General features: G+C 41.5%; 1 protein-coding gene across 1 annotated transcript; it reads right to left on the reverse strand.

The window, feature by feature from the left end:
- Window positions 1-3,828: 3,828 nt before the first annotated feature.
- Pappa (pappalysin 1) lies at window positions 3,829-235,281 on the reverse strand. Its single transcript, XM_057784762.1, has 22 exons — window positions 234,876-235,281; window positions 203,834-204,896; window positions 186,053-186,198; window positions 181,304-181,597; window positions 173,628-173,820; window positions 166,075-166,196; window positions 157,457-157,955; window positions 128,629-128,757; window positions 120,151-120,242; window positions 93,197-93,390; window positions 67,166-67,279; window positions 66,125-66,260; window positions 63,102-63,315; window positions 56,099-56,267; window positions 53,606-53,789; window positions 41,568-41,778; window positions 40,191-40,362; window positions 32,448-32,595; window positions 28,156-28,265; window positions 19,186-19,257; window positions 14,577-14,675; window positions 3,829-4,129 (listed from the first exon to the last, which is right to left on the reverse strand). The coding sequence occupies exons 1-22, from the start codon at window positions 235,279-235,281 to the stop codon at window positions 4,022-4,024; spliced, it is 4,875 nt and encodes a 1,624-aa protein (XP_057640745.1). The 3' UTR covers window positions 3,829-4,021.
- Between the last annotated feature and the right edge of the window lie 53,077 nt (window positions 235,282-288,358).

Consider the following 288,358-nt stretch of genomic DNA (forward strand, 5'->3'; position numbering starts at 1 on the left):
AAAATTCATTGGGATCACCTGTCTGGTCATGTAGCAGCTTCTTAGGAACTGGGCTATGCAGGGTGGTTCTGAGTGTGGTCTTCAGGAAATTCAGGGCCAGACTGGCAAATATAAATAACTTATAGTGTGACAAGGACAAAGACATAGTTTATCTCCTTAACATTTCGTAAAAACCGGTATTAAACACCCCCAGTCCCCTCTGCCGTAGACAGTCACCAAAAAAAAAAAAAAAAAAAAAAAAAAAAAAAACAGAAAGAAGGAAAGAAAGAAAGAAAACAAAGAACAATGTCCCACTAAAAATAATTCAAGGGAGAAAATGCCTTAATTCCTGGATCTACCACAGTGTATAGAAAACAGCAGACAGTGCCATAAAACCCCACTCTTCATCTTCTAGAGAAATCTCTATGTCATCTCTACATACTTTGTCTGTAGAATAAACAGTTTCCTCAAGGAAGAATGAAAATAGGGTTTATATTCTCAGGTTTTGATGATACACTTTAGTTCTGGGCAATCATATTGTCTTCTATTAATTTCTATCCTTACAACTTTGTCACCATCAATTTATTTCTCACTTGAACTAGTTCCAGAACATACACACACACACACACACACACACACACACAGAGTTAACAGGACTATAGTTTTCCTCCTCTTCTGCTCTTCCCTTTTCTTTCTTTCATTTCTTTTTCTACTTATTTCTTTAAAAACAATCACACAGGTAAGACCTTTAACAAATTGACAGTTAAAGCCAAGTTAAATCGAACCTGGAAGGGAGGTAGCTGAAATCTGTCCCAAAGAATTATTTTCAACAAATAGCATTTAAGCATTGGCCAAAGTGGGAATGAGACAGAGAATGGTCTCGGCAGTGGCCCAGTGTGCTGAGGCCAAGTGCGGCAGCTGATTTCCTCCCTTTCCAAAAGCCTGCTATTTAAGACTATTAATCTCTCCTCTGCCTTACACCCCTCTTCACCTACCCACACTGACGTCCCAAGGACTGACTGACTGCCTTCCCACACTGACTTCTCATACGAGGTTGTTGGCACAAAATCTAGGGGTATTGCAAGTCCTCTGGACAGACAGTGAGTTGCGGTTTGGAACAGTTTCCCAGATGGGGCCTAGAGAACTGTCCACCTCATCTTTGCTTCCTTGCTGCTAACAGCCTGATACTTCTTCAGCTGCAGAACTCCCCAGTGCTTTAGGGGCCTGAAGCTGTGGCTGTCCAACAGTTCTACAGACCCGCCTCCTCCTGATTACCCCATTGTCGGGAGCAGATGATTGAGGGGATGTGACAGGGAGTTTATTCTCAGGAAGAAAATGAAACTGGGAATCAGTGCATTGCACAAATACAGCTGACTCTCCTGCACTAAGAGAAGATCCTCTGAATTACACATCCCTTGTGGGCACGAGGCAGGCTACCAGTTGTGCAGCTTCTTTTATCTAGTAGGCTCAGCAAATATGAATTTGCTCCTAGCAGGTTTGATTTGCAGCAAGGAGAAAACAGGATGGGATTTTGCCTGGAAAGGCCCACTTTGCTGTATGAATCTTCAAAGAGGAGCCAGCCTCCAGAAATCGGCTGGAGAGTAGGGACAGATGACAGTGGGAGGGAAGAGAGACTTGGATGAGGAGTGATTGACAGACATTCTTATGCTCTTTCTTCAGTTTCTATGACTCTACTATTAACTATGTCATCTTTGGGTCTTAGGTGGTTTCTGTACTACCTATGGGCATAATAATCTTTTGGATGGGCTGGTGCTGTACTACTCTTTAGCTTGTTCTAAGCTGACACAACATATCTAGTCAAGAGAAGGGCCTGAAGGGTTGACAAAAGGTTCAGGATCCTGCAGAGTTAATTGTTCTATTTTGTTAAGGACTGGTCCTAGTAATTCGAGTGGGGAGTGCTCTCTATATAAATGCGATATGCTCTTGGAGGATCCAAAGTGCTTGGCCATTACATCAGTGGCCACTTCTCCATTCTAGACTTCCACTTCAGAGGACAAGCTTCGTACAGGACAAGCTGCACAGTCTAAGCGCTGTATCCTTATTTGTGGGCACCTGTGGGAAAAGCACCTTGGAACACTTCTTGATATTACAAACTACTGATGGACATTAAATAGCTTTTCAGATATTCTTGATCAGTAGGAAAAAGCTATTGGTCAGAATATGAAAACACAGTTTGTGGAGTTGCTGTTGGTCCTAGTAGAAAGGGGAGCATGATAGATTACCAATGGAAGCCTTAGATGCAGGGTGTCTGTGCATGGGCTGACAATTGCATTCTGTTCCAGACTTTGCTTGCATTAGTTATCCCCACCAAACCTGAGATCAACTGATATCCTGGCATCTTTAAGATATGCAATTCATTTAGATCCTGCTGTCTCCTTGCTTCCCAGCTCCATGTTTCACAAATTATATCAAATTTAATTACTCTATACACCTCAATCTGTGTTAATCTCTTCCCATATTAATTTAGAGGATGTGTATAGGTAACTGGGAAAAAAGAGGCCCTGCGTACATTGTTGGCTTCCATGTATGGTTGGCTCCTTTCCTCTTAATGTTTGAAAACTAAATATGGGAGGAGGAGGAGAAGTGGACACCAGCAGTGAATATGGACAGATGTCCTAGCGTCTAGAAAACTATATGGAAAGTATGGTGACTGTGCTGGGTGCTGAGTCTGGATCTCCAGAACTTCTTAATGTTCCTCTCCTCCTCTTGAATACCACCTACATTGCTCATATACAAGACGTTTTAGAACTGCATCTGCTTAGAGTAATAGTAGGGGTCTGAAGACCAAAGCTTGCTCTAGCCTAAAGAGCTGGGAAAACTGAAACAAGGATAATAACCCAAATCATGAGCATTCCAAAAGCCTCTGGTGGCCCCAGCATCCTCAGGCTTAACACTGTTCCACTTGATTAGAAAATCTAACACTGGTTCAGATATTCTCAGGAAGGGCTTGAGCATCTGAGATCCCTCAAGTCTTTTCCAGACTAAGAAGTCCACTCAAGGAGGACTTAAGCCTGTTAAAGTTTTTTTCTTGAAGATGGGCCAAGAAGTGAGGAACTCTGGAATAATATGAATCATTTTTAAGGCAGTCTACTTGGCTATACAGAGTCTGTCCTAAGCTAGTTCTACCACCGAAGAGTACTCAGTGTATGGGCAGAGCAGCAGGAATAGCAGCAGGTGTGGTCCAAAGGGGAGATCTGGAGAACGGGTGGATCTGGAAGGCATTTGAAGACCTCAAGTCTCAAGCAGGGAGCTGATAGAATACAGGACTCTGCAGTCCTAAGCCATTTCCAGCTCGGCCTTACACCCTGGTGTTGGAGCAAAATTCCCATGGCAGCAGAATAAAATGGGGAGCTTTGCACACATTGGAATATTTACTTATTCTTGGTCCCTAGTTCCCTAGAAGATTCATAGTCACAAACCATTTCACTTCTGGTCTCAAAACCCTACACAATGATGTATGCACTACATTTTCTGTGATTCTGAGTTATATTTGCTTTTCAGTCCTTGTTGTAGTTTCTATAAGTCTCTTTCTCCCAAGGTCAGTGTTGGCTGGAAACTTGGGAAAGGAAAGAGTGAGATGCGCTTTTGTTGTTGTTTTGTTTTTCCAGTTGTTTTCTGCTTATTTTCTAAAACTGCCCTCACACAGATGTTTGTTTGGGTGTGTATGCATGCATGTGCACTAACCACAGATGTGCATACTTCTTGATACAAAACATGATTCTGTTGTTGTTTTGGGCTGTGGTCATGTGACAAATGGTTAGAATTTTCCGAGGCTCTGGGACTACATGTTGTGTACGTAATCCATCTTAGACTACGGGATAGTATGCCATTCCATCATTCAACATGGTGAGATTCAGTTCATTGCCCCACAGTTGGTCCTTCCTGGGTGAAATTAAAGGCAGACCGGTTGGGTGCTAAGGATCCCTGGTGTGGAGAGGCCATTTCATTGAGCAGCAGACTGTGAAATCAATACCAGAGGGGTGCGGGTCCTGGCGTTGGGAAATCTCGGACAACTCTTTGTTTAGCCGTGACTATATCCCCGAAGGTCTTTCGGGCTGTGTTCTTGGGCTTCAGGGTCCCGACAGGCACAGTCATCTTGGAGGTCACAGGACATAGGGAAGGGAGTGACCTGAAGAGAGGAAACACTGGGATGAATCAGATGGTTTGGTTTAGCTTTCAGTGTGGTGGGAAAGAACAAGAAGACAATCACAGATCTGAAACAGAGATTCAGGGTCACGTCATGGTTCTACCTTTGTGACACTGTGACAACCTTTTCCGCAGTTTCACAGTCGCTGTCACAGCAGGCTGCCTTTGGAAAGACAATCGCTACGGGGAAGGCAATGCTCTTTTCATACAAGAAATTCTGATTCCCCTTTACAACTCTACACCAACTGCCCTTTTATCAATGATGAAATTAAAACCAGCAAAGGGACACTGTTTGCTGAAAGTAAGTGATCTGCTACTTAAAGTAAAACAAGCCACTTCTCTCTGTGCCTCGGAAATAACTGAGTAAGTTTTAGGGGCTGGGTGACATGGGTAGATATCGTTATGAATACTAATACAGTTTGTTAATACAGTTCTACAGTGGAAAAGAAAGCTAAGAAAGAAAACTGTTGTGATCAATAAGTTAAAATAAAAGATGTGAACATATCTTTTCAATGAACATAGCTCTCTGAGCATACTGTATTTATGGTTTGGGGAGGCAAAAATAAAATCAAAAGAATGTATGACACAAGTTTGTATGACCTCTACAGAGCCTGAAGTCCCAAGTAAGAAGCATTTTACACAAAACTTCTGAATTGAATTTTTTGTGAGAACCTTTCTTGGAAACAGAATTTAGCATAAGAAAAAACGAGAGGCCAAAGTTCCATTCCCAGTCCACCCTGTCATGTGCTCTGTGACCTTGGCTGGCTGGCCTTTCTAGAAAGTGGTAGGAAAAGTCCAACAGAGCAAGTGTCTTCCCCATCCGGCAGATGATTCGTCTTCCCAAAGATTGCAGTGCAATCCCTGCTGAGTCCCAGCCTGAACTAACGCAAGCCGATTTCACCGTATTGCATCATGACATTTGTTTGTGACTATCCCCAGAGGGTCCCCCATCTGCGCGGATGGGTTTAATGACCTCATTCGCCTCCTGCCTAGGCAGGGTCTCCAGTGCTCACTTTGTCCCTGAAAGCATCTTTGTCTTCCTTTTTCGTATGTATTTGTAGACTAATTCTCTCTCTCCCCACCCCTCTCTCCTCACTTAGCCTCCACACTAACAATCTTTCTCAATCCTGAAATTTTTGCAATAATTTAAATTTGAAGTGTTAATCTTGGTCCCTCTCTCTCACGTATTTCTGGCATGACCTTGAACATGTGACAAGCTCTGGAATCTTAGCAAACTCATTCATTACGTAGGAACAATAGAAGCACATCCTTATGGTTCCTGACACTGTGATGAAGGATAAATAAAATAGCTCATGAAAAATACTTAGTACAATGTTTGATAAACTAAGTGATCAATTATACGGACATATATTCATGGACACAGATTGCAGACACACTGATACAGCTCCCTCCCACCAATTCTTTGATACTGAACTAGAGACAGGGCCAGTCTTGTTCATTATAGTTTTCTTAGAGCCTAAGCCACAGAAATAGTGAGTTGCTCTTTGTTTCCCCTGACATGACATGCCCCCCCCCCCCGCCCTCGTGCCTAAAACAGCTCTTTGCTTCACCTTTCAATTAAAAGATACTTTACTTGGTGCCATGCTAGTCAGCTTCAGTCTTCTCTCTTTGAAGCACCTGCCTCTCAAATTACACCCGCTCTTCCTCCTTCAGGGCATTTACAGCCTAGCCTCTAAGGCAGTGGATCTCAACCTGTGGGTTGCAACCTTTTTGGAGGTTGACTGACCCTTTCATAGAGGTCGTGTATCAAATATCCTGCATATCAGATATTTACATTACGATTCATGACAGTAGCAAAATTACAGTTATGAAGTGATAACAAAAATAATTTTATGTTTGGGGGTCACCACAACACGAGGAACTGTATTTAAGGACTGCAGCATGAGGAAGGCCCCTCTGCTCTGAGGACTTGTTTGTGGAGAAAAAATTTAAACATTCTCTCTAGAATCTACAGTATTCTTTCCTAGACTTATTTCCCATAGATTTTTCATCTTCAGGAGGAACACACAATGTTAGAACTGGAAAAGACACAGAGAGAAACTGCCTGTCCCAGGTGGAGAGACTGAGCATAGATCAAAGGCAAACTCTAATAGCTGACTAGATATGGAGAGTCCCATTCTAGCAGCCCAAAGGCCTGGACTGCACCTCCTTGATTCCGGCTCACTGTGTAGTTTAAAGAAAGTACCTCTCTGTCATGGTCCGTAGTTTCACCATGTATAAAACAGAGATTAGAACAGCAACAATGTTACATATGGCTATGAGGTTCATGCAAGAAAAAACACAGAGAATCCCTCAAACAGGGCCCAATGTACAGGGTTTGCTCAGTGAGGAATAAAATATGCTAAGTCAGGCTTTCCTCTCACATATCCACCATCTTGTCAGCCTCTCGTCCCTTCCCTCCTCCAGAGTCTGTCCCTGACCCGTCGTCCTCCTGCCTCCTCTCTTGGCCGTGCTCATGTTCTGCCTTTTAAAACATTCCAGTTAGCACTAATGTCTTCTTTAGATTCTCTGTGTAATTCTTTTCCACCAGGGCAACTTCACACACTACACAGACAAGTATTTAACAAATTCAGTTTCATGGAAGAAAATTCAAACTCTTCGCCATAGGTCCAGGGCGCAGCACCATCTGAGCACTGTATGATTCTCAGCCTTCATATGCCTCTTTTCTCCTTCACCTTCTGGGCTGTAGCCCCTTAGAGTTTTTCAAACACTACAATTTTTTTAGTAGTATTTTTACATTTGTAGCCTTTGTTCGTTCAAATTCCTGAGTCCTCTGCCACATGTCTTAGCTCAAGACCTCCTCGCCTTTCTCTTTGATCTTAGGAGAGCACACAACATTACATTTAACTCTTCCTGCACAGAACTGTTCTCACTTGGGGGTCTGCTCGGTCTGGGAAGGAGGAGGGGCAACTGTTGATCTGAATATTTGCTAAGTGAAGACCCCGAGTGGACTCATCCACACGTGAATGCACAACAGATGTAGCATTGCACGAACCCCTTCCTTTTTAGAACTTCAGTTTCCCAATTTATATAATATACATTGATATTTATGATTTAACAACCAATAAGGCTGAAAATATTTCTCTGTATGGGAAAATAAGAAAGCAGAACCCTGTCCAAAAATTTTGATATCATGGTGTGTGTGTGTGTGTGTGTGTGTGTGTGTGTGTGTGTGTGTGGTATTAAGTCTGGGGCCTTATACATGCCAGGTAAACCCTCTCCCATTGAGTTGCTCATACCTCCTTCTTAGGAACTTGGAAAAGACTTTTCCCAACAAACTCTGCCTTTCCTGTTTCCTTCCCTACCCTCTTCAGTTCTCTTAGTGGCTCCAAAGTCGCTGGCAGGCAGAGCTCCGGCACCAGCTGATTCTTACACTAATTTGACTGTGTTTGGATGAGATCTCTATGCTCCGTCCTACCAAGATCACGGTAGGACACATTGCTTAGCCTTATTACAGGGGGTAGGGGCTTGGTCTTGCTCCACTTAGTATACCAGACTTTGTTGACTCTCCAAAAGAGGCCTTACCTCTTCTGAGAACGGGAGCAGGGGAGGTATGGAGGTAGGTGGTGGGGACAGAAGAAAGGGAGGAAGAAGGAACAGGGGCTATTATGTAAAAATTTTAAAATTTAGATAAAAAATAATAAAAAACAAAAAAGAGAGACATATCTGAAATTAAACAGTGAAAAATATAATTAGAATATGATTAAAGTCTGGAAGACTTGGTCTCCAAATAGGAATCTTGAGTTTCACTATGTTCTTTAAATATGGGTGTATTAAGAAGACCATGGTAGAAGTTTAGAATGTACTTGTAAGCTCCAAGTAAGAGGCAGAGGCCTGCATAAAATTTGTACAATGTTCTGATGAGGAATCAGAAGTCAGCTCCTCTGCAAACCAGCTCTGAGATCTTTGTCTCTGAAGGTGAACGGTGCCTGAGCTAATCTCAACCTGCATTATCTCATTCAACGCTTCCCAGCAACCCTAATAAGGCAGCTATTCTTATTAGCCCCAGCTTATACCTTAGAGGAAACTAAGATGTGAAGAAGTGAGTCACTAGCTGGCATGAGGCCAGGGACATTCATCTGTGTTTACCATCATCTCTCAGTGCCACCCCAGACCCCTAAGAAACAAGAAGAGTAGGAGTCAGACTCATCTTACTGCAAAGAAAAAAATCTAGGCTTAGGGACAAGGAACACAGTCTGATATGGTAAAAGCCATGAGCCTGATTTCCAGTCTCTGAATCCCTACTCAGCTTCTCTTCCATGTGACTTGCCACAGAAATCTGCCACACACTATGGTGGCCAGATCAGATCATAATTGAAGATTCCCAGTAACCATGTAGCTATGTTGTCCCAAGTCAAGCTCTGCTAACAAGACTGGATCAATGACTCAAAGTAGGAATCTCTCCCTTTTCCTCCTAGCTAAAGAACGCTGTTCAGGCCTGAGTTTTCTCCATCTGGGTGAGCTACCTATGCTAACCCCTTCATCTATGGGTGTGAATAGCTCAGGAATGCAGCTTGGGCAAATATACCACAAAGCTCTGGCTATAGCTCTTGTCTAGGGTTGGGAGACAGGCAAGGACTGGATTCTGACTCATACTCAATGGAGAGGTAATAGAAAGTCCTCTCTCTCTCTCTCTCTCTCTCTCTCTCTCTCTCTCTCTCTCTCTCTCTCTCTCTCGTGTGTGTGTGTGTGTGTGTTGAGGAACTAAGAGGTATCCTGTGTTGACAGTCTGAAAGCTTTGGTTCTGCCACCCCTATGCTAAGGTACTTTGGGTCAATCACTGTATCTTCCCAATTCTTAGGGATTGTTTAGTGTCCTTATAAATCATTAACAAGGCAAGTAGAAATCATGACACATATAAACACTATGCTTCTTGAGAGTGGGGTGGATACAGCACAATCAATGGATAGAGTGTACAAGTGTGAGTAAAATATTCATGTTTATGTATATTGTATTAACGGTGAGGAAATCTACTGGTAGAGATGGAAAGAGAACTCGATTGAAGTGCTTGCCCTGTGATTGACTTAAGGTATACTCTCAAGAAAAACACTTCTTTCTCTGGGCTTGGGTTTTTTGTTTGTTTCAGTAAAATGAAGACAATAAGAATCATATCTAGAGAGATTTTCCAGGGGAAAAAAATGCAGCACAGTGTATTCCACAAAATCTGTGTTCATGGAATGATGGTGATAATGATCATGATGGTACAGGCCATGGTGATGGTGATATTGGTCATGACAATACCATCATTGATCGTGACATGGTGAAGATGGTGGAGGTGATGATATTGATAATAGTGACATTGAATATAACACCTTGAGACAGAAGAATTGAAGTCATTCATAGTAACAAATTGAAAAGGTTTTTTCCATGTCTGCTGCACATAAAAAGTCAGGGCCAATCTTGAACTGGAGGGAAAAGGGGCACTTTTGGTATCTGTGATCACTGGGCATGGAAGAATTGGGCTGCTCTGCTTAGCTGGGTATTGTATTCTGCTGCTAATCCTTTACTTTGGGCATATATACCCTACCTTCTAAGGAGCATTTTTGGCTCCTCTAAGCTGATACTGTGCTTGCAATACTTTCTCTGTTTCCCTATTACATTTGTAGAATGATCAGACATACTAGCCTGAGTGGTTAAAGCCTTATCCTTTTAGGCTTCTTTCTATTTCCTCTATTCTCGGATCTGGTTCTACAAAGGGAGATGTGACTTTCTCCCCCTTCCCCTAACTGAAGTCTGGGTCCTGGAATAATCTGTGCCCTCTGGTAAGACACTCTTTCTTCCTTTCCCCTGTGTCTGCTCCTTTCTTAAATCTTTCATCTGAGGTCTGATGGATGTGTTATGTCTCATCTGCTATGTAGCCTTTTCTAGGAAACTTTGTTAACACTCTTTATTTGCTATGTTGTCACCAACACTTGCTCAAAGTATTTAGATATTTGTCCTTATGATACTCTGAGTGTGGCTGAGCCCAGTCCATTATTGCGCAGGGCTTTTCACAGTATCTCTCACATAGCAAGGGTTATCATTGCACAGACATCACATTTAGTCAAGTGACTGGAAAGCCCTTGATACAGAAAAGCCTATCTAAAGTGTATGGATATGTATAAAGCAAGATACTTGCTATAAGGAGAGACACACAACGCTTAGAAAGTTCACAAGCCCACTGAAAGATGGTCAGAAAGCTTAGTGTCTGGTAACATGTTTATCAAATGCTATAGATTTGTATCTCAGTCCTGCTAGTTGCTGGTTGATGACCTTGACCTTTCTGAGTTTCATCAATTCCTACAAGAGAGCTATTTTACTTGTGAAATGAAATGACAGAGAAAAGCAGGTAATACCGCGTGTGACAGAGTCGACTGTCATAACCACTCACTGGAACAGCTTGTCTAGTAGTAGAGGATCTTATCCCACAGACGTCTCTGTCACCTTGTACTCTTACTTGATCTCCCAAGCCTTTCTCTTCCTCAGCAGACAGTTCTGGAAACAACATGCACAGAGTTTCCCGCCACCAGTCAGTGTGTAATAAGTCCTCAGCAGACACATTCTTATGTTGGCAGCACCCCTGTGCTGTGGGTGAGTTTCTGAGTACTAGACTGGGCACTCAGAGAAAGGGAATTTCTTCTGATGGAGGCCAAGGGTATGGGCGAGAAGTGGACATAATAGAAAAGGTCAGGACACGAAGCCAAGAAAGCATTTCCTGTCCAGTAAGAGGTTACCTCCTGGGGAAGATGGAGACAGGAACAGAACTTTCTCCTGTTTCATGTAAACACAGAATAACCCCCAAGCTGGGCTTCCTGGTATGGTAACGATACCTGGGGAAAGCTGTTTCTGGGATAGTTACCTTCATCCTCTACAGGGAGGTTCCCAAATTCATGTTCCCTTGCAGCCTGGACTCCCCATAAAACCTCTTCAGCCTACACTGGGAGGCACGAGAACAAAGCCCCTGTTCACAGGTACTGTCTCCTTCTGAGACTCGGCCTTGTGCAGAAGCAAGACCGGGACTTGTGTGTGAGTCAGACAAAACTGGATTTGAATTTGAATTTTGCCAACCACTGATCAAAGGAACTTGGGAAAGCCTCATAATTATTTGGAACCCAAGTTATTTTGTCTATTCTATACAAAGATGGTTCAAGAAGTTGGAACTTTTTTAGAAGGTGCATTGGGCAATTTCAATAGAAGGACATGTGACATTAATGCAGGGGACCTTCCCTCCTCAATCTGGAATCCTAACTTTGAGAAGTGTTAAACACTGGTGAGCCTACAGAATAACCATGACAACGTCACACACACCCTAAGAGAGTCATTTAGCATCTCTAGTCAATCCTTTTGGACATGGAGCACCACCGTTCTGTGTCCAAACCATTAACAATCACTAGGATGTCTCTCCTCCATCCTTAGGGAACTTGTCTCCCCGAAGTCCTGCAGACTTCATCATCACATTTTCGCAAAGACAACTGAATGCACTGTCACTAGCTTCCTGCTCCTCATAGTCCCTAACAGGCAGGTCTCACAAGGTAGCAGCTGTGTCCCTCTGGCACTTACTGTGGATACACAACCTCCTCCAGAGAAGATGCTCAGTGGAAAGTCATCTCATTGGAAGATGACCATGCAATCCACTGCTTTATCCAGAAGGGTGGAGCAACACAAAGTAGATGTTAATGGAAAATTCCTAGACTACATTTATATTGTAGGTAGACAAGAAAGGAAATGAGAGAAGAAAAGATCAGGACATATATTCAAGATCATCACAGAGCTGCTTAGGACTCCTTAGTGAAGAAACACTGCCTAAGTAAGGAAGGGCTCAGCAGTCTGAAGTTATTGCAGAAGCACCCAACTCAGGAACAGAGAGACAAATAATGACGGATACACACGCGTGCGTGTACACACACACACACACACACACACACACACACACTGGAAATAAGCTACTATAACAACTTGGAATCTGCACCTGGACTTTGGTCACATTATTTCATCTCCCCACAAAATGTCCTGTTAAAAAAAAAAAAGTAATATGCTTAGGAAGGCTCCTAAGTAAACTTAGGTTTTTTTTTTTAAATATTTTAGTTTATAAATTACAGTAGTATAAAAAGTATTATAATCAGAGGCACTTTCTGACCAATTTGTGAGGTCACACAGAGCTGTAATTCTACGGATACTTCTCTTTGAAATAAAAATGACATCCTTCACTCATTTTCAACACAACAGAGTACTCTGATGAGGGAAAATATGAATTATGATAGATGATATTCATTGGGAAACAGTTATCAAGATCATTAAAAATGCTTATACCTTCAACCCTACGAATGATTTTGTAAAGTAACAATAAGAGTTCTGAAAGTACTTATGTGTACAAAAGAAAACCTCGAAAGTTCAAGACAAGAGTCAAAGTAAGTGGTTATGTAGCACACATGCTGCACATCACAACCGACTATAAACAAGAACAGCAAGCAACGACCTGAAGTGGGAGGCCATTTATATGTATTGATGTTCTTGTGCTAAGTCAACAGACATTAGATCCCAAGGACCTGAAGTGGGAGGCCATTTATGTGTATAGATGTTCTTGTGCTAAGTCAACAGACGTTAGATCCAAAACTAGGAGTGCAATGGCTCATAGACGTGCATAGCTTTATATTTACAAAATACATAAAAGAAAACACACCAAAATGGGAATGTTATTTTTTTTCAGTGGTATAACCACTGGCAAGTTGCCTTTGCTCGAATAAATAATCCCCACCAAAGTTCAGGCAAGAAACCCTGATTAAATCGGTGGGTCAGACACAAAAAGAAGATAAGACATTAGGATCTGGACCAGTTCAGAAGGAGATTTTCAATGGGTGAGGAAGGTGTGAGAGGGGAATGAGGAATAAAAGTTATTAGAATCATTATTAAAATGTATGAAACAGTCAAACAAAAATTATTCAAGATAAAAAGCAACCATGATTTTCTTCAGGCTGGAAGAGAATAAGTGTGTTCTTCTGTTTCTTTCTTTCTAGATTTCCCAAAGAATAAAATATATATTGTTTCATTTTTAGGATAAAGTTTGTTAACAGGAAATTGATTGTATTCTCTTATATTAAGCATAAAATATGTTTTAGTAAAAGTACAAAACCAAAACCATAATAGGTCAAGCATTTTGTGAAAATACTGCCCACTCGGGGCTGACTGGACTTCAGAAAATCTATAAGCACTCTTTAGATTAACTGTCAGCCATTAACAGTTCTTAGATTTGACTGTGTGCCCATTCATCCCTGCAACATGAGGCAAGCATGCTTCTTAAAGCAGCTAACTTTCTTAAGGGCATTGCACTATCAGAGGGTTTAGGTTGGGAGCCAGGCACCTTGTGTCATTTCCTCTGCCGTGTGGCACAAAGCATCCCTCCTCTGGTCGCAGTGTCCCATTAGTGGAACGAGAAGGCTGTGTGGATAATCATCAAGCACTCAGCCGTCACTAAGATTCTTTTCTTTTCCTCTACTAGCAGCGCAGACCCCAGTTCTTTATGATGAAATATTTGAGCAAATCATCTCTGACATTGAAAGACCTTTTGCCTCAGAGGGTAGAAAGCTGCAAACACTGACATGTTTCCTATGGCACATTTGCAATGTGAATGCTTTTCACGGCAGGGTGCCCGGATTTCTTACCTCACTCTTAACTGGAGTCCCAAATTCTAGTCTTAGCTCTTTTCAGGAAGCTAGAAGAGGTAACGACTCTTTGAAGTGGCTGATGAATAATATCTCACTCCAATGCTCCTATTTTGCAACAAATATTCGAACCATTGTGGTGTGTGTGTGTATGTGTGTGTGTGTGTGTTGTAATGCCAGAGGAACAAAATGACACCAGTGCAAACCCTCTTCATGCACATAGACTAGGCCCTTCATACACCTCCAATCCCACAGGTAAAACAACATAAATACGTAATAGAGAGTTCCAAGGTTGTCGATGTCCTAGGAGGCAGTGTCCTGTGCTTTCTTCCCCTCTACTTTGGATGTATTTTTCAGAATATATATCTCTCTAGGATTTGTAACCTTGTCTCTTGTTTCGAACGCTCTTGCCCTCAGCACCTCCCTGCTCCCTCCCTTGCTGTTGTGATATAGCTACTCCTCACTATGCAGGGTCTTCTCCGTCCAGGCTCCTCTCTCCAGTCTGTTCGTAAAGTACATATTGCTCTTTTACGCATCGGCTTCTACATGAAACACTACCCTTTGAAGAGTACCTCTGCAAAGACCATCCAGCATCCAGCAAATGACAGAGCTTCACTCTTAACTAAAGGAATAAAAGCTAGACTAACAGTAAGCCTGAAGATGGATGCTAAGCAAGTCACGGCAGCAAGGCATTGCACCTGGAGAAGAGACTTTGGTCAGCAGGCTAGAGGCACAAAGCTGGCGGGAACGACAAGGCTCATGTTGGCATACCTTTTTGGTCTTGACTGTGGAAGTGCAACAGTCCCCACCATCATAGTTGCAGAAGGCTCGATTGTTGATGGCATCACAATAATTGTCTCCCATGAATGGCTATAAAGGGAAGAGAAGCAGGAATTGAACAAAACTTTGTTATTGTCTGACATAAAAGGGGAATGTCCTCAGCCATTCGCTGAGGCCTCTTTGATTTCCTGGCAGTTTCTCTTCTTACAAATCAGCATCAGCCAATTTGACTGTCAATCCCCAAATCCCATTAGGGTACGTTTTTGTTTTTACCATTTATAAACATTTATATGGCCATATTTTCCATGCTGGAGTATGATTATACTGAGAAGCATATTTTGTTTGCTGTAGTATGAAAATTAAAGTACAAAATATACCCCTTCTTCCTTTCTGAATTAGAAGTTACAATTTACTTCAAGACGTGATAAGATAATTTGCATTTCTGGCTTTATATTTCTTTAATTTAGTATATTCTGTACACACAAATTAGGAATCTGGGTGTAAACTATCAGAATTGCAAATATAAAAATTACAGATTATTAGGGATTAGGATGGAGAATGTGTGTATTAATAGTGGCCTTCCTAACAGGAACACAGATAAACTCAGTGTCTGAAGCCTTGGCAGGACTGTTTTTACAATTTCTCTAAACATGTGAGGTCAGCATGATTATTCTCTCTTCATAGGCCCACACCTGGAGAGAAAGGTAACAAAATGACTTCATCCAAAACCATACTGGTAAGAAATGAAAAAAAAAAGTTGTAATCTAAACTTATTTGCTTCTGTGTTTCCCCAATTCCCCTATCCATTCTATGATGCTCCAGTTCACATTAATTTATTTTCTTCAGTGAGTTCTATAAACCTTGTGTTATTCCAAAAATGAGGAAAAAGAGAATAAAATTGTTGCTAATCTGAATCCTGGGGATCTGAGGAAATTCTAGAAGTCTCTTTGATGACACCAATGGGGGGGGGCACTCCAGTTTTCAATATGGTATGTTGTGTGTCTCTAATATTAGGAAACATGAGCCCTGTTCATCTGTTTCTCCAAATTTCCTAGAAAGCTATTTAAAGGTACTGGTGTGGGAAGGACATCATCTTTTGTCCAAATCTCATCCCAGCACACTGTCTGTGAGTCACCTGCTACCACCGTTCCTTCCCACCTTTGCTGACTCTAAGGAGAACCAAGTTCACAAGGAGTCTAAGCTGTGCTACATGACTGGCTTTTGTATCCACACAGCCTTTGTGTCTGCCATTCCTCATGACAAATTGGGGTACAGAGAGAAGGGGAAAAGGGAGGGAAGGAGGGAGGAAGGAGGAAAGGAGGGAGAGGAAGTGGGAGGAAGGGAGAGGAGGAGGGGGGCTGCAAACTGAGGGATGAGTCTGTCATAAGTTCTATGGTCAGCACATTGCTACAGCTATATTCAACAGCAGAGCCTAAGCCCTTTCCATTTGAGTTCTTCCTCATATGTGTGTACAGATTTGTGAAGGTGAATCATAGTCCCTTCCTGAGAAAACTGTGTTGGAAAAGGAGTAGTTGGCTTTTTCCATGTGGTCTCTTCCTGAGTGGCCCTTTCCTGTAGCCACAATAGTTAATCTATCCACCCACCCACCCATCCATCCATCCATCCATCCATCCATCCATCCATCCATTCACTCTTCCATCTATCCATCTACCCTATTCATCTAGATTTTATCTATGAAAGAAAAGGTCTTTAATCAAATAGTCACTCGGTGCTACTATAGTAAATAAAGTATTTGATCCTGTCTAAGATTGCTCAATAAAAAGGTCCTGGAAACAATGACATTTAAGACATTTAAGTGGAGATCACAGTCATAAAAAGGAGTTACTAGGTGGGGTTAGAGGGAAAATTTTAGGGATAGAATACAGCATGGAAAAGCTTGCTGTGTAGAGATTTATCCTATGTCCAGTTAATACTCTGAATAATAGGGCATTCAGACAAACAAAATCCATCCTTTTTGATATAGCTCAAAAATCATCTTAACTCATACTTAAACTATTTCTAGTGACCCCTGAATGCTCTATGCTTCCACAGCTTCTTATTGTCATTTTAAATACAGTATGGTTCATAATCTTAGACTTCTATCTTTGCCTTCTGTTATCACTATAAGTTTTCCACATACTAGACGTATATCTTTTGGTTTGCTGCCCTGAATTTCCTATGAAGATGTCTTGCAACTTATGCAAATATTTATCAACAATATAGTCAGCAAATATTTAGTAAAATGATTAATGGGTGGCTATATGAGGGACAAAAGATATTATAGGTGACTGTAACAGGTGACACAGCTGCTATGTTAACTGGCACAAAACTATGTATACCCAGAACTTTAGATAGTGACTGACCACATAATGAGCATATAATTGGCTGGGACACAGTTTTGAACAGAAAGATGGGACTTGGACGTCCTTTTTAGAAAATATATTGATTTCCTTTGGACACTTGAAGATTGATAGCTCATTCCTGGTCCCAGCATTTATTTTCCTTCTGAGTATCCTTCTACCTCTCGATAAGACACAGATACTAAACTAAGAAGAGCAGATGAGGATGAGCGGTACCTGCAGGGGTAAAAGCGATTAGCATCACTGTCAAGGTTCAGTGCTCGGCAGGGACAGAGGGTCTCTCGGCTTCAATGCTGAGTCAAAGGAGGAATCAAATTCTGCTGTCACACTGAATGGCTAGACTGCCAGCTCAGCAAAGTGAATACTCAGGTAACTCAAGATGCCTTTTCCCAAAGCACAGCACCGATCCACAGAAATGGACAGAAGTAAACAGTGGCAAGACCATGGCCATATTTTGCTATTCTGACTGTAACTGGAAAGAATGAGAGTCCTTAAAGGCACCATGCTGCCTGTTCTGAGACAATACACTAACTACAGGAAAGAAATGCAAGACCCTATTACTTTATGGCACTTATAGGAAGCGGTTATGAGCTGGTAGCAGACAAAAGAGAAGAAAAAAACTGCAGATTGGCAGTCCAAAAATCTGGACTCATGTTTTGACTCATTGGCTATTATTCTGTACAGAGTACCCCAACCCTTTCTGACCCCAATTTCCTGTTCATACTGTAATCAGGTTGAACTAGGTCATGTTAGGGCCATCCTAAGTTTGGGAATTCCATCAATTCTCCAGAAGACAATTACCTAAATCTGTTTCCCCATCCTTTAAAAATGATTAGGTTTAGATGACCTTTTTATGTAGGGCATTTCTAGTTCACACAATTTTTTAAGGACATGAATGAGGTCTTCTACTACAGTCTTCTTTGGTGGACTGTTGAGACTAAAGAGCTTTGATACCTATCTGGAAGTGGTTGTAAGTCTCTTTTTCAACTCCATCTGAGAAGAATAGGGACACATATTTCTTTCTATGCATTTGTAGGGACACTGTGTTGCATCCTTTTAAGAAGTGACAAGGACTGAAGAAGAGAAATGGCTCTGGTTTCTGTGAAAACTTTTCCTTGAGAAAACAGCTGTATCCCAAGAACCTACCTATTGACTCTATCCCTAAAGTGTTGCTAATAGACAGAGAGAGAGAGAGAGAGAGAGAGAGAGAGAGAGAGAGAGAGAGAGAGAGAGAGAGAGAGAGCTTTCCATCATTCCAAGCCCAGGGAATGGGTTAATTGGGAAGTCAACAACTTTGAGGGTCAGAAAGGATCTTCCACTTAAATTCAATGTTTCAGTCAAAATGGTTCAGATTAGTGCTGGGACTGAAGAAACAGCAAATAACCAAGATGTGAGAGACAGACAGAATTCTTCTATAAGTAATGGTCACCAGTGAAATGGAAATTAAGAGAAAAATTACCTCATGCCATAGTATAAAGGCTCAATGTTCTATTGCTATTAAAATAGTTGCTATGTTATTTATGTTACATGAATATGACTTATGCTGCCTTATATTCATGCATTGTGTTGCCATGTATACATATATGTATATGGAGGAGGGAAACATGCATATGTTTGCGTGTGTGTGTTTGCCTTGATGTAGATGTCAGGTGGTTTCTTAAATTCTTCTCTAGCTTATTTGTTGAGCCAGGATCTCTTACTACACATGAAGCTCACTGTCCTGTGTGCCTGGGCTGGCTGGCTATGGAGCTGTGAGGATGTGCTTGGCTCTACTCCCTCAAGCTCACTGTACCTTGTGGCTGGCTGGCTGGTTTGGAGTTTTGAGAATGCTCCTGCTCTACCTCCGTGACACTGAGGTTATAAGTATACGCCATAATGTCTGCTTTTCCCAGTGTGAGTGATGGATGTGGACTCAAGTCCACATGCTTGCACAGCAATCGTGTCTCTGAGCGTCTTCTCAAGCCCTGTGTTCCAATAACATTAGGGTACAGCATTTGCAGAAAGAAGCTCCTGCCTCAAACTCTCAGCACTCTTTTATCCCAACTTTCTTCTTGTTTCCAGTATGTTTCTATCGCTCTGTGGACTCTGTCATCTGTAGAATATGATGACACTTCTGTGTCAGCAGTAACAACCATATTAATGCATTATGCGCTGCTTAGTAGGTCTAGTAAACCATAACCATCAAAAGCAAATGTCGGAAGTATTTGTTTGAAGTGGAGAGATCTCTTTCTGTCACTCACCTCACAGCCTTTGACACAGTGGATCAGAGCAGGGTGGGGATACCACTGGAGACCAGCAGTGCAGACGATCCTCTGCAGAGAGATGGAGAGAGGGGGATCAGGGAGGTTTGGGCTCGGGAGGGAATCAACGTTTGCTGGCACCACATTAAATCACCTCACCTCTTTTGGACTATCCAAGTCCTGACCTCACCCTGGTATTTACCTGAAGAAGTTGCCCAGGAACTTGCAATAACAGGGGCCTGAAGATTAAAATAATACTTGTGTTCATTGTATGTGTCATGGTTCTTTATTTCCCTGGCAGGAATAATGGCGGAGGAGAAGCAGAATTGTGGAGAAGAAGAAGAAGGCAAGAGCAGAAAAACCTTTTTTTTTTTTTTTTTTTTTTTTTTTTTTTTTTTTTTTTTTGTAGCTGTATAGAGTGAAAAGATGTGAGAAAAGTATGGAATAAAGTTCTGCCCAGTAGAAGCTCCTTCTGAAAGTCCAAGTGTAGGATCATTTAGATCAGATCACTGTAGAACCCCACTGAGGGAAGACTCCTCATCCCTGTACTGAATTTATTAAATCAGGTCTCTGAAGGCAGAGACTGTGCCTCTCTGCATCTGAAGAGCAAGTGTCTCCACTGCTGATGCACACTCCAGTCTGAGAGCAGAGGGGCTGCTGAAGGAATGGGCTAGCCTCTGGAACAGAGGGCACTTTAGGAAAGAAAAGGCCTTCTTGCCGGCATGTTCTGACAATGTCGCATGAGCCTACTGACAACATCCTGACGCTGTACACTCTTGTTTTCTAGAGAATTGGTTCTTGGTTACTGAAATACTCTTCATGGGTGCTCTAAACATCTCCCTTTTTCCACAGTTCTTCTCATAACCACCTCAGCAGAAGACACATACACACGCACGTGCGCGCGCACACACACACACAGTGTACTCGTTTAGTTCTAATAGTTACAATGGTGATAATAACAGCAAAGGTATATTGAGTGCATTCTTTAATGTGTTGCCGTGTTTACTTCTTGCTAGCGTGCTGTGAGGTAGGAATTCATCTTGGGTCATCGTAGTATAAACTCCCTAAGCTCCATAGCTGTTAAGTGAGCAAATCAGGATTTGAAAACCAATTGTTCCAAAAAGGATTAAAGTTAACTTATTACATAAAATCCAAAGTGACAATATTTCTTAACATTGATAAACAGTGAGAGATAGACAAAACCAAGAAGGTGACATGCTTTGGAGACTAGAATAATCATCAAACTCCTAAAGACTCCTTTTAGACTTCCCATTGAAGCTTCTCTCTTCATCAGGAATGACAATTGTTTCTTTAGGAAAGTGAAATCGCATATGCTTGGGTGTGCAGCAAGAGGCAGCTATGTCACGGCCAGTCGTGGAGGTCTGGACGTATATGTATGGGCAGGGATTGCTCTACTGGCTGAGTGCCAGTTGATTAATTTAATTAAGAAACAAACAGAGAGTGGGAAATGCATGTGACCATCCTATCCTCTCCCCGAGGGCAGACTTCTTCAGGAGCCAAAGTGTAATTAGTTTCTTGGCAAGCTTCTGACAGAAAAAAATCACATGACCCCAGCCTAAGACTAAGAAGGGTGACTTTTTTCTCCATTCGGCCGTGTTTCAGCTTCATGGGTTAGATCTCCTTGCCTGAGACAGTGCCTGGAACTCATAGAATATTCAACAAATAGATTTTTTAATGAAGGAAAGGATCCATTTCAACGTAGAGATCATTTTATTCAATTGACAATATTTTCCCCACATGCCTTCCTTACTTCTTGAATGTACAAAGAATATTAGTGATATTAATGATAATTAATAATAATTAATAAAATATTTATATTAATAATTAGTGATGTTAGTGATAATAATCATATAGCGTAGACTGAGCTGTAGCCCCATGATATCTCTATTGATAAGTGAAGTCATAGGATTTTGCCACACCCACCCTCTTTTCTAAGAAAGAGTCTTGTTATATAGCCCAGGCTGACTTAAATTCGAGGTACTCCTGTCTCAACTTCCTGAGTGTTGGTGTTCCTCCTGCAGTACCAGGGCAAGCACAGAATTTGAAGTAAAACATGTATGCTACTATCTTAACTTGAGCTGTTTATAAAATTTTGCTATGAAGTGCGGTACTACATATATGAAATGGGTCCTTGAAAAATCCCATGCTCACTTTAATGACAGATTAAGATGGACAAATACTAAGAATGGTTTCTAGGACAAAGCACTAACTTCGGGAGAGTGGTTCCAGGTCTCAGGTGCCTCTGTCTGCATCAGAGGCAAGCAAGGAGTCCATCTAAAGGAGAGCTTTGGAAGGGATATCAATACTCTCCACTACTTCCCAATCATGGGGCCAAAGTGGAAGTCAACATGCCTTCCTTCTCTGAGGAAGTTTACAAAGACAGTCTTCTCTGAAGCCAAAAGTTTGTTGACATCCCAACCACGGGGATATTGGAGAGTATTTATTAAAGGTTGAAGAAGAAGAAAACAGCAAGGAAATCCATCAGGCATTTAAATACCTGTGCTGCCCTTGCTTGAGAGCTAATTTAGTCCTCCTATAAGAGTGCGCTGGTGTGACTGTACAAGGTTCTGTCTCCTGGGGTTTATCTGATGTGTGCTCAGAAAAAGAACTTTTGTACTATCTGCATGAACATATTTATCTTTCGAGCTTTTGGACTTTCCACTGCCACTCAAGGCTGCACACCCACCTGTTTGCCACAGGGCCACTCTGTGTGCCAATGAGACCAAGACGGAGACTGACAGAGAGAGCGCAAGCAGAGGGCAAGCTGTGTGCACCATGAATGGGGAGAACCTGCGAGGGCCCTCAAATGCCAGCCTTGGTCTTCTCAAAGTCAATAGACACCTGACCCAACTAGAGTCTTTCATATCAGGTCTTATAAGAGGACTTTCATTCTCTACTTTTGGGTGGGCAAAGATTGAACTTTCTTTTCTTCATGAATGAAATTACCTTCATCGCAAATCAACAGGACCAGAAGTGCAACCAACAAAGGCTTCTGGGTTTAATTCTTGCTAAGCAGCTTTTGTGGTTTTAAAACAGGATTGATTCATGAATGATCTGACATATCAATGAACTATTCATTGGTAAGTTAATTATTTACTGGACTATTGGGAAGTAGTGAAAACTTTGGAGGCAAGTCCTAATCTGAGGAATTAGAGGCTAGGGCATGACTTTAAAGAGTCTTTATTTTGCCCCTTCATCATCCTCCCTTCATTTCCCTTTGGCCCCCGTGTGATCAGGGAAAAAGTTTTGAGACATCAGATATCCTCATCATGGTGTGTGTGTGTGTGTGTGTGTGTGTGTGTATTATAACACAGAGGGTTCAGAAGGTTGTTAGTCAAGTTAATCAAGTTTTCATGGACTGAAGCCTTCAAATCTATGAGCAAAAGTAAATATTTCCCCCTATAAGTTTTTCACAGTGACACAAAGTGAATAATACATCTGTCCATCATCACTAGTCATCAATATTCACCCTCACAGCATCACTACCACCACCACCATCATAATCACCACAAAAGGATTAGTGGAGTCACTAAGAACTCATTCACCACCACCATCACCATCAGCCTTGCCCTCAGAACAAAACCTTCTCCTAAGTGAAAACTCTCCAAGCACTGTGCACACAATATCTCACTGCTATATCACAAATCTTAGAAAACTATTATTTTGACTCTGGAAGCCGAGACAATTTGAAATTAAATTGTTCAAATCACATACATATGCAGCTTCCATCAACAAGTAAACCGACTTCTGCCTTATACCAAGGGCTGGACTTCAAACTCTCCACTCTTCAAAGTTTCAGAACCCATAAAATTATAACAATAAAGTATCTTCCTTTTTTGACTGAGGGGAAGACCCAAGGTTTGGAAAGGTGGAAAGGCTGTGAGGCAAGTGTAGGAGGAGCAGAGTGTTCCAAAGATAAAGGACAGAAACGAAAGACAGAAAAAAAAAGAAAAAAAGGAAAAAAAAAAAAAACAGAACCAAGGACATGTGTGAAAGACCCTTACAAGGTCTTCCTCGTCTCAGGGTCAAGATCTTTCTCCTGGATTCCTTCTCAGACAACTTCTCCTGTTTCCTTGATTTGCAGGACCTTCCAGGAGTGAATCTTATCAACTAGTGCTACTGTTTACATCTTTTGTTGTCAGTCACTGTGTTCATCTGTATCCCTAAAGTTTAAAGAATAAATGAAGTTGGAAACACAAGACTGACACATATTAAATGTCTGAAGGAATAAACCATCAGTCTTATGAATGGATATGTGAATGAGGCAATGAGTGAATGGGAAGTCAAGCGACGGTGGATGCATTTCTCCTTGTATGACTTTGCATTGAGGGATCTTTGTATTTTCATCTTTGTATCAGGTAGGCTAAACTTACTAATCACCTCTGACTTTAAGACCCAGGCAAGGTTTCCCACCTTGCTTCTTTCATTCATTGAGGAAATAAATTCTGTATCCTTTGTCTGCATGTATTATATAGTTTTATTTTCAGATGTGCACCTTGGATGTGCTGTAGAATGAAACTACTGTAGCTAATCCAACAACATAGCTTACATAAGTCGGGCAATGGCAATGTTTCTGACTATAAACTCAATCTGTAAGATGATGACAACATTTATCTTACTGGGTATAATGGAGACAAATGATACAGATTACAGTGCAATAACAAACTACATAACACTATACTTAGTCTATTCACACTCATTTTTCTTTCCTTACTTTCCTTCCTTTTCTTATTTCTATTCCTCTCTTTCTTCTCTCCACTCCTTTTCTAGAAAAAATTGTAAAGGCCAAAGGTTCAGTCACCTGGAGTAATTAGATAATTGTGAGGACAGGAGATACATCTTTGATTGTGTAACATTCCTGGGAGCCCTAGAAAGGAGTGGTGTACACCAGAGACCCTTGTCCAGATGGGATGGGGAAGAATCTCCCATAATTCTAGATAAAAGGTTGTAGGCCAGCAGCTTCCGGCTGCACAAACCACAGAAATGCTTGCGTTGGCATACTAGTACTTTAGAAAGTATAAATTAGTTCCCAATATTCAAAACAAAGAGAGGGAATATTTCAACATTAACAAAACTCTAGATTTATTACACACACACACACATGAAAATGTGGCCACATGATGCCATATTTCCACATTGCTGTGTTTGGCTAGAACCAACCCCAATCTGGAAAAAGGTTTTAAAAAACAATGTCAGTGGGGCATGGGAGGAGGCTAGTTGGATGATTACAGGGTAACAGACTTGCTGTAAGAAACTGACAACCCGAGTTCAATCTTCAAAGCCTGTATTAAGGTGGAAGGAGAGAAAAGAGTTCACAACATTGTTTTCTGACTTTCACAAACACATGTTGACACACGCCACACACATACATCATACAAATTTTTATGATGACAATGATGTTTTTCATACTTCCTATAATTACTAGCATTTCTTACAGCAAATCCAATGCCAAGCTAGAGGCATTTCCATCTATCATTGACTGTGAATCACCTCACTCTTTCAATTAGAGGAAGAGTCTGCCAGACTTCTGTCTCTGAAGAGTCTGTGGTATTTGTGACAAGGGTTATTGAAAAGGGAAAAGAGCCCTAATAGAAGAAAATCATAGTCCTGTTCTTCATAGAAGTTAAAATATGCTCATGAATGAAACTTATAAGACTATGATTCCAATTAAGTTTAAACATAAGCACCGCTAATGAATACTGATAGATATCTAAACGCTGGTTGTCTTGGTGAAAGAGACAATACTTTGCTAGGGGAATGGATGGTCTCATGGCTATCTGAAAAGTTTCATATTTTGATATAGTAGTGGTTTCATGAACTTAACAAGCTTTGTGCTTGATAGAAGCATCCTATTTCACATCAAGAAAAACAAAGTTACTTTCACTGCATTAAGTTTTCATCTATGTTGGGCAGATACATGAGAATATGTTGCATTTTTTGCAATCTTTTGAGTTTCTGAACTACCCAGTAAACAGTCCAGATTTCAAAATTAATATGCTTCTGTGTGTAAAATAACATAGAGAACAATACATTCACCTAGCACCCCCATCCATCCCACTTGCCTGGTTCTATGTGGTTTTGAACTTTGAGCACATGACCAATGCCTAGATCTCATTTCAGTAATAGGAAAATTGTAGTCTAGAAAAACAATAAAATTTGTCCCAGAACATGAAACAGAAGGGTAAGGTACCAAGTTTTATTAATTGTTTTTCTCCTGTGACAAGATGCCTAACTAAAGTAAATTTAAGGGACTATTTACTGTTTTCTATTGCAGATGGGCTGCAAGAGATGCAGAGGGTCACAAGTGCTTGTGTCTTTTCAACTTGGTAGTCAGGGATGGGCACTGAGAAACTTTGACATCCTACAAAAGCATGTTTACACTGGAGATATGGGTAAATGCCGAATATCAGAGCTCATTTGTCCCTGGGTGCATGAGTGTACACATGCCTACAAACCTTCTTATTAAGGGTTTGCTAGCACATCCCTAGCAAGAAATCAATAAACTCCTTGCCTTTGTTGTTATTCTATATTCCATAGGGGCTGCAGGGGTGGTTAAATAAATCGGGTGAGGGCCTTCTCTGAGATTTCATTTTCTCCCCTGAAACAATAGAAGTCTAAATCCATATACTTCATAGCGATGCATATGAATGAGGGGGGTGGGAGGCTGTGAGTGGGTATATGCAGTAGTGGATGGTAATGCATACATGGGGACACAGCAGGTATGCATTAAATGTCAGCTCTGGTCTGTCATACTCTTGCCCTAAAGCAAAGGTGGCTAAGCAGGAGCAGAGCGACATTTCCCACCGTCGTCTGTCACTTTGGGGAATGGAGTCATTTCTTAGAAGAGCCACCCAAAGCCTCTCTGGGCCTGAAAATGCCTGCGCCAGTCTTCTTTCTGAAACTTTCATTGCTCAGGGCCAAGGAGCAGCAGAGGCCAGCTATGCTGGCTGATTCCTAAAAGGCATCAATCTATGCCCTTCGTCCCCTCCCTTTCCCTACATTTTTTTTCTTCATGTATAATGAGGCCTCCAGAGACTGACGGACATCTGAACCTCGTTACGGCTCTCTTGGTAGTCCAGCATCAATAAAAGCAGGCATACCAGGGGAGACAGTGGAGACTGTGACCGGCAAGCTGGTGGGCAACTCAAGGAGGGGCAGTTACTGAGCTTCCAAATCCCCGGATTTACTTCACTGTGAATTACAACTCAACTGAACACTTTAGTGCCAAGATTTCTGTGAGGAAAAGGTAGGAGCTGAGCCAAGCCAAGAAGACCTTTGGTACTAACATGGCAGGGAAGTCTCTAGTATGGGGTGATGCTCCTCTGTTTAAAGGGAGCATGTGGGAGGTAGTGGGGGGGAAGAGGTGAGAGATGTTACCAATCTGAAATCCTAAATGGTAGGTCATGCTTCCTTGCTATGTGACTTGGAACTGTTTCTCAGACTACAATCCTCGGTTTCTCTAGCCTAGACTCAGGGGTTTAGGCTGACTGGGGAGTCTTGCATGCAAACAGGCTCTAAGGCTAATGTTGCCTGTGTTCAGCTAAGTCATACACACTGGGGCATTAGGGAGAATCCCTTTGTTGATTTGGCTAAGAATGGGTAATATAGCAGAGGAGGAGCCTGAGGTTAGGGAATAAGAAAACATATATATGAGAGATAGAGAGATTGGGGTGAGGCAAGTGTAGGAGGAGAGGCTGAACCTGATGAAAGAGATGGCAAAAGAGATAGAAACAGTGTTTAAAAGCAGAAACGGGATTAAAGGAAACCAAATGGTAAAGACAAAAGTAAAGGCAGAGAAGGGAGGAGCAGAGAAAGAGGCAGGGGAAGGAGGGAAAGTGGACACTGGCACTCGGCACCAGAGGGGCCGGGCCAAGTCCCCATGCCTAGAGTGCTGAGTAAGCCCTTGAAGAAACTATCCCCTCAGCTCATTTAAGAAACAGTACACCTTGTATCAGGTTCTACCAAGCTATCTGGATCTCCATCTGCAGGAGGCAGACAGACAGTGGCTCCCATAATCCCAGGCAGCAAGGCTACTGGATAGAGACACAGCTGAGATTTCCCTGCCCACCCTCTGCTCCTGTTTCCCCATTTGCTTCTTCAAGATGAAGAGTCAGTGCTCAAATGGGTCCATGGAAACCTCAAAACTGTGCTCTCTTGGAATATGAGAGTAGAGTCCCAAAGAGTCTGTGCAGCCCTCAACTGGTCAGGTCACATGAAAAAACCAATAGCTATCCTCAAGGTCAACATGGCAGTGATACCACTCAGGGACATCTACCATCATCTGGTCACAAGCCAGACACCCTGTCCCAGTATCGTGGGAAGGTTAGAGTAGCATCAGGTCTGATCTCTATGGGATACCTGTGATAGCAGTATCCATGAATACAGACTATGAGCTAAGATTCAAGTCATGCTGTATGCAGACTTCCAAGTGCCTGAATACTGTGTGCACTCCATAAATACCAGGCAGCGCTAGTTCACTGTACTGAATATCCCATTTTTATTGCATTCCTCTGAGGAAATAACGCATGGAGAAAGATGGAAGAGACTGAAGCAGCATAAAGTACAATTACATGGAGGTGCTAGAGATGAAAAAGAGCCCTGTCCTGCGGAGTACGGCCTACACAGGCAGACACCAGACACTAGGCTGGGACCCAACTCTGTGCCCTCATCCTATGTGCGCTGGCCTCATTTTCCCCACTAATATTCTAGGCACTTGTTGAGGAAAACCTGTTGAGAAAAAAAAAAAACAAGGTTTTTAGGAAAGAAGCTGATGAGGTGTACTAAAAGATTATAGAGTGAAAAACTGTTGTGAACAAGTCCCCCATAAAATAGATGTGATTGAATGAGGTCCGATCCACAGAGGATGAACTCGAGTGCAGCCAAGCCACAGAGCTCAGCAATGGCGTTTCCTTTTTCCTTAGCCTCAAGCAGGTGGCCCTAGTCACTCACCTCTACTCGTGGGGGGTTCATCCAGTGGGGAATGTCACGTGCCGTCACATTCACTGGCAGGATGATGGACTCGCTGTTGTGATCCAGGCACGAGGTGGCACACTCTGACCCTGAGAGGAAGCACAAGGTAAACTAATGGCTAAGTCATATCTCCAAATACCGGTGGCCAACATGGCCAGGGCAGAGACTGCTTTTTGCAACTCCATTTTTCCAACATTCAATACCTCCTCCAGCCACATTGTCAGTCTCTTCACCACCTAACATCTTGATGTATAGAACTGACCTGTACTTAAGACTATCTGCCCCATCTCCCTGAATTTGTCCCAAATTTTCTTCCTATGACTAAATCCTATCAGCTTGTCAAGGACCGGTTCAAATGCCCCATGTTGTCTACCCTCACTTCTGGTAAAGCACACTCTTTATGAATGCCTACTACCTTGAGTAACACTGCTGGACACTGGTGATCTCACCCCAGCGTTGCTCCCTGGCATGTTAGTGGTACCCTAGGAAAGATATGCCACCGTTGGCTCATCTCTGAGCAGAGCCCAGCGTGTGGCACTGAGGAAGTTCTGTGAATCTGGAGTAGTGAGAACTGAAACATGTAGCTGCGTGGTCTTACACACCATGCTTCTCCTGGTGAGTGTTTAGCCCTGTCCGCTCTGCATCTTTCCACTTTCCTTCTACCAGCAAGTCACTAATGATGCCCAGACCTTAGCACGAGTGCCACTTGCTCAAGGACGATCAAGCCATTCACAGGCTCTCAGTGCTGTTCGTCCTCTTACCACCTACCATTTGCCTAGTGATTGCATTATCAGTGGCTTTCTTCCTTCTTAGGTTGTCACTCAGTAAGGCCATCCCTGGCCTTGTTCCCCCTTCTATCTATGTCTGGAGCCTGTAACTTTACATAGCAGACTGTAGGCAATCAAGGAATAAGTTGTGTGAACTGAGTGAAAGAAACCATGAGGAAATGCTTGCATCAACTGGCAAGGAGAGGGTTGGGTGAGCACACGGGGAAAATGATGGCTGAAGGAGTGACAGAGACATAGTGAGGATAGGTGGGTGTTGAGCACCTTATGATGGAGGAAACGAGGCAGACTGGGTGAGCGAGTATGTAAGGGATGAGCCAGACAGGTGACAAGATAATGAGGGAATCAAGGCAGAAGTCGGTGGAGGGAGGTTGACCAGTGAGGCCATTTACAGCCACAGTAGGCCTTAGTGTGGAGGTTTCTAAACACTTTCTGGCTAGGGCTGCGTGAGTTGGCTATAATTACCCCCATACACTCTGAGGTCTTTTAAAATTTAAGCCTGTTTCATGGTATGTCCCCATGACTCCAGCCGGTTAGAATTTGACCAGGTCCAAAGAGGTCATTCTTCTGCCATGGTGTTCAAATTTTGAATACCACTCCGTGTGGAAAGAGTGAGCCAAATCTTTCTAGTAAGAATCCTTTCTAATTAGCTGTCCTAAACATCCATTTTTGAGATACATCCATGTATACACACACATGCACACATCCACACACACACACACACGTGCCCTTCTAGGTACCACATCATTATACTCTTTAGTTTAAAAGATGTATGAATTTAAGCAAGGGGCAACTGGGGCTGCACATTTAAAGTCGTGCTCAGAATAGTTTCACCATAACCTAGGCGCACTGAGTCCAGAAGGGCAAATGTTCTTGTTCTCGCCAGGTGACTTCCTTATGCCATTCTAATTTCCCGAGAATCCATCACCATAGCAATATGGGTGTTATCACATGCACTTCCTAAGCTGGGGAGTCAAGAGACACAGAGGCCATGCGTCTAAGCTTAAAGCGCAGAGGTTCTCACTTTCAGGACCAGTGATGAGTAAGCTATAGCCACAAAGGGAGAAGAAAGAAAGGTTGCAATGGAGAGGTGAAGAATCCAGTGGAGAACCACATGAAAAACAAGAAATGAAGACACAGAAGATTTTTGTTTTTAAAGAAAGATGACTAATGAGAAGAAGGGGACAGATGTCACTAAGCTGTAAGAAAGATTCTGTGGCACACCCTAACTTATCATGAGACTGACTCTAAAGGAGTTTTGAGGGAACAAAGATGAAATAAAGCTGTAATAAAAAAAATTGTCTTGGAAAAAGAAAAGATGTTTCATCTGGGTAATAGACAAAGGCAGTGTGTCCCCAGAGAGGAGGAACAAAGCATGATGGGAAGAGGAAAAACTGGTTGTTCTCTGACATTGTTTCTCTCTCCCTCCTTCCCTATTTCTCCTGTCCTTTCTTGCTGGCCCCTCTCCCACTCCAAGCTCTAGCTCTCAGGACAAGGCTGCAGTCGTGACATATGGGCCACAGCTGGCATCATCACAGGCTGGTGATTTCACCAGGCACTTGCCTCTCCCTCCCAGGAAGGGAGTGACTGCCCCTGGAACTCATGGCAGCCACATAGGCTCCCAAGTCACCAGAGTGACTCCTAGTGGGTCTTCAGCCACAAATTTGGCACCTACATTGCCCTAATACAAGGTTTCTAACCAAACCCCTCTCCATAGAGAAAGGAGATTCCTGGGTAGGATTCTTTCTGGAACTAGATGACAGTCACTGGAAAGTAAGGAACAGAAGAGGGGAAACTCGCCCCCTTCTCTCTCTGTCTCTGTCAGTATCCTCATGTTCCTCCTTTCTCTCTCTGCTTTTCCATAAGAGGCCCTCACTCACTCACTGACCATCCTGGATTACTATATCCAGAGGATCAGCATCCAAAGTACCATGGGAAAAGGATTTTAAGGGACAGGGGACAGTACAGTACTGGTAACACGGAAATTTCCTTTGCTTCCTATTTGGCTGTATAAAAGCCCCCACTGAGTGAATAACTATCACCATACACCCTTTTCTCTGTCTATAGACTGTTCTCAGGCAGAAGTGTGCAGAGACAGGCTCAGCCATCAGAAATAATGGAAAAGAGGAAGGCTTGGCCTTGTGATACAGCAGCCAGTATTGCAAACCATGGAGACACTCACCCTAACTCTAGAATGATTATATAGTAGTCCCCAGAAAGCCCTTAATTTCTCCATAATTCTCCTGGTCAGGGTCCTTCGGTAATTCTCTAAGATCTTGATCAGAGGAGAGTGACCATGTTCCTCGCCATCTTTCAACACCGGCAGGAGCTAGCACCATAAACAATGTGCTGGCGCTGGCTCTAAGTTCAGATGACAACAAATTCCACTATCTGTTTTTCTGTGTTTTCGTCTTCAAAAAGAAGTGGATATCCCCTAGGCCCCTTCTCTGTCAGCCGTAGGCCTTGCTTGTGGATGTGCAGTGACAAGGCTCAGCATCCCTAGCCTAGTAAAGGACTTGCTGCCGACATGCTTACCCGACCTTCTGTGCTAGACAGTCCTGGCAATCCTCCCATAAATCACACTGGCCCTGAGGAAGGACGTCCAGTTCCCTGGAGGGTTCAGTGCAGTCAATTAGGGAATCATCTCAAGAGGTCAGCATCATTGCCCTTATATTAGGTCAGGTTCTATGTGTTCTGAGTTTCCCCAGAGGCAGCGGTGCACCTGATAATAAATGAGTCTGTCCCAGAGCACAGGTTCTACTAAGCAAACCCCAGGCCATTATTCACTGTAAGCATTAACAACAATAACAAGCTGGCTGAAAACACACACACATACACACACACACACACACACACACACACACACGTGCGCGCGTGCATTGAAAATGCCATTTATCCTCCAGAGGCAACCAGGATGCTGAGGACAGAGGTGTGGTTTTCAAATCGGTCAAACCTCAGGACTTGGGGTGAATTCCACTGTCCATTTGAGGTTTTATTCTCCCATCTGCTAATGTTTGTTAAGAGGACCATTACTGATGCCTTTTTTGGGGACCAGAGTTTGACCAGCACCAGGTGCTCTTGGGTGATGCATAGGGTACATTTTTAAAATTCCTAATGAAAACACCACTGTGCATTGTATATGGAGTCATACTTCTGCTCATGGATCACCTGGTTTCAGTTTCTTCTCCCTAGACTACCTCACAAGGTCTAGCAAATCTGTGAGATGCATCCCTTCCCCTGGGCACTTCTGTGTTCTCCTTGGTAACCGAGAGCCTTTCTGTGCTACACCAGTGCACATCCTGTCACCATATGGTGTCACCATATAGGACAATCTGGATCCTTATTCTTGAATTCCCTGGTGGGAGGACAGAGTCTCCTTCATTCTTCCCTCTCTCCCTCACAGAGACAGGTTTCCTACAGATATATGCTCAGACACACAGCAGGATGGACACACATGCCACTGTTTCCCCAGCACACTCATCTTACCTATGGCATAGCCATCAGGACACTGCAATTTGAGGTTACTGTTGAGCTGGTTTGGGGCCAAGCACTGGCCTTGCATCTCTCTGCAGACATGGAAGGAGCCGCTCCAGGTGCCGTCTTTGCGGCAGTGAATGATGTTGCTCCCACGGCCCTGAAAACCAGAGAAACATACTTAGAATGTGACTGACTGCAGCTGCTCAAAAAACATGCCTCTCAGAAGGAAAGATGAAATTATTTGTCATTTCCTCACAGATTTAAGAAATGTTCCAAAGTAGCTTGTTACCAATAGCTGAATCTCAGGCATCTTGAAATGGGTATTGCTTGTATTTTCAGATTGAGAGACTTCCTCTGATCTTTCCAGACTGCCTAATTTCCAGGTCTCCTAATTCTTAGGTTATGGTTGTTGGGAAATTCCAGTTGGAATAATTATGACCGAGAATTCTTTTAAGACTATTGTTGTTTCTATTGAGAAGTTGGGAAGCCATCAGCTAATCTACTGATAGACAGTAAGATGTAGTGGTGGGGGTGGGGTCATAAAAAGGAAGCTACAAATGAGCCACATTTTCTTTCTTTGTAGACAATGAGAAAGCAGCCCGGGTGAGAGCTTTCTCTTCCAAGGAACTTCCAGCGACAATGGCCCCCACAGGTTCAGAGGGGGTCATGTGTATCGCTATTCTGAGTTCTTTACCCTAAGAAAGGGGTTCTTCCTCAGCCTTCTGTAAGCAAGTAAGAGAGCACGGTGTGAAAATATAGGCCTTTCTCTGAGTCCCACTCAGCATCCAAGACTGTATCAGACCAGAGGTTGGATGGGGCTCAGAGAAGGCAGAAAGGGAAGGGAAGTTCATTCCCGGAAGAGAGAAGTTCATGTGCCAATGCAATCCAGGGCAGTGAGCATGGCCAAGGCAGGTGCGACTCTGTTCTGTGGCCTGAGGGGGGAGTAACGGAGAACAGAGTGCAGGAGGCATGGGTCTTTGATGCCAGCTCTGACTATGGAAGGCACGTGGATAACTATCATCCCCCGCAAGGAAGCAAGAGGCTCTGTGGGGAACCAGATACTCCCCGACTCATCCCTGCATCCTGAGTGCCTTTTATTAATGTAGGCCACTCAGTCTATCCCTTTACTCTCTGTAGTTATTTTTGTTCACTCAAGACTTGTTGATTAATGAAAGATGGAATGAATATGGAGAAGACGTTTTTAAGTAAACAGGAAATAAATGAATAAATAGCCAGAAAAATAAAAGGCATAAATGAGTAAACAAATGAGTGAGGGCATAAACAGTGAGTATCTGTGAGAGAAAATGCGAAAGGGCTGATATGGGCTGAGCTGCCTCATCAAAGAAAGAAAAAACAGCTGCATGGAGGCAGAACTGAGAAGAAAGTGGGGTCTCTCATGAGGTCTCTCCCCAGCCAGCAGAAGGTGGGCACTATTGCAAGAGAACCCCCTTACCCATGGGAGAATATGGCCCATCTGAGCTTGCAGTTATGGGGAAACTTTAAGAGGCTTGGTGTGGGTTTATGGCAAGCTTCTGCAGCTTCATAGGAGTCTAGAGAACTTGGACTCCCCCTCTTGGAGCCCCAAGCTCTAAGCCCCATGATCCTGCTGGGCCCACAGGGGAGTAGGAAATTGACCCCAATTTCCTGGATCCTTGGCCTGGGACTATAATGCATTTGGCCTCCAGCCTCACAAGGCATGCAGACCTCAGCACTACAAGGGCCAGAATTGGCTGAGAAGCAAGGTTTGCAGCAGAGGGTGTATTAGAGCTAACTGGAATCTACTCCGGGAATTTCAAGTCTCGGAGGCCTCACTGTGGAAGGTGGGAACATAAGGTACTGGTCTTACTTTCTCAAGATTTCCCCTCTCTCTCCTTCTCCTCGTTGGTTCACCTGGCACTTTCTGTGGCTAAATCTGCCTTTAAAATATGGCAGCCACCTGCTAAGACACTTTAGCCTTCAAAGCAAGGCAAGCATGTGGGCTAGCACTCCAGAGCCTCCATGTGGATCTCAGACATTTCTAGCCCCACCTCTTGCTGTATGTGTGCCCTTCACTCTACTCAAGTAAACCAGCCCATCCCCTGCCCTCCTCCCCATCTTGCCTTGCTTTGCACTTTTGTGCTGTTCTCTCTGAATGCAGCCTCTCTGGCACTTCTGGATATTCAGCACTTGCTGACCATCTGACAGTGAGGATATCCTCGCTAACTGTGCTGACTACTTTGAGAACAGAAGAGCCAATGTAGTTGAGTATCAAATCTGAGAATACTACTCTGTGGGTGTTATCAGGGAACCAAACCAACTGAGTGTGTTTGATTTCAAATGCACAAGACATGACTTTACCTGCTAAAGTAAAAGATCCACCAAGAGGACTGTGCATCTTTCACCAAAACTGCCTTCCTCCCTGTGCTTATATAGAAGCCATTTCGCACTCTCTTTAGACCCCCCATCTCTTTAGCCAAGAAAAGCACACACAGTTAACAGTGTGTTGAAATAAGAGCGGCGGGGCTGCGTCCCTGCCACCCAGCTGCCCGCATGGCTTTACCTGAAATAATTACACGGAAACTGTATTCTTTTAATCACTGCCTGGCCCATTAGTTCCAGCCTCTTATTGACTAGCTCTTACATATTGATCTAACCCATTTTTAATATTCTGTGTAGTACCATGAGCTGGCTTACCAGGAAAGATCTTAACCTGCGTCTGTCTGGAGTGGGAGAATCATGGCGACTCCTCACTTGGCTTCTTTCTCCCAGCATTCTGTTCTGTTTACTCCACCCACCTAAGGGCTGGCCTATAAATGGGCCAAGGCAGTTTCTTTATTAAATAAAAGTAACTCCTCCATCAACAGTGTTTACAGCTAACTACATTATTGAAACCTTCATCATGCTCGATGTTCTAAGGAATCATTTTGACTACTGAAGAGAAGAGAAACCATACCCCATGTCAAATCTGAAAACTGATGTTCGTTCCAGGAAAGAAATAAGTGATGGATGCTATAGTTATGGTTACCGGTTCAAATGTCAGTTCTAGAATATCCCAACTCTGGGACTTCGGAGAGTCTCTTTGTGTGCCTGTGCCTCAGTTTCTTCAACTCCTAAGTGTGCATGGATCTACTGCCTAATGGAATCATCATGACAACCAAGTGGTCAATTTATGGAAGTTCTTAAGACCTGACACATATGTACAGAGCTATGCATTAGCCACGGTTCCTAACTTCCCTGTTGCACTCAGTGTCTCTAGGGAACTTTCCACAATGCAGCAGCCAGAATGAGGAGGCAGTGAGTAAGAGTGGCAGAGGATGCCAGGTCCCAGCCCTTGACTGTGAACCTTTGTGCCTTCTCCACGGTTGAAGGAGGAGAGACAGACACGGGGGAGAAAGAAAATGGGCAGAAAAAAGCCACATCATGACAGAGGGTTCTGATTACAATAAAGCCAGGCCCAGCCAGGTGGGAGAGGACAGGATGATCATCAGCTATGGACGTGTGGATCTGCCATGTCCTAATTGAATAACAATTAAAGCAAAAAAAAAAAAAAACCTTCCATGTCTGCATATATAGAGTAGAACAGAAACGCTCAGTGCATTTATGTGAATCCATCAACATGATGCAACCATGCAGGGCTAATGAGCAGTTCCAGGTGTGAGGATGCGTTGAAAAAAAATGGCTTGTTCTCTTACTTGGTTTAAGACTTGATTCTGACATTAACTGGTGTGGCTCTCCTTGCCAGATGTCAGTGGACTCATCTGTAAGTTAAGTGGACTGCAGTGAAGGTCTCTGAATATCTGCCAGGCTCTAATGGCATGTGCTTCCCTCTTCTTCTTCCTGGTCTCGAGGCAACCCTAGTGCTTGATGTACAGTTATCCTTGAAGCAAGACACTAACCGTACCTGCTCTGTCTGCACCCATGGGGTTATGCAGCATCCATGGCAGAGCCCACATGGGCTGGACAAGCTTCATGCTTTGATGGCAGAAAGGACTGCACAGTCACCCTCTGTCTCCCCTGCAAGCGACTGGGAGTATTGCGGTTCTACTATTCACCTCCTCCTGATGAGTTCTGGAAATCCATTATTAGATGCACCATTTGGCCCATGAAACACGGTTAGCCTTTTGTCCTGTTGTGTTTCAAGTGTTTACCATAGACCTGGTCCTCTCCAAAGACTGGCCACGCCTCTGATAACTTGCAACACTCCTACAGAGCTTGTCACTATGTCCTGGGACTAAGTTGTCTCTTTACATCCAGGGCCTTCTGTGTCTCATTAAATTTAGAGAGGACTGGCATCTTTCACCAGCTGTCTGGACAGCATACCTCAGGCTCTGCCACCAGCCTACCCTCGAGATATCTGGGGACAGTGAACGCACATGACTGAATAGTCTCAATCCCACCGAAAAGCTCAGAGCTCTAAGCAAAGACTTAGTTAAACTTCACAGGCCTTTTGTTCTGCATCTGGAAAGTGGAAAGACGAGTTTTTTTTTTTTTTTTTCGAGGGTTTGCTTTATGTTTCTAGAATGAAAGAGAGCCCATGACACCAACCTGGCGTCCATAAAATCCTCACATTAAAAAGCAAAGTTATGATTATTTAGACCTTCCTCCTTGGTTTTACTGGGGCAGGAACACTATAAATGTCAGAGCTGAAATGTACAATATGGAAGCACGAGTGACTATTTACACTTCAATATGAACTATGGAGCTGGACATGATGTATCAGGCCGAAAATCCCAACACTGAGACGGACAAGGAGAAAGGGTTATCATTTCAAGGGAGGCCTGATTGGGATGCACAGTGAGACCATATCAAAAATAGGTAAGTAAAATAATTTGTTTGAGAAAAGATCTCTTGTTTCATGTGGCCAAAGCTTGCCCCAGTTCAGGCGTGGCCTTGAACTTCTAATTTTCCTGCCTCCACCACCCACTTGTATGGATTAATGGCATGCGAATTTTACATTTTTAAAAAATATGTAAAACCAAGTATAATATTTAACTACTTGGACACTGTCACCAGAGATTTCGGAGACACAGGACAGATGCGGTATATTTTCATCGTAACAGAAAGTTGTAGAAGGACTAGAGGATTGTTTATTCTACAGGTTGATTTGGGTAGCATTCAAGGTCTCCATGTAGCTTGTATGAATCCTCACACTGGATAAATGCCGCTTTTGAGACGTCGGGGAGCTGGCCAGCAGAAAGCGGTCTTTCCAGCTGTTGGCTTTGTTTCTAAGCTCTACGGAGTCACATCCAGAATGAGAGATCTCTACCGTCATGACCATAAAAGCAGATTAGTCTGTTTGTACCTTCATCGGGACTACCACTTACTGTGGCGTAGACCTGTGCTCCGCACAACTCCAGGTGTACCCAAGTCTGTTCCCTGCTACCACCAATAAACTGTGAGGCAGGCTGTGTTATTTCTTTACAGGTCACATACAGGGAAACTGAAGCTTGAAGGGTTAAGCAACTTGTCCCTTTTTTAGGGGCGGATAGTGATATCGGCATTAGAATCTAGATCTAGCAAGCATCCTACTGGTTCCCTTGGAAGAATCAATGAAGTGAAATTGTTTTAGATTCTGCCAGTAGTAGCAAGGAGGAGTGTGTGACTCTCCCCTAGAGTAGCCTCTCCCCTTCTCTGCCAGGATCTGGAACTTGTTTGGAAAGCTAAGACTCTTTACTCCATATAAGCTGTGGGATTCAAGAAGTGTGGGCCTTGCGTTCCTGCTGTGTTTACAGGCAGTGAGAGGGAATCTGAGGTGAACACTGGTGTTGGCTCTCAGGCCCTTGGTCTGAGGGTAGAGGAAATTCATTCTTAGAACAAACTAGAAACGTCAATTGTGTTAAGAGCCCATTTGGCACACACCCCCTCATTCTTTGAGCTGACAAACCATACCCTGCTCCTTCGAGTCTAGCCTCTCCACCCACTGCCAAACAGCAACAGTCCAGTCCTCTGATGAATTTACATTTCCCTCTCCTTTAAATACAAACTGCCCATGAAAGCTACTTGGCAGGCTGCAGGCAGACTGGGTTTCAGTTTGATAACATGGCCATGGTCAGAATATTATTTGGCTCAGGAAAAACTGTTAGCAAGAGCTTTATGTGAGGGAGCAAAAGGGAAGTTGATCAGCCTGTGAGAGGCATGGTAATCAGGGTCCTAGCTTGTTCCAGGACTCCTGCTTCTTAGGTGTTGGAGGATGGGCGTAATTCCCAGGAGTGACCACCAGCACCTCAGAGTATCCATAGACAGCTGTGAATGCGTGATATTCAGGACTTGGAGGCAATACCTACAAAACTCAGCTTATCCTAAGAAGGGGCACGTGGTCCCTAAGGTGTCACTTCCTAGGGACCTACTAGGTGTCTGGCACTGTACTAAGTGCTAAAGGCATAGGGACATTGAAAGAGACAGTAGAAGACTCTCAGCCTTGGTGAAACCAACAATAAATAAGTCAGAAAATTAGAATGGGTGACTGCTGCTATAAGCAGGCAGTCTGAGAGAAGTCAGCTGAGTCCAGGAGTGGAAGGAACTTGCACAAAGAGCTGTAGGAGGAGGGAATTCCTGGTCAGAAGTGGGGAGGGCAAGGAGGAGTCGGGCATCTGAACCAAATGATGGAGACACTTCAGACAGAAACACAGAGAGGGTAGGCGACCTGAATTTTCCAGGGGGTGGGGTAGAGTCTGAAATTCTGCCTAATAGGGTTGAATTTTATCCCAAGGAAACAAAAGGATGCTGGTTTAGAAGGGCTGGAAGCCAGAGAACTGGGGCAATAAGAAATGACACCGTCAAGAGCACTGTGATCCAGACAAAAAGACACAGCCGTTTTTATTAGGGTAGTTGCCTTGGGTAGAGAGGGAACAGCTTTAAAGGGTGTTTTTGAAAGAATGAGTAGATCTTGGAATTGTTTAAATTTTGGAAAAGAAAAAAGGAGCTTCTGAAGGTGTTGTTTTAGCAGTATTTGAAGGTTAAGAAATAACGGACAGGAAAGGCTTCAATCCATAGGGTGTTTATCTTCCAGGTTCACCTGGCTGGTGATCTTTGCACACCAGTGAATGACAGGGTTAGCCTGTCAACTCTAAGTGGTGGGTTCTGGAGAAAATGGGGTTTCTGTGGACATCTGTGTTCTTTTGGGCTTTTGTTTTACTTTTGTGACACCCTGTCTATCTAGCTGAGTAGCAGAGGTTGGTATAGGAATGAAGGCTGTTCCTTCACAGAGTCACAGAGTCTCTTCTGGAGAAGTAGCAGGAACGCTTATCCTTTAGTTACGTATGGTTTACGATGAAACTCAAACTCACACTGGATCCTCTGTCATCCTTTGCTCCACACTGTGCTCAGACGTGTTCTCCCCATCTTAATAAAGCCCCATTGCAGGCTGCAAGGATGAATCCATGACTAAAGACAGTGGCAGTGTTATGACTTTAAATGCTTCAAGGGCAATTTAAGTAGTGATGTTGGTAAGGAGTGGGCAGAGATAATCAAAGTCCCCATCACTCCTATCAAAGTCAATCAAACTGCTAGAAGGCCATATACAGTTTCCTTTAATAACTGCTCAACAAGTATCTAACAGTTCTAGTGCTTAAAAACAATTCTCACCGCTAAGACTCTGGATGAAATAGGCTCATAGAGAGAAAACACAGCTCAGAGAGCTTACGAAAGAGCATTCAGGATGCGTCAGCTTCTACAGGGGTAACACTCATTTACAAGCATGGCTGTGTAGCCAGAGAGGCCTGGAGATAAATAAGCACAGAGACGAGGCTGTGATCTAGGTTTCAGTGGGCTTACCTGGGAGCCGTCGCTGTCTTCACATTTGAGCCTGCATTCACTGTTGAACTGGAAGCCATTACTGCATTGGTAGAGCCCATGGAATTTGGCTGGAGGTGGGTCACAAGTCACAGGCACACAAGTTCCCTCCTGCCAGCTTCCATCTTGGGTACACTGAGTCTTGAAAGCCCGTCTTCAGGAAACATGAAAGAAAAGTCATTCTGAGGATTACATGCTTCGAACGTGAACAGTACCAAGGAGCCTCACTTTGTCTTCCTGTTCATATCTCCTGCCTATCTATGGGATGCAGGAGGCATGCATGGTGGAGACCGTGACAGAAAACCACAATTTCTCACAATGTAGAGTTTTGGAGCCCAGAGCCAAGCAATACATCTACAACACAACCCATGTGCCCAAGCCTCAGGGATCATTACATACAAAACCAGGGGAGGAAACTCTGAAAAAGTCAAAAGAACAAGAAGTTTACTGTCATATTTTTGTCTCTAGAAATATCAGAGGAGCACCATGAAGTCTCATCAATATGGCCTAAACAAGGATGACACCAACAGACATGCTAACACGTAAACTGGAAACTTACGGGGGCTCATCCATAGGAAAAGAACCACAGGCAACTGAGGACGGCTAAAGCAGGGAAATAGTCTTGTTCATGTAAATAAATGGCAGAAATAGATATGGGTGTTTAATACTATGTTGACTGAGCAGGCCACACTTATATATTTAGGAATATATCTATGTATAGTGTGTGTGTGTGTGTGTGTGTGTGTGTGGTGTCAAGGAAAACAGATCATGAATTTGAAAAGAGCAAGAAGACATACATGGGAAGGTTTGGAGGAAAAGGAAAGGGAGAATGCTGTGATTATAGCATCATTTCAGCAACCACAACAATAATAAAGAATTCATTGAATAACATTGTCAAAGATAGGTTGTTTGTCAGGTGTGGTTTGGGACAACTCAATCCCCACCAATGCCCTGTATTCTCTTTTCCTTTGTGAGTGTTCTCATGGATTCCTATACAGGGCTGATGTGAACACCTGGTATTTCTTGAACAAGCCCTTTGCGCAAGGCATTTCTGGAAGTCCTTCTGTGTCATGACAACACTGTGTGGTAACTTACAATCTTCATATTGCCACTGAACATATAGGAGAGCAAAAAAAATGAACCACTGGTCTGAGATCATATATCCAGTCTGCAGAGGGGCTGTGACTTGAAGGTGACCATATGTGACCCATACCTACTCTTCTATGTCTTTTGCATGGGACAGAAGGGGATACTCTTGGTATAGTCTCCAGCACAGCCAGGAATGTTTCCTTTAAAAGAGGTATGTGGATCTGACTTTGCCTTCTTGGAGCCTATGAGGGTGTTCCCAGCACCACTTACTTCTTGGACTTCCGAGAAGAGCCAGGCACGTGGTATCCAGGCTTGCACTTGTACTTGCAGAAGGATCCCACCTTGTGCTTGTTTTCGCGACATCTGGCTGTCTGCAGGTCTGCGTGGGGAACTGGGGGTGGAGCGAGGCACATGAGCTCACACAGGGCCTCTGGGAAGGACCACAGTCCATCTTCCATACAGGTCAGAATGCTGTTGTTGCCTGGAAGACAGTCAGGCAGGGTTAGCAGAGCAATGAGTCCACCAACAGCTAAGATAACACATGAGCTCCCTGAATTTGAACCAACATGCCGTCCCCAGGGATTCCTGACTGGAATCCAATGCCTTCCTCTAAGAACTCAGCATCTCTGAAGAGCACTGGGCAGTTGCTACAAGCAAAGACATGGAAGCTAGACTCGGCCCATGTCTCCTGTGCGTTAAAATCCAAATCATTTGTGCCTCTTACACTGCACAGGAAAAAGCCCTTTCTGGTCCTTCCATCAGCCCCTTGCCCTGCAGATGTGTGTCCTCTCTGAAGACAGTGGTACTCATCCTAAATGGTGTTAGCCATGTTAACAGTGCTCTGTGTGATCCAGAGCCTGGACCCTGTATCTATCTTGGTTTCCCCAAGCCTGAAAATGACATCACCATGTTTTCAGGAGTCTTTCCTTTCTTTCTCTTTCTCTCTTCTCTCCCCTCTCTCTTTCTGCTTCTTTTTCAGACTCCAGCACTCAGAGAAGTTCTGCCAGAGAAGATGAAAGAGCAGCACTTTCTGCCCCGAGAAGCAGCCAGCTCTGACAGAGTACTTACTGCCTTCAGGATGCTCACCTAATGGGGGTTGGTACAGAAAAGTAAAAGCCAGAAGCTAGACTTTTCATTGCCAGTTCATGTATTATGGGGGCCCAGCCTTTCCTTCAGGTCTTGAGTTCACTCAAGACCATTGGAAGAGACCTGCAGTGGGTGTTTCACCACTCATCCTCCTCTGATTGGTTAATGCTGAGTGGTGTTGACAAGCAGTGCTCAAAGAACATGGGAGTCTCTAGATTTCAAGTGTAGTAGGGAGACCATGAGCACTAGGAAGGAAACTGATGCTTATTGAGCAGTTTGCAGGGTGCTTAGCATGCTAATTCCCACTTGTAAAAGAGAGGGCAGCTTGATCAAGCTCTTGTAGCTTGTCAATAGCAAAAAGTTCAAAACCAGGTTTGTCTCGCTATGGATACAGTCGTTTATACATTAAAGTGTTGTGTCTGTGTGTTCAGCAAAACTCTTATTTCGTACTGAGGATGGTCTTACCTTAATTTTTGTGTCTGTAGAAAAAGTGACTTTTCCTGCTTTTCCAATGCTCAGAAGGCTAAATATAGCAACACTTTCAAGAAGTGTCCATCACAGGACTTGTTCGCCCATTAGCCTGCAACCTTCCCTCCTCCCTCTCTGTTAACATCACACTTACACAAGGATGATGATAGGACCTATGTGAGATGCAAAGACACCTTCATCCGTTCAACTAATGATGGCAATGCCATGGTGTGCCAAGTACTTTATATGCTGGGGCAAAGCAATGCACAAAACAAGACAAAAATGACATGTACATGCTACTCATAATCTAATGTTATATAAAGGGGCATGACAAATTTTCGTAAAATAAAAATTAACTAGTATTCTTACACGTGATAGAAACTACTACATGAGATCAAATGAAGAAAGAGAAAAAGACAAGAGAACTACTTCACAATTTTGTGTACACGTTTCGGTGTCTCCTTTCATTGTTAGTTTCCTGTGATTCACCCCCTGGTCAGCATGATTCACCTAGATGACATGAAACATGTTTGCACAGCCCCACAGAAAATGCTAACTTGTAAGCTGTAGTACCACCATCCTGATATTTCTCACATCCCAGGGAAAGAGAGAGGGATAAAAGGTGAGTCACTGAGTTTTCATCAAAGCCAAGAGACTTCCAGAAAACCAGAGACAGGAAACTTCCCTGCATTGTTTTGGGGTTAGGGGTTAGGATTGATAGTTTTTGGGAATGCCAGATGTATCAGCAGTTCGGTAAGAATGAGAGCTTTAGCAATGTCCTTTAGCATTGAGTTCATGATCCTGGAGAAGCTAAGCAATAAGGTGAACCCAAAGAAAAACATAGATAGATTCACCTGGAAATTGGAAACAAACAAGATTGCCTGACAAAACTGGGAGCATGGGAGTGTGAAGAAAAGGGAGGATAGAAGGGAAAGAGGACAGGAAAAGAAAAGACTTCAGGAGAACTTGAGGGAATGGGATAGCTGAGATGGAGGAAGGACAGAGACGAGAGCAAGGAAAGAGATATCTTGATTGAGGAAGACATTATAGGGTTAGCAGAAACCTGACTCTAAAGAAATTCACAGGAATCCACAAGGATGATCCCAGCTAAGACTCTAAGCAATAGAAGAGAGGGGGACTGATCTTGACTTGCCCTGTAGTCAGACTGATGAATATCTTAAATATTGCCATAGATCCTCCATCCAGCAACTGATGGAAACACACGCAGAGACCCACATCAGAGTACAGTACTGAGCTCCCAAAGTCCAGTTAAGAATGGAAGGAATGAGAATATGAGCAAAGATGTCAAGACCATGATGGGTTCACCCACTGAAACAGTTTACCTGAGCTAATAGGAGCTCACCAGCTCCAGCAGGAATTACAAGCATAGGACCAAACTAGTCCCTCTGAATGTGATTGACCGTTGAATTGCTGGGGCAGACTAAGGGGCCACTGGCAGTGGCACCAGAATTTATCCCTACTACTTGTATTGGCTTTTTGGGAACTGGTTCTCTTTAGATGTATACCTTGCTTAGCCTAGATATAGTAGGGAGGGCTTTGGACCTTCCACAAAGCAATGTACCTTACCCTCTCTGAGGATTGGATGAGGGTGGGGTGAGAGGGTGTGTGGAGGGAATGGGAGGAGGGGAGGTAGTGGGAACTTGGATTTAAAAATATAATAAATTAAAAAAGAAATCAATAATGTTTCAGGAAAGTAAAAAAAATAAAGAAAAAAGAATGGGAGCTTTAGAAGATACAGGTGTATCTTGGCGTCCTTTCCAAATTACTCAAAAGTTTTGCAATATCCATAGTTAAAGTGTTGGTGCTTTTATCAGTGTTGGGACTACACCAGCTGCAAATGCTATAAACTGTAAACAGGGAGGCATAGTTCTTTGTTGTGAGATGTTGTAAGGATTGCAGAGCCTCAATAAATAGGAAAAGGTCAAACTAAAAACATACATTGTAGGAGAGAATACCTAGAGAGTACCTAGAGAGTACATAGCGAGTACATAGTAAGTACATAGAGAGTACATAGCAAGTACATAGAGAGTACCTAGAGAGTACATAGTGAGTACATAGCGAGTACAATCAGAGATAAAGAATATGCAGAGTAGAGCAGAACTATCATTCGGGAACGTGAATGTGTCTTCCTCCCTCACCCCCAGACAAAGGAATCCATGGGGTCAGGGATTCCAGTCCCTAGCTATGACCACTGCCTGCATCTACCAAGTGGTGCTGAGGAAGGCGGCCATATGCACTCTGGCAAATACACTCTTTGTCCTTGACAATGGCCCATAGACTCAGAAGGATGGTTAATATACTGAGGTTTTTAACTTCTGGTCACAAACATGTGTTAACCATGTGCACAAAAACCAAGGTGTGTTGGAATCAACATCCAACCAATAATTGCTCATGGACCTATAGACCATTTAGAGTTTTGACCACTCAGAAATGTTCTACTCTAGAGAGTAGAGAATACGCTCTCATTGTTTCCCTTGCTAACTGCTTTAGAAGAAACTCTTATCGCCTTGTCAATACCATGTCTTCCTTCTTCATTTCTCCCAAGCTACGGTTTTTGGCCAACATGACTTATGTCACAGAATGAAGGCTGGCCTTTCTAGCAGAGGGTGAGAATGTATATATTAGACACCAAGAGCTCATGAGTTGTGGTACTCTGCAATTACATTTGTTCATCTTCTTAATTTCTTTAGATTCTTGTTTTATTTTGTACGTATGAGTGTTCTGCCTCCAAGTATGTATCTGTATGATGTGTATGCCTAGTGCCCACAGAGGTCAGAAGAGGGTGTTAGATCCTCTGTAACTAGAGTTTCAGATGGTTGTGAACCACTATGTTGAGAATATAATCTGGATCACCTACATGGGCAGGAGGGATTCTTAACTGAGCTACTGTTCATCTTTTAACATTTTTTAAAATTATTTCTTTTAGTTTTTGAGGTTATTATATAATAACATCATTTACCTCCCTCCTTTCCTCTCCACAGTACCACACAAACTTTCCTTACTCTTTTTTAAATTAATGACCTATTTCCCGTTAATTACTGTTACATACTTTTATGTATATATGTATGTTCTTTTAAAGTCTGAAAAATAAATCTGGCTTAGCCTGTCTCCAGATGTGTGTAAGGATATTTTCCTCTCTATTAAGTATTAAAGAAACTGTAAACATTTAGTCATGATAGGAGAGTGATGCTCACTGTGATTAGCTTACTTAAAAGATCACTCAGCAGGCAAGTCCCTTTGAGAATGCTTTCAAGAAAAAAAATAGGTTTGTGTGTCCTATTACTGTACTGTAAGGTACAGAGGATGACTGAGGTTAATCATTCTGTGCTGTACATTTCAAAAAAATGAGAAGATTTTGAATGACCTCACAAGTAAATGTTTAAAGTAATAGGTAGATCAGTTACCCTAACTTGATCAGGGAACAGTTTACATGTATATCCAAACATCATATTGTCTCCCCCAAATTTTTGAATCCATAGTGCATGCATGAAAAAATTAAGCATCGGAATTTTCATAGAATATTATCAGGAAGCAGAGTGTCAGATCTTCAGTCTGTTTTGGTTCGGTTTTGTCTTCTTTCCTCTGTTTGCCACATTGTGTGGTCACTGATACCATCCTAAGACTAGAACCTGCATTGGGCTCACTCTTTATTCCAAAAGCCTAGTACTCTGCCCAGTACATAGCAGTCCCTCAGTTTCCACTTGTTGCATGACTGAAGAATCATGACTTTATTTATGATCTTGAATGAGTGGTTTAGCTCCCCTGATCCTAAGCAAAAGTTACTTCTGAATTCTTAGCAAACTTGAGCATTTTAAGGTGAACGGTACTGATCACTCATACTCTGCTGAGAATAAAATTTCAGTTAGTTGGACTAGAATAAAGACAAGCAAGTCTTCAAAATCTGCATTAGCCTAAAGCTAGGACTCTTAGGATTACAAAGATATTCACTTTCATTATTCTTGGTAAGGAATAGACAGTAACAGAAGTTACCAAAGAAGGGATAAAATGAAAAGACAAATAGGAGAGAACCAAGTGGGGCAGGAATTGTGGGCACAAAGAACTTTAGACTGATTTCTCAAAAGTAACACATGGGAATTTCTGTCAGGAATGTATGGAGCTTTAGAAAGTTGGGAAGAAGGTGAAATGTTAGCAAAGGTATCTAAAGAAACAACTAGTCCTCTAATGGGTAGTTCTAGGCTACTGGGATTCCCAGACAACCCATCAGACTCCTCATCCACTGGAGCTCCTACCCATGAACATGGTCAAAGAAATCCTACGAAGCTGCATTCAGTGATGCACTGATGGAGTCAGTGGAGTATCTAGGAATGAAGGATCAGCTACACAGTGGGAAACTACCCCTTCCAGCTCCTCCCCTCACATGAAGATCTTTACCAAGGTAGCTCATTTTTTCTTTCCAAATAGTAAATACAGAGGAAAAAGAATGTCTTAGAGACCGGGCGGTGGTGGCGCATGCCTTTAATCCCAGCACTCGGGAGGCAGAGACAGGCGGATCTCTGTGAGTTCGAGGCCAGCCTGGTCTACAAGAGCTAGTTCCAGGATAGGAACCAAAAGCTACGGAAAAACCCTGTCTCAAAAAATCCACAAAAAAAAAAAAAAAAAAAAAAAAAATGTCTTCGAAAGCAGTTGTTTTCCGGGATCATTGGCAGAGAATCCCTCTTCAGGAGAAAAGTAAAGGAATCTGGAGCATTGTTTGCTACTGCGCAAACAGATGGAGAGAGGCAAAGGCAGGCACAGGAAGACCACTCCACCGGTAAACAAGGCAGTTTTATGTCACCGTGCCACACTTCATGTTCACTGCAACACCCAAGAAATCAGAAAGTGTCCCACAGAATGGTCTGTCTTTGTGACCTCACTGAGTTTTATAAACTCACATGAAAATCTAAGATGGAAAAGGTCCCAGAGATAGAAGTAGAAAGCAGAGCGTCTGTAGAAATATTGTAGCATGAGGATGTGCTACCTTTAGAAGCTGTATTCCTTAGTTAATAGTAAATGGACCTGTCTATTGTACTTGAGTGAGTTAGACTTTGCTAGGTAATGAAAGCATTGAACTTAATCCATTAATTCAGTATTTATGGTCTTCATCTTAATGTCGTCCTTCCTGAATTTGAGAGCACTTTCCCGGCCTTGCAGTTTTATAAACATGACCTTTGCTTACAGAGTTTATTTGAGGAACACTAACAATAACAGTAATGAAAATCTTGGCAGAATTTATTTTAAGACCTCTAACTCTCTTGTTCTTTTGTATAGATCTTGAAGAGAAGCCTGGATTAAAACAATATTTCAGGATATTTAAGAAAATAAATCACATGAGGTAGAGGAACAAGGGGGATGGTGCCACTTGTGTGGGATGAAACTCTTTAGGGGTGCAGTTACGGGATTGTGCCTAGATGGCTGTGCTCTTCTGAAGACAATACTCGTGCCTGAGAACTGTAGAGGCTAGGATACGACTTCGTAGTTGCTAGCTACATGGATTATAAAGGCAAGGACAAGGACAGAAATGGGGGAGGGGTCACCCACTGCTGAGATGCTGAGGGAAAAAGGAGTCTTCAGCAAGCGCTTTCTCCAGTGCAGGTATCTTATGAACGCCAGTTTGTGTCTCTAACAGTTCTTTGTCAGTGAGCACTCCTGAGCTTATTGTTTAAGTAAGACTGTGGCAGATCACAGGAGCAACACTGATTAGCTAAGTCAGAGAGCTGGTAAAGAACAAAGCTAGTTGAATCTGGACTTTCTTATTTTTGTTTTTTTATTGCATCTCATTTATTTATCATTGCTTATTTGTATGTGTATATGTGTGGGGGTATGGATGTCATCATATGAAAGTTATCCAATGAGCTGTCTTGCTAGATCCAACCTGGAACTTTCTGATTCTATGGCTTCTCCCTCCCCCCCCCTTAAAACATAGTTTAAATAAAAATAAAATAAGAAGTAAAGAAAGAAAACAAAGCAAATGAAATAAAATAATGGAGGAAAAGTTATGCTGATTACTTCTTGAGGAAGGTGAAGTGGGATAGCATCAAGAAGCTCAAAGAGGAAATGGGACGATCATCCAGTCCTTGCTGCCAGCAGGTCCACATGGAATCAGACGAGCGATGTGTGTATAGAATGGTGCTGACAACAAAGCTACAGGGACTGGCTGCTGGTCCCCACCGGCCTGTGCAAAATGTCAAGATGTTTCCCTGAATTCTCCAGAGATGGGCAAAATGAGAATCAACAACTGCCCAAATGAGTCTTCTCCTGAAGCCACCTTTCTATAGCAATGTCTGTCTCCTTCATCCATAGGCAAGTGAAAATGGCAGAAAGATTTGCTTGAGAATTTGCCATGCTGAGACCTTTAATAATCAATCCTAATTTATTTGCCTCTTTTCCCAGGAGCCTTTGATTAAGAATGGTATGATTTTCTAGTCATTAATACATCCTACATCCTATTGGCAGATAGAGCCATGTAGCTGGCTCGGATTGCTTAGATTCTAACATTAGTTTTCAACCTGTGGGCCATGACACCCTTGGGGGTTGCCTAAGAACGTGGGAAAGCAAGGATATTTACATTACAATTCATAACAGTAGCAAAATTGCAGTTATGAAGTAGCAACGAGAACAATGATATGGTTCGGGTCGCCACAACAGGAGGGACTATATTAAAGGGTCACAACATTGGGAAGGTTGAGAACCACTGGCCTTAGAAGCTGGAAAGCTGCCACTTTCCACTGGTTTCCTTCCCTCTTTTCTGTGATCTTAATCTTTACAGTAGCTCAAATGAAAGGGGATCAAGGGGATCCATATTGGAAAGGAAGAAGTTAAGCTTTCATTATTTGCAGATGATATGATAGTATACATAACCGACCCCAAAAACTCTACCAAAGAACTCCTACAGCTGATAAACACCTTTGGTAATGTGGCAGGATACAAAATCAACTCCAAAAAATCAGTTGCCTTCCTATACACTAAGGATAAGGAAGCAGAGAGGGAAATCAGAGAAGCATCACCTTTCACGATAGCCACAAATAGCATAAAATACCTTGGGGTAACTCTGACCAAGGAAGTGAAAGATCTATTTGGCAAGAACTTTAAGTCTTTGAAGAAAGAAATTGAAGAGGATACCAGAAAATGGAAGGACCTCCCTTGCTCTTGGATTGGGAGGATCAACATAGTAAAAATGGCAATTCTACCAAAAGCAATCTATAGATTCAACGCAATCCCCATCAAAATCCCATCAAAATTCTTCACAGATCTGGAGAAGACAATAATCAACTTTATATGGAAAAACAAAAAACCCAGGATAGCCAAAACAATCTTATACAATAAAGGATCGTCTGGAGGCATTACCATCCCTGACTTCAAACTCTATTACAGAGCTACAGTACTGAAAACGGCTTGGTACTGGCATAAAAACAGAGAAGTCGACCAATGGAATAGAATAGAAGACCCTGACTTTAGCCCACAAACCTATGAACACCTGATTTTCGATAAAGGAGCTAAAAGTATACAATGGAAAAAAGAGAGCATCTTCAACAAATTGTGCTGGCAAAATTGGAAGTCAATCTGTAGAAGAATGAAAATAGATCCATATATATCACCATGCACAAAACTCAAGTCCAAATGGATTAAAGACCTCAATATCAGTCCAAACACACTGAATCTGATAGAAGAGAAAGTGGGAAGTACTCTACAACACATGGGCACAGGAGAACACTTCCTACGTACAACCCCAGCAGCACAAACACTAAGGACATCATTGAATAAATGGGACCTCCTGAGACTGAGAAGCTTCTGTAAAGCAAAGGACACTGTCACTAAGACAGAAAGGCAACCCACTGACTGGGAGAAGATCTTCACCAACCCCGCAACTGACAAAGGTCTGATATCCAAAATATACAAAGAACTCAAGAAATTAGACCGTAAAAGGTTAATCAATCCAATTATAAAATGGGGCACTGAGCTGAACAGAGACTTTTCAACAGAAGAAGTTCAAATGGCCAAAAGTCACTTAAGATCATGCTCAACTTCCTTAGCAATCAGGGAAATGCAAATCAAGACAACATTAAGATACCATCTTACACCAGTCAGAATGGCTAAAATCAAAAACACCAATGATAGCCTCTGCTGGAGAGGTTGTGGAGAAAGGGGCACTCTCATCCATTGTTGGTGGGAATGCAAACTTGTGCAACCACTTTGGAAAGCAGTGTGGTGGTTTCTCAGGAAAGTCGGGTTCAACCTACCTTTTGACCCAGCAATACCACTATTGGGAATATACCCAAGAGATGCCCAAACATACAACAAAAGTATATGCTCAACTATGTTCATAGCAGCATTGTTTGTAATTGCCAGAACCTGGAAACAACCTAGATGTCCTTCAATGGAAGAATGGATGAAGAAAGTATGGAATATATACATATTAGAGTACTACTCAGCAGTAAAAAACAATGACTTCTTGAATTTTGCATACAAATGGACGGAAATTGAAAACACTATCCTGAGTGAGGTAAGCCAGACCCAAAAAGAGGAACATGGGATGTACTCACTCATATTTGGTTTCTAGCCATAAATAAAGGACATTGAGACTATAATTCGTGACTCTAGAGAAGCTAAATAAGAAGGTGAACCCAAAGAAAAACATATAAGCATCCCCCTGAATATTAACCTTCATCAGGCGATGAAAGAAGACAGAGACAGAGACCAACATTGGAGCACTGGACTGAAGTCTCACGATCCAAAGGAGGAGCAGAAGGAGAGTGAGCACGAGCAAGGAACTCAGGACGGCGAGGGGTGCACCCACACACTGAGGCAATGGGGATGATCTATCGGGAACTCACCAAGGCCAGCTGGCCGGGGACTGAAAAAGCATGGGACAAAACCGGTCTCGCTGAACATAATGGACAATGAGGACTACTGAGAACTGAAGAACAATGGCAATGGGTTCTTGATCCTATTGCATGTAATGGCTTTGTGGGAGCCCAGGTAGTTTGGATGCTCACCTTAATAGACCTGGATGGAGGTGGGTGGTCCTTGGACCTCCCACAGGGCAGAGAAACCTGCTTACTCTTTGGGCTGAGGAGGAAGGAAGACTTGATTGGGGGAGGGGGAGGGAATGGGAGGTGGTGGCGGGGAAGAGGCAGAAATCTTTAATAATTAAATTAATTAATTAATAAAAAATAAATAAATTAAAAAAAAAAAGAAAAGTCTCCACTCTTCTTATTCAAATCTTCTTTGACAGAAAAGAAGGAGGAACTAGCTTCTGTAGCCCAAATGCACTTGCTGTCTTTTTTGAGGAGCACTTTACAATTAAAGTTGGCTCTTTCATTCTCATAGCATTTCTTCACAGCATTCATCCACCCAGACAATGCATTTTATTTTTTTTATTTTTTTTATTAATTTATTTAATTATTAAAGATTTCTGCCTCTTCCCCTCCACCACCTCCCATTCCCTCCCTCTCCCCCAATCAAGTCTTCCTTCCTCCTCAGCCCAAAGAGCAAGCAGGTTTCTCTGCCCTGTGGGAGGTCCAAGGACCACCCACCTCCATCCAGGTCTATTAAGGTGAGCATTTTAAGTTTTAGTACATGTCATTTTCTGAGCTTCTGACCATAGCCATTGCTTCCAAAGGGCACAAGTTCATCTAAGCTTTGAAAGTCAATTTTATATAAGTTTTGGGGGTCAATGTCCCCTTGAAAAACTGGTGAGACTCATGATACTCATCAATCATCCAAGTACCCAAAACTCAGCCACACACAATAGTTTATCTGCTCTTCAGACTATTCAGGGACATAGGGGCAATGTCCCCACAGTTGACAGGCACACTTTGTGGCACAGTGGACTAGAAGAAAGGCCTGTATGATCAAGCAAGTTATTGTTAGAATTTAAGAATAAAACATCATTTCTTCAAAAAAAAAAAAAACGACAGAAATATAGAACCCTTCTATATCTGAAATCAGACAAAATTGCTGCTACTGAGCTCTGTGGAAGTTCTTCCTTTCCTTGGTGTACTTTGGTCCTCAGTATGTCCAGTTATTCTGGGTGGGCTGTGAGGCCTCTTTTTAAAGCTTCCATTTCCAGAAATTCACTATGAGCCTCCAGACAGGTTCTTGCCCATGTCTAAAGTGTGACCGCTTCTTCAACCTCCCAGATGCCCTTTTCTTCACCACCGTATTCCTATTGCTTAGTTGAGGAGATGCTGAGAGCTTACTGGCCACATCTACTTTTCTCCAGACTCAGGCTCTCTGTGTAAAGAGCAGAACTGACATCGGGCAGAAACAGACCCGGGGTACAATGTGGTTGCCATCACTAATATAGCAACCTTGGGTTATTTTTTTAAATTCTAATAATTGTTTGGATTTTCCTTTGGGTAATTCAAAGACTAATAATAATAATACCTCATGAAGGTTACTGGTTCTTAATCATACACAGTAAGCCAGATATAGCCATTCTAAATAGAATTATCTTTACTGCCCTGCCCCACCCCTATCATTTTTTTCTGAAAGATTTACAAAATCTTGAGTGAGTATTAACTTCCATTTTATACACACATAAATTTCTATATTTTTAAATTTCTGGCTGCATGGCAAGCCAGTTTACATGACGACAAATGGTAAAAAGAAGCCAGGAAGCCACACACCTCTGAGCACCTCTTGGTGTCTGAAAACCAGAGGGAGGTTTGAAAACAGCCACTAGGCTTTTCAGAGATGATGAAGGCCAGACTTGGATAAAGAGATCAGAATACCTTTCAACTGGGCAGGGTGGCGACACTGAAAGGAGCATCTTCTACCAAAAGTGGTGCCTTCTGGGCAGGAGAAGGAGGCAGCGTAGACGTGGTGGTGATCTGGGACCCCGCAGTCCACTGGCTCACATGCCACCTGCTTGTTCCATTTGCCCTCCGTACACGTCACTGTGATGCTCGGTCCTACCTGAGAAGCAGAGAAATATACAATGAAGGACAGCAGGCATGTTCTTGTATATGAGGACATGCACTTCTCCACAGGTGACAGGTCAGACTCTTGTCTAGCAACGAGAAATCATATTCTCAGTGTTGAACTTGAACTCATTTTTAATAACTCAACAACTTCTTGGACTGGATATGTTAATCCTCATTTAATGATGCAGAAATGAAAGCCTAGAACCATTATATGACTGCCTCGGGTTACCTACTAAGAGAAAAGCTAAGTGTGACTTGAACTCAAATATGTTCAGAACTATAATCTATAATGTCTTCCAGATAGATCATCAAATTCATTTTTATGAGAATCTGGAGATTCAGAGACCTCACAAGGTGTGATTTCTGTTACAGAGCATACTCTAACACATGTTCAATAGAAGCACGCCAAGGGCTGGTCCTGATATCTTCTCTTGAAGGGATTTACACAGAGGTAGCTAAAGTACTTGGTATTAAGTTAGGGAGTGCCTTTGGGTGTGGGAAACCTGATGTCTCTGCATGAGAAGGTCCTCTTTCTTGAATTCTGCCAGTTAAAATGAATGGACTGGACCCAAGGATTGCATCATGTGTTACTGCCTATTATGAGATTTAGGGGCTCCAGTAAAAAAAAAAAAAGATTTTTGAATAATCAAGAAGAAAATTGATTCAAAAACAAATTTAAGAACACTGAAAGGTTTATCTGATTTCAACTGAACTAGGAAATGGCAGGGCTGTGTAGGTGGAAGGGTGAGGTGAGGCTGCAGAGCCAAGAGAAGGTCTGTCATTGGCAGCCCAGAGTCTTCCATTCAAGGAGAAGACAGCCAAATCCCTGGGGGTTGAGAGTGCCAAATGTTGACTTGGGCTTTTTAAAAGCAAAGGACATTTTCCCCTCTTAAGTACACATCAAAGGGAACAGAGGTCTCTCACTGCCAAGGCAACCTAATTGTTTCCATAGGAGTTCAGACCTGCCATGTCTGACACACAGAAGTAGGTGTCTAAGTCAAGCCAGCCCAGAAGCTCTACACGAATAGGCATTCCCAGCAATGAAGAAAGTGCCCCTGTGTGCTAGCAGCAAGAGGATGCAGTCTACTGGTGGGGACATGGGGAACTGCACCTACAGTGCTGTGGGATCCTCAAAGCTTGGGGCTGCCAGTTTATCCCACTCCCTTCTGTCGGACCTGAGATCCCCAAAGCAGTGTCAGGCTAATGTAAGTTTCGCCGTGACACTTATCTCTGTTCGTTTCCAATAACTTCATGAAGGATACATCCCAACCTTCAAGGGCCCCATCATTAACATCCCTATGGGTCTGTCTGTTGTCTGTATCACTGCTTATACTCTATGCCATACCCATGTGGGCAGGCAAATGAGGCCTTTGTTTATCAGGGTTTAATCATATCATGCCCTTCTGCGGCTTCTTGCTGCCACCACAGTTCCAAACTTGCCAACTACACTGGCAGGACCTGGCATCAATGGACTCAATTTGACCCTCTAGGCTCATGCCTTGAGTGATTTTAGAAACACAAGCCCCCAGATGTGGCCCCTTACAGTACTAACAGGCTTTCAACATATATTCTCCTGCCTGTACAAGAGCACACTCTTTTTATTTGTTTCCTTCAGATACACCTATGCCCATCAAAGCACCTCTCAGTTGTTATATTACTTCTTTCAGGGCACTTTCTTAAGTGCTTATACATTTCTGTCTCTATGTTGTCTGCTAGTCACTAAGAAACAGTTCAGTCTTAAGGGCTTTTCCCCCCCAGAACCTAGCACAGTTTCTAACTTATGGTGAACTCAGACATTGCAATGAATGAATGAATGGGATAGTGAATGAATGAAGAGACACGCAGACTGAGAGTCCCCATCTACCTAAACCATCTCACTCCATGACGCAGAATTTTGTAGGTCAGCCTCTCATTCTAATATGTTAATTCTATATTCTAGATCTGTAATCTACACAACAGTATTAATATTTGCTGTCTACAAGATTTATTGGACAGAAGCCCTCTTCTTGCAGAGTCACAATTGATTTATTTTTTGTTGACTGCATCATTGATTCATTAATTGGGATAAATCTACATACATGAATGTGTGTATATGTATGCTTATACACATGCATATATATATATGAGAAAGAGCTGGAGAGAGAGAGAGGAAGAAAGATGAGAGGGAGAGAGAGCATTTTTTTATTCACTTGTTTTCTGTGGCAGCAGTATTTTCAGTACTGAGGCTTCATCAGAGAACCCATCCCACACCCACCAGCCTTCCCTGACTGTAAAAGGGCTCTCCTGTCTGCATCCACAAACCTGGCTCTTGATCAGCTCATCATCCCGCTGTATCTGCAGCACATAACCTGTCCGACAGCTCACAGTGCACTGGGCACCATGGTAGCGGTGACTGCCGGAACAGTTGAGAGAAGCATTCTCTACAGTCAATTCTGGACAGTCCGTGGCTTCACATGCAAAATGCACACAGCTGGGGAGGAAGGAATAAGAAGGTGAAGTGTGGTTTCCTCACAAGGCATCTTTACTCTAGCTAGAAGCTCAAGACTAGGCCTCTCCCCAAAGTTTCAGGAGATGAACACTGAGTAGAGCAAAGGACACTGATATGGCTTTTTAAGAATACAAGAAATGGGGGTAAAGTTGAATCCAGGGTCATCCTTGTCTGTTTCTTGTGAGTTCCAAGAGCCATGGGGAGAATTCTGTTGTGAGTTAACACTGTCGTACAGTGTAAAGACTTGTCACTCATATTGGTTTAAACAAAACAAAAACACTGGTTGGCCAGTAGCCAGGCAGGAAGTATAGGTGAAGTGACCAGACCAGGAGAATGCTAGGAAGAGAAAAGGCAGAGATGCAATCTCCAGCCAGACACAGAGGAAGCAAGATGAGAATGCCCTACTAAGAAAAGGTACCAAGCCACGTGGCGAAATATAGAGAAGAATTATGAGTTAAATTATAACAGCCAGTTTATAATAGGCCCGAGCAATAGGCCAAACAGTTGATAATAAATATTTAAGCTTCTGTGTGTTTATTTGGGAATGAATGGCTGTAGGACCAGGTGAGACAGAAACTTCCATCTATAGGATTCAATTAATTTATGAAATGCAGGTAGCCAAATTCCCTGCACATTCTAAGCCTCAACCATCAGTACTGTATTTATCACCTAGAAATTGTGTGGCTTGGGCAAATGTGCTATTTATGTGAACCTCAGTGCCCTTGAAATTCACCTTACCTCCCAGAGCCATGAGACTCTGTGGCAGTGGCAGGGGCTGTCTTTCTGAACTGTAATGCAACCCACAAAGCCTTAGAAAAAAATGTACAGAAACCATGCCTTATATCTTTCTTTGGCTGCCATTTTCACTTTCTGGCTAATCTGAATTCTTCCCAGTGTTCAAGTCATAACTAATTCCATGGGAGAATTCCCCTCTGTAATAATGAGTTTCCTCACAGACACTCTGCCTTCCGGTCTCTCATGTTGTTGCCTCTCACGCGGCGCATTTCTAGTTCAGGATGTAGATGCCTACGAGGTACCCAACTGCAAGCTAATCTTTAAAGATACAAGTGGAGATCACATAAAACCCCTGTACTAAGGCAGCCCCTCCCATTGGGCTATATGTACACACATACTCAGAACTGTAGCAGTTAATCACACAGAGTGTATCTAAGTGAGCTCATTTCAGTGTAACAATAAATCTATGAGTTAAGCATTATTTCCTTTTTAATTGGAAATATTGAAACCTGGCAAGAAGAAGTTGCCTGTTTAAATTTCCACCCCTATATGAGACCTGAAGGTCTTGATGGCTAAAATTACCCTATGGGTCAGGACTAGAACATTGTTATGAACGGACACAATGATTATTGTTATGAATGGACACAATGACTATTGTTATGAATGGACACAATGACTATTTCATTCCTGCCATTATGAATAAAAATGGCTTTCACCCAGATGTTGACTAAATAGAAAGAAACAACTGGTGGTAGTACCTTTCAATAGCTTGGAAAATTTTCACATGTCCGCGTGGTGGTAATGCACGCCTTTAATCCCAGAACTCGGGAGACAGAGGCAGGTGGATCTCTGTGAGTTTGAGGTCAGCCTGGTCTACAGATCTAGTTCCATGTTATGGGAAAAACTCTGTCTCCAAAAAAAGAAAAAGAAAAAAAGAGGAAGGAAGGAAGGAAGGAAGGAAGGAAGGAAGAAAAGAAAAGAAAAGAAAAGAAAAGAAAAGAAAAAAAAAGAAAATTCATAGTAGTTGAAATATTGTTTTTGGCAGCAAACTCCACTGAGCAAAAGTTTTCTCTATGTCCATCCTAAAGCCTTGGCTACAGTGTTCCCAGTTGGCTAAATTTGCATCCAGAACTCCAAGTCTTTGGATTTTCTGAGATTTTTTTTGTTGGGGGCATTCAAAGCAGGGTCTCCCTAAGTAGCTCTAGTCGTCCTGGAGCTCAGTATGTAGACCAGACAGGCCTCAAACTCGCAGAGATCCGCCTCCTGCTGGGATGAAGGTGTGTGCCACTTCATCCAGCATTTGTGTTCCAAACGTTCACGGCCCCAGTTTTAACGCATTACCAGTATTTTGTTTTAGCAGGGAGGAGAGGACCTGGATCTCATCCTCACAACTACTCAGATTAAACAATGCGTAAGAAAAGAGATTTTGAAGAAGTAACGTCTAAAGGGCTGTAGCCCACAGGTTGAAAACCATTGCTCTAGAACTCACAAAGTTCAATTCTCAGATGCACTTTGATGATGTCCAGAATGACCAAAAGGGAAGATCATTTTCCAAATGCTAATATTCTTTTTATTATGGGGCAATTCTTAGGCTCAGTGTCTTTTTAGAAAATTCTTTGGATGTAAAGCATCCTTTTGTTCTCAGAACATCTGTCTGCACCTGACTTGTAGACTTGCAAATAAAAAGGGAAGTAACAGGAAATGAAGTAAGCCATGCCAGGCATTGGACATGGACGTCACTGTCCCACCTTCTCAGCAGCTGCACAATGCCCCTGGACTAATGATGGTATTCCCACTGGAAAGGGAGGGCTTTCAGCCTGAACATTCGCCTTTATGCTCTCCAAGACCTCATTTTTGTCAGTGCTATCCCACTGTCTAGAAAACGTTATACACACTGCCCAAGGATGACAACTGAACCTCCGAACATATCATCCCCCGCATACAAGGGTCATCCATTTCCAAAATACAAAATCTAAGTAAACAAAACAAAAGGCTCTGACCCAAAGCAGAAGGGCGGGGTGAGGGTAGCAGTGGGGGGTGGGGCTCAACACTAGTGATGGGCAGTCAAGAAAAAAGAATGAAAGAAAGTCTGTCTCTAAAGGAAAGATATGTCTGGTTGGGTGAATGAATAACAGGAAAGGTACCCAGTTCTCACAGCGAGGCAAAGGCTCTATTTTTTTCCCCTTTGCAATCATGTGTCCACATGCCCTGCATCAGATTCCTTACACCTTCAAGATCTCCATGAGGGAAGAAACTGCTGTGACTCCATACCAACCCTTCAGCTGCCCTCTCCCCACCGAGAACTGAAATGAACATCCCGCACCCAGCGACTTACACCTGGGCAAATCTGCCAGCCAGGAGGAAGACAATATTAAAGAGCTGACGAGGACATTTTTCTCAGCCTCTGCCCTGTTCTTAATTCAAGTGCTTAACTACAGTTATGCCATTAGCGGCGGTCACAAAAACAACAAGTGGCCACATAGTCAAAAATAGAAAATGAAAGGAAAACCTGGGCACCAACTCTTCAGGTCATTTTGAAGGAACCAGAAAAGTTAGCCCAAGAGGACCTTGCTTTACTGCCCAGAAATGAGGGAAAAGCAAAAGCGATAATACATTTTCTACCCAGCCCTTCTGGTAGGGTATGGAGACCAGATGCTGAAGAGTGAGGGACCAACTCAGTGACCCACAGTGTGTAGAGAAACTATTGAAAGTCAAGTGAGCTGGTGGGTGCCCTCTGGCCAGTGTATGGCTCGGGAAGCAATGATTCTTTCCTTGACTCTAAGATTATTTAACAGATAGAGGCCTGTGACTTCGAGTCCCTCTGACTTAACTAGTTCCACATGGCCCTGAAAAACTTCAGTCTGAGCTTCAAAATTGAATATTTGTATAGTGACTTCCTGGGGTATTCCACACTTGGGGTCCTGGAAAGTGTGGACTTCAGGACCATTTGCCTCCAGAGTGAGTCTTCTTCTGCCCGCCTGGAAGAAGAGATCCTCACAGCCACATGAAGAGCTCGAGTCTAGCAAAGAGTCTTCTAAACGGCAGGAGTCAGTTTTACCTCTAGAGTAGGACTTGCTAGCATGTAGAAAGGGGGAAAGTTTGAGGTAAAGGAAGAGAATAAGAAAATAAAAGATAAGAAGGTAGGAGGGAGAGGAAGGAAGAAGAGAGGAAGGGGAAAGGGAGAGCGAAGTGGTTTTAACTTAATTGTTTAAATATTTAACCTACTAAAATTTGTAAGTTGTTTGATTTTGTTTTTCTGTGTTAAGAATCGAGGAGTATATGGATGGGTGAATGACTGACTGGTTGGCTACATGGATAGATGGATAGGCAAGGAGGAGATAGGAAGGAAAGCAGACAGACTACATGGATAGATGGATAGGCAAGGAGGAGATGATAGGAAGGAAAGCAGACAGACTACATGGAGAAAGACAGACACTGGTGCCTCCTATCACGACTGGACATTTGTCCTTAAAGAAGCCTTTAGGCCTCCACTCCACCCCTGCCATCTCACTTGTGTCTCATTCTCCAGCTAGGTATAAAGGGGAGAGCGGCTGGAATTCCACAACTGAATTCCTTACTTGAAATCTGATCCTTTTGTGGGGATGGGGCTCTGCTGCCCAGTACTGCTCAGGTGCTAGGGACCCTTCAGTCTAGGTCAGAAAACACAATCTACATTGATTTTGCGGTGGCAATGCTTTTCCTATGGCAGTTCACTGGAGAGAAAACAGTAGGGAGAAGAGGAAGAGGTGGAGGGAGAAGACAAAGCATCTGGGAGGGAGGGAAAAGTGACTTTTAAGGCCAGAAATCCAGCCTAGAGTAAAATGAAAAGGTCCACGTCCAGCCAATCGAAGTTTTTGCTGCTCTGATTTGCTGATTTTAAGAATGAAACCCACATCCCAGGCCTTTGTACACACTGCTGCTTATTTTTCTTTTTCTTGCTTTCTGGGTTGTTTTTACTACATTTGCATGATTGCAGAGTCCTGCCTGTTTTTGTCAAAGCCTCTGCAGCTCCCCAGGAACAGCTGTTGTCCTTTCCCCATTGAGGAATTCAGAAGGATCCTGCAACTTTGCAGCCCCAGCCCCTGGGCAGCCTGGTCCAAGTGCAGAGCCCAGCAAACCGAAGCCATCATGGCTTCTTCTGCATCGTTTTGCTCAGAGGAGAAGGGCAATGCTCACACATGATAGGTCCGGAAGCGTCTTTCTCCCCTGCACATTCTTTGATGCAGTGGGTACGCAGGCTTTGCCTTTCAAGGACAAACAGCAGAGTCCCCCTCTTACGGCCTTCTTGCCCGTGGTTGACCAGCTATTTCTCTATGTTAGGTCATTCCCAAACAGTGTGAAAATCAAATAAGATCCTGCACTTATCACAGGCTAAACAGAAGTTTGTTTCTTTCTTTCTCTTCTTACCTTGCCTAGCTTTTGGAATCACAGGCTGTGAAACCTGGAACGAGCCACAGAAAATATACTATTCATTAGCATCTCTTAAAGAGAAAAAGAGGCTCGGAGAATGGGAGTGATTACAGTCTAGAGTCACCCGAACTGGACAGGATAATGCTTTGTCCCACATCTGTGTTCCTCTGCCACAAAAGAACTGTATAATCATATATCGAGTGATTCGTTTCAGAGCTTAAACACGGTTTCCTTAGTACACAGGAAGTGCGGAGGAGTCAGTACTGGCTTTGGTCAGCTCGTCCATGGTACAGACAACCAGCTGAGGATGGTACCCCATTGTGGGGAAGAGTCGATGGATTTGCATTTTACATCGGCATTGTTTCCCTGGGTTCAGAGAACTAACTTATTTTTATAGCGCCTGAAGAGCTGGGGATGGAGTAATGCTGTTAGAAGGGATTGACAATGCGAGATGTGTAAGGAGCTCTTCCATCGCCCTGATTGCAAAATACTGTATACAACAGAAGCTGGGGACGGTGGGTGCAAAACAATGCGGATTTGCCTCTGTGGGAGCAGGGGCGTGGGAAAGGCTAATGTCCCCCATCATTCCTCTTCCCTCTCCTTGCCCCAGGTGTACAGGGCAGGGCTGAATTGCTACATCGAGAATTCCACTTTGCAGAGCTCACCACTATTCCAATTCTCCCCCTCAACGTTATTAAACGAGTTTGAGAGATTCTCAGCAATGCTGGTCCATTTCCCCTTTCCGGGCCTTGGGGTCCTTGATGCTAACACTAAGTTTGGATACGCTGATTGTCCTAGATTGTCTCTGAGGTTTCTTTTGCTTCTGACTTCCAAGAGCAAAACAGGGATTTCTGTGCACAGAGGCACCACCATCGTAGTTGGAAAGCGACTGTTAATAGTCCTCAGTGATACATTGACCTTTCACAAGGAACAGCGTGCAAGATCATTTTCATCTACAGGACAATAGTTCCCCCTCACAATCCTCCAGGTGGGTGGATAGCCGTTATCCACTTGTTCCTAAACAGGAAACCGAGACTGAAAGGGAAGGTGATTCATGTAAGGACGTCCATCAAAGAAGCAGGACTGCGGGGTTCAACCCCAAGTTAAGGGTATTCCCCGAAGTGATCCTTTCAAAGCAATAGCTGGGTGGTACTAACAGATGCCAGGGCAAAGGCCCTGATGGAACGACGCTGCGGTGCAGTTAAAACACAAGATCCTCCACCACCGAGGGACTCTCTGGGGCTAAGGCTGCAGAAGGGAAGGGGGCTTTACCCATCACTAAAGCTCCTAGGCACTGGAATGAAACACACAGTAGTCACATCATCCTTAATAGATGAAGACGCCTGCCACAACTCCACCATCAAAGAATACTCAACATCAAGAATTGCTCTAGCTGGCTCGTCTAGTGAAGAAAACTGCTATTTCTACGTCACCTTGGAGCGTGTTGTCAACTCAGCAGCTGAAGGTCAGGTGAAAGGAGGATTCCTCTCCACCACCCAGCGCATTTCGCTTTCTAGGATACTCTAGAGCTCAGGGGCTTGTGGGCTTCTCAATCTTGAAGCCCAAGGTGGCCAGAGCACAGAGTATGGAGGATGCCGAGAGGCACACGGCTCCTCAGGCTCTCTCCACCACTACAAACGGTCCGGGGTGGGGAGGCCCTGCTCGGCTTACCTCTGCTCAGCAGGGCTGTAGGTCTCTCCTCTCTGGCAGCTGCTCAGGGTGACGGGGTCAAAGTTGTCGAAGGAGCGGAGGGCCACCCCCGAGATGGCGACCAGGGGCGATGTGAAGCTCACACGTACTGCTTGACTGTGGTAGAAGGGCTGGCTGAGGTCATGGACCACAGGGATAATCAGGGGATTGTTCCTGCAGCTCAAGACATGGAGGCCTGTCAGGGGAGACAGAGGGCCGAGGGGCCAGGCTCATTACTCAAGGCCAGTCACGCCCTCCCCAACGGGCCCTTCCCGAAGCCCCCAGACCCTTTCATGTCACACCACAAAAGCACCATTGGGCGGCCAGTGAGGATTTTGAGTTTGATTGAAAGTTTCTTTGTCTGCCTTTTTTCTTGCTTCCAAATCTTTCCAATCCCCCTGCCTGCCTGGCCCCTAAGCTTTCCTTCACCTAATGCCCGCAGTCTCTCTCCCTCCCCCAAACGGCCACCCTCAGCCAAGCAAGGCTCTCCCTCCCTCCTTCCCTCCCACGTTGCTTCAGGACTTGAAGATTTGAGCCTTCGGTGTTCCTGCTGCCTGCCTGGGCTGTAGGAAAGATGGAGAAATCATGCAACGCGGCAAGGCCTTTGCAGAGTGAAAAGTCCACCGTCACGGCTCCACCATAGGCCTGTGAGCAGCCCTGAGAGAGAAGGACCTCTGTCCAATCTACAAAGATGGAAACTGGGAAGCACAGACAGGCACAAAATAATTGTGGCACCAAGTACAAGTCGAATGCAAATTTGTCTTAGCCCCGTCCTTCATATTTTCTTGTTCTTTTTCTCAGGTTTAGGAAAAGACACGGGGAAAATGCAAAGAGATTGCATAGTAAGGACAGACTGGGCTGTTGGGATGGAGGTGCTAGGACAAAAGCAGCCTTCGCTGATTAGCTGCTTGCTGCTGATGGAGTTCTAGCAAGTTCTTAAGCCTTCACTTCTGCAAGTAAGAGTGGTGCAATCTTGGCCATGTGCCGGCACACGGGAGAGTTCTCCTGTGGGAGGAGGAGGCCCTGAGCCCATCAGGTGTCCTTTCTCTGTTTTACACTCACACTCAGAGTTAGTAATCCTCTGCTCAGTATTCAGGAGGTAGAGAACAAAACGATCTGGTGGGGAGAGACAGGGTAACACTGAAGCCTCAGAGAAGAGCAATGGAGTCCAAGGAGCTTCTGGTGAGCCTGACGTTTCTCCTCTCTGTTCCTCAACCTTTACAGTGCCAGGATAACTGTGAAAACATTCCCTTCCAACTTCAGGAAATTTCCCAGAAATCCCGAGAACTCCTAAGAGATTTTCTTTCTCTTTGTTTTTAATGTTTCTCTTTTGCCTTTAGAACTACTAAATAAATAAACATGTAAACACAACAACAGTAATGGTGTCCTTGCTTCTCTGGCTTTCCTTGGACCCTGAGATGACCCTTTGTCTGCTGGTTTCTTAAAAGTTTTGAAATGGGCTGTCCTACACAATAATGTGCACAGAGATTTGAAGTGCCAGTTCCAAGGTTAACCCCTAATTCCAAACCCTTGCAATAAATGGCCCAAGGTTCAAGGTGGTGGCTATAAGAGTGTGTAACAACGTTCTCAGTAGCAATAGGAAGCAATTAGTGCCAAATATTACATTGGGGACAGTCACAGTAGTGACAAGGAATGTTCTCTCTGGCCATAGGGCACCACTCTCAATGCAATCTGAGAATGCCAGGCTTTGAGTGGGATGTTATGGTATCAATAAAATTGTTCACATTTTCAGATTGGGTTAACGGTGAATATGGGATTTGAACTGTGAGGCCTGCCATGAAGGCCGTCCTATACTAGTTCAAAACACTGGTGAAAGTGCTCAGGGAGCACCGATGTTCTTGTGTTCACGACAGCACTAGGGAAGTCAGGGATGTTTAACGTGCAGGGCCAACTATTCAAAGAACAAGATGAATATTTTCCACCCAGAAGGCTGGGATTGGAGTTAGCTAATGGCCTATGTAAGCCCTGTGCTTTCTGTAGGGCCAGGCTATACCTGACTCCCCCAAGCTCCCACCACCAGGACCAGGGGTGGCTAGTAACCTAAATGATCACTGTGCTATCTGTATGGCTGAGAAAATACCAAATCCTCCCCTAGGCCCTCAAGATAACACATGTAGTCTATCTCTATATCCTATCTTCATGGGAAAAGTAACATTTACTTTGAGAAGAGTTCCAGTGTAATTTTGTCTCCTTGTGAACAGGTGATTGTGCTACACCAGGAAATTTTTTCCCTCCAAATTGTGCTGTGCTTAAATAGGCCTACAATAAACTGCTTGGTTTCAGACACTAGAAGTTCAAGCCAGCGCTGGCTACTGAGTCGTGTTAAACTCAATTTCTTTCCTGCATGTATGAATTGTTACTGTCAGCCCTGATGCTTATAGAGACCCCCCCACAACTCAAGCAAACACTCCTTCTATCTCTGCTCCCCCATAGGTGTGACTTGACTTCTCACTTACTTCTCTCATCCTGAACCTGACAGAAAGCTTTCTAATACCTGTTCCCACATGGATGGCTTTTTGAAAATGTGCCAAATATACAACTACTCTTGAGATTTGCAGAACATCTGCAGAAAGGGTTATGATCCTAAAACCTGGCTTTTCATAGAGTTGGATTGTTGAGTGTTGTGTGGTCTCTCCAGTGCCTTGCATTAGGTTTCAGATGTTGACATAGATGGTGGAGAAATGGCCTTGCCCAGTCACCTGCACAGAGTACTTTGAATTATGCTGGATTCATAAGTTTAAAGGTGTGTAACATACGGAGCTGATGAAGGTCAAGTTTTGTCACAGAATCTGTTTCCTCACATTTGCCAAATCCGGGATTCTCTGAATAGACCACCACGTGTTGATTAAGGCAACCAGAACTCCAAGCAGAGAGGAAGCAAGAGAAAGAGAGGGGAAAGGAGGAGATCCTTTGTAAAAGGGGTAGGGCAACCACACATGGAAGGGGATACCAAGGGTGAACCATGCCCAGAAAAACATGCTTGCCTAGATCATGGCTGTGCTGTTTGGTATCAAGTAGCTGTACACTGATGGTCTCTTGCTTTTGGTCCCCATAGTATGTCCCATCAGTCACCAGATGGATAATAACAGCTGCAGCAACCATTGGCTGAGAGAAATAAGTCTGAAATAGAGAATATATAAGAGGGTCATTCATTTACTCAGCCACATAATAGAAAAGCAATTACATTAAAGTATACCAAAGGGGAATCTTGCTCTATTTCAACCCATTCCCTCAGTGGGAAGGAAGAAGCAGGGAATCCCAGTGGGGAGGCCAGTCCCGAAATCTTGCTTCAGACTCAACTCTGCTCCTGCCTTTTTGTCTGATGCTGGTGAATGTCTGGAACATTCTGACCCTAAGTTCCTTCATTTCTAAATAGCTGATAAAACAAAATAGTTTGTAGGTCACTGTGAAGTTCTAACAAGACAAATGGAATACAGTGTCTAGCACATGGCTAGTACACAGTGAAACTGCACACACATACAAAGTACATTGTAGGTTTATTACCCATCACTTAACCACATTATCCTCTCTACCAGATTCCAACATGCAAAAGCCAAATAAGGCATGGTCCTAGAACTTGTGTGAACCATGGAGCTCAAAGCATGTTAGCGACATATAAATAAATATTAATATAATCCACAGTCTAGAGACATGATGCCACATATAGATGTGAAATGCCACATGAAGGTTGCTGTCCAATGGGTGACCAAGCTTATACAGAGTTACATGTTCACTCCATTTTGTGGATCACTATAGATTCCATAGAGGAAAAGATTAATTTTAAAGTTCTGAATAATAAGTAATAAGTGATTTCAAATTCTTTGCGATATAAGCATTGGATGGGTGATTCCATGAGCAATTGTAGCATTCGGTTTTAGGAAGCATCACATGAGTTTTTGTTTCCTGTCCTTACAAATTGACTGTCTTGGAGGATGGAAAGAGCAACCCAAGCAAAAGTTATCACAGTGCTCAGCACTTCCTTGAGGCCAGACCTACACACCATGGCTCTCAAGATAGGGGCTTACCTGGAGCCAGAATATAGTCTGAGGCAGCTGGTAGTATGGGTAATTAATGGTGCAAGGGTACCAAGCATGCTGGGAAACGCCTTCACTGAGATCTATCACCTTGGTTCGACACACCTGGCAAAAGATGGAGGAAAAGGTAATATTTTGAGGGTCCTGAGAATTTAATTAAAGTTAATGAATCTTCAGTATCCGTCTGTTTTGTTGGTAGTGGAAGAGGAAACAGAAGTGAGTAGATAAGTCTGTTCCAGAGACTCACAGTCTACTGTAGAAGTAATTCCCAACGCTGGAAAGGAAAGGAGAGATGACATATTTTGGTGGCAAAGTGACGAGGATGTTCTCATAGGAACAAATCCAGGAGGAATTGACATTGAATCTAGCTGGACCTGGAAGGCATTTCAGCCAGAAATACTAGAAGGAAAGACCCAGAAGAAAACATATAGAATGCCTAGGTTGTTATAAAATACCTAGCAACCTGAAAGTTCAAGGAAAGCTGCAAAAAGGAAAGTTGGGAGACTTCTCACTGAATCTTCAAAGTCGTTAGAGTATTACAGAAAGAATCTGGAAATTATGTTCAGAGCTCCACAAAGACAGGAAAGATATTGAATGCAAGCTCTGGCTTCTGTGCCACCAAGAAACATCAGTTCCAAAGCACCCCTCCTCTTTCCCTCCTTCCTCCATCTCCCTTCACCCCATCCTCTCGCTTTCACCCAATGATGCTAAAACCAAAATGCAACAAGAACCAAGAAGAGTTTTTACAGTGGCAGAATTTTTTTAAGTTAACAGAGATTTTGTTTTTGTTCTTGTTTTTTTTTTTTTATTCCATGTCCAATGGTCATTCCATTTAAGTGATTCAATTCATTCAAATGCTACTCAATGAAAAACTTCTGCTTATTAAGAACTAAGGGAAAGCGCACATAAAACTGAGGTACAGAGGAGACATTGCATGCAAATGTGAAACAAGTAATCCCTCACATGTGTGTAGCTGTAAAGTGACCAAAGCCCAATGTGGGGAAATGAAAGACCAATGGAGTTATTGATAATGATGGATGTTTGGTAGAAGAGGACTCTGAATAAATGCTGATCTGTGATGTGTCTCCTCTCTCAAGACTTTTGTGTAAGCTTAGGCCTGCTATTTTACACCTCCAGTGCAAATATTTGAGTAGAAAGGCTGACTTAGACAGTTCTAACAATCTTAAAGACTGTGAAAAAGAACAGCAAGACAATTTAGTCCCAATCAGACTAACCCCCCCGAAAGAAAACAAAGAGTAAAATGGATAGCCATTTAATATGTGTAGTCCTTCAATAACTACACATAAATGTATATGTATAACGGATGCCACAAAACCAAAGGTAGTCTTTGTGTTCGTCTCTTGGAGACACGGTATATAAATGTGAAATATTCATATGGTAGAATTACACAGAGCACCAGACTGTTAACGATGAATTAACTAGACTCACCTGAGCCCAGGTCAATCCCAAAGGGAGATCTAGTGACAAGTTAGAAGTTAACAACATGGAGTGATGGCAACTATCAGTGAAAAAAAAGAAATGCTCAAGTGACTAAGTTCATTGCGACATATTTCTTAAAACCACACATTAAAAACTTCTGTATGTGGCCAGAGTCTTGTATGGACTACATAGCACGAGAAAGCATGCACTGAATGCAGAGAGGCAGCTGCCTCTGTTATCTAAGAAACGGAGAAAATGATGTGGAACCTTATCTGCAGTGTGTTATCTTATAAGCAACAGAGAGAAGCCAGCAAGGCAAGATTCACACAATTATCAATTCAAGTACTACACAGGCCTGTTATGTGATACACATACTTGACAAACATCACTGGTTTATATTATTTCACATACTTTTATGGATTAAAAGGAAAGTAAAACTCTTCAAACTGTGTATAGAAGTGTATACTTATAGTCATAGCTACTTAGGAAACTGAAGTAGTAGGACCACTTGAGGCAAAGGGTTCAAGATCATCCTGGATAATATAGCATAGATGTTTATTATTGAATGAACGCAATCCTGAAATATTAGTTTATAAAGTCACCAAAAATAGAGGTAACACTATCCATGTTAAGTCCCTTACCAGTGTGCTTTAGCACAGGGGCTCCGGTGAACTGGACTAAGTCAGGTTCTTTTGTAACAGTCAACCCTTCTTGCTCTGACCATCACCAAAGCCTCCTTTTAACATCCCAAGAATCCCACCTATACATGTTAAAACTCAATTGTCTTTCTCCATAATATTTTGGGACAGATGTAATTTCTGGAGGTTCTCAGAAAATGTCAAGTATTTGGCTGATTGCTCATCTCTAAATAAGACATTTTCACCATACAACCCCTAAGACTCAGGGGACACACAGAAGTAGAGGCATAAAGAATGTGAGAACCAGAAGACAGGGAGAAGAGCTGCAAAATGCCATCTTCAGTCATGAATTCTCAGCAGCTTTTGATTCCTACATTGGGCCTGTACTTGACTAGACCTGTCAACAGTCCATCATAGATGGAGGAGGAGCTCACTGGCCCTTTCTGCGCTCTGACAAACTATTGGCTACTGGTAAGTTCTGGGAAAAGGACAGTCACTGCGTTCAGTTAGCAAAGCTGGTGGACTCACCACGTTCTAATGGATAGTCAAGATGCTTCATATATGGAGTCATGCAGTTAGCACTGGTTAAACTCGAGACCACAAAAGCAAAGGCATGAATGAGGGAAAGAGACTTAGAGAGAAGAGGGAGGGTTGACGGTGTCAGGAAGGAGATAAGATAGTCAAGGGTAATCAGATAGTCAAGAGTAATCAGAATACATTGTATACACGTACAAAATATCAAGGAACAATATAAAGAAATAAAAAATTAAAAAGAAAATATCAAGTTTGTTCTGTTTACAAAAATGATACACTAAGCAACATTCAGATAAAACACATTTTCCATTATGATTGACAGTGGCAAATAAAGTTTTTGGAGTAAATTCACATGTGGGGTTGTAAAGAAAATACAGAAAGCCATTTATACTCTGCACATACTTTCCCTTCATGTTATACCTCTATCAATTCATTCTTGAAATCTCAGAGGAAGATAAACCACTTACACAACATTAAGAAACATCAAATATCACCCAGAAATTTCAGTAGATGACATTAGACAAAGTAGATCTACTCCTAGTGCATTTTGGCTCAAAACAAGAGGCAGGAATAGAAATCGGTTCTGCCTCTTTGGGTCTCAGCTGATCTTGGGCATTTGAATGTTGGATTGGTCATAGACACAACGATGTCTCCCTGTGATCAACACCTTGTTGGTATTCGCCTGGATGTCAACTTAGTATCAACTGAGAGAACCTTTAGTCTTCTGCTATTTTATAATAATTTATTTAAGAAAATTACCTTATTGTTTTAGAAATAGCAAAAAGTATTAAGCTCATCAATTGTCAAACTTCTCTTCTAGCTCTAAGAACCAGTGAGCTTGTGAATGCAACACTGATTTCTTAAATATCAGAGGGTGCTTTTAGATCGTATGAAGGTGCCAAGAATCACCTCTGCCATTGTCCAGAATTAGGCACAGATGCTGGGAATCAAACATCTCTACTTTAGCAAGCAAGTAGACATTTTTCAGCTTATTTTTTCTCAAAACAACTGGGACTAGTCTTAGGCAGAGCAGCCGGTAAACTGTGTTATGACTTAGAACAGTGTGAGACTTTGCATAAACTATCTATGGCATTTAAAAGCCTGGCCAGCGATTCGACATGTATCATTTTGGAATGCACTCTCCTTGCGGTCTTAGCTGCCTGTCTCCCCACAGAGTGTGGTGAAGCATAACCCTAAGCTCCAAGCTGGGGGTCTTATCTCTGCATCTAAAGCATCCATGGTCAGAGAATCGACCAAAGTGAACAAACCCTTCTTATTATTTAAGTACGATTTCCTCTTATCTCGTCAGCTTTATCTGAACTAAGCAGGTCATTAGCAGAACATGGTGTTGTTATTTTGTTCTCTTATTGTTTCTATTTAGTTGTGTGGTTTCTTTTTTTTTTTTTCAGGCTGGCTGTAACCCCAATCAGGGACAGTCAATCCAAATCAGAAAGGCACAAACGAATCCAGCTGAACTTTGCCCAAGACTCTCAGCCGACCTTGAAATTGTCTGTGTTGCTAGGGCGGTGGAGAGAAATTGAGACTCAAATCCTTAAGAGCTTCTTGCCTTTATTGGCATTGCATGAATTTACCTACCCAGCAGCCTAAACTGAGGGTGCAAGCATGTCAGGCTCACCTGTGCTGAACAACATGCAGCCCTTTGGAAACACAAGTTTGAGTGCTGATTTTATGGGAATGTTCTCTTTTCAACCATATGTTTTTATCCTTCCAAAAAAACAGCAAGTCTAACTCCACAGAGAGATACTGACAATAAAGATTTTGTTGGATTTTCTGTTGGGTACATATGCATTACACATTTTCCTCGTCTCTTAGACTCTCCAGCACCACTCCAGGGTCTCTGTCCTCTCCTCTCCTCTCTAGGGTCTCTGTCCTCTCATCTCCTCTCTAGGGTCTCTGTCCTCTCATCTCCTCTCTAGGGTCTCTGTCCTCTCCTCTCCTCCTCTGGGTCTCTGTCCTCTCCTCTCCTCCTCTGGGTCTCTGTCCTCTCCTCTCCTCCTCTCTAGTGTCGTTCTTCTCTTGTCATCCTCATCCCTCTAAGTTCTCCACTGTGACTGACTCCATATTCTTTCCGATCTTTCCCAACCTCTCTTGACCAATCCAGTGTTTATGTCTCTGAAACCTAGTGAAGGGCCATTCTCTTTTTCCTCTTAATATTCTAATCTTATAGGGCAAATTTGAATGATTGTGGTTGCAATTGGCTGTCTCCCTATAGCTGTGAAGGAACTAAGCACAGCAACACTTCCTTCTTGACACATTAGTGTATCTTCTACTCTCTTCTTTTGCATGTTTCACAATGTTGAGGAAGAAAGCTTGCAGCCTCTAGGCTTTAGGTCTTCAGAGAGAGATAAAGCTCAGTTGCTCTGAAATTCCCATTCCTATGTTCACTCAAGCATTATTACCTATGTGAAAAATTGTTGTAACAACCTACAGGTCTATAAACAGATGGATGGCTAAAAAAATGTTGTGGTGCATACATGTAAGGGAATTTTATTCACCTTTAGAAAAGGAGAAAACCCTGCCTTCAATAAAATGAACCATGAGGACATAATACTTCATGAAATAGGCCTGTTTCAATAGTGGCCTGATGGAGGAAGGTCATTGGCTAATAAAGAAACTGCCGTGGCCAATTTGATAGGCCAGCCTTTGTGGGTGGAGTAAACAGAACAGAATACTGGGAGGAAGAGGAAGTGAGCTCAGACGCCATACCTCTGCTCTCGGCAGCAGATGAGATGAAGCAAGCCACCAGGTCAGACATGCTGAATCTTTCCCGGTAAGACTGGTGCTACACAGATTATTAGAGATGGGTTAAAGCAAGATATGAGAGTTAGCCAGAGAGCCTAGATATAATGGGCCAGGCAGTGTTTATATGAATACAGTTTGTGTGTCATTATTTTGGGGCATAAGCTAGCCAGGTGGCCAGGAGCTGGGTGGCAGGAATGCAGCCAGCAGCTCCCTCAACAGTGGCCTTACTATTATGAAGGTAATTAGCCCCTTCATGATTGAATTAGATGCCTCCTCCACAGTAGGGGACTTATGTCTCTCTCTGTGCCTGTCAAGAGCCAGAGGATAGAGAGAACTCGTAATGTCCCTGGATCATAGGAGAGAATCTGGTGCTGTTGTCTTGATAAGTGGAAATGGTACCAAACTGCCTTCAAAATATTCATGTTTAGGCATGAGATTAGTGACACACTTCTTTTTGATAAGCTTTTTTTCTGTAGTGGGTAGTGGTTAAGGCAAAGACTCACAAATGATTGAAAAGCCCAGAACAAGTCAATGTTGAATCCACCCTGAAGTGGAACCTGAATCATCCTTCCAAAGTTCCGGGAGCATTGCTGAAGAGTGAATGGAAAGAACATGACGGGGAAGTTGGGGAGCAATGCTGTAAAGCTAACTTCTGAATGTGACAAAGTCATTGGATTTACAGACTACAGCTGTGGTTACCTTCATAATTCCTGTATGATAGATATTGGACCTGCCATTTTTATCATGCATAGGGCAAAGGCTTGTGGTACCCTACCGTACCTCACTAAGGGATTATAGGTAATTAACGGATGCTGGTGGAGTGTCATTGCTTTTAGAAGTATAACACTGATAAATTGTCCATAGTTCAGTAAATAACCTCCCACTGATTATTGTGAAAGCAACATCCATTACGCTCAATGAAAAACAAAACAAAACACACATAGTAAGAGGGACCTTATTGTTCAGTGAGAGAGCAGGGAGGGTGAAAGGGGGAAACAGGAAGTGAAGTTTTCAAATATCAAATATGTACTTGCATGAATTTGCCAAAGAATAAAATAATTTAGAAGTTATAAATAAATGAAATAATTTTACCGTAGACAGACAAATACCACATAACTGCACACATGAGAGGCACATAAACTAGATTAAAAGGCTCAAAGATGCAATGGTGGGTGCCAAGGCTTTAGGAGAAAAGGAATGGTTAGTTGTTCATCAAAGGATTTGTAGTTCAGTTAGTCAAGATAAGACGTAAAGGTCTGTTGTTTATCAGCCAGAATTAATTGTTGCCCCTCTGTGTCCACATAGCTCCTTGTGTGTACTGTAGTTATAGCACCTGTCCATTAGATTAGAGTTAATCAGAGCCTAGCCCCATCCCATTCGAGTCTGAAGATTTCGAAGTTGAGAATGGTGTTTTATTTTATACCCACATGAATCCCAGTTTATTCCCGAGAACCCAGGAAATGATAAGCATCTTGTGTCGGAGGCCACAGCAGCAGAAGTGACATATGCAGTCACCTGTTCTAAGCCTTAAAGGGTTCCCAATACTCTTTATAAATCTGAGCATAATGATGAATTACTCATCACTCAAAAGGCTGGGACATGGGGATTATAAACTCGATGCTAGTCTGGGTTACCTTGTGAGTCTGATGTTATCTGACAGGAGAACAAACAAGAGACAAACAAAACACTCTGTATGTGCTGAATCTTAGGAGGTAGAGGTGGCAACTTGTATATGTACCCATTTCATACACAGGAAAACTGAAGTTCTGTATTTTCCCTAAGGTCCTAAGCAGTTTGTGGTAAAACCATGATTGAAGTCCAGATCAAAATCAACCTATATTCTAAACCACAAATGCTCCCTTTGAAAAGGACCTGGCTATGCCTACCACTTATTTGAGGATATATTGAGAGAATGAATATATCTATATCAAATGAAATTTAAGTCCCAAGCCACATAGACCCAGTGCTCAGAACCACCCTATATGTTCTCTACACTCAGGAAATAGAAGCTACCTCAACAGACCAAAGCAGGCTTTTGCAGATCTGCCCTAGAGTACGATGGGGTGACGGCATGAGCCTGGGTTACACCAGAAGAGGCCTGCCTCCTAGGACTAACTCAACTGCTCCGTTCTGACCCCCGCCCTTCCCACTTAGAGAAAGACAGGGTGAGGTGAATTAATTTCCTAAAGACTTTGGTTTTGACAAGCTGCCAGCTTTAGATTCCCAACCTCTTCCAAATGAACGTCCTAGAAGAAAGGGCTGACTAAAGCCAGCAAACAAATCCTCAGATGAACTAAGCAACTATCTTGTCAACCCCTGAGACTTACAGGTCCCATGCCTCTGCTATTTAGAGACTGACAGCTAATCTCCAGTTACTTTGTCTAGCAAAGCCAGCAATAGGGAAGTTCAGAGGTTTAGTGCAGCCATCCTATTTAAGTGTTTTCTGATTTTTGTTTTCTTTTCTTTCCATTTCTGTGCTTACAACTGCATCCTGTCACTGAGCTGGGGAAATTTGTCACCTAGATCTTGAGATTCATGGATGTCTCACCTGAGAAGGTACTTAGAAATCTTTACACCCAATATCTCATTCTATAAAGAACAAAATAGTGAGATGGGGGGAGCCTAGCTTGAAGATGCACAGTGATCTCTGTGATAGTCCATCAGTTATCCTGGAGGTAGCTGGAGATGTCTGGATGAAGGTCTGAGACTCTCAGACCTGCCTGGAGTTAACTCTCATCCACTCCACGTATGCCAAAGACTACATCTAGCACCCGCCTCCCAATCCCCTGCATTTGCAGAAAGCTGTTTTCAATTAGAGGAGTTAGTGATGTTTTGCTTTCAAAGGCTTTCTAAATCCAGTTTATCTTCTACCTATTCACAATGTACACAGAGAAGGGGAAATGGAGGGAGAACAGAAGGACAGACGTTCTGGTATTTTCCTGCACAGGAACATGTCATGAGATTTCCATAGATTTCTGACTTTACAGTTCTCCATGCCCACTTGTCAATCAGGGGAGGTAAGAAATGACCTTCAAATCTTTAGCCTATCCCCTCCAGTTTCCGCTTTCTACATAGAGGAAGCTGTGATGGGCTTCATAAAGAAACAGAACAGAGGGAGAGGGAGGAAGTAATGTAGGGTATCCACTGTGTGCCTGCAGGTGTGTACATGACAGCATAGTCAGGCAGCTATCTACCAACATCACTCACTACAGCTTATGTGAAATGTAGTTTCCTTAAAGCTACGCTTCATCTTCAGGCATGTAGTCCCATAACCAAGATATAAACCATCAAGATCTCAGGGTCCTGAGGGGGAAAGACCTGCTAGGAGAGAGCCCACCACCCGCACAGCTGAAAGGGGCGCAGAAACCTGGACACAGCTCAAGTAAAATGAACCTGGCTCCCTAAACACAGCTTTGTTCCTTTCTCCGGGCTCTGTTGCCAGATGGAATGGGCAACGACTTTTAAATATGGTATGTGCATATAGGCTGGTGTCCATCAAATTATCTCATTTCCCCCTGTCACAACTACGGAGAATAAGCATTTGGTTTCCCATTTCAGAGATACAGGCTTTGATGTTTGGGATGATACTGGTCAATTTACCACACCAAACTAGTCTGACTCAGAGTCTGTTTCCTTCCCTCCTTCTAGCTAGCCTTTCCCACACTATGGTTTTTCTTCTGCCTCTCTAATTATCCCTGTCTGCACTTGAAGGATAATGACTGGCCACCTTTTCACTAGAGTATAACCTGGGTCATTGGGTAAGGCTCATTGGATACTGCCAATATTGAATTGATGTGGTTTTCCCAAGGCCATATATGACCCATGGCTAATACACTCAATCTAGGGTCCAGGTCACTAAGGCCCAGACCAATATACAGAGATGCTGTTGCAGATAAAGTCCATGTAGTACCAGGAAGGCATCGGGATGCCTGGATAATTCCAGAGCTGTGCAAGTCACAGTCTAACTCACGTTACTTTGATATGATAAAATATGTAATGGCAATACTTTCCCCAATAAGTATAATTTACCAAAAACCTATTTGAGTGTTTTATTTTATTAAAACATTTATTTATTAAAACTACCCTATAAGAAATCAATTAGAGTTACCCTTATCTTCCAGATAATGAGCAGGCTAATGACTGTAGTCCAATGGCCTTGAGCCTGCTGGAGCAGTTGAGCGGAAGCTATGTTATCATTGCGACTATTCTCAGTCCATTCCTCAGGATAACTAACTGAACTCTGCTCCTTCCTCCATTGTTCTCTAGCTGTTGTTTCTTCTTCCTTCCTCTCCTCCCCCTGCTCCTCCTTCTGCAACTCCTGTTCCTCCTCCTGTTCCTCCTCCTGTTCCTCCTCCTGTTCCTCCTCCTGTTCCTCCTCCTGTTCCTCCTCCTGTTCCTCCTCCTCCTCCTCCTCCTCCTCCTCCTCCTCCTCCTCCTCCTCCTCCTTCTTCTTCTTCTTCTTCCTTTGCTTCTTCTTTTGTGGCTTTTCAAGATAGGGTTTCTCAGGGTAACAGTCCTGGCTATCTTAGAACTCACTCTGTAGACCAGGCTGGTCTCAAACTCAGAGATCCACCTGCCTCTACCTCCCAAGTGCTGGGATTAAAGGTGTGCACCACCATAACTGACTCTCTCAGTTATTTTAACAATATGCCATGGAGAGATACTCCAAATTGATCAGAACTGCCCTAAGTGATGAAGCCATTAGTCCTTGAACTTGAGCATTAACTTTCTATGGGCCAGATTGAAGTCTTCACCACACATTATCAGTACTGAGAACAGGCTAAGTCCAAAGTATGCCCTGAGAAAGTATCAGCAGGATGCAAAGGTAAACTTGGGGCAATAATATTTCACATAAGTGAGATCAGTTGACCCACACAATGAAAAAATGTAACATTCCATCCTGATTCAGAGCTCCCACCACCTGAAGAACAACATAGACCTCTCTCATCTGGGTAGATTTCACAATTTCTAAGCCCATTTTTACTGGTATTCTCTACCCCTGATTCTCACACTGACCCACTAAACATGGACACTTGAAAGGCAATAAAGGGTTAAGAGATGTACAATGCAACACATATACACATACACACAGCTCCAATTTCTTCCTCCAACGTCCGTTCTTCACACTTAATAACAATGGAGAAGGAGGAGGGATGGGGAGCTGGCTTTCTTTCACCGACCATTAGAAACAATTATCACTTTCCCCAGGCCTGCTGAGCACTTTCCCCTTTGATGCCCGCCTTAAAGAGATAGAGAGAAGGGGAGGGGTGGGTTGCCTTTCTTCCAGTCTGAGGATTTATTATATGGTGTCAACAGAAAATCAAGCAAAGAGGCATTTCCTGTGTACAGGACAGAGAGGCGCTTCCTTCATCCTCCTAGAGTTCTGGAAATAACAACAGACCTCTGCCTAGGAGACGCTTCCCAATAAGAACTTGGCATTTAAAGCCCTCCAGCCTTGTTTCTGCTCAGGCTTGAATAGAACCTCATTATGCATGTCCCCCCCCACACACACACACACAGGGAGCTGTCCCTAACATATTATGCCTTAGAGATCCAATACAGGCCAATCTTGCTCCTCTTTACATACACAAAGTCTTGTAATTTGGTGTGCAAGTTTTTGGTCAGGAGGAAAGGTGGGCTTTCCCCATAGAAATTACTTAATACATGATTCTCTGTCCCTTACTAAGATGGCTTACAAATGGGTTAGCTAAATCTCACAGAGGAGATATGTCTCTGAATCATTATTACAGAACTGATTACTGAAAAACGACTGCATATTCGGTCTCTATTTCTTGGAAAGTGGCTTCAAATTCCTAATGGACAGAAATGGATATGTCATCTGTTTAAGAAAATAGCTAGATGGTATCCATGAAGTTAAGCACACTAGTTATTTTCATATCATTTACTGGCCAACTTTTATGTCCCAAGCACAGTCCTCATGGTCTTGGGGATATGTTGCTCGATGCTTAGGGGTTCAGAAAGGATAAAAAGCATACCAGAGTCTTACCTGTCAAGGGGCTGAAGCCTGGGTATGATTTCTGTCTGTATTTCCTACCTCTGATCTATTCCATTCTACTGGTGAGGAAATCAAGGCTCACACAATGTTAATGAAGCACATAGCAAGGCCAGCTACAATGGAGGTGTGATATCAGATATCACCCCCATTTTCTTCAACCCTTCCTTCCTGTAAGTAGGGTAATTTGTGTTCTATTTTTTCATACAGTCAGAATAAACAATCACAATAACAATGACAGTAATAATCTATACAATTCCAGTTCGCAGTTTAAGGTACAGGAAATGTTAGTTCTCATGTGTCCTCAGTGTAGGGTTAGTGTTTTCTCCCCACACGCAGACAAGAGCCAGGCACTAGCCTAAGCCCATTCTGGACACTGGCTTTTAGAAGACTGGATGGTGGCTCAGGATTCTCCAGCTAGTAAATCCTCTAACAAGGCAGAGCGATTAGTGTCGGATGTGGTGGTAGGCTTTTGTGCAGCTGACAACTGCGGCCATGAAAAGCCCGTCCGGGGTTATTTCACAGAGGCCCCCCCAGGCTGCCCCGGCTCTCTAATTGGGCCACTCACCAGTCACCCAGGCTTGCCTCTGAACTCCTGACCCAGTACTGAAAGACTTGGGATCTCATTACTAATCTCTTAAGCCACCTAGTTCTCCAAAATACATCCATTTAAGTTGGAGGCCAAGGCTTCAGGGTGGGAGGTAGAGAGAAAGAAAGCATGGCTCTGGGGCTTCTCATGGCATGACCATGATCTCTTTCTTCCTGGAGCCTCTGTCCCAGTTCATGGAGCAGCTGGTATGGCTGCATGACTCAGTGTGAGGCAGCCTTGCCAAGGGTTAGCGTCTGAGCTACACTAGAGCATTTGGCTCCACCTGTTTGTAATTTCAGGGGTGCGGGTGGGGGGACAAGGGTTGTGTTTGTTTTAATTATTATTATTATTATTATTGTTGAAAAGGAAGAAAATATGAACAGAAACTGCTAACATCTGGAGGCTGCCCTTCAGTTTATGTAATCTCCTGCAGTAGACCACGAGATTCCCAGCCTATGGTTGATGATGATGATTGATAGGTGGCTCCAGGGCTCATTTACCACTTTCAGGACTAAGATACTGTCAGGCTAAGGCAGAAAGGTGAAGGACTATCTTGTATTTCCAATAGAGAGGGAGAAAGGTTACGGGTCTTCATAAATCCAAGTTTTCTTTTGGAAGAGTCATCTGACCCTTCTTCTGTTGAAAAGAAAACCTTTCTATTATTTTATTTTTATTCTCTCTTTCACTCACTTCTCAACTAACATTTATTTAGCTCTTACTATGGTCTAAGTTCTTTATTCCCATGGTATATGTAAGAAAAATGAAACCCAGAGGAAAATACCAATAGAGACTTATGTGTTTACCCATTTTCAAAAATGGTTCCAACATGGGAAAGAAAAGGCTGAAGAATTACATGCAGACATACATTTAAAAAATGGGTTGGTTTTGGCTTTAAGATTTATATAAAGGATGGGCATGGACAGCAAGGTGCTAAAGCCAGATCAGAAATGCAAAGTTTTCATGTCAAGTAGACTCTGGAGATAAAAAAAAAAAAAAAACAGCTTAAGAAGTGGAAAACTGAGCCACAGCTGAGCCATGACAAACACGACAAAACCAGTTTCCCAGATGTTGTCAGTTGCATAAGCACGAAGGATGAAGGTCAAGAGACTGTGCTTTATTCTGCATACAGCTCTCAACAAAGCATTTGTGAAAAATAAAAATGCTATTTTTTGTGTTTTCTGATATTTCTTCTTTTAGAGTTATACAGAAAGCAAATCTCAAACCCTCTAGATCATGATATGTGACCAGTACATACTGTATGAGCACATGAAACTTTCAAAGCCAAAAATAGTTTAAAAATCACTATAGACTCTGAATCAGATATAAAGATCTCTGTTTACTTCCATCCAGAATACACACTGGACACTAGAGAGGAGAATATACCCAGTAGCTGGTATCCTGAGGCATCACCTGATACAGCTAAGAATCAAGAGTTATGGATTTTCCTTCAGAACTCTAAGACACTGGTAGTTCTAGAGAAAGAAGGCATTGAGAAGACTCTATGAGCAGACCACAGCAGAGAAAGCTATGGTGCTAGAACAACATGAAGCAGTATCTTCTGCTCTCATCCTCGTAGTACAAGACTGCCTATTTAAGATTTAAATACGAAAGCTAAAATTACAAATCCAGTTAACTTTAATTAAAAAAGAATGATCTCCTTGTCCTTGGAGCAGAACTGGGACTCATAGCCAACTCTAGATCACAGTCCTCCCGTGAGGAAATCCTTACCACCCAGCTCAAAGACTGAGGTTGTCAGACCCCTTCAATCTCCTCCCTACTTTTCCTTGAAAAGCCCTGCATGCTCATGGGTTAGTCAAGAAAGTGATGACCATATCCAAGCTCCATTTCTGGTCACCTAAACCCTTGATTGGGAATAGCTAAGCAGTGGTTAATGGTAGTCTTGACCACAACAGTCAATTCAGAAAGGTCAGAAGAGTGATTTTTCACTTCAAAACATGTGTCCTAAAAGAACACAAATTTCTCAAGTTCATAAAACTGGGAGTCACCAGCTTGTTTTTGTTTTTGTCCCTCTCTGCTTTTTCCAGCCCTGCTAAGGAAGATCTGTGTTATACAAATTGTGTTTGGGATGAAGCAAAAGTCACAGTGCTTATAGAGCACTCTGGCCATACATGCCCACAAAGCCAGGTTGTGCGTATTTGTTCCTGGAGTCCTCCTTCCTACTTTAGCACGTGGGCTTTCTGATGTCCTACTTGAGATGCTATATGCTTGTTTTTTCTCTTTGCTTTTTTAAAGCTTCATTTTTTCTGGGAAAAGATTCCAAGGATGACTTTAGTGACATGTGCAAGGGACAAAGAATGGAGTTACTGAAAATGTTGACCAAGACCCTGTGACCTTGTGGTTTGAAGAAGTACCTCTGTATTTAGGAGAAAAATGGGTATCATGACTCTCTGGATTGGCATGAGAGATTTCAGAAACAGAGATAGTAGCTGTGATCAGCAAGATATGAAGCTTTTGAGGTTCCTCGGGTGCCCTGACTTTCTTGTCTACCAGCTGATTGGAAGAGTCTCTGAGAGATGGGGACCTGCCAGAATGATGCTTTCAGCATTGGCCAAGTCAGCTTGCATCTGTGCACACCAGTATTATGTTTGGGATCCTACAGAAAAACTCCTCTACTTCCCTACACCTGGCTCATTCTTGACTCTTTCCATGGGACAGAGGAAGCTTGACATATTTTGATGTCAAAGTTATACATTTTGGAAGTTGAGCTTTTGCTACTCACTGACAGAATGACGTCAAACGAGTCACTGCCTGTATTTCTCCACTGCAAAATGAAATGACTTTCTATTCTGAAGATACGACATAGGAATTGAAAGAGTTCCTGAGCACACACAGGTGTAGGAACACCAAGAACAATAGAATGTTTTTCCTTTCTACCTCTTTCTTCTTCCTATGCTTTTTGGGGCAACATCTCTAGACAGTCCCAGTTTACCTTTAAGCCAACTGAAAGCTTCTTAATTCTTCTGTAAACTAGTGAAAATTATACAAGTTGCTTTATAGGATGTGCAGCAGGTTTGAATGTGAACACACAGTATAGAGTTCCAGAGAGAACTGTTACCCTGAAAGCCCCTTACAGTCCTCTCTGTTCATTTATTATTGTTATTACAATTCTATTGCCATTAGTACCTGCTGTTTACTATTGTGATCAAATCATTCCTTCTTCCATCTGCCATTATAACCCATAATCCCTTTCCCCACTACATTTCCTTGTTTCTTCCTTCCTCTTCCTCTCTCCATCTTTTTCTGTCTTACTCCTTCACACCCACCAAAGCATAGCGCCTTACTGGGAGACTACTCTGAAAGTGATCCTCACTTCCATCCATCTCTTTAGGAAGCCACTCATGGGGACTTTCTTGATACCTGACCTCTCCATAGTATCAGGAGGCAAAGAAGCAGAGACTTCCCCAAATCTAAGCCTCCAAAATCCATTTCCTACTGTCTATGTAAAGCCATTCATAAAGGGAATGATTATTCTTTAACCTTTATTATAATCTGATGACAACATTAGATGGCAGGACATGCAGCCAACAGCAGCAAGGAAAAGTCTGCAGGATGTAAGGTAGGGTCCAACTCTGAAGGCATAAAGGAGCATAAAGCTCTCCTTCTTTCTTATCTTCAGATAAGCATCATCATCACCATTCACCAAGTGATAGACACATCAGGCGATTAAGAAGGCTGAGACTGCTTGGGCCACCTCTGCTTTCACAGAGAATTATGACCCAAACATTCAGTTTACCACTTCCTGACACAACTTGTCGATTCAATCCAGTCACAAAGGAGACACCCTCAGCATATGTAGTTTATACTGGTGTCATTCAATAAATACAGAAACATTTTCTCCAAAGTATGAAGAGTTCTCCAAGTATGGAGAGTCCATGTTAGGCATTGGAAATAACTAAAGATAGACGGTAGAGCCCAAATCCTTAGTTCAACATTTGTTTATTTGGTATAAAAGTCCAATGTTACTCACAAGAATCCTAGACCCTGAATTGTGGCTAATAGACTTTAAAATGTGCTGCAAAGAGTGATGTATCTCTCTACAGGAGGAAAGAAAACACTCATCCAGGTCATCCATTCCGCTGAAATCCTGCCCTTTAAGGTACATAGAAAAGTTCATACCAACTACACTAGCCCTTCCTGCTACACAGCTGCGGGCTATGAGAAAGGATATAGAAAGTTTTAGAACCAAGTCCTGATGGCGACCAGCCAGGTCTCCTGAACATAGGATATCGTATTCTAAGGACAAAATCCTCTCATAAGAGCAGGTGCAGACAAAGGAAGTCAGTCCATCGTACCTCATTCTGGGAAAGAGAGAAAGGTTCAGACAGCATCTCAGGAGAGGTGGCATGGTATAGAACCCGAGGGGGGTGAGAGACAGAAAGTGTGAGAGGTTCTCCTGCCACAAAGTGTGCGGCTCTTTGAGAGGCTTCCCTTCCCTATCTGGGAAATGGGTGTACTAGTCCACTATGGAGTTCTAATAATTTAATTTAATGAATGGACTTAGGGGGCAGGCCAAGTGTCTTGTAGCATCTCATAGTCTCTAAGAAGTCACTTAAATTTAAACAAACGACAACTGTGCCTTGATGGTTACATGAGTCACAGTTAATGACTTGGTGTCATAGGTGGCTGAGGATTGCTGTGTAAGACAGGGCCAGTGTAGGGCACTTCTGACCAAGTAGGGTGTTCCTGTAGACAGCTCATTGACCTGCAGCTCTCAACAGTGACACGGTTTTGTGACTTTAGCCTCTTAGTATGTGTCAAGCAATATTTTTCCTTGGTTTGCATTCAACTGCTGTTCTGTTTCTGCATCTCCTGCTTTTAGGCGGTGAATGCAGGTTTGGGTATCACCAGGTAGCCTCTGTACTCCCTAAAACAGTATTTACCAGCACAACAGACCTTGTCCAAGCCCATGTCTCTCTAAGGATGGGCATACTCTTTCTCAGGCAGGGCAAAAAATCACACGCACTAATCAAATGTCCCCTTCCACCAACTATACAGAAAGACCGAGCTTGAGGAAAAGCACAGTGGGACACAGAAGATGTATTCTCAGTAGCAGTATCTTCCATGGAACGCTTGGAGCCCATTTCTCTTTGGAAATTGAATATGTTCAAACATATCTGGGACTTGTTTGTGCTTAGGACTAGTTGAGGAAATTGAAGTTTTAAGAATGCTACATAGTCAAAGTGAAGGTAGAAAGCCTCTCCTGGTCCGATTCTCCAGATTACACTTTGAAACTGACTTTTCAAAGGCAGGATCTGGAGGGAGCTAGAGAGTGGAACTCAGGGGGCCTTGAAAAGCAAACACAAACAAAGGAGCATGCACACAAACAAAACCAGAATCCTGGGCTGAGCCAAACCCCAGTTCCCTTCACAAGCCCCTCCTTCATGCCTGCCTTGCGAATGTTTAATTTCAGACTAGAGCCGGGTGGTGGTGGCTCATGCCTTTAATCCCAGCACTCGGGAGGCAGAGACAGGCGGATCTTTGTGAGTTCGAGGCCAGCCTGGTCTACAAGAGCTAGTTCCAGGACAGGCTCTGTAGCTACAGAGAAACCCTGTCTCGAAAAACCACAAAAAAAAAAAAAAAATTCAGACTAGAGAAATGAGCATGTGGTTTGGGGGCAGAACTCAATACCATCAAAGGAGTAGGCTCGGCATAACCTGACTGACACTTCTTCCTGAGCGCGTTACAGCCCAGTTTCACATGCCACTTGGGTACAGAACATGGAACTAAATTATACAGCAAAGGCCATGTTGGCTAAGGCTGGTGATACCACGTAAAAGAAAGCAATAGCATGGTGGGGGAGAAAGAGAGAGGGAGGGTGGGATGGATAGAGAATATTAAATGCTTACAGAAAGGCACAGTAAAGATTCTCTGAGGAGGTCTAAGCAAAGGCAGGCATGGAAGGAGGATCTGGTCCTGAAGCTGAAGTGGAGAATACAGGCACCAAGATCAGGGTAGGTCAGGCTTGGATGGAGGACATAAACAAAGCCCTGGAATCTTCCTAGATGAGCCGTGGAGAAGGATGGCAAGAGAAGGATCTGATATCCGCAGAGCACTCCGAAGACTGAGTATCAAGCCACAGAGCCTGCTTGTTCTTGGCCTTCAAGTCAAATCCTCTGGCATCTGTGTGCTAGAGGCTTAGTCTTGAAGCATGCCCTCGGGACTACACATGGCACAGTTCTTGAGGGTTAATCCATGCTTGGTGCCTGCCCGGAAGGGTTGGCTCACTCTCTGTTTCTTCTCTACCTGTCAATATTTTGTTCCCCTGTCAAACGTAGTTACTCTAGTACCAAATGTTTTATAGGGAATGAGATGGGAAATTAATTCAATGCCCCGTAGGAGGGAAGCATGTACTGTGTACTTGGTATGTTAGCTCATTGCACCATCAAGACCATAACACAGAGAGGATGGCCTGCCCTGTTTGCAGGAAAGGAAAACTGAAGCTTGTAAAAGTGGGTCCTTTGTCAGATGTCACAAAGTTGACAGGTCCACACTCCAATTTTTTCTGGCTGTGATGCTTAAGCAATGATAATGTGACAATGAAGCCATAATACGACCTCTTTATTTACTCCCAATGCCCATGGCAAAGAAAAGTAATTCCATGCTTACCTTCCAAGCCAACTCACCCTTCCTCCGCAAAGCACGTCCTGCCATGGTTAACTCATTTATCAGAGTACTTCCTCACCATATGCTTTGCCACAGTAGAGGGTCCCATGGCATTATCCTTCTCCCTTGAGAGTGGTGGCCATATTGTTTATCTCCATGCCATCCTTTTGCTAAAAATGGTACTTCAGAGAGGTGGGACACCAGAATCACTCCATAAGAATGGGAGGATGGGGAGGCGCATGAATCTATTTAGTGAAAGTCAAATCTTAAGTGAGGTAAGACTTGGGAACTCTCTAAGTCGCTAGCCTCTCAAATGTCTGTGCTGGAAAATCAAGTTTTAGAAATCTATATTCTAGGCCTGGAGAGCTGGCTCAGTAGGTAAGAGCACTGGCTGCTCTTCCAGAGGAGATGGATTCAATTCCCAGCCCCTACATGACAGCTCACAACTGTCTGTACTTCTAGCTTCAGGTATCTGAGGCACACATGCACAGACACGGATCATGCAAGGCATCCATACGCATATACTAATAAAAGTAATTCTAAAGTAATGCCGTGTATTATTTTAAATCATGTATGTCCCTCAGTTGCAAAAAAGTAACAGGAGACAACAGCATTTCTGAAAGAGTCTGTTATCTGAAGGGAAATCGCATGCCACATAACCTCACTCCTACCTTGAAAAACAGAAATTCTATGGGGATCAGAGGTCTGACTTGACTGATGTCACGTAACCAGGAATCACAGGCCCTAGACACACTCTATTTACAGATGTCAATTAGTAGCATTTGTTTCAAACTTTCATCAGTAAAATATTTTCAGATGGAATTCCAAGTCCAAACACAATGCCAGAGTTTCATCTTCTGTAGAAGGGCAGATGAGTGAAGGGTGGAGAAAGAGGGCTGGGAAGGAAACCAGGAGCGTCTCTGAGAGCTTTAGTGGATTTAACATCTCTCACAGCCCAAGGTCTGATGGGCTTGAGGGATGACAACTTGGGGACTCCGTCTTGTGCTCGTTTTGGAGGGAGTTTGGGTGCCCCGCATGAGTGGACAGGCTGTAACAGAGCACAGTACTTTCTGTTCTGTCCCCTCAGATGACTTACACATGTGCTCTTGAACAATTATTCAGAAACCACCAGGAGAAAGCAGATCCCTTGGGCCTTTGGGGAAACTACTTGGAATCTATCTGCTCCAGCATTTCAGCATGTTCCCTTTCCCTCTCCTTCCCCACCATTGGCAAAGGCTGCCCCATTTTACTAATGAGAAGAGCTTAATGCTATGGTTGAAGGCAGGGACAAGGAGGGAAGGGATAGACAGCCTTTGGAACTGTCTCCTCAGCATTAGGCACGGAGGCCAAGATTTCTCCTTGTTCTTCACAAATATTATTGTCTGAGTAGCACTGGGGAAATATTTCCCAGTACGAGATTTTCGAGTGGAGATGTTTTCATGTGGCACCTGTAGCAAGGTAGAAGGAAACAGAGAAGAGTGGTGTGGCAAGGATTTCATGTCTCTGAGCCAGCTTCTTCTCTTTGAGAGAAGCCTGTTGTGTTAAGGAGGCAGCTGCGGAGTACACAGGAAATGAAGTGCTTCATGGGGTCTGGCATGCAGGATGGCTGCAGAAGGCATTATTGCTGTTCTTTCTATCTTAGCATCTCCCAAGTTCACCTCATGCTTAAAGCCTCAGAGAAGCTCCCCACAGCTCTGGGGGTAAAGAACAAACTCCAAGCATCTGTGGTGTCTCTGAGAACCCCTCCTGACTCATTTTTCCCGATGTTTTGCTTTCTTATCAGCCTTTACTTTTTTGTGTGCCATTTGTTTTGTTTCTGTCACCGTCTTCGTCTCCATGTCTCTTTTTTTTCATAGACAACAAGCTCTTCATGCCCATCCCTTGTCCTGTTCCTCAGTTTACCCTTCTTAAGACAAGATCTCCTGAGTAAACTGGGAGCATGGGGACCTTGGGAGAGGGTTGAAGGAAAGGGGAGAGGCAGGACAGGGAGCAGAGAAAAATGTAGAGCACAATAAAAATCAATAAAATAAAAATTAAAAAAAAGTTTCAGCTCAACAATCACTTCCACAGATGTGTCTCCAAGCCCTCTCTGGGGCTCCCTGTCCAAGCATTTCCTCCATAGCATCAAAGTGCATGCATGAAGATGGTTTTCATTTCATATGCAGAGTCATATGCATGCGCGCATGTGTGTGTGTGTGCGTGCGTGTGTGTGTGTGTGTGTGTGTGACACAGACTAGTCTCACACTCTCTAGGTACTCAAGGGTGATACTGAATTTCCAATCCTCCCTTCTCCCAGTGGAGATCAGAATGTCAACATGCCCAGGCAAAATGCAGAATGATTTCTGACCCTTGTGCTCAAAGAACCCAGGATACATCTAGAACTTTGCTTTGGAGATAAGGATGTAAAAGTGGATTCCCTGCTATCCTGACAAAGATTGTGGCCATCAAGGATGTACAGATTTTATAGCTATCTTTTCTTGGTATTTTGGGGTTTCCTGCGTATAGCTTGTGTGAACTGATAACTTGTGAAAGACTGTGCTTCCCTTCTTTTCCCTTCCCTCCTCCAGCAATAACCAGACGTACATTCTAAACCTAAGGCCTGTTTCACATGCAGGGGTAGGGACTTGAAGTGCTCTCTCTGCTTTTTTTTTTTTTTTAATGCCCCCTTTTACTATACACAGTTTAGAAGGTTTTCTGAAAAGGCAGTGCTCAGACTAAAGGCACGGAGGCTGAACGTGGTATATATACACAATGCTGTTTCATTTCGTTATAAAGAAGGAAAATAGAACTAAAGTATTCACATTAAGACAAATGAGTTAGAGTTGGGAGGATAAATACTGAATGTTTTCTCTCGAAAATGGATCCCACATAGTGTGTGTGTGTGTGTGTGTGTGTGTGTGTGTGTGTGTGATAATATACCATATTACAAGAAAAGTAGAGGAGGATTAACAGATACAGGAAGGGACTAGAAGAAGGAAAAATGTGGGAGCTCAGACTATGAATACGACCAAAGTAAATGCTGTCCGTGAATGCAAATGTCTTTCTGAAACCCACACTACCCCAATAAGGTAATTACTAATAAAAGAGTGAAGGCAGAGGCTGGATACCTCGGCAGGAATATGGAGCAACTGAGTATTTGATGTGCTGCATGCAAGAGATCCCACTTTCTTGGTATTCTTGAAATGCGCAGGACAGACTAGATGACACAGAAAGCATCCATTTTTCCAACCATTTTCCCACACCCAACTCAGAAGCAGGTGTGAGCTGCTTAGTCTGCATCCGGGCTCCTACCTGAACACAAAGGCCTGTGTCCCAATTTGGTCCTTGCCAGACCTTAGCCCAAATCCTTAGTGTGTTCATTTGTAAATGGAGACCATTAATCCTGTTCGGTGTGGAGCTAGAGGAACTGGGTAAACGTTGTTTCTATGATTTATCCTAGATGTTCTAGAAGTGGGCACAGGAATTTTCCGCACAGCATGCTGGCTATGATCCCAGCTGGCATAGTAAGACAGCAACTGTGTGTTTCCTTTCTTGGAGAATTTCCTCTGGATTTTACACCCTGAGATCTTTGACTACTGTTTTCTGGTGAGTATACTGTTGGGGTGTAATAGTTAAGCTCTCAGAGAGCAGAAAGAGAGCCTTGGCTTTCTGTAATCCCTGTAAGAACACTGTGAATTCTAGACCGTTGGAGCATCTCCATCTCTTCTTTAAGGCATGGCAAAGAGGGGCTGCCTGTTTAGACAGGAGGACGTAGCCTTAGGTAGAAGCTCTGGGGATGAGAGCACAAAGAAGGCATACCTGCTTTGCATTTTGGCATCCTTTGGTGTAAAGCATTAGAGAAATGTGAGGCATGGAAACAAAGTATGAATAAGACAAGATCTTTGCAAGCACTTAAACCAAACCAAACCAAACCATTTCTAAGGTTCCCAGAAGAAAGATAACCTGATTCTCTTTCTTCCTTTCAATTTTTGCTCACTTACAGGAACTTCTTGATTCCAGCTGGGTCACGAAGGTGCATGCCCCAAATATCCAAGGAATTTCTCTTATTATAGGAGATTGGGCCCCATTTGCAAGACCGGGAAACTTTGATATGTCTGATAACATTTGGATACAAGACTCAGCATTCAAGGGAAGTTTTACTATAACCAAATTTGGGAAACTTGCTTAAGGAGAATGGGGGAGAGGGACTGGAAATCATTAGAAGTGGCAGGGTTATGCAAAAGCAAAGCTCAAGTTTAGATTGGTATTCTAATCTCACAGAACACAGCGTGTTCCTCATTCTCACTAGTCACAAGCATGTGCAGAATTGCTCTGATGCAACTATGATCTGGAGACAATTCTCACACCTATGTCTTTACACGGTGCAGAGGTTAGAGATGAGGTCTTAAACTTTCATGGATATAGGTACATAGACCCAGAAAACACCTGAGCTTTTATAACACCACAGAAAGGTTTGCAGAGAGTGACATAAAGTGGATTGTAAAGGGGAAGAGGGAATAGCTATTCTTTTTCATAATCCCTAAGGTCAAGCTTGTCTTGGTAAAGATTGCAGACTGCAGATGAGTGGAGTGTGTATGGCAGGGAGTGGGAACAGCCTCCATTATAAGAGACTATGATTTGGCTCTGAGAGGATTTGAGCCCCTGACACATGTCATCTAGAGCTTTACTTGTTTTCTTGGAATCCAGTCCCACTTTGGGTATGGCCTCAACGTCCTAGGCTTCCCCTGTCATTTTCTAAAGCATTCCTTTATGATTAGAATCTTTGCATACAGGTTACGTACTGACTTAGAAGACCACTGCACGTCCTCCAGGGCGCCAAGGTAGACAACAGATTGTTTACCATGAAACAGGCGAGGTAGTTGGCTACGTGTGTATGTTTAGCATGGTGGGTGGAGAAATTCAGCTGTTACTGACTCCTTTACCTCTGTTTTACTGTATTTTATTTGGTCAGTGTCTGGACTGAGATCCTATGGGCTGATCCATACTTAAATATGTGGGTGGGGTATAAGGGCAAAGGATGAGGAGGGGTTGGAAGGATGGATAATGAGGAAGAAGGAAAAATCAAAAGGAGAAGGAGGGGAAGAAAGCGAAGGAAGAAGATCATGCCTAAGGAAGGAGAAGGATCCAAGGAACACCTTTCTATCTGATTCTTCAATCCAACTCTCAAGAGCCTCCCAGCTCCACCTCATGCCATCAAGGTCTTCACTAGAGACCCTGACAGGGTGAAAATGAACTATTAGGCTCCTCTAATCACTGACCAAGGTAATGAGTGGCATAGCCATGCTTTCTCCTTGCCTGTTGCCATAAGGGAGCAATATCTTCAGAACTAGGGCTTGCCTATATGCTGCCTGTGTGAGTGTATGTCTATTTGTGTGCACATGACTGTACCTGTGTGCATGGGCAGATGTGGACATGTGGGGTAGGGACATATGTTCCTATATAAGGAAGCTGGGGCACTGTTCTTTTGTACCCTCCAAGCCTTCATTTTCGTTTTCCTGATGCTGCGTCTAGGCTGCACACACTGACCCTGTATACTCCAGCGAGGCGACCTCATTATGGCAAATTTCGTTACAGCTGGGTGTCCTTGTAACAAAGACTATATCCAAGCTCAGAGTAATGGAACCTAGTCGATTTCATTAAAATAAAATTGGTAACAATGAATAATTCAATAGGATGATTTTGTTTCCTCCTCTCCTCTTTATAGATCAAGGAGTTAGTATTTATAATGATTTTTTAATTGGATTCTTGTTTAGTTAGAACTAATCAGCTGTAATTCTTGACAGCCTTCTCCCTACAAGATTGGATTAATTGTCCCATGAAAGTCCTTTTTCTCCCAAATGAGATGGGGAATTTTTTCCTTTAGCTCAAATGACAAGCAATAATCTTTGGATGGTTTTAAAGCACAGTTGCCCCCATTGCTCCTGTGTTTGAAAGGTTCTTAGAGTACTAATAATTCCCTCATTTGAATGACGTTTTTCAAACACCTCTAAGCCTGGGATGCTACCTGAATTTGGAATTCCTGCATATTTGATGTGATGAAGAAACAATGACTGGACATCTTTTCTTGGCCTCACTTGTAAGTAGGTGTGTGTGTGCGCGCGCACGCACTTGCATGTGCATGCCATGCATGCACGTGAGCATTTATAATCAAAACAAAACTCAGACAATGCTGGCACCTAGAGTTATCTACATGCTGGCCTTTGAAGATGGGGAAAGATGAATGGAGCCTACTCTATTCTCAGAGCTGTGGCAGTCCACTGTGGGAGACAAGAGAGGACACAGATAAGTCACTTGAAGTTCTCTGTGGAGGAAGGACCATGCAGGTGAGACCAAGTGCTGAGTCATAAAAGTAGAGGGGAATTGCTGACCCATTCCTTGCTAGGCTAGCACTACACATGGATGGCACCAGGGGATCCTGAGTACCCACATCTTTCCATTCTCCTGAGGGCATCTACTCACACATACAAGTGAGCAAGTAAAAAATTCAATAATAGGAGCAGGAGTAGGAGAGATGCAGAGATGATGAAATAAAGGTGAAAATGAATAAGTGCTACTTTACACCACACTCAGTAATTCTCATCAGACCCCAACCCAAGGCCCAGTTTCTCATTCATCTAAATCTCAGTTGGACCTCAGTGAGCTTGAATAAAGAAGCCATATTAGAGAGGGATGACTGAGAAACATGGCTCATCTGTAAGGTCAGGAGACGGATTAGCTTCAGAAATGACCACTGTGCTGGCCAGGTAGAAGTACTGCCTTGTGTCTCTGAGAAATGGGAGTCTCCAAAGAGGCCGGAAAATTGCAAAGGAGGCTCTAGGGAAGCACAGCCATCCCTAGGACCACATAAGTTCTGGCAGCCCCAAAACTCTCCACCGCTCATCTAGGCTATCAGTCCCCTGTGGGAGAGCAATGTCATACAAACAGTGTATTAGGGGACTGGGGAATGAGTCCCAGTTTCATAGTCCCTGGGGTGCAACAAGCTAAACGCCTATTTTAAATATAAGGGGAAAGTGGAACCCAGAAAACTGGAGAGACTATAGAGGAAATCTGGATATGGTTGCTCTTCATTCAGTAAGAAGACAAATTGAGAGTTCCTGTTTTTTAAAAAAAAAAAAAAAAAAAAAAGACTAAAGATTTCACAAATAGTTCTCACCCCCTAATGAATTTCAATGGCATATTCAAAACAATTCTTTCCTGTATCTGAGTCATAATATAAAGAACATGGGGCACAACTGTCGTCCCCACGATGCTTGCATCCCCTGTCTTCTCAGTGGTACTGAGCAGCTGCTGGTATCACACTTGGCTGAAGAAGTGCTCAGGTGGACATGACCTGTGACACTGTGTTTGAAGTGGGCACCTTGAGAGCCATATCAAAGAAAAGGGGAGTCTTCAGCAGGAGCCCCCCAAAATTAGGAGCTTACCTGGGATGCTGCCGGTTGCCCAATAACAACCCAACCTGGGCACTGCTGGTCTTGATGGGATACTGAAGCATTGGACGCCCACTGGTCCAGGAACCCCTGGGGTGTGTAGACTCCGCAGTCTTTAATGCTAGTTTTTTGTTCAAACTCTTCACACATCCCATCCCCATCATGGAAATAGCATCGGCTGGGTTCATCTGTGGGAGATTGACACAGAAAGGAGGACAATAATAAACATTTCTCCTTTGCCTTTAGCCATCAGCAGCAGCTGTAGAAGAGAGCATCCAAACTAGAAACTGTTGAACCCATGGTCCTTAGTCACATTAGGATAGTCTTCTTTAGCCTTAAGGGGAAAAAATTAAAGAAGTCCTGTTATACCCAACAGCTTATTCAGTGGTTCTTATCCTGTGGCTCAAGACCCCTTTGGGGTCTCATATCAGAAATCCTGCATATCAGATATTTTCATTACAATTCATATCAATAACAAAATTAGTTATGAAATAGCAATGAAAATCATTCTATGGTTGGGGGTCACCACAGTATGAAGAACTCTTTTAAAAGGTTGCAGAGTAAGGAAGATTGAGAATCACTGGACAAATGAAACTGGCAGAGGTTGTGTCGAGTAAATGAACACATGCATGACTCCATTTTCAGAAGGAGTAAAAGCTGTAGAAACCGAGAGCAGAAAATGCAACGGGGATCTAGAGGGATGGTAATGGAAACTGTGCATGGACCGAGAGTAAATTATCAACAATGAAAACGCTCTCGAAATTTGGTACACAGGTTGGCGCTTATGGTTGACATATATGACTGCACACCTGTAACACTTTGAGAGTAAAGAGCATGCTATTATGTCTGAACAACAGGCACACAGAAATTTACCATTCTACCATTCTAGAAAGAACCTAGGATCATGGGTATGGGGAAAGGACTTAAATTTTTCTGTTGTTATCTGTAAAGGAAGTCATTGCATTCAGGGACAACAGAACCTTGAGTCTCTTCCAAGCCTCTCAAATTTCTTGTTTACTTCTGCAAACAGTTTACATAGTAAAATATTATCACACATGCCAGAATAAGTCTATTCATTATAATTTAATTATTGGATGATGGGTATGAGCCCGCTGAAAAGTCCAGTGACCAGCACGTCAGGTACTTCTAACATGGACAGAAATACAAGGTCAGTACTTCCCACAGCTTCACAGTGACCATGGACAATGGTCAGTTCAGAAACAATAAAAGTTAAGATCCAACACAAGGGAAATTCACCATAAATCCAATCCCAACGAAGGGGGCTGCAGCAAATTATATTGTCCAACTCTAGGCCAAAGAGACAATTTCTATAAAGATGAGAAGTATGAGCATTGCTCTTTGTGCCTAGCAGAGAGATATTGACTATACTCAGTATTCATAGAATGAAAAAAACATGACCTTTTAAGGATAAGATTATGAAGTTGGCTAACTTGGGTACCACCTTTGTCTTCCTTCAATGTAAAGACAGAGAGGGAGAAATTATAATAAGATTGCATAAAATCTACTTTTTAAGATGACTTAATTCATTCCCCGAGGCGAACAACCCTTTCAGCACAGCAAAAAATTGTCCTAAAGGCTTATGTCTTTATTATTAGATTTATGATTATGATAAAACTGATTAGAACTAGAATCCGAGAATGGAGAGATGTACAGACAGACACAGTCAGGAAAAGAGTTACCCAGCTAGATAGTAAGGTGGGCTATCGACAGGTAGACCAAAGTAGTGAAAAGATAAAGAAGAACTAGTATTAGAGAGACAAAGATTCAGACTGCTGAGATAGTCTAGTGGGGAAAGACACAACATCAAACCTGATGATCTGAATTCAACCCTCCCAGGTCATGAAAGGCGAGAACTGACACCTCCAAACTGCACCTAACTTTCATACATGCACCCAGTAAATACATGGATTTTAAAAGGTTTAAAGAGAAAGGAAGTCGGGTGGAAAGGAGTGAAAGGGAGAGCAAAAATGACTGAGGAAGGGAGAGCTGGAAGGAGGGAGGTGAAGAGAAGGAAAGAGAAAATGACCACATCTCATTTCTTCTCCAACATTACGCTGACAAAGCTATTGTGAGTCTCTTTTAAAAATAACATCCGTAGAGTCTGCTATTCGGTTTCTCTTGCTCCTAGTGTCCTAGGGGAGTCTCTCTACTCCATCCGCCAGAGTTTTGTCTGGGGAATTCTCGTTCCTTCCCCACGCTCTCTGCCTCAAGCAGTAAAAAGAACAGGGTAAGGAACTGAATACAAATGCATGGCCAGGAGAAACAAAGACAGCAGCAACAGCAATAAAACAAACTGGGCTTCTTGTTTCCATTGCATCAATTTCCTTAGTGTCCCTTAAAAGCTTTATGTTGAACGGGAGCCGGTTATTGTACAGAATTTAAAGTCTACAGCAAGGGCAAATGATCACCCTGCCATCCCACCTTCTGTGTAGCAGCCAAGTGACATTTATAATAGCATATGTCCCACTGGAAGGGGGAAGGGATACTGTAAATGTTGAGAGGAGAGAGAGAGGGAGAGAGAGAGACAGAGACAGAGAGAGAGACAGAGAGACAGAGGAGAGAGCTAGAAACCACAGCAGACATTCAACAAGTATTTGTGGAATGAATACATGGCTAAACTAGAGAATCCCTGACATGCACATTCCTATTGAGACTTTGGAAGTTTTCTTTAGACTTTACCTTAGGATGAAGGATCAAGAACTGAGACACAAGTAGGGACTGGTTTGCAGTGGACCTTACACTAAGCAGTCTGCTTTCAACATCTAACCCCATCTTCTCCTGCCAAAGAGGAACTGAGCATTTTGGATTCATCACTATACGTGATGACAGATTTAAAAATCTGTCTGCCCATCAAGAAAACTTGATGGAAAGGACAAGGCCAACCTTTCCAAACTGAGTTTTTACAAGGTGAAACTTTCTCCTTGTTTGGAGGAAGTAATCTTAGTTTCAAGACTGTGAGGCACATGGACAGGTAATTCATCAGCCTTATATAGACTTATTGTTCAGTTTTTACCTGTTTTGAATGTCAAAATAAAATACTTTGTCCCTGAATCCCTAAAGCATATGATAAAAACCTTGTTGAGGTAGGCAGGCATTGTTTCACCCACTACAGCTTTGAAGGCAAAGTCTAGAGACGCGAGACAATTTTCACTAAAATATTGACCAACGCTAGGGTGGATCTACTGTGGAAAGTTCCTAGGCATGAAGTGGCACTTGGGGTGTGAGCTAACTAATGCTCTGGTTCTGCTTATTTGTTAATGTTATACATGATATTTTGCCTTTCTATACCTCATGCTAACTTTTGGGGACTTAAGGGTCTGGACCAGACATTCCTAAGTGATGGGATCATGAAAAACTAAAAGTTATCAATATAGAAAGGGGAGTGGTATTGGGGGAGACTGATAATGCTATGGGAGATAAGAGGGAAAAGGGAGCATCCCAGTGTGCTTCTTAAAAGATTTCTTTCTCTGTTTTTATTTAGGCATATATACCTGTATGACTTTATTTGTACTGCCTGCCTGCAGGAGGCCAGGGGCAATGAAACCTCTGCCACCAGACTCCTAAGTGCTTGTGAGCCATCTAACAGGGGTTTTGGAAGTCCCAATCCTCAGTAAGAGCAGTCAGAGCTCTTACATCTTACATGAGAAGCCATCTCTCTAGGCTCACAATGCATGAGCCTAGCGATATACAAATATGAAACCCTCTAGAAACAAATTTAAATTAAGTTTTCGAATGCACAAAATTAGTATGGTCGAAGCCATTTTCTGAAGCTTCTTGGGAAAATATTCTTTAGGGAAAAAGTTAAAAATCTTCCTTGAGCCGGGCGATGGTGGCGCACGCCTTTAATCCCAGCACTTGGGAGGCAGAGGCAGGCGGATCTCTGTGAGTTCGAGACCAGCCTGGTCTACAGAGCTAGTTCCAGGACAGGCTCCAAAGCCACAGAGAAACCCTGTCTCGAAAAAAAAAAAAATCCTCCTTGAGTTTCTAATAATTGTGATTCCTTTCCTAGTGAGTCTGGCCCCACTAAATTATTAAATTATGGGAACAAAATTGAATGTCACCTTTGACAAGTTGCAATATTACTTCTGGGGCATCTTTAGATCCTCTCACAATTTCCATTGGTATGGATAAAGGAGTCTGAGAAGCTATCAGAGCTCCCAAGATTCTACCCCAGGAAAGAAAAAGTACAAACTGCCTATGCATAGAGCGGTGGAGAATTTTGGTCCCAGGTGATAGACTTGACTTAGGATACAATGAATAAACAAATCATTTCAATGTGTGCTTCTCAGCACTAGAATAACTTCCAAAGGAAGGGTGAGATCTCTGAGCATGTCTTTAAAAAGTCAGCTCAGCTTTTGAAACCTCATTGTCTATGTCTATCTCCAGCAGATGGAAGAATGGCTGGGATTTCAGAGATCTTAGTCAATACAATAGTCACTACTTTTTTCTATTTCTTTTTTTTTTCTAAAGATTTTTATTTAATATGTATACAGGGTTCTTCTTGCATGTATACTGCAGTGCAGAAGAGGATGCCAGATCTTATTACAGATGGTTGTGAGCCACCATGTGGTTGCTAGGAATTTAACTCAGGACCTCTGGAAGAGCAGCCAGTGCTCTTTACCTCTGAGTCATCTCTTCAGCCCCTTTTTTCTATTTCTTTGAAAACAAGAAAAGAATAGTATTTTTAAGCTCCGCTGTTTATTTAAGAATGAATCTAAGCACAGCAAACTTGGTGTCACATAATAATTCATCCAGGCAAACACAACAGCAAAAAAGATGCCAAAATGTGTAATCTTTGGATTCAAATAATAATGTCTTGGAACAGGGCAATTAGAAGTGGATTGGGACCCAATAGTTTAAATGATGGAAGGTTGGGGGCTTGCTTGGGGAGGATGTGTTGAGCTGTTGCATCTGGAACAGAAATATCTTAACCTGATGCTTCCTTTCTTTTAAAAATTTCACGTTAAGGCCATATCACTATCCTCATTTAGTTTTCTTCAAACCAAGACTTTGTTTATAACTTCTTCAACTGGATCAGCACAATAGACAGCGTGCTGAGGGCTGCTACAGGGCCCTCCACATGCCAAGCAGCTTCACATGTGGAATCTGAAGAGCTCATGTTGATGATTGCTTTCTTCAAGGGCTGATCACAAGCCAGCATGAACCTGAAATCCCTTTCCCTGCCCTACAGTGACAGCTGGGCGTCCTCTAGCAACCTGAACAAAACAGAAATGGAAGGAACCCTCGGTGCACTGCCTATGTCTCCTTCGATTTGGCCCTCACAGTAATCTCACACGGCACTTTAGGTCGCTTCCACCTCCAGCTCCCTCTCAGTCGGAGTGACTCTAAAGGGCGGATTTCACCATGTTTGGAATATTTAATTGATGCCTACAGTGTTTCAAAATCTTCATGTAGCTTTCAACTCCTTTCCTAGTCCAGCCCAGATCCCTTGTTTAACCTAAGCTCCAGCCACATCTCTCTACTTCTTTTCCTTCATTCCTCAGAGCATCCACTCCTATCTCTTCAGCCTGAAAGCCTGGTCTTCAGTCTGTGTCTGCACCATGAAGACTTCTGCCGGTGTCTCCAGCATAGGGGCACCCGGCCTGCTGCTCTAATACATTTCTGCATTCCCAGTTTTAACCAGCTCTTATTTCCAGGCATATTGTTCATTTCTTACAGAAGATCAGGAACAGTACAGTCTACCCGAGTTTGCAATATTTAAAAATAATTTTCCTTAATACAAAGTCTTTAAATAAAAACACAGAAACTTAGATTTAATATCTCATTATTATTATTATTATTTTTACTATTATTACTATTATTTCTCCTACCTTACATCTCATAAGAAAATTTATTAAGAAGAATCTGTGTATATCCCTTCTACTTTTTCCTCCCGTAATTCATTCTTCATTTGTCTCAGCTCTGGCTTCTGTACTTACTACTGTAACAGTCAGGTCCCCCAGCAACCTCAGTGGTGCTGAAACTAATCATGACATCAATATCTTCGCTTCATTCCCTCAAGGCACGTGAAAGTGTGACCGCACTCTTTCCACTTGAATCTCTCTTCTCTCCTTTCTTCTCTTCCCCTTGTCTCCTCTGTCCCTTAGTTCTGCCATATCGCTCCCTTCCTCCATGCCACCACGCCAACCTAGCCCCTTCTCTCACATGGCATCTCTCACATACCTTCACGTACAGTCTCATAGATTCTCTTTAGAGTAAGTACTTCCAGACTTCATAGCTAGGTCTGGAAACATTGAATTTTTCTAAATTCTCTCATCTATCTTAAAGCTTGAATAATAATTTCAAGAAAATTCTGACAATGAATTGTATTCACATATATGAATCTAGATACGGTCTCTTCTCCGAGTTCCAGTGGCCTATAGTGGGATTTGTGCCAAACGTCTATTTAAATGCACACCACACAACAAGAACATTAGTTTCACCCCTGGTCCCTTTTTCCATGTTAGTGATGGAGCACATCAACAACCATGCCACAGAGGAGAAAGCCCAACCCTCTCTGTTGTCTCACCTATTTGTCTTTTCACCCCACCTTACATATCCCATTCAGGCCATCAACACATCCTTTGCCTCCTTTGCCTGCGGATATTCCAAAAAGATGCATTCTGTTCCATTGCCACCATCCTGGTCCATCTTTCTTGAAGTGCCACTTTTGGATATTTTCTTGCATCCTTCCCTTCAGACATAGTTACGATGTTTACCTTGTAACAACACACTTCCACATACAATATCTCAGGTGTTTCTCACTTTATCATACACAACAAAACCAAGAATTTGTATCATGACCTACCAGTCAGCTTTATGCGACTGTCTCACTATTATTCCTGCTACTTACAGGTTCATCGACCACCCATACACCCACATACTCACCCATCCACTATCTCTCCATCTACCCATTCATCACCCATCCATCAATCCATCCATCCATCCACATAGACTGACAGCTGTCCATTCAAAAAGTTTCTATTTAAATTTTCATTACGTTAGAAGCTTAAACTTGTAACAAATTTGTGTTTGTTTTTTTTTTTTGCTCTTTCTGTGACCTCTTCAGTAAAAAGTCAACTCAAAGAACAGCCCTGTTTACATATAGTATGTGCTCATTTCCAAGTGGTTGAATCCCTTCACAGAATTTATTATACATCAGGAAACCCAAAGTTGGAAGTTTGGGGTGTAGATCATTGATACCATGTTCACCTACCATGTGTGAAGCCTTGATTTGATGACCCATAGGACCACACAAAAATATTTTTATAAATTTTTTTATGTGTTACTATTCCCTGCATCTTTCTAAGTTTCACAGAAATGCATGTTTTATTTTTAGAATCTATAAAATTGCCTGATCATACTATGTGGTTACTATTTAATAATAAATAAATGTTATTATGTATACATCTTGATTCTGAGATAGCGCTAGACTGGCTCCAGCTTACTCAAATCATGTCCCTGATACTTAGGATAATGTCAGTCTTATAGGAGAAACTCAGTAAATGATTAATAAAGCTCTGGTGGAGTTTTATAATTGCCATAATCAATTATCTAAAATTGTCTCAGTGATCCGTGTATAACCTTGGGAAACCTGTAATCTCAGCACTTAGGAGGCCAAAGGAAAAGGACCATGAATTTGAGTCCTTTATGAGTACATTAGCTTGGCCTCTGTTGATGTGATAAACTACTCTGACCAGGAGCAAAAGAAGAATGGCTTTTTTGACTTATACTTCAGATCACAGTCTATCATTGAAGTATGTTAGGGTAAAAACTCAAGACAAAGCTTAGAGGTAGGACTGGAAGCAGAGACGGATGTTCTTTCTGGCTTGTTACTTGGCTCATTCTTAGGTCGCTTTCATGATATAGTCCAGCCCCAACTGCCAAAGGACTGTACTGTCCACAGTGGGCTAAACACTCTTACACCAATAACAAATTAAGAAAATGTGCCTGCCAGGCAGTGGTGGCTCACACCTTTAATTCGAGCACTTGGGAGGCAGAGGCAGGGGGATGTCTGTGAGTTCAAGGCCAGCCTGGTCTACAGAGTGAGTTCCAGGATAGCAAGAACTGTTTCACAGAGAAACCCTATCTGGAAAGCCAGATAGATATAGATAGATAGATAGATAGATAGATAGATAGATAGATAGATAGATAGATAAAAAGAACATATGCCCACAGGCCAATATGATGCAAGGAATTCCTCAACTGAGATTCCCTTCTTCTGAAGAAGTCCAGGTTTTGTCAAGCTAACAAAAACTCTGATACTTTGTTAGAGTGAGACACTGTCTACAATAAAAACAACATCAACAAAAAGTAAACAAACTGAACACCAAACCTAATTTCAAATTATTCCAACAGGTTATTCTACATAAAGACTTTAAAGCAAGTTTTAAATGAAGGTCTAGTACATGTTCTGGCATATATTAATCATAACAATGCAACTCTGTAACTAACTCATTACAAGGTCCTTTGTTTCACCTTATGTCCTAAACACTGCTTTATTTTCTGCCTTTTGCAACTTTGACAAGAAATAGAATGGCTGGATAGAAAAGAGAATATATATTGTACTGAAATTTAATAAAGGGAATTGGCAATCTTCTGAATTAGAATTGAAGGTGTGTTGATATTACCTTGAATTTAGTATACTTATTAAATGGCCTGAAAAGATTGCAGCACAGATAGAGACCTGAATATAAAGACAACACATCCAAGAAGCCCGAATAATCAAAGCCCCAAATAATTTTTATATCTAGGTCTCTTTGGAGCTCCAATTACATCTCATGATATGAAAGGATGGGGACAATTAATACCATATGAATTATTAAAGGCAATGAAATAGATGTGGGCACAAGAACAAATGATGTCTAAGATCCCAAGACCTCTAAAATCAGCAACAGGAAATAACAAAATAAAATTTGACCTAGAGAATCCAAGTTAATAAATGGGGGAAGGGGGCTAAACATTGATATGCAAAAAGACAGCATACTATAAATAGATTCTAAATGTTTTGGATGTGAAAGGAAAGGAATGGAATGGAAGGAAAGGAAAGGGGAGAAGAAAGGAAGAAGTCTACAGAAAAAGAAAGAGGAAGGAAAGAAGAAAAGAAAGGAGAGAGGGAGGTAGGGAGGAAGGAAGGAGAAGAGGAAGGGGGAAAGGAAGGGTCAGGGAGAGAGGGAGGGAGGCAGGCAGGAAGGAGAGAGGACAGGTTCTTCTCTTTCTGGGCTTCAGTCTTTTCTTCTGGCTAGTAAACAAGTTAGATTAAATAACTTCACAATCTTCAAATATTACTCTCAAATTTTCTTGGATCTTTATTCCTTTAACCCTTTAATCCTCAAGCCTGCATTTTTCAGACTGAAATGGAAGACTGGAAAGTAAAATCCTTGAAAACTGTGAGTGCTGAAGTTTTCTTGAAAGACATGGAAGAGGGCATTAATGAAACACATATCTTGTGCCAGAAATCAAAATTCCAATTTCAACTTTGCTCTAAATTATTCTTTGGCATCTAATAACGTATACCATCTTTCAACTACTCTGTCCGTTTGCTTTGGTATTTACTCTTTAAGGCAACTTTACTTTTCTTATCCATTTTGTGAAGTGACTGGAAAGATCTGATACAATAATACACAGAAAATACTAGAAGGTGTCAATATTCTTAAGTAATGTTTTCACCTTTTTTATTTCAGGTGCATACCTGAACTCACTTCCCAAATCACCAAATCTCTTTTCATTTCTTTACTTATGTTTTACCATGACCATTTACCTGTTTAATGAAGGGTTATCCAAACAAATTCCCCAAATACAATTCTAAGCTCTCCTACGGCTTCTGTTTACTGCTAATCTACTCCTCTCAGAACATTAGCTTGTCTGTTCAAATATTTATCTGATGTTTTTTTTTTTTCTAAATGAGAGCAGCCATTCCATGAAAGCAGAGGACAGGTAGTTTTCTCACCACTGTGTTCAGATTCCAGACACAGAAGACCATCTGTAAATACATGCACACCGAATAGACAGGTCTGTGCTGCAAATGCCTTCAGTAACTAACATAGCCTATGTACAGCCCGCTCACAAATGCAGCAACTGAGATTCAGAATAGTTAAGTATGGTGCCACATACAGCACAGTTAATTGCTGGAGACTGTTTGCATGGAAGCTTCACCTCAGTCCTTGACATCCATATATTGAAAGAGTCTGAAATGTTCAGGTGGAAGTCCTCCTCCCTGGGAGTTGCCTCAGTTCAGACTTTGCCCCAGAGAAAGCCTGTCTAATGATGACCCCTCTCCAAAGATGCTCAAGACCACTCCCACAGGGTATTTAAACAGCTCCCAGAAAACAAACACATGGTGTTCTGGTCTTCCTTTCCCATCTCCTCTCTGGGGGATTGGAAAGCCATCTGGGAGCGTTTGCATCCAGTAAAGCTATTTTTTTTTCTAATTTGTTTTAAGTTGGTCTAATTCGCATTATTGTATTAGTGGCAAGGTTTTTGGGAGCAGAAACTTTTCAGAAGCCAAGGGTCCTGACTGGTTAGTGAAGAACCATTATTATTGCATAAAGGCTGAGAAAATGCAATGTTTGATAATCCTGTGAACTTCATGTATATGAGCATAATGGAAGATCATGCATGTAAATAAAAATATATACATGTATGTGTATCCTTCTCAATCCAGTAAAACACGGAACCCGTCATTCTGTTATAGCAGCCTGGAGATTCCAACCAAGGCATTTGGATAAACTTATGTTATGTGTACCAGTGGGCCAAGGACTGGAGGATGAGTCAGGGCACCACATGAAACCAAGCCAGTAACCATACTCTGGCAAGGCTGGTCATGACTAAGGTACTGCAGTGTACTGGGTTCTTGGTAGGGTTCCCATGTAGTAGCCAGAGTGACAACATGGGTGACTCTCATCCTGAGCCCTGATTGGTCAACACGAAGTCCATCCTCCTGCCATATGGTTCAGAAAAATCCAAAAGAACGAAGCATTCAAGACACAGCATCCTCCATTTCCAATTCAGTGAGACACATTGTCGTGCTTGGAAGATCGGGAGACAGGAAACAAGCAGATCACCTTCGGGTAAGTTTGCTCTTTCTTTTATGTAATAATGAGGATAATATTTAGACTTTGGAATAGGATTTTATGTCAATTAGAATCTGTATGCTTTTTAATTTGTGTTGTTTTACTGCATTTTGTTCTTAAAGAAATGTGTATGTGTGTGTGAATGTCTTTTCACTATCCTCAAATAAAAAGGGGGGAAAGACAAGAGGGAGTGAGAAGAAAGGTGGACAACGGTCCTAAATCTAATGAGTTAACTGGTACATTTGGACATAGAAATCAAAACCATGACGCGTTTTGATCAGGTATAGAAAGGGTCATCATGACTTTTCTTATTCAAAACAGCTTTCAAGAATCTGTGGTTGCTCTGAGGTCAGTCTCCACCGACTGAAAGAGGTTTGCCCATACAAAAACAAGGGATGGAAAATGGCATTGCTAGTTATCAATCCCAGAACACTAGCCAGAGATGTCCTCTTGTATTTAGCTGGATGAACCGTGCCTTAAAAGATGAACTCTGGGCCACAAGGAGCTGTACTGCAGTCAGAAAGTGGGATCCAGTATAAGCATCACGAACAAAGCAATCCTCATTCGGGAATAAGATATCTAATCTGAAAAGAAGGGGACTCCGAGGGACATGGGAGAATACTTTCTTTCAAGCTTCAGTGGGTCTGAAAATGTAATCAGCTGCTTCAGATCCTGAATTATATGCGTCTACTCTTTTCTGACAGACTTAATGACAATTGCCAGGTGTGATCTTGTCCCTAGCTATTTCTACAGCTTCCTCACCACTAACACATTCTGTTTTCTGATTGAGGCAGATTGCTAGTGAGATTGCCCCTTGAGGGAACCATGCCCACCCTCACACCTCCCCCTACACACACACTTATGCAGGGAGGTACTTCGTCTAATGTCCCAGGTGTTTTTCTTATGACTAACCTCATTTAGTTTTAATTCATAGATTAACCATGCATACCTTCTGGAAACCCTATCTGTCATTCCTTCCCTAGGAAGGCTAGTTGCTGTCCCTTGCTATCGTACTATAGCTTCATCTACTTGGCCAATTAAAGTCACATTTAGTGTATTTGCTAAGTAAATAAGAGGATGGTTTGCCAAGTGCTAGACTCTTAATTAAATGTTTCAAATACCTACAATTACCTAATCCTTGTAGATCTTTTTGTAGTTAGTGTTGTCATTGTCCAAAAGGTAAAAAGAAACTGAGGTTTGAAGACGCTAAGAGAGTTGCAGGGATCAAGACTCAAATCTACCCTAGTTTGATGCTAAAATCCACCGTTCTGTATGCTCATTCTGTACACTTCTCATCTTTCTGAAACAGCTGTGAATACAGAGGAGGGTCTTTTGCAACGGGCTGGCTTGTTTCTTTCTGGGGCGCCCCATGATTTTGGGTCACTTGGGGCCCAGAAATCTAAGGCAGCAGGGGGCACATCTTTGGAATGGCCAGCACACTTCAGTTCCATCCAAGTCCTTTCTTTGTCAGGAAAACGGTGAAATAATGACCAACCTTCAGATGTTAGAAAAACAAAATGATAAGACAAATTAAAAGCACTCATCCCAAAAATCTAACATTTGGAAGAAAATCTCCTCTAGAGCTCAGTAACCTTGGTTTCCTGAAGGAAACACTTAACATCTACTACCTTGTGCTGCGCTTAAAGTACGGAGGCTCATTGACTTGAGTTTGGCTAAACGTTTTCATTTTCAAAAAGAGGAATCTAAGTTTTTGTTGGCAAATGAACGAAGGTGCTGGGCCCAGCCTGCAGGCTCAGAGTCCATTAGGAAATTTACAAGGAGAGCTGGGGCCTTCAGCTCAAGCACTCCCTTCAGACACAGTACTTACAAAGCCATCAATTTCCTTAACAAAGAGCATTGGCTTAAATGCCCCTTAAAGCAGCACTATTTACAGAGTTACCCACTTCCCTTTGAATCCTCTGCCTAGGGGGTGGCATGCCTGCTGTTCTTTCCAGCCACCAGGTAATTAGGTGTTGTACCCCAAAGGAAGCTAGCCTAGGATTGTGCTCCATACTCAGAAGCCGCACAATTTGGGGTTATCTAAGAGTCTTATGGGTAATCTAAATAACCACTCAATTCACCTAAAGTTCTTAAAAATTTGAACTACAGTCAGCACAGAGGTGGGAATGAGAGACTTATGGGCACCTGACTCCTTCTTACATGAAAATAAAATAAGGATCAAAAAGATTTAATAACAGATATTACAAAAATTTGGAGGTGGGGGACTTCCTGGAAAATAACTTAGTAACAAGCCCACTGTGTGGATGAGGAGACAAAAGTAGCCCCTACTGCTCTTTCACAGAACTGGGAACTGAACACACATATCACAGCTCCAGGGTCACCCCCGACTCGGAACCAGCTGAGTGTTCTGCTTTAGATAAGAAGAAAGCCTCCATTCAAGCCACAGTCTGCTGGACTTTGAAGATCTTTGACACCTCGATGCCTAAGACATAAAGTTATCTCATGAAAAATATATCCTTCTTTAATCCATTTATTTCTTGTTTACTAAGCCTACAAATTATATGCCAGTTTCTAGTGAGTAGAGGGAGGTGCTGTATGTAAATATTGACCGCATTGTGTTTTGCTCTGGGATGTCTGGTGAACATATGGGAGGGTGGGACCAGCAGCTCAATGTTACGTTATCTTGAGAAGAACTGCCTTAGGAGTAAACACCTAGGCTGTATCTCTCCAGGAAGCAATTGGTGGTGGGGAGGACCTTGCCAGGAAAGGGGATGCTGATAGCCAATGAGATGCTAGAGAAACAAAACAAAAACCATAGAAGTATAAAGCTAAATAGGATACTAGAACCTAGCCTGCAAAAGACTGCTTCAGACCATGAAGGTCTTGGCATGATTATGATTAAATCACTGGTTCTCAAAGATTGGGCTATGCCCCACCTGCAATTTTAGCTACAATATCGTTCTATACTGCCTGTATTAGGAAACAGCACCCATGCCTTTATTCTAGGAGGCTGTTTTGACCTACTTTTGTTTCCAAGTGTTATTATGACAACCTTGATATGATTACCATGCTATGCTCTGCTTCTGTAACCTGTCTGTTTACCTACCAGATCTCCTTATTGGAAAACTCCTTACCCCTGAATTAGCAAAACCCTTATCATGCCCACTGACCTCATGAACCCATGTTAGGGGGAGAAAGCAGTGTACAAGATTTTTTTTAAAAAAAGGCTTGCTTTAATTAATTACTTGCTTTAATTAATTTGGCCATAATGACTTATTCTGTGTTTTTTCTCCTTGAATCTTTGGGATTACCATTTTCCTCAAAGGCAATGCAAAGCCACTGTGGACACGTTCCAGAGGACAGGGCCAAATTGGATGTTTATTCTAGGAGAATTGCTCTCTCACCATATCAAGGAGCAGACTGGGGCTGAACAAATTGAGGATCGTGGAACCTGCAGGAGCTCTCTTATCACACTTTCTTTACACAGACAGGCTATATGATGTTAAAATTAGCTATAGGAGGCACATCATTAATTTAAAAAGACTTAATAGAAAAATCATAGAACTAACTTAATTAATATAATTGCATTAAGAACCTATCCTCTGTATTATTATGACTACCGCAAAAGGCCTTGGGGAAAGCAATGGTGAGTTTAGGCTGTGGGGAGAAATGGATGTGGAGTAAAATACACATTTTCAAAATAAAGTTGGGATAGCAAATTATTGGGATATAAGTGAAGATAAAGGTGGTAAGAATGAGGTTGTTTTCAAAATTCTTGTTTAAATGTTTGATTAGTAAGTAGGGCCAACAGAGGCTTGGGGAGAAAGCTGGCCAAGTACATGTGCTGAGTGTGTAAGGAAATCTCCAGTCCAGGCAGAGAAGCTAGATTTGTGAATGGGTAGAAAAAGGGAAAGGCTGGGCAGTAGTTCCCCGGTAGAGAGTTAGCCTCAAACATGCACGGAGGGAGAGCAGTGTGGGAAAACAGTCGGGCAGAAAGCACACCAGTGGAATCCTCGGTTCTGAAGGGATGACTCCGGCGAGACGAAAGGGAGAACCGACACTGCTGTGGACTTCAGAAAGACATCTGTACCAAAATAGAGAAGTGAGGAAAACCAGAAAAGGCTCGCCAAGTGCAGCAGAAGCATACTTAGCATGTTGTCTTTAATCATGCTGTTTAATTTAAAGCCCTTCATGACCTCCTTGTATGATGCATGATTCTCAAACTTGTTTGCTATCTTCCAGGGATAGGGTATTCTCTACTTGTGAATAAAGGCATCACTGTTTTAGTACCATAATAATCAGTATTTATTGATCAGTTTCTGGCTCATGCAGTGGCAGCAAGGTATTCAGGCTTCACAGCACAGGACGGCATGGTGAGAGTTGCTCCATACACGAGCATCGCACACATTTATGGGGTGCATGGAAGGACAGATGATACAACCCTTTGAGGTAAGGAGCCATGCATTTCTCACATGGGGAAAGATGCTAAGGGACTGGAGGAAGTGAAGGCCCCCAGGCTTCAGGTCCCAGCAGCCAATTATCCTGCCTGTTGATAAGTTCTCTTGGCAGAGGGGGATAGAGACAAACAGACAGAAAAGCTGGGGATTCAAGCAATTCACCCAACATTTTCCACAGTAATGAGGCTGAGCACAAGTTATTTGAGCGGTTTTGGACTGCTGAATGCAGGGACAGCTCTTGCCAGGGTCTTCACATTCTTGCCAATGGCAGTTGATAGCTTAATTTAAACTTATGGATAATTTGGGCCGGCTTTCTGACTGGTGTTGAGAGGTAAAATCACTCTGATTTCTCATCAGGTCAGCTTGCCAAAAGTACTTTGTTGGCCCCTGAAGAGCATCCTACTCAGGGAGGTTGATGCCTTAAAATATTACTCCAGTCTGCTGTGCTTCTACCTAGAAACAACGCTTGCTTACAAGACCAGATATCCCCAGCCAGGCCTCTAGTGGTCCTGGATTAGGCTCCATCAGGACTAGTCTATCCATCAGGACTAGTCTATCCATCAGGACTAGCCTATCCATCAGGACTAGCCTATCCATCAGGACTAGCCTATCCATCAGGACTAGCCTATCCATCAGGACTAGTCTATCCATCAGGACTAGCCTATCCATCAGGACTAGTCTATCCATCAGGACTAGCCTATCCATCAGGACTAGTCTATCCATCAGGACTAGTCTATCCATCAGGACTAGTCTATCCATCAGGACTAGTCTATCCATCAGGACTAGTCTATCCATCAGGACTAGGCTATCCATCAGGACTAGTCTATCCATCAGGACTAGGCTATTTGCTGTCCCTACAAAAGGACTCGGCCTCGTTTTGGACTTTCAAACTCCAACTTCTGTCGTCTGAGCCCATTGCTTAGAAGTCTGTCCTAGACTCACCCACTCCAACCATAAGCTTTTCGGGACTCCGAGGAGTCTTCCCCATCCATCCCACCATACTGTCACTGGTGAAGCTTCACTGGGAAGGTCCATATGTAGCACAGACATTTTGACATGCAGCAGGTGCTGCAAGCGGACAAACCCCTTGTGTGAGATCCTCAGGGTCACTTGGAGCTCTTGGCTGCTGCCCAAGGGAACACAGGGGCAACTTAAAGTCGAGTTGAGCCTCACAGCTGCAGATGTAAGTGCAGGGCACTTTATCTTTCTGTCCAGCAAGTTAAAATAAAAACCTTTACTGATTATTATAATTTCAGATTTGTTTTATGCTAATTTCTCTTTGATCCTTAACCAGTGGCAACTTAGGGAAAGTGGCCTTTCAGTTGCTTCCTGTGTTAAGTATTTAATGAACTGTAAATAAACATGTCAGCTGGTGCTTCTTAAAGAGACCTGTTATGAGAGTCTCCACTGCTTCTTGCATCGCTTCCCCTTCTCCTTATCTGTTTGCTTTTAGACCCTTCAGTTCCCAGATTACACATTTTATTAGGTAATCCTAAGGATAAAAATGTAACAAAAAATAAGTTGTTCAGCTCCTGAGTCACACTTTCAAAAGTAAAATCCCTTACTGGTGGAAGAAAATCTTAAATAAATTATTGAACATCTCTGTGTCTTGATTTCTTTACACAGATGAGCTATATGATGTTAAAATTAGCTTATAGGATCCACATTATTAATTAAAAGGACTTAATAGAAAAATCATAGAACTAACTTCATATAATTGCATTAAGAACCTATCCTCTGTATTATTATGACTACCACCAAGTCAGGTAAGAAAGACAAGCTCTATCGGAAGGACTGGCATTCTCATGGAAGGAATCTGGGAGTACTTCATTTGTCCCTGGAGCAGATTTATGTTCAAATTTCAACTTCACTACTTAAGAACACCTACTTTCAACCAACTTCCTTGTCTGTGAGGAGCAGGAAAGGAGGGTCAGTGGCATGTGTGGCAGCCAGCCTGGCTCAGGGGGAGCTTGGAAAGGTTCATTCCTCTGGTGGTCATTTCTCAACTCCGTAAATATCGGCTGAATTGCTCACGCATTTGGGAGCTTTGCTGTGTCATCGAGAAAGAGGACATCACAATGCTTGTCTGCCAGGAGCACTGTCAATGCCGCTGGAAAAGTGACATTTGAGTGGAGACATCAGTGTTGGGCTACAGGTAGGGTAGGGCACAGATGCTGTCTGAGCCTTTGAGAAGTTAAGCCATATGGGCTCAGGGGACCATTGCTTCCAGACACAAAATGTCCTATGTTTAAGCTTAACAGAGCTTCAAGCTGCAAGATGGGGACACAGAAGTGCTTCTCTGCCAAAGACAAAGGACAAAAGCATGTAAATACAAATGTACACTGTCAAATTTGGGATGGGTAAAAGGAACAGCTCTTTCTCTCTCCCTCTCCCTGTTTCCCTCTGTCTTACTCTCCCCTTATTCCTTTCTCCCCCTTTTTTATCCCTCTCTCTATTTTTACACCTAAGAGCCACCCATCTTTCTCTGCAGCAGCCATCTGTGACCAACATCTTCAGGACAGTGACAGATAGTAACTACCTGACCTTGTGGACCACAGAGGGCTTCCATTGGCCACAGCGTAGCAGTCCTTTGTGGTGGCAGTATATTAACAAAGGGGCCTACATGAGTTTCAATGGGACTTTATTGCCAAAACCTGCAATGGGTTGGCTTTGACCTTAGGAAATGATTTACTGATCCAGGTCTGTGCAAGTACACAGGGGACTACTGTGAGCAGCACAGGGTACACAGATTGGCCACCTTCTCCTTCCTTCAGGCTATAAGTAATCACAGTGCTCACAGGCCTTGAAGACCCTCTGCCTGCAAAGCTATGTCCTCAGTTTTCCTTGTAATCCACCATGCTGACCCTTTTTTCTTACTACAAAAGCTCTCTCCTGCCCTGAGTGCTAAGGAATCTGAGCTCCTAGCAGTCGTGACTTTGAAATCACTGTCGGGCCTTTTTCAGCCCTCCCTGGCTTGCCTTACATGCTGCTGCTTCCTTGAAACCAGCACAGAGCTTGGCAAACAGAAGGTACAGTTAACAGAGAGTGAGGGAAGGAAGGGTGAAATCTAGTGGACAGTCTGCACACTTCAGCCCGGGTCGGTGCGCAGATGTTGGAGCTAGCGTCTGCCCTTTTCTACACAATGAAGCTTGTAGACTGCCCATCCATCATTTTATTTTAAGAACATTACTTTTGTCTCCAAAAAAGAAAAGGAGGATACAATTAAGACTATATTCCTCCCTTGCTTAATATTTCAATTTCCCTCAGGGTATTCCCTTCAAGTAGAGATCACAGCTCATGAATATTAAATATCTATTCCAACTCAACAGGAACTCAAAGCAGCAGAAGAGAGCCACCACCCAGAAAAAGGCCTTGCTACCAGCCCAGAGACTTTTTCTCTCTTCAAGTTTACCTAAGCTATAAGTGTATGGATACACTTCAAGGCAGATGGATTTCTGGTCCCTTTTAGTACCATAAGGAAGTCCTTGTTCTTAACTGCCCAGATTCACCTGCCAGGACTCCAGAGGGCTGCCCTTCAAAAGCACACATCAAAGTCTGATCTCAATTCCTTACATTTAAGAAAGCTTCAAGTGGGTTCTCTGGTCCTGACCCCTTCCTGAGAGTCAGCAAACTGACTCAGGGCTAAGAGCTAGAATTCCTCCCTGCTGGAATCAGAGGCCGCCTGTTTCTTTCACTCTTTGTGGGGCAGGCCTCCCTGGTTTGCAAACGGGGTAGTGGGCCTTGATCTGTGGCAGATAGGCAGTTTGATCCTAAGGAATACTGACTTGAGAACTTTGAATGTATTCCTCAGACCTCCCGCCGGAAGACTCAGATCTTTGGTCCTGCCCACACCTCAGTCTTTCGCCCCATTGCCTCCTTTTCCTGCTCTTTTGTGCCCTCGGTGACCCCATTTGACCTCCAGGGTGAAAGGAATTCCTTTCTCCTCCCAGAGCCCTTGTCTTAAAACTGCACAGTTTAAAAACAATAACAGCCGGGGATTTTGATTCTAGAAGTTAGACTCCAGAACCCTTGGGGTCTATCTAACTCATCCCCATCTCTTGATGCTGCGTGTCAGGCCTAGATACTCTGTAAGAGGTACCATCCACAGTAATTTAGTGTCAGGATTCAAAGATCTGGCTCAGAAGCAGTCCTGCCTTAGACGCGCCATCTGCTTCTGCACCAGCCAGTTCTGAGATACAGAGGAAGGAAGGAGAAGAGGAGTCCACAAGATGCCCTAAATCGTCGTCAGTACTCCAGACAATTATGGTCTTGATAATGGTGTCTGTTTTCCACAAGAGGAAACTAAGCATCAGCATTGGGAGAGGGGTGCCCATGATGACACAGAAAGAAGCCATGGGCTCCAAGCTCCTCTGTGTAACCACGACAATGGGACCCAACCCAGTGCTATTTTATCCCTATGTTAGATATTAGAAAGCAGTGAGGCTCATGTGGAGGGATGAGAGAGAAGGCTTGGGAAAAGATGGTTCTATCACTTCATCACTGAAGAAATGGACTTTATGCAGAGAGGTTTTGTGTGTTTGTTTTGATTTGACTTTTTCGTGGTGGTAAACATGTCATGGCAAAGACATGAGAAAGATTTATATTCACTTTCCTTCATTCCAGGACTCAGTGGTATCAAAGAGAAATGCCAGGAAATACTTTCCTGCTCTGCAAGACTATAATCCAGGTTTTGGCCAAAATCTTCAGTCTCTTCTCAGACCTTCCTAGTGAGATGACTTTGGACAGCTCCCTCAAGCTTGACTTAGTGCCTCTTGATTTTCTGGTCAGTAAGATGTGTACCGCTACTCTAGAAGGTTAAAGGGCATCATACTTTTCAGAAAGTTTCTCAGCACGATAGAGTTAGGCGTCTGACAAATGCAGTCCCGCCTTGACTTCCTGTTACAAATTCACTTCTTCTGATTAGAGCTGTACTATCATGGGCAGTGTGCATAATATTTCATATTCACAGTTTTATCCTCTACCAAACAAGGTGATGACTATAGCAGTTTTAGATGTTATGTAGTTTCTGGGAACATTGATGCAACCTTTGAATGAATTGGGTAATAAAAAAAAATAATGAGCACTCATCATGCTACCAGGTGTCACCAGTTTAAATGGTGAACATAAATGAACTGTTTTCTAATTGTTTGTCATGCCTCAGGCTCAAACTCATGGTAAACTAATTCCTTTCCCCAGGTCAATAAATATGTGTGGCTTTCACAGCATCTCGAAGAAGTAGCAATAACTAATATATTGCTGATGAAAAGGGAGGCGTAGGTTTACAGTGTCTGCACCAGGATTTCACCCAGGTGCCGTATTCGTACCTACAAAGCTATGACGCTATGTGTTCTCTGATACGGCTTTGCACACCCAGAGTGCACACCAGAGGATCATGGTGGTGATCACCATGGCCTTGCCCTTCATATCTTCTTTTTTCTTTCTTTCTTTTTTTTTTTTTTTTTCAAATAACGGAGGGTCTTTAAGCCAAGGAAAACGTTTCAAGAAAATCTTTTAGGGGCCTGGAGAAATGACTCAACAGTTAAGAGCACTGGCTGCTCTTCCAGAGGATCTGAGTTCAATTCCCAGCACCCACATGGCAGCTCACAACTGTCTGTAACTCCAGTTCCAGGGCATCTGACCCTCACACCAATGAACATAAAATAATAAAAATAAAATAAGTTTAAAAAATAAAAAGAAAAACGAAAATCTTTTAGGGGAAAGTAGGTCCTTTTCCTTATACAGGCAAGTGCGAACCGGGAAAGTGCGGCTCCAGGCAACCGGGAAAGACTAATTTTGATTCTTAAATTTATTTTTTTCTAAGTTGAGAGATGGATTTGCCCATTATGGTTACACATTGTTAGAAAGAAAACTAATAACCAAAGCTGCTCCCAGCAGAGCTCACTCCCCTGTCTCCATCCCCACTGGCCTAAGCTACTGTTTCCTAAACTCTCAGTCACTGTTGTTCTAAACTCTCCTCCCAATATCCACCAAGGAGACACAAAGATTCATCTTCTTGTTTTCCTTTCTCGCCTTGGCTCAGTGAGGCCAGGACAGTCTGACAGAGGGGCCACAGGCTAGGTGACCCCCTGCCCTCCCAGCAACTGGTGGCAAGGCAGATTGATCTTCAGCTCCTAGTCCTTATCTACCTCCCAGAGAAGGGAGGCCCTGGGCTGTAGGGAGTGCTAATTGAGTTACTGACCCTGGCTCTAACACAGGGGTGCAGATGCCCTGTCAGGAATGAGAGACAAAGTGATGCTGAAAGCTGCGGGGAGGGGGGGAGGATCTTGGAGGAAGAGAGAAGAGACACAGTGGGGGTGCCTGCAGTCCCGGGAGGTAGGATATGGGAGTCTCCATGACTTTGTTTTTCTTTGACTATATGTCAACATTAAGTAAGGCTTAAGTCTCCTCCAGCCTTTAAATGGCTACTAGCTAAGCTAGGACCGTTCAGCATTAGGTGGTTAAAAAAGACATAAAGAGTCTTTCACAAGGGGAAAAACTGAGGTTCCAACGTGCTGCACAGGGTCCACCACTAAACTGGGGCCTGACTGGCCTATCGGAGAAGACCCTGAAACTTGCCGGGAGGGAGATGAAGATGCCCAGCGTTGATCTCCTGGAAGGGCTTAAGAGCTTTTCTGAAGGGAACATGTTTCCAGCTTTGCCTCAAGATATATGACTAAGTACAAACCCTTTGGAGGATCCTGCACATTCTGTCTGACTAATTTGACCATTACCTTCCCTCCTTCAGCTTTTATCAGTAGCCTGTCTGTGGTTTATGAGTCAGCGCCTTCCCGAGGAATCCCCACTGCTGCTGAACAATGCCTCCAGCCAGCGCCTGCTGGGGGAGTTATCACTTCACTGATACCACAGTCTTTAAAGGAAACCCCGAGCCTGGTGTGTGTTATAGTTCTAAAAGGCGGAAAGAGGACAAGATAATTTCCACATTGCAAAAGAGATGTAATCGGTATTGCTTAAGAGGTCTTGAGGGCGGTATTTGTTTTAATAAGAAACTTATTATGTGCTGGGGGACTGGGGCACCGAGGGTGGGAAAGTGGGAGAGGGAAGTCACCAGAGTGTTGCACAATAACACATTGGCACCTTGGGAATACTTCCGGATGTGTGGGCTTCTGAAAAGTGAAGGGGATGCCCCCATAAATCTGTCACCCACCCTCCCACTGCTGTCACTGGCCCAGGGAAAACAGCCCTTCTAAAGAGCCTGTGATAACAGCGGCAGCAGAGGAGAAGGAGCAGGAGGGGAACGATGACAAGGACTAAGAGGAAGACAGGAGGTGATGGAAGAGGAAAAATCAGAAAGAAAAAGCAGAAGCAAGGAAGGAAGGGAAAAGCAAAAGGAAGAAAAATATTTCCAATGGTGGGGATCCAGAGGGAAAAAGCAGGGTCTTTTATTCAGTCTGGAGGTTGAACCATATCTCTGCAAGCTTGGGTCAGCTGAGACAACATGAAAAAAAAATCTCAGATCTCATATGTGGAATAAGAGCCACACATAGGCTCATATTAACTAAAACTGCATAGTATAGGGTGACCCCACTGCGATGCTCCCAGCAAGGACTATTGCAGCTGACACATCTTCCACTAAATCAGAGGGAAGCCTCTTCAGGAAACGCTACTGAATGTGCACCTACATTGTGAGGATATTTTTCAGTTAGGATTTTTAGGCATAATCAATTTTGGTTAGCTTAGACAAAATAAACAAAATAAGCCAGCTATTTAAAATACCCAGTATCTGACGGAGGGCTTTCTTGGAGAACTGCAGACTAGGAATTGCATGCCCTACAGGCCAATTTCAGGCAGAAAATTTGGTGTTGGGAAGAACTAACACACCTGTTCCTGTGTCTCCTGTGCTGTGATGCCTCTAGTACTTTGGATACTGTCACTTCCTACATGCTCATCTGAATGGATTCCATAGTGGTTTCCAAATCCAAGTTGGGTATTGCTTGTCTGTTGATAGAAGGTAAATCTAGGCTGTGAGCCCCACATGAGCTGGAGTGACTTAGGGAAGAACCTTGGATATTCAACTATTCTAATGAGGATTGGGCTCTACCTTATTAGGAGAATGATTCTGATTCCTTAAGTCTAGAATACCTTGTATGTCCAAGCTGTGGCGTGAACCCAAGTCATTTTCACAGAAGTCCATTTTCCTGGCCACTATTCTTGGTACACACAATAAGAATGTCCACATCAACAAAGCCCTCTGCAAAACTCCAGTCTCACCTCTCTGAGTCATTAAAGTTAGTGTACATGTGTCTGTACGTGCATGTGTGTGTGTGTGCGTGCGCAAATTTCCCTCTTAATATTTGACACGTTTTTCTTAAAAGGAAGTTTTTCAGACTCAAGCTTTAGAGTTTGTGTTGGAATAAAATCTCCAAGATCTGGTATCTTAGGAAGTGTTCCATTCTGCCTGGAATGCCTGTATGTCTGTAAGAGTCTATCATGGAATCTAAATGAGCAGTCAGGGTCCAGCTGATATCTTTAACACAGACATGACTCAATGTAAAAAATGAAAGACTTCCTTTCGTATCATCTATGTATTCCACTCCATTACATTATTACGTGAATTGTTTCATAATGATAAAGTCCCCATCAACCTGCAAAGCTCTTTAAATCAGAACTGACGAGTGACCTTTCTTGCAAGTAACTTGCACAGTAAGTATAACCTCAGACCTGGTTTTAAACTTGACTTAACCCTGTGTGCCTATCTTCTACATCAAGCGCCTTGCCTTGTTTTAAAAAAGCGATTCATAGAAAAGGTACCCGGAGAAGAATGGTTTACAAATATGCCTGACATAGAAAAGATGGCCATCAAATACTCCCCCCAACAGAACACTTAGGGCCTGGTAAAGAAGACATTTGCAAGATGAGCTGGGTCTCATCTTCTCGACAACATCTTTTCCTTCCTTCGGTTTTAATTCTTCACAAATGTCAGAGAGCACAATTTGAAAACTGCTAATCCTTAATCTTTACTCAAAGTAGAAAAAAAAAGTGATGCCCCCAAAAGGAAAACAGATTCTAGATTCACCACTTAGTGCTACTTCTAGAAGAGTCTCTCAACCCTACCACTCTCTATTTTTTTTTATTTATTGAAAAAAAAATTTCTGCCTCCTCCCAGTCTCCCATTTCCCTCCCCTTCCCCCCACACATCTCCCTTCCCCCCCACTCCCCCTCCCCTTATCTCTCCAGTCCAAAGAGCAGTCAGGGTTCCCTGTCCTGTGGAAAGTCCAAGGTCCTCCCCCCTCCATCCAGGTCTAGGAAGGTGAGCATCCAAACTGCCTAGGCTCCCACAAAGCCAGTACATGCAGTAGGATCAAAACCCAGTGCCATTGTCCTTGGCTTCTCATCAGCCCTCATAGTCCACCATGTTCAGAGAGACTACCACTCTATATTTAAAATTCAGTTCAGTTTCTGACAAGTGGTTGATAACACCCTAATTTCCATGCACTCTTTGCACCAGGTTATAGCAACCAAAAGAATCAAAATTCTGATGCACAGTTCAGCAAGTGAAAATCTTTGTAACTAAAGGGACAGATAATATTTTGAGTTCTCTGGGGCACAGGATCTTTTTTTCACCCACTTTCCTCTGATGTGTCCGGGAAGCTTTCAGACTTCGGAATGTGAGTGGATGTGGTTCCTGAAATATACAAATCCTAGTTCCGGTTTGTGGACCACAGTTTACTGACCCTTGCCTGAAGGCGGCTTTCCAGTTATTGTGCATTGTTGACTAGTTCTAGAGAACAGTATAAGAACGTTAGACACCAAGCATCTCTTTTAGGGGGTCCATGTTGAACACCCCACCTTCACCAGAACCTACTGTCTTCCAGGGAGTGGTAAAGTGACATTCACATAAGTAAGATAGGTAAGTATTTTTTGGTATAGATTGGGATCGGTGATACTTTGCAAAGGTGAGGGTTGGGTTCGAGTAAAGTTTACAATTCAGCCACATGCACTGGAAACCATATAGTACAAGGACCAATTCTCAGAGACCCTTACCTAACCATTTAGAGGAAGTGGACATAGGCCCAAACCTGCTCACCATTATGCACGTCTTTAACATTCGATCTAGGGCTTGACTCTTGATTTTAGTTCATGTTCCCTGTTGCCATACCACTAGGCTAGTTAGTAATCAAGTTTTCACAACAGGCTACACTCAGCGCTCAACCTGGGAGAAAGTCTTCTGTGATTAAAAAAAGAAAACGAGGCAAAGTTCTCCCTAGAAACTGTCAAGTCCTTCCTCATGCAATGTCTTCCTTTTTGGAACCACACTTGTTTGCACAGCATCTCCATGGTGTTGCTCAGCTCCGACTTGGTGCAGGAGATAGATAATAGGTGAACCAGAGTTGTGTTCAGAATGAACTGACAGTAAATGATGCATTTCTTTTACGCTCATGGACCTCAGTCTACTAGGAGTCAGAGCAGCGCTTTAATGCACTGCAGATGCAAAGATGCGATGACATCTCTTCCCCACAGTCCTCCTGGAAGACGGCCTTTCAGTGAGAAATCTTCCCACCGAGGTTTTCATCCCTTCTGGAGCTGCCCAGTCCCTTTCAGATAGGGCACCTCTGTCCTTTGTACTTGCAAATGAATTGTGATTGGTTTTCACCTCCAGCCCAAGGGATTAGCGAGAGGACCTTTGATCTTCAGGTATCGATTTGCATCTTAAAGGAAGCATGATCTCATCTGGGCCAGCTCGAAATTCCATCCCTGCCCCCACCCCCTGTCTGTTTACCAGCCCTGGGGCTGGACAGGGCCTCCCAAGTGGGGCTGAAACAACAAGATAGGCCAGACTCCTTGAGAAGCCTGAGGAAAACACTTTTCCCACCCGACTTGTTTAAAGGTGGGGAAAAGAGGGTTGCTTTCAAAGCATAGACTGGTCTGTTATTTGTCCTGCCCTGCAGATCCCTGAGACTGCGCGGTTTGGATCTGAAGCAAGCACCCAGGCAGCAGGTAGACCCCCAGGTGGAGAGTGTAAGAAATAGGGTGAGCAGAGACGTGAGAATCACACACAATCAAGGTCAAGACACTCTTCAGTCTCTGCTGGTCAGTGTGATTTAGAACACATTTTGTAATCGCTTCGACTTCTGATTTTTCCCACCTCTAAATAATAAAAAACTTACACATGATATACTATAACATAACCATTTCGGACAATTGGTGTGAAGGAAACCAGTAATGTTTGTAAGGTAAAGGGTCATAAAAATACCACCTGTCATTGTCATCATCTATGAGGATGTGAGCTTTTGAGGACAGCAATATTTGCCCTTCTGTCCTACTGTGTTTTTCCACTTCTGCCTTCTTAGTGTTTACGATAGTGTATGTCACATGGGAGACACTTAATAAATGTGAACTGAAATAAGTGATTTTATTTAGTCACAATTGTTAGTACAATTGGACAACCAGCAAGGACAAAGATATGGCAAAGACTCACCGACACAGTTGAAGGAGACTTCTTGTTGGCAGAAAAGGGAGCAGCCATCACCATTGATCTTATTCATGTCATCACACTCTTCCCCTTGGCCTCTGCACAGTGGATATAGAAGGGGATATCCCGGGTCAGTTTCAGAACTGAGGCTAAATGTAGAAAGGTATTACAGGGATGCTGGAACTTCTCTTTCATCTTATGCAAGTCTCTTTCCCTGAATTCTGGTTCCGCATCAAAATGAAATCAACAAAAGGAATGGATTTATAAAACACGATTACTTTAGTCTTAGCTGTGCTTTTATTTTTATTTATTTATTTTTTTTATTCTTTTTTAATTAAAATTTCCACCTTCTCCCCGTTTCCCATTTCCCTCCCCTCCTCCCAAATATTGCCCCCTCCCCCCACTCCCCTCCCCCTATCCCCACTCCTCTTCTCCTCCCCCCACACCATTCCCCCTCCCTCTCGATACTGAAGAGCAGTCCAAATTCTCTGCCCTGCGGGAAGACGAAGGTCTTCTATCTATGTCCAGGAAGGTGAGCGTCTAAACAGGCTAAGCTCCCACAAAGCCAGTTCATGTATTAGGATCGAAACCTAGTGCCATTGTCCTTGGCTTCTCATCAGCCTTCATTGTCCACCATGCTCAGAGAGTCCAGTTTCAACCCATGCTTATTCAGACCCAGACCAGCTGGCCTTGGTGGGCTCACAATAAATCCTAACTAAGAGAGCCATCTTAGCTGTGCTTTTATGACAAAGGACAATTCTGCTTCAACACTGGTCATTATGTTGACATTTCTTTTTTTACATATATGTGAAGCACGATTAGTAAAAACTCAGAGAGGGAAACTCAGGTTCAACCTGAAGGTCAGAAAAGCAAAACAGTCAGCCACTGGCTCTTACCTCTACTTCAGTTCAGAATGGCGATCCTGCCTCCAGGAATCTCAGAATGAGACTGTGTGTGAGCTGTTTCCCCCATCATATATTCCTCTCCAGGACTGGGATGAAAGGTGTGCACCACTACCGGTAGCCTGATTTCTATGGCAAGCTAGTGTGGTTACAGTTACTGGGAATAAAGGTGCGAATCATTGTGGCTACTTAAGGTGTGTGTTATTACTGCCTGGTTTGTAAGACTGACTAGTGTTGCTATTTTACTTTTCTGATCCTCAGGCAAGTTTTATTTATTAAAATACAAATAAAATGCCACTACATGGCATGCTTGTGTGTGTTGTGTGTCTGCATGCGTACACACATGCATATGAATGCCTGTATATGCACACATGTGTGCAGATCCATATGCACATGGATGCACATGTATGTGGAAGCAGGGTGTGTTGTTGCTGTCAAGAACATTGTCCAGCGCTCACCTTTCTGGACGTAGATAGAAGGACCTTGGTCTTCCCGCAGGGCAGGGAATTTGGACTGCTCTTCAGTATCGAGAGGGAGGGGGAATGGAGTGGGGGGAGGAGAAGAGGAGTGGGGGATAGGGGGAGGGAAGTGGGGGGAGGGCAATATTTGGGAGGAGGGGAGGGAAATGGGAAATGGGGAGCAGGTGGAAATTTTAATTAAAAAAGAATAAAAATAAATAAATAAGTAAAAAAAAAAAAAAAAAAAAAGAACATTGTCCAGTCAATTTTTGATTCAGACTGGCCTGGAGTTCACTAGGTAGGCTGGGTTCACTGGCCAGCAGCCTAGGGATCCAATTGGTTGGCCTCTGCTGTGCTGAGGTTATAAGCAAGCAGCAGTACTCCTTTGTAAAGTGGGTTCTGGGGATCAGCTCAGGGCCTCATGCTAACAAGGCAAACACTTTAGCGTTGAGTGAAATCTTATTTCTTTATTCTTTCTTTGTTTTTGTGGCCATCCAAACCTCTCCCAGCAGTAAATATGTATCCCAAGTTTAGGCAAGCATTTTACCACTGGAGACATCTTTCCAGTCCTTATGCTTTGGGACTTCAAGTACTTTAAACTAATAAGACAGTGGACAGAAATGGAGGAATAAATTAACAAATGACTGACCACCTCTTGTTCCTGATGTCACTCTTGTCTCTAGAGGTATTCTTCTTTTCATTGTGACGTCACTCCTGTCTCTAGAGGTATTCTTTTCATTGTGACGTCATTCCTGTCTCTAGAGGTATTCTTTTCATTGTGACGTCATTCCTGTCTCTAGAGGTATTCTTTTCATTGTGAAGGGTGGAAATGTCCAAGTCCTTCATGCTTCAGCCCTCCGCGAGCTGACAATTTCCTCTCTCCCTCAATACACCAAAAGACTCTGTCTTGCTTTCACTTACATCCCGGGGTCTGGTAATCTTTAACTAGAAAGTTCTACTCTCCCCATTGAGTTTGTTGTTCTTGTTGTCCAGAACTCTGAGGTCTATTCTTCTTGCGATTATTTCCATCACCTAATGATGATTTTGCAGAGATCAAAATGGCCAGAAAATCCCCCTCCACCCCCTCAAACTAGGCTTTGGCAAGGAATAAGAAAAGCAAAATCTGGGAAATGAGATGGATTGCTGCTTTCTGGAACGCTCCAATCCTTTAGAATTAGAAAACCTTACACTTACAACTACATAACCCCAAAATAACTGCCTGGTCTGTGTGAGTCCCTTGGCCTGTCCGGCCAGTCTTTTCGTAAGTTTAAATTTATTGAAGGAAAATACAACTGGGATTTCATTCTTCAGTCACAGTAGCCTCTTGTCAAATAATCACCTACAACACGTGCCCAGCATCCACTGTGTTGGACAGTTCAGAAAAAGTCCCTCAGCCCTGAAATCTGTATTGTGTGGTGGTCCTTCAGATGCCCACTGTGTTGGACAGTTTAGAACAAATCCCTCGACCCTGAAATCTGAATTGTGTGGTGGTCCTGTAGATGCCCACTGTGTTGGAAAGTTTAGAACAAGTCCCTCAGCCCTGAAATGTGTATTGTATGGTGGTCCTTCAGATGCCCACTCTCGTTTCCTCATGGGTTATGATGGAAATAGTTAAGCCTTCTTCTAGGAGTTGGGTACAGAAACTGAAGCATGATTTAAATTGTCTAGCATGCTGGACAGCACCTAGCAGATGCTAAAAGATTCAGTTCCCATTCCTTCTTTGCCTTGGGAGGTCTCTGTAGAGTGTGTGGCAGCTGTCCCTCCCTTCTCAGAGACCAGCTGGGAACCTTCCCAGCATGAATCAGGTCTCTCAGACTTTTCCTTTTACCAAGGGCAATTAACACCAGGCAATGTTTGTTGTCTTTAGGAGGTGTCAGAATAGCAGAATAAGGCCTAGCAATCAATCTTTAAGATGACCTAGGACATTGTATCAATCTCTAAGGAGCCACCCAAGTTCTCTCCTGTCTGAAAAGCCGTGAGCTTTGTACTCCTGTCTTCAGCATTCTCTGTTAGTGAATTTCGCAGGCTAGAAATCACAAATGACCTTCAGCTTCTTAGTTTTTTCCACGTGTTATGTAGGGAGACATCCTCCCCCTAAATCTTAGTTCCCTAAGCCAGGAGCAATATTTCCAATTTATTTTCCATCATTCCCTGATCAGCGCATTCTATTGCCTTAAGCAAAACATTTGGGGTCACTACAAACATCTTCTAGGCACGGCGGGTCCTTCATCAAATAGAGTAGTTCTGAGAAAACTCTTTTGACCTGTTAGGCTGTAGTGGGCAGGCATCATTTTCATCTATCACAGAACTGACCATCTTTGCCTAATACCCGAGTTCCTGTGGCAGGTTGTGACATGCCAAAGGAGGAAACAGACTCTGCCTCATCCGAGCAGTCCAGTGCCCAGTGCTTAGGATGAGGGAGAAGGCATGCAGCTACCCCTCTACCGCCCAAATTGGTAACCTTCTCTTTTCACATTAAAATAAAGAGATGGATTCAAATGAGAATCAGGTCCTTAGTGCAAATGTTTGTTCTACTTTTAAGATGCGTGAATGCTTGAGAAATGTACTTTAATATTTTTGTGTGTTATTTTACTGCAAGCTATGATAATGGGTCGAATCGTGCACGATTGTGGAGAGGACACAAGTATGTAATGCTGTAATACAAGGTCTCACGTGTGGTGAAAGCTTGCTGAATGTTCACACACGGTGTTACTATCACAGCATCCAGCCAGTCTTTTTGTCCCACACCGTATGAAGTTGGGAGAATCCATTGCTATGTGCCCTTCACAACAGAGTGCTTGCCTCTTTAGGGTCTTTGTGAGTGTTGGGCCTGGTCTTTCTGTTTATTTTAAATCACATTCATTCATTTAGTGAGTTTGCATGTGTGCTGAGGTGCTTTTGTGGAGATCAAAGGGCAACTTAGGGAAATGCATTTTCTGCTCCCACCCTGTGGCTTCTGGGGAAGGAAGTCAGAAGGTCAAGTCTGGCAAAGTGACTTTCCCTGCTGGGCCACTCTGTCCACTCTTCTCTACCCACGAGCTAAGCTCCATCTAAACTGGAGCTACCTTCCTCCTTCCTTGCTAGGACATTTTGAAATCGGATTCATTTTTCTGCACAGTATGTACAAGTAGTTACTCCATTTTACTAAAGGTAACCCAAATATTTGATATCTATGCAGGGTTCTGATTCTAAGTAAACACATTATAAAATCTACTGTTTTTTTTTTTATTATGAGTGATGCTTTAAGTTATGTTGACGAAGATACTTTCAGGCCACTAAAAAGGCTTACATTCCTTGTCATATTCTGTAAATGCAGCTGCATGTGTTTACAATATAGATAGATTGAGCTATAAATTAAGGCTCAAAATCTGGAGAAATTCTTTTTGATTATGATGGTTTGGATATGAACGGCTCCTACAGGCTCCTATATTTCAATGTGTGGTCATTTGGAGTAGTAGTACTTGAGAGAGATTAGGAGGTGTAATTGTGGAAGAAGCGTATCCATGGGGTAGGCTTTGGTTTTCTAATGCTAAGTTAGACTCAGTGTCTATCTCTTTTTCTGTTGCTCGCTGCTTCAGACGTAGGACTCATAACTTGCTCCAACCCCTTGTCTGCCTGCCGTCACGCTGCCATGCTTCCTGCCATGATGACCATGGACTGGACCTCTGACCTGCAAGACAACCCTAATGAAATGTTTTCCTTTATAAGAGTTGCTGTGGTTATAGTGCCTCTTCACGGCAGTAGAACCCTAACTAAGACAGTGCTGAGTTAGAAAATTTGAAGTTACAGTGATGGGTTCTTAGGAATGCCTGTAATGTTTTGTGGGCATCCTGGATGGGTTATGCGATCTTGACACTTCCTCCCGGGTGATTCTGGGATCAGTTCAGTGTTCTGCCAAGCGCAGACTTATCCAAAGTTTAGAGCTGACATCTCAGTGTAGGAGGAACTAATAACTAGTTCTTCTCTCCCTGTTTTGTTGCCCTCCATGTTCTGTTGCTGCTTTTTTTCTTTATTTAATACAGACCTAAAATACCCACAACATATGGTAGGTTTCAGCCTCCAACATAAGTGGGCCTTTATAGTTTGTATTCGTGAAGTCCAGTTCTTAGCAACCAGATGATTTGTGCCATAATTCAAGACTTAAAAATTCTTATATCGTCAATACTACTGTTGATAATTCTGTTTGGAAATGGTATGTGGTACCGGTCTTTCAGGGCACAAATATGCATCCTTGAGATGCATGTTTCAGTAAACCATGGGAAATTATGCAGATAATTACTGGCTGTATCTGTTTTCTTAAATTTAGATATTACTTATTTTAAAATGGCTTAACTAATTCTTTCAAGGATATCAGAGAAAAATTCAAATATCTACTTCTCTCTTAAATAATACAAATTGAGTGCAATTTTTTTTGTATCAAAAGTCTGATTTAATCGTGAAAATGCAGGTATTTAAACAATGATTATAATGTATTATTTTTGTTAATATTATCACGTGTGTATTAGTGGAGTTGGTTCTCTCCCACTTTTATGTAGGTTCTGGAATGTATGGTAAAGTCGGGGTTTCAAGGCTTGCTTGGCGATTATTTTTATCTGCTGGGCCATGCGGTTACTCCTGAAAACACAGCTTTTACATGGGTCTTTATTTCAGAAGAGCTAAAATGCTTTTTAATAGAGCTATATTTTTCCAAGTTAATAGAACTTTGACATATTCTATGTCAACTTTTTTTGTTTAAATAAACAGAATTGTTAATAAAAATATCTTTTTTTTTTTTTTTTTTTTTTTTTTTTTTTTTTTTTGTGATGAGGCCAGTGTGACCTCAAACTTTCTGAATGTCTGAAGATGATCTTGAATTTCTGACCTCCTGCCTCTGTGCCCCAAGCCCCAGTGCAGGTATGTGCTATCATGCTAGATTATACATATCTAACTTAGGCCTTCAAGCATGTTAGGGGCAAGATCTATGCCAGTGGAAACAGTCTCCCCATTCTGAATATGTCAGATTCAGTTCTCATCCACACCAGGTAGTTCACAACTGCCTCTGGCTCCAAATGATACGTCACTCTTGTCTAGACTCTCTGCAGACACCAGGCATGCATGTGGTGGACACACACACACAGACGGGGACACACACACACCAGACACACACAGGACATACACATGGACACACATACTCATACAACAGAAATAAATCTTAGAAAATGACAGCATATTGATTGCTATCAAATACTTATGATTTTGTTTTTTGAGTCGATTTTCGAGTATAGACTGCTTTTCCCTTCACAAGTACAGATCTAGTCTTAGCTGCTCCTCTCTTCCCAATGTGCAGGTTTCAAGTTTTTGTCACCTACCACACAATCACCAGGGATGAATCAAGCTACTCTTCTGTCTAGCATCACTGTTGGTGACAATCACAGGCCGCAGACATCGAGCACCTTCGTTTCACGTATGTGCCATACTCGAGAGCAATTCCGAGGCTGCACACGAGTGCTTTCATCAACGCTGAAGCAAAAGCACCCTTCACATCACCCATCCCCAGCCGGAATAGTAATTGCAGTCCCTAGTTGCAAAAATATTCCGTGACATCCAACAGCGCACTTAAAGAAGGAATTTGCCCATAGCTTATTTTGCCATCTCACACATAAGGCATGGGATTAAACCTGCCAATGGTTTTAAACTTTAGTGATAGTGTCCCTTGCAAATAAATACGCTAGCAATGGAGGCAATAACAAACTTAATTTGGAATGGTGCTTGGTCTTATCTTCATTTATATAGAAAAAAGACATCCATCTTGTGCCAGCATCTGATTATTTTGTGCATATTTTAGAAGAAAATAGAGCGGAAGTTGGTGGTGGTGAGGGTTCATGACTTCTTGCTTCTGTTTGGTAGATACATACCTCCTGCCTCAAGGACTAGGCAAGGAACAGACTGAACACACTACAAGATATATTGCTTTTTTGTATACAACTTGATATTTTACAATCATAATTTCTAGCTAGACTGAAATCTTTACATTTCTTGATTCATTGACCCAGTGTATTCATGTTCAGGTCTCTACTCAGTCTGGAATATTGCTCAGTGCTTACAGTTTCAATATTGTTTCTTACAATACTCTGTTACATTTCTGAGCTTTTGGCACAATTTCTGAATTTGTCATTGCAGTTTTAACAAATGTAAAAGGTAGCCAGCAAAGAAACATAATTTTTCGAATATTATCATATTTAATATAAAAAGAAATCTTTGAATACATTTTAAGTCAAGGAACTCGGTGAAGAAAATTCCACTTTAAAGAGGATATTAGGTGTGGTCCATATTAAAGGTGGATCGTCCCACATCAGGGATCCAGATTAGAAACTGGGTGGGTCTTGCCACTTCAAATGATTTTGTGTGTGTGTGATTAAATTCAAAGAGATGGCTCAGCGGTTAAGAGCATTGCCTATTCTTCCAAAGGTCCTGAGTTCGATTCCCAGCACCACATGGTGGCTCACAACCATCTGTAATGAGATCTGGTGCCCTCTTCAGGCATACATGAAGACAGAATATTGTATACATAATAAATAAATAAATATTTAAAAAAAATAAATAAATAAATTCAAATACGACTTTAAGAAAAAAAAGTTTTGATTAATTTTTCAAAAATGGTTTCTCTGTATAGCCATGGCTGTCCTGGAACTGGCTCTGTAGAGTAGGCTCACTTTTAACTCCGAGATCTGCCTTCCTCTGCATCCCAAGTGCTGGAATTACATTCATAACCATTCCTGGTTTAAAGAAAGTTTTTTTTTTTCAGATTTTTTTTTTAAGGAATTTATTTAAGATACACAAGCCTTTGATTTTAAAAAAAAAAATAACAACCAATATTTAAAGCAGAGGGTAGGAAATGCATATTGGTATCTCTGGCTAAGACATATATTATACAATTGAGAAATGAGTATGACCCCAGGAAGCAGTCACTGAATTTTCTTCCAAAGCCAGCAGACGGCTTACAGGCCTTCTAGCAGGATGTTGGAGAGCACCAGTGCCTCAGAGTTTATGCATAGGGAAGCATCTCCTAGTCAAGCCCCTTGTCCATCTCTTGACCTAATTACCATTTCCCTAAGCCTCCTTTTTCAATGGGTGAAACTACTTACTTCTGGATAATGCCATCACCACAGTACCCGCTTCCATGGGTGTATATGGCAGCCGGTGATGGCTCACTCTCTTTGCTTCCTGAAATGGTGATAATCTGGTACTGGTACACATTGCCAAGTTTCAGATCCCTGGAAAAATGCAGAGGAACTCGTTAGTTAAAACAAATACAGTGCTTGGGGCTGATAGGCAGAGAATAAAATATTGATTCCTTTGAGTATTCAGTCTTGCTTTTTTTTTTTTTAAATCGAAGGCACATTTAGTAATACAATAATCTGTATTATGCACTGGATTAAGGTTCTTTGTTAAGCACAATGGAGTACATTATAATGTACACCAATAAAAACATCCGTTACCAGATGGATAGCTGTGTAGTACAAAGTGCTTTGGACTTTGAACTTCATAGCTATCCTTGCAGAAGAGTAGCAGGGAGGATGGAATCCGTGCATTAAGAGAGTGTGGGAAGAAGAGATCCCGGTAAAAGACTGGGTAGGTAAGAGCACAGAAAGCAGAGGGAGCATATTGGTTCTGCTGGACATCGTCTGACCAGGTTCTCGCCTTTAAAGACCTGTACGCAGAAACCCCACTGAGTACGAGATAACCTCTTTCTTACAGGGTGTTCTTAGAGACTAGCCTCCTCTCTCCACATTCCTATCCATGACTCTTACTCATTACCTAAATAACAATAGCATTCATTAATTGAATCTTGGCCTTAGGCTATGCACTTGCTATGTATTTGCTTATTTGAGAATCAAGACAACTCTACGTGGTAACTCATATTTAATGTTGTTTTTATAGATGATGAATATGAGGCATACAGAAGTTAAGCCAATTGTTTCCAACTGCATGCAATTGAGTAACAGCTTATATTTTGCTTCCCTTAACCCCACAGGCCTGCCTAATAACCATGTCTCTTGAAGAGAGGGATCTAGTACTAGAATAACAGTTCCGGAGCCTGGTACCTGCCAGACTTCCAGCATGCCAAAACTGCATCTCTCCTCTGGCTTAAGACATCCAGGGCCTGTCCAGGCTTCCTCACCAGGAACCTGGCTACTGCCAATTACCCTCTAACACAAAAGCATGTTTGTGTCAATTCTACATGACCACATCTCCACTCATATTTTCTGATAGACAATATTCAAAGGGATTTATTATCTTTTATTTGCATTGACTTATGTGTTATCAATTATTCATTTCTTAAGATAAAATAATGTCCCATGGGTAAAATCATCAAAGGTTAATAAGGAGATTCCAGCGTGAAAGGAGACAGAATTTATAAATGGAAGGAAGATGTCAGGAAATCTCTGGATCTCCCTGCCCATCTGTTATTTCAGCTGCTGGGAAGGCTGCAGATGTTTGGATAAGGCCAACAAGATGACAGGTGCATGGACAACGGACAGGGAAGGGTTCCTGATACCTTATGTAGTGAGAGTTAAGAGTTTGTGAGCAATGGAAGATTCTTGTGAATAACACTGCACTGGGGGAAACAATGGACACACCATCCCCCAAGGGAGGTTGTCTTAGCAGCACTGAAGCAGCTAAACCAAACACCCTTAGGGATTGTACAAGAGCTCTGGTGATGAACACCTAGTGGGAGAGTGAAGAAATATCTTGGGATATTGTGTAGATAAATGATGGTTGCATTGCAAACTCACAGAATGACATCACTAGATGATCCCTTTTATTGACTCTTTATGCCTCAACTAAGTAAGAGAGGGGACAGAGTGAGAGTCTAAAAAGAACATAAAGGCATAAGATAAATATGGCATGATTTCTACTAGAAACTCACCTAGCTCTAAAATGTGGAGGTACATTAAAAATATGACAACATTACTTCAGGCTACAGCCTGGGCAACAGAGGGCGTATATTCAAGGTCCGAACAGATGGGGACCTTCTCCCGAGAAGCTTGCCAAAGTGAGCAGTGTTTCTCAGCTTGCTTTTCATGTGCATGCCTGTTGTGTGTGTGTGTGTGTGTGTGTGTGTGACATGATAAATTATTTGTAGCTGAAATATTTAATACGATAGGATGTCTTCCTTCTAGCTCTACCTTGGTTTCTCTTGGAGCATCTTCATGCCATTGTCCTCCGATGCCTCAGCAATCATCAACTTGTGGGGAAGCAAGCATGTTTTTGTGTCCTGGTTTTATTACATTTAGCCAGAAAGTCATGGGATTATTTTTTTTTGTATGTCTCTGAGCCTATTTCAAATTAATTCTAAACCTGGCCTTATAGTATTTTCGTACAGCTTGAACGTGAGAACATCAACAGTATCCCTGTGTACCTAGTCCTGACGAATTCCTAGGAAAGGTTGAGCTATTATTATCAATGGCTGATTAGCAATGTTCCCAGTCACTGAAATTATCCTATGGGCTCTTTAATGGGGTTGGCAGTGAAGAGTCAGATGATACATACAACTCTGGTGAGGCGAAATCATGAATATGGGCCTACCACCTGCCTTTTGTATTGTACAGTCTTGGCTAGTCCATCTTGTAAGGTATCATTTATTTGGAAAACACGCAGTGCCAAACACTTCACTTTTTTTCAAGGTGACCCACGCCAATATTATGAGAATTTTACAAGCCAGGTCTTTCTGGTCTTTCTCTACCCTCTGGTAAAAGCTGTCTCCTAATGATTTCTACCCAGTGACCCACACAGTAGCAGTGTGAACAACAATTTATGCAGACATTTTCATAGCTAATCTCAGCTGTGTTTCTGGCTCTTACGTCATCTCTTTGAAGCCTAGTAGCAACTACCAGAGTCAGGGGCTAATATCTTAAGTTCCCAGATAGGGATGCAGAAACTTGAATCATCCCTTCCATGAAAAGGTGAAGGGGGAGGTACAATTGCTACCAAAATGACTGTGGATCTCCTGTAATAAAGCTACACTTTAATTTGCCTTAAAATTAATGTCAAACACAAGTTCTTAAGAACTTAGATATTTTTCGTTTTGAAAGACAAACTGGATACAGTATTTATAGATACTTTATCTTAACTAAGGAAAACTATAACTATAAATTCTTCAACTCCACCAAAGAAGAATATAGTATTACCTAAGCAAATAGGAAGTGCATTGTAAACAACTTCCAAAACTCTAGAATTGACAGAGACATCTCACTGCCTGGACAGTCACCCAAAGTTCTTCTGTACCATTGGGGAATCCATCTTTTGTTATATGTAATTTTACTATGTTAAAGTTAAAGCCTTCCCTTTTGTTTAAACAGAAAAAAAAGAGAATATAGGTACTGACAGAAAGAATATGTGGGACTCTTAAGTCTACAATCTGATACCTAACAAAATGCTAAATCCCACCTGTATTAATATTCACTGTATGTAAAGAGTATAATCACATTTTGAACCACTTTTTACTTTTGGGAGAGTTAAGTGGAATAATGGAGATAAATGATTAAATATACATAGCATTTATGGTTTTAGCCATGTAAAATCCATATTTCTGTGTTATTAAATTCTTGTTTCTGCGGAAAAAAAGAAAGACAAACTGGTGAGTGCTGAAGATTTTGCTGGTTTGGTTAGACTCTTTGCCACAACTGCTCTAAAAGCAGAAGGCTGGTGGCCATCCTTCCTTCCAGCTGCACTCATCCCCCTCACCCCACTGACATCCTCACTTCTAGTAGCCTTGTCTTCTGCCTTTCCAGAGGCTTCCACTGTGCTCTGAAGTTTGCTGCTAAACTGAAACTTCTCCTTTCCTCCCCCATTTCCTTTCTCTTTCAAAACTAAAATGTTCAGATTTCATCTGAAATGTGATTATTTTGTTTTGATCACTTTTGATTTTTTTTTGCAGAATTTGGAATACTACTTTATATTTTATCATTAAAATGCATTAATCTTCATTAATATTTTATCATCAGTTTTCAAAGTTCTTGATTACTTTTGCATTTCCTTAATAAATTCTCATATGATGGATTATTTAGCTAATATTGAGAAACTGGTTTTTGGCTACTTTGCATACCATGTTAAACCATTGCATCTGTACAAATGTCTCAAATGACATATCTGCCTAAGGTTTACATTCTCAATTATTGCAGAGATGCTTTCATTTCTCATTGGCATGATTTCCTCAGTAGTCCTTAGAAACATGATTATAAAGCTGGGTGTGGTAGCTCACATGCATAATCCCAGCATCTGAAAGACTGAGACAAGATTGCCACAATTTCAAGGCTAGTCCAAGCTACCTAGTGAGTAATAGAACAGCTGGGTTTTATTTATCTATCTATCTATCTATCTATCTATCTATCTATCTATCTATCTATCTATCTATCTATTTATTTATTATGTATTCAGTGTTCTGTCTGCATGTATGCCTGCAGGCCATTACAGATGGTTGTGAGCTACCATGTGGTTGCTGGGAATAGAACTCAGGACCTTTGGAAGAACAGGCAAAGCTCTTAACTACTGAGCCATCTCTCTAGCCGCTGAACAGCTTAACTGATAATCTGTCTCTGTGTGTGTGTTCGTAAATATGTATACCAACGTATATTGAAATATATCTCAAATATGCAGTATAAACACACATGAAATTTGGGTAAATTTTGACATAATTATATTAAGAATATAAAACGTTAGACCCTCTGCATATATAGGAAAATTGAGTAGCTTGATCTTGTGGGATTCCTAGCAGTGCGAGCATGGTCTGTCTCTGACTCTTTTACTGGCCTTTGCGACTCTATTCTTCATAGTTGGTTCCTTTGCCCAGCCTTAATACAAGTGGAGGTGCTTAGTCTTATAACTTGAAATGCAGTGTTTTGTTGGTATCATGGGAGGCCTGCCTTTTTCTGAACAGAGGCGGAGTGGATTAAGAGGGTGCAGAGGGGAGATGGGAAGAGGGAATAGAAGGAGAGGAGGGAGGGGAAACTGCAGTCAGGATGTAAAATAAATAAATAAATTTAGAGTAAAAGTTAAGAAAAGAATATAAAAACCCAGAAGATGTCTAATCACCCTTAGGTTTAAACACTGAGATATTCATTTTCAAATGCATATTTAAAATTACTGATATATAGTTAATATTATGCTGGGTTAATTACAAATTATAGAAACCTGTAGAAAATCAAATCATTACAATTCCTGGAGCCTGAGTTTTGAATCAGGGTTTGTTACTGTTGTTTTATACTTCCATGACAACGTGAAATGGAAAATACGGCAGCAGGATGGGAGGACTAGAAGGCAGACCCTTTTACACTATGGTAATGCCCTAGTTTGTTTCCTTCGGGAAACTTCTGAGACCCTTGGTTATTCTTCATCAATATCCTATTGTTTCCACAGCACAGCCTTCATGTGCCATAGTGTCTGCGCATGTCTCTGTTTTCTTTTTTTTTTTTTTTTTTTTTTTTTTTTTTTTTTTTTTTGGTTTTTTGAAACAGGGTTTCTCTGTGTCTTTGGAGCCTGTCCTGGAACTAGCTCTGTAGACCAGGCTGGTCTCGAACTCACAGAGATCCACCTGCCTCTGCCTCCCGAGTGCTGGGATTAAAGGCATGAGCCACCACCACCCGGCATGTCTCTGTTTTTAAGTTGTGATTTGTTTCTCTTTATTCTCTATATTCTAGATAAACAACTGCAGCTATAGTTTCGGCTTGTTTCCTCCATGCCAGGCATTTGTACTTACAGTTTCAATCAGAACAAATATTCCTTGACCAATTGTTATTATTATACCTTCTCAGGTGAAGAAACTAACACATTAAGGGTAGAATAAACTACCTGCCCATAGCTTTTGCCACAGACAGAAACTTGAACAAGTTCTGTATGACCATGTCCCAAGACAGTGTTTATTTTAGTTACAGACAGTCCCAGGTATTATATACTTAAAAATACAACAGACAGGAAATCAACAGTCAGATCTGCAAGCTAGAAAGGTTTACATATGAAGTCCAAGTGGAAAGATATAGAAATCAGAAGACACACACTCTCTTTTAAATACTGTCACTGAGTTGGTGCCATGGAAAGCCAATACTTCCCTGGGCATCTGTTTATTCATCTCCAAGAGAGATTTGGGGAGAAGTGTAATGCCTAGATCGTCAATCTACAGCTACAAGATAATGAAGAATGTGTTTTTCAGTTTTCATGGCTTGGACTGTTATACAGGTTAGAAGTTGCCACTCTAGTTAAAATTCTGTACTAAGAACGGGTGTAGGTCAAAGCCTACCACCCAGACTGTCTGAGCTGGAAGATATGATGGCGAGACCACCTAGGCTGCCTCTGGCTCAGGAAGATCCCAAACATTCTGGTCCAGCCTAGGGCAATGCCTAGGCACTCCAGATACAAGCTTGGAGCCAAGAATGGGGAAGGAAGGAAACAATCATTTTTCAGGCCTGGGATGAAGTGCCAGAGCTTCACAGAAACCCTTACATCTGTTTTAATTAGAAGACATATCAATCACACAGAAAAGTGTGGAGAAACCAACAGAACCTCCTCTTCATCTCTGTCAAATGTTACATTGGGTTATATTTTATTTTTATATTCATTTGCTTTATATCAATTTTTACTTAGTATATATACACTAGTTTACATATCTTAAATCTCAAGGAGTATTTATTTATTTAGGTTTCTCAAGAAAGAGTTTCTCTGTGTATTTCTGGCTGTCTTAGAACTCACACTGTAGACCAGGCTGGCCTAGAACTCACAGAGATACACCTATCTTTGCCTTCCTGAATATTGGAATTAAAGGCATGCACCACCACCACCCAGCTGAGGGTTTAATATTATTTTCATCTTTGTGTAGCTTTTTGTCCATTCATATTGTTTTGGGATTATTCCCAGTGGTACAAGTAGATTCTGTTCATTATTTTCAGAACCATAAGACACACTTTCAGTGGCCGTTCTGTATAGAATGGGAGCCTAGGTTTATTCTTTTAATATCATTGTTATTTAAAACATTTGTTTGTTGTTTTCAACAATGTTGCTTTATACAATGGTGTTCACATTCCTGTGGACACAGAACAAGAGTTTTCTGAAAGAAATACACCAAACAATAGCATTATTAGGCAGAGAGTACTTGCATTTTCAAACTTATTACATGTTGCCAAATTGTTCTCCCCAAAGGTTACACCAATTAGCAAGTCTACCAACAGACTTCCCCTTGCCTCGGTCTTTGCCAGCACTAGTTCTGCCAAACATTTAGTTTTTTGCCAATCGGCTAGTTATTAAATTATATTTAATTATTGTATTATTTTGTTGTTGCTCCATTGCTAATAAACCAGAGTATCTTTTTATATAATGGTTGGCATCAAACATTTGTATGCCCCTAGATTGCCTGTTCATCCTTGTTCAAAGTCAGGCTCTTTCTGTATTGATGTGCCGTGTCCACATACACCAGATAGGAACTCTTTCTAAGTGATGATTTTGAAAATGCCATTTCTAAGTTTTTTACCCTACTCTGTACTCTGCTTATGCTGTTTCATTGAGCAGTGATTTTTGTTCCTTTCATGATTTGTGCTCCAGTATCATAAGACAGCTTCTTTAATTTAAAAACAGTTTTCTTCTTTCAAATGATGCGCCTATGTGTATGTCTGTGTTGGGGTATGAGCACCTGTGAGCATGTGTGAGCACCGGTGCCCACAGACCCCAGAAGTAGGCACTGCAGGTAGAGGTGGTTGTGAATGGGTGCTAGGAGCTGAGCACACAGTAAGTAGGTGCTCTTACCACCGAGCCATCTCTCGAGCTCTCTAATGACTTCTAATGAGCAAATCATTCGCTTCTTATATGTATTCACGTATGAATTATCCCATTACACTGGCCTTATTTGTTTATGTATTCATTTATTTATTTATTGTGGGTGTGTGTGCATGTGCATACCCATGACAAATGTACCTCCCCGCAGAGGTCAAGGGTCAGCCTCAGATAATCTTCCTCACTTGCTGCTCCTCTTTAGTTTTGACGTAGAGTCTCTCATTGAACCTAGAGCGTGTTGTTTTATCCAGAATGGTTGCTCAGCAAGGCCCTAGAATTCCCCTGCCTCAGCCTCCTCAGCACACTACCTTGCCTGGCTATTTGTGGAAATCAGGAATGGGAACTCAAGTCTTCCACACTTGCACAGAAAGCACATCACCTAGGGAACCATCTTCTTAGCACTGAGGTCCAGTTTTGCTATCATGCTGTCAGTAGCAATCTTTCTTAGTCCCCACATCTACATAGACATCGTGATTTGTGTTACAGATACATTTTATACTTTGTTTTATCCTTCAAAAGATTATTTACTCTTTTAATGAGCTATAGGATTATTTGCTTTTTAATGTCTAGTGAGATTTTATTCCGATTTTATCGAATACATAGAGGTTTTGGGGGAGAAAGGATGTCTTTCTGATTTAAATCCTCACATTAAATCATTAAATCCTCATATAACATAACATTTCATATATTTAAGTATTCCTTTAAAAACCAAAACAAAACAGGATTTCTCTGTCCTGGAGTTCCTCTGAAGACCAGGCTGTCCTTGAACTCACAGAGATTCTCCTGTCTCTGCTTCCCTTAAAGGTGTGTTCAGCTTGAGCATTCTTTCATGTAACATTTTAAGTCTTTTTTTTTTGACAAAAAAAATGTGATTTTTGCTTATTAGGAATACACCTTTAACTGGACATGTTATGAATGTCAGTGCTATAATTATTGTAGCTCTGTCTCTCTACAAACAGAATTCTATAATTCTCTGGGGGTTATAAAAATTAAGATATAATTAAGACCTGTTTAGAAGCCATCAAAGACTATTTCATTAATTCCAATAACATGTTGGCTCTGTAGTCTCAGCAGAAGAAGAGAGACAGCTGTGTTGTTTGGACTCAGGGTCTTGCACAACTAAGGAAGCAACTCTCCTCTCACCAAGCAACATCCGTAGCCATCTCCTCATCTCTGTTCCTGTCTACATGGAACCAAGGACACGACTGGCATTTTGGATTGGATTTGACACTTTGTTTTAAAAATGATGTGTGTATATATATATATATATATATATATATATATATATATATGTATACACACACACACACATATTTGTGGTGCTGGGGATCGAACCAGGACTTCAGACTTGCTAAGATGAGCACTCTTTTTTTTGTTTGTTTATTTGGATTTTTTGTTTGACTATTTCTATATCTAACAGAAAACTCCAATTCAAAAATTAAAAAAATTAATTTAATAATTTAGATTACCAATAGCAGATTATGTAATATTAAATTCATCTTTCATTCTAGAATAATCCAGCTAGAATAATGTAATAATCTATCTATAATAATGTGTTTTTCCATGAGATTGCAGATGTTGATACACCACTGAATTCTGTTTGGTAATATCATATATTAAATTATTGTTGTTTTGTTATAAATTTTACCAATTGAAAATTTTATAGTCTTTTTATTTATTTATTTGATTTTTTATATGTGGCCTAACAGAAATCACATGATAAAAGTAAACTTTAAAAATATCATCTTCTATAAGATACCAGTTCCTTAATGTTTGCTGAGATATGTTCTGTTTCTAATACATGAGAAAAAATTAAATAGAGAATACATAATTTATCATATCAAAAAGAACATATTTAAAAGAACAATTGCTATTTTGTAGTTAAAAATCTTCTAGTTTACCATTGTATCTTAATGAACTTTGCAATTTTCCACCGAGGCTAGGGGTACCTCTGAACTAAGGAGAGAATAATTGAAAAGGAGAATCTGAATTAAACAGTTGATTTGGGGTTATATGTTCCTTAAATTTGTTCACATGTTCTAGCTGACTTCTTGGGAAAACATACATTAGTAAGCCATGCATTAGTGGACAATAAAGTTCAGAACATTACAACATTTAAAGACTGTTCATGCTCTGCTTTATGGCTCTACAGTGCTTTAGAGATCTGCAACACATATTAACAAAGGGGTTAGCATTAACGTAGTCATATTTAGTGCCGTATAAAAAGTATAGAGCCTGCGTGAAGAAGGTTTCTATCACCTAGGCTCATAAGGAGAGCATCCTGGGTGAGTTCTCACAAAGAAGTGCACTCTGTTTACCTGACTGCAGAAAGGTCAGAGTTTAAGTCAAAAGAGCAAGAAACTTGGCTTTTCTGGCAATGACTTCATGATATTTGCCTTTCGTAACAGAATAGACATCTGGCTTGGGGAGAGAGCAAGTGTTCCCTACTGAGTAGAAGATATTGTCATATCCTACTGCATTTTAAGAGAGCTAAAACTTGGAATAGCATAGCACACCTCATGGAATGACCTTAAAGACAGGAGTAGTCTACCCAAAGAAGGTGTTTCTTGACGCTCATACAAGAAAGGTACACTTGGGGCTTTCATGAGTGACTGTCATACGGTGCTTTTAATTTCAGTGCAGGCCTCACGTAAATTGTTAAAAGAAAGTTCCATTTCTATTTCAGGTTGGGAAGTCCTTTATCTTAATTTTTATTGGTGAGGCGAGTGATGGGTTGTTTGTCATAGATTTGGTGTAAAGTACCCTCATTGTGAGGAATATCTTAAAAAGCAGTCAGACAAACTGGTACTGGATGAACTGGCAAGAAAAGTGCCCAAGATTCCCTCATTAACACTGCTGTGATATTGGACAAGTAAGTCTTTCTATTCAGTTTGTTTTCATTCAATTAAAAAACATGGAGTTTAGGACTGATGAATAACACTAAGTGAGATGCTGTCATTGACTTCAAATAGTTCAGAGAGCAAAATTGGAGATAAGCTATGTTGAAAGTCATTGAAATACAATGAACAGCTTAAAAATGGTTAACCCAGAGCAGGACTCAGCCATGCATATGAACATGGAGAGGGTAGATAGACTTCTTTTCGACACCAGAATTAAGTTGGTTTCCTGGTATAAATCTTTAGTTCCTTGTACTTTTTTTTTTTAAAGCAATCACTTTCTATATGTCATATTGAATGCCTGTTTACTTTCTGAAATCAGAGGACACACTAACCACTGTAGCTAGATCTCAGTTTCTAGCAGCTGTCCACAAGCGTCTACCAAGCAAATGGGTTGAACCAGTTCGTTGAGACAGAATAGAAAATGTCAATAAGGACTATGACATTCTGAGCAGCAGGAATGCCCTACAATAAAGCACAGGGCAATCTTTTAAGATAAAGAACAGTTCATTTAGACTGAGCTATCAGATTAGCCACAGGATGAGGAAGCCTTTACTACAATGGTCAAGTTAGAGTGTACAGTCAATGAGGGATCCTCAGCCGTGGGCAGTGGTTTCCACTGTAGTAAGAACACGGCTAGATGTAGTGTTTGCCCAAGTTTCTTCCCTACCTACAGCTATCAAACTCAAAACACAGACGTCGCCTAATAGTTGAGACATAAGCTCAGCATCTATCCTTTGTACTGCTCTAGGGTCTCCCTCCCTCTATCCATCTTTTCTCCTCTCCCTCCATCCATCTTTTCTCCTCTCAGTCCAGGTACATGGAAGCCACCAGCCTTTTTACACAAATGTCTCCTTACTCTTTACTGAGGTCCTATTGCTAAGAATGATTGTTTTGCAATGGCTACCACCCTATTCCTCCTGGTGATCACTGCAGCCGCCAGTTCATAACCTGAATTCAACAAATGAAGAAAGAGATGTCACGAGCTGAGACTCTATTGAGCATTTGGATGCTGTCCCATTGGGACCAGGTAGAATCTCTCATATAGGTATGGCAAAACTCACTCCTTTCCTATTGACAAAGCTGTTCTTAGTTCATGTAAGACCCAGCAAAGAGCAAACAAATATATACACACAACTGATTAATTCCAGCAGTCTTTGATATAATTGTCCAAAGCTTTGCCCTGGTACCAATTTAAAGCCCAGTAGCAAATTTAATAAAACTAACAGTTTGCAGCCAAGGCCTTTGTTATTTTGTTTTAATTATCTTTTACCACCAATTGAAATAATTTTCTTACTTTCTTGGTGCAATGAAATAAAACACAAGGGAAAGAAAGGAGAGAAAATGTGGAAATTATAAAAGACCCTGAGCTTAAGATCCTGTCATAAGGTGACAGGCATCCTGTGATTTTTCCTGGTTATTTGTGTCCTGCTGAGACCTGAATGGAGTATGTTTACCACTCTGGGGGAAACTCCACACCTGGAGAGCATTAAAGTGAAAGAGAGGAAAGTATTCCCAAGGGACCCTCACTTTTTTTTTCTGAAGGCAACCAAAGAAGGTATGTGACAATCTCCCCCAAGTCGTTCTCTGGTGATGGACAGGTCACTTGATTATAGAGCAGAGGCTTGTGACAAGCTACTTGATAGCCAAGGACTCTGGGAGCCAAAACACCAGATATAGTTGGATGTAAACAAGGCATGCAGTATGGTGTGAAAATCGAGGCCAAGTTGGGGCCAGCCAGTACAGCACAGCGACCCAGTGACAGCTGGTGATTGAGCGGCACAGAGGAGTTACTGAGGGCTGGAGGCGGGTGGGGAAAGCAATCTCCTTTCTCCTCCTGTAGCCTTTCTGGGTGGCCAGCAATTTTATTACTGGCAGAGGGCGAGCCCAACAGCATTTTTGAATTTGGCACCACATCTAAAACCATTTGGGGGCTGGGCTTCCCTTTCTTCTCTGCCCCCAACATCCCCATGGACGCTTTGGGTTCGGTGAAAACCCGCGTGCTGTTAGCAGGCTACATTTCCCCTCAATTTTGAAACCCATGTGTGCTTGGGGAAAATGTAATCCTTATGTTTCTGATTCATTTACACTTAACTCATCCAAACGCTATTTTGTAAGAACCATTTGATGTCTGCAGACTCTGCTGAGCCACTTTGTAAGTCCTGGTTCTTAGAAGCAGGAAGTTACATTGCTGTTGGGGTGAGGTGGGGGCCTGAACCTCCAAGGTTGAGTTTGTTTTGAAATGAGGACTTCTGGAGGTTCACGTGGACCCTGAACTTGACCAAATATGCTTACTTATTTCCTATGTACCCCTTCACCTAACCCAGCTGCAATGAGGTTACTACATCAGCTTTCTATGATTTCAGTCTGAGCAAACACAGAAAGCTACACCGTGATCAGGGTGAGCTGTGCTCCATTTGGAACCCCAAGGTCTCTCCAGACTCCAGCACTCTTGCTATGTAGGGAAGGAAACACCTGGGTGGCAGGTCAGGATCCCTGAGTTCTATGCTCCAATCAGCCACCAAATGGCTGTGTGACTTTAACAAAGTTATCTTGCCTATCTGGGTCCAGTTAACTAACTCTTTTGTAAGTTGTTGATGGTGTCTAGATGATTTTCAATGCTCCTTCTAACTCTCAGAGTTTAGAGCCTATTTTCTAGATGGTAGATTCAAACATCTCAAACAGTCTGCTTTAAAATTTTGGTGCCTGAGTTTTTATCTAAAGAGCATAGCTCAGGCAATTTACATAAAACTTGAAGATCTGAGTCAAACTCCATCCCCTTCAAATTAACTCACGGTGGATGAATACTAACCCTAAGTCACACAGCTAGCTGATGGCAGAGTTCAGTTTATCAACACACAAAATTACAAACAAGAAAAAAAAATAAGAAGCTTTTCTGTACAGTCACTTCCTGGCATTTTTGATAAACATGTTTGTATGGGGGTTACCAACCGTTTTCTCCATAGAACATTGAAGCTCGGGCAAAAGAAAAGAAAAACTGCCTTGCACTCTGACGGCAGGAATGTGAAAACCGCCATCAGGATGGAAGTGGAGGGCACTGCTTTGCATGAGGTAGAGTCTGGCTTGTATTAAAGCCCATGAGTGAATGATTAATCCTGGGTAGCAAACAAAGCCAGAACCCTGTAACATTAGAGGCATTAGTGCTATGGAAGATTAACCCTACTGCCCCCCAGGGGACCTTTTCAGAATATTGGACTCCACTTTGAGAATCAGTGGGTGATGAAAACTGGTGGTCTCACAGGTCCAGTCCGTTTAGTCCCAGCACGCACACACACACACACAGATACAGACGCACACAACAGAGAGACAGAGAGACCATCAGAGAGACAGGCAGAGTGGCAGAAATACAGACAGCAGAGAAGGGCGATCATGCATACATATATATGTATGCATGTATATGCACAACTATTTAGTGTATACCTCATTTCTGCCTGCATTCCTAGAAGAGAGAAATATTACAGTTCAACGTGACCCACAGCTGGTCCCTGACTCTGATTCCTGGACCAGCAACTGGAAGCCATTTTGTAAGACCTCCTCTAATCTCACCCCAAGCTTACCTTTGTATCTAATTCATTCCTAGTCAGTGGTGTCAATAGCATGGGTTCCCAAACCCATACATCTGCATCTCCCTTTTAAATGGTTGTGAGACTGTATTTGTTCAACCTCATGTAGTTCTCACCTTCCACCTCAGCCACAGATTGTTACTTTAGCTCCACACCATTTTTCCCTTCATTACTATTCATACTTGATGCCCCCTGTCCTGTCGCTACCCACTATGCACATACAGCTTAACAGATGTGCTATGGCAAAATGTGATCAATGTTTCATGCTATCCAAAGTACCATTCCCAGTAATTCCCAGTCCCCAGGATGAAGTCTAGATTCTTCAGCAAGGCAGTCTAGGACCATTATGAACTACTACTTTCCAACATCTCTGGCATTTCTGTTCAAACTTTCCCCTTTCTGTTTCTTCCCTTATCACCATAAGGAGGCAGCTCACCTCCATTCTCTGATTAAACTGTATGACCCTTCAATAATATAATATTAATAATAATAATAATGTAGCCTATTACAGGGGCTTCTCTTTAACTCTTGGAATAAAGTGAAGAACCCCTTAACATAACACTTAACTTTGTTTTGCAATCCCTTGCTTATTGGTACCTTTCACATTAATGAAGCTAAACGCCTAGAAGGCTAGTGTTCAGCGCCTGATAGACAATGGTAAATAAAGGCCTCGTGAATGACTAGAAGACTGAATCACACGTGGTACCCAATCCCCTCACTTTCGGGGGAAGAGCACTGAGGTTCTGGGAGGAGAACCCTTTAGCAGGTACGGAGATGTACCAAATACAAGATTAGGGATGGATCTCGTGGTTCTTCTGATGTACTACAGAGCATGCATTCTCTGTTTAGTTTTGGTTTTTGGTTTTATTTCTTGAGACAGGGTTACTCTGTAGCTTTGCAGTTTGTCCTGGAATATACCTAAAATGCACTACTGTTGTCTGACAGAGCATTTAATGCCTTGAGAGAAGTTGTGATTCTAGGTTTCCTGAGAGTTCCATTGTGCTGAGAATTTTCTTTAGAAAGACTTACTGAAATTCAATTGCTTGCTTCATTCTCCCAGTTAGATTAGCTTACTTAATGCCACTGAGCTCAAGGAAAGTTTCAAGAGGCTGCTGGACCCAGGCATGATCTTCAGAGCTATCTACCTGTTCTTCAGTTATAGCAGGGGGGCTGAAGTGCACAGACGGAGCTCCAGCTACACAGATACATAGAAACGGCAGTACTAGAATACTGCTACTCAAATCCAGCCCACCAATTCTGGGCTCGCAAATGTTGTGCCCCTCTTTATCTCACTCTGACTACAAAGCACTTGATGTTTTCTTTTTCTTTCTTTCTCTTGTTTCCCCCTAATCTAACATTGAATCACAGCAATTGCATTCTTTTGGAGGCTGTGTGTGTAAGATCATTCCAGTCTCTGCCTCACACACACACTCCAGTGTGGGACTGGCCAAGAGAAAATCTAATGAAAACCAAAGAAGAGGAAGAGTCATGGACATTTACATTTTTGCAGTTCTCAAGACTGCATCACGTTCTTGCAAGACTATTATCTCCTTATTATTTTCTGCCAGCCCTGGGAGAATGGACAGAGTCCCAGCCATTCTGGTCTGAGGACAGAGCTTAGGCTCCTCAGCGAGGAGAGCTGGACCACAATGCACGCTGGTTTGTGAGTCAAATTTCATGATTCCAAATTCAGCACCTCAAAAGTGATGTGTGAAGTTCCTGTCCCAACAGTCACAACCAAAGCCATCTCGACCTGCCTTCGTGGTTCTCAGTGTCTCCAAGAGTAGACTGAACAAATTTTGTCTACTTCTTTTGCTAGTGCCCAGTGTGAGATTAAATTCCTCCCTTTCCACATCAGTAATTGGTCTGGCAGCTGGTATTTTTTTTTCTTTTCTCTTCATCTATTTGTTTTTATAAAAATCAAGAATTTGAGCTGCATAACCAAGTCAAGTTTATCCTGTCTACCCTCAGGGTGGATGGAAAATCACAGAGAAATATGTAACTCTATGAGATCAATGTCACCTGATTTCATGAATTCGTTTCTTACCAAGGAGCTCCTTTAAGAAAGCCAGGCTTGAGCTATGCAATAAGAAAGAAGGCTTCACTTTTTTTTTTATCTGAAGTCAGGAAAACACTGAATACAAGATTATAACAAGTGGGAGAATTTACAAGGAAGAGCCATGATGCATGAGCATCTTTAGAAGAGGAATTCTTAGTGGGGTTTAAACTGGTGGTCTCTATAAAACTACAGAGTCTCTTTTTCTTTTCTCATAACGGCTATTAATGTGCTGTGAGGCCACTGACCTGTTGAAATCTATAGGAATTTGTAGAACTAAACATACAGACATGCCACTTTATCCCACATGCTCCCCCAACACAACAGGTGCAGACATTTGCGTAGTCATGAGTTATCGCTGGTGTATTAAGACCCATCACCCATATCCCTAGAGTAGTAACTAATTCTCTCTCCAACTTATAATGCTGAATAACAACTGGACTTGACTGTCTAATCGTCAACCACACCTGAGAAGAACCAATACAGTTGTTACTACAACTGTGATTGACAGGAATTTCTTCCTACATGTTACTGTGAAAGACTCGGGTGAGCAGAGTTTTAAAATATTATCTCAAAATTCTATGAATAAATTTATTTTATGTTTTGGAGGAGAAGTTTTATACAGGTGTTCAGAGCTAACCTTGAACTCACTATGCAGCCTAGGATGGCCTTAAATGACTGGTCAGCCTGCTTATGTATCCTGAGTGTTGGGCATATAGACAAGAACTGTAAAGTCTAGCTTGAAGTAGTTTCTTTCTTTGACTTTATAGTTAACAATAATAAAAACTCAAGGAACTCTCTGAAAGGACTAAATGAAACAAATATTTAAAAGTGCTAAACATGGTACCTTGTACTTAGCCATTAAATATAAATGCATTAACACATGTGCATTGTTTGATATTTTTTACAAGTATATTTTGGTTGTGAGCCTAGCCTTTAATGGATGATCCATCTCCCCAGTCCTATTGTATGATGTTCTAACATTCAGTCAGCAAAGCTGTCTTTCCCCCATGGAACACACAAGAACCAGCTGTATACCTTCTCTGAGTATCTTTTCAAAATTAGGAAACCATTTATCTTGTGGGGTCACCAGGATTTCATTATACAGAGAAGAGTTTAATATAGGCAATCTTTAGAAGATTTAAATGTTAGTAGAAATAAGCAGATTATTTTGTCTGTAATGATTCACTAAAAATTACATAGGGTAAATAATATTGTATGAAACAAAAATGTTGTGGCTATGGGTATTAGCTGTTTAAAAGAGAAACTCAGTATAATGTGAGTAGAAATGGGGTCTGTGGTTTCAGTTCTGGTTATAAGTAAATAAGGCCTGTATATTTAACAGTCCTCTGAGCCGAACGACTCTTTGTATATGATTCTTAGATATCTCTAACATGGTAGACTAAAGAGCAAGTGTTAATCTATCTTGCTCCCTCATAACAAGCTCAATTAAAATATATTTCTTCCTTTGTTTCAGAAAATGAGACATTGTTCATTTTGCAGTTAATCCAGACATTCAAGAGTCACTCATCAGTCTTCATGTAACTTGGTACTAGTCTGAAAGTCTAGATGTCCGTACCTTCAATATATATTTCAGTGATTTGGTCCCTTGTTTGGTCTTTAAAGGACTCTGCCACACTTTCTTCATCTTTTATTCACCAAGAGCACTGCCATGGAACAACTCAACTGACCTATTGTGTTGAGTCCCTTTATTTGCAGTGAATAAATCCAAACTTTTTAACATAAACCTTGAACCCCTTCATAATCTTACCCCTGTTTATCTGTTGCTATATGTATATTACCCATTTAAAGGTGGGGCTATTCTATTGTGACCTCCCACAAAAAGATTCCTCAGTTTGTAACCATAATTTGGTGTACTTACATTGAGTTTACTTGAGTTCTCCCATAAGATTGTAAGATTTGGGACTGTACTGCCATCACAAAGATGGGCATGTTGTAGTCATTTCTTTATACTTTTAGATAAATTTTATTTGTGCGTCTCTATGTGGGCACTCTAGTGCCACTGCATATGTGTGGAGGTCAGAGGTAACTTGTAGGAGCTGGTTCTCTTCTTCTATCATGTGTCTTTTAGAAACTGAACTCTAGTCAGGCTTTTTGCCAGGCATCCTTACCTGCTGATCCAGCTCACCAACCCAGTGGTCAGATCTCAAAGCTTTGTGCCCTATCACTTAATTTTTGTTTGTCTGTTTCCCAACTTGTAAAAGAATGTTTGTAAAGAAACACTTTCGTTAAAACCTAGTACTGCAGCTGACTGACTCAAAAATTCAGATTAGTGATTCATCATCAGACAGGGTCCCTTTATGTTGTCATCATCATGAGGGGGGCATTCAGTATTAGACACATCCAGTATTTCTAACTTCTCATCCTGAAGATTCATCAATTCTGCTGAGCCCCTTTGCTTATTCTGATATTCTCAGAAGTCATTTTTCATTCTGAGAGGTATTTGGCTGAGAACTAGTAAGCAGAAGTCGTAGGTGGATGAGGCCCAGCTACCAGATACAGAGTAAAACACTACTCACAATGCTTAGTTTGAGCTAAGAACAATGATACTAATTCTGGGATTGGAGAGAGACCTCTCAACCCTCATACTCTGTGCCACTTGCAAGCGTGGTCAAAATCCTGTAGGGCAAATATGGGAGAAGGTCGAGTCCAGGAAGAGGTCCAGCCCAAATCCTGCATGTCAGCAATGGATTACTGGAAACCTTGTTGGTCTGACAATGTCTATGCCTCCTTAATACTCCTCTTCTTCATTTACTTAATGTTAAAAAAATAGTGATTCTTCCTATCCCCCTCCACTCTCTTTTTTTCTTATTATGTTGCTTTTGGAATTAAGAGTAAACTATTTTTATCCACTTTCTCCATCCATCAAGATACTACTTTGTAATTTTTTTCAGAAACCAAATAACTTATGGTCTGTAGCTTTGCCAGGCAGGTGCAGCTCTTGGGAGGGGGGCAGGAAAATAGATAAAAGCTGCATCTCGAGTTCTGTTAGTTCTAGAAGCTTAAATTAATGACTGTCTCTCTGAGTTTTGAATTCCTCATCTAAAAATGAGATGAGCTAGGACTTTATTGATAGACTTACAAAAAGTACTAGGTGTCTGTGAGGTGTTTACTACATTGTGGTAATAATGCCAGTACTGATACCGGGAAACGCGGGAGTTCATAAGTACATGGGAGGGCGATTACCACAGTGACTAAATTTAGGTTCTACTGAGGACAGCAAGAAGATTGGCTCTTGCTACCTATTTTATCTTCAGAACATGGCCTGGTTCCCAGCAAAGGGAGTGCAATAAAGAAGTGTTTGATAAATATATCAATTCATAAATGATGACTCAGAGTAACCACTTCATGAGTATACATTTCCTCTTGACTTCCTGTTTTACCTTTATCCCAACTTCTGATGGAAATGAAGGAAGATTGGCATTAAAACTCCTATTTAATAGAGGGGATGCTGGAGATCCGAAGAGATGAAAGATAAGTGCTATCTTAAAGATATTAATGCAAAAAACTCAGAACGAGAACAAGACTATCTAGGAAATATTTGAAAAGATGTTCATTCAAGAATGACATGTCATTGAAAAGTCATGTTAAATGCATGAAGTGGGCAAAGACAAACAACTTTCAATGAATCAAAGAGTAAACACTGGCTGTGGAATTACAAAGTTGTTAAAAAGATCAAATGAGGGAGGGAGCACTATGGTTTGCCCTCTCAGAATGCTATAGGGAATGTCTAGTAAAATGGAAAAGGTCCATAGTTTATGGTCTAGCAAGTCCATTTATCAGTATTGACCCTAGAGAAAAACTTGCATGCTTGTGTTTACACAGAAATTCATAAGAACAAGCACTGTAGCAGATTCACTGAAGAAAGAACATAGAAAAAAATACAGACTCTGTTATTTGCTTGCTTATATGTAATAAAAAATATAGGTGAAACAAAATAGCCTCTGATATTAATAAGGTCTGACTAAGTAACCTGAATCTATTTGTTTTATGATACATTAGATGACGGTTTAAATAAAGAACAAAGTGATAACAACTGTAGGAAAATGGGTAGAACTTGAAAAATCACATTGAGCAAGGTAACCCAGATTCAGGACATACTACAATTCCTCCTCTGAAAAACAGTAAGAAAGGGAGACAGACAGACATGGAAGTTGAACGAGAGCTAGTTGAGGGGCAGAAGAAAGATAAGTTAATGGAGAGAAACAGAAGGACAAATACAGATGGCTTTCTTTCATATCTGGAATCTATATTTAAATATATGCATGGATGGCTTGTTATGGAGAGAGAAGTAGGTATAGTAGCAGTTGGGAAACCAAGAGTGGGTAATAGGGTGAATATGAGAAAATCATAATACTATATAAATATTAAACTGTCATAACAAACCAATTCTTTGTGTAACAATTTAAAATTTAATAATAAAAAATAGATTTATGCATTAGATAGATGATTCAGAATGCAATTATTTCTACTACAAGGCTTTACATTGGGTCTGTTATTAAGCGTGTACACCCACGAGCTTCCTTGCACGTGTCCATTCATCATTCATTCATTCATTCATTCATTCACACATGCATTCGTTTCTTCATTCATGTTTTTACTCATTCATCACTGCTCACTGGATGCAAAATGGTTTCAAACATATGAGCCTTGGAAAACTTCAGTGATCAAATTTTGCATGTATTTTGGTTCTATGGAGATTTAAGTCCAGAAGACCTTCCTTTCCTCTCAAACCAGGCTAATACCACTTCTGGGCTTTCCTATAATCTTTCTTTGCTCCTCATGGTTTTTCTTCAAGCATGACTGTGCCCCTAGTTCCTCTCTGTGCCCTTTTAAAACTGGGGAAATGGAGTGAATGATTGATCAGAGCTATATCTAGTCTAAACATACTGCATGGCACAGAGCAGACACTGAATAATATGTTAAATGAGACATCTGAAAACGATTATGCTGGATTTTGATGATTTAGTGGATGAATGAATGAAAATGAATAAGTATAGACTAATTATCTTTTGTTTTACATCTAATAATAACTTGTGAGTGAGTACATACCTTGTTTGTCTTTCTGGGTCTAGGTTGCCTCACTTGAAATGGTTTCTAGTTCCATCCATTTGCCTGAAAATTTTAAGTATTCCATTGTGTAAATGTTCCACATTTTCGTTACCCATTCTTCAGTTGTGGGGTATATAGGTAGTTTTCAGATTCTGGCTATTACGAATGATGCTGCTATGAATATAATTTAGCAATTGGCCTTGTGGTATGAGTGTACATTCTTTGGGTATATGCCCAAGAGATGTATTGCTGAGTGTGGGGGTAGATAGTTTCCCAATTTTGTGAGAAACTGACATACTGATTTCAAAAGTGGCTGTATAAATTTGCATTCTCACCAACAATGGAGGAGTGTTCCCCTTACTCTGCATCCTCTCCAGCATAAGCTATCTTCAGTGTTTTTGATCTTAACCAATCTGATTGGTTTAAGACTATATCTTAGAGTACCCAGGAATCCACAAGGATGCTCCCAGCTATGACATTAAGAAATAATGGAGAGGGTGCCTGAATTCACCTTTCCCTACACTAAGACTGATAACTACCTTAATTGTCATCATAGAATCTTCATCCAGGAACTGATGGAAGCAGATGCAGAGATCCATAGCTAAGCACTGGGCTGAGCTCCTAGAGTCTAGTCAAAGAGAGGGGGGAAGTGATAATATGAGCAAAGGGGTCAAGACCATTATGAGGATACCTAAAGAAACAGTTGACCAGAGTTAGTGAGAGCTCACTGACTTCAGATTGACATTGGGAACCTTCATAGGACCAACGAGGCCCTCTGAATATGAGTAACAGTTGTGAGGCTGGGGTAGTCTGTGGTGCACTGGCAGTGGGACCAGGACTTATCCCTAGTGCTTGAACTGCATTTTTGAGCCATTTCTCTTTGGAGGGATACCTTACTCAGCCTAGATATAGTAGAAAGGGCCTTGGTCTTGTCTCAAAGTGATGTGTCAGACTTTGTTGACTCCTCATGGGAAGCCTTACCCTCTCTGAGGAGTGGATGGGGGTGGGGTGGGGGTAAGGAGGGCAGAGCAGAAAGAGGGTAGGGAGTGGGAACTGGGATTGGTATGTAAAATGAGAAAAGTTTGTTTGAAACAATTAATAAAAAGAAAAAGAATCAATATCACAACAAAGAATGGGTGAGTGGATGATTGGGGGATAAAGAGAAAGATCAACAAATAAATGGGGCTTCAGAAAAAAACCCCTGAAAGTCATGATTCAGCTGAAAAACCACCTAAACAGCCTACAGGAGCCACCTGGACCTTCAGGTGACCCTGAGTTAGGCTAAATGTTGGCTTAAGTTGGCATCACATGTCTGTTTTTACATGTCATGTGAGTATGTGTTTGTTTTTGTCTTTTTAAACTTTGTTTCAGTAGTCAACGAAAGCAAGGTCTTTCTTTCCTTCTCTATTCATTATTGTATTTCTAGCAACTGGAAAATACCTGGACTTAAGTAAAAACCATCAAAGTATTTACTGATAAAACAACTGATGGGAGGACAAAAGACTTCACACTGAGGAACATGGGTCCTGAGCGCTTGGAGTCCAAAGGAAGAGTTTGAGGTCTCATCTGTAGAATTCTGGAGTCAGAGTCACAATATCTACCTACAACTTAAGAATGAAATTTCTTTACACCGGAGTTATGCTAAGAATGTCAGGGAGGTAAGGAAAAATGGGCATATGTAGAGTTGGAAGCATGCAAATCTGAATATTAGAGAATTATAAATGTAATAATATATATTATAAATGAGATATACAAAGAATTGAGTTGGGAGATAAAGATGTGTGAAGATCTTTATGTTTCTGCATTTGAAAAGAATATGAAGAGAGAAGCACTAACCAAGAGAATGGCAGTTAACACTCAACAGAGTCACCACTTAATATGCCCCAGATCTGTCACTTGATAGCTGTGTGGACTTTGTCATCTGTCCAGCCTTGGTGTTTCAGGTCATTTTCTATAACCTGGGAAGGAGGGGATTGTTGTCACTACTAAGGTCATGGAGGTTATCTATGTGAACCTTTTAGTAAGTGTTTGACAAGTGCTTAATAAACACTTAGTAAGCTTAAGGTTCTTTGATTCTCCTTGAATGTTAACTTCCTTCTATTCCTCCATTCCAGATCCACTAAAAAATATTTACTGAGTGCCTACTTTGTGGTTGGAATGGTTCTGGGTGCTCAGAACACATCAACAAACAGACAGAAAAAAAGTAATGCAACATTTGAAGAACTCATATTCCAATTCTGAGTTTATATATCAATTTTTTAATCTTTTGGTGTCATCAAAACATCATTTACAGCATGTTGTGGAATAGGGTTTTTGTATACTGTGAAAATGTGCCTTCATCAAGATGCCTTTTGATTGATTTAATAAAAAGCTATATTCTGCCAATAGCTAGGTAGAAAGGTTAGGCAAGACTTCTGAGCAGAGAGAAAGAAGGGATGAATGAAGGTGTGTGAGAGACACACCAGAGGACACACGGAGGAAACAAGAGGTGCAAGATGGAAGAGAGGTGATAAAATATGAGACAAAACATAGCTTAATGTAAATGGTTAATTTAAGTTTTAAGAGTTAGTGGGATATGTCTAAGCTATAGGTCGAGCTTTCATAATTAATACTAAGTCTTTGTGTTGTTTTCTGTGAGCTCTCAGCCCAAACAAAAGTACATCTACAACAGCAGAAACATTGTTTCCCATAGAACCTGAGACCTTGGGAAACTAGCAACACCCCTTCATTTCTGAGCACAGAGTACAGCATCAAACAGACAGCTAGTGAAGATTTGAGTATTTGTTGACTGAATTGTTAGATGAATGAAACAGACAGATACCAAAATGAGTGAGCAGCTATTGCTGTTCCTCATTTAATACGTCACATTATTTATCCTCTCTCTCTCTCTCTCTCTCTCTCTCTCTCTCTCTCTCTCTCTCTATCATCTATCTATCTACTATCTTCAGTTAGTTTTATATAGAGTCTTCATTTTGGGGAAAATCTAAGGACTGTATGAAAGCCAATTAAATTGAAAAACTAATCTGTTCTTTTTTCCCATCCAGGGTCATAGAGAACGAGGAAATATGTATTCTTTGATACCAGCAGTAGGCCACAGGAGTTGATTGTTGGCTGGCAGCTTCTGCCTTGCAATCCCCTGTTCTACATCTTGTGTCTAGAAATTTGGACAAACCAGTGCACCCCTCAAGCTTTTAGACTGTCCCTTCTGATATGAGAGTATAAGGTAGAATGCCTAGGAGAAAAAGTTTGGAATTAGATCTGGGACTTGAACCCGACTATGAACCAGCCATTCAAGGTTGAATATGCCATTTCGACTTTACAGCTTGTGTTCTAAGCACTTAGAAGAAACTTAAAGAAGTGTGAACAGTTAATGGTTGGTATTGGTCACAGGTAACACATCTCAGTGAGGTTTTTTAAGCCAGTTGGAGTCTCGTAAGGACTAATTATCCTAAGCAACTCCTGTTGAATTCTTTTAGTGCAAAAAAGTATAAAACTCACTTTTCCTAACCTCTCTCTGTGTAGATTTGTCCATACAGAAAATCTTAATGTGCAGGTCCTTCATTTTATATTTTATTGGATTGGAAACCAAGAACCAAGAGGTGACATAATCTGCCTTGGTGTCACACATTGAGTTAATTAGTTATTAGCAAAGTTGATGCTGACCCTTTAATTCTGATAGTGTCAATTCTCATACAATGTAGTGTTTGGCTTAAGTAGGTGGAACCATTCCACATTTCTTTCTTGTCCTTGCCAAAAGTAATTAGTCTACCAGAAACTTCCATGGAGTAAGCATAGAGGGCTCTTTCCATCAATGTCATACCTTGGAAATCTATCTCTAGTGCAGATAACAGAAAGAATAAATATTTTTGTCAGGAGAAAAAAATGGAGACTAAGGTCAAAGGGAATCACGTAATGGGTTGAGTCAGGAGAAAAAAAGACCCCCCTTCCATCCCAAACAGTCTTTATACAGAATTTGTATAAAAGCCAATTTATGTAATATGGAAAAATTGAAAGCAGCAATCTCTCTGTCTCTCTCTGTCTCTCTCACACACATACACATATGCATGTGTACTATTTGTGGTAGGGTTCCATACTCAAATTACTGAGAAATAAAAGTGAGTTGAAGTGGTATGTGGACTTGAGGTGATGTGTTTTCCTTATATTTCTCAGTGATTCAGGATATATTCAGTTGAGAAAGCCCAGTCCAATCCAGTATTAGTCTCCAACAATAGGAGGGGCTGGAGAGGTGTCAGTGGTTAAGGGTGCTCACAGGCCTTTGAGGGTACCTGAGTGTCTGCCATTCATTCCCCTTCACCCGTATGGTAGCTCTCAACCCTCTCCATTTTCTGAGAGACCCAATGCGTTTCTCTGACCTCTGTGGGCACACATGTGGTACACATATGTTCATACAGCAAAGCATACACATAAAATAAAAATAAATACCTTTAAAAACCAGGCAAACAGGAAAGTTAATCAGTACCTGAGTCTGGCACTTGTCATATACAAGGGTCTATGAAGAAATGTTTCATTGTAAAATGGAAAAACCAAATAAAATAGAACAAGTGGTACATTAGAACTTTGAACTAACAATGATGCTTTTAGGTGTAAAGTGGCTCAGGAACCACTCTTTCTATCACAGAGACTCTGTGGGTATCCTCTCCTCAGCACTCAGGTGGAGGGCTTTCCTTGAAAGGGCAGTCTGAGTGGTCCTTGGCACCCTCAGGTCTCAGTACAGATGACTACACAGATTGCCTTCCTCTCATACTTGCAAATTGAAAGAATATCGTTGAGAGTGAAAGAAAACTTGGCGATTCCTAGGTCTTAGAGCTCACCAAGAGCAGTGGCAGTTAAACTTCAACCAGCAAGAGAATCACCTGGAGAGACCTTACATATGGGATTTCTGATTCAGTAAGCTGGCCAGGGCCTGAGAACCTGGCCTTTCTGGGTTCCCAAGCGAAGCTGATGTACTTGATCTGGGGCAGCATGCTAGGAGCTAAGACACTGCCTAAGAGCAGGAGGTCTGAAACTCCATGACATAGTATAATCACTTCATGAGATGCTTACAAGTCCTGATCTTCAGGCCTTACTATTAACTAATACCCAGGAGGGAGGTAGGAGAGGGAAAAGGTTAGAAGGAGGCCATTTAAAAGTACTTCATGATTTTGAAATGAGCAACCTAATTTAAGGACCATGATTTAAGTACAACCTCCCTCTTAGAGAATTGAGGCATTTAAAGACTAGAAAAAGTGACTCATACAAGATCTCAGAGTGAGTTAGTGACTTAGCAGAGAATAGAATCCGGGGTGCTTTTTCTTCTGTTTCATTTCCACCACTCCACGTTTATCAAACCCATGTCAGCTCTCACAGGCTCATAAATCAAAGCAAAAAACAAAAGTCATGTTTAAACTGAGGCTTTGAAGCATCTATTCTTGCTTTCCGCTATTGTTTTATAAAGAAATCTTAAATGGCTACAAATTTACAGAACTTTACCAGCCCAGACAAATGAGGAGATGGACAAGACAGGGTTATGGAATATTTTCATGGAAAGACTATGTACTTAAGTTTTAAGTACATTCTCAAACACAAACCAAGTGCTCCCACTGAGTCCTTAAACAGATGGTCTTCATCTCCCATTCAGTGCGGGGCGACATTTGGCCTGGAACGTGTGCATTCATCGCGGGCATTTAAAGGGAAGTGCTGGTAAAGTGTTTGAAAGTGGTCTGTCTCTTAAAACAATTAAAAGTTTCCTTCCAGTATTTGGATTTCATTAATGATTGGTTTAGTAAATATTTTTGAATACATAGAGTAGAGATAGTGTCTTATATCATCTTAGAACTGAATAAAGAGCCACACAAAAGTTGCAGCAACCATAGAATTTAGTATTTTCATCAGACAGAAGAAAAAGGAGTGCTCAAGAAGGGAAGCCAATTTACCTCATATTAGTGAGTGGGCTGACAGGGCTAAATATGAAGCATCTGCATCCTGGGCTATTGTTCTTTCCATTATTTAGAACATTCCTACCAGCATTTCTTGTACATAGGAAGTATTACATAAGGTTTGTTGTATGACTGCACAGACTCTTTATGCTCAAATTAGGCAGTTGAGTCTCCACCGTGATTTAAAGCCTAAAATAGAAGCTAGACAAATCTTTGACAGAACACTAGTTGGATCGACTGACTTGGGATTACATTCCAATCTCCCATCTCACCACTCTCTAAAAAAACATCTGAAAGCCTTCTTTTTCCTTCTATGCAAATTGGCAAAGACTGTAGGATTGTAATTATAGAATGGGCGACATGAATGAGTGACACTTTATTATAGACTTCTGTCCAGTAGACAGGATGCTATTTATGATTATCTTAAATATCGCCTAAGAGTTCATGTATCAAAGGTTCAGCTCTCATTGAAGCAGAGTGCAGAGGTGCGGGCATTTGAGAGGTAATTGGATCATGAAGGCTTTGATAACAAAAAGGAATTAATATATTCATGTATTCATAAACTTATTGAGCTCTGGAGAATGGATACTATGATGAAAGTGAATGACATAAACATCTCTGCTCTACTTTATGCTCTCTGTTGTGGTGTTCTGTTATGTCTCTAGCAATGGTGAGTAGAAACATGTCCAAGTAATAATATTCTAAAGTTTTGAAGCCAGAGACAACATAACCATCCCCTTGATTTGCCTCAATTCCTTCCCTTCCTTCCTTCCTTCCTTCCTTCCTTCCTTCCTTCCTTCCTTCCTTCCTTCCTTCCTTCCTTCCTTTTTGGTCATAACAACAGATAAGTTACACACATGCACACACCACCACCCCAACCACCATTGACCCCATCACAAGGTATATTTATTATAAGACATATATCTCAAGAATTAAAAGAAAATGCTAAAAAAAGTTCTTAAAAAGTAAGTGTTGGCATATATCGTGAGCATCTCCTCTTCATCTACAAAAGCAGTTATGGACACCTACAGTTGTAAGAGACTCGATGATCAAAGAAGTTAGGAGCTCTTTCCTACCTCAGGAAATAAAACAAACAGAAAGATGGTATCTAGAGGTATTCAAAGTCTAGACATATTTTATGTGACTGCCTAGGTGTGTACCCAAGTTCCAGTGAAGTTGTTATTATTTCACCATTTTTGTACACTGGAGAAGCAATCAGAATGTGCAAATCTACTTCAAGTTTATATAAAAAGAAATCATTAGCAATGTTCAGCTCTCTCCTTTTCATTAGTAATGAAAGACTTTTTCATTGTCATTCACATCCAAATCCCGTGTTTGCTGTTGGAAATACTAAATTCTGAAGAGATAAGTGAATTTCACAGAGAAGAAATATCTCTACTCCTGACCCCTTTATTATTCATGGCCCTTCCCATTGTACCAATTCTGCCTTATTAAAACAAATTCCTCACTCAACACTGGGATACAATCTCTAGAAGTAAATCTGACTGAGGTGAACTTTCTCCTTCTAGTCCAGGATTTTCTGACTTTCCCCACATCTCTCCACAGCCCATCCATTATATCAGCTCATGCTAGGAGAAGGCACTCACGTGTCCACGAATCTTCTGTTGAGGTGCAATAAGGAGGCTATGTCTTCCTGGAGAGGAGGGTCCCGGAGCACTTTATACTGTAGGGGTTTACACTCCAGACAGAGTGGGCTGTCTGAAGCGGAGGTCAGCATGGCTGCATCAATCTCCAGGTGTTCATCAAGAGTATAAATCTGGATGCCATATACCTCCTCACTCACTTCTCGGAGTCTGATGGTCAGTGGGATATCACAGAACACATTTTGAGGACCCAAAGAGATGTTCTTTCCACTGACAGTCAATAGTTTGATGTCATTGACAGCTCCACTCGAGTCCCAGTCAGTAGAGACAAAGGTCACCCAGATGGTCAGAGACTCGGGGACCAATGGGTACTGGAATTCCAGCTCAAGGTAGCAGCCTTGTGGCTCAGGACAAGCTGGAGGGACTGTGTGTGGATTGACTGCTGAGTTTGGACTCCAGGTTCTGACACTGGATTTACACGGCTGTTCCACATCTGGATGACCTATGGAGAAAGAGATGCAAATGAGTTCTCGCTTCATTCTAGTTTTCACAGTTTCCCCTAGACCCCAGAAAAGATCTGTGTGATGAGAACTTAGAGATAAAAGAGTGGATCTCAGAGTCTTGGAAAATCTGCTGTATATAGAGTTCTCAGCTCATCCTTAACCCTACAACACAGAGCCCAGATGAGTCACTTAAGTGAAGTTCAAATGTCTGAATACTGAGCTAATGCTCAACTTTCCTTCCTAAGCTTCCATTCAGAGGCTTTGATGCCTTGTATACAAATAAAGAAGAGATTCTTTCTATGAAGACTTTCTCTGTCCCGTGAGCTTGTTTAATTCTTAAACGGATTTATCTCTTAAACGAAACAATTAAGGTTCAAAAATAGAATGGACTGAACAAAAGTCTATATCATACAGTCCTTGTTAAATGCAGGGATCATTAAGATTAGAGTCCCACTGGTATCACTGATGTTGGTCCAACCTGTTTAGACTTACAGAAGCACCAGAAAATACCCATCAGAAGAGGAGAGCAAGACAGGCCTTTACTCTCAGACAGTCTCAGAGGAAACTAAACTGTGAATGACAGACCTCCAAATCAGACTTGAAACCATTTTATCTCTCGTCCTCCCTTCCCCTACATGAGGTCATTCCATACCACTGAGATTCTCTGAGTTCTGTCTGTTTTGACTAAAGGACAGTGGAGTGAAAGAAGAAAAAATGTGCTCTTGCTACTTTTCCTCAGAGAAAGGCTGCCTCATCTCCACAGATCTCAATCTGCTGCAACTTCTAAATTCTTCTCTCCTGAGGTCACATCTAGACCTGGAGGCCCTCTTCTGTGCAGCTGAGAAAAGTAATCATAACTCAGTGTGGTGATGAGTTCTATTTGCTTAAGTGAGAGAGAGAGAGAGACTGTTGGTGAAGACAAGAGAGAATTTCAAATTGTATTGTCAGCCATAGCCTCTTCCCCTAAGAATCACAGAGTGGGGGTGGTTATGCTGTTATTGTTGTTGGTGTGTGTATAGGGAGAGAGCATGTTGTGTATTTCTAAACCAAGAGAGGAAGAAAAGCAACCTTAGTCTGACAACACTTTGTGGTAATGTTACAGGCTTACAGGAATCACTATAACATAAGCATTAAAGATCTAGGTGTGTGTGTGTGTGTATGCATGGAGGGGTTATTACAGTGAAGATTTTTAATACTCTGTGCAGTATTATCTTTTCCCAAAGGGGAAGAAGTGAGATGCTACAAAATAGAGATGGCAAATGGGGGCATGGAAGATGCACAAAGACATTTTCATACATCACATGCTGGACCTAGAGATCATCATGACTAGGAGATTTCCTCCAATACACCTTGGTTAGTTTCATAATCTACTAACAGCTGCTGCTGTCTGGAAGCAAGGATTCATTTCAGGAGAAAGCACAGAGCCTCTTTACCTAGCTGAGATCTTCCTATTTACTCTACAATCTGCTGTATTTCTGACTCCCAAGTTTGGATTTGGAGGGCACACTCTTGTTCATTCTGCTTCCATTATCCAAGACAACAGTTTACAGGATATGAAGAACGTTGCCTAGTCAGCATTTAACTTAAACAACTTTTATCAAAATCTTATAAGAGAGTATCCCTGTCTCTCTTTTACAGATCTAGTTGACTCACTACTCACAGCCTTTAGTTAGCATGGTACCTGGTCTGCAGAGAATACACACAGTAGATATTTGATCAGTATTTGCTCAGCAAAAACATTTCTCCCTTGCAAATATGATATTTTTTAAAAGAAAATGGAATTTTAGAGTCTGCTATCCAGTGCTTGATGGCAGGTGAATATCCCACTCCCTCTATGTGCTTTCCCTGGAATTGGAAAGGGACAAAGTGATCTGTCTCCTGATATTGGGGAAAATGACTGTCAGTGGTAGGAAGCCACAGGAGAACAAAGATGACAAATATGTTTGGTTCATCATTCCTGTTTTCTTGTTTATCAGCAGAGGGACCAAATGCTTTCCAAAAGATAAGGTAAGTCTGATCAAAATATATTTTTTTTTTACCCATCACACTTGTTTAATTTTAGGAATACAGTAAAAATATGAGACATGTTCCTTCCTGTATTTTGAGCTGTTAACCCTGGAACATTGTTGGCACTGCCTCACTGCTTTGCTACAACATGATGGTGTCACCCTGTTCGCTGCCGAGTTGGCAATGATCAAAATTTTCAAATAAGTACAAGGAGCAGAAATTTTAGCAAAGTTTCTACTTGTCTTGTTATTAGAGACAGATGCTTATATATGAAAAAAAATGGACCACAAGGGTCACAAATTAACACTTATTACCAAGCAGGGCACCTCTTTCTAATAATACAAGACTTCATACACCAACCAGACTCTTTGTGTATATACTGCATAAAACACATTGCATGTCTTAGTGTTTTGTATCCTGGCAGCAAGTCTATAGTGGTGATTCTATTAAATACATCCTACAGAAGATAAAACCTAGCTTCAGATGGTTAAGCAATTGTCTTACAGTAATAGAACATTATCTGATATTGCTGGTCCAAGCCGTGTGACAGGCTTTGAAGCAATGATAGTTGAATTTAAATCTCAACTGTTCAACTTCTAAGGTAGTTGTAAAAAGGAAATGGGATGAGATCTTTAATAAATCTCACAAATATATTATTTCATGAGAAGGAATGAGGAGCTAGGAAAGAACGTCTTTGAGAAAGCAATACAAGCACAGGCAATGGTGGAGAAAGAACGTGAGCTAGTAAGACTTACAGCTTCACAAAAGAGTAGTAAGTGTTGACAACAGAGTAAACAGAATCCATATTAGGAAGTGTTTTGTATGTCACATTACAGGGCATGAACTGTACACTGAGACAGATAAAGAACACTTTGTAAATTTTAGGCAAGTGAATTACATAACATCTGTTGTTAAAAACCACTGTTTAGAGAATAGATGTTATCTTTTCATCAGTTATTCATCTGTCTATTCATCCATCTGTCCATCCATCCAGCTACTAATCCATCTTCCATCAACCCATCCATCCATCAATCTGTCCCTTCATCTGTCTGTTCTTCCTCTTTCCAAGCATCCATCCATCCATTCATCCATCCACCTACCAATCAGCTATCCATCCATTCATATGTCTATCCATGCATTGCAATAATAATTATAGAGTTCTGGGTATTTATAATATATTAAGATAGTCCCTGGGTAGTAGGTTTTCAGATGTTCTCTTGGTGTTCATGTAGCTTTTAGTCTGATGAGGCCAGTAAAGATATTGCAGAGAATACACATCTATGGATCAGAAAAAAAAGGGACCATCAGAGATCATGAGTTCAAGTCCCTAAAGAGTAACAAAAAGTGTCCTGATTAAAACTGATTGGCTGTGAGACACAAAGAAGAACTGAGAATAGAAAGCAAACGGTGGAAAGAAGGAAGGGAGAGAGGGAGGAAGGAGATAAAAAAAGTGACAAAAGAAAAAGGAAGAAATTCAAAGAGAGTTACAAAGATCTATAGTTCCTTATGAACACAATATCCTTCTGTATACATAGTGACTACATGAGAAAACTCATTTTTATATAAGCAGTCCACTATGAATAAGTCATATACAGAATAAGTCATGTACTAGGAATAAGACACACATATAGAAATATTTACACATATTTATGCTGATCCAAATTTACATTTATGAAAATCTATACAGGTATCCCTAGTATGTTTAAGTAATATACCCTGCGCTGTTGACATGAACATAGATACAGTGCCAAGAGTTTTTTTTTTTTTAAAGATTTATTTATTTATTATGTATACAGCATTCTGTCTGGATGTTTTGCCTACAGACCAGAAGAGGGAGCCAGATCTCATTACAGATGGTTGTGAGCCACCATGTGTTTGCTGGGAATTGAACTCAGGACCTCTCTCCAGCCCCCAAGATTTTTTTTTAAAGCATGCTTTAGCACACTTGAAATATTCTAGGAAGATCAATGGAGATAGCATTCATACAAACAGGAAATAATGAAAAAAGGTGGTTCCATGTGCCCATCTCTCAGGGAAAGCCCAACACTTAGAATAAATTATTGCTTGTCTAAGAGATTATAAGTGGGATTTGAGCCAGTCAGATTCACCCATCTAGTTTCTGTTTTATAAATGTAATGTAGTAAATACTTCAAGAAATATGTATCCATGAAACATAGGTTTTGCTTTAGTACAGCTGTTTTCTGTGAGGCGAGATGAAATTTCTTTTCATTTGTTTTTGTCTCTGTTTTGTTTCCCTACTGTGGAGGAAAGGTAATTAATGCAGTGGATAGTCAACAGATTTCTTAAAAATGAAAATCTTTATTATACTAGTATGGAGTTAAAGAAGCTCACTATAGGTTGCTTGTCCATTCTGTGAGTAAGATACCATGTTGGGAGTACTTTAAGAACTTCAAAGGCACAGAACAGCTGGCAGCAGCAGGGTGAGGAACACCCCTTTTAATTCTGTCCCATACTTTTTCTCAACCCCACAGATTTATCTGGCATTGCTCATGAATTTTGGAGTTTTCTGTTAGTTTAGGAAGTCCCAAAACTTAAACACACAAAGATAAATAGGTTGAAAATGAGTTGGGAAATAAATTATAAAGTTTGACCCATCGAACAGTTTATTTCTTCAAGAATAGTAAAAGAGTCTGTGCCAAATGGATCACAGAGCACGTGATAGGATTCCGTAAGCACAGAGCGGTGCAGGAACACAGCAAATGTATATAGGAACTTCCAGGCAGTGCTTGGGAGCAAGTAACTCAGACATCCAGGGGCCTCCACACTTGTACTTGACTATGAACTGCATGCCACCCTTAAAGGGAGCCAGGACAAATGAGGAACAGGCTTCACTAAGGGACACATTTGGTTTGCTCGGAGGAGTGTGTTGGTGTCTGGAAGCAAGTAGTAGAGTAGTTATTCAAACAAGATGAATTCAGCTGAGGACAATCCCTGCACATTCTACCTCTCAGTTATCTCACAACCCTGATTTCTCCCTTCTCGCCGCCTCGGACCCTTGGCATCTCCGCAGGTATCACCTGTGATCACCTCGATTCTGACAGCGGTGAAAAGCCGTTCCCTTCTCTCCACAACCTTCGTCCTTTAACACATTTACCGCTGAGCAGGTAGCACTTTCTCTATAACCTGCGCGCACACCTATTTCGCCTATTTTTTCTAATTGCAAGCTTCGGTGGGAGATATTTTTAACTGACTCTTGGTGTACAGGTACCTAATGTGGTATACAAACCAAGCATCTCTTGACAGTAAGTCTTACAAATTTTACTTTAAAATAATTCTGCTGTATATGTATAATGATATTTATTAAATGCATAAGGAAAATTACAAATTCATGATTGTCTGATTTTATATAAAGAAGTAAATATTAACTGATTGCTTGGTATTACAAGATGTATAGCATCTTCAATAGCTTTGCAGAGTTGGTCAATATTTTGATTTTAAAATCAGCACCAGCCGGGCGGTGGTGGCACACGCCTTTAATCCCAGCACTCAGGAGGCAGAGGCAGGCGGATCTCTGGGAGTTTGAGGCCAGCCTGGTCTACAAGAGCTAGTGCCAGGACAGGCTCCAAAGCTACAGAGAAACCCTGTCTCGAAAAACTGAAAAAAAAAAAAAGATAAAATCAGCACCATTGAGAATACTGTTTTGCTCAAAATATAGTGCAGAATTGGCAGAAGTATGTTTAGGACCATTTCAGAAATTGCTGAAAATTCTGTCTTAAGCCTGAGCAAAACTCAGTTAATTCTTAAATGAAATTCAAATTAGCAACCCAAATATCATAGAAGAATAAATCAAACATTGTAATACAATACAATCCTGATATATAAACTTGATGCATGCCGCAACATGACAATAGGAAAATATTAATGTTTGTGTTGACTGTTTTATATATGAACAAAACACTTCGAATCAAACACCTCACTTGATAATGTCCAATAATCTTGGATCCGAAGCATTTTAAGGCAACACCCATTAGCACTAATGATGCAAGGACAAGGATGCACAAAGTGCAGGCGTGTTTAGTGCCGTTGCACAATGCAACACGGGTTTATGTTTCCAGAGACACCTCGGATTCGTTACATGTTTGCAAGCTAACTTTTGGTGGTTAAAAGTTCTGATATGCAACCCTTCTATGGAGTTCCAACCTAGAGTTCATGAAGTGGTGATCTACTCTGACCTAAGAACATCGCATCTTTTCCCTCCTAACAGTGGGAATACAAAGCCATTCTTATGTGGGCACTACCCACCTCAACAGTTCAGTACCTGTTACCTTCACCACACTGCTCATGCTGGGAACCCACATAAATGCACAACGCATTGTTAGGAGCTTTTGTTTGGGTGGTTTATGTTTACTTGTACACTATTGCAGATCTATGAATGGAGGCATTGTACAGTTACAACATGTATAGTGTACATTACTTTATTTGTCAGAGGGTTAATTTCATGCTCTGTAGCCCTGAAAAGCTCCACTGTATTCTCAGGAGAGAATGGGAAAGGAATAGCAAATGATGTCATAATAATTACAAAAATAATTCTGACATTGAAGACACTTTGGACTGCACCTAAGAAACTTCCCTTCTTTAAATTTTAAAATTGCCTCAGTGCTTAAATGTGTCTAGTGACATTTAGTGGGAAGCACAATTCTGTAGTCTTGGGTGAAGTCTCTTGTTTCCTGGGTCTTTAGCCCTTGACTTATATGAGCATGCTCTATTTTCACCACATTGCCACTGCCCATTCGCTGACCTCACTCCTAGTGAATAGCCGGCCTAGCCTCACCTGTAGCCCCAAGACTGTTCCCAGCATAAACCCCCATGGCATATACACAGGAAGGTGAGAACAAGTTATGCAACTCTGCAAAGTGTTCGCAGGTATCAGAGATGTGTAGATTTGTCTGAGTGGGTTCCATTTTGGGTGGGGAAATTATGTCTACAAATTAGGAAGAATTTTCTAAAAGGTTAGGGAGTGCCCCAGTGAAGAAGATCATTGAAGAAATTCCTTCACCAGATGGGGATTGGAGCCTGAGGACCACAGGTGTCCCTTACAGGTCTGGTAGTCTGTGACTCTGTGAGGCTGAACTGAGGGCTTCTCCCAGGGCTTTATATTCCAGAAAGATTTATTTAGAGTCTCCACATTCAAATCTCATCTTTATTTTAAGCTACTTTAGGAAAAAAAGTCTAGGACCATCATTTTCAACTTCACTTTCCTTTCTGATCTTTTTCCTTTCCTTTAGTCTATCTTTAGCATCCTTTCCAACCCTCTTTCTAAACATATAGAGGGTAGAGAAGGAATTCACATGGATGCTTTGCTAGGTATAGGTTCTGCTTCCTCTGATGAACTGATGTCATGTTGTCACACCCAATGATGGTGGACACCAGTTGACTTGCACTGGAGTTCTGTGGAACTGGCGGGGGCCAGGGCCAATGTGTGAATGTCCCACGGCAGGAAAAGGGACAAGTGATATGAGAAGGAAGTCATAGGTTCTCTGCCAGTCTGGATTCAGGGCTAAGTGCCAAAGTGCCAAAGTCAGGGTTTGACCGAGGCTGTTCTTTCTGTTTCTATAGGACACAGGAGTTATTTTCCATGCATATACAACACAAAGATGCTCTGAGGAAGCCCAGTCATTGTCCTCTTGGGACGCCTGAGAATGCCCTTTGTACATGGCAAGATCTGGCCGTGGGTGGAGAGTAGAACTGACGTAACTAACAAAAGTTTCCATGGGGGAAAAAGAGTCGTGACACATACAAGAAAGACCCGTCTAGCCTTTGTAATACCCGAAGAAGAGTCAAAGACGAATGATGCTTTGAAGACACTCAATATAAGCATTAGCTCTAATGTGACCTGTCTGTGCTAACAAGACACTAGAGTCTGTAAGTTATATACATGAATGTATCATGTGACTTTGATTCTTATATAATGCTTTCGTGACTTCATTTCATCATACGTAACACAAGAATAGTATACTTAGGACAGTATATATGCTAAAAAAAACTTTTTAAATTAACGAATAGTGTTAAAGACTGATAAAAAAGGAATAAAATTTCATGTACAGGAGTTTATTTTCTGTATGCCACGTTTGTCAATAAACTCCGACTTACCTTCTGCTTCCCGAGGACTCCAGTGCCCTGATGGTCCACAGGGCATCGGGGAAGAGGCATTGAAAGCATACTGCACCAGGATTCTCCCTTCTAGGCAAAGGTCACATGCTGATCCCACTTCTCTAGGAGGCCAAGGAAAGAGGGGAAAGACACCGACTTAGGAACAATTGAGTGAGCAACTGATGGGACTGGGGCAAAGGCAATGGGGCAGAGGACACAGCCTGTGTTTACTCCCTAACACACTAAGACTAAGATAATGACTATAAATGAAATCCCTCCTATTGCCCAGGATGTTTTGGCAGCTGTCCTGATGACGCATACATTCCTTTGATAGCAAAAAGCACAGAACCAATTGGCCAGAAGATCACTACCTGCAGTCATTTTAATTGCATATGGCATAAAAACCTCCACTGAGTATTTTTTGTGTAGTTGTAGGAGCATCTTTTTCCTTATTTTGTCCTCAGAAATAACCCCCTTGAAAATATTTTCCAGGTACCAAATATTTTCAAGGCATCAGTCTGCATCACAGGCGTTAAACATGAAGAAGGTGTGGTTCCTTCACCAGAAAATGAGTGGGCTAGATGAGATGATGCCTAAGAAACCTTCCAGCCCTCACAGTCTGGGGATGAGTGAGTCACTCACAATTTAATAGTCAAAAGCAGTTTCTTTACTATGCCATCTAACTCATTTTAACAGCTTTCCAGGGGGTGAGCCAATCTCCCAATGGGACCATTCCAAAAAGTGGAGTATTATGGTGGCTTCTCCAACTGTCTGGAGTATCTGGATTCAATCTCTCTCTGGCTACAACTTACTCTAGATTCCTACTGGCTCTCCAAATTTGGCATCTATGGGAGGTGGTTATGGAGAAGACAGAGGAATGAATCTTTTATATTCTTATGGACCTAAAAATCTGCAAATCTGAGCGGCATCTGCTGATATTCTTGGCAACAGGATCTCTAGATGATGTTGAGTAACATCCCAATTAACTCACTATTTCTCAAAATACAGAATCTCTGTGAATCCTTTTCAGTCAGTCCCAAAATCTGCATCATTTGGCTCCTTGCAAGGTTAGAAGGACAGAGCCAGAGCTCAAGTTGTAGGATTTCCCCTAACAAGGAAACTCCATAATTCTGGGGTTATAGTCTAGAAAGTATGTGTGTGAACCTCATAGTTGGCTGGTTTTCCCAGGCAGGGGTCAGGAAATCACCACAAACCCCATTCTGTGCACACCATTCTTTCACTTAATCGTTTGAGTGATTCCAACACCCAATGACCCTAACTTCCCTCATCACTCTGGCCTTGTCTCTTTCACACTGAGTCACATTATCCCGCGTTTGGGGGTTTTACCTGGCTGGTGTTTCTTATCCTTCAAGGTTCACCTTGAATAGCTTTTCCTCGATGAATATATTTATATATAAATGTGATTCTTTCATATATTATGAGGCTCTTGAGAAGCAGATCCATACCTTAGGCTTCCTTTCCTATCTTAGGATTCAGCACATAACCCTAATGCTGGCTAGCATATGCAGTCAAATGGATGGGTGAGCAGATGCATGTGTGAATGAATATTGGTCACCTAGAGACATATATAATACTCATGGCTAAATTAAGCCAAGCCTTCAATCTGCATTGTGTGCTTTCTCAGCACAGGGGTTGAAAAATGTTAAAACACCCATTGGTAAAAAGTTTGCAAGGACATTAACATTTGGTGAAAATAAGAAATTAAATATCTGAAGGTTAGTGTAACTGGAATTGTGGGCAGTTATTATAAAATATGAAGTATCATGCAAAACATATTTGCTATAAAGTTAAGTAGAATAGACTTATTTGAGTTTAACCTATAATGCTGTCTTGACACTATTCAGGTAGGCTTACATAACAAAATACTGGCAGTAGTTTGTGAGTTGCTTTTGGGAAAGGAATTATCTTATTTATATCAATATACTTATCATAAGGGAACAAGGAAAGTAGAAAAAAGTAGAAAAGGAGGGCAAGGTGAGACTGGGGGATGCTTCAGCATTCAGCAGTCCCTTACAGTGTTAGCTTCCATGCTCAGCAACTCGGGGTAGCAGGACTAAAGCTAAAACAGTGACATCATGAATGCCCTGGGATGGGTTCAGAAGCTGTGCTGACCTAGACAGTTGCTGACTTTCTCCACGTCTTTAGGCATAATGTGAACTTCGCTGACCTCTTATCATGTGTCTGGTTCTCAAGAAGTACTCTAATGAGTGAATCACTATCAGGCTGAGAGCATATGTGATGGGTGGTGTCCTATACAGCCAGGGAACGCTTGTGTCCTCAAGGAACTCTGGTATTTGTTTGATTTTCGTCGACACCTGTACACATACACACAACTATATACCCGCAGAATGCTAATGTTGAGAGAGTTTATCTTTCTTTTATTTTCTTTATTCTTTTCTTTTCTTTCTTCCTCCCTCCCTCCTTCCCCCTCACTCTTTCTTTGTCTTTCTTTTCTATTTCTTTCTTCTTTCCTTTCCTTTTCTTCCTTCCTTCCTTTCCTTCCTTCCTTCCTTCCTTCCTTCCTTCCTTCCTTCCTTCCTTCCTTCCTTCCTTCCTTCCTTTCTTTCTTTCTTTTTATGCCCCCCCCCTTTTTTTCTTTTTGTGCTGAGACAGGGTTTCTTTGTTAAAACAGTCCTGGCTATCCTGGAACTCTGTTTGAAGATCAGGCTGGCCTCAAACTTACAGACATCCATTTGCCTCTGCCTCCCAAGAGCTGGGATTTAAAGCATGTGCCACCAGTGCCTAGAGAGTTCATCTTTCTTATACAGTTTATCTATGTAAAAGCACAAAGATGTAGATATGTTTGTGCTATTGAACAAGGAGCCCAGTACCCACATGCAGTCATTTAAATTTAAACTAAGCAATACAAAATACATTTTAAAAACTTCTGAACATTGGTGATAGTCATAGTTTCAAGTATGACATGGTCACTATCTTGGTGACTATGACTGCTTGGAAAATGGCTGCTGTCTTGGTGAGTGTTGATATGAAATAGTCCTGTTAACAAATAAAGGTTTTTTTGAATGGTGTTTCAATAAACTATCCTAGATTAAAAAGAATTAGTTTCCTCTCTTTGCAGCTAGAGTGATACTAGTATGTATAACCTTTGTGTGTGTGTGGGGGGGGGGATTGTTCATTATTTTATGTATTAGATGTGCAGAAGAAATTCTGCCTAAGCAAGACTAAGTCTCTTCAACCTACAGATCAGAAAAAAAAGTTAAAGGAGCACAAAGAGTGGATACATCTGTAGAGTCTTTAGACCCTGGGCTTCTAGTTTCTAGTCCAGTGTGCTTTACAGGTTGTGTAGCCAATTGTTCAGACAATTGAAACCACCCAGTCAATACGATTGCAAGATAGATAAAAAAATAAAGGAGTTAGAAAGACCAGGGGTGGCCTTGAATTATTTATTCAGTTGCCCCTGCATGAGGACTCTGTTGTGGGGGAATCTGAATATGTTTTTTTAAGGGAAACCCTTATATTCTCTTAGACCACAGATGTGAGAACAGCAGGAGGCCATGAACAGGGCCAGGGGCAAGATGCTGGCATTGATGGATGGTGTGGAAAATACCCAAGGTTTTTCAAGGGAAGGGGATTTTCAAGTAGCTAAATAGTTCTGGAACCACACACAAGGTCGAGCTAATATTTCCTGAGTGTGGAGTATGTGTGCTTGGTACATCACAGATGTCATTTGCTGACTTCCCTGCATCACACAGGTAATGCGGGCAAGTTGGTATCTTTTTATGGAGGAGGACTCCAATTACGACAGAATTGAGAGGTCTTGCCCAAAGTCTCAGCTACTGGTAGCAATGAAGCTAAGGGTGGCTGTTGGTGGTGTGTGTGTAAGAGAGAGACCATATATCAAAGCTTCTATGCCTCATACTAACTAATTTGTATAACTGTAAACTTTCTGCTTATGGGGGAATGACACATATAGTGCCACTTCTTTACAGCAATTTATTGATACTTGTGGACCAACTTCCTTTAGATTATGGCTTGCAAAGCTGCTAACCTTAATTAGACACATTTCAAAAATGTCAGTCTGAATTTAGCATGTGATAACTCCATTAGGCAATCTTGCCCTGAACAGAATAACTATTGTATATGCCTCATGTCCTAACTGACAATAGGTTATTAAAAACGTATTGATTAAAGCTCAAGCTGAGAGTACTATGTAATAGAGACACATCTCATTACACAACAATTAACCCTCTAATGGTTTTCCAACAATCAGATGGAATTTATTTAATAGACAATAACTGCTTTATGAAATTTAAATTGAATACATACACAGGAAGCTTCATTTACACAAGTTCCATTTTTAAGTAGAATTGAGGCCAAAGCTTGACCAAAAGTCTGATACTTCTCATCACCACAGAGAAAATAAATAAATCTACAAGCTGCTGGAAGACTTGCTCCACAGTGTCACGTGAGCATTCCCAAACCCAGCTCAGAGTGCTGCAAGGCCGGCTGAGGCCAGGGAGAGGGAGTTCTCACAGAAAATTTGGGGAGTACAATTCCTTCCTAACATATCAAACTCTTGCCTGGACACAAAAGGAAGGGAAAGTTCTAGATTCAGGGACTGATAGTGGTGTAGAAATTTAGAGCCCCAATTTAATGTGGTATCATTGTATAACGTGTTTTTCATTTTAAACTTATTTTAACTCACAGATATTAACTTTGTATGTTTAAAAATATAAAATAAAATTTTCATACAGGATTTTAATGATAAAGTAAGGGTGATTGACAAATATATAACCACTTATACCTAACAATTTTGTACATATATGATGAAGACACTTAAAATCTAGTATCCATTTGAAAATATACAAAGCATTATCATTCATTGTAATAGCACTTTTGGCAGTAGACCACTAAAGGTTATTTCTATGGTCTAATTGAAATTATACCCTTTGAACAACATCCTCCCTTCTCACATCCACCTAAATTCACCCTCCTCTGTCAGGCATCTTTCTATCTGTATACAAGAGTTCAGATTTATAAAACTCCACACGTAGCAGAGATCAGGTAGTGTTTGTCTGTCTGAGGTTGTCTTATTCCAATAAGCATAATGGCCTTCTAGACTCCATGTGTTTTAAATCACAAGGTTTCCCCACTACCGTTTAGCTGGCTAATATTTCACAGTATACACAGGCATTAAAAATTTCTGATGAAGAATATTCAGGTTGTTTCTACATCTTAGTTATTGTGAATACTCCTATATAAACCATATGGAACAGGGTGCCTCTTCTACTGATACATTCGATCTGTTTTCTCCTTTTCATTTGTGTGTGTTGTATCTGTGTTTGCATTTTTTTTTGCATTTGAGGGTGCACATATGTGTATGCATGTGTGTGTGTGTGCTTGCGTGCATGTGCTTTTTGTGTATGCATACGCATATTCCTTTTGTGGAGGCTTAAAGCTGATGTCAAGAGTCTTCATTGCCCTTGCATCTCATTCATGAAGGTAGGGTTCCTCAGTCAAACCAAGGACTGGCTTTAATGTCTAGTCTTGCCAGCCAGTTTATTCTGGGATCCTCTGTCTCCACTCTCTGAGGCCATGGCTTTCCAGACTTCAATGGGGCTTGGGGACATTAGCAGATTCACACTCTTGAATGATAAGTGTTTTAACTACTGAGCCACCTTCTTTGCCTCTAGTTTAACTTCTTTTGGATGTCTATGTAGTAGTGGCAGAGCTGAACCATATAGTCCTAGCATAGTTGTACGAGGGGCAACCACATTCGTTTCTGTAATGACTGTATCAGTTTGCATTCCCACAAACAATGTGCAAGGTTCTCTTTCCTCACAACATTTTTGGGAATAGGCATTTCAAAATTGTGAGGTAATAGATGAATCACTTCACTTAGAAGTTGCAATTTCTCTGGTAATTAGTGATAATGAGCACTTGAAAAATTATCTACAGCTATTTACATCTTTACCCCTGAGAAATTTCATTTGAAATTTCAATTTCATTGAACATTATGTTTTCTTATACATACATACAAACACCCATATATATAACTTATGAATGAGAGCTTTTTGCCTCTTTTTGTGAGGAAACCTAATACCTCCTTCACACCAGTAGTCTGGAGCAACTTAATGAAAGCATATAAGATTCATAGACAAGGCATTTCAAACGTGGTTGAAGGCCAGCTTCCAGCACTTTCTATGAGTTCTTGGCCATATTTCCCAGACTTTTTCAGCTCCAGTGCTCTCCTTATCTGGCATATAAGGAAAATAGTCATTCTTACACTGGGTTACAGAGAATAGTAAACAAGACTCTGTACAAGAAGCATTCAGATTAGAATCTATCACATGGTAAGCACTTGACAAACAACTGAGAAAACCAGTTAATGGTTGGCATGACTATTGTCTTCACCATCGCCAGTGCTATACCCCTGATGCTGGCTAACCATCCCAAGAAGGGCTGGTGGGGGAGTGAGATGTTACCTGAATAACGAATAGCTGTACGATTCCGAAATAGACATAAACTACTTTCATGAATATTCATTTTCATTTTTGCAAGGGTGGGGTTGTTTTCTTGATCCCATACATGGTATACAAATGCTCTACCACTGAGCTACATATGTAGCTATGACTCTTTTTTTTTTTTTTTTTTTTTTTTTTTTTTAAAAATCTGATACACCCTGAGCTCCTTGGGAGTCTACAGTGAAACGGCAGACGAGAAGTCACTGAAATTAGGATTCTGCCTTCTGACCATCAGAAGGTATAACCAGACACATTTTCTGGAGAAGACAGTTAAAAATTTGGGGGCGGGGATTAACATGCCAAATGGCATTCAGAAAACAAGTGACAAAGCAGGGACCAGAGCTTTGGTTTCTTTATATTTAATCAGTTCCTGGTTTTCTCAAAATATACTAGGTATCAACTTTATGGCTATACATAACCATAGGTTTTTGAAAATATGAATGGTGACACATATACATATTGTATATAATGTGAATTATGTATATTTAATATGAGAAGGTGTTCTTATTAACCAGAGGCAATTTTGACTCCTGGGCTAATAAAGACAGCAGCAGAAAGGATTTATTTCTATAGAAGTATTCAGACTTCTTTTGGGGAGTTGGAAAATTGTGGGAGTTGAGAAAGTCTCCCATTATTTAACCCCTGCTGTCCTAGAACTCACTTGTTGACTAGGCAAGTGTGGAGCTCACAGAAATCTGCCTGCCTCTTTCTCCCAAGTGCTGAGACTAAAGACAGGAAACATCAGAGTAAGGTGCATAAGATGTTTATTTCTCACCCACCCTGGTTTCCAAGCTTCTAATAATAAAGGGAATTTAACTTCCAATTCATGTAAAAGTACGCATCATTACTGGCTCATTTATGTTAACAACATTCTTTTATTCTCTGACCCAAACTTGCCAGTGTGCCTTTGGGTCCCAGTCACTGATGAGTATTGTGGTCTCTATTGAACAAGCAAAAGAAATCTAACCCTTCAAGGTTACCTCCCTTCTGAGTCTTCCTCTTCCTGGCAAAAGAGAAAGGGATCAACACTCCATAGGGCACACTCACCTTTCAAAGAAGTGGCCATCGATGGGTGGGAACCACTCTAGCGTCACAGAGTCAGTTGTGTGGCTCACAACCTGGGGGGCAAGGGCTACAGGGGCCGGCTTTCTGGAGGGCTGCCAGCTCTGGTATACCAGGTCCAGGTAACAGTGCATTCTGGAGACTTGATTGGGCGTGAAAGAGTCTGTACAGTCGTCATCTGTTAAGAGTAAGAGAGAGAGAAAAAGAGTGAGTGTGTGTGTGTGTGTGTGTGTGTGTGTGTGTGTGAGAGAGAGAGAGAGAGAGAGAGAGAGAGAGAGAGAGAGAGAGAGAGAGAGAGAGAGAGAAGCCTCAAGCTGCACAGGCAGACATACGAGAGAAGGATGACGTCTCCATGGAGCTAGAGAACCAGCACCCTGGTCTCTCCTCGCCAGCTCAGGGCAGCCTCTTTCAGTGCTCAGAAGTTAATGGTCTGTGAACAAATTAGTGCAGTCATCACTCCTGGAGACAGGTGAGAGGAAACGGGAGGAAAGGGAGGGTGGGTAGAACTGGATAAGTAAGCCTGGAGCTGAGGAGAGGGCTGCTAAGACATTGCAGCTAAGGACAAGGAAAAGCCATCCTGCTTTCAAGGGACCCTATCTATATCCTCTGGTTCCCAAGTCAGCAATGTCTCTAACTCCATTCACTTTCTCTCATTTACTTCTTCACTCCTTCACTTTCTCACTCGCTTGTTTATATGTGCACGACTTCCCTGTTGTATTCCTTCACATCCATTTCTCCATGTGTTAATCAATTCTGCTTTCCACTAATGCATTTCACTGGAAATGCTTCTATTGAATGACGAATTCATGAATTCATGTTCAGTACTGAAGCCAGTCCATAGAAAGATGAAACTTAAAATATATTCCTGCTCTTAGGAGGGCATAAGCACTATTCATCTCACGAGCGAGGGTTGTTCTGTGACAACAGGCATGCAAATCATCAGTGGCTTGACAGAGATGGCATGTGGGGAAGGACCACCTAGGAAGGTGATCAACGAGGTCACTTGGTGGAGGCTGAGAAAGGAAGTGGCACTACAAAAGAGGTAACTACACAGCTAGAGGCAAAATGTCCCATATAAGGCTCAGGCCAGACCAGCATTAGACAATGGTTATACACTCCTGGCTATGGATAGGATGTTATCTTAGTTGGATTTCTATTACTGTGATAAAGACCATGACCAAAAGCAACTCAGGGAGGAAAGGGATTAATTGGTTTATACTTCTATGTCACTGTCCATTTTAGGGGGAAGTCAGGCCAGGAGCTCATTTGGTAATTAGAGGTAGGAACTGAACCAGAGGCCATGGAAGAATGCTACTAACTGGCTTGCTCCCCAAGGCTTCCTCTACATTTTTTCTTATACAGTTCAGAACCACTTGCTCATTGGAGGCAATGCCTAAAGTGAGCTGGATCCTTTCTTCTACATCAATCATTAACCAAGAAAAAACATTGCCCATGGATTTGCCTACAGGCCAATCTGATGGAAGCATTTTCTCAACTATGGTTTCTTCTCCTCAAATGACCCTAATTAGGGTCAAGTTGGCAAACAAATCGAACCAGCACAGATGAGAGCAAGAGCAAGCATATCTCCTTACAGTATATGTGATTGTGTGTTTATAGAACATATGCTTAGCATGTGGTAAGTATGAGCCAGGAATGGTGTGCTAAGTTTTGAACATTCACCCCTCTCTCCTGACACATGCTATTTTTGAGTGCATACTGTCATTCTCTCTTCTTTTCAGAGGTGGGAACTGAGTTTGTGTTCAGGCAAGCAACTTTTCCCAGATCACAGGGCTAAGCATATCTGGGGCTTGAACTAAAGCTGTGCTTCCTAATGATGCCGGAACTTTTTTTCTAAGCACAGTGAAATCTATTATGAGTAAAGTCTCCAGCAGGTGGCTCATAAATGGGAGCTGAGCCAGTTCTCCTCTGAGGGGATTAGAAACTGTCTATCAGGTGGTAGATATAACGACCTTCAATCCTGTTCTCCCTTTCCCAGGGTGTGGACTGCAGGTAGAGTCCAAAGACTTAGTTTCTAAGGTAGAGGTTTGTCTCCTGTTTCTTTCTTCAAAAGTATGATTCAGCTCCCCTGGGAACAGAAAAGAAGGCACTGTTTGGCTTGACTTCCTAGTACGCCACTTCTCAGGGGATCTTCTTGGTCAGGATTACCGCAACTAGGCCCCAGACAGCAGAGTGTAAGCTCACCAGATCTTATAACTAAATGTGCCCCTGGAATCCAGCAGCATAAACTCACTTCTCTTTATCAAACAAACAGAAAATAAGTTTGGGCAGATGCTGGGCAGCTAGGCATGACCTTGAAAGGGAATGGCCAAAGATGTGAGAGAGTTTATATGCGGAGGCCGGCTGTATTCCCTTAGTAATTTTTGACTGCTTCATTTTCAGCACTCTGAGGGAAAATTTTAAGACATTTGGCCAAATCAGAAGAGCCCAGTGTTCTTTTGCAAGCATTGCACAGGAACAACAGTAAGTCTCTCAAGTCCAGATCTACCGTGTAACTCCCTAAATACTGTGACTATCTGTTGTCATCTCAAGTCCAGATCTACCGTGTAATCCCTAAATACTGTGACTACCTGTTGTCATCTCAAGTCCAGATCTACCGTGTAATCCCTAAATACTGTGACTACCTGTTGCCAGGAGTATATACACCTCGGCCTGATAATGACCAAAAACAAAGTATCATTTTTTTTATCATTGCTATGACTCTTACAGTTTGTACTGAGAGCAGTCTTTCAGAGACAGGCCAAGGGTTTGATGAAGTATGAAGTATGAAGAGGTATGTTGAACAAGGCACAGAGTCAAAAGGGAGAATGTCTTTATGTCCTTGGCACCTCGGTTTCCCATCTGTGGAAACAATGGTGATGAGAGGTTTCACCCCAGAATATAGCTGAGCTGGAGCAGGGGGATAAGAACCATGTCTACTTGACGGCAAGTGTTCTCTGCCTCGTGTTGGAGAGAAGTGGGTGAAATAAGTACATGTGTGTCTGTGTCCATCAGAAACTGAGGAAAGGAGTGTTCAGAAACAAAGCTCAGAGTGTAAATCATGAAGACTTTCCAATCTGACATTAGCCCACTATGGACTGCACATAGCAATATTGATGGAGAGAGATGAGAAGAGTCACTGAATTGGAGCAATGGGGTCCCGCAGCATTATCAGTATGGGAAAAATATTGACACATCTCTTCCTTAGTGGAGGACTGACTGTATATCTGAATACATCCTTAAAGCAAAATACTAACTGATCACTACCAGCCCTCCTAATTATGTATAATAGTTTTCTGATAAATAAATTAGGGGCATTTAAACAAACTCAACTATAAAGTGGTAGTAAGGACTCGAATGGGGTACAGTGAACATTTAACAGGGTTAACGAAGATGACAAAATAAGTTTTTTTTTTTATAAACATCTAATTAATTTTTCTTTAAAAATATATGTTTTTATTTTATAATTTAAGTAGTAACCATTCCTAGTTTGTCAATAGGAAACAGTTTGAAAAATGGATAAGTGTAGAAATTAGTAGCGGAACAGGAATAACATTTGAAGATTATTAAGCTGAAAACATCTGTCCCAGGTTGCATCACACTGAGACTTAGCTGCTATCAGAATCTTGGGCAACATCCCAAAGGGATTCCATTCATCTTAAATGCTCTGTCTCAGCTCACGCCTAGAGTCAGGCCTACTTGGCTTCCAGCCCCACATAGCTCCAGTTCTACCATCTGTGGTCCCTTTATCTAGGCCTCCAGGCTCATCTTGTTCCTCCACTCCCATTTCGTCTCAAAGTGGAAGAAACACTGAGAACTTCAGCTCTTGGAGAAGCTTCTCGGGCCACCATGCTATGATTGCTGCAGTGCGCCAGGTTTGCAACCCAACTCGTGTTGTGAGAGGTGCATTACATGGAGGATCGGGACAGACACTTAGTAACTCTAGCTCCTTTAGGAACCTGGACAATGTGCTGACCCTGGCAGCCTCATTTCCACTTACTGCAATAGGAGGGATGGCGACAGTGCCCTCTCCAAAAGCTGACACGAGCATTTAACAAACTCGCTGACATCCATGACATAGGTAAACAGGGGAGTTTTAGTAAATGCTCACTGTTTGGGCTCTGTTTTTAAAATCTAACAATAGTCTCAGCAGTAAATGATTATAAAAATGATACTCACTGTAAAGTTTTTGAAACATATCCAAAATAAACATCAACCTAAGGTCAGTACCTATAAATACATTAGTGTATAATGCATATGTGTGTATACATACATATGTATATTATGAATATGCCTAAAGTAAATTTCTACAGTTCTTATCATATATGTCTCTTACACATATCACTGGGGTGTTCTCTACATCAAATAGTTACTAAATTATCAGGTTGCTTTTTATTTGTAAAGCAATACTTATCCTACAAAGGACAGATCTAGATTCCTTACTTGTATGATCATCTCTCCTGTCATTCAGTGTAAAAATGATCATTCTCCATGAATTGATAAAGTAAATGTGGCTCTGGGAAAAGAAATAATTTGCCTATAATCAAATACTACAATGTAGGCATTTCAGTTTCAGGTTCCCGTTTTGAATGTCACGTGCCTTGGCCACACTCTACATCATGTTCAGTGGAGTCACGGTGTTCTGTCACGGGTGGTGTTTTGTATTTTATTTCAATATTGCGTTAACTTCAAGTACATAGATAAACATTTATCTCTTGTTCCTGGCATATAGTAAATACTTAATAAATATTTAGAAAGGGAACACTGTGAACAACATTCTGATTGCTAAATATTTAAACATGTCAGTTGGTTTACTTGCTTCAGGTACATTCTTTAGAGACAGGACTGTTTGGCTGAATGCATGTTTGATTATTAGAAGTTCCTGTCACGTAGAAAGTTGCTACCATAACCAATAGGCTGAAAGAAATCCTCGGATCCTATAGTATGTGCCAGGTAATCTTGGAATACCTCCTAAGTACAGCTTGCTATCTTCAAGAGGTTGGGGGGTGGGTTTGCTTCCCATCCATCTGGCAAGAGTCGTTAGTTCAGAACAAACACAAACCTTCGCGCTTTCTACTGAAGTGTGCTGGAACATCAGCTGCCTATTGCCTGCTAGTTTGGACCACTTGGGAGCCTCTCAAACTTCCTCAGAACAGTAAAGGACTGGTTAAGAACTCAGACTCTGCAGCGAGAAAGGCTTGGACTTATATCATGCATTTGTCTTGTTTGATGTCTTTGCATCTGGGAAAGTTTCTTGTGTTATGCAAACAGCATTTTCTGCATCTGGAAACTAGCTACGTTAATCATAGAACTTATCTCTTCGGGTTAGTTTGTATTATTTTTTGTATACAGTTTCTTGTACATCAGAGGTACTCAGTTGTTGTTATTCTTCAAAAACCAATATGGTAGCCACAAGGACATGTGGTCTTTTCCATTTAAGATAATCAAATTATTTTAAGGGTAACATTTCAGGAACTCAGTTGCACCAACAATATTAAAAGTGATCCATAGCCACATATAGTTATCAGCTATTATACTGAAAAACACACACACAAGCTGTGACCTCTTGGCAAGCAGTTCTGCTTGAGAAATGAGCACCCAGCAAGGAGAAGCAGCTGGAAGAAGTCAGCTTGGCAATGACTCTGCCCTCTGTTCTGGAAGAAGGAGCCCCATGCATCCCTCCTTCAGCTCTGAGAGCCGCATTCTGTTCTGCATTTTGAATTCCATCCAACAGCTTTTGTCACCCCATCTATCAGAGATCCTAAAGAAAACAAACATTTCCAAGCTCGTGCTTGCCTTGAATATGCTTTTGTGGGTGTAAGTTTGTTATCGGAGCTTAGTGAATTAGTTCTGCTGTTAACGGGTCACTGGGCTGAGCAGCTCCTTTAGGGACAACAATACTAAATTAATCACCCTTTGGATCTCCTCAAAGGGAAACCAAAAAGGAGACTTAGTTTCTGGGGATCTGGTAATCGGTGGAAGCTTCTAGTCCCAAAGAAGCAGGCAAACTTCCAATGTCTTATTAGTGTTTACTTCCCATGTGTGCTGAGTTGGCCGAAGAAAGGTGCTACAGAGATGGTCTGTCTGAAAGCACAGGGTGCCACATGTAGAGAGCCAGTGTGCTTGGGAATGGGAGCCCATTGGGAATCTGTTTTTGAGGAAATACCCAACATAGTGGCTGTTTTTAAAGCCAAACTTAAGGACACTTTATGGGTCCTGAGGTGGGTCACCCACTTTCCAAGCGACATCACTTTTAGGCTGTGTGACCAACACTACAAAGCCCCAGCAGTAAGCAGCCTAAATGGGAAAGAGGAAGGACCATTGGGATCATCAAATATTTTGCCTTTTGCCAGCCAAACCCCTTTTCAGTTACAACACTCATCAAAACTCTAACAGAAATATAATAGCTGGACGAGGCCTTTCCTGGTTCAGCACTGAATTAGGACCATCAGCCTTCCTCTCATCCCAAAGCATCCTCCATCCTACTACAAGAAGCAGAATGAACAGACCATTCAGAGTATTCAATTCCTCCACCTAACTGTCAACTAGGTCCCTTTAAAAGAATAGCATAAGACAGAAGAGGAAAGAATAGCTGATATCCAATGCATCATCAGAAGGAAATGACCAGAGTAAGCCTCAGTATTGTCATCTGAAAAATGCGATGGTTCCAGCTTCATAGATGTGCTGTGAGAACTGAATGAGAGGAAACATACTGAAATCTTTTACAGAATATAAATAGCTATACAGAAGGAAATACTATTACTGACAGAAGAAATTTTATGTACCTCAGAGAAGAAACTACCACAGCTAAACTATTATAGGAAAAAGGAGAGTTTACTCATTTTCTTGTGAGACAAAAGAGATAATCTCTTTATTTGCTTGCTTTAGTGGGAAAAGAGCTTAGGTGTTATAGTGGAATTCAGTACTGGCCTACTGTGTGTAGTTGTGGACAGTTGTGACAGAGAAGCATACTCCAAGCTGTGACCATCCCAAGGAAGGAGTGTCTTGTTCTAATTTGTCAAAGCTGTTAAAGTGACTCTACATGAACTTGATGTAGCCTGAGCTAACAGGAAGTACAGGACATCCTGGGACCTAGATCACAAGTCCTTAATACTGCTTCTGATGGTGTCTAAAGGGCTGTAGGAAGTTAAAAGCCATCATAGAAGATACTATACCCAATACTATGTGATAATTTGGGTTCTTAAGAAAGAATAAATTATTCTTCTCCAGCCCCCAATAGTGAATGAACATAAGAAAATTGCATGTTTATATGGACTTTGGTTAAATGGAAAGCTTCAACAATGCACTAGGGTGGAAGAACAGAGCTGCAAGACTATGGGGAATCTTATGGATCAAGTGAAAGATTTGGGTTTTCTTTTAAAGTAGAGGTAGAGTGACCCAGAACATCAGACCCGTATGGTTCTTCTACCTGGATGTACGGACTTCTGTCCAAGCCACCTGGCACACACTCATGTGGAATACTTCTCTTCTACTTCAGAAATGCTAGCGAATGCAATGCTATTCTGATTACTGGGAACGAAACTCCTTCATCTTAGGAAAATCAGCAGCTTGTTTAAGGCTACCCTGAGGCAGGCATAGAGGCCGAGTCTGACATGCAGTCCTGTGTTAGAGTGGGCTAAAATCAAGGATTTGGAGGGCCCTACCTGCATAGCTCATGAAGTTGTTGTAAGGAGTGTTGAAGAAGCTATGAAAGCCACAAGTATCATTCCCTGGTCCAGGGTCTCCACAAAACTTGTGTTTGGGGGCTGGGTTGGTGTCATTGCAGAGGTCTCCAGTTTCAAATGAGGGCTCTGTCTCCATGCAGGGATCACTGCAGGACTGGATTTCTGAGATGCCACGGAAGATGTGATAGAGGCCCAGGCTGTGCCCAATCTCATGGATCATGGTGTGGGTGTGTCCAGGAATGCCATAGAAAGATGGGTTCAAGACAATGCCGCCTGCAAGGGGAAAACCAGAGCATTAGGCAACAATCTGCTTCAGGCTAAAGGAGTCCCTAGGTCAATCAAAGACAAAAAGATGATACTTAAAATGACAGCCTTCTTTACTCTATGACCCTACTCCCAACAATGTCACAACTCTGCTGCAAGTCACTATTGTTACCAAAACTGGGAGGAGTGCCATGAATCATTTTGTATCATGTTTTAAGAGAGAACACTTATGCCTAGGGAGGAGTAGCATTATTCTAAGGGATGCTGAGGTACTAAAAACACACTATTCCAAGTAAAGAATTTTGATCTCTGCCCTGATCTGATGTTGTTCTTCAAACTGTTCCACAGATAGGAACATACACTCTGCTTTACAGCCATTGTAAATGCTCCTATACAGATGCAAGCCCCAGACAGGTCCACACTCCTCAACCCTGGCTTTCATTGTGCCTTCATTAACTCTGTGACACACTACAACTTAGTTCCCATCTTTGAATTTCGTGCCTTTATCTCTGATGCTGTAAAAACAAGAACTCTAAGGAAAGCTGGCACTGGGTTGTGCTCTGTCAAAGGATTGTTCCTAATGCCACCTGACGTTTATCGAACATCTTATGTGTCCTCTAATGCTGTGCTGAGTCTAAGGTGTATGGCTTCTCTTACCATATCACAACTCAAACAGAACAGCACTCATCCATAGAAATCCTGAGTGACCTGCCTGTGATTAAGAGAAATATGGAGATAGAATAAAATCAACGTTCTTAGGTTCTAAAGTCAGGGCTCGTATTCTCTTTCCCAGTGTTAATGACTATCACAGATACTAGAATTAAGTTCTTGTTGTCCTGGTTAAGCTTTATTGTCAACTGTACAAAGTAAAGAGTCACCTGAAAGGAGAAGCCTCAAGGGAGGCATTTCCTGGATGAGGCTGGTCTTAGGTATGTCTCTGAGGGTTTGTCTTGACTATTAATTTATGTTAGAAGGCTCACCCCACTGATGGTGCACCGTTCCTCTAGAAGGCTGGCCTGGGCTGTGTAAAAGCTGTGCACGAACTATGAGAGAGCCGTTCAGAGAGCAAGTCAGCAAGCCGCAAGGCCTCCGTGCTTCCTGCCTCCCAGTTCCTGCTCTGACTTCCCTTGAGGATGGACTGTGACCTGGAAGTGTAAGCTAAATCAACCCTTTCTTCCTCAGTTGGTTTTGGTCTGAGTGTGCTATCACATCAACAAAATGAAACTGGAACACTGGCTAATATGTTGAATATTTGATGAGTGGTAACACATCTAGAAAAGGTTGTGAGACCTAACTAATTACTTCTAAGCAGGTTGAGTAACCCCTGGAAGATATCAAACAGCTACTTATTGTCTTCCTGCATGAGAACAAAAATTATACAAACTATGAACCTAGCAGAAATAAGTTTCAGGCTCTAACTCAGACCTGGAGCAACACTATCTGCATTTTAACAAGAACCCGAAATGCCTTATCTGCCTGCTCTGGATTGAGAAATTGATGGCTGTAACTCATATCTCGAAGACGGAAAATCACCAAGTTTGTAGAGACAGAACGAACCTCAGTCGAAGCAATGGATAGTACTTGCTCCATATGAGTTTTAGACATTGAATGAGACACACAAGCTGTGTGTCTAGACAAAGATTTATGCTTTTAAACACTGGAAGTGGTTAAGAGAAGGTTAAAATTCAGGTATGTGAGTCTTGTAAGCGGAGACATTGAAGTGTGAAGACCTGTCTTATGGCGGAAAGACAGGACTGAAGTATCTTGTAGAGCTGGAATGGCATGTTCCGAGCAGACATGAGGCAAGCTTTAGATTGTACTGAATTGCTTGATCTGTCCTCAGGATCATGGAGTCTATCAATTCGGCAATGCGTAGAGGCTTCTAACACAAAGATAAAGTGAACGTGTGTGTGTGTGTGTGTTTGTGTGTGTGTGTGTGTTGAGAAGGGAAGGCAGAGGCAGGAGAAGAAGCAAAATTGAGGCAGGAAATCTTTCTGAATTATTTTCTGTCAGTCATAATCTGAAACATAATCCCACCCAAGGCTTTTTTTCTAGGGTTAATGAAGTAACATCAGGAAAGGAGGGTTAAAAACTATGGTTCTAATAACTTGAGTTTGATTGAGGCTACTATCCAGGAGTTGCCTATAAGCAGCCACTTTCAGGATGGCAAGCTGACAGCTTGCAGGCCCGTGGTTGCAGTGTGACCTTGTTACTAGCGATCTTCCTACCTCACACTGCCCTTATGCTTCTGAGAAGCTGGATTTGTTTCTCTAGGGAGTTTCTCTAGGAAGCTCTAAACTAAGTAACTACAACAGTGCTAATGACCCATGATCTTTCCAGAAAGTCCTGCAGTTGAGACGGGCAGGACCAGCCTAGGGATGGTGATAAGATTAATGTCCAGCCTGGCTCTGTTCATTCTACCCCAGTTGACCCTTTTTTACCGAATGACGGCACTTGGCCCCAAGTGCTATTTCATTGCTTCTCTTAAAAGGTGAAATAGCTTGAGCCTGACATCATTCTGAAATACTATAACATGCTATGGATTTACAGCCTCCCCTATTCCTGGCCCTGATCCAGGCTCTGACATTCATGAAACCATCAGGAGTATTTTTCTCTAATGTTAGAAGCCTGCTCTTCAGCCCTCCCCAGATACAGATCGAGCACCTTCAAGTTGCTTTTGTTTTCAATAGGAGCAAATCTCACAGTTTAGAAGAACCCTGGGCAGTCATCTAGTTAATCTGCCTCTTCAAAATTTTAAGAAACCAACCTAAAAAAGGAATCTTGCCTAGGGTTATCCTGCTAAGGACAAGGAAAACTATGCCTTTGACTCTAGTCTAATCACTTCCCAAGACATCCTAAACAAAAACAAGTGATAAGGGCAAATCATTTCAAGTTTGTATGAATTGTACAATCTCTCCTGCTCAGCACCTCTTTGTATCTGAATGTCTGACTGTCCTCTTATCACATATCCCTGATCTTGGGGTTTCCAGATCTAAGCACTATTGACATTTTAGAGCACCTGATTCTTTGTTGAAGCCACTGTAGAGCATGTAGATTCATGACTACTGCTCACCAGATGCCTGCAGCGTTTCCCATATGTAATGATAAAACTGACAAAAGTCTCTTAGGGACCAGACTTGCCTCATTTGAGTATATATATATATATATATATATATATATATATATATATATATAATTTAGGGGAATGTAGTACCTCCCTCCCCCTTATCCCTCTAGTTCTCTCTGACACACATGCACACATGCACACACACACACATATGTACACACACATTAGGTTCATCCCCCTAAAAGTACTAGAGAACTAAGCCTATGATTTGATTAAGCACACCTTTCTTCAGCTGAAGTTATAGAATTCTTCTTCTTCCAAATACCATAGATTAAGAATAACTACTAGACTCTGGGTTTACTACAGGGTGACCCTGCTGGCCCCAAGCTGCCTCCAGCACTGACAGCCTGCTGAGTATTGAAATTCTCCAACCATGACTCTCACTGAGTCATCAAAACGCATTGTTACAAATGAGGTGAGCATTTTATTGAGGGAAAACAGTTAAACACCCTGTGCTGCCTTGTCCAATGGAATATTAGATGGCTATTAGAAAATGCTCATCTTTAGTGAAATGTAAACAACCTAGAAGGATGCTTTTCTTTGTGATTAGGTGAAAAAAAATGTAAGCTAGGAAATAATTTTAAAACTCCTGTATGTGGAAACATGTAGACAGCCTAGAGTATCAAACAAAAAGGAGACTTGAAAATTGTGCCTATACTATAGTTTCAAGCCAATACAAGCAAAAATTGCCTCTGTAGATATTTATGTGCACTGGACAAGAATATGTGGGAAAACCTCAAACACTGTAATTTTTATTATTTATAAACCCTGTTTCAGAAATGATTGACATTTCTGACTTGCAGTGATTAGTCCGCACAAACAAAATACTCATATGTTATGAGTATGCAAACTTGAGATGACAGACAGCTCCCTGCTCTGCTAGTGGACAGAACATAGATGAAGTCCCTATATTATCTGTTTCTGTTGCTTCTTTGCTGTCTTTTAGGACTGTCTTAACCCACATGTCCCAGGATAATGTGGCCAGCAGGCCAAGAAGTATACATGGATTAGGAAAAGGAGGTCCAAGAAGAATTTAGTTTCTGGACGATCAGAAGCTTGTGCTCCGAGGCTGTTTTACTGATGTGTATGACTTTGGATATACGCTGCTTGCTCTCTGGCTCTGAGTTTTCTCATCAGGAAAGCTAGTTCCCTCAGAGTATTGCCAAGTCATCAAAAGCAGGGTCAACTATGCCAGCTTTCTGTGAGTTAGACAAGTAAATGAGTGACTCTCATTTCTCCTGCTGCCTGCACCATTATGGTTATGCTGAAGTCTTCCTCACAGTAGGATCCATACTGGCTGGCTCTGAGTTACTTCCAAAGGAGCATCTAAGACTCACCCAAGTGCATTAGGGCCTCCTTGTCCCATGGCCAAGTTGCCACTCCCGCCAACTCCTCCTCTGAAGAGTTTGCAAAGAAAATATTGAGATGTGTTGATCCATCCAATCTAAGAATGTTCTTTAGCTCATTAACATCCAAGTAGGCTCTGAAATACAAAAGTAACCTTGACTGTTACCACTGTCCCACAAAGGTAGTATTCAAACAGTAGGATCTCCCCCACATGATCAGGAGCTCTTACACTGGACACAGTAGCTAAGTTCTTTATAAGCACCACAGCATTGTGCTTCTTTGAAAATGTTGTACTATCCCATTTTATTGAAAGGAAAACACATTGTTTATCTATGAAGAGCTGGGCTCAGTTTTGAATCTCTATGCATTGAGAACCAATGATCATATTTCTAAGGACAGTGTTATTTTGACTAAGAAGGGGACCATGTAATAGAAGCATAGAATAAGCACACAGAGCCTGGGTGAGATAACATGTACTTTGCTCTTGGCTTCTCTGTCTCAGTCATTCACTATAGGCCTTGGTCATCTTCTTGGAAGATGTGGAGCTGTCGTAGAAGGTGTTTATCATTTCTAAATTATTCTTGTAAGGAGGTGTCATGGCATTTTTAAGGATGAGAAATGTGTAGCTCAATGTTTTTAAATAGGTCACTCAAAGATTCAGCATTGGAATTCAAGGTTAATCCTAAATAGCTTGGAAGTATATTCTCTTTTCACTGAGGCGTCATGCTGACACCCATCAACCACTCTGCATTCTGTAACACTCTATTTCACTCTGTAAAACAGACTACAGACATTGTGCCTGGTGTTGCTGTCATTGAGGTGGTCGTGCCTTAGAAATAAATGAACTACTCATGCCACAGTAATAAGTTCTCCAAGATAGGGAGAAATTTGTTGGTAAGGGAACCAGGAAATAAAAGAGAGAGGAGAGAGAAAGAAAAAGAGTAAGAAAGCACAACAAAAAAAGTGAGAGTTAGGGGAGACAGAGAACAAGGGAGAGAGGCGAAGAGACAGAGAGGGGGGCCTTGAAACAGGAGACATGTATTCTATGTGCTCAAGGAGTAAGAAACTCCCCTTGGGAAAACTTCCTCACTACAGCAGAAGCACTATGCATGAGAGGCTACTTCTGCTCTGCTCAGGTGAGCCACAGGCATCTTATTCTGTGCTCATTTCAATGCTACCCTCTCAGGAGTCTCATTTCCAGCCTGCTTTTTAGGAATTCTTGTGAGTAGCTGACAATCATTGGTGGGTGAGGATAGAGATGTGCTCATGTTTTTGTGTCTTCATCCCATATATCATATTCTTAAGGCAGTTGAGTATGGAGAAGGTGTCTTGTTCATCTCTTGGTATCTAGCTTTCAGCTGAGGGTTGTGTATCTAGTGAGACCTCAGTAAAAACTGATAGAGCTAAATTTAAATTGGTCAATACAGAAGCCAAAATACCTTGGTCCTGGTCTCAGAGTCAGTGTCTGCTGACTCGGAGGCTGCTTTGGCCTCATCTCTACTCCAGGGTGAAATAGGATATATATGACATCTACTGTACTCTGGCCACTCCCATCATATGTCTCTCTGAGGTCAAATGTCCCTATGATGTTCAATTTGATGACTTGTCAGAAGAAAAGATTACTGGCATAGGAAACACAGGCTCATAGTGGCTAATTCCAGGGATAACATTATCACCTAAAATACTGACTCAAAATCTTCCCTTTCTCTAGGAACCCACATCCGTCTTCTTCTGCTAGAGGCTTCATGAGGAGTTCTAATAACTCTGCCATCTAAGGTTGGAATGAAGACTGAAATCCAACACTTATTGAGTACTTGCTGTATTCCAGCATGCCAATTGGAGTGCACATGTATCATTTCTGGTACTTCAGTGTGTAGCTTGGGTAAGATTAGTTGCTCCCAAGCCACAGCTCCAGGCTTGAATCCAGATCTTCTTAATATCCAGGGGCTGTGAGCAAGCTGCTTACCTTCCTTTGTTCAAGTTTCTTTATCCAGAGAACAAGAATGATGATGGAACCCCATTCCTAGAGCTCTTCAGAGGACTAGGATAATGGAAGTGGAAATGAGTCTGGGTAATGACCAGCACACAGAGAGCCCTAGCAAAGATTTAGCAGTTGTCATGTATCCTCACCCTACAGATGAAGGAACGGGGTGCAAAGGTTACATGACTAGGGACAAGGCCGAGTGCAATTCTATGCATGTCTAACAGTTCCTACCTGCCCTCTCTTTTAAGTTGACCCCAGCCCATGGGGGATAGAAAAACAATCCAGAGAGGAGCATGAAAACGCAAAGGAGCCTAGAGTTTGCTTGGAGCAACCATTTCCACATTTTTTTTTTCTAACTGATTTACCCATTTCCTTCAAATGATCTCCCGGACATAGAAAACACATTTTATTAAAGAAAGCCACCTCTGGCCCTATACTCTGGGATGAAAAAGTTTCATGAGAAAAAGATACAGGGGAAAGGAAGACATTTTAATTGGTTGTTTATTCAGTGGTAATTGCAGAGGCAATCTTTTCAAGAGGTGGTATTCATTCTAGCCCAAAGCAGAAATGTGGGTTGTTGGATCTTCTTTCTGGCTTCTATGTGGGGTTTTCTCATTCTTTGGGAAGGCTCCATCTCTCAAAACGTCCACGGCAACTAGCCAGGCTACTGGTCCCACTGGCCTCTTTCCTCCCTGTCTCTCTTGTTGTGGGGAATCCACCCAAAGAAAAAAGTAGCTTTGTTAATAAAAGCTCTCCCTCTGTCAACTGAGGTCTTCCAGCAGTGCTAAGCTGGGTGTCTCCCAAAGACATGATGGGGAAACCTTTGAAGACAGAAGTCTGTGTGGGGCTTTATTATCTCCATCATCTTATCTCTTGAAGATGATATTGTGGTTTTCATCTCTCACCTTAAGCAGTAGATGGAAGAGAATGTAGCAGAGGCAGAGAACTAAGAAGAAAGACGAGTCCAGGGATATTTATTTAATCCAAATTAAAGAAAATTAGTTGATAAGTCCCCTTGACTTTTTGTTTTGCAGCTATAGAAAAACTAGCAGTTAGAGTTTGGATATAAAATGCCCTGAGGCTCTGGTGTTAACACTCGATCTTTAGTCGGTAGCACTATTTGGGAATTTTTGAAAATCAAGGAGACTAGTTGAACTAGGTTACTTGAAGGTTATACCTGGTCTCTCTCTCTCTCTCTCTCTCTCTTTCTCTCTCTCTCTCTCTCTCTCTCTCTCTCTCTCTCTTTTCTCCTTCCTGTTTTCCATGAGCTAAACAACTTTTCTACCACCTGTCCACACTGCCTGAAGCTTTGCCTAAGCAGTGGGAGGCCTAGTAACATAGATTCAGTTCTCTAACACTATGAGCTACAATGACTTTTTTTTTGCCCATGAGGTGTTTTGGTCATGTATATTGGTGATAGTGATAACAAAAGCAACTAACACATTAGCCTTGTGTGTGTATGTATGTATATATATATATATATATATATATATGGTATGTGTGTGTATATATATATAATGTATGTATAGATTATAAATCTGTGAAATTTATTTAAAAAATAATTTATGCCTCCTAGAAAGATCAATTGAACTCTAAGCAGCGTTTATTAACTTGAATGAGGATATCACACCGAGATAAACGAGAGACTTAAGTCTGGGAACAAATTGCTTTAACTTTCTGAGCTCCTCGTTGTGAGGTAGATCAGGACCACACTAGCACACACTCAGACAGTAGAGCTCCTCTCTTTTCCTAGACTCCAACTTTTCCCTTCCTGAAGTAAATTATGCTAGCAGTTCCCTTTTGCATAGTACTCTCAGTCTCAGCTTCCAGTGTTTGTTCCCCCATTGTCTAAACGTCTTTTTCAGTTTGCAGCCTCAACCATACAGGACCTAATGGTTTCGTTACCCAGAACCCCCTGCGTGTTTTCTAGCTGCTCCTTGAGTATTTGTTAGCTTCTGTCTCACAGCATTGCTTCCTGAATTGTAATCACGTAAAATCTTCCCTTTTTGGGAAGTCTGCTACTCCATCCTGATCACTTCCAATTTAATTTCAGAGATCAGAGAAACCACCTCTCATGAGTATTGAGCACGCTAGCAACCCAGTGGGTGATATACCGAGCTCCATGTACCCATGTACTCATGGGGCACTATACTAAACCCACAAGGCACTTATTGGTTAGTGTTGGCTACCTGCACTACATTAGTTACTGTTGTGAACAACAGTCTAAGTTCATCATTATCAGTAGTTGAAAATGAGGATACTGATCTAATTTTAATTTCTAATCTTTAGCATTCTGGTTTGTGTTTTACTCATACTGTGAGCACCAATCTCATTCATTAGACTGAGGATTCAAATAGTTATGTCCCAAATCATGATTTTCGTGGCTCTTGAAAACTTTCTCAAAAACCCACAGGGAGATAATCACTCATTTAATCACTCATTTGAAGTTATTGGGCACTTTTCTTTTTAATCAGATATCATCAAACCTGAGTGACCAGGAATAGGGCCCAGTGAAGTGAGATGATTTGCCTGTGCTCACATCTCACCAAGAAATAGAAGGTCCAAGCCATGGATCTGGCTTTCCTGGCTTATGTACATCTGATCTTGATTTCAGCACCTTTCTGTTGGTGAGTGATGACACCACTTCCTTCAAGTAGAAACTATTTTCTTCAACTATATATAGCTTAGCAAACATACCATGCTAGGGATGGTAGTCCTACAGCTTCCTAATCTGGATACCTCCTCCATGTAGATGCTGCATGGATATTTAGCCACATCTCATCTCACTACACAATACCCGTGGCCTGCTCTGTAGCTAAAGGTCTGTGTCTGGCCAATGGGCTTGTGAACTAGATTGCTGCTGTCCAGCTTACAGCCTACTAAAAACTAAATGCAGAAGAAGTAGCCATGTATTTCAAAGGAAAAATTACGGAATCTTTGCATTTAAGAAATGCTCTCTGGAACAAGTTGAGAACCTTATAGTTTTGATTGCAAACATTTTCATAACCTTACATTACACAAAATGAGAGCAAGGCAGAAAATACTTGAAGTGTTCTCAAGCATTTTTGACCACAATCACAATGTGGCCCCCACTCCTGCCACATCCTCTGTCTCTGCCAAAACCCCACTAATAACACAAACAACCAAGTTTTGGAAATGGTAATCTATACTACAATGCCCCTGTTAAGATTAAGTCCCCTCCCCAAGCTATTTCTCAGCAGTGCTGTCTGTGTTTCTTTTCCTCCTGCACATCTCATGCACCTGGATTCCACAGTGAAGGTTGTGGGTCCCCTGGAATGTCTGTTTCAGGGGGCCCAGCCCTGATTGCCAAGGCACCCAGACTTTAGCCTTTTGCCAGAACTGCATTTCAAAGCCATGAGTGCAGTCCTGGAGGGAGATCAAAGCTCTCTCAACTCAACTGTCATTAGAATATTTTCTTTATGCATCTCACTTGCTGGTTAGTGCCAACAACATATTTCCTAAACGCACTGGCCTGAGATGGTACAGCTCTGTAATAATATGAATGAGAGAACTGTCAGGGCCTGTTTTATTGAAAGACAAGCAAAAGGGAACCGCATTCAAAATGCAAAACAACAACAAACCCCTCCCATGAAGTCATGGGAAAAGGTCTAGGAAAGACCGAGCTCTTTGGGCACGAGAATCTCAGTACCCTGGTACCCTGGTTGCAGTATTTCCCTATTTGAGAGAAGGATCAGAGGTATGGCTCACAGGAAGCCCAGGTCAAACTCATGTGTTCTGATTTCTATTCAGATACTAAAGCAGGTTGCCTTTCAGCTGACTTCCTCTGTGCACAAGTGAAAGACTTATTCTCCTGGGTTGCTCCCTGGGCCTTTGATGGGCGCAGTCTGGTCACAGAGGATGGTGCTGGACATGTGCAGGTGACCTCAATTTGTGGAGCATTTGTCTGAGCTGAGAGTGGGCCAAGCTAAAAACAGTTCTTTTTGGGTTAAAAGAAAAGGTAGCAGATGGCTATTTTAAGACAGAGACAGAGGAATTCGAATCCTTCTTCTGTGAACTGCCCTTCTGACCTTGAACATGTGACTCACTCTCTGACTCTCAATTTCCTCACCTGTAAAATGGATGTTACAAAATAGGGCATAGAAAGGAGCATCTAAAATTCAGTATGATGGTCCATCAGGAAATACCTAGAACACCAACCTCCTTACGAAAAGGCTCAAAGATAGTGGTTCTCCTTTGAACTTGCTCAGCTCCCATTGCTTATTGGGCTTGTATTCCATCACTGACCCCGGCTCCCATCACTAAGGGCAGTGTGTGTATCCTTCCTCCTCCCACTGTGGGTCACCCTGCTTCTTCAGCTCACAAAACAAGGCGCTGTCTCATCACTGTCCTGTTCCCAACTCCAAATGCAACTTGCCATTTCCAAGGAGCCCCATGGATTCATCAACCACGACTTCACTTTCAGAGCACACCAGACCATTTGAAAATGATTATCAGAAATAAAGATCAAAGCTGTGTGAGGCAAGTCATCAAAGCAAGATAAACCTCAGAATGTTTATTGCGTCCATATTCTTGTTCCAAACAACAGACTTTCTCCAAGCTGTGACCAGTTCTAAAACCTGAATTTTGTATTTTATTCCAAGGTCCCTAATGATCTGGAATTTATTTTCCTGTTTAGCTTCACCATTATAAACGCCTAAGTTTGCCTCTCTTCTTTAACAAAAGACTCACGCACATGCAGTTCTTGGAGGGTATATTAAATCCTTGGAATCTTGAATGTTTGCTTTCTGAAATAATAGCTTTTATATGAAAATTTGACCCCAAGAAAAATATAACAACAACAAAGATAATTGAAAAGCTGGTTGTTCTTTCATTCATTGAACATCACATTCTTTCATTAACTCCCCAATTTCCTCCCTTCTTTCCTGTCTGTCTGCCTTCATTCTTTCCCAACTTCCTTTTTCTCTCTTCATCATTCATTCTTTTGCTCCCACTATCATCTATCAACATTCATTGAGATACTATTTTATACTATGGCTAAACTGGTCATAAAAATATGGGAAGAGAAACAATTACTATATAAAGCTAGAGATTTTATGAATGAAGTGAAATGATTAGATGATGATACTAATAGTAACAAAAACAACATAATGAGGTAATACCGTTTAAGGTGTTGCCTTCCTACTAACCCTGTTGGTATACTTTCAAAAGGATATCCCTTTGAAGTTTAAAAACAATGGAAGTCTAAGTATGGTTCTCCCCTTCATAGCTGTGAAGAAACTATGATCAGGTGAGGTACCAACACTTGTCCTAGGTCCTTTCACTTGTAGGTGTCATGATGAATCCAGAATGGGTACAATGAGAGAAGTGCGAATATTTGGATTACAGGAGGTGTTGTATTGAGTCTTGGGTGGGCGGCAGACGTGGATTACTCAAAATTTTGGATTATTTTTAAATGAGATCAAATTAAGTAGAGATTTATAATCTTCATGAGGAAAAGAAAGCATTCAAAAAGGGGGAAGATGTCACTAATTATGTCTCTCATAAAAGACACCTGGGTAGCAAGAATTAGTGAAAAGGACTCTACTTGATGATGAATGCATTTCATTTAGAACTACACAGCTGCTATTTTTCTCCTTTGGGTTTTTGGAAATGGTCTTTAGAAAGCATTGGGTAGACGACAGGTGCAAGAACACCTGGTTCTTAACCAGTCCAGCTCCACATATTTGATTTATGTGAAGCACACCTCAGGACCCAGGCCTGTTCCCCGCCCCATTTCTGAAGCCAGCCTGTGCTTTTTCAGCTCCAGTTCTTCCTCATATCAGCACTAATCCACATAGATACTTAGTAACAGGGACTTTCAACATGGATAGGTTCATGTCAGGATTTGTGCACTGTTAAGTGTTGTATACCCGGGACTCAACACTGCTCACAGCAGGAAAATGCTCCTGCACACAGAGACAAACAGTCCCCTCCCTAATCTTTATTGCTAGACAACAGTACCTTTGATAGTCTCAGGAGCTCAGAGTTTACTGAATTTCAGAGCAGCGCATAAGTCAAGAAGTATCCCTGGCTACATAAGAGAACATAATACCTTGAAACATAATAATATGTTTTAGAAGAACCATCATAGGAATATGACAATTTGTGTCAAACTACTGCTTTTACAACAAAACCATGGAGATCTAAGAGCCACAGCTTTCTCTTCCCACCATCTAGTTTCCTTCTTGTAGAACTCAAACCACAATTGATAAATAGTACAGTTGCCCACATTGAAAGAAATATGCATAGCTCACTAAAGCCCTAGGGTTTGTCTTTCTCATTGAAATTACAATTTAAAAAAAAAGATAAACCCCATGTGTTTCACAAGTTATAGTAGCCATGGGATGTTTTAGGTACAAGAAGTTGTTCAGAGACTGTATACTTTGGCTCTAGTTTTAGCCATGTTTGCCACATAGCAGATGGAAAGACTAGCTAAATAACACCGAATTTAGGAAGGATAAACCGAGAATTACATCATCACCAACAGTTGTCAATATGGCAGCATCTGGAATTTATTCTGAACCACGGTTCCATATGAATCACATAATCCTAGGCAAATAACAAATGTATTTTAAGTTAAAACAATAAAATTACAACAGTAGGTGTAGATCTCTCTGAGTGACCTTTAACAAACCTAATAACTTCTCCAGATTTTGTCTTTCCTGGGATGAAAGCAGAGATGGCTTTCACAGGGTCATGTGACAATAAAGCTCAATTTAGGGAAAGGATATAGGAAACATGATGTTGTATGTCAAGCTGTTTGAAAATATCATTAAATTTAAATTAATTTTGGGAATGAGGATGCTACATTTAGGACTTGGAGGAGAAAGAGGTAGAAGGCTTGCCCACTTCCCAGGTATCACTGTTGGTGACCAAGGGACGTTCATAGGGTCTCAGCATGTCAGCTAGCCTGACTCCTTCACTGGAGTGCTAAACACAATGCATTGAATTAGACACAGGAGCTGAGAAATCCTTTGAAAGCAGGATCTTGCTCTTACGTCTCTAATTGCATCAATGTCCATGTGTGACCTTATCGTTATCTTTAAAGACATCAAATCCTACATTTGTACCCTTGGTTTCTGTCCTATCCTAATCAGCTTTGTTGTTAGGAACCGGAATTGTAAAAGCTGATTTGAGAACGTCTCTGTCTAACTAAGAGTAGATCTTCAAGTTTGCTGTTTTACACACAAAGAATTATAAGTAAAAGTGTCCAACTTAATGGTGGCCACTGTGCTACTAGAAGAATCTTCTTTCCTCCTTCTTTGTGTATGGCCAAACCACAGGGAAACTGTCTTTCTACAGGGATCTTCTTGGGAAAAGTCTTCACTTGTGTATGTCTTCCACCTCTGCAGGACGCTGAGACACCTTATGCTTCCGCACTGTTACAGTCACCAGTGCCCTAGGGCCATAAAAATAGTTCAGTAGTAGGGAGTCAAGATCAAGGCTAAGAACTGCGGTTGGCCTTCTGAACTCACAAAAGGCTGGAATCACAAACATCAGTGTTCTCCCTGCTGTTTTACCACCAGACCACTAAACCCACCTAGAGCTCGGAAAAGAGACAGACAGAGTAGTAGAGGGCGAAGGGGAAATGAGGAGGCTCACTGTGTCCCTTGCACAAACAACTCTGCAAGGAGAAAGTCTCTGCTTACACATTAGTTCACTAGTTTGGTGTTTATAGAAAGCAAGAGCGGAGGTGTGGAGCTTCCCTCTAAGGTGGCAGGAATAACTAGCGCTGAGTTTGAAGGAGCAAGCTGAGTTGAGATCCATTTAGGAAAGTGCCCACTAAAATGAAATGCACTGTTCTCTGTAGGTTCACCCTTCCCTCGCAGCCTCATTGGCTATATTTCCTAACTGGAAGGGAATTTGACCAAGTTCTGAGGCTGTCATGAGCTGTCAGTGTCACCAGTGGATCGAGAAAGGGAAATGAGTGCTGAGTGTGCCAAAGTTAGGATGGAAAATCCCCAGTCATCTCCTAGTGTAGTGAGGCCTTCGAAGGGGCACCCAGTAGACCTGTCTGTCTGGGGAACTGGAAAAAGCAAACTCACACTGAATCTATGAAAGGGGTAAGAGAAGGAGCCCCTCAGATCCTGGTAAACTGGGACGCCAGGAGGCAGCTTACAGGGAATGGTACTGACTACGTGAGGGACAGAGGGACACCTTTCTGTCTTCCAGGTCCTTTACTCCATAATATTCAGTGGACCTGGGCCCCACACATGCCCATTGTCTCTGTCAGAAGTGTCCAATCATAGAAGAGAAATACATTAGTATTTAGTATACATAGGGCTTTTAGAATTTAGAGAAAAACTCTAAAAGATATGGAACTTATAGCAGCTACAATCAAAGGGCAGTGGTGATGGGTTCAAAAGTCTTTGACTCTTATCCTAGCCTTGAAATTCTAGAATGAGGGCTCAGCATTGCGAAACAGGTGAGAATGGAGTATGAAGGGAAGACATCAGAAGACTTCCCAGGGAAGGGACGTCCCCAAACAACAGCTGCAAAATCATTGTTCTTTGTAGTGCTCAAGTCAGCTGCTACTCCAGGCACCCCATCAAATCTAAACCACCCGGTGAAGCTGACTGTCACTTCCATCACTGTTGCCCCAGAGGACGCAGCTACACAGACTGTTCTAAATGGCTTGGTGGAAGTGCACTCTAAATGTGCTCGGTCTCCCACACTTGAAGTGGGGAAATGTGTGGTTTTGCATACTTCACTGTTTGGAGCTCCCTGCTAGCCTCATGTTTTGGAGCCCTGTAGACTCTGTCGATACCAGTTTCTCCTGCATTCTGCTTTCAATGACTAAAATGTCACACAGTGTTCGGAGGTGGAAACCGACTGAAGGTTAACTTTACTCAGTAGAAAAGCTTGAAGAAAGCCCAAAATTAAAGTAGAGACAATTAGACCAGGCACATCACTGTGCCTGCTCATGTTCATTGTGTTTCAACATGAAAGCAAGCATGGTCAAAACATCTAGCATCTTCCACCAAACTATCATGTGCCTCCTTACGACCACTGCCAGCACAGCATGGGATGGTTTGTGAGGCAATATATCTTCTAACACAGCTAGACATTTGAGATAATTGTCAAATAAACTACTGTACAAACTCAATAAGCTTGGTATAAGTCATGTGGTCTTTATATAACAGCACCAGATCTGTGGCTGGTCCTTAAAAGAAAGCATCTTAAGAATGAAAGTAGTCTGGGTAAATACTTTCAGTTTGTATACTGCAGTTTGTTCCCGTCTTTGTTATGAGCCTGTAAGAACGCAATCTCCCCGAAATAAGAGCTGACATGAGGGCAGGGGTGTCTATGTGTACATGGAAGGGATGAAGAGAACATCTCTAATACTCACTGTGTATCACACTTGAAACCAAGTGTTTCACACCAGGAACTTTATTTATATTTTTTGACATACCACAGTATAGTTGTTATCGCCCAATTTTAACAGATGAGAAACCCACAATTCTTACTGAACAATGAGCCAAGGTCAGACAGCTAGTGCAGAGTGGGGCCAAGATTCAAACCCTGGTCACTCTCCAACATGTGTATTTTTCCCACTACACCAGCCTGACTCCTGGTATTGTTGTAATGAATATTAGTCACGTTAAATAAACCCTGATATTCTGATTATAGGATTCCAAGGCAATTTCTCTTACAGGATTACTGGAAAGGAATGAACGAAGTTACAGAGAGAGAGAGAGAGAGAGAGAGAGAGAGAGAGAGAGAGAGAACAATGCCATTTTTTTCATCTTAAGGACATTCTGTGATTCTCCTTTTATGTGACCCCATGGTCACATAAAATATGTGATTTGTACCTTCAGATGTTTCTCTCAGTAGATGTGAAAATGGAGATTCAGAATTTAGAAGACTGGCCCAAGATTTCATAGCTAAGAAACTGGCCAGCCAAGGACACAATGTGTTTCCCTTGAATTTTTATTTTATCCTAAGTCATGCTGATTCTTGGAGATGCCCATCAAGGAACAAATTGTGTGTCTCCATGCATGTGTCCCAATTAGACGTAGCTTTTTCCTACTCTCTGACTTGTCTTCCCATGTTAACTTAAGTAGCCCTACCCACGCAATCTGTCCCAACGAGGTCTTTTCTGTCATGTCTAAATCTGCCCACACTTCAAAGCTCTTTTGTTCATGCCACATCATGAAGATTTCTCTAACTTCTCAAAACCACAGTAGATCTTTCTTTTTCTAAAGTCACAGCCAGAGGTGGGAACCCTTTCCATCCAGCCACAGTTTTTAGGTACCACAACTGCCCATCCATCTTATCCCTATAGACAAAAGGTGAAAATTTCTGTCCATGTTTGATAACCTTGTAGTGAAGAGATAAGGTTGTTTGTTTTCTTAAATACATACACAGCATTGTAAGTAGTTGTTGCTTCAAATTCACCCCTCCTTCAAACCTCCTTAATTATTCTGTTTGAATGTACCATCTGTTTTCTACCAGGACTCTGGCTGTCACCTCACTAGAGTATGACTATTCCTGGATGCTTGCTGAAATCATAGTTCTTCCAGGTATCTGCCTCATTTTTCTTACATAGAATAATTTTCTGTATTTGAAGTCCACATATTGTATGGATTGCTTGTATATGACGTTCCATTGAGGGACTGTCCTTCAATAATGAGGAACATCTTCAACTGGTGAATAACAAGGAGGTAGACAGAAGAAGATACATGCAACAAATTACTGTGAGACCAAAGAGAAACAGTTTCCATGTTGTTTCCAACATGACTTGAAATACAAAGTTAGGAAAATGTTGGACTATCCAAGATTTACTCCAAGGCTAGCAAGGTTACCTGCTCTGTCCTGGTTGTAATCTTAGCCTGAACATGGTTATCAGTGCCAACTTACACACCCGTACTGATGGGAAATCTATTCCCCTATAGGTTAGAACATCACTAGAAAGACCATGCCAACTGGAGATGACACCATCTCATTTCCAAACTCCTCCTCATGTCATTCTGTCCCACCATGGCCTCAAAATCACATAGACTGTCTCTGCTCCCTTTGGCACAGGGTAGGTCTACTTAGAATTTTAAGTGCAGGTATGGTCCTGTTGTTCAGGCCATATGAAAATGCTTTCCTCAAGACCAAGTATCTGACATTGCTTACATTACAAAGTATTCAGCACCCACTATCCCAGTCTTATTTTACAGCATTCTTAGGCTTTCGCTATTATTATCATTGCATCTTATGAGAAAACACAATGTCAATACTCCCTTGATTACTTTGGTGCAACCATAGAAACAGAAAGGGACCGTTCAAATCACTTACAAACTCACTATCCTATTACTTTTTATCCCTAGACTCTTGGGAGAATGCCAAGAAGGTTACAAGGACAGAATGTGTGATGACCCATTCTACAGGATAAAATGACTAGTACTATAACCCTGGCCAAAATCTCAGGACTGTGGAACATACATGCTATTGGGATGAAATTACAATTGCTATTTTGCTAAATGGTCATAGTACCAAATTGTCCTAAAATCTACATCTCTCTACCCTTAGATTTATGCAGTTCTAGAACTTTATTAGAGCGGTTTCTTTGTGCATTGGAAGGGATTAATCATAGTAACTAATAATTGGCCAGAGTATAAATAATTGTCTATGAGGGCTCAGTCATAAATGAGAGATCTATTTCACACTCTCTCCCAAAGCTTTAAGAATCATCATAGACGAGAAGAAGATCTTAGTAGCCGGAAGTCCAGGCAGACCAGAGTGAAATTGTCTTCTGCACACGATAGGACCGCTACATTCATGAACTCAGTAGCTATGGCAGTCTGCCTGTATATGGGGTGGGGGGCATCAGCTGACACCCCTAGCTCAGGAGCCATTAGCAGTTGATTAAATTTTGGGGAGGGGAGAGCCAGTTTTCTTTAAGGTTGTGACTCTTGTTAGATCAACCATACAACCATATTCCAGTGAATGGCAGCAAATCCATGGCCAGGACATGTAAAGGACAGAAAGTTGGCAAAGAGTGGCGGATGGATCTGAGAGAAGTTAAGGGGACTAAGGAGTAGAGATTATGTTTAAAACACATTGTAGGAAATATGAATTTTTCAAAGAAATAATTAGAGTATGAAAACCTGAAGAGGAAGAACGGTGGTTTAAGATGATCTGGGTTCAGTTCCTAGCATCCATTGGAGATGACTTACAGCTACCCACAGTTCCAGTCAGAGGGGATTTGATGCCCTCTTCTGGACTTCAGAATAACATGCCCACATTGTGTGTGCGCACACACACACACATTAAAATAAATTTAATTTTTAAAATAATGAGAAAGAAAAACAGCAATAAAAGACATATGGAAATAAAGACAGATGGAAAGAGAAAAAGGGAGAAGGAAGAGGAGAAGAGGATGAGAGAGACAGGGAGAGAGGGAGGGAGGGAAAGGAGGAAGGAGAGAGATATATCCTGAAAGATTTTTTTTTTATTTTTAGATAGTTCTTTCTCAAAATTCACCTAAACAACACCAGCCTGCATTTCCTAGCTTCTGCTCCAGTAGCCTGTCTACTTTTGTCCTGTTCCCCTTCTCCCCTTTTTCTTTGTCTCTTCCCTCCCTCCTCCCTCTCTCTTGTTCAAAATCACAAAGTGAGTATTTCTCTGAAACCTTCCATAGGTTTCTCTTTGCACACAGGGCAGCTGATTCAGCCTGAACCAAATAACCCTAGCTTAGTCCTGATGACACAGGGCCTGGTGGGGCTCAGCCTGTGCACACAGTTTTCGCAGGCAGCAAACAAGCAGACCCTGGCTCGAGTGGTCACACTGCTGGCACATGCTATGCACAGACATTTGGAACATTCAGTCTTGCGATGAGAAAAGAGGAGGCCTTTGGAATCTGCCTGTGTTGCCTGTTGAATTTTGAAATATCTGGAACCTGAGGCCAAGTGGTCCCTGTATCCAGCATGGGAATCTGAAAAGGCCAGTTGGCTTTGGTTCTGACTCAATTATTATCACCAGACTTCTCATAAAGTTTTGAAACACTGCCCTGCCTATAACCCCTGTCCTTCAATGTTACCTAATTGTTCCTCGGATTTAAAGATAGTTCCATTCAATAGTTTTAGAGTTAAAAAGTCCAAGTTTGAGCCCAAGCCTTCCACACACAAGCAGGATGACTTTGAATGTACTGTTTCATCTTTCTGAATCTGGAATTTCTTTACACCAAACAAGATTGGGGAACTTGCCTTCTCAACCCTTGGCAGATGCTAAACATAGATTTGTGACATGAATGAGAGAAGGGTTAGTTGAATCGACCCGTGGATTGGATGACTTTCACTGTCCATACTCTACTTTCTACCGACTCTGTCTTTGAACGTAGGTATTTCATGTAAGCCTGATTTAGTCGCATACTCTTTGCTGATCACAGAGAACCTGTGTTTTTCATTTGCCTAATGACTTTACTGAATCAGGCACACTATTTCTAAAGGCCATTATTTCCCATAGCTCAAATGAACATGCTAGCTCCCATCTTATCTCCTTTGCCAAGTTCTTCCAGGCCTCAAATGTGAGCAAAATTGACCAGAACAAACTAGCCTTCCACTAAATCTCCCCTTGTATGCAGCACAAGATGGTAGCAAGGGAGAGTCCAGAAGCCCCTTCTGTACCAGCAGGCAAAAATGCCATGCTCTCTGAGCTACTTCCGGGCAGGACATTCTCCTGCCAAAGATAGGTATTTTTCCTATGCAAGGGAGGTCCTTGCTCTTTTGAGAGAGGCAGAGAAGTATGAAGAGAAAACCCACAGAGGTTGGCCAATGTGCCGAAACCATCAGCAAGGCCAGAGTCATGTGTGTTGGACAGAATAGGAAAGTTTCCCTATAACAGGAAAGTGGTTGTTGACCCTTTCCCTGACTTCAGAGTGGAAGTCTCACACACACAAAAAGTCACCCTCTGGTTATGTTTTGCATGTTGGGATTGCATGTTATAGTCAATACCCAGGGCAGACTCAAATGTCTTGTGCAGCAGACCTCCTTTCTTCCTGATTCTAAGGAATAATACAATTACCTCTTCCTGAAATGCCTTTGTTTCTTCCCCAGTAACTTCGACCAGTCCCACTGGTCGAGTTAAAATCATACCTATTCTTTGTATACACACACTTTGAGTGTGTGTGTGTGTATTCACACTCAGACAACAGGATAATGTGTAACCCATCACCCTCCATCTTGTTTTGAGAACCAAGGTCTCTCACTGAACGCTTATCGGCTAGCGAGCTCCCCGAATTTGCCTGTGTCTGCCCTCTGAGGCAAGGATTGCAGGCATGCATGACTGTGTGTGCCATCTGCATGAGTGCTGGAGATTTGAACTCAGGTCATCCTGTTTTCAGAACAAGCATGCCTATCCATCAAACCACCCTCCAGAACCTTCTATTCTTCTTCTAGTTGTTGTTAAAATAATTATTGTTTTATATATTCAAGGTTTAAAACACGTTGTGATGGGACAGAAGCACATAGAAAAGAGGTTACCGTATGGAAAATAGCAAACATGGCCATTATCTCCCAGAGTACCTTTTTTTGGTGTCTTTTTTTGCATGAATACTAAGTACAGTGCATATTTATTGCCAATAGCTGTCAAATTGCACACTAGATTTCTGGAATTCCTCAGTTGTGCTTCCCATTCTGCCTGCTTTGGAAGGCCTCGGTGAAATTCCACCTGTCTCAAAGAACTCTTCAGGACACATTCAAGGTTCCCGGCACATGCTTTGAGTGGTACTCCCTGAATACCGAGCCTTTTTCCTTAGATAAATATGCTTCTTTCGAGCTGGCCCCTGAAGGAAAGATGGCGTCTTCTATGTCTTCTCTCTAAACTCTGCAAACTCCACAAACCATCCCTCTTATGCCATAGATGCAGAAGGAACCTCTAGGAGGTCACAGAGTAAGGAAATGGCAGAGCCGGGATCTGAACCCAAGGCATCTATTCCCAACTGACCTCCCATTTACCAGCCCACTGCCCACAGAAAGCCCAGACACTGGAAGATTTCTCTATCATTTTCTCCAGCACAACAGCCACAAACCCCATGTAGCAACTGAGTAACAAAGGAATTGACTTTTACAGTTTTATTTCCATGTGCATCTATGTATGCGTGCATGTGTTGCTAAAGATTGAACCTAGACCTTTGTACTAGCAAGGCAAGTGCTCTACTACTGAGCTATAAACCCACCCCTTTTTTATTTTGAGGTATCATCTCTCACATTTGCCTAGGCTGGCCCTGAACTCATTCTGTAGCCGAAACATAACATCTTCCTGTTTCTATCTCCTAAATTGTTGAGATTATAGGCTTGAATCATCAGGTGCTGCTGGTTTTATGTATTCATAAATAAAGTAAAAGTAATAAAAATGTAAGAATAGAATAAAAAATAAAAATACAAAATAAATAAAAGGAGTTCTGTTTACTTTTAACTGTGCTAAATTTTAACAGCAGCCTATGGTATTGAAGCTACTGGATTGGTGGGCACAGAGCTCATCAACATGACCACAAACAATACAACAGTTATTCACATGCAGTGCATGCTCCCAGGTTAAACTGAGCTCTTTGAGAGGACAGGGCTTTGTGGCCTTCGTCATGTTCAATGGTAAGCACTCAGTACACAGTCTTGTAAAGGACTATGCATGCACGTAGTCCCCTGGATAACCTTAGTATTAGACTTGTCTTGGTCAGAAGCCTGTTGTCTGAACTGGAGTACTGTCACAAACTCCAAAGAAACCTAGGTGTCTTATCTATAAGATAAAAACGTAACAGTCAGTTCTCAACGGGACATCTTACCTGTGTGGAGAATCGGGATCAAAGCACGTCTTAGTGACATCAGTGATGTCTGGGTCACAGCACTCTCCACCATCGAAATTAAACCTTTCGTAGTTACAGTCCATGTCACACACGCCATTCTGCTGCTTCTTCATGAAGGCGGGGTAGCGCAGCTGGCGGCAGTCCCCACCATCATGGCCAGTCAGTGTATGGTTGCATTCGGGGTCGCATTTCTCATCCCCAATCTTGCTAATGTCACAGTTGGCGAGGATGAGGCGATGACGCAGAGAGGAGCTGTTTATGTCCAGCACCTCCAGCTCCCAGGAGATGTTGTAGTGCTGGAAGGCCTCAGCCAGCTCCTGGTGTTGAAAGTCGATCTGCTGCAGGCTCACCGTTGGGTTCTTATGGTCATCATCATAGATGTTGACCACACGATAGCGTACCACCTTAGGGCGACGGAAACTTGGGAGCTGGTTGTAACTGGAGATGACTTCAGTGTTGTCACATAGCGTCTGCCCACAAAGAGGGGGTTCTAAACTAGTGTCCAACAGGAAGCTGTGGGCATTGCTGAATTCCATGCGGGGGATGTTACCATCCTTCATGGGGGACCAAGTGCGCTTCACATTGTCCCAGTTCTCCTGGAGGAGGAGCTGAGGTAGAGGGGTGTGAAGGCCATGGCTTTCCATGTCAGACAGTACTTCTCTCTGTGTTCTGGCTACCTTCCATAGACGGAAGTTCTCGATGTGGCCCCTGAAGTTGTGATTTTGAGCACTGCCCCCCAACATGAGCACTTTACACTTTTGGGTCAGTGGACTGAATATGCTACCAACTTGCTCCCCAGAGGTTGCCACCTGGGCACCATTCAAATAGAGCTTCATCTGTCGCCCATCGTAGGTAGCAGCTAGGTATACCCACTGGCCTGGCAGGTAGCTGCGATGGGCATCAATGGTGGTCACTTTCCTGGCCCGGTCTGTCTTCAAGGAGAAAAAGTAGCGTGGGTCTCTGTTGCCTTGATCACTGATGGTGTGAATGCCCACGACCCATCCTCGGTCACGTGAGGTATAAGAACATTTGTCATACAGTCCTATGTGGTCCCAAAAGAGAAAGATTAATAAATAAAGCACGGAAAGAGATGCTGGTTAGGTTATTTTTTTTTTCTGATAAAATTCACATCAGAATATTCTAGAACAGCTGTTTGTTTTGGTTTTTCTTTTTTTGTTTGTTTGTTTTGTTTTTTGAGACAGGGTTTCTCTGTAGTTTTGGAACCTGTCCTAGAACTAGCTCTTGTAGACCAGGCTGGCCTCATACACATGCCTCTGCCTCCTGAGTGCTGGTATTAAAGACGTGAGCCACCAAAGAGCTCTATGGGACCCTGGTTGTTACTAATGTACTCTCTGGTATCCTTGACCATCCCGAGGACAATTCAGTAAAGGCTAGAGGAACTAACAGGGAGGAGGATTTGTCAGTACCTCATGGCAAGTGAACTCATAAAGTTTTACTCCTTTTTATTGAATATGGAGTATTCTGTTAGAAGAATGAGTGTTTCACAAATTAAAAATTACAAACAACCTCCCCCCCCCTTGCAAAGATCACAGCCTCTAACTTCTTCAGCTCTATCAACAGTGAGGAAGCTGAAACGGAGAACAGATGACAGGGGCTTATTCAGAATCACTTAAAAATCTCCCAAGTGTTCATTATCTAACACTCTCCTCCCTGTAATGTGTGTGAGTATGTGTGTGTTCACACATGACTATGTGACTTTTCAACTGTAATCAAGTATAAAGTCTAAGTCTGTACAATAGGCAAGGCATTATGGTAGGGTCTTTATATACAATAGCTTATTGAACACATATAAATCCATGGCAGTGATATTTTTTTCCCATTTAAGCAATGGTGAACATGGAGACTAAGGAAAGGGAAAAGATGGGTATGAGGTCAGTTGGTTGGTAAGTGGATCCTAGCTCTTGGAATTAGCTGTCTTGTATACAAGTTGCATAACACCCCTGATACTCATACTACCAAGGATTTGGATTTCTTCATCTACCAAGGAATGTTGGAGGTAGGTATCACAAGTTTTAGTTAGTTTGTAAGGACATTTAAAGGCAGGCATCCGTCTTGAAACATCTAGAAACTCCAATAAGTTGCTCAACAGATTCCCTATGTATCTGATTATCTTTGTACTCACCAGTCCCCCCATCTCCCACCCTTTCTGGAATGTACCCGCTGTACCTTGGCACAGGCAAGCTTTCCGGATGATGAAGAGGATTTTCTAATTACATGTGTACTTTAAGTGTCAGATGCTTGTATGAAGCCAGGTGAGAAGAGAAAGAAAAGGAGACAAGAATGAATAAAAGATGCTCATTTGGGAAGGACAGTCCCTACTCTCACTGGGGAATGAATCAGTGCGGTCACCGTAACTCTGAGTGTGCATCTGCCATTAATACTCATCAAATAAACATGGAGAGTGTCCAGCAAAATCAATAGAAGAGGCCCACACAGTCTTTTTTTTCTTTGTGGGCACTGGGACCTTAGCATCTGTGTAAATGTCTATGTTAGCATCTGACACGGCCAGCATTTTGGCAGAGGATCTAAGCCCACCCACTTCTATCTTCTCACTCGGAACATTTTCAGGCAATGGACAGAATATCCTAACACAGTCTTTTGCAGTCTGGGTGACACTGGCATTGCAGTAAGTGCCTCTGGGCCTTATTTGAATGAAGTTTTGTATTACACAGTCAATCCATGGATGATTTTATTTATTACAGGCTTCCCTGACTAACACACAAAGCACTTCTTCCAAGGGTGTATTCTCTGATAGCTCTGAGGCATGGGCCATTCTCTCTACTGAACCATTTTGCTTTCAGAAAACAGCATTGGCTTACTCACTCTGGAGCTGCCTGTATCCATCCTGTGGTCTCTTCTCTACTAGACTGGATGGCTCCTGAGGGTAATGACCAGTTTGGTTATGTCTGTAACCGGTCTAGCCACTTGTTACAGTAGGCACTCAGTCTGTGTCTGAGAACATGGATATATAATTCAAAACAGAATATGAAAAAGAAAGAGGGTTTTCAAGACAATCATAATTTAAGGCACTAATTCATGTCTCAGTTATCAAAAACAAAGAAAGTAAGAAGACATATTTGCTTCTACTGCAAGGGAAGGGGGAGAATCTTTGGGTTAGAGTAACCTGTTTTGACTCATAATGACCGAAATTACAGGCCATATGTCTTGAACAAAATCACCTCATCTCTGTGGACCTTGACTCCCTCATCTATATCTCTTTTTTACATATGCTGTCATACTTGAAAGACATAATGGGTATAATAGTCTTGACATACACAGGCTAACTAAACAAGAGCTGGTTTTTAAAATGCTAAAGGGACTGGGAGTAAATTACAAATGAAAGAATAGGAAATAAGTGGAAATGAAATACAAAGGGGCCAGAGAAAGGAGGGATCTTGAAATCATCTTGCTTGATATGGTAAGATAGAGCATAAAGGCTCAAAACCCACTTAGAAATCCTATATTTCCATCAGCCTAGACAACAATAAGAGACTATGCATTGAAAGTTACTTCCCCGCTGACTTCCTCCTAAGACAAAGAGTTGTCTTCATATTTGGGATGAATTTCTTCAGAGATCATGTCCTGCTGTCTATGTAGAATGTCAGTGGGACCAGAGGTTCTTAAATCCATCACATTTGTATCCTCCTTCTTACCTCAGTGTATCCCCTCTCATCTACTTAATTCTTCCCTTATTATTCTATAAAACAAAAATGAATGGTAATCTAGTAGGAAATATGACTCTCTCTCTCTCTCTCTCTCTCTCTCTCCTTTTTCTTTTGCCAAGGGCTCTTGGTCTCTGCTTTTTTTGTTGCTTTTGGGAAGAAGTCTGCCTTGTTGTGGAGTTAAAATGTTTACACATTTGTAGGGTTGAGCAACTTCCTGGGACTTGGAGTATGGTTCAGGCTACCTGATGCTGCCATACAGAGGTTCATAGGAAGAGGTGGCTTGCCCCATGAGGCAGGAAGGTAGGACAAAGAGTAGTTTTCAGTGACTCAAGAACAAATGACATTGAAGTTAATGAGACCCTTGAATAAGGGGCTTCAAAAGTTCAATGGAAATGTTTTCTTGAAGTGTGATTTGTTGAAATGAAGTCACTGAGCTTCCTAGGGATGGCATAACGACTTGGGGCTGAGAGTCAACGCTTGCATGAAAACTCTCTTAATTGGAGTCACCTTGTAGAAGACTGGATGCGAAACCCTCCTGTACTGTATCAGACCTGAACCAAGCCTTGGCAGCAGGGATCTATCTTGTTGTGCCAAGAAAATTGTCTGGAATTAGTCATTGCACTCTCTATGCTGCTGGGGCTCAGTCCCCTTTTCCGAAATGGGGAGGGTGAGATAAAATGATCCTCTGCTAAATTTGAAGAGCTCCTTTGTTCACTGATCTAATGGACCCTTGTATGCTGGCAGTACTCAGACCTGTGTGTTGATTTGAACGGGATGCCTTATGTCATTCTCAATCCCTGCATTCCCTCTCTTCCGTGCTACCTCTTGCAGGACACAAAACAGTATCTTTTGGAGAACCCAAGAATATTCACATAATACCACACTGTCCTTTCTCACATTTTTCAGTGAAATAGAGACAGGTTTAAAAAAATGGTACAAGTCTGTCTTAAGTTAGCCGTCTGTGTGGAGCTAGAGGATAGCCCCAATGGACATATCCCTGTGTGACAAGGCAGAAGGGCAACACAGTTCTGTCATAATCTACATGTAATGAGTATACACCTGCTTAATGTTATAGCCTACAGAAACAGAGAATAAAAGTGACCTCAAGTGTCTTTTTGCAGACCAGTGAGGTACCTGGAAACATCGCCCAGATGAGTCACAATTCCAGGGTCACCAGGAAAGCAGTCTACTGCCATTCTAATACGCCCTGGTCTAGGAGCAGCTAAGTTTGGTATGCAAAGGGCTTCAAACATTCCCAGAACCTTGACATGCCTTTGCTTCCATTTGATTATACTCCTTACAATTGGGGGGCACATGTGTACTAAGGTTCTCATGTGGAGGTCAGAGGACAGCTTTGTGAAGCTGGTTCTCTCCTTCCATCCTCAGAGGCTTCAGGAACCAAACACCTGGGGTCAGCCTTGAGAAACAAGTACCTTCAGCTTTTGAACCATCTCTTCGACCTCTTACAGCCCTTTCCCAGGTTCACTTTTCCACTTCCGCTCATACCTGGCAGGAAAGCCTGAAGGCAGGAGACCTGCACAGGGTGTTGTTCTAAAGCCTTGGGAGAACGCTTTGGAATATGTGACACCTTTTATGTATAAACTGAAAGATTCTACTCCGGGGGTACACATTCTATTTCTCTATTCTTTTCTCTGTTTAAACATGATACTCTTATTTAGGAATTGCTGAATACCAAAGGGCTGTACATTAAGTTTCTCATTCAACCTGCTCCATGAAACTGTCAGTATCCACACTGTGCACTCCTCAGAGAAACTGATGCTTAAGAACAGGAAATTTAAATCTTTGAAGAAAGAAATTGAAGAAGACACCAGAAAGTGCAAATATCTCCCATGTTTTTGGGTAGGCAGGATTAACATAGTAAAAATGGCAATCTTACCAAAAGCAATCTACAGATTCAATGCAATGTTCATCAAAATCCCAGCAAAATTCTTCACAGACCTCTAAAGTACTGACTCAACTTTATATGTTTTGAACTGAGTGTTTGTGACCCCTTAAGACATAAATGTTGAAGCCACATCACCTGGAAGCTCAGAGAGTGACTGTATTTGGTGTCAGAGTCTTTAAAGAGGTAACTATTTAACACCTATGTCACCATAAGGTCAAATCCAATGTTGGTATCCTGATAAGAGGAGACATTGGGGACATATTTGTACACAATGAAAAGATCATGTGGATTCACAAAAAGGAAGTCATCTAAAAGCCGGAAGGAGGAAATAACCCCAGGCATACTTGCATTTCAAGTTTTGTAGCATTCAAAATTGTAAGAACAGAAATGAGTCCGGCGGTGGTGGTTCAGCCCTTAATCCCAGCACTTAGAAGGTAGAGGTAGGTGGATCTCTGTGAGTTCAAGGCCAGCCTGGTCTACAAGAGCTAGTTCTCCAGGACAGGCTCCAAAGCTACAGTGAAACCCTGTCTCGAAAAACAAAAGCAAAAAAAGAAAGAAATAAAAGAAATGAGTGCTGTTTCAGTCAGGCAGGCTCTGAGTCTCTGCTAGGGAAGCCAGAGCTGACTGTTGCTCCATCATTTAGCCTGCTTTCCCACACTCCCACTGGGATGTCGCTAAACTGTTGTCCATCTCCCCCTGCCTTGTGTTCCGTTCACATCCCTTCTCTTGCTATGACACAGTTTCTCAGTTTCCTCTCCTCCTTGTTGAGCAAAGCAGTCTATTAGGAGGAGCCAGCGATGGGCACTGCAGTCTCCATGCACACAAACACCTTCATTACCAGGAGGCAAGAGTCTGTGTTTCCATGGGACTTGACTTCCCTGAGGTTCCTGTTTAGTACTGGCCTCTTGGGCAGCTGCTCCACCATCACAGTATCGCTTACGATGCTCTTGCCAGCTTTATACAACAGCTGCTATGCATTTGCCAGTGAGAAAAGGTGGAGCTCAGAGAAGTTATATCCCCTTGCCAGCATCACATAGATCTAGGCAATAGGAATTATCAGAATGTAGGTGTCATAGTGTCCAGTTTCATTCCCCAACTCTGCCTCACTTTCTCTACACTATTCTCTTGGACGCACTTACATTTGCCGCTGACTGGAGAGGAGAATTAGTCAGCCGTGGAACTGCATATTCAACTTGTATTGCTCACTTATTTTTCTCTTTTTGAGAGTATCTATATAAGAAAAAGAAAAGTCTACCTGGGACATTTCTCATTGTTAAAAAAAAGTAGCAATAATAACAAATTTTTTAAGCTCTGTGTGACAATCTCTATGTTAAGCACACATGACTCTGCAAACTCTTTATTAACATGTATTTGGCAGACATGAAATTTGAGTGTGAAGACCGTAAATGGTGTCCCAAGGATCTTTGCTAGGGTCTGGAAGAGACACTACCCTGACTGCTGTCTGACTCTGAAGCTAAAATGGACATCAGAATACTTTCCTGCATGGGAATAACCCTCAGCACATGTCCCCCACTGGACTGATGCTCGGCTGTACATCACTGAATAAGCCAACTATTTTCTGAGTTTCCTTATTCCCTCTCTTGATATGAGGACCACAGCAGATAGGCCTAAAGGTCCCTCTAATCTCCTAGACTCCTGATTCTAGGATCATGATTTGTCAGGTAACACCAGTGTGATTATCCACTGTGGGAAGTTTAAGGTAATGGGTAGGAGAGGCAGACTTGGGTTCCCCACTTTATAGTATACTCATGATCTGTGGGAATCTGATAGGAGAATGCAAGCAGATGTAAGATGATGTAGGAATAAAAGAACGAATTTAGGTCAAGAATTGGTTTCTTACAGAATGCTAAAAAAAAAAATAAAATAAAAACTAAAGGTCGACACTGGTCCCTTTTTGCTTTGTTTTGTTTTCCGTTATTTAATTGCTAGTATCAAAACCATAGAGAAATGCTTGAGAGAGCAATCCTATGGAAAGCTTTTATCTCTCCAGAGGAGAGCAATTAAAACAGACAGATTTGGGTTAAGTATACCCGTGGTCCCTGCACTGGGTTTGTTTGGGAGAAAACCCCAAAATGACCTGAAGGATTCCAAACCATCAGACATTCAGAGAAAGCTGAGATGATACCAAAGGGCAATTTTATCTGTTAGTGCCAGAGAAGAAAACCATCAAGTGTAGTAGCCTCAGTCACATGACCAAGACTTGCTGAGGAGAAGCTTCCTGTGAGTCAACTCTGCATGCATTCTGACAGAAGCAGGGTTGTAGGAAGCAGTGGGCAGCGTAGATAATGCCCCCTGCATATGCTTTCCTGCCCAGATTCTTTCTTATGCTAGAAACTAGTTTTGAGTGTCTCATGACCTCAAGGAGCAGCTTACCAGTTTCATTAAGTGGTATGACCTTATATGAAGCTCTCTGAGTCGGGGATCCTTCCATCCGTCCTCTGGGGATGAAAGTTTTTAGTCCATTTACTTCATGTGCTTCACAAGTATCGTTGGAATGATAAAAGAATACATACTTCTCAAAGACTACTTTAAACAATGCAGACTTGAGGCAAATTTGAGAAGGGCACATCTAAGACCTAAAATTCTTTTTTGTTTCTTTATTTGTTTTTCTAGACAGAGTTTCTCTTTGTAACAGTCCTTGCTGTTTTGAAACACACTCTGTAAACCAGACTGGCTTCAAACTCACTGAGATCTGACTGCCTCTGCCTCGCAAGTGCTGGGATTAAAAGCATGCCACCGCCATCAGGCCACCACCAGGCCTGACCTTTGAGATAGAACTGGACTGACAAAGTACTTCTGGAAGCTCAAATAAAACCTGAAATTCCCTCTACCTTTGACTTTCCAGCCTGGATCCTTTGGTCCTAAAAGCAGCCTATATATAAAATGGAAAGGTCAGAGTTTAGAACTGGAGTCATGGCTCAGTGGAAAAACTGTTTGATGAAGACCAGAGTTAGGATTCCCAAGTGTCTGGCATGGAAGTGTGCATCTGAACCATAGTGCTGGGGGAGGGGTACGGTGCATGGAAATGGGCAAATCCCCAGAACCTGCTGATGGGTCAGTCTAACTGAAATGGTGGTTTCAGGTTTAGCAAGAAAGCTTGACTCAATACATAACGTAAGGAAGACGCTGTATTCTGGCCTTTGCAAACACCTTCACACACGCGCACTTCTTGTGATTATGCATACCTACACAAAACCATATGCACGTATCACCCCTCCCACATGAGTGTGCATTGGATTAAATTAGAATGGTCCCCATAGGCTCATAGATTTGCATGTTTCATCCTTAGGGTGTGACACTAATTGACAGGAATTAGGAGGTATGGCCTTGTTGCAGTAAGTGTGTCCTTGTTGGAGAAGTGTGTTACTGGTGTGGGCTTGGGGATTTTAAATGCTCAACCAGGCCCAGTATCTTTCTGTCTGCTGCCTGTGGATCCAGATAATACTCTCCAGCACCATGTCTTCCTGCATGCTGCCATGCTTCCCACCATGATGATAATAATGGACTAAACATCTGAAAATGTAAGCAAGCCCCAATTAAATATTTTTCCTTTATAAGAGTTGCTGTGGTCATGGTGTCTCTTAATATTAGTAGAACATTGACTAGGGTACATGTGCACTCACTCACTCACACACACACACACACACAGAGAGAGAGAGAGAGAGAGAGAGAGAGAGAGAGAGAGAGAGAGAGAGAGAGAGAGAGAAGAAAGTTCAGAGTTTAATAAGCCAACTGCTGGCTCCATCATTTATCAAAGAGGCAACCTGGGAATTCTAGTGGACATCCTCCCTGATTTCAGTACTCATCTATAGAGTGGGGATAACCCATTGCCTCTGACAGTTAGACAAGGAACTAAGGAGATAACCAACTTGTCAGGACTTGGCACATGGCCACTGACAACATAAAAAGTGTTAAAACATCTGTAGTGTGTAGCCAGACTGGTCTGTTAGAACCCCAGCTCTGCCCCGTTTTGCAGTGTAGCCTCAGGTAACACTCCCTCATTTCCACATCTCCCCTCCTACCCCCTCTCACTCCTGTACCTTCTGGTTTCTTTATATAAAGTGGTATAACAAGTACTTCACACCCAGGATAGAGTGGACTGAGACTAAAAATTCGCTCTTGCATAGTATGCAAAAAATGTGGCTCCATGTTTTATTGCTATTCAGAGTAAAGTTTTCTTTTCCCCTCAGAATTGGGTTAAGTTTTCCTTCTGTGCTCTTCAACCATGTTTTGTTTTGTTTTTGCTCACTCCTGTATGTAATGAAGAACTAAGTCATTGCCCTCTCTGTCATACACTGGGAATGAAAGTGATGTATATCAACTTAGAAAAAGAAATGAAGGAAAGAAGAAGAAGATCTGAGGAAATAGAAGGAAAGAATGGAAGCTTGGGATGATGGGATGCATTTCAGTTTCATTCACCTTCAAAGTTTGCACAGCTCAAACCATATCCTGGCTGATGTTGGTAATGTCTCTGCGAGGAAGGGAGACCATGCCTTTGTTCATGTTGATGACCTGAGAAAGCCCTTTCTATACTCACTCTATAACCCTGGGAGCAGTATTTCTGAGGACGTGGTCGAGGACAAACACCCCCTGCAGTTACCTTCTTTCATGACAGCCCCTTCTTCACCCTTCACTGCAGTACCACGTAGAGTCATGGGGGAGAGTTCTTTCTAGCTTTTGTCATTAAGCCATTTCCGACACAATAAAACACTGAATCGGACAGTCCAGTCACACAAGGCTTCGGTACTCTCCAGAGACAAGGACGTCCTTTGGGAGCCTTCTGATCTTTGCCTTCCAGAACCATTCAGAGCCTAGAGGATCTGATCTGAAAGCGTACTCACATCATGAGCAAAAGTCTGGCCATCAAGAAGATCACAAAATTGAAAAGTTGGAATCTCGTGAAAAGAAGCCAACAAATCACACACCTCCTGCGACAGCAATGGAAACGATTCTACGGGAGCAAAGTGAAAGGGCAGAGGAAAACAAACTGGAACAGAGAACAGAGAAAGAAGCTGAAAGTGAAACCAAAAAACCAAGCCCAGCAGGAAACCAAAGGCACGAGTCCCAAGAAGCCAGTCAGCAAGCCGCTCTTGGACACTCTGTGGGCAACATTTAAATTAAGAAAAAGTCCCGCAGTGCAAGACTATTTTTCTCTGTCATTTGAATTTAGCTTAACAGATAAGCAGGTCTACCTTTGGTTTCGTGAAAAGAAGAAGAAATACAAGGAAGAGATGACGAAGCAGAAGAACAGAAGAAACAGCTGGAGTGAGGTGCTACAGACTTGCTGTGCAGACCTGAGGGATGAGGACATGGCCGACACGAGGGACGAGGACGTGGCCGACCCGAGGGACGAGAATGTGGCCGACCCGAGGGACGAGGACCTGGCCGACCCGAGGGATGAGGACGTGGACGACCCGAGGGATGAGGACGTGGACGACCCGAGGGACGAGGATGTGGCCGACCCGGAGGACGAGGACATGGCCGACCTGAGGGACGAGGACGTGGCCGACCCGAGGGACGAGAACGTGGCCGACTTGAAGGACGAGGACATGGCTGACCCGAGGGAAGAGGACGTGGCCAACCTGAAGGACGAGGACATGGCCTACCTGAAGGATGAGGACATGGCCGACCTGAGGGACGAGGACATGGCCAACCCAAAGGACGTGGCCGACCTGAGGGACGAGGTCGTGGCTGACCTGAAGGATAAGGATGTGGCTGACCTGAGGGACGAGGATGTGGCTGAAGGAATGAATTCATAACTGAGGTCATACAGACCAGTGAGCATACTTGGAAATCATTAATTTACACAAAAGTAACATTAAACTGAAAGGCCAGGCAGTGGTAGCACACTCCTTTAATCCCAGCTCTCGGAAGGCAGAGGCAGGCAGATCTCTGAGTTTGAGGCCAGCCTGGTCTACAAAGCGAGTTTCAGGACAGACTCCAAAGCTACAAAGAAACTCTGTTTCCGGGAGGTGGGCGGGGAGAAGAAAGAAAAATTGACCCTGGCCTCATTTGGTGAAGATTAAGCAATCACTATGCTTCAGTTACCAATTCAGCAAACCGAGGGACTATTCCTAGGGGCTGCCTTTCCCAGCATTCATTGCTCTAAACATGGACGTTGAACTGCTGGGAAATAACGTGATTTAACCACCAAGGAGCAAGTCCCAAATGACTGAGTCTGACTTGGTAGTATCCTGTCTCAACTCCAAAAGCGTTCTTCTTGCAATTACAACATGAATAATATTCTATCAATTTGTAAAAAAAAAAAAAAAAAAAAAAAACACTGAATCACCTTCATGGCATCTTAACAAGTGACCCTTCATATTTCTAGAATCAAAGAACTCCCTAGTCCCTGAGAAGGTCATCATCAAGCACACCTCCACACTGTCCTAGACAAATCCTGTTACCTCCCTTTCTTTCAACCCAGTGACCCATGTTGTGAGGTTCTCCTAGCTATTATTGAGTGCCCTTTATCCCCAGTTAGACTTGGAGATGTCTGAGTTTGTTGACTAGAACTGTCTGTGATATCTACAGTTTTCCAAATAACATCTCCAAGTGTCATCTTATGTATGAATTTATTCAAAAGTTCATTCATCATATATTCTCGTAGTTTCCATCATATCAGACCCTAGCCAGATACCTGGAGCATGGGTCATGGCTAAGGACAGAAGATTCCTGCTGATCCTTCTGATCCATTTATAAATGGATGCAGTACAGATACAAACAAAAGTGATAAAATGCAATTAAGGAAACCATTACTACGAGGTGTCCTTTCATGATATCTCCAGAACATTGCTAATTCTATTCATAGCTATATGCACCTAGAAATAAATATGCTCACTAATTATAATCTGCAATGTATATGACCAGAAACTGCGAATGTTTCAGTTTCTTGAACAATTATTACTTCTCTATGGGGTAAGTTCTACTGTCCTTCCAACAGTGAGGCAATTGAGTTTTTTAAGATATTTTACAGTGATGGTCAAGGTCATTTGACATGTGATAGCCAGGTCTTAGCCCATAGACTATGTGTTCTATGAATAATATAATAATTCTCTTACAATCAGCTGAATATTTATTTTTATGTAATTTTTAAATTTCTCAACTCTGATTATATGTTCTGTTGGTTATAAAAACAGAAGAATATGAAATTTCTCTAGTATTGAAATTTACGGAGCATCTCTTTTATTTCATTTGCTCTTCCCAACATTCTCTGAAGGCAACAAAATGGAGATAATTTGCTTTACATGAACGAGAAAAGTGAGGATCCAAGAGTGGTCCAGATTGTATGATGTCACAGATTCTGGGATAAACAGAACCAACACCTGAGTCCTAATCATGGTCATGGATCAGACCTGTATCCTACCAGTAACCCTGGAGATGAAAAAGACATCTACCCACGACGGAACTGAGAATGCACAGGGGAATGGAAGGAAGTGAAATGGTGAGGGTTGCCTGAGGCGAGATAAAAAATGATTGAGCTTGGCATGCAGTGAGATCTGAGAATTTTTTCACAGACATTAGAGAATCTCTGAATTTTTTTTTTTAAGTAGACAGTCCAGAATATAAGGGACTATTAGCTAGGAGTAATGTGGCACTTTTTACCCCACAGTGACAGAGCAAAGAAAGTCAGAATCACTGTCTCAGAACTTTATGTCAATTTGGAGCAATGCAGACTGTTAATGATAAGAGTAGAGTGGGATCAAGATGCTTGAGAGCACTGGTGGGATTCCTAAATGGATGCTGATGCTGGAGAGCATTGGTGGGATTTGTAACTGGATGCTGATGCTGGAGAACACTGGTGGGATTCCTAACTGGATGATGATCCTGGAGAGCATTGGTGGGATTCCTAACTGGATGCTGATGCTGGAGAGCACTGATGGGATTTGTAACTGGATGCTGATGCTGGAGAGCACTGATGGGATTCCTAACTGGATGCTGATGCTGGAGAGCATTGATGGGATTTGTAACCGGATGCTGATGCTGGAGAGCACTGATAGGATTCCTAACTGGATGCTCATCCTGGAGAGCATTGGTGGGATACCTAACTGAACGTTGATGCTGCTGCTGGGGAGCATTGGTGGGATTCCTAACTGGATGAGGATTTTCTCTTGTTTGACATCTATTACAAAATTGTTAGTTATGGCTGAACTCAAAACAAGTTCATTAAGGTTTTGTAAAAAGACATAAGAGACATTTAGACTCCTACTGGGGATTCAATATTGCTATTATGCTCCACTGGATGGAGAATTACTAGATCATCTTTGATCCTGGTAACTAGTCCAAGGGTTGAATTTCAGTTCTCTTGGATTCCTGTCTTTTACACTGCAGGAGGATGCAGAGTTAATCTAAGCCCCATTCAGGCTCAGCCAATCCATCTTCACAGGTATATCTCCTATGACTTAAGACCCTCAGTGATGAACTTGGTTTTTGGCATATAATAAAGTCAATTAAACATCTGTCAGATATGTGAAATAGCTTAAATTTTTAAATTTAAGGTTCCTGTGGAATTCTTTGGGCAGCTTAAATCAAAAGTTTGAAATTGTGTATATGTTTTACATTTTTTAAAGCATAAAAATAAATAGATTAGTCACTCAGATATAGCATTTCCTGCTTGGCTTAAAGAGACTGAGAGTGCAATAGGTTATAGAATGTAAAGACCGATCGACAAAAAGCCAAGGACACCATAAGGTCAAGGAAGAAGTTATCACGAAAAGACACCAAAATGGGAATTTGTGTTCCAAGAATACCAGGAAATTCTGATGAATCTAAAGTATGTCATTGTCAAGCGATAGAGATGTTGCTCTCTATGGGGTGTTTGGGAACGGACACTTCCATTTCTAGTCATCAAAACTGCACAGTAGGTGGGACTTGCTCTGAACATAGCAAGTAGGGGCTGGGGATGCTGCTGAGCATGCTATAGTACACAGGAAAGCACTCGCAAGGAAGTTCCATGCTGCTGAAGTTTGCTCATCTCGATGTGTTTCTCCACAGGCTATTGGTAGGACATAAAGTCTAGACAGCATGTAGAATGCCATGCTGAGCATTCAGATATGGGGTTAGGACATCTGTGATAGAGGATGTTTGCAATACTGACCCAGAGGAAGTGATTCTATCACAGAGTGGGTGTACATTTCAAGGAAATCACTTAAAATTCTTCATCCCTCACTTGACAAACTGGAGTGCTATTGTTAGCACTTCAGAGATCCTTGTGAGGAATAATGCACAGACAAAATACTTAAAACAGGGTTTATCTTACATTGCATATTACATATTTCAGCTATTTCCATTACTATGAATAAGTAAGAGTGAGCCACAGCAGACTTGAGTCCAAGAGAGTGGATAAATCGTTCCCTTGGTTGCATAGGACCTGAGAGAGACTTGTTTTTCATAGAACTATTGCACCTACCCAACTGATGACCCTTCTTCTGCCAGCTTTTGCTTCAGGTAGTCAGATGTAAACTGCATGGTTTAGGTTTGTTTTTACCATCACAAACAGATCTCTGTCTGCATTTCATTGCCCAGCTCTCCAAAAAATTCAGGCCAGCATCTGCCCAATTCTTAGCCTAGACTTTTCATGGTTTTACTGCCTATGTGGAAGGTGTCAGAGGAAGTAAGACATGCAGACAGATGGAAAGATGGGATTCCTTTGAGGAGGGCTGCGGTGGGTGCTCAGGAACCACAAGAATAGGATCTTCCTTTGTTTTATTTTGTTTTGGAGTCTTGTTTAAGTTGCTGATACTGTCCTCTCAGAGCCTTTGTTTGTAAACAGATCTTGCTGCTGACACAGAACTTTGTAATGTAGAGAAGAGTAGAGGCGGTGGTGAGAGTTACAGAAAAAGGCAGGTTGTGCCCCAAGCCTTACAACCATGTGTTTGTTGTTGAGAATACAAAGACCTCACTGTATTAAATGAGAATGCTTGTTTCACAAGGCAAATTGGAATATGATAGGTGCATGTTGAAAATGCTTCAGAAATGCCAACAACTTCACACCACGAGGGCTTCTTGATGCTTCCTATTTTCAGGGATACTCAGAGGTCATAGATACTCAGTTTCTGAGTGGGGTGGAGTTTGGGAGGCTGTGGACAACGAAGGTCCCAGGAATCAAGTTATTGACAGTTGTCTGCCTTGTCTCTACCTAAGAAGATGGTTTCCCTGTTAGTGAGGTTCTATTCCCTACACTTTATCAGTTTTCGACCATCTGCTAGCCTGAAGATCCAAAGGAGGATCGGCCAAAAATATTGGTGTTGATAATAATAATAATAGTAATAATAATAATAACAACCAAAAAACATGCCTGACAGTACAGTACAGTTTCAGACTCCAAAAGCTGTATGAAGTACAGAGCTGTGCAGACAGCATACATGAAGTACTTTCTATTACAAAGCTCTAAAAACAGCATACATGAAGTACTTCCTATTACAGATCTCTGCAGACAGCATACATGAAGTACTTTCTATTACAAAGCTCTGCAAACAGCATACATGAAGTAATTCCTATTACAGAGCTCTGCAGACAGCATACATGAAGTACTTTTTATTACAGAGCTCTGCAGACAGCATACATGAAGTACTTCCTACTACAGAACTGTGCATACAGCATACTTTAATTCTGACGTGAGTGGTTTTCAAGATGTATTGTATGGAAGTACAAGGTTCAGAAGAATGTTTTGGAGAATTTTAAATTTCTTTTAAAGGAATTCACAGTAGCATAACAACTAGAACTGGAGTGTTCTAACTCATGCCCAGTCCTTAGCCAAAGCTAAGACCCATGAAAGGAAGGATGGAAGGATAGAATAAAAGAAGGCATGATGGGGAACTAATAGGAAGAGCTTAAGAATTGGTAGAGGAATAGAACTGGCTAGACTAAATTAATATATAAGATCCAAAGTGAAAATACCAGCAGGAGCATTTCAGACATCAATGGAAGTGACTTTGCCTACTTAAAAGCTTAGAGAAACCCAGAAAGCAGAGTTTGAACAAACAAAGTTGTAGATTATATTTCTAAGGAATACACTAATTCCTCCCCAGAGGAATAAAGGCCCCAATTCTATTTACTCCAACTTGGGTGCAGAGGATGGAAAGTGCAATTCCTCAGACTGTTGTGACAACTCGGTGTCAACAGTCTCCTTTCCACAGCTCTGCAGTGTTCAGACTCTCGTGTGTGTGTGTGTGTGTGTGTGTGTGTTTGTGCGTGCGTGTGTGCACATGTGGGAGCAGCCTTTGGGGAACGGACTGGTAGGCTCCCTGCTGTTCTCAACATTTAAGGCACTCCTTGAGGTTGATGGAAACTTTAGACTCCAGAAAAAGTATCTACAATCACAAATTTTGACAAAAAAATCTTGAGATCCATAAATCTCTTCAAATTCTTATGAAATCAAATGAAAAAGCCCATCTTTTTCCCCATTGGTCTAAAAATGAAAGAAAACAGTGTATTTAACCTACAAATGGTATTCAAAAGTAAATGATATTCATCAAAATTCTAAATTGTGAAAAAACATTTCAGCAATCACTTCATCCACGATAATGTTGAGACTGAGACTCCTACCTTGTCATCATAGAATCCAGTCCCCTTCTTAGTGGACCCTTCTAGGTCATTGATTGAAATTATCTATTTATTTCCTCATACATGTAGATTAATATCCACACCTCATGATTTGAGCTATTCTCAACTCTGCATATCCACATCTTTCAGTGGCTTTCGTACATTCTGTCTCTGTGCTCACCTTTTCTGGCTGTGGTCTGTTCACATTTCTGATTCTGTCGCTGACACTTGTCACTTGGTCTTTCTCCTCTTTCATGCAAGTTTCAGCTTGACCTATGTGCCAGTGTTTCTCTGTGATAATCATTCTTCAAAGCTTGCTATTTATACTTTCTCTTTTCTTTTTGCTTTTTCTGTAGCCTACACAGCCTATGTACCCTGTACATTCCCTATACATGCTACACAGGCACTTCCACTTGGTCAGCCCACAGTGCAGCCAGGGCACTGCGCAGGCAGAGAGACTTAGTACAAGAGACATTTGTGAGCTGGCTGCCATGTGGATGCATAGTCTATGGAAAGATCAGTTTGTGCTCTTAACCACTAAGCAATCTCTTCAGCCCCCCCAATTTTTTTTCTAATCATGACTGTCACAACCTAGTTCTAAGTGCTAACTATTCTTACTAGGTTATTGCCTTCACTTCTCCTGAGAACACAAAGTCTATGAGAGCAGAGCTTTGCTCTGTGTTATCCATGACTATAGCTAACAATATTGAACTCATGCTATGATTTTGCTGACCTAGAGAGACATGCAGAGATTATTTGAGACAGCTCAGAGTGGTCACTGAATCACTATCAAATATAGAACCTAATCTTTTTTCTCTTTGGGCTTCAGGCTTCCTAGGTTAAGAGGACAGTTAGAGTTATATCTAACTATAGGTTTTGATTATCTGAATTCTTTTTAATCTAAATTCAAGCATCTTGGGTTCAAATCCTAAGACATCAAGATAAAAAGGGAATGGGTAAGGGAACTAGGGCCTAATTTTTCTCTGTCTCTAAGATGATTTGGAAGTTGTGGTGAGTTCTTTCCCATCTCACAACAGCAAGTTCTCCATCTATGTGCCAAGGAACCTGGATTATGTATTTTGCAAATTTGCATTATTTTTCTATCCAGGTATTCACTTTAAAGTAATTGTTGAGCCATGTAATATCCAAATTATTGTGCATAGTCCTTGGGAATGGCAGTCAGGATGAGTCTCAAATGAAAAGAGGTTGTTTAGGCACAGGGGAGGGTTGGGAGAAAAGCAGTCATACACCTCACAAATTAGATCTGGATGGGCTGGGAAAGGCTTAGAGAGAACCATGAGGAAAACACGGAAAATTAACAGATAGTGTACACTAGCCACTTGGAAAGAATGGAGACAAAGTGATAGAAAAGGCAATAGCAACGGACATTTCAACAGCTCAGAGGCCAAGGCTGTCTGTAGCAGTCATTGCTTTCCATGGTGTATTTGCTTTCACGATCTGGAATTTCCTGAAGTCTACGATATCAACTCTCAAAGCATTAAGCCTTTTTAGTACCTTCTTTCAGCTTTATATTCTCCTTTATTTAGATCAATCTCAAATTCATTCATTCATTTAACAAAGTTTATTGAGCATATACCAATATATCCATTCTATGTTATGGAAGTTATATAGAGATGAAAACAGAAATGGTGTCTACCACTAAAGAACCCAGAGTCAAGTGGGAGAAATATGAGTCTAGGCAAATGCATGCGGTAAGGTAAATAGCACATAGGGGAACATAATGGGCTGTCTGAGCTTAGCATGGATGGTGAACAAGGGAACTGCATGAGAGTTATTTCTCCCACTGTTTTCCAAAGAACAAACTCTAGGTCAACATCCATGGTTGAGGCATGAATCAAGTCATATGGGTTCTCATTAATTAATATCTTCATGAATGTGTTGAAAACGATATGCTGATATACTGGTATGCAAGAAAAAGCATGTTGCTACAGAAAGACGCCCGGATCCTTTCAGATGGAAGAGACCATCTATGGATTTGGATCCTCAGAGCACTCGCCTTTCTGTCCCATGAGAAACATGGGTGCTCTGCAGCACAATGCTTCCCTCCTGCTGCTTTCATGGGCCTCTAGTAACTGCTTATCATAGCAGTTGCCTTGATGCCAAGGGTCTGTTTACCACTTGACTTCTGCTACAAGGACCAGGAGGTCCTCAGGGGATGGAACTGTACCCTGCCCCTCTTTTCAGTCTCCATCTCCTTGGTTAACAGACACCACTCAAACATTGCTCAATAATGCCCTGTTAAATATAAGGATGGTAATAGCCTGTTAAATATAAGGATGGATGGGCAGAGATATGGGGGGAAGAAAACTTTACCTCTCCCAACAAATTCTTATTTGTTATTGAACTTCACAAAAGTATCTAGGACAAATCAGCTTTGTACTCCAGAATTGATCTTCCACTGAAAGTTCAGGCACCAAGGCCTCCTGCATGCTTCAATTCAACTCAAAATGCATCAGGGTGCTTATCAAAGGGTCAAAAGCATCTTCCTTGAGGATTCTGGGAAAATACACCTTAAGCATGACAAAGACAGCATTTATGAAATAATCCTATTTCTCCCAGTAGACTACTTAAAGGTGGGGGTCATTCTATTGGAACTGTCTTTCTGCTAAAACATTACCTACAAATAATATTATTTTGCACATTAAATATATTATTAAGCCAATATTTTTGAAGTCTCATTATTTTCTTTCAGATTTTTCCTGCTTTTTTTTTCTTCTTCTTGCCATTATTCTTTTTCTTTTTCAGTCTCTGTTCTGTAAGTACTCGCCCTGGCCACTAGGGGCACTATTGTTCTCATGCATTCACCCATGCATTCACTCAGATAATCATCCTCTCAGAATAGTCTGACTGAATACAGGTGGTGTTCTAAGCTACACGACCAGCTTGAATGAGGAGAGAGAGAAGATGGATTTTGGATTCCAGCTTTACTACCCATCAGCAGAGGGTTCTTTGGTGAGGCATGCAGCTACTTGCCACAATTTCAGAGGGTATGGAAGGTCACTGTCAGTACAGTGCCAGTACACAGTAAGTGCTCTTTAGAAGCTGGCTGCTTTGATCGCAGGTGCTGCTATGAAAATGTGCACTCCCCCCAAAGGTATATAAAACAGTGGACAGAGAATCCTAAATCCTGAGGCTGGACTTCAAGGTCTCCCACAATCAAGGGAAGCAGATGGAAAGGAGGGAAAGGGATGCAAACCTGAGCAACAGAGAGAACTCACAGAGCCGTGGCGGCTCAGGAAGGTACTGATGAGGGGAAGGATTGGGAGATCTAAGTGTAAAGTTGAGGATTGTGTGCTACAAGGAAGACAAAAAACAAGTAATTTGTAAACAGACCAGGGACTGGCAATGGGACAATGAAAACCAAAATGTGGCTTGGATTAGACAGGTTACCATATGAGGAGAGGAGCCCATGAATCCATTGCTCCCCTCCTCTTTCTGTTTTGGAAGACCAAATTTCTTTTTCCTTCTGACCTCTCTGCTCAAGGGGAAATGGAATTAACCACTGTGTAATGTTTCTAACTGTGACGCACACACAGGTCATGTGCTTAGGTTACGTAATGCACCGTGCCTGGGACATTTCTGGACCTTTCTCCCATAGTCAATAGATATTAGGCTGGTCCTCATCTCCATCTATCTATTCATTACATAAAACAATACACAAGACCATATGAGCTCCTTTGAATGCTAGGGAGGAGAGAAACTGAGATTGATATGATTCCAAATGTGCACATAATTAAGTGTGATGAAGTCCAGACATAAGGTATAATGGAGAAAGGAGTAAGAGGTGCGAGAAACAAGTTCCACGTTGAAAAGGACAGGAGGCTGTACAGCCTTGAGCATGACATAAAACTGCATACAGTAATATTCAATAAGTAAAAACAGTGACGTAGTAAAAAAGCCTGCAGCATTTAAGGGAACTGTGAATAATTCAGTTGCCACTGAGGATCTTTAACTAGGAGGGACAGACTCAGGTTTTTTTAGTGGCAGAATAGTCTGGTCATCCAGTGTTGTAGATAGTCTGGAGGTGATAGATGCGTTAGGGCTCAGAAAAGAGGGTGCTTCAATACTCAGAGGTATAACCTAAACGAAGAGCAGTTGCTAATCAACATGTTACAAAGCAGGGTCCATGAATTGGGACTGAGGGATCGATGGTATTCCAGGAGTTGCTAACATTCAACAAGAGTATTGAAGGAGAAATGATTCCGTTTTAGACATGTCGAAAGTGTGGTGTATGTTGTCATTTTCAGTGCACCTCTGGGTTTGGTCTGTGAACCTACATTGAATAGAATTTGGAGCTAGAAGACGGCCATCAGCAGAGCTGTACTAATTAAGACCTTACCAAGTATGGAAAGTGTGCGTGTGCTCTTTTTCCTGGCTCACGACATAGACGACAGTACTTTCAAGCCCTGACCACTGATCTCATCCACCCCCTTTCTCACCAGCATCTTAGTTCCACATCCATGAAGTGAAAAGCTGGAAACATCCTTTTGACACTCACACACCTTGATTCTTTGGACTTCATGGTTTGGCTTCCTAAGACTGACTACAAAGTGTGTTTGTTTCTTAGGTTTCTGTCTGTGAGACTTGCATCTCTTAGAGCAGGGCTGTCTTCTTCCCAAATGCTCGTTGTCACATCTTTCTTTATGTCCTCAGCAAACTGTACATAAAAGATCTCTGGCCTCATTTGGGAAAATATTCCTTTCTACATAAGCCCATTTGGTCTCATTCTGCCCTGCTGCCACTCCTATTACACAGAGCAATAGGAATCGAGAAAAGATAGATACAGGGCAGACCCAAGAGCAACTTCTTCACCATGGGGTAGAGCAGTGCCACCTCTACCTGAATTCTTAGATTTCTTGCTCTATGGACTCTGTGACAACCTACATACTTGACTTTCCATATTTTTTTGTTGCTGTACTTTTCAATTGGGTTGGAGCCTGGTACCTTACAAGGCTCTCGAAAGTTTATGATTGCCCTCACAAATTTCTACACACACACACACACACACACACACACACATGACAGAGAGAGAGGGCATGCATACATGTACTTTCTATCCCTTGTTTACTTAGTAAAAGTAGTGTGAATGGGAAGTAGGAACACAGTAAGGAGAAAAGGGTAGAAGGGACAAATGTACTTTAGGGATGCTGATGTTGAATGTTCTGGAAGAACACAAGAGAAAGTTGCTTTATAACTCAGACTTTCAGTGTGTGTGTGTGTGTGTGTGTGTGTGTGTAAACTCAGGTCTATGCTTGCATGCGTTTGCTTTTGTGTGTATGTGTACATGCACGTGTGTGTGTGTGTGTGTGTGTGTGTGCATGTTTGTATGGCAGTCAGAGGTCAACCTCAACTATCAATCCTTGGGACTTGTACATGCCTTGTTTTTTGAGATAGTACCTCTTGCTGAGATTTGGGACTCATTCATTTGTCTTAGCTCTCAGGTCAGTGAGTTCCAGGCTAGAGTCTATATTCACCTTGCCAACACCCAGATGACAAGCATTTACTATGACTTGCTTTTTAATGTGGGTTTTGGAGATGAAATGTTGATCCTTGTGTGTGCATGGCAAGGACATTACCAAACAAACTCTTACCCTAGCCTCTGAATTTTAATATTTCTTAATGAACAAAATAATCGCTGATGTACATGATAACAAAGACTAATAGGCCAGTAGGTGACTGTTTTGCCTGGGAGTTCTTCTAGATTGGCCTTTGTCTAGTAAACACAATTATGAAGTTTGTATAACTTAGTAAGAAATTATCAGAAAAGTCATCTGATGTGAGATTTCCCTCTGTATGCTGTGATTACCATTAATGAATAAAGAAACTGTTTTGGACCTATAGCAGGGCAGACCTTAGCTAGGTGGGAAAAACTAAACTGAATCCTGGGAGAAAGGAGATGGAGTTAGAGAGATGCCATGTAGCTGAGCAGGAGACAGATGCCGGAAATTTAGCCGGTAAGCCACAGTCACATGGCCATACACAGATTAACATAAATGGGTTAAATTAATATGTAAGAGTTATCCAATAAGAAGCTAGAGCTAATGGGCCAAGCAGTGATTTAATTAATACAATTTCTGTGTGATTATTTCAGCACTAAGCAGATGGAACCAACAAGTGGCTCTCTCTTTCTACAGTAATACAATGAGGGTTTTTATGGTGGGAATATTTGTGACAACTGTAATTATTTCTAGTATTAATGAGATGACTTCCAGCTATTAGGAAGTACTGACATTCACCAAATAATGCCTCCAGTTAGTCTTTGACCGAAATCCTAACACTGTGATTTTGGCCTGCAGCACAAAGTGCTTTGGAATTTCATTAAAGCATTTGTCAAAGAAAAAGTCAATGATACCTTAGCAAGAAAAAGTAGTGGATCTTTCTTTTCTGAGAATTAGTATTGTCCTTGTCAGAAGTAAAAAAAAAAAAAAAAAGAAAAAAAATATGTAGGCACTTTGGCCCTGAGGGTAACAGGCCCAGGCACCACCTAGTGGAGGAAAATAAACCAAAATGGAAGAAAACCAGAGCTATTACCAACTTCACAATTTTATCCGAGGATAGCCTTGGTTGGGATTACAAGACTACAAAAGGTCTCTACTAGAAGGATTTTGGGGCCAAGGTTGTGATAAACTTATAACACATTTCATGTCACAGACAAGAAAAAGTTGGTCCAGAGAAGGAAAACAGCATGGCTAAAGTTACAAAGCAAGCTTTTTTTCAGAATTGGCCTCTGTCAGCTTTATTCTTTAGATAGACCCAGTCTTTCCTTCCACCTCCTTCCCAGTGTTTCTTTTAAGAAAGACCCCTGATAATTCTACTCAAGCCTTACACCTCCAGCATCCATCCACATACCTAATGTCATCTGTCTGTCTGTCTGTCTGTCTGTCTGTCTGTCTGTCTGTCTGTATCTATCTATCTATCTATCTATCTATCTATCTATCTATCTATCTATCATCCATCCATCCATCCATCCATCCATCCATCCATCCATCCATCCATCTATCTATCTATCTATCTATCTATCTATCTATCTATCTATCTATCTATCTATCTATCTTTTTGAGTTAACATTTATCTGGCATTAGATGCCATGTCAGCATGCTTGTTTACAGTTGGTCAGCATCTCTCCCCAGAACGTAGAATATAAACTCCCTGAGGGCAAAGAGAGTTTACAACACTCAAAACTATACCCACCACACAGCAGGAATACACAAAAGTACCTGTTGAGTGCTTACTCTCGTATTTTCATTGCTTAGATTTCCTGTTTTTGAGTACACTCTTTCTGTAACGTGAAGCAACCACCTTTTTTTGCTTTATTTTCACTTTTGCTCTGTTAATTTTGTTGTTGTTTTAGTGTTATAATGAAGGTTATAAATCTCATCTCAGTGGCAAGGTTGGGGAAGGGAACTCTTGGTCTTACCAAAGGAGATAAATATGTACTAGATAGCCAATAAGAAGCTAGAGCTAATGGACCAAGCAGTGATTTAATTAATACAATTTCTGTGTGATTATTTCAGAAAGAAAGAACAGAAAGAACTGGAAGTAATGTGTAGCAAGTGTCAGCACAAGTAATATCAGTGTAAATTGACAATTGTTGTGTTACCTGTCATCTGGACTACACTACTAAGCATTTTCCACAAGGAGATAGAGTTAATCTTTAGAAAAATTCTATCATGTAGGAACTGGTGTTAGCTGGATATTATAGATGGCAAAAGTGAAGCTGGAGATACTGAACACCAGTAACTAGCAGGTACAAGAGTCAGGAAATCAAAGGGAGTCCAAGAATGCTGAGAACTGTAAGTTGCACAGCCATTTGGTTTGAAGAGGAAGCATAGAGACCTAGGAATGGAAAGTGAATGGTGGCCACAAATCACCAGCCACAAAGTACCTGTGTTCCTGATAATTGAAAAACTCTCATCTTGAGATATCTTTCAAGGCAGCATTGGCTATAAGAAGACATAAGACACCCTCCCGCCCCTGTTCCCCTGGAAGGACTCTTGTCTACTCGAGGCAGAAGGCTCCTGTTCAACACACATCTGTTCCCTCTGGATTGTCCCGAACAGCTCCACCTCATGATTGTCATGGGGACCAGGTGAGATGCTCTCAGCAGAGGTCAGAAGCAGTGTTCTATGCCAACATGGATAGGAGAAGGTATGATTTGTGCAGTCAAGGTCATTCCTAGAAAGGTGCCTTTCTCATGGTGCACACTGCAGATAGTACGGATGGAGTCAGCAGGACATCTCAAGCACATGACCTCACTGCAGCCCTCTGATGTTAGCCAACCTTGCCAGATGCTGTGGTATGACCTTGGAGGCCGCGGCTCCTGTCTGGGGTCCATTGTTTTCAGTATGTAAAGAAGAGGCGGGGATGACATGAAAGCTTTACACCATGTCCCCACAACTTTAGGCAGCCTCTGGAAAGATATTAGAGACTTCGATAATACTTCATTTACTTCCTTCCCAACCTCTGCTCTGCTTAACTCACATCATTCTACAATATTCTCTTTAGGGTAGAAAACCATATTCCTCCTTTACTAAGTATTTGAATGGAAGGGACTGGTAAGGAAGGATCTGAAATTGTGTTAGGTGTGATTAAAGTATTGTTAGCACATATTTAAAAAGATCCTAATCTGTTAACAATATCCACTGAAGCACCTTTAAGTTAGGCTGTGTTGTATCTATTATTTTTGTCACTGTATTGATAACCACTGTTGAAAGAGTGCTGTGGGAACTTGGGTTTAAGACATTTTTTGTACTTACTTTTTCAAAATGTAACTGGATGTTTCTATAATAAGAAAGTTAGAAAGAGTTTGAAGATCTGGAGAACCAAAGAAGGAGATGACATCTCAAAAGTCTGGACATTCTGTGAGCTGATGTGTGCACAGATACTGGGAGAGGCTCAGGGACTTACCCAAGGTCACACAAATGAACCGAAGTCCTGAGGCATTCTCTGCTTCAGACACTCGTATCCCCTCACCCTTCCCTCTGTACACCTGCAAACTCTGGTTACCATGACCAGACGGGGAGAACTTGAAGGAAGAACATAAGGGATCTTGTCGAAGAGGTAGTGGAGATTTGCCTGTTAAAATGCTTTTCAATGACAAAAATTCTTTGCTGTCTAGGACACACTTCAATGTGGAGAAACACAGTATCTGTGGCCTGCCAGGAGATTTATTATTACTCATTCTAAAAATCTACTCTGTAACACAATAATAGACACTGCTTAAATTTGCACATGGCTATAGTTCTCTTTTCCTAGTTCCTCCCTCTCTCTGCCAAATTGCCCAGAGTGTTTCCTCCCATCGTCCGGAGCCTTCGAGAAGACGAGAAGACGGGGGCATGAACACAGTGGACCAAATGTCCTTGTGGTGTGAGTGTGCCTCCTTTTGGTATAAGCCCAAAGCTGGTATTGCAGGGTCATGAGATAGATTGATTCCTAATTTTCAGAAATATCACCATACTGATTTCCACAGCAGCTACACAAGTGTGCACTCCCACCAGCAAGGGAGGAGTGATCCCCTTACTTCACATGTGCTCAACTACATTCATAGCAGCACTATCTGTATAGCCAGAATCGGGAAACAACTTTGATGCCCCTCAGCCAAAGAACGGATAAAGAAAATATAGTACATTTACACAATGAGGTACTGTTTGGGGTAAACAAACAGACAAACAAACAACGGCATCTTGAAAGTTGCAGGCCAATACAGGAAACTATCACAAACCATTCTTAGTGAGGGAACCCAGATCCAGAAAGACAAACATAGTACACACTCACTTGTAAGTGGGTATCACATATAAAACAAAGGATAACCAGCCTACAGTCCACATCTCCAGAGAAGCTAGAACCGAACATCCTCCAGAAACAGAAGCAGATCCAGAGTACAGGTGAAGAGAGGAAGAACTGATAATATGAACAAAGAGGTAAAGACCATCATGGGGAAACCCACAAAATCGGCTGACCCAAGTTAGTGGGAGCTAACTGACTCCAGACTGACAACTGGGGAATTTGAAAAGGACAGAAAGAGGACCCCTGAATACAGGTGACAATGGCGTGACTTTGGTAGTATGCGGAGTGGGACCAGGTTCTAACCCTAATGAAGGAACAGACTTTGTGGAGCCCATTCTCTATGGAGAGACACCTTACTCAGTCTAGTCATGAGAGGGGGCTTGCTCCTGCCTCAAAAAGGTGATGGGACAGACTTAATTGACTTCCCAGGGGAGGATTTACCCTCTCTGAGGAACTGATGTGGGCTGGGGTGAGGGGAAGGTGGGTAGAGTTATTGAAGAGAGAGTTATTAAAGAGAGAGTTATGATCATGTGTGAACCTCAAGTGAAGCCTCTGAGTTTTGAAGGGCTGGATGAAAAGTAAAAAACGACCTACAGAAGAGGAAGAAAAGGCTTCTTAAGAGCAGCCAGCAAACTTCATTCCAATGCTTACAACAAACAAAAGGATGTTCCAGCAGAGGTGCTGGGTGGGCACAGGTTCAGAGCTCTTTCTTTCTCCTGAGCTGGAACTCTGAATCATTAATTCAGGAGGGTTGCTAAGAGGGTGAAAGAGGAAGAGCAAGGCACTCCTGGGGTCCATTTTTCACTTACCTAATGGGTCAGGAGGAACTTTAGTAAGATTAACTGCCACTCAGGGTCTCTACTTCATGGAACAAACTGAGTCTATTGTTTTCTGTTCCTTTTAGATTATAGGGGTGGTGGGACATAGTTGGGGTTGGTTAGGGATGGAGGCAGGGGTCTGGATCTGTCAGGTGTGGTACAAAAGCAAAAAGATGTGTCATCTGCAAGATCACACACACACAACCACCAACACCAACAACAGTGCAATACCTGAATGGTGGGTCTGTGTGGGGTGAGAAGTGGCTATTTATGAGATTCGTTTCTCTGCCAAGTAGTTAGATGTCTAGAAATAGGAGTGCCAGGGGTTAAGTCCTAGTTGCTGACACTGAACTCTGTCATCCAGCATACCCTTTGACCTTCTCTGAATCTCTTCCTATTAAGCTAAATGATAATTGGTGTATAGCCTCTAAGGACCCCGCTCATAGCAGCCTTAAAGGGCACTTCAGTTCTTAAAGTATCTTTCAGCTTTGGCAGGAGAGTATGGCACCGTGGCACTTTCTAGTTGTGGTTTTGCATTTTTCTGCATAGGCTGAAATACTGTCTGTGTGTGTGTGTGTTCACTTTCCCTTTCAGACAAATAAAAGGCATGCTTCAAGAAGCACCCTGCTCTTTCCCTCTGCCTCTCTCAGCGCCCGGTCTGAACCAGTGTCCGTCAAGTGAAGTTTGAACCCTGGCAGAAATAGCACCAGGGGCAGGCGGATCTGGGAGCACACCCGCCTACCAGGAGAGGCTCGGCCTGCCTCTGCCAGACGACAGACCCGGTTAACAACACCGTAAAATTAGACCTTTAAGAAACCCAATTGAATCGTGCAGACTAGTGATGTAAGGCCGGCTGGCCTGACAGAGAGGCAGCAGCCCTGGGCCCAAAATAGCAGATGCAAACCCTGCTGAGCAATGACTGCTCTGGAGATAGGTGACAAGGGATTCCTGTGAAAGTGGTGACTCCCAGACAGAGGTCAGGCAGCCAGCCGGGCACCCGAGGTCGCTGTAGCCAGCCTGAGGATGCACACTGACACCCACTTTGGATCCTCTCTCTTCCAGGCTGAATTTAATCGCACAGCAGAAATCCAGACAAGTACTTTTAGAAAAAAAGAATTCCCTCTGTTTGTTTGTTTTTAATTCTAGGAGAAGCAGGTTCTCTGTAGTCCCACAGTATGCTCCGTGTGGAGGATAAGGCAGAATAAGTCTTTTCTGGCTCCCTGCCAGGTGTTTACACACCGCCAAATCTGGCTCCTGCTCAACTAGGGGAGGGGGGGAATCCACCAGAATTCTCTAGAGAAAAGCTCCTTGGCTTTCTGGGGCTCCACGGCAGCCATGCCTTTTATTTATTTATTTATTTACTTACTTACTGTGTTTTTTTTCCCTCCTGTTTTGTGAGAAATGTTATTTCCACACATAAAATGAACCAGGCATTTTATATGGGCAATAATAACCTAACATCCCCAATCCAATTAAAGTATTTTACTGCAACAATCATTGTGAGAGTGGATCGCATCTTCTGGAGAACGAGAGACCTTGGTCTGAGTTAGACACTTAGAAGGCAGTCTTCCATGCAACCCCTGGAGACACAGATTTGCATATATGTATATATGAAATGCACCCACTATCTGTGTAACCCCGGGCTTTCCTCTCTGGGGGATTCCTTCCGATTCACTGACACCACAAATAAAGACCAGCAAAGCCAGATCTACCGTTTTCTTAAACACTTCCAAGCAGCAGACTGCTTGTGTTTTGAAAGCGAAACACACACACACACACACACACACACACACACACGGGGGGGAGAGAGAGAGAGAGAGAGAGAGAGAGAGAGAGAGAGAGAGAGAGAATCCTACACTGTCATCATCTTCTTTATATTTTGAAGCTTGTCTCCCCGGTTAAATATTGTACCCTCCTCTGACGAGGATTTGGAAGCTGAAACTGAATGAGCTCGGTTTCCCTCTCCTTTTCGGGGGAGGGAGGGCTAGCGATGACGTCAGTTGTGTGTGTGGGGAGTCGTTCTCGCTCTCCTTTAGTAGCTGGAAAGTGGGAGCTTTGAGGACACATTTTATTGTCGTGATAGCAGAGTTTGGATCCTCGGAAGGCGACTTTGTGTAAATAGGAGACTCAGAGCAGTATTAGAGAAGGTCGAAGCCAAGGCCAAACAGCTACAGACTACCAGAGAGCGGTGTGTAAGCAGTAAGAGGTACCATTCCGAAAACCTCTGCCGCTCGCTACGGCGAAGGGGGATCCCCCACTCTCGTTTTAAGACCGCCTAGGACAGGCAAGGTTGTTTATGCAGTGAGGGAATCTCCCAGACAGAAGAGGCAAAACTTTGCTTCTCTCCTCCAGCGTCGCCCCTCCACCACCCCTCTTTTTAATAAAGGCATTTCCACAGATCCGTTTAGAAGGGAAAATGGATGTTGAGGCGTTTGGAAGGTTTGCAGCCCTCGTGAAGTGTCCGGTTTCACTATGGGCTTTGCTGTGGAACAGCGAAGGGGAGAGAGGGAGAACTTAAATTCACTATAGGCTCATAACAGTCCCCAAAGAGAAAAGCGGCCCAATTCTCAGCTGTGTCTGGGGAAGACTGGCAGAGTGTGCGCTAAGGAGGTCTGCCCCAGTAGTGAATGATAGGCAACCAGTTTTAAAACCAAAGACCCAGAATGGCAGTGTGGGTGGCTATAGTGATGGGGGGGTGGATCCCAGAGGCAAGCCTCGGTCAGAGAGCAACTTTGGGGGTACTTCTAGGAGTTCTAAATCTGTCAATCACAACAACATGGTCCCTGCCGACTTGCACGGTAACCAGACTAAAGAAGAATCACTTCCATGACAAAGTAAAGGGAAATGAACTGTCCCTTCAACTCCTTTCATATAAAACCCAACTGGGTCATGTTTCCCTTCCTCCCATACCGAAACGGAGTCTGTCCGCACATCCCGAACACAGACTAAGTGTTCTGGGTTCTCTGGGGACTAGCCATCCCTAGCTTGTGGGCTTCCAAAGGCACCGAACTCCCAAATGCAGCTCCCGCGAGGCCAGGCAGCATCCTTTCTCAGTGTGGCCATTCCGCAGATGGGCTAAAGTGAGTCTCAAAGCTCACCTCTACCTTTTCTGCGCTGCTCCAGGGGCGGCTCCCGGAGACCCACCCGCCTCCTGCACCCCACACATCCGCGCGGCCCCCGAGGGCCCCGCGGGGACTATCGGGGTGGTCTGTCGAAGGGAGTAACCCCTTTCGCCTTACCTGCAATCACGGCTGGAGACTTCTGGCCCCCCTCCGCTCGCAGCCACACTTGCAATGTGAAGGCGTCGCGGGGCAGCTCCAGATCGGCCCGGAGGCGCAGCTGCTCCCCTCTCCCGCTGAAATAGAGCGCCCGGCTCGGCGGGCTCGGCTCCTCGGCGCCCCTAGCCGCCCGCTGCTGCCGCCGCCGGGGGACGCGCACGGCTTCCCAGGCACCGCCCGGAGGCGGCGGCGGCGAGGCGCGGCGACCGCGGGCCGCCCGGGTGGCGCAGGTGGCCGGGCTGGTGGCGGGGCGCTGGGTGCGCACAGCCCGAGGGTCTCTCCGGGCCCGGCGGGGGCGCTCGGCCAGCCCGCAGCCCAGCGCGGCGCTCAGCAGCCCCAGGCGCAGCACCCAACTCCAGAGCCGCATGTCCGACGGTCCCCCCCGCCCCCCCTGCGCCCCTGCACCGCCGCCCGGAGCTGCCAGCTTTGGGAGCCGCTCGCGCCTTGACTTTGTCCCCCTTCTCGGGCTAGCCCCCCCCCTTTCACTTGCTTTTTTCTTTTCTTTCTTGCTTTCCTCCTCAAGGTGTGTGCTTCACTCCCCCCACCTTTCAAAAATACAGTCCAACTCCTCCTGGTTTGCAATTAATTTCTCTCCTCACTCCTTTATCTGCCTTATCCCCCCTCTAACAGCTGGATGCCTTCCTCCTTGTTTTATTTCATTTTATTTTATATATTTCTCGCTCTTCCAAAAAAATCTCCTCTAACACACTGATCGGCTGAATTCCCTCCCTCCCCCCAAGATGCTCTCATTTATTTATTTTTTGCGTCCTTTATAACACAAGCCACAGCCCCCTTCCCCCCCCCGCGTCCCCTCCCCTCCCTCCTTCTTCACGAAATGAAAGGAAAGAGGGGAAAAATCCCTTAGAAGATGAGTAAACAAGCGTGTGCTAATCTGTTCGCCAGCACTCCACCTTCCCAATTGAATGAGTCCCTGTTCAAACTGCGGGGATCATGACCAATCAATCGGTCTGGAGAGGCCGAGCCATCCAGCCTTCCTCTACTTTGCCGCTTCTCTCCTTTCCTTCGCTCCAGCTTCTCCACCCCCTCTTCTTTTTCTTTCTTTCTTTCTTTCTTTCTTTCTTTCTTTCTTTCTTTCTTTCTTTCTTTCTTTCTTTCTTTAAAGAAGACAATCTTAAAGTATCAATTTAATGAAATTCTGTACACACCCCCTTACGATTCTCCTTGCTTTCCTCATTCCTGCTCAAAACACACATTCTTGGTTTTGTTTTGTTTTGCTTTGCTCCCCCTTCACTCGCGCTCCTTATTTTTATTTTTATTTTGCCTCGTGGTGGGAGAGAGAACGGTCCTATTTGTCCTTTGCTGTTATATCTCTCCCTTTTCTATAATACACAGTACGTTGGAACTTGATTTTCGGGTTCCTTTTCACAGTCTCTCCATCTTTCTCTTTCTCCCACCCCTTTTTCTATCATTTGCTCTCTATTCCCCTTACTTCACCCCCTCCATTCTCCTCTTCCTTGCTTTCTCTTGCTTTTCCTGTTTCTTCTGCTTTTCTTCTTCTCTCTCCCCAAGTTTCCTTAAAGTTATACTGCGGTGAGTGGTAGTTTCTTTCCCGAGCCCCCAGTACAGCTACCTTCAGACTTTAGCTAATGAAACTCATTTTCCAAAGTCTCCTAGATTCAGCAGAACATCAGATAAGAAGCATTTCCAGAGCATCTGTGTACCTTGTAGAAACTGTGAGCCCCCGTGCTGGGCCCCTTCAGTGCTTCTAAATATTCTTAAAGCATTCAGGTGGTTGTTAGACATCATTTTTTGTTGTATATAAAAGAGAGGAAAATTGAATGTATGCAATTTCAAAGAAACAAAAAATTCCTAGTCTCCAGAACCAACCCAACACACAGGTAAGAAACTGGCTCTTTGCAGCTTGTGTCTCTTATGCTTTGAACTGAAACATGTATGTAATAATATATTTATACATATATATGTATAAATATATATGTATATATATATTCTCCCCCGCCCTTTATGGAACTCAAAGGCTCCCCCTTATGGCAAAACTGTAATAAGTCAAAATGAATTAGCTGTGTTCGATTAGAAATTAGTTCTTTGCCAGTCTGTCCAAATAATATCCAGATAAAAAGACTTCATTACAGGTAGAATTTATGGTGAAAACCAGAGTGAAGTTGATGCTACCAATTTGTGACTTGATTTCTTGTGGTTTCCCTGAGCTGAGGGCTGTTCCACATCCTTCCTGAGAGCTGGGACCATTGCTTCATGCTACAGGGAGGGAGAGGACCATTGGAGAATATGCCTGGTAAAAGGATAAAGATTTGTAAGATGAGCGATGACTCAGATGTCCCCTCCATAAAAGTTGGAATGTGGTGTGCAGGGATCATGGCACTGTTCTGTAAAGCAGCTATCCCAGATTTGTGTCCTCTTGGTCACGGAAGAACTAGCTATATAGTCTTAGGCTAAGAGCTCTGGAGCTCAGTTTCTGCACTTAAAAAGTGAAGCTCACCTTACATCCTACATTTTTTAGAGGCTGAAAGGAAAGAAAAAAATTAGTATGAACAATGCCACAGAGAAGAAATTTCCTTAGGCAAATCTCTTACCTTCTGTACCTTTGAGCCACCTGGAAAAGCCAAGAGGCTGTCTTTAATAGAAGAAAAAAGATGAGGATGAAATACATAAATTTTGTCATTCACTCTCCCCCTCCCCAATGGCCTTTAGAACATGACTACTAATCAATTCAATTGTGGTAATTAGATATTTGAAGACTGTGTTCCCAGGGGTCATTTAAACCATTGTGTAGAGTAGTTTTATTTATTTGTAGACATTCAAATTTCATCCATTCTCCAAGCAGAAATGAGAATTCGAGGCTCATCGGCTTACAAGGTGTGACATCTGCACCTTGTCATTTAACTGTATCCTTCTATTCTGCTACCTTTATAATTAGCTCATTGTGAGGATAAAACTTCCTGAACTACAGAATTTGTGTGTAAGCACAATGCATTCTTCTCATTGCCAAAGTGCCTTGGGTTATGAAATACAAACAGCCAAAAAAAAAAAAAAAAAAAAACTAGAGCAGGTCAAATTATTTCCCCTTTATGACAGTGAGCAAAAATGAAGGAATAGATATCATAAGTTATTTCACTCCTTGTCCTCAGTTCCTAAATGCATTGGGAATGTTTGGAAAAACCTTGTACTTACATATTCCTAAACATACAACTATTGGCCAACTGGATGGCACATTGGGTAAAGGTGCTTGCTGCCAAGTCTGCTGATGGGAGTTCGATTCCTAGGACCCACATGGAGAGACGCAGCACTTCCAACTAGTGCCACATAAGCTGTGGAATGTACTCACAGCCTAACAAATAGATAAATAAAAATGAATGAATGAATGAATGAATGAATGAATGAATAAAATAAAACTTTCAAACATACAATTGTTATTTATTTCACCTCTCTTTTGGCTATGCTTACTCTTTATGTGCGTACACAGTTACTTTTTTTTTTAAGTGTGAGTTGCATAGAAATAGATGAATTGCAAACTATGGGTTATAGGCCACTCAAACTGACCATGTATACTTGGCCTTTGTGTTTACTGACTTTTAAAATAGTGTTTCTCCGTGCACTGCCCTCACCAGTTTTCTTCATCATTCAGTCTCTTGTGGATTTTCCCCCATTTTCTCTTCCCACTTTTTTTCCCTCTTTTATTACTAAGAACAGAACCCAGCGCTTTCCATATGCCAGCCATGCCAGCACTGTGCTATGAGGATGGCTCCTATCCTGTCAGTTCATACCCACCAAACCCTACCTCTTCCTCAGGGTCTCCCTTACATTTCTAGGGCAAGTTTTGGTACCAAACCCCCCTTTGTGCTGTACATTCAATCCTTGGGACACGAATCCTCAACATGCATTTAATCTGGAAATAACTGAAAGCACTATACATTGCCCAGGAGGGTATAAGTTTCTATTGGACATTAGAGCAACATTGGTGTGGTATCTTGGAGATTTTGGTGGATTTGACTGGGTAAATCGTGGCTCAAAGTACTGGTTTCAGCATCCTCATGACCTGGGTTCTCATGACCTTCAGGAAGTTGTTAAGTTTTCTGAGTTTCAGTAACAGAACTATGATGCTATCATGAGGTTTAAATTGGTGTGTTTTGACAGAGTAGATGCTCAGTAAAGGACTTTTTCTTTTCTGCAAATATACATCTAACGGCCCAGTGGACTTCCCTGATGGCTTTCCTCCCTATCCAGCACACTACCATCTTACTCTGAGATAGTAAATTATTCTCATCTTGGAGTTCCCTGCAACAGTGTTGTCTTCTTGGAGAACCTGTGAGATAGGATCTTGCATTGTTCTTTGGTGTCTTGTTTACGTCCGTCCTTCTGACAAGATTAGGAAGTGTCAAGGGTAAGAACTTCCAAGGGTCAGTTCAGTCACCTGACCAGAGATTCTTCACTAGCCATACAACCCCTGCCCGCGCTTGGAGGGCTCCCTCCTCTGGGCTTTCCTAAAACTTATGCTGAATTTCTATCAGCAAGTTATGCTTAGCTGTCTGCCAGAGTCCTGAAGAGTCTTCAGTGTTCAAGACATTTATATTGTATTTCCCCAAATATATAGCTTAGTGCTTCACTTGTAACTCTGTGTTCAAATCACTGCTGAGGCCTGGAGAGATGGCTCAGTGGTTAAGAGCACTGGCTGCTCTTCCAGAGCTCCTGAGTTCAATTCCCAGCAACCACAGGGTGTCTCACAACCATCTGTAATGAGATCTGGTGCCCTCTGCTGGCAAGTAGACACACATGCAGGCAGAATACTGTGAAATAAATAAATAAATAAATAAATAAATAAATAAATAAATAAATCTTAAAGAAAGAAATGTGTGAAACCCACTTGCCTTTCTGGGGTCTTAGACCAAGTAGTAATAAGGTTCAAATTTCTGTAGTTATCAGGGTGGGCACTTGACACATTTGAGGCCTGTCCCTTCCTTTCCTACTTGCTGTGTTGAGGCTGGATGGGAGAGGTGAGACCCTTTTGCCTTTGAATTATGGTCTATAATAATTTAAGGCAGGTACTGCCAGCCATATGATTTCTCTCTATTTTATTACCAAGGAAAATGATATCATCAGAGTAAGAGTGGCAAATAATCCTACCATTCGTAGAGTGAAATGTCCATTTCCAATCAGCAGATGCCAAGACATTCATTCTTTCCCTTAAACTAGTCTCAACAGGGAAACAGGGAATCTGCTTCTTGATTTACAATTGGGATTCCAACTTAAAATATGTTGTTTTACTGTTTCTACAGATAATAAACAATTGTCATGTGTATCATGTGCCAGGAATTGTTTTAAGCATCTTCAGTTGTAACAACCTCGAAATGTAAGTGTGTTACTTCCTTTTTCTGTTGTTAGGAGCAAATACCCAATAAGAAATAAAAATTATTCAGAGAAAAAAAGAAATAAGCCACTGCTGAAAATACACACACACTCTCTTTCTTACACACACACACACACACACACACACATAAAGACATGAGTGTGTATGTGTGTCTTTATAACACAGCTTCTCATGTAGTGTTAATCATGGACACAAACACACTAGGCTTCCAAGGAACATCGAATCTAAGTCCTCAGTCTCCCTAGTTCCTGGTGCTCAGAGCCACATGGAAAGGGACTAGTGATCACATTGTCTGTATCATGTATAGGTAGAAAATGGGGAAGGGAACCACTTCATCTGGATGTGGAGTGTGCAAGCCTGCTGCACTTCCCAGATTCGTTCTGCAACCATTTTGTTCAGAGCTCAGTGGCTCTATAATCAACTGAGCCCCCTTTAACTTTTTCTGCTAATTTACAAGAAGCTGAAACAGAAATTGCTAGATTCTAGACCTAGTCATTTGACTTATACTAAAACCACACACACACACGAAAAATAAAACCATCTTTTTGCTTATCTCAGGTACCTAGAGCATTTGTTGAGCTTAAATTCCAGTTGAAGGTGAAAAATACTTATTGACACTTCATGTTTACCTTCACATTTGTAGAAAATGATCACTTTTCTTGCTTCTACTGACATATTTTTTCATCTAGTAGTAATAATAATTCATCGTAATCTCTGTTCATACTATGACATTTAACCCTCAGGACTATAATCTATAATTTTTCATACTTTTCACATTTTAAAAGAAAATTAAAGATTAAATTATTTTTTTCAAAAACAAAAAGTTAGTTGAATTCTATGATACACTGAACTCAGAGCTATGTCACTCCAAAGTCCATATTCTTAGCTGCAAGGCTGACCCACCTTTAATCCTCCTTTATCTTTCTATTGTTTTGAACTGAAACCAGGGAAAACCTAGGGGAAGAAGCAGCTTTGTAAGACATCAGAGATAGGCAATGGAGAACAGCCTCTCCTTTTGGTCCATTTGGCTTTGCTCTGTTCACCAGAAGAGAAACATTTGACAGCCTCAGCTTATCTCCAGAGCTAACACAAGTGGAGAGAAGAACCTTGAGTTGCATAAGGAACAAAGTTTCCAGCTCATCAACTCCCTCCTCCAACAGTGATAGCAAAGTCGCTCTCTCCCTCCAACTGGCTACGTTTTATGTGAACTGAGACGGAAGGCACTCACTTAATTGCTGCTCATGAAGACATTTCCCTGGGAAGCTAATCCAGTAATGCTTTCTTTCTTTCTTTCTTTCTTTCTTTCTTTCTTTCTTTCTTTCTTTCTTTCTTTCTTTCTTTCTTTCTTTCTTTCCTTCCTTCCTTCCTTCCTTCCTTCCTTCCTTCCTTCCTTCCTTTCTTTCTTTCTTCCTTTCTTTTTTGCTTTCTTTTTTTTATCATTACTTAAAAAAATACCAATCCAAATTCCCACTCTCTCCCCTCCTCCTACTCCTTTCCCACTCCCCCCACAGACCCTCCCACCCCACCTGCTCCAATCCTAAGAGAGGGCAATGCACCCGGCCCTGTGAACAGTCCAAGGCCCTCCCTACTACATCTAGGTTGAGAAAGGTTAACATCCAAAGAGAATAGGATCCCAAGAAGCCAGTACATGAAGTAGAGACAAATCCCAGTGTCATTTATCAGTGGCCCCTCAGTCTGCCCCAACTGTCAACCTCATTCAGAGTGACTTGTTTGTTCCCATGTTCATTCACTCCCAGTCCAGTTGGAGTTGGTAAGCTACCATTAGTTCAGGTAAACTGTCTCAGTGGCTGACTCCCTCATGGTCTTGAATTCCTTGTTCATACTCTCACTCCCTCCACTCTTCAACTGGATCTTGGGAGCTCAGTCCAGGAATGGGATAATCGAGATGGAGGAAAGACAGATATGAGAGCAAGGAAAGAGATATCTTGATTGAGGGAGCCATTATGGGGTTAGCAAGAAACCTGGCTCTAGAAAAATGCCCAAGAACCCACAGGGATGAACCCAGCTGAGACCCTAAGCAATAGAAAAGAGAGTGTCTGAACTGTCCTTACCCTGTATTCAGACTGATGATTATTATCTTAAATATCACCATAGAACCTTTGTCCAACAACAGATGGAAACAGAGGCAGTAATGCTTTCTGATGAACTCAGTCTGCATCAGTTAGTAATATTTTGACTTGGCAGCACTTTTCTGCATGCTATTCATGGACTAAACCTTGATTTTTATAACTCATTTAGGTTGTTTCTTTTTTTGAAATATTGAAGACCCTTAAATTTAGAAAGAGGAACAATTCATTTCAATGATAAGAATATATGACATTGTTCTTGATTAACCATTAAAACAAACTATTTTCAGGGAACTACTGAGTTTTCTGTCTTTTTTATATGGTTAGGTGTGTGTTTCTGTTTTCTTTTCTATGCTAGATTTTAAGTATCCTTAAGCTAAGACCTGTAAATCTTGGGGCTTTTGCCCCTCCATATGGAGTGTGCCTTCTGTGTTTTATGCCACGTAAAGAGTGATGTAAGTATTTGGTGACATCCACCAGACTTTCATTAACTCCTTCTGTATGTGACTTCATTTCACCTTTTACAAAGTCCCTCCTTCCATTTCTTAAACCCCAGAAGAGGAAAACCTAAGCTACCATAGGAAGCCGCCTTTTCTAGCTAGAAGCTCTGTCAGGTCTCATTGCTAAGCCAGCCAGCAAGACGGTTGTTTATCCCTACTGTTCTTGTCCTGTGAACACAATTCTAGTTATATGTAATTTGAGAAAAATGTTAATATATGTCATGCCAGCCATTGTGTTTGATTTTTATCAAAAGCCTTTTATGATCTTTTAAATTGAGCACTCTCTGTATAAGTAAAGGGAAAAGTCTTGCCTAAAACCACTTGTCCAACCTACTCCAAACAAGTCCTTGGTTTCTGCTTCCAAAATAATTACATCTTCTACAAAAGTGCTGACTATTTTGCTTTGAATATGATTCATTTATTCTTTCAGCAATTATTTATCAGTGTCAGATCTTATACTTGACATTTTGCAAAAGTCTCGGTAGCTGTCTGGAGTGATACTTTTCATTCTTAGGTTGTTACTATTATTGCTATCAATAATTGATAACTGTTGTTTGCTTTTATGTGCTGAAGGCTTTATATATTATATTATTTGTTCCTTATAACTCTCAGTAGCAGGTAATAGACTATTTTACAGAGAAAAAATTAATTTTGGAGCACTGTGTGAATTTATAACAACCAAAGCCTAGATTCAATTGTCTTTAAAGCTCGTGTTCTTAGCCTTTATGATAAGCTGCAGTTGTTCAGGCTCCTTCCACATAACTTGAGGCACGGTGCCAGATGAGCGTCTTTACATTTGCTCATATAGATTGCCAGTAATTGCCAGCCCTCCATGATGAGATCGGAAAACACTCTTGCAATGAAAATTGAGAGAGGTGACCACATAATTACAGGAGATTATAGACAATGGACGTGGAGCATATAAAAAAGTACTCTTCTGTCTGTCTGTCTATCTATCTATCATCTATCTATCTATCTATCTATCTATCTATCTATCTATCTATCTATCTATCTATCATCTATCTAACATCTGTATTCTTACCTATATACCTGAATATATTTTTGTGATGAAACTGAGGACTGTAGATGTTGAACATATACTTTACCACTTAGTTTTATTATCACTCACTCTAAAAAGACTAATTTCAAATAGTTAATTAATAGAAATAGCTATTAAACAATGACCCTATTATGTAGGGCGCGCTATATGATTCTAATTTGTTCATTGTGTAGCAGTTCATCTATGTGTGTATATTACAGTGTTCAGTGTGTGCTAAACTGAGATCTTACAAGAGCGAGCAGGTTTTATTTTGCTTATCTATTTTCTTACTACCATTTAATTCCAGCACTACCTTTCCCTTCAAGACTGTAACTTAGCCGGGCGATGGTGGCGCACGCCTTTAATCCCAGCACTCGGGAGGCAGAGGCAGGCGGATCTCTGTGAGTTCGAGGCCAGCCTGGTCTACAAGAGCTAGTTCCAGAACAGGAGCCAAAAAGCTATGTAGAAACCCTGTCTCGAAAAATCAAAAAAAAAAAAAAAAAAGACTAACTTAAATATGGAGGCAAAAAAACTGTATAGCTCCTGGTTTAATAGTTAACAGATTTGCCCTGATGTAACTGTGGTGTTATTTTGTTCTGTAAGGACATTGGATTCATGGCTTCTCTGATTTTTCAATTATTGAATGAATCTGAACATTATCCCATGTTTAAACATAATTCCACAGCTTATTTTATAGAATGGGCAATGGCTGTTTTGATTTCAATGGGAAATCCATAATGATATGTTCGCAGGAATTCTCCTCATTCATTAGCCATCTCGGATTATTCTTCATCACGCTCCAGCACAGTGCAGGATGCTGTCTAGCTCTTACGGACAAATATACTCCAAGGATAGATGTGATTCTATGCATGGCAGCCTTGATCAGATAGACTTGAGTTACCAAATGATTGTGAACACTTTGCCAAAACAATCTGGGTCATTCCAACATGTATGTGCTCAGAGGAAATATCAAATAATGTTCTTGTCCTGATTCACAAGATAAATCTTTCAGAGTGGGGAACACTGGCACTGACAACCCATAGAAGACAAGAGGGGACAGGGAAGCCATCACTGGCTTGACGGGTACGGGTCTAACTTAACACTCACATGTGAAATGAGGTAACAAACTCCAAAGAGAGACTGCTGGGTTCCCAGAAGTTGAACTGGAATGCTGCTGTTTGACCACGTCCAGTGGAACTCAGTTAGATCGCTCATTATTTAAAGGAGGTTAGCAATACCAAGTTCTATTGCTTAGGACCTTTCTGAAGATTAAATGAGTCAGTATGCACCAAGAACACGGGTTGGTTTGTAAACATTCGATTAATGTAAGTCATTTAAATTGTAGTATCCTTTATATAGAGCTTTCCTAGTTCCTCAGCAGCGTTCTCCAATCAGGACAAATGTAGACTTCTCGGACTGAGCTCCCAAGGTCCTAATGAGGAGCAGAAGGAGGGAGAACATGTACAACGAAGTCAGGACCACGAGGGGTGCACCCACCCATTGAGACAGTCGGACCGATCTATGGGGAGCTCACCAAGGCCAGCTGGACTGTGACTGAAAAAGCATGGGATAAAACCGGACTCTCTGAACATGGCGGACAATGAGAGCTGATGAGAGGCCAAGGACAATGGCACGGGGTGTTGATTCTACTTCAGGTTCTGGCTTTGTGGGAGCCTAGACAGTTTGGATGTTCAACTTCCTAGATCTGGATGGAGGGGGGAGGACCTTGGACTTTCCACAGGGCGGGGAACCCTGACTGCTCCTGGGACTGGAGAGGGAGGAGAAGAGGAGTGGGGGGAAGGAGAAGAGGGGCGGGAGGAGGGGGAGGGAAATGGGAGGCAGGGAGGAGGCGGAAAATTTTTTTTTTCAATAAAAAAAAAGAAAATATCTACTAGCTTTGGTGTTAGTTTATTAGAATAATAAATAATAATAAATAACCACAAATGAACTATTGTACAAATAAATTATTGACTTACTAAAATGATTATTAAAAGATTATATTTAAAAAAAAAAGAAGTAGTTATCAGTATTCACTGGGTGCCAGATATTAGGCTAAGTCCTAAAGATTCAAATATGACTCTCGACTCACTGGATTTACATGTCTAATAACATTAATGGTCACGTGTTAAGGATCAACAAGTGTTCAGGCTGGAGAAGTACTTCACAATGTATACACTAGGCCTTAAAGCATCGATTTTACTCATATGAAGTAAGCAAGAGTCTTAGGCATGCTTCTGGCGGGAGAGGCCGAGGCTTACTAGAAGAGGCCAAATGATTCACTGGCTGTTGCATGGGGTTTCAGATAAAACCACTTAACTCCAAAGATTCTGAGTTTGTCTGCTCTACCTAACCCCTTTCTTGTCAGTCATCAGAAGGTAGGAAGAACACCAATATATCCTCAACCACAGGGCGAGGTCCCAAGTCACACTTCTTGGACATCTAAGGAGCAGCCCTGCCATTATCCCCTCGCCAATCTCCCCGTCGTCTGTTCCTCACTTTCATGTTCTAGGGAAATGAACTAAACTAGCCTTCTGCTTATTCTGTAGTTATAAAAATGACACAATCCAGTGGAGTCAAAATATCCACACAGAAGTACGTTTTTGCAAGAAGCCGCTCCAATGCAACACACACACAGACACACACACACCAATTCGCTGGAGCTCTGAGCTCTGAAACCTTATGTAAATGTCTCCTTTGGCCAAGTAGGATGTGAGGACTTGGAGAAGGGATTTTGTGTCTTAGAAACAAGCTTGAGGGCAAAACAAGTTGGGTTTAAATCCTGGCTACGTCACTTACAAAATACATGCCCCTGGGCAAATTACCTCAGCTTTCTCTTGGTCGCCATTTCCTCATCTGTAAATAGGCTTAAAATTACCTCCTTTCGATTATTGTAAAGCATGAATGAGTTGGTGCACTAAAGCCCCTGGCACAGTGCCTGGCACAGAGGATGTGCCTAGAGAGGCAGCTGTCTGGGTGATGTGTCTGTCTTAAAGCACACCCAGGCCACAGCAGCAATCAAAGCCTGTGAGTGATAGTTACACAACAGGAGCAATTCAAACCACATATTTGTTCTAAGGGATTTCATGTTCCCAAATGGGCTCATTCATCTTTAGTCTATATTTTCGAGAGGGAGAGATGGCATTCTTTATTTTGACTGAATTTTTTTCTTCTCTTATTTCTTTCATTTCCCCAACTTCCTTTCTCTTGTCCTCCTCCTCCTCCTCCTCCTCCTCCTCCTCCTCCTCCTCCTCCTCCTCCTCCTCCTCCTCTTCTTCTTCCTTTGCTGCTTCTTATCGTCTTTATCTCCTTTCTTTCATTTTTCTTCTCCTCTACATAATATGCTTCATTAGTGATGTCTTTAATTTTAAATTTCATACATCACAGCAACCAAGAAATGACTATGTCATTTTGACATTTTTAGCTGTCATTTTCTCTAGACCACATATGCATGTGAAATGCCTGATAAGCAACATTTTTAGCAATGATCTTGGTCTCAGTACTGGATCTGTCCACTGACATGGATGACTAGGAACAGTTCTGCCCAGGCATTGGCATCTGGCATCCTACTCTTCAAAAAATACAAGTTTGGCCTTTCTCCCTGTTGCCAGAAAGGCTATATTTTAATTTAGTAATGGCAATGAAATCTTTGCAGTAGGAGCTGACAATTAAATGTGAAGAATGAATCTTGCTTATTGGGGACCCTAGATGAAGAAGTAAGTATTGGAGCTACTGTCTTCAAAGATGTTCCTTCACTCTTCTCGTTTTTCCTTCCTTCTGCTCTTCCCTCCTACCTTGCTATTGTTTCCCTACTATTTTCCTCCTTGTCTGTATCTCACTTTTATGCTCTTGGAAAATGAGATAACATGGAGAAAGAAAGTCAGGCAGGTCTAATAGAATCCATGGTCTTATGCCCACCATGAAAGGTAGAGTGAGAAAGAAGATGCTAGTGTCCAGCAGCATCTTCCTGGGTTAGAAACAAGGAATTAGGAACAGGGGTGAATGTCACTTAGCCCTGGATTTTGTTGAGGGCAAGATCCAAGTTCCCATTGGTTCTGTGCAAGTGGCCAATCCATCCCAATTCCCATGCATGGCTCCAGTCAATTAAGCATTTCTCAAGGAAAGAAGCACTTTTGTTGTTATTTTTTACGTATGTGTTGGTGGGTAGGTGTTGTAATATGAGCGGCAGGGCTGCGTCCCCGGCACCCGGCCGCCCACATGGCTTATGCCCCAAAATAATTACACAGAAACTGTATTCTTTTAATCACTGCCTGGCCCATTAGTTCCGGCCTCTTATTGGCTAGCTCTTACATATTGATCTAACCCATTTCTAATATTCTGTGTAGTACCACGAGCTGGCTTACCAGGAAAGATCTTAACCTGCGTCTGTCTGGAGTGGGAGAATCATGGCGACTCCTGACTCAGCTTCTTTCTCCCAACATTCTCTCTGTTTACTCCACCCACCTAAGGGCTGGCCTATAAATGGGCCAAGGCAGTTTCTTTATTAAATGAAAGTAACTCTCCATCAGGTAGGACATGCATACTTGAGTGTAGAGGGAGGTCAGAGGGTATTAGATCCCTTGGAACTATAGTTGCAGGCAAAAAAGAGGAGACCTTTGAAAGTGCTGGGAACCAGGACTCTGGTCCTATTTCAAGGGCAGAACATGCTCTTGATGGCTGAACCATCTCCAGTCCCTAATTAACTTTTAAGATTTAGAACTTTCCTTAGAATATGGATCAGGCCAATTTTCTATGAATGGTTAATAAGGACATAATTAGAAACAAACAAACAAACAAACCAACCAACCAACCAAACCCCGATGTTTTAACAAATACCATGCCCCTCTTCTTGGTAGTTTCAATACAAATGGGCACACAACTCCACACACAGTACAGGAAAATTTCTGCAAGGATTAGTGTGTTTTTTAAAGGCATTCTCAATACCCAGCTCAAGTGAAGCAAGGACTACATAGTGAGTTCCATGCTAAACCAGGCAATAGAAGGAGGCCTATATCAAAACAATAGAACACCCTCTAAAAGTTCTCATTATCATTAATATTTTATACATGAAAAGTGACTATCAAACCCTTCATATTTTCTATCATGAATGGCATAGTTCTGGGAAAGTTATGCAACTCTCATCCCAGCCAGGTAGAGTCTTGAGGTAATTATATACTTTTGCTGTTGTTACTTTTCCAGATTAATAAACTCCAAACAACACCTCATTGCCCAAGGGAATACCATCTGACAGCTCCAGGTGGCTCCTCATCAAAGGCTGAATATGCTCCTTGAATCTTAATCCTTCCTAGCGACAGTCTGTGGTGGGATAGCCCACCACTGGCCAGAGCATTCTGCAGAGAAGAAAGGAAATGCTGGCTCCTTTCACTTCTCCTGAGCTATGACAGGGAAACTGGATGCCATTAAGAATCTGTAGTCCATCCTTCGTCTGTCTTTTCTCAGGGGAACATGAATGGGATTATCTCTTGCTTTATTAACAAATGTTTTGTTCATGATTCAGTATCCAATAACTGTGTTTTCTATATTCCCAGATGGTACAGGAAAATGAAAAATCTCACCTATCTTGCTTATTCTTCATTTTTCCTTCATGACACTAATTATACAGTCTAATTAGCATTCTCTTGAGGCTGCAGATTGTGAACTACCTGAAGAAAGGAGGTAAATTTGCTTTATTTTGTCTTTGTTTAGTACTTGTGACTTTCTCACAACATGCAACAGTCTAGGAAATAATTATTAAAGATTTTTTATTTAACATTTAAGTACTAACAGTATGTCATGAGTCCAACTTTCTTAACAAACAGTATCTGTCCTACAACTGGAATGTAATTTATTACAATCAAGAGCCTGAAGCAATTTTGTAAAGAACTAGTATAAAAAAAACAACACCCACATGTTGACAAGGCTGTACAAAGAATCTTGTATGCCCCCAAGGGACAAGTAGTCAATTGGGGAATGATGGCATTTAGGAGAGGCAGAGTATCGCTTGCAAAGGATCTAGTGGAAAAATAGAGAAAAACAAGCTTATATATGCAACTCCTTTAACTCGCCCACAACTATACTGTAAATGTCATTAAAGCTGCGGAATTAATGCTGAGTATAAGAGGAGGCAATAAATGATAATATATGGAACTGATATGAAAGTGTCATTCTTTTTATATTAGAACTGATGTATTTCTTTTTTTTTCTTAATTTTTTATTTTTTAAAGAAAATAAGCCTTTTAAAAAAAAAGAAAAAAAAAGAAAAGAAAATAAGCTATATATTTTTTTCATTTTACATACCAATCCCAGTTCCCACTCCCTTCCCTCCTCCCATTCCCTCCACCAACCACCTCCCCACCCCCATCCACTCCTCAGAGAGGGTAAGGCATATTGATTTGGAGAAGGTTCAAGGTCCTCAGTGCTACATCTAGGCTGAGAAAGGTAACCATCCAAAGAGAACAGGTTCCCAAAAAGTCAGCACAAGCAGTAGGGATGAACCCTGGCATCACTGTCAGTGACCCCGCTGTCTGCCCCAGCCTGTCACCCACATTTAGAGGGACTACTTTTCATCATTGCTGGTTCTGTAGGCAGAGACTGCTTGTTCTTGCCCTGCTTCCCAGATCACGAAATAATCACTCAGAAACTATATTATTTGTAATACTGCTTGACCAATAACTTAAGCATATTTCTGTTTTACTCTTATATCTTAAATTAACCCATTTCTATTAATCTGTGTATTGTGTGGCTGTGGTTTACCAGCAAGGTTCCAGCACATCTGTCCCTGGTTGTGGCTACATGGCATCTCTTTGACTCTGCCTTCTTTCTCTCAGCATTCAGTATAGTTTTCTCTTCTGCTAAACCATTGAATGAAACAGATTTATTCATTAACCAATAAAAGCAACACTTATACAGAAGCATGTCCCACACCATTTCCCCTTTTCTGTTTAAATGAAAAGGAAAGATTTTAATTTCAACATAGTAAAATTACATATAACAAAACAGGTGTCAAGCAAGAATTACAGTTACAATATTTATATCCACTTTACCTTTTATTACAACTAAGGAAAACCATAATTATAACTATCTATTCTTCAACTCCATCAAAGACCCCAGAAGGATATAGCATTACCTAAGTAAGCAGAAAGTGCATTGTAAGTAACTTCTAGAACTGTGGAATTGACACAGACATCTCATTGCCCAGACAGTCACCCAGCGTTCTTCTGTAACATTGGAGCATCTATCTCCAGCCTACAGGCCCATCTGACAATTTTTTCCATGAAGCAGGTGATTTAAAGATCTCTTATGCTTTGTATTGGCAAAGTTCATCAGTTGCTTTCTTCTGTGTCCTGCAGAATGTCTGGCAGACTCTTTTATGAAACAGGAACCCTGAAGGAAGTCTCATCTTTAGGCAAGTTCAGCAGTCATTTTTCTGTGGGTCCTACTTATCATGTTGACACTGCAGAATATCAAATAGTCTAGGCAAGAGCAGTTTCTTTCCCAAATGGCTAACATACTCCTTGAGGAGCCTCTTTGATGCCCATCATCCTCTTGAAATAGATTGGTGCTATCAGGAGCAGATGTGTCTCAAGTTATGAAAAGTTCTAAGTTATTAAAACATTTTAAAATGTTATATTCTGTAGTCTTTGAAAGGTTTGATAATTATCTATCTAACAAATATATCTCTATATCTAAAAAATCTAACCAACATGAATACAGGCTTGACTATTATAAATGATTATTTATTAACCTATACTTCTTAACTATATATTACATTTATAAATGAGCTGCACAAACATTATACCTTAATCAAAAGCAGAAATATTCATATAACAAACTTGACCTTAAATTTGTATCAATAAACCAAGATCCATACCAATGCAAAGTTTCCATCTCTATAGCATATCCTTCTTTAAATGTAAACAAACATTTATAAACAATATTTGAGAATTTGGATTTAATTATTTCCAAACTACTCCTTGTTGTTTATTGGGCAAAGTAATTTTTGGGGGTGTTCACGGTGACCTTTCAGGGGGATTTAGTCCATCAATTTTCATTAGTCTGGAAAGAGTCCACAGGTTCTCATCCTCTGTGGAAACAGAAACAGAATCTCTTTTCCAAAGCAACATATCTTTAGACTCAAATTTTGAAGTTCAGATACATTTTTAAAAAACATATATGTTAGTTTAGCTTAGAAGCCCATACAATGAAATGTCTCTCTGTACTCAGCTCCTTCACAGTAAAAAAAAAAATTCAAAGGAAACACATAATATATATAATCCAGAGTCTCTGTTTATATTTAATCTTTATGTGGCTTATTGTTTACTCTATTACATTTTTACAAGTTTAATATTTATTTTATTATCTTTACTCCTTTAATCTATGACTATGCTCTTTTATACTACATTTACTGTCTTTTTATTCTTTTTCTTCTTTCTCCCAAGCCTACAAACATTTTGTAAACATACTGTGTCTCATTTAGAGGTCTTTTATGTCTGAATCTGTTCTTATTGCATATCTGTAATCCTTTTCTGACCAGTAACACTTCTTAAATACTAAGTGGGCATGGCTAGGACTAAGGCTGCTTTGCCTTTTGGCTCTGTCCAATCCAACATGGCAGAGGTCTATTCACTTCCTCTGCCAGCCATGCACACAGCCCCAGTTCCAGATATACAGTGGATGTGTGTTACGCCATTATGCAGTTTGTAACATGATGCTTACACCCCCCCCCCCCCTTTTAAATGTTCCTTACCAGGATATCCTGTAAGAGTCAGAGTTGTTTTTGCTGGCAGCAGGACCCAGCCACCACCTTTTTTTTTTCTGCAATATTGTTTGGTCAATAACTTAAGCATATTTATGGCTTACTCTTACATCGTAAGTTAACCCCTTTCTATTACTCTGTGTATTGTCACATGGCTGTGGTTTACTGGCAAGTTTCCAGCATGTCAGTCTCCAGCGGCAGCTGTATGTTATCTCCTTGACTCCTCCTCCTTTCTCCCAGCATTCAGTTTAGTTTTCCCACCTAGCTCTATAATGCTAAGCAATTGGCTGAACCAAATTCATTCATTTACCAAAAAAAAAAAAAAAAAAAAAAAGCAGCACATTTAAAGAAAGACTTCCCACACCATGGTGCCTTCCCTGTCTGGCTGTGGTTGGTGAGCTCCCATTAACTCAGGTAAACTGTTTCAGTGGGCTTCCTGATCATGGTTTTGACCTCTTTGCTCATATTCTCACTCCTCCCACTCTTCAACTGGACTTTGGGAGCTCAGCCCAGTGCTCTGATGCAGGTCTTTGACTTTGTTTCCACTAGTTGCTGGATGAAGGTTTTATGGTGATATTTAAGATGTTCATCAGCCTTACTACAGGGCAAGGCCAGCTCAGGCACCTTCTCCTCTATAGCTTAGGGTCTTAACTGTGGTCATCCTTGTGGATTCCTGGAAAATTCTCTAGTGTCAGGTTTCTTGTTAGCCCCATAATGGCTCCCTCAACTAAAATATCTCTTTTTTTTGCTATCATTTCTTTCCTTCCTCCATCTCGACTGTCCCATTCTCTCAAGTTCTCCTCCCCCTCCCTCTTTTCCCCACCTCTTCTCCTTCCACCATCCCTTCTCCCTCCACCGCCATGCTCCCAATTTTGTCAGGAGATCTTGTCTGTTTCAAATTTCCAGGTGGATCTATATATGTTTTTCTTAGGGTTCACCTTATTACTTAGCTTCCCTAGGATCACAAACTACAGGTTCAATATCCTTTGCTTTACAGCTAGTATCTACTTATGAGTAAGTACATACCATGGTCATCTTTCTTGGTCTGGGTTACCTCACTCTGAATGATTTTTTTCTATTTCCACCCATTCACATGAAAATTTCAAGATGTTATTTTTTTTTTTAAACACTGAGTAGTACTCTAATGTGTAAATGTGCCACATTTTCTCTATCCATTCTTTGGTTGAGGGGCATCTAGGTTGTTTTCAGGTTCTGGATATCACAAATAATGCTGCTATGAACATAGTTGAACAAATTTCCTTATAGTATGATTGAGCATCTTTTGGGTAGATGCCCTAGAGTGATATTGTTGTGTAGTAGGAGCTGCGGGCCTGCTTTTCGTCCTGCCCGGCTCCCGCATGGTTAGCTTTATACCCGAAATAACAACACACGCATTGTGTTCTTTTAAACACTGCTTGGCCCATTTCTATTCATGTGTATAGCACCCCAAGGTGTGCTTACCGGGAAGATTCTAGCCTACGTCCATCCTGGGTTGGAGCTTTATTGCGTCTGCTCTGGAGAGGAGAGCATGTCGTCTGTCTCTCAGAGGAGCTGCCCTGCATCTGCCCAGGAGAGGGGAGCATGGCGTCTGAGCTCACTTCCTCTTCCTCCCAGCGTTCTGTTCTGTTTACTCCACCCACCTATGTTCTAACCTATGAGGACCAAGCAGTTTATTATTTAACCAATGACCTTCCTCCATCATTTCCCCTTTTTCTGTTTAAACAAAAAAAAAAGGAAGGCTTTAACTTTAACATAGCAAAATTACATATAGCAAAACAGTTATCAAGTAAAAATTATAATATTTACATCTATTTTATCTTTATCATAACTAAGGAAAACTATAACTATAACTATCTATCCTTCAACTCCATCAAAGACTCCAGAAGAATACAATATTACCTAAGTAAACAAGAAGTAAGAAACTTCCAAAACTCTAGAAGTCACAGAGACATCTTGCTGCCTGGACAGTCACCCAAAGTTCCTCTGTACCGTTGGGGCATCCATCTTCGGCCTACAGGTCCATAGTATCCAAAGACATTTCCATGAAGCAGGAAATTTCAAAGGCAGTTCAGTTACTATCTGCTGTGTCCTGCAGAATGTCTCACAGACTCTTTCATGAATCAGGAACCCCAAAAGATCATCTCACCTTTAGGCAAGTTCAGTAGTCCTCTCTCTGCGGGTTCTGTGTGTCCAGTTTATACAATAGTCCAGGCAAGAGCAGTTTCTTGCCCAAATAGCTATCAAACTCCATAAGGTGCCTCTTCGATGCCCATCTTCTTTCTTCTTGAAGTAGATTGGTGCTGCCAGGAGCAGACATGTCTCATTGAAATGAAAAACCCTAAGTTATTAAAACATTTAAAATACCATATTCTCTAGCCTTTGAAAGATACGATGAATGCCTATCTTAAATATATCCATGCACATCTAGAAAATCTAACTAACATGACTACAAACTTGACTATTATTAATGATTATCCATTAACAACCTATATACATTACATTTTTACATGAACTACACAATCACAATACCTTAATCAATATCAGAAATACATATACATATAATAAAATTGACCTTAAATTAATATCAGTAAACCAAGATTCATATCAATGCAAATTATTCACATCTATATCATCTCACCCTTTAAATGTAAAAGAACATTTATAAACAATATATGGGAATATGGGTGCAGTTTTTTCTCTCCAAACTGCTTCCTGCTGAATGGGGGCGCTGTTAATCAGGTCTTTTATGGGATAACCTGTCTGCTAGGTTCATCTCAGTTGGCAGTTGAGCGAAGCAATTTTTTAAGGGTGTTCACAGCAACCCTTCAGGAGGGCGTGGTCTATCATACCATATTGGGATCGAAGAAGCAATCCACAGTGTCTCATCCTCTGTGAAAACAAAAGAAGAAACTCTTTTCCAAAGTATCATATCCTTAGATCCAAATTCGGAAGTCAAGGTATTTTGAAAATATCTATCTTGGATTAGTTCAGCAACATTTATAAACAAATATCTTTTAGCAGCTGTTGCTCCTTCCTCAGCATTCAAACAATTCAAAGAGAGCATAATAGCATACAGTATCAAGATTCTCTGTGTATTTTCCATCTTTGTGCAGCTTTATTTTAACTCTATTTTGTTTACTTTTACTTTTATTTTATAGTTTCTGTATATCTTCGTCCTGGAATAACTCTTTAGACCAGGCTGTCCTTGAACTCACAGAGATATGTCTGTCTCTGCCTCCCAGGCAGTGGGATTAAAGGCGTGTGCTACCACACCTTGAAGTCTCAGAGGTCAATCTCCCTCTGCCTCCCAAGTGTTGGGATTAAAGGTGTGTACTACCACACCTAACTACTTTCTTCCTTCCTTTCTTTTAGCCTGCACATATTTTTTACACACTGTAAATCATTTAGAAATTTTCTTTTGTTTTGTTTTTGAGTCTCTCTTTACTGCATATCTCTCATTTTTTATCTGACCACATGAGCCTTCAAATTACTGAGCAATATGGGTAGGATTAAAGCCGTGGCTTTGCCAGCTAAATCTAGCCCATTCCTTAGCTTTCCAGCCTCATGGCAGAGGTACCGGCTGTAGCCATGTTTATCACCACAACTCTGTGGCGTTTCAAGGTCCTAGCCAGCAAACAAGCTACAACACTCAAATGCTTTCTCTGTAGCTGACCTCCTGCCTCAAAGAGTCAGAGTTTGACCTGGCAGGACGGACCATTTTAAAACAGCATTTTAAAACAGCACAACTTTTTTCCTGCTACGGCCGAAAACAAACAAGCATTCAGTCAGCTTTTATCAATACCATTTAAGTATTTTGTGGCAGGACCTCTTAAAAGAGCTGCAAGGTTTTGCAGCTAAGGCTGAGTCAGGAAGCCTCTCTTACATGAGAGTGCTTGCTTGCCTCTAGCAATCAGAGCAGACCCGAGAAATTGCTGCTACCAAAAAACATGCTTTACTCTATTCTTTCCCAAGCTTTCTCAGGCTTTCTGTGGACTCAGTGTCTGGGAGCCATTGTTGGGTCTTGAGGTATGCTGATACTCATACTCAATTTTCTGAGAAACCACCATACTGATTTCCAAAGTGGTTGTACAAATTTGCCTTCCCTCCAGCATTGAAGAAGTGTTCCCCTTACTCTACATCCTTTCCAGAATAAGGTTTCATGGGTGTTTTTGAACTTAGCCATTCTGACTGGTGTAAGATGGTATCTCAGAGTTGTTTTGATTTCCATTTCCCTGATGGCTAATGATGTTGAATATTACCTTAAGTGTATTCCAGCCATTTGAATTTCTTCTGTTGAGAAGTATGCTTAGTTCTGTACCACATTTTTTAATTGGGTTATTTAAAATTTAATTTCTTGAGTTCTTTATATATTTTGGAGATCAGTCCTCTGTCTGATGTGGGGTTGCTAAAGTTCTTTTTCCCAATCAGTAGGCTGCATTTTTGTCTTACTATGTTCTTTGCTTTACAGAAGCTTCTCAGTTTCAGGAGGTCCCATTTGTTTATTGTTGCTCTCAGTGTCTGAGCTACTGGGGTTATATTTAGAAAGTGGTCTTCTGTGCCCATGCATTGAAGTCTATTTCCTATTTTCTCTTCTATCAGGTTCAGTGTGGTCAGATTTATATTGAGGTCTTTCATCCTTTTGGACTTGAGTTTTGTGCATGGGGATAGGTATGGATCTATTTTCATTCTTCTACTAGTTGGCATCCACTTATGCCAACACCATTGGTTGAAGACACTTTTTTTCCATTGTATAATTTTAACTTCTTTTTCAAGAGCCAGGTGTTCATAGGTGTGTGAATTAATATCCGGGTCTTTGATTTTATTACATTATTCAATCTCTCTGATTTTATGCCAATACTAAGCTGTTTTCATTACTGTAGTTCTATAATAGAACTTGATGTCAGGGGTGGTGATGAATCTGGAAGTTTCTTTTTTTGTACAGGATTGTTTTGGCTATCCTGGGTTTTTCATTTTTCCGTATGAAGTTGTTCTTTCAAGGTCCGTGAAAAATTGTCTTGGGATTTTCATGGGGACTGTATTGAATCTATAGATTGCTTTTGGTAGGATTGCCATTCTTATTATGTTGATCCTATCTATCCAGGAGCATGGGAGATCTCTGGTATCTTCTTCATTTTTTTCTGCAAACTTGTAAAGTTTTTGTGTAGCAGATCTTTCACTTCTGTGTTTAGTGTTACCTGAAGATATTTTATGCTATTTGTGGCTATTGTAAAGGGTGATGTTTCTATGATTTCTTTCTCAGCTTCTTTATTATTTGTATATAAGAGAGCTACTTATTTTTTGAGTTGAGCTTGTATCCTACCACATTACTGAAGGTATTTATCAGCTGTAGGAGTTCCCTAGTAGAGTTTTTGGAATCACTTATGCATATTATTATATCATCTGCAAATAACAAAAGTTTGACTTCTTCCTAATCACTTTGAATCTTCTTGATATACCTTTGTTGTCTTATCACTCTAGTCAGAGCTTCAAGAACTATTTTAAATGTATATGGAGAGAATGGACAGCCTTGTCTTGTTCCTGATTTTAGTGGGATGGCTTTGAGTTCCTTTCCATTTCATTTGATTTCTGCTGTTGACTTGTTGTACATTGCTTTTATTGTGTTTATGTATGTTGCTTGTATCCTTGATCTCTACAAGACCTTTACCATGAAGAGGTATTGGTTTTTGCTGAATACTTTTTCAGCATCTAAAGAGATGTACATATGTTTTTTTCTTTCAGTTTATTTATATGGTGGACTAAATTGATTAATTCTCATATGTTGAATGAGCCTTGCATCTCTGGGATGAAGCAGACTTGATCATTGAAGATGAATTTTTTTTAGGGGTGCAATGAACTTTATTGATGGTATTCAAGAGAGTAGGGCTCCCTAAGCCCCTCCTGCTATTCTGGGGGTCTGGGATGGAAACTGTGAGGGAGATGCTCAGTGTCAAGGGTTAGTTAGGACAGGGACTGCTCAGCAGCCGAGGGCCTCTCTCTTACTGTGTCCTTGTTGGGATGGGTGATCCAGGGTGGGCTTCTTACTCCTTGGAGGCCATGTAGGCCATGAGGTCCACCACTCTGTTGCTGTAGCCAAATTCATTGTCATACCAGGGAATGAGCTTTACAAAGTTGTCATTGAGAGCAATGCCAGCCCCAGCATCGAAGGTGGAGGAGTGGGAGTCACTGTTAAAGTCACAGGAGACAACCTGGTCCTCAGTGTAGCCCAGGATGCCCTTTAGTGGGCCCTCGGATGCCTGCTTCACCACCTTCTTGATGTCGTCATACTTGGCAGCTTTCTCCAGGCTGCATGTCAGATCGACGACGGACACATTGGGGGTAGGAACACGGAAGGCCATGCCCGTGAGCTTCCCGTTCAGCTCTGGGATGACTTTGCCCACAGCCTTGGTAGTGCCAGTGGATGCAGGGATGATGTTCTGGGCAGCACCATGGCCGTCTTGCCACAGCTTTCCAGAGGGGCCATCCACAGTCTTCTGGCATGGACTGTGGTCATGAGTCCTTCCACAATGCCAAAGTTGTCATGAATGACCTTGGCCAAGGGGGCTAAGCAGTTGGTGGTGCAGGAAGCATTGCTGACAATCTTGAGGGAATTGTCATACTTGTCATGGTTCACACCCATCACAAACATGGGGGCATCGGCAGAAGGGGCGGAGATGATGACCTTTTTGGCCCCACCCTTCAAGTGGGCCCCAGCCTTCTCCATGGTGGTGAAGACACCGGTGGTCGACTCGACAACATACTCAGCGCCGGCATCCCCCCATTTGATGTTGGCGGGATCTCACTCCTGGAAGATGGTGATGGCCTTCCCGTTGATGACAAGCTTCCCATTCTCAGCCTTAACTGTGCCTTTGAACTTGCCATGGGTGGAGTCATTCTGGAACATGTAGACCGTGTAGTTGAGGTCGATGAAAGGGTCATTGATGGCAACAACTTCCACTTTGCCAGAAGTGAAGGCAGCCCTGGTAACCAGGTGTCCAATACGGCCAAATCCGTTCACTCCGACCTTCACCATCGTGTCTCTGGAATGAGGCTGGCACTGCACGAAAAAAAGCGGCTGTCTCCAGAACAGGGAGGAGCAGAGAGCCGAGGATGAATTTTTGATGTGTTCTTGGATTCAATTTGCCAGTATTTTATTGAGTATTTTTGCATCTCTGTTCATGAGTGAGATTGGTCTGTAATTCTCTTTCTTGGTTGTGTCTTTGTGTGATTTTGGTATCAGGGTAACTATAGCCTCATAAAAAGTGTTTGGCAATGTTCCTTCTGTTTCAATTATGTGGAACATTTAGAGGAGTATAGGTATTAGCTCTTATTTGAAGTTCTGGTAAAATTCTGCACTGAATCCATCCTACCCTGGGCTTTTTTTCTTTTGGAAGGCTTTTGATGACAGCTTCTATTTTCTTAGTTTATAGGTCTATTTAAATTTTCTACCTGGTCTTAATTTAACTTTGGTATGTGGTACCTATCCAGAAAACTGTCCTTTTCTTTTACATTTTCCAACTTTGTAGTGAATAGGTTTTTGTGGTAAAACCAATGATTCACTGTGTTTTTTCCCTTCTTTATTTCTAAATTTGTTAATTTGAATGCTCTCTCTATGTCTTTTGATTAGATTGGATAAGGGTTTTTCTGTCTTGTTGATTTCCTCTTTATGTTGTTTTCATTGTTTCTCTTTTATTGATTTCAGCCATCAATTTGATTATTTTCTGTCTTCCACTCCTTCTAGGTGAGTATGCTTCTTTTTGTTCTAGAGCTTTCAGGTGTGCTGTTAAGTCACTGGTGTGAGCTTTCTCCACTTTCTTTACGTAGGCACTTAGTACTACGAACTTTCCTTCTTAGCACTGCTTTCATAGTGTCCCATAGTTTTGGGTATATTGTACCTTCATTTTTGTTGAATTTTAGGAAGTCTTTAATATCTTTCTTTATTTCTTCCTTGACCCAGGGATGGTTCAATAGAGCACTGTTTAATTTTCATGTGTTTTCGAACTTTCTAAATTAGTGTTGTTGTTGAATTCTAATTTTAAACCATGACGATCGAGTAAGATACAAGGGGTTACTCCAATTTTTGTATCCGTTGAAGTTTGCTTTGTTACTGAGTATGTGGTAAGTTAGAGAGAAGGTTCCATGAGGTGCTGAGAAGAAGGTATATTCTTTTGAGTTTGGATGGAATGTTCTGTATATGTCTGTTAATTCCATATGAGTCATGATGTCTGTTAGTTCTCTTATTTTTCTCTTAGGTTTCTGTGTGGTTGACCTGTCCATTGAGGAGACTGGAGTGTTGACTAGTGTGTGGGGTTTTATGTTTAGTTTAAGCTTTAGCAATGTTTCTTTTATGCATGTGGTGCTCTTGTATTTGGGGCATAGTTGTTCAGGATTGAGACTTCATCTTGATGAATTGTTCCAGTTAGGAGTATAAAATGTCCTCCATCTCTTTGGATTGATTTTAGCTTGAAATAAAGTTTGTTAGATATTAGGATAGCTACTTGCACTGTTTCTTAGGTCCATTTGATTAGAAAATATTTTCCAAACTCTTTACTCTGAGGTAATATCTGTCTTTGAGGTTGAGGTGTGTTTCTTGTAAACAGCAGAAGGCTGGATCCTGCTTTTATATCCATTTTGTTAGCTTGTGTCTTTTTATAGGTGAATTAACCATTGATATTAGGAGATATTAATGATCAGTGATTTATAATTCCTGTTATTTTTTTCGTCATAGTGTGTGTGTTTCCCTTCTTTGGGTTTTAGCGGAGTAAGGTTATCTGTTGTTTGTGTTTTGGTGTGTGCAGTTAGGTTCATTGGGTTTGGGTTTTCCTTTTAGTATTTTCCATATGGCTGGATTTGTTGATAGGTATTGTTGAAATCTGTTTCATTTTTTTCATGAAATATTTTGTTTTTTCCCATAGATGGTGATTGAAAGTCTTGTTGGATATAGTAGTCTGGGCTTGCATCCATGGTCTCTTAGTGTCTGCAGCACATCTGCCCAGGACCTTCTGGCTTTCATGGTTTTCACTGAGAAGTCAGATGTAATTCTGATAGGTCTACCTTTTAGTGTTACTTGACTCTTTCCTTTGCAGCTCTTAATATTCTTTCTTTATTCTGTATGTTTTGCATTTTGATTATTATATGGTGAGGGTACATTTTTTGATCCAGTCTATTTGGTGTTCTGTAAGCTTTTAGTACCTTCATAGGGGTGTCCTTTTTTAGTTTGAGAAAGTTTTCTTCTATGATTTTGTCGAATATATTTTCTGTGCCTTTGATCTGGATCTGTGCCTTTGTTATTTTTCTTCTATTCCTTTTATTCTTAGGTTTGGTCTCTTCATGGTGTCCCAGATTTCCTGGATGTTTTGTGTTAAGAATCTGTTGTGTTAATGTTTTTTTTTTTTGACCAATGCTTCTCTTTCCTCTATAGTATCTTCAACCCCTGAGAGTTTCCACCTCTTGTATTCTGTGGGTTGTGCTTGCTTCTGTATTTCCCATATCCAGAATTCCCTTGGTTTGTGTTTTATTTATTGCCTCCTTTTTTAAAATTAAAATCTTGAACTGTTTGCTTTATCTGATTGTTTTTTCTTAGTTTTCTTTGAGATTAATTAATTTCTTCCACTTTTTGTTTGTCTTTCCTCCGTTTAAGGGAGTTTTTTTTAATTTCCTTTTTAAAGGGCTCCATCATCTTCATAAAGTTACATTTAAGATTGTTTTCTTCTGCTTCTTTTGGTTTAGGAGGATCAAGTATTCCTGTTTTATGACTACTGGGTTCTGGTGTTACTATGTTGCTTTTTAGGTCGTTGCATGAATTCTTGCATTGGTGCCTACCCATCTCTTTCTTCAATTGATGCCAGCGGTGTCTTTGCATCTTGAACCAATCCTTGCAGTAGTGGCTGTCTGTGTCTTGGAAACTGTTCTTGAAATGCTCTGTACTGTCACTGTCTGTGTCTCAGGGACTTTGGAGCAGCCTACCTACAGGAAATTCACCTGCTGCCTGACTATAGAAGCTGAGGCAGTTGGGGAGGGTGAGTTTTGCCCCTCTGTGGAGGGCCTAGAGAGTCTGCTGTCCTGCTGGATGGCTGGTCACTCACCTCTTGGTCCTCTCTGTGTAGCAGCAGGCTGTGTTTCAGAGTTCCACTTTTGGTCCTTTCTGCAGGAAACTCTACTGCTGGTTTAAAAGTCTTTCTTTCTTTCTTTCTTTCTTTCTTTCTTTCTTTCTTTCTCCCTCTCTCTCTTCCTTTCTTATTTTATTTTTATTTTTTTAAAAGAAAACAAACTATCTTTTTTTATCATGCATACCAATCTAAGTTCCCACTCCCCCCTCTTCTCCAATTCCTTCTACTTACTCCACCCCCATCCACCACAGAGAGGGTAATGAACATTGCTTTGGGGAAGGTCAAAGGCCCTTCAAACTAGTCCCTCTAAATGTGGGTGACAGCTGCATGGCTGCGGCAGACTGAGGGGCCCCTGGAAGTGGCACCAGGATCTTTCCCAACTGCTTGTACTGGCTTTTTGGGAACCAATTCTCTTCGGATGGATACCTTGCTCAGCCTAGAAAGTGTCATTCTTAAAGGAATGACCTGGATATTGGTGGAGGACGGGACTTCATTACATACTGAGGTAGGTGGCATGAAACAGATGTGACACATTGAGGCATTTATCAAGTAAATTCTTGGGGAAGTGGGCCTTGTAGCTTACCTGGGCAAAATTGTAGAGCTGGCCCTGGTGCTGTGGGTGTGGTTGTGGATGAACCCACCTGGAGGGCATGGAAGCAGGAGCTCTGACCTTCACCCTGCTGCAGTGGGTGAGTTAGCTGCAGCAGTGCTGGAGAGCTTGCCCTGATGGTGAAAACAGAGGGAAAACTGGCAAACTGACTGACCTAGCTATCCAAGGCCAAAGACCAGGTTTCTGAGTTGGTTCACTCCAACATCCTTCTCATCTAAGAACTGCCGGGGCACGTGAAGGGGCCAGACCTGAAAATCTAAAGCTGCAGGATCTACATGACACAAGGTACCAACAGGATATCCAAGAGGGTCTCAGTGAGAGGCCAGTATCAATGGTGTAAGCAGAAGACCTACAAGCTGTCAATGTCTCCTTGCAGTGAGCACTTGCAGGTACAGATGTATGTTACACTACAGCCTCCACACCAAGATTTTTTTTACTTATGCATTTTAGTTTGTTTGATTTTGTTTTTGTTTTTTTTTTCTTGCTCTCTTAAGTTTTATTTTATTTTTTCAGGGATGTTGCAAGTTCAGAGCATTGATGATATGAAGAGATGAAGAGATGAATGAGATCAGGATGCATGATGTAAAATCCACAAAGCATCCCTAAAAGAAGGAAAGAAAGGAAGAAAGAAAGAAAGAAAGGAAGGAAGAAAGAAGAAAGAAAGAAAGAAAGAAAGAAGAAAGAAAGAAAGAAAGAAAGAAAGAAAGAAAAGAGAAGGAAAAGTGAGCAAGCCCCTGGGCTACATAAAAACCATGCTTAGGAAGCAGGACAATGTCACTTGTTGCAGGCAGAGGGAGTATAACATGGAACAAAGTTTTGGGACACAAAGAAAGCCAGCACCGCATACTTTCTAGGCTTCTTAGAATGGCATATTCTTAGAAAACCAAGAATGGGCACTGTCTGAACAGCACCCAATGCCATTGCAAGTATGGATTTCTCTTCAGCCAGGCATTTCTATCTTGCTAACTTGGATACACTCCTCCAGTCCAGGACAACAATCAAGCTCAACTTCTTACTCTAAAAATGTATAGATGAGCAATGTTTTTGAGACTGAGCAGGTCATATTCAGGAACATATATGTATAACCATATATATGTAAGCATAAAACAACTTGAAAACAAAAGGTTATGCATTTGAATGAGAGAAAGAAGGGACATAGAAGAGAGGAAAAGGGAGAAATGAAGTTATCATATTATCATATAAAAATAAGTGAAAATATAAGACCAAACTAGTCACTGCAAATAAGAAGCTCACGGCCTCTCTAAGCCTTTCTGCAGCAGGACACTTTGCCTCCATCAATACTTGTACATACTAGGACCTCATTGACCCACCAGAGAACTGTGTGGGAATTCGGAGAACTACCATACTGCATAAGAATGTTGACCCATTGACTTCTCACTCAGAAGAACACGGCTGTCTGCATCAAATTCTTCCAGCTTCATGAGCCTCTACCTAGGCAGACTGAGAGACTTGGTGAGGTTGATTGCATTTGGAAATGCTGGATGACTTGGGGCTACTCTGCTGTCTCCACTGTGTGGGAGGCAGTCACTGGCTTTGTAGTGGGAGCTACAGGCTGTGTTCCTGCCGCCCCAGCTCCTGGCAGCCTGGCTAGCTTATGCCCCGAAATAACAACACACAATCTGTATTCTTTTAAACACTGCTTGGCCCATTATATCTAGCCTCTTCTCGGCTAACTCTCGCACCTGGACTAGCCCATTTCTAATAATGTGTGTAGCACCCCAAGATGCACTTACCGGGAAGATTCTAGCCTATGTCCATCCTGGGTCGGAGCTTCATCGTATCTGCCCTGGCGATGAGCTGCATTGCGTCTGTCTCTGAGAGGAGCTGCCCTGCATCTGAGCTCACTTCCTTTTCCTCCCAGCATTCTGTTCTGTTTACTCCACCCAACTATGTTCTAACCTATGAGGGCCAAGCAGTTTCTTTATTATTTAACCAATGACCTTCCTCCATCATGGCCTTAAGAGTCACAGGATCTCAGCTCTCTTGTTGCGTATCAGTTTACCCGATGTGATCAGTTTCCAGAAGGGAAGAATCTTTTGGATGACTACTTACTCTGTGCTTTTCATGTGGCAAAAAATACATGAGCTGTTTATTAGAAAAGTAAAACAATATCAAATAAAGAATATTTTCGGATTTAGTCCTTTTTATCTTGAAAGATGAAGTCTAAAATGCTATCTTCTGAAAGGATTATTTATGATTTTACCTCCTAAAGCAATGTTTCATAATCTTTCTAATCTTTCTGATCTAATCCACATCCATTTAATACAGTACCACATGTTGTGCTAAGTTCTAATCATAAATTTATTTTCATCGCTATGTCATAACTGGAATTTTGTTACTCTTATGAATTGTAATGTAAATATCTGTGTTTTCTGATGGTCTTAGGTGACCGCTGTGGAGGGTCATATGATCCAAGTGGTCAGGACCCACAAGTTGAGAACCACTGCTCTAAAACTATAGAATATTAACCTTCATAATCCACCTGAAAATTCTAACTGTGGAATTTTCATCAGCCAAACTTTTACATATGGTCTCCACTTTTCTCTACCTCACTGTAAATATTTCTTTCCTTGTTCAGTTTTCTAGAATGTTACTAATTAATAGTGGGTGCAACAAATAGAAGCCTCACCACAACCAGCTGTTCCCTGATTTAAAAAGCCATACCCTTGTATACAAGCTCTTGATGATTTCAAGAAGCCAAAAGAAAGTTGTCACGGCATCAGGGACTCTTTGCCCAACCTTCTGCCAATGCCAAAGTGGCGCCAAGTCATTTAGATGAAAAGAAAACTAATATGAGTCAGTTCCCAGATGTCTGGCTGTCAGGTCACCAAGGACCTGGGAATTGGATGCTGATGCTAGGGTCTCTGTGGCCATGTGTAGCCACAGTTTCAAAGTTTACTACATCTTAAAAGGCTAATTCCAGACCTAAAGCATGGGAAAGAGGGAAGAATACACAAAGGGCAGGAGATACAATCAGAAGGAAGTGGATCTAATGGAGAGAAATCGGAGGGTACTTAGAAGACCAGGGATTGGAGACAGTGCTGTATTTTCATAAACAGATATTCAAGAGTTCTAATGGGCTTGGAGGAAGGGCATACCACGACCATTTACCGAGCATCAGCACCGGGTTTGAGATTTTAGTATTCTGGTGGTGAGCATTGGAAAATATTATTACAGTATGTGCACTTGTGTATTTTGGAGGTTCATGCAGATGGAGGACATCAAAATATCTAAGGCTGCATGTTTCATCAGGGAAACAGTGGACAGAGCTGTCTAGTATTTAATACAGATTGTATAATATAGACTAGAATCTGGACATGGAGATATATACCTATAATATCAGGATTCCAAAGGATAAGAGAAGTAAATTGCAAGTACAAGGCCAACCCAGGCTAAAGGAATCCCTTATCCCCAAAACAACAGCAATGGTAACAAAAGATTTAAGCCTATAAATGAATGCATAGTGAGGAAGATCCTAGAGTTTTTAATTTTTTTCTTTTATTTATCAAGCTAAAGGTCATCTACATGAACAGAGACAACAAGAAACAGAGAGGAAACAAAAGAACTTCTGATTCACAAGCTGAGAGCAGGGTGTTCACTTACAAATAAGAGTTGTTCTGGTCATCTGCTCTTGTCTCCATGGCCGTCCTCCACTGCTTCCTTCTGCCCCGGTCTTACTGATTCCTCTTTTCCTCCTTAGCAGTTCCCCTCTATGAGGGTTAGTCCTATTTATTTTATTTGGAAATGGGTATTCAATCTCCAAATGGCATTCCAAATGAAGTCATGTTTGGCAAAAACGTTCTGGGATCAGCTCTGGACACAGACATCTTGCAGCATGATACCTGCTTCTATTACTTGTCAACTGTGTATTCGTGGGAGACTATTTAGGTTCTCTGTGCTTGATTTATTGTAAAATGGAAGTCACAACAGAACTGACTTAGAGATTTGTTTTGAGGATTAAATTGTAAAACTATAAACATGATTGAAACAAGAAACTTAATATTTAATATACTCGATATTATAAATATTGGATTCAGTTGATGGTTAAAGTTGCTTCCTATATTGGGATTATATATAGGATTCCATGGGGTATATTATTAATTATTAAGTCAGGGTGTTTAATTGTACATGTGCTTTTAGTGAGGATGGGAGATGTCATAATACAGGTAAAATTCAAATCAGCTCTAGTGAATGGCATTGTGTGGTCTACACATAAGTAGAAGACACTATTTTCTTATGTCTGTCATAGCAACTGAAATGACAAACCATGCAGTTATTGATTGATGTGAAAAATCATTCAGGGAGACGGCTAGGAAGGTAGATATCTTGTGACCCACAAAAATGACCTGAGTTCAGATTACCAGAAGCCTTGTAAAGTGGGGTTTGCGTTTAGAATCTCAGTGTTTCTATTCTGTTTTGGGAGGCAGAGACAGGAGAATGCCCTGAAGTTTATAGGCCAGCTAGTCTGGTGCTTCCAAAGCTAATCCAGAAACCTTGTCTCAAACAAGTTACAAGGTCAGGACAAACACCCAAAGTTGTACCCTGACTTCTACATCTGTGCTGTGACACGTGTCCACACTTACACACAAGAACACACACATGCAAAAAAGCATATTAAAAGATTGAAAACCCTCCACATATATTATTGTTGACTGCAGTCGAAAAGACTACCCAAGGCAAGCATCCACCCTCTGCCTCAGTTTGCTTGTATTGAAATTAAGCAAATTGGTGTCAGTTATATATCTTCCTTCTACAGTCTTACATATTGATCATTTCTGAAAGTACAGTAGTCCAAAAATCAATTCAATGGGTCTCTATTTTAGTGCTACCCAATAGGATGTTTGTTCATGTGCAGAAAATTGATACTCAGCTAGTTACAGAATGTAAGTGTCTGGAACCGTGAATCCAGAGGGATGATGAAGATCCTGGTCTCTTCCTCGAGTGAGGAAGAGTGAGTGAGCACTTTTTCCCTGTCACATATGTCTTGCCACATGCACACATGTAACCAGGTGAAAGAACCATGGACTGAAACCTCTAATACATGGAAACACATTGCGTTTGTCATCAGACAGATGTTCTCTCTCTCTTCCTTTCTCATTTTAAACACATCCCAGCATCTCTCTTTCCTGTTTGAAAGGATGAAGGAACTGAGATCAGCACATGCAGACTCCTCTCAGTCTGGCGGCTGACTTCCCACTCCAGTGTTTTCAGTACTGTTTGCTGTGACGTAAGGCACCACATTCCTGATCCCAGAATCTCTGTAAAACAAGGTTTTGTCAAAGTCAGATATCACAAACCAGTAGCCTATGAACTTTGCTGAAGGACCATGTTAAGCTTGCACATATGTATAAAACATTTGTATTTATTGGCATTATTAATATTAAACATTAATTTCCAGCACATCAAATCTGAATTCATTAGAGTATCTCTAAAACCATAGAGGCACCAACCTTAGGACAGGAGCAGTAGCTCTGTACTTAGATGCTACTTCGTCTGTCCTACCTGTCCTCCTGGAAGGCATCCCTTCTTGGACTTGGTGGGTTTTAAGTTGATCATCTCTAGACCAAGTGGTTTCAAAGGCTTTCTTCACCATTAATACCTTTGGGGTCAATGTCTGGTTATTTAGTATAGCAAGAAACAAATACTACCAAGTAAGATTTCTTACCTCAATAGAATAAGCACTTAAAATGCATATTATGATGCCATGTTAAAAAACATCAAGATTCATTTGAAGTCGTGTAGTGAGACTAAGTTATTATTTTGTCAGACTGCCAAGGTTTTCACTATTTCCCACTCTGTAGAACATCTCACCAGACAGTTTAATGTTAGGAAATATGCAAACCACAATGCAAGCACATTTATGTGCAAGTAAGGAATAGAATGGAGGTACAAGCTCATCGTTACAGAATGGACTTGCACACTGAAAACATTGGAGAGGCTTGTGATCTAGTTCTGAGGTGCCCATGGAGTCTGTGGAATAGCAAATTTTAAATGTTTATGGCATCCGTTGGGTATTCGTGGAGAACATAGGCTGTTGTAGTAGGGAGATATGCCATTTAAATTTATATATTTATTTATGAAATGTCATGGCTTGCAAAATATGTTGCAGCCTAGACCTCTACCACTTAGGGTAATTGCTTCTTTCATGAATTAAAAAGGTTTTGGTATCAACAACCTGGAATTTATTCCCATTACTTAGTATTTTTTTCATTCAAATATCTTTCCAATAAAGTGACATGAAAGATTTAGAAAATATTCTGTACTATCATTCAGCCAATTTGAATCAGCTTTTTCATTTTACCTCGTAGTGGGTTCAATATTAGCAGACTGTCTACCTTTATAAAAGGTGATTATCTTTCTTTTACTAGGTTTAGGGAAGGAAGAACAAGAAAACATGCCAAATACCTGACAAAATCAGAAGGGCTCTAATATAAAATATTGTTTTAATTTCCTATTATTTACTGTACATCAACTACTAGCTCTGTATTTTTAGAACCAATAGATTGTCAATAGCCCGAGAACCTCATTTAAGGATTTATTGAGCCAGCAAAGGAGTAATGGTATTTCTGCTCCCTCTCTAAGGAGTGGGTTTCTTGAGTTCACAATCACTGTTGCGTGCTACAGAGTAGACTCAGCATTCTCCCATGTTGGTAGAGGATTTGATGAGGCAACACCTCTTCAAAGAAATGGTTTCATACCTCTCAAATGAAATAGTTATCTAGTGCATATTGGAAGATAAACTGAAAAAGACAAAACTGTCAAAAAGTAAGGAATGTGGCTGATCTTTGTGTGTTAATTTTGTATCCTGATACTTTGCTGAATGTGTTTATCAGCTGTAGGAATTTTATGGTAGAATCTTTAGGGTCTGTCATGTACAGAATCATACCATCTGCAAAGACATATAGACTTCTTCATTTCTTGTGTATATCTCCTTTGTCTCCTTTTATCCCATTTTTGCTTTAGCTAATATTTCATATGAATAAACAAAAACACAGGATACTGAAAACAGCACTGTACAATAAAGGAATTTCTGAATACATCACCATCCCTGACTTCAAGCTCTACTATGGAGTTATAGTAATGAAATTTTCATGCAAATGAATAGAACTAGAAAAAAAAAACATCCTAAGTGAGGTAATCAAAATCCAGAAAGATGAACGTGGTATATACTCACCAGTAAGTGGATACTAACTGTAAAGCAAAGGTTAACAAGTCTATAGTCCTCAACCCCAGAGAAACTAAGTAACAAGGAGAACCCAACAAGAAATATACATAGATCCCCCTGGGAAGAGAAAATAGATAGGATCTCCTGAGAAAATTGGGAATGTGGAGGTGGAGGGATAAGTGAAGGGGGAGAGAAAGAGGAGGGGAAAGCGGGGAGAATTTGAAAGAATGGGATAGTCAAAACAGGGGAATGATGTAGGAGGTCCTTCTCTCTATGTGTTGTTTTATTGGTTAATGAATAAAGAAACTTTTTTGGCCTATAGCAAGGCAGAACTTAGATAGGCTGGAAAAAGTAAACTGAATGCTGGGAGAAAGAAGGCGGAGTTAGAGAGAAGCCATGTAGTACTGCTGGAGGCAGACACTGGAACTTTACCAGGTACGCCAAAGCCTCATGGCTATATTCAAATTAATAGAAATGGGTTAAACTAAGATGTAAGAGTTAGTCAATAAGAAGCTAGACCTAATGGGCCAGGCAGTGATTTAATTAATATAGTTTCTGTGTGGTTATTTTGGGGCTGAGCAGCCAGAAAAAAATGTCCTCCTACAACAAGGGAAGGACAGAGAGGGAGAGCAACGAAAGAGATATCTGATTAAGGGAGCCATTCTGGGGCTAGCAAGAAATTTGGCTCTAAAGAAATTCCCAGGAATCCAAAAAAAATGATCCCAGATAAGACCCTAAGCAATAGAGAAGAGGCTGCCTGAACTGGCCTTGCCCTGTAGTCAGACTGATGACTATCTTAAATATCATAATAGAACCTTCATCTAGCAACTGATGAAAACAGAGGCAGAGACCTACAGTGGAGCACTGGGCTGAGCTCCCAGAGGCCAGATGAAGAGAGGGAGGAATGAGAATATGAGCAAAGAGGTAAAGACCATGATGGGGACACCCACTGAAACAGCTTACCTGAGCTAATGGAAGCTACCCAACTCCAGACATACAGGGAAGGAACCAGCATTTGTCCAAACTATTCCCTCTGAATGTGGGTGACAGTTGTATGGCTGGGGCAGACTGAAGGCCTACTGACAGTGACACCAAGATTTATCCCTACAGCTTGTACAGACTATTCTCTTTGGATGGTTACCTTGCTCAGCCTAGATATAGTAGAGAGGACATTGGACCATCCCCAAAGCAATGCCTTACCCTCTCTGAGGATGAGGTCAGGGGGAAAGTGGACGGAATGGAAAGAGAGGAGGGAGTGGGAACTGGGATTGGTATGTAAAATGAAAAAAAGGTAGTTTGCTTTCTTTCTTTAAAAAATTAAAGAAACAAAAAGAAAATAATGGAGTAAACCTCTGAAACTGTAAGCCAGCCCCAGTTAGATGTTTTCTTTGCAAGAGTTGCCATGGTCATGGTGTCTCTCCACAGTTTTAAAACCATAACTGAGTCAATTTCACAGAGAGCAAAAAGAGAAAAATCTCCCTTGGATTGCAGAGTGCCTTTCCAGGGAGGTGAATTTCAGTTCAGTAGGAATGAAGGGAAATTTAGAAGCAATAGAAAAGCCTGAAATAAAATAAACGTTCTTAGGACAGAGACCTCTCACTAGCTGAATATGTTTAAATCAAAACATGTACCACAATGCCATTGAGAGAAAGCAGGAAGGACACGTGTGCTCTGGATCAACAGTTTTAAACCCTTCGGACTCTAAGAAGCACTAGGTTCCTTTCACTTCGTTCACATGCCAATAGAATACCCTGCTAAAGAATATGAGAACAAAAGCATGCTGATATATTTTAAGGGAAAATTATTTAATTTTCATTGTTTTGGGATAAGAATAAAAATGAGAGAAAGAGATTAAGTTATGGGGTTGATAAGGTCCCAGTTGACACAAGGGGGAGAGTATTTGGCAGAATTTCAAAGAATGGTTGATTTGGTGATTATGGACAATTTTGAACTAGCCTAGATGATCAGAGAAATTGTCAGAACTCCAGAACAAAAGCAATGTATCTTGCCATCCAATTTCACTCACCTAATATTAGTTAATATTTGACATAAAACTGACTTATTTTTCTTGTGGAAAGTTAAGTATGTGTTTTTTTTTTAAGTTGCACAGACTTAAAAATTTTAAATACGCTAAACATTTCTTCTCTGTGTAAAAGGATGCATGGGCTCTATATATCCATGAGAGCTAGCTGCTATGCCTCAGGAAATCACTAAGTCTATGTTGCTAGATGTTTTTGAAATGGAGGATGAAAAGGAACTTCACTTAACTTAAATGTAGGTTTGCACACCACTGTATGATCTCACTTAAGGGGCATAGTGCGTAGGCAAACTCATAGAGGGAGGAAGATGCTGAGTGCAAAGGTCTGGGAGGTAGAGAGGAAATGGCAATGTTTACTGTATAGTTTCTATTCTATGTGAAAGAATCTTAAATACAGGTTTTACTTCAGGTTTCTGAGAAATGGAGCTTGAAGCAGGCTTTGTAGCACAGTAAATTCATTCAGGAGGGAGAATTTGGTAGCAGTAGCAGGATAGTGGTAAAGCAGGATGAAGAAGAGAAGAAAATGAATAAGAGTTATCAAATGAGCTACAGCAGGCAATGGGAACTCTTATTCTTCTTAGGGAAAGTACTGAACTACTTAGTAGCCAGTATCGAAGAGGTTCTCAACATGATCCCATTGACCCCTGTTGTACTTATTAAGAAGGACTGTTAACTTTTCACCTTTTCTCCTTCTTTTTTTGATATTCCCTTGAGCTGTAGGTATTGGGGCTGTGTTGTAGATGTACTAATTGGGGATTTGCACTCCATGGTCTCTTAATTTCCACATTTTGACCAATTAATGATCTCTGTGGTAGCTCCATCCACTCGTGGGGGGGCATTCTTTGATGAGGGGTGGTTATAATGATAGGGCTTTAGAAAATATGGTGCTGTAACAATTTAGAAAAATGACAGTGGTAGGTTATTTAGCTGCGGGTGGTTGGATAGGTTTATCATAAGCTCTGGATGATTAGTACACAGGCCACAAGACAGTGTCTTCTAGACATAATAGAAATGTCACGCCTATAAAATTTCAACAACGAACAATGAGTATACCAATTGCCATACTAACATCTATAGGTGAAGTTCACATGGATCCAAACCTAAGTGAAAATAATAGTCTATGAGTATATATATGTATATGTTTACATATTATACATACTCATATACTATATATTGCACACATATCAGATATATATACTCTGAGATATATACATATCCTCATATACTATATATTGTATATATCAATAATAAATATAGCTGGAGTATGGGAGAATTGAAGGAGCAGAATGAGAGATGGAAAATATTTAAATATGGTATATGAAATTCTTAAAAGAATAAAAAATTAAATAAAAATTAGAGTTTATTCTTTAAAAAATTACTACCATAAGACAAAACCACCATAAAATAGCAGGTGTCAGTGAGGGTCTGGAGAACCCAGAAGCTTACCGTCTCCTGGTGGAAATATAAAAAGTGTGCATTTTCCATAGAAAACTACATATCATTTCATTAAAAATGCAAAAAAGATTATCAGAACACAGTGCTAATATTACTTCTTGATTTATATTCCCATAGAATTTGAAGATATGGTATATGTATAAAATGGAACATTGCTATACCTTAAAAAGAAATAAGTTCTGACAAATATTACAATATGGGTGAACTTAGTTAACAGCATACTAATTGAAAGAAGTCAAACACCACACACACACACACACACACACACAAACATATGCTGCTGCATGATTTCATTTCTGTGACATATCTAAATTGCTCAAACCACAGAGACACAATGGTGCTAAGAAAGGAATGAAACAGAGAGAAATGGGCAGCTAATGTTCAATAGATATAGAGTTTCTCTTATATAAAATTAAAACATCTGTCTGGTAGTTGCTCATCAAGGAATATAGCAAGAACATCAAAACTGAACATCTAAAGATGACTATATTATCGATCATTCTTCAGTGATCAAGAAGTAGTCTATAAGAGGAGAGAGAAAGCTGACGTTGGGTACTGGAGCCCTCTCAGGCATCGGTTGAGGAAGGTTACTCCAAGATAAGTTATCCCACTGCAATTCTGGTCTGACAAACAGGCCAAGTGGATGAGGGTGACCGACGCATGTCCACACACAAATAATTGGGTTGCAAGATGGTTTTAAATGAGGTCCTTATACAAGAAAATAAGAATTATGGTTGGAGAAAAGAACACCTCTACTCTGGAAAGAAAGAGAGTTTGAGCAACTCCACATGAAAGGAATGAGTGAGAATTTAATGTAAATAGCACGATGAAAAAAATTTGATCTTGCATTTCATTTCAATTTCATAATCAGTAATTATTAAAACTAGTTAAACAACATGGAGATAACTTGTCGATTTTCTTATCACTCAAGCCGTCACCTGTAATATTTGCATGATCTCTCCTTCGAGGAATGACTGCCATTTTGTTATGGCACCAACATGGGCTTCTTTGAAGCTCTGACAGTGGAGAGAAGCGGCAGCAGATCTGCATTTCATTCAGCATCTTGTTCCGCGATGCACAGCCCAGATGCCGGCTGCGTGCTCTTACAGTGTGATTTACAAGTTGAGTTGTGATGATCTAGACTCAAAGGGACAAGGGAGAGAAGATTCCTAGTTTGGGTGTAGGTGAAAAATCTCCATTTTCTGGTTATTCTTTGAAAATAAATGAGATTAGATTTTTTTTTTTTAGTTTTTTTTTTATTCTTTTTTAATTAAAATTTCCACCTGCTCCCCGTTTCCCATTTCCCTCCCCTCCTCCCAAATATTGCCCCCTCCCCCCACTTCCCTCCCCCTATCCCCACTCCTCTTCTCCTCCCCCCACTCCATTCCCCCTCCCTCTCGATACTGAAGAGCAGTCCAAATTCCCTGCCCTGCGGGAAGACCAAGGTCCTTCTATCTACGTCCAGAAAGGTGAGCGTCCAAACAGGCTAAGCTCCCACAAAGCCAGTTCATGTATTAGGATCGAAACCTAGTGCCATTGTCCTTGGCTTCTCATCAGTCTTCATTGACCGCCATGCTCAGAGAGTCCGGAATCAACCCATGCTTATTCAGTCCCAGACCAGCTGGCCTTGGTGGGCTCCCAATAAATCAGTTCCACTGTCACAGTGGGTGGGTGCATCCCTCGTGGTCCTGATTTTTTGCTCATGTTCTCCCTCCTTCTGCTCCTCATTTGGACCTTAAGAGCTCAGTCCGTTGCTCCAAATTGAGACTCTGTCTCTACCTCGATCCATCGCCAGATGAAGGTTCTAAGGTGATATGCAAGATATTCATCAGTATAGGATAGGGTCATTTCAGGTTCCCTCTCCTTAGTTGCCCAAGGTACCAGCTGGGGACATATTCCTGGACACCTGCGAACCCCTCAAGAGTCAAGTCTCTTGCCAACCCTAAGATGGCTCCCTTAGATAGGATATATACTTCGCTGCTCCCGTATCCATCCTTCCTATATCCCAAGGCAACCCACTGACTGGGAGAAGATCTTCACCAACCCTGCAACAGACAAAGGTCTGATCACCAAAATATATAAAGAACTCAAGAAACTAAACTTTAAAATGCTAATAAGCCCAATAAAAAAATGGGGCACTGAACTGAACAGAGAATTCTCAACAGAAGAAATTCAAATGGCCAAAAGACACCTAAGGTCATGCTCAACCTCCTTAGCGATAAGGGAAATGCAAATTAAAACAACTTTGAGATACCATCTTACACCTGTCAGAATGGCTAAAATCAAAAACACCAATGATAGCCTTTGCTGGAGAGGTTGTGGAGAAAGAGGCACACTCATTCATTGCTGGTGGGAATGCAAACTTGTGCAACCACTTTGGAAAGCAGTGTGGCGATTTCTCAGGAAATTTGGGATCAACCTACCCCAAGATCCAGTAATACCACTATTGGGAATATACCCAAGAGATGCCACATCAAATGACAAAAGTATCTGTTCAACTATGTTCATAGCAGCATTGTTTGTAATAGCCAAAACCTGGAAACAACCTAGATGCCCTTCAATGGAGGAATGGATGAAGAAAGTGTGGAATATATACATATTAGAGTACTACTCAGCACTAAAAAACAATGACTTCTCGAATTTTGCGTGCAAATGGATGGAAATAGAAAACACTATCCTGAGTGAGGTATCCCAGACTCAAAAAGAGGAACATGGGATGTACTCACTCATAATCGGTTTCTAGCCATAAATAAAAGACATTAAGCATATAATGTGTGATCCTATAGAAGTTAAATAAGAAAGTGAACCCAAAGAAAATCATATAGTCATCCGCATGGAGAGGGGGAAGTAGACAAGATTGCAGGGCAAAAATGAGATTAGATTTTGAGACTATTTATAAAACATCTGGCCAGGCCTCTCCCTCCCCTGTTTGATAAAGCAGCAACTTTTAAACAAGACATTTACTGCTGATTTTAGGCTTTACCTATTTTCTCCATTGTGCATATATCCATGATATTTCTTTCCAAATATGTATTCTGTGAATGTGTCCAGCCAATTGATTCAAAGGCTTTTGCTCCGCCACATAACTATTTAGAAAAAGGGGCAAGATGATGGTTATATGAAGTTTGGTTGTAGTTCATTGACACTGTCTAACAGAGACTTTTGGAATTTTGTTTATTAATGGAGGTTTTAAAAGATTTATTGGTTTAACTTTTGTATCTCTATGATTGTATAACTTCCCTCAATAATGTGTCTTGTATACCCACATCATATTTAAAAAAAAAAAACAGTGATGCAACATCCTTTGACTATAAATCTCACTCATGCTCCATAAATTTCCCAGGCAATTTTAATGTACAGCTTCACAAACATGAGCATGATTATAGATTTGTAGAACACTTAGTGAAGACATAGTACCATCACATCTCCACAGGACAATGCCTCTAGTGAACTTCTAGCCACACCCTCAGACACCTCCAATCCTGGCGACGAGTCGGTGACTGGTTCTCTATCAGCAGACTTTTGTCATACTGATCATGTTTTATAAATAAAATAATGATATTTTAAGATGACAATAGAAACAGCTAAGTCCAACCACTTTGAGATTCATCTTAGTTGTTGGTTGTATCTCCCTATTTTATGTACTACTGAGTGTTATCAGCGTAGGAACACATTATCACTTATCAGTTCTGTTGGAAGCATTTGAATTGTATCTGATCTCTTGAAATTGCAATTGAATCTTAGTCAACTCAGGCATTTAAAATTAAGTACCACACACTGGGTATAGGTTAAAAATAAAATATTTTGCAAAGGTGTGCAGAGTGGAAGTTAGAGATGAGGGTGCCAGTATGATTGGATTCTGGTGAGCTGTCCTTGTGGTTACAGACTTCTGATTTCTCTATGTTCCTTTGTAGGAGAAAAAAGGAGTTCTATTGCCAAGTCCCTTATAAGTACGCCAACTCCATTGATTAGGGATCCATCTATATGGCTTAGTTTTATCCTATGTCCATATGCCCCAATGCTGTCACCTTGAGAAGGCTTTCAATAGATGAGCTTTAGAAGAAAACAGACACTCAGAATGTTCCATGATGACTTGAGCGTTCACTCAGTTTTTCTTATGGCAAATACCCACAAGAGCCATGCTTGAGTCACATGGAAGGAATATGTTTCACTTTATAAGTTGATATGTTATTTTCCAGAGTAAGTGAAACATTTTTCATTTCTTCCAGCAAAGTATTATATATCAGTTTACTCTGCATCAGCACATAGTTTTACCAGCATTTTTACTTCAGTTATTATATTAAGTGCACACTGGCATCTCACTGTGGTTTTCATTTGCATTTCCCTAATGGTGAGTGGTGCACATTTTTGTAGGCTTATTTGTTCTCTATGCAGCCTGTGCAGTGATGTTATTGAATTGCTCTTTTGCCAGTTTTCTTATAGGACCATCTTCTCACTGTAGTGTCTTTCTAAACAAATGTGCTTTCTAAGTACAAAGCCTTTCTCACATAGGTGATTTGTAATAGTCTCTCCAAGTTTACAGCCTGTTTAATTTTTTTTTGTCTTTAACAGTGAAAACATTTTTTAAAGAAATGAAAATGCACATTTATCTTTTATATGTCAGAGTGTCACAGAAGAAGTTATAGAAATAGAGACCATGTTGAGCAAAATGAGTCAGACATGAAACTGATATCTAAAACAGCTTCATTTTACCTTAGGTCATAAAGACTTTCTCCTATCTATAGTTCTTTTAAAGGTTTAATTTTTGGAAATTTTATAATTGGATTCTTGGTTGAGTTAATTTTGCAGAATGTGAAAGTCTCGTGGTACTTTTCATATTTGCCTATGTTTTTCAAAGCCATTTGTTGAAAAGTGTATCTTTTTTTTAATGAATTGCTTTGCACTTTGCCACAAAATAAGTTGGATGTATTTGTGTGATTTGTTTCAGAGTTGGATCCATTGATGCTGTACATAAATTATAGCAATTATAGAATTAGATTAAAATAAAGGAAATATAGCAACCTAAAGGATGGCTCAGCTTTTATTTGCATGTAATAATTTTCCAGTTCTCAGTACCTGATTTTGGTTCTCAGTACCTACATGGGGTGGTTTATAACCCCTCATAGCTCCTTTTCCAGGAGATCCAAGGCCTTCCTGTGGTTCCCGACACACCTTCACTCACATGGCACAAACACACAGCTATGCAAACAAACAAATAATACTAACATAAAGATAAAATCAGAGAGTCTCAATTGTCTGCCTATATTATCATCATTTTCTAGATTTTTTTAGTTATTCCAATTTTCCTGATTTCCATATTTATCTTTGAATTAGACTATAAAATATTGCAATGAAATTGTATAAACGTTTTACTAAAAAGTTTTATAAAATTTTATAAAAGTTTTACCAAAACTGATTTATCATCAGATTACGCTCCTCCAACAGTTCTCTTTCTTACGCTTTTCACTCTTCCTTACAAATGTGCCTCTCACATTCATGTAATTTTGTTTTGTTTTGTGACCCACTGAATTGTACCATGGTTTAGTAGGCTCACACATAGGTATGAAACTGACAAAATGACCCCTTTCTCAGAATCTGTCCTCAGCCAATCATTTAGAAGTCAGGGATAGGATCCCATCAACCCCTCCCCATGACTGGCCTGACAAGGTTATATTGAGCAGACTTGTATTGGCAACAACACCTGCTGTGAGTTGATACTTCTAGTGACCATGTCCCCATAGAAAATGATACTTTGTCATCTTTCTTCCAATGGTAATATTCTTTCTTTTCCCTTTTCAGCAATGTTTCCTGAATGTTAGAGGGTGTGATATAACTGTTTTGTCTGGAACTGAGCCTTCAACTATGTTGTTTTTAATGTTTTGAGCAACCCTGAATCTCTGCATTCACTGCAATTTTCTGTTGAAGGAGGCTTTTCTGATTAAGTCTGAGCGTAATCTTTGTCTGTTGGTATAGTCATAAATATTTAGAAGGCAATTTGACACTATGCAAATTTATATAAGCAACAGTGGTGAGCTTCCCTGAAAGATTACAACTTTTCCAAGCAAAGAGTTTTATTTATTTACAGAATTAAGCTCGGTTCCCTTTTAGAGAATAGGCTTAAAATTCCAGCAGAAAGAGGTTGGTTATCTCCATAACAGCTGTCCCACTACTGTACCTATGGGCACACTTTGCATGACATACTGGTATAAGCTTAGAAACTGACTAAAAAAGTTGATGCCTTTTCTCCTTTAGCAGCTTGACTGAAACCTTCCAACACTTTGCAGGCTTACTACCAGGCTAATAAGGTCACTTCCAACTATACTTCTCTATATCTTGCAACCAAAATGTGTGATTCAGCAAGAGAGTTTTATTTATTTAGTTAAGGTTGATAATGAGGAGGAATGACAAGAGCCTCTATGCACTGTTTGAGAGGCCTTTAGCTCTCTCTTCCTTGACCAACAACTCATAGGGGGTGTCCCATACCTGGAACTTGGACTTTTGTTTAATAACCTGCTCTCTGTCCTCAGTTAATAAATTATTTGGGGAAATGGTTATTAAGCAATACAACAGGTCCATAAATATACATCAATCCTCAAGGGGTAGAGAAACAAGATTTGAAATTTAGAGATTCATGTTGCAGAAACAAGTAACTAGAATGGGCAGAAAGAATCTGTCTACTGTAAACGGCATTGCATTTAATTCAAGTGATTGCTAAAAAGACTAACAAGGTTGATGACTTTGTCTAAACAAACCAAAAACAAATAAACAAAAACAGTAACAAAATTTTCTAGATCAAGTGAATTTTTCTGTCATTATTGAGTAACGTTGAGTAAGCTTTCTGATTTTGAGTCTGAATTCCCTCATCTTGAAAGAGAGGTTGGCTCTAAATGCTTATTTTTTTGTGTGTAGAGTGTGTATGTGTATGTGGTTCATGTAAATGAGAACCCGAATGCATGTGAAGGTAAAAAGAAGACTTGACATATCATCCTATATCACTCTATAACATATTGCTTTGAAAAAGGGTCTCTTATTGAAAAAAAGCTCTCCATTTTAGCTAGCTTTCCTGGAAAGTGAGCTCTCAGAATTTGCTTGTCACTAATGCTGATGCTGGAATTACAGGCATATCTGTAGAAAGAAGTTTCTGTGCAGCCTGGTCCCACAGCCATTCAGTCCCAAATAAACACATAAAGGCTTATATTAATTATAATCTATTTGGCCTATTACTCAGGCTTATTACTAACTCTTTCAACTTAAATTCACTCATAATTCTTATCTATGTTTAGCCATGTGATTTGGTACCTTTTCTCAGTAAGGCATTTTTATCTCGCTTCTTCTATGTCTGGCTCGCGACTTTTCTCTTCCCAGAATTCTCCTTATCTGCTCACCCTGTTTAAACTTCCTGCCTGACTACTGTCCAGTCAGCATTTTATTAAACCAATATGAGAGAGAAATCATTACAGCATACAAGAGTATTATCCCATAGCACATAAATACATAAACCGGCATCATGGTCTTTTTTTCTTTCATTTTTGACTGTGTAGTGGGGATTTTAGCTTAGCTCTTCATGTTTGCACAATAGGCACTCTTATCCACTGAGTCATCTCCCTAGGCCCCCAGTTTTTATTTTATAGTTATATTTTATAAATCACCATACCATAGTATTGGTTTTGTACCACTTTTAACAATGAATATCTTACCGGCCCATAGAGTTAACCTTCCTCAAGATCATGCTATTCTTATTGAAAGGTCAAGATCATGCTATTCTTATTGAATCAGAGGACTGTTGGCTTTAAATTCCATCCATTTAATCATGAAAGGCAGCAGAGTCACACCTAGTGAGACAGAGGAGTTAATAAGGTAGAGCAGGACTACAGAAGGATCATGTACAGCAAATCCACAGTCTAGAATTATCTGTCTGGAGAAGCTTACACATTCATGACAATGATATTGTAAACACTATCATAAGAAGTGAGACCCTGAGAAAGTACCTATTGCACTGAGAAAACACGCACCACTGGCACATTTTCATTCGATTTTAAGGGCTCTAGATAGAATTCAATTCCTGAAACTGTTTTCTACAATCTATGTACAAAACCTCTACGTTGAAAGGAATAATAACAGTTATACGTAAGCATGAAGGGGAAATAGGAACATAGTTTCACTGACTGTTGCTGACAAGCAAACTTGGGGCTAAGTTATGAGAGATTCCATCCACTTTCAATCTTTGTGTTTGATCATACTGCAAATACAATGAGACAGTGAATCCTGGATCAGGGCTGGAATTGTCTTCCCCACTGGCTAGCATTTATAGTGCTAAAAGGCATCATTCAGGCTGCTGCAGGGATCACAGCATCCACATCCTTACCCAATAGTGGATCCTCTGTACCACCTGCCTGGCAAGAAATGCTCATTGATACAGAGGTGTCATGGCTGTTCTAGGGATAACCAGAGTTTCCTAATAAGATATGAAGCTGTGTTCATAGGAAGGAATCTATATATAACACTGTAAAACCGGAATCTATATATAGCACTGTAAAACCGGGCAAAAGCCTATGGATGAGAGGGTCATGGACCCTAAGTTGAAACTTACTACTGATCTTATGCCTAATGGACATATAGCTAAGCTTTCTTCTAAGCATTTAAATTTATACTTCTAGACTAGCGTTGTTCTCAGAGATGGCCAGAGAAGTTTCTTTTTGCAATGAAGGATGGTTAACATAGAAATGCATAACCATTCCAAGTGTTGATGATAAGTGACTGTTAATTGCTCAGCCCTAAATGGAGTATCTGTACCACCCACTCCAAGACATAGGAAATACCAGTGAAAATGAGATAGCAAATACTAAAAGCTGGAGGGTAAGGACAAGTGGTACAAAACATTGTCACCTTGATATAATGCAGCCAATGTGATCATGAGTATAACAGCTATGGCTATTTATGCATGAGCAGCACCAAATAAAGAGACAAGATAGTAGAATGTGACTAGTTGGAGGAAGTAGTCTGGGAGAGTGAGGCGGAAATATGAGAAGGTATGGGGTGAATATAGTCGTACTACATTTTGTGCATGTGTGTATGAATTTGTCAGAAGTTCAATAAAATTCTTTAAAAATATACTCATCTTAATAATAGGTCAATGGCGTGATTTCATTTATTTATTGTGGTACAGCCTGTGAGTTACCGACTTGGTTTCAAATGTCAGATGCCCTTGTATTGAAAGATACACTCCATCCAATGCTTCATGGTGCCTTGTAGAAAACACTATGGAAGAACTTACTCATATTCCAAAGGAACTATGGAATGGATACAACTGTGGCATTCCTATAATGGATGACACCAATTAATCATTTAACTAATTGAATGGTATAATTGCTCCTGCCATCATTGTCTTATCTGTTTTCCATCCCAAGTTTCAGATTAAATATTTATTCATCACTAAAATATTAAGTTACTCTACTGTTTCTGTAACAGATATTAATTTCTTATGCTATTTCCAGGCAATGCCTAAGCTATACACTAAATATCCTACAGTAAATAGCTCATCTTCTGGTTACTTTCGTTCATTGTTTTGTTCACCTCATTTGGATCCAGGGGTTAGGGAAAAAGCTTTAAATATGGGGCACTGGGTTTTGTCTTGTTTTTAACCTGTATAGATCTTGTGTGTACTCTCTTAATCTTTGTGAGTTCATATGTTATCAGTCTTGTTGTGTCTTGAAAATACTGTTTCCTTGGGTTCACCTACAAACATTGGGTCTTGCAATCTTTCCACAGAGATCTTTTCCCATATCAATCTCAGAGTCTTAGGGGAAGGATTTGATAAAGACATTCCTTTAGAAATGAATGTTCTAAAGTCCCCCACTTTCTATACAATGTTTGGGAGTTGGTCTGTTTTTTAATTACTATGTATGGAAGGAAGAGACATTTGTGATGAGGGTTGAGCCACCCTTTGTTCTATGGTTATAACATTATGGTACTAGGAGTCATCTCACTACTATTCTTTAGCAGAATAATAGTAATAAGTTTTAGCCATGATCTGTTTAGTCTCAGGTTTTGGTCATGTTGACAGTGCCATATATGGGTTTAAGCTCATGAAGCTTCTTAAATCCAGGCTGAAGTTTACTCCTATAACATTTTGGCCATTACTACAACAGTATATCTTTAAGGCAGGTTTCTGTTACAGGTTACAGCATTTGTAGTTGGGTGATGTTGATGATGAATTTTCTGCTCAGGTAGCATACAAAGTATGTTCCAGTGTGGATAAAAAAAAAAATATGCTATACTTACCCAATGGAATACTTTAGTTGTTAAGAAAAAATAAAATTTAAAATTTTGAATGTAAATGAGGAAGCTAGAAGCAATCATATTGAGTAAGGTGGCCCAAATTCTAAAAGACAAATATTGTTTATAGTTTTAGAAGGTAGTAAAGAACCAGGGGAGAGGAAGGGATCTTCCAAGGAAAGAGAAATAGAATAGAGTATTGTAAAGAGATGAAGGAGAAATTAGGATAGAAGGATTAAATAGAGAAGGGAGGGGAAGGGAGAGGAAAGTAAGAAAAAGGAGGGAAAATGAGTAGGTACAATTAATATCAAAAGCCATTTGAGAATGGAGACCTAATACAGAACTAAAATGCATACAAATGTGAAGGAATTGAAATGGAGTCATCATATAATGGGGGAGACAATGTTCCTAAACATTTTGTCCCATCAAGTAAAACCTCCAGCTCCAGGAATGGGAGAATCGTGAAATTAAATTGGTCGGCTATGAAGGCCATGCACTCCTACATCTGCAGATGCTCTGACAAGGACTTCCAAAGAGGTCTACTGCTTGTGAGATTCACGCGGGAGATGTTATGAATGAATAAAGAAAGTATTATAAAGCCAGAGAAGCATTTCTCTAAGTGTGATCCTCGACACAGGCACATTTTAACATGGCTATTTTATATTTAAAAAGTTTGAGAAAAGTTTATTGATGTGGCTAAATAAATACCTTCCTAGAACAGTTATATAGTTATGTAGTTAATATGTAAAAAAACCTCCAAAATTTGTTTGGTCACAAATGATACCACATACTGGACAGTTTTTCCTAAGTGCAACATTTTCTTACTCTATGTATGACAAGGGTTTGTTGGACTTCTGGAGTAAGTGTTAGAACATGGCTTTGCCATTAATAACAATGACTTTGTAGTAGCTTACTTTTATGCCTCTCTACTTCCTATATTTTGTACCCCATACTCCCAGATCTGTGAACAAGCAGAACAGCACCATGTATGTTGAGTAGGTATGATAAATGTGTTCATTGTCATTCTGGACATGATCTGAAAGAAGCTATGCTTTTTGAGTTATTTGAGATTTAATTGAATAGAAGTTTTTCAGCATTATCTTTAGGGATATTATTTAATAGTAGCAACTTAAAGTTAAGTATGTGCTTTGATTCCTTAAATACATTCTAAGAAAGCTAACATCAAAATATTTGCACATATGCACAAGTTCACAGGCCAATTAGAGCATTGTGTATAACACCAAAGGACTTAAAAGCTCCATGCAATGTCTTTCACCTGGGATTTTTAAACAAAACAAAGCAAAACAGAAAGTTCTACTACAGAATTCAAAATGATCATTAAAGAGAATGATAAAGGTGTGCTGCTGTTGACATGAAAATAATATCCATGGTTTTATCCCATGCCTATAGCAAAGTTCTGGGCTTAATCTGTAAAATAATTGATTTGGAAACAGTATGAATTAGTAACATGACTTATGGCTGAGGAGAGAAAGCAAGTTATAAATGATAGGAAATGCTTTTGCACATAAGTGTGCACATATAATATGCATTCTCATAAAGGCAAATACACACATACGTGCATATTGCATGTATATTGAAAAAATTGTATATGTGAGGATGAGTATGGATATCTGTCTGTCTGCCTGCTTACCGTTCCGTCTTAGTTATTTTTCTATTGCTAAGACTAAGGCAGCTTATTAGCAAAAACATATTATTGGAATTTACAGTTCCAGAGTGTTAGAATCCATGACCATCATGTGCTGTGACATGACCTGTCTGTATACTGTGAATATATGTTGTTGTCATTGGTTGATAATAAAAGCTGCTTTGGCCTATAGCAAGGTAGAATATAGCTAGGTGGGAAAGCCAAATTGAATCCAGTGAGAAAGAAAGGTAGAGTGGAGAGAGATGAGATCAAACCACACAAGGGAAGATGTCAGAGAACCGGTAAGCCATGGGCTATGTGGTGATGTATAGGCTAATAGAAATAGGTTAATTTAAATGTAAGAGCTAGTTAGTAATAAGCTGAACTATAGGCCAAACATTTTATAGTTAATATTAAGCCTCGGAGTGATTATTTAGAAATGGCTGCAGGACAGGGCAGGACAGAAAAACCTCCATTTACAATCATGTGGAGAGCATGGCAGCACACGGCAGAAATGAGGCTAAAGCAGCAATTGAGCATTTACATCTTTATCCAAAAGTGGGAAGCCGAGAAAGAGCCTAGTGGGAATGGTGTAGCCTTCTGAAAGGTCAAAGCCTACCTTTTGTGGCATGCCTCCTTTAGAAAGTCACACTTCCCTATTTTTTCCCAAAAGACTTACAGAGGACCAATTTTTCAAATATATGAGCACATTAGGGCCATTCTCATTCAAACTACCACACTCTATATCCTGACATCTATTACTATGTCTGTCTGTCTGTCCATCCATCTGCCCACCCGCCTGACTGCCTGGCCATCATCTATCTATCTATCTATCTATCTATCTATCTATCTATCTATCTATCTATCTATCTATCTATCTATCTATCTATCATCGTCTGTCTGTCTGTCTATCTATCTATCTATCATCTGTCTGTCTGTCTGTCTGTCTGTCTATCTATCTTAGTAACTGGGAACACTAGACATTGTATCCCAAAGTTAATTCCAGACCTTATTATTTCAATACCATTCCCATGATTTCAACAAGTTTTCAGGATTTGTTACTTCTGTCTTTCCTTTGCCTATGTTTTTGTTTATGGTTTTATGGTCTGGGAAGATGGAAATCCTGAAATGAAGCATTCTTTCCTTTTACTTGTGTCTCTGGGAACAATTTTTTAAAAATAGAAAAGGTTTATTGACATTGTTGAAATTGAACATGTAGTTATGGGATGATTAAACTTCTGTTCTCGGAGTCGCCAGCATAGCATTACGTCATTCCTCTTCTTTTCCTCTCCACTCCTCCTCTTCCTCTCCTTCTACCTCTTCTTCTGTCTTAAGTACTAATCTAATTCCCTTAGAGCCACACAAAATCTTCAATTTCTTTATCTCAAAAGCTCATTTACACTGATTCCCAAAGAAACGCCCTCTAATGTCATAAGTCCTACAAATCATCTTTTCTATCTAATTCTGATGGTAGATGTGTAGATAAAAGCATGGTGGGATATACATCACACCACAAAGAGCCACAGTTGTTAGACTGTACTCTTGCAGAGAGTGGAGCCCCTGGTTCCTCAATTGCTCTTTTCATGTACACATTATTTTTTTTATTACTTGGCTTCAAAAGGATAAAGTTCCTTGTAATCAAATTAAAAAGGGAGAGACACAATTCTCATTCACTATTGCTTATTTCTGCTCCTGAACCAAAGGTCATGTGACAAGTGAGAAATAAAAACCCAAGCAGGGTTTAAGATGATGAAAATAAGAGGAAAGACCAAGTCCAAGCACACTGGACTCTCTTCCAACGGATTGAACTTCATAACACAGTATTTTAGGGAAGGGCTTTGAGTTTTCTTGGGTACTCTCATAGCAGAGATATAAGAGCAGCCCAACACGGGCATTTCTATATTAAGCAGCTGTTGTTTCCCCAAAGCAAAAGCCCTTCAGTTCAGTCATAAGAAAAACATGTCTAAATAAAGTCCTGGTTGCTGTTGTGGGTATAAACCAGCAGGTGAGAGCTCTGGTGAGGAGCTTGTCAACAATCTTCCATTATGCTAAAGAGCTGGGAAAGCACTGGGAACCTGGCTGCTGAGATAATAATACCGATGGTGTTTGAACATTTTAAGTCTGTGACTAATCTTGTTTCCTTTTCTTTTCTTACGGTTGAAATTAAATACTTCTCTTTCTTCTGGGTAGTTCATTTCCTCAGAAATGTTGCTGGTTGATAGCTGAGAGGATGTGAAGGATTTGTTTTTCTCAGAAGCTTAAGAGTTCCACAGGTAGGTTGCATCACTTTAGATTCTGTTTTGGTTCCAGAAGTTTGTGGGACAGGAGAAAAGAATAAATAGAATGATCAAAACAAAACATACAATGATACACTTTGAGGGCTATGAAT

This window comes from Chionomys nivalis, chromosome 11 (genome assembly GCF_950005125.1).
Source record: "Chionomys nivalis chromosome 11, mChiNiv1.1, whole genome shotgun sequence".
Classification (NCBI taxonomy): Eukaryota; Metazoa; Chordata; class Mammalia; order Rodentia; family Cricetidae; genus Chionomys; species Chionomys nivalis.

Bases quoted from the DNA above. Each gene is read 5' to 3' on its own strand.
- Pappa (XM_057784762.1), bottom strand. From the start codon at position 235,281: ATGCGGCTCTGGAGTTGGGTGCTGCGCCTGGGGCTGCTGAGCGCCGCG. The intron at 53,790-56,098 runs GTTTGTGGATGC...TCTGCTTCTCAG, and splicing joins ATGAGCTGATCAAGAGCCAG to GTAGGACCGAGCATCACAGT. The intron at 40,363-41,567 runs GTAAGTGGTGCT...TGTTTCCTGAAG, and splicing joins TCTTCTCGGAAGTCCAAGAA to ACGGGCTTTCAAGACTCAGT.